This window comes from Natator depressus, chromosome 13 (genome assembly GCF_965152275.1).
Source record: "Natator depressus isolate rNatDep1 chromosome 13, rNatDep2.hap1, whole genome shotgun sequence".
Lineage (NCBI taxonomy): Eukaryota > Metazoa > Chordata > Testudines > Cheloniidae > Natator > Natator depressus.
The window spans coordinates 27,941,537-28,229,894 of NC_134246.1; the positions used below are offsets into that span (position 1 = coordinate 27,941,537).

The window sequence follows — 288,358 nt, forward strand, 5'->3', positions numbered from 1 at the left end:
ATGAGGTTATTGGAACATCTTTGTACTATTTGGAGAATAGTAATAACTATACACAGCATTTTATATGGTCAAAGCACCTTTGACCTAATACTGATTTATTAATTCCTGTCTGGTGGTAGTGGCAGAGGAGGATAGGTAATACAGGATTTTTGTTAGAGCTGATTGGAAAATTTGAGTTAATGTTTACCTGGAAATTGTTTTTAAAAAATAAAAATTTCCCATGCTGTGTTTTGTTTTGTCAACAGAAAAGCCCTAAACTGAACACATCGGGGTTCAAAAACAGATTTCAGTAAAAAAAAATTGTTTCTGCTAAAAGAAAAAATTGGCTCCTTTGTTTGTCATTTCCGGTTTTTGTTTGTGAAGTTGGAAATGTTTGACTATAATGAACATTTTCCATGTGGATGTTTGATTGGGTTGAAAAGGCATTTTTCTTTGGACAAAATGTGCCAGACAAAAAACGTCGATCGCTCTATGGATGCCATGTTCGGAATGTTTTGGTCCTTGTGGCTAAAGCTCTGTGTGTTTGGGGTGACTGGCGCTGAGGGAATGGCCTCAGGGTAACTCAATGGTGCTGGTTAACAAGCCCCCTGTTTTCTGTTGCTCTGTTTGTTAGGACCCGAGCCCAGAGCTGAGAGCCGCCCAGGCTGGAACTCTCCTTGAGGGCTGGAAGGCTAGCCTGTGCCCTGTGCCAATGGTTAATAGTCACCAGAAAAGCCACTCTCATCTGTCATGGAACAAAGAACTTTATTACAATGAGAGAAATGGCATTATCCCTAAAGCTGCTCTATTTCACTGCAGAGCCTTCTCCAGCCTAGCCTCGCATCTCCAAATTTAAAGAAACAGTGCAAGTACCCTCCCAGCAGCAGACAGCCGAATACGGAAGGATCTGTGATACATTGTCCTCTAGGCAGCAGCTGTAGTAAATGCCTTATACCTGTGCCACTGGGATGTGAGCGGTCTTGCTGTCAGTCTGTTGCTTGACAGCAGCGATGCCTTGGGCAAGCTGAGGGCCAGTGGTATGACATCTGCAATTTATAACCTGTCCTTAGGGAATATCCTTGTGAAGTCATGTTCGGAAATGCAAGGCCTGATCTAAATCAGTCCCAACGGCATAGGGAGGGTGGCTCTGGTGAGCCCTGTGCGTGGGTTTGGGGGGCTGTGGCCGTTCAGGCAAACCCCCGCCATCCCATTTTTGCATTAAGAAATATGGTCACCCTCGCCAGAGAGCACTGCACCTTCTTGAGACAAAACCCTGTCCTGCATCTCCCCCTGGGGCCAGGCGGCTCCTCCACCAGCCCCAGGGCAGGATGGAGGAGGGTTGTTGCTGCCAGGTAGCGCTGGTGACCGTGGTGTAGAGCTGTGCAAACAACAGATTTTTCAGTTAACTGGCAATTCTAAAAAACTGAAAAAAATCTTAGGGGTCAAATCTTGAGGGTTTCATTTCGATCTTGACCTTTTTTTAAACACTTTTGATTTTCAAAATAAAACTAACCGAATTTTTTGAACGAAAAGTCGTTTTGAGCCCAATGAGTCAAAACATTTGTTGTTGTTGTTTTTTAAAAAAAGCCAAAATGAAACATTTCTATTTGTTTTTTGGACCGAAACAATTCGGTGAAACTGACACTAATTTTCAAAATGTTTTGGTGTTGCCAAATCTGCATTTTTCCCCTCCAAAAAAGTTTTGAATGATTTTTTTCCCCCAGCTCTATATTAGTTGGGCTAAGAGGAAACCTGAACAGCAAATGGGCAAGAAATACAAGCAAAGGAGGTGTTGTGTAAGTGCATCAGGAGCAGAAGGGATGGGAGACTGACTGCAGTGCATAAACCTCTGCAAGGCAAAAGGGGCAGGTGAGGGGGAAAAGGAGACTGCAATGAAACTGAATGAGTCCTGGACCCATGGAATGGTCCATTCGCACAAGGCTTCTCCTGCAAGCAGCTAACCACAGTGCCACATCCCAGGGACTCTGAGGAGCAAACCACCTCTCCCTCCATTTGCTCTTGCAGTCTCTACTCATCTCAGTTGAATTCATCTCTTACTCTCTTCATAACATGGGACTTTTTTTAACTCAACTGTGGGCTCTTAGTCCAAACACGCAAATGTCTTTGAATCTGCCCTCTCCATGGGATGATGGCAAAATATCTGCCCCAGGGTTCCATTTACAGGAACATGAAGTGTTTCAAAAAAAGATAATGATATTATAATACAGTGTGTAAATTAGCCTGTAGAACTCAGTGCTGCATATTAGGGTATTACTGAGTACAGTTTTAAAAGAGGCTTAAGCTCTTATGAAGAAGAAATTCCTATGAACAGTGAGTGACATTAGTTAGGATAAAATACATGAAACTTTCACTCTTCATACTACTTATAGGGCATCAGGTGATCATCTGGTGCAGCAGCAATGAAGGTGGCTTCAGATTCCCTCCCAAACATCCAGAAATGGCCACTATTGGAGACATGACACTGGATTAAATTGGTCATTGGCCTGTTTCATGGCCTGCTCCCAATGGCCCAACTCTCTCCAGTTCAGGTCAGTTGGAAGCACTCCCTTTGATAACAATCTGTTTTATGTTGCTGAGTGGTCCTGACCTGAGAATTTGGTCAGTTACACCTAGCCAAGGACATAAAAGAGAATAAGAAGAGGTTCTATAAATACATTAGGAGCAACAGAAAGACAAAGGACAGGAGAGCTAATAACAGATGACATCAAGAAGGGTGAGCTTTATAATTCCTATTTTGCTACAGTCTTCACTAAAAAGGTAAATTGTGATCAGATGCTTAACACAATATTAACCACAAGGGGGAAGGAACACAAGCCAGAATTGCGAAAGAACAGATTAAAGAATATTTATATAAATTAGGTGTATTCAAATCAACAGGACCTGTTGAAACTCACTCTAGGGTACTTAAGGAACCAGCTGAAGCAATTGGCAATTATTGTTGAGAACTCCTGGTGGTTGGGTGAGGTCCTAGAGGACTGAAAAAGGACTGGATTGTACCTATCTCTAAAAAAGGGAACAAAGAGGATCTGAGGAATTATCAACTGATCAGTCAGCCTAACTTCGATACCTGGAAAGATACCAGAACAAATGATTAAACAATTAATTTGTAAGCACTTAGCGGATAAAAGGGGTATGAGGAATAGCCAACATGGATTTGTGAAGAACAAATCACAGGAAACCAATCTAATTTCTTTCTTTTTTTGACAAGGTTACTGGCCCTAGTGCATAGGGGGAAGCTGTAGACATGATCTATCTTGACTTCCAGTAAGGCTTTTAACAGTTGCACATGACAGACTCAAGTAAACTAGAGAAATATGGTCTAGATCAGTGATTCTCAACCAGGGGTCCGTGGCCCCCTGGGGATCCACAACCCTTTCAGGGGATCCACGGGGCACTGGAGCTGAAGTCTGATGCCCCAACGCCACCCTCAGGGCTAAAACTGGGAGCCACGGGGCTGAAGCCCCCAGCCCTGGTGCTGCCATGGGGCTGAAGCTGGGAGTTGCGAGGCTGCAACCCTGAGTCCCGGTTCCGCCTCTGTGGGTCTGAAGCACTGAGCACCAGGCTGAAGCCCCAAGCCTCGGTGCTGCCACGGGGCTGAAGCCAGGAGCTGAGGACTGAAGCCCCGAGCACTGGTGCTGCGGAGGGGCTGAAGCCGGAAGTCTGCCATTTCCCACTTCATCCCTGGAAGGTGGGGCTCAGACTTCTGGGTCAGCCCCTGGGGTGGGGATCACCAAACCTGTAGGTCAGCCTCAACACCTTCTGGCCCAGCTCTGGCTCTGCGCAAGAGACTTTGCATGTGAGGACTCGTTTCTTGATTTCTGTCCTCGGCCCAGTAAATCTGACACCAGCCTTGCAGGTTACCTAGCTCTGTTTACTGGGTGTAAAGGAGCTATTTCAACAGGAGCAGGACAAGTTACACAGCACAGGGGGGAAATTTTTTAAGCATAAACAATAAATATCAGATATGGATACATTTTTAATGTGACCATCAGCTTTAAAACAACAAACCCACTGAGCGATGATACTGAACTTCCTTCAACAGGTTCAACCACCGTAAGGGCTGAAGAACACTGAAGAGGTGATGTGAGTAAGAACCATAAAGCTGTTATTTGAAGGGTTCATGTTTGGTTATTCTACCTGGAAACAGTCAGAGCACACTCTGGCTGTTTTGTAGAGGCAATGCACACATTGCTTCTATCCAAGGACAAGGACTAGATATGAACCGTGAAAAGTTGATTATGAGACGGTGACCGTGGGAAGCTTTCTTCGCCTGGGCTCAAGGCCTGAGAACCAGGATTGTAGTAGATAAAAGGTATTAATCAACGTCATGCATTCCTTTGTTGTATCCTTTTGCAGTAGCAGTATGTAATGCATAGGGAGGAGAAATATAATAAAAGGAGAAGGTTGAAAGCTGGGGGGGCAACAGCCCATTTCAGCTGACCAGCCTGCTTGCTTGGATAAAGCTGTGTTCTGTCTCATCATTGAACCGCCACAACTGGCGCCCAAATGTGGGGCCCTCAGCACTCGCCTCGCCCGGCAAGGGTTTCAGACGCATCACTCATCCGCCTCGCGGATCCCAGTGAGTAATTTTCGTTGTGGTAAGTATGGGAAGCTCTCTCTCTGCTTTGCAAGTACAACACCGCAATGAGCTACAGTATTTGCTGCGTAAGGCTCAGCATGACTGCCCTGCTCGAGCACTCACTCTCCTGCTGCAGGAGGTACGTGCCCAGTGCCCGTGGTACCCTGAAGCAGGAACCCTTAAGCTAGCGGACTGGGAGCGATTGGGCCAGACATTGCACGAAGAGCCTCGGGCACCCGTGCAGGCTTTACATGCCTGGCACCTCTGTCGCGACGCGATACAGCGTGTCACCTCGGACAGACCCTCTCACGCGAGGCTGGTAATTTTGCCACGCCCGTCGGCTCCTGCAGCTCTCCCCCCTCCTACCGATGCAACACAGTGTGTCGCCTCGGAAAGACCCTCTCCCGCGCCAACAGAGGGGCTGCTGATTTCGCCACCCCCCTCTGCTCCTGCAGTTATCCCTCTCCCTGCTTTGCCCCCAGTGCCTTTATTACCACCGCCTCCCTTGCCTTCCCCACCGGAGCCGGTGGGTGATTGCCCTCCGCCCGTGGGGCCCCATGCTCCGGGGCCTCCCGGGGAGTCGTCTGCATCTGCTCAGAGGCTTTCGCTGGTGCAGCAAATGGTTCACGCAGCAAAGACTCGCTCAGATCTTACAGCAGAGGAGCTGGCTGAGCTGGTCTCGGTTTGTCCGGTGACCTGGCAGAATGATGACCAGGGTCACCCGGTTGGAACCTGGGTCAGTTTGCCTTATTCGGTGATTAGAGAGGTAAAGAAAGCTATTCGCGAGTTCGGCCTGACTAGCACCTTTGTGCGTGGTCTCATTGAAGGGCTAGGTACTGGATACTCCCTGATCCCTGAGGATTGGAAGGCACTGTTGCGCATGATGCTGATGCCCAGTCAGTATGTTGTTTGGGTTAGTGAGTATCGGCAGATGGCGGAACGCCAGGCCCAGCTTCTTAGAGAGCAAGGTGTCATTTTTGACCATTTGGCAGGGGAGGGACAGTTTGCTACTGTTGAGATGCAGTCTCAACTCCCTCAGGCCCTCTTCCCCATTATTTCCACCTGTGCCCAGCATGCTTTCCTGAAGGTCCCAGATTCAGGCAAGCCTACTAAAAGCTTTGTCAGTATCCGTCAGGGTGCATCAGAGTCCTTTCTGGATTTTACCAACAGATTGCAGGAGGCTATCCTCCGACAGGTGGATAACCCTGAGGCAGCTCAGGAAATCCTGTTAAAACTGGCGGTTGAAAATGCAAATGAGGATTGCCGCCGTGCTCTCCAGACGGCGCAAGCCTCTGGCATTTTAGAGCTCTCAGACATGCTACGGGCGTGCCAGAACATCAGCACACAAGCCCATAAAGCTGGAGTTCTGGCTGCCGCCCTGAGAAAAACCGGGAAGGAGGGGAAGCGTTGTTACCGCTGTGGTAAGGAGGGTCACTTTCAGCGGGAGTGCCGCTCATCAAAGGCACCCGCCCGACCCTCAAAGAAGTGCCCCAAGTGTCAGAAGGGCTATCACTGGGCTAATCAGTGTCGTAGCGGGTCGGGAAACTGCGCGACGGGTCCCCCCCGAACCCAGGGCCAAAAGGGGGTGTTTCCCACTCAGACAACCGTTCCTCTGCCTTAAAATCCATAGACTCTATGAGGGCGGCGACTGCTGGAAGTGCAGGGCTTGATTTGATCATGCAGGAGGACACTGATTTTCGGCTGCCAGGGGAAGTCTGCGCCATACCTACCCAGGTGACGGGACCTCTCCCTGCCGGCTTTGTGGGTCTCATTCTCCCTCGCTCACATGCTGGGAAACAGGGCTTTTTTGTCATCCCCGGGGTCATTGATGCTGATTACACCGGCATTATTAAGGTTCAGGTGTGGACTCATCTCCCACAGTCGCTCCCACGTGGACGGTCAATTGCACAATTGATTTTAGTCCCCTATCAGGTGCCAGCCGCAGAGGATCGAACCCGGGGCAGAGGCGGCTTTGGATCAACGCTGTCTCACTCGCTGTCTCACAGCACGTCCTCTCCACTTGGTGCTCTAACAATGTCAGTCCGCCCCTCAAAACCTCAGTTAACACTTCTCTTAAATGATGTTCCTTTTGCAGGGCTGGTGGACACTGGAGCTGACGTTACGGTGATTCGTGATCCGGAGTGGCCGGTTAGTTGGCCTACGGTTCCTTCTAAAGAGTTGTGGGGGATCGGGGGTAGTAAACCCGGGCGACAGAGTTTGTCTTGGGTCACAGTCTCTAAACCGGGAGGCCGTACCCTTGCTACTATTCGCCCTTTTGCGCTCCCTGTCCACCTCAATATTTGGGGCCGTGATTTACTTACAAAGCTGGACACCACCCTCGATATTAATATCTGATGGCCCAAACCCCTCCCTCACCCACATTGCCCTCCGCATTACCCTTGGTATGGCAATCCTTAGAGCCCGTACCGTATGGATTGACCAGTGGCCCCTCCCTCTAGAAAAGCTGAAAGCGCTTCATTCGCTTGTGCAGCAGCATTTGCAAGCACAGCGCTTGGAGAGCTCTACTAGTCCCTGGAACACCCCGGTGTTCGTTATTAAGAAAAAATCTGGTGCGTGGCGGCTGTTACATGATTTAAGGGAAATAAATAAACGCATCCAACCTATGGGCCCCTTGCAGTTTGGCTTACCAAATCCAAATTTAATTCCTCAAACCGATCAGCTCTGTGTGTTAGATTTAAAAGATTGTTTTTTCACCATCCCCCTTTGCCCACAAGATCGCGAAAAATTCGCGTTTACGGTGCCACAATATAATAATCAACAACCCTCTCAAAGATATCAGTGGAAGGTCTTGCCCCAGGGAATGCAAAATAGTCCAACCTTGTGTCAGCTCTTTGTGGATCGGGCCCTCGCCCCTTTTCGTGCCCGGTACCCTGTGCTAAAGGTCTACCATTATATGGATGACATTTTGCTTAGTGGTCCCCAGGTCACGGAACAACAGATTGAATCTTTGTCTCAGATTCTCGGCCAAAATGGCCTGTTAGTGGCACCAGAAAAAATCCAACGCTCTTATCCCTACCACTACCTCGGATATAAGGTTTTACAAACCTATGCTGCTCCGGTTCGTCCGGCATTAATTCTACCTCAACCCCTAACCCTTGTTAAATTACAACAGATTTTGGGTCATTTAAATTGGATTCGGCCCTATTTTCGTCTCCCCACCTCAATGCTGCAGCCGTTGTTCGAGCTCCTACGTGGAGCCCGGGCACCGGGTGCAGTTATTGCCATCACTGAAGAGCACATTGCCTGCATTCGACAGATTAATGCAGCGTTGAGTCAGCAGTTTGTGGACAGACTCCCTGAGGTCCGTCCCCTACGGTTGGTTCTTCTTGCCACCCCTCATACGCCCACTGCGGCTCTGTTTGTACCCCGTACGGATACAGCCGTCTCTATCATAGAGTGGCTGTACCTCTCCTCCACTCCTCCTCGGAATATTTATCCATATTTAGATGCCCTGTCCGATCTTGTTCATAAAGCCCGCCACCGTGCAGTGCAACTCACTGGCACTCATTTAGTTACTATTGTGCTCCCCTTGTCCCGTAGTGAATTTGATTCCTTGTGCCATACCTCTTTGGCCTGGCAGGTTGCTCTTTGTGATTATGTGGGCGAGATTTCTTATAATCCCCCAAAAGATCCTCGGTTGGTAATTACCCAAAAGGTGCCTCTAGTTGTTCATCGTCTTAGCCGCTCTCAACCCATTGTTTCTGCTGTCACTCTTTTTACTGATGGCTCTCCACATCGAGGTGTAGTCACCTATCAATCAGGTGACCCCCCTCGTTGGCATTCTCGTTTTACACTGCCTCAGCGTTCCGCGCAGCGTTCAGAACTGGCTGCTGTTATTTTGGCCTTTCAACTTTTTGCTGATTGTCCCTTTAATTTAATTGTTGACACCCATTATGTTTATCAAGTCATTGATCATTTACCCCTTGCCCTCATTACCCCCCAGGTTGATGCGGACCTCCTTCGCCTGTTTTTGTCTTTACAGTATCTCCTCACCACTCATAATTTCCCTTATTTTGTTGCTCATATTCGCAGTCATACCCCTCTGCCTGGGCCACTCACTGAGGGCAATGCGCGCGTCGATCGCGCGTTACGTGGTCAGGTAAATTCCCTTTTTTCTGATCCCATTGAAAGCCATGCCTTTTTTCATCAGTCTGCCTCTGTTTTGGCCCGGCAGTTTCACATTCCTGCTGATCATGCACGTTCCATTGTTCGTTCCTGCCCCCACTGTGCCGCTGCTGCTCCTACTTTTTCTTATGCCGTTAACCCCAGAGGTACCGCAGCGAATCAGCTATGGCAAATGGATGTCACTCATGTGCCACAATTCCGCCCCTATTCCTTTTTACATGTTTCTGTTGATACTTATTCGGGGTTTCTGTGGGCAACCCCACAGCATGGGGAAGCCACTGCCAAAGTTATTCACCATTTGCTAGCCTGTTTTTCTGTTATGGGTCGCCCAAGCCAGATTAAAATGGATAATGCCCCAGCCTACTGCTCCACAGCCCTCTCCACTTTTTGTGCCCGATGGGATGTCCATCTTAAACACGGGATCCCTTATAATTCCACGGGCCAAGCCATTGTTGAATGTGCCAATCGCACGCTCAAAACCTTGCTTGATAAACAATTAAAACAAGGGGAGCTGCGTCTCCGAACCTTAGGAGACATTCAACAACAAATGCATATTCTTTTGTTTACTTTAAATAATTTAACGCTGAACGCAGATCAGCAGACCCCCCGCGGATCGCCATTTTCACAAATCTGAGGTACTGGAAAGACCGCGTGTCTTTTACTGTCAGCTGCCTGATCCGCAGTGGCTGGGCCCAGTCCCTCTAATCACTTGGGGTCGGGGATATGCTGCTGTGTCTCTCCCTGCAGGACCGTTGTGGGTTCCAGCCCGGTGTGTGCGACCGGCACTGAAACAGCATGGCATGGCACCAGGGCTGTCGAACCCCATACCAGAGTTTCAGCTGACCTTGGAGGAGACCGCGGCGCCTCCCGGATTGACAACGGCGGGACGGAAACGGAGGAGGCATAGCGTCCCAAGCTGGCCCGTGACATGGGGAGCAGTAAAAGCATTGATTGCCGCGGCTCAACGAAGACTGGCAGCAGATCAACAGCCAGAGACTCCTGAGACTTTGTTTGTGGCGATTCTCGCCCAAATCACTGCTAATTCTGTGATGATTGTATGCCTTTTGTGCCTGCTATTTCCTGTAGGGGTTGGCTCGGGAGCGCTTCCCCTGTTACGAGCCCAAATGACATATAACATATGGGAAAGTTTGGCTTCAATAGCAAATGTTACCCACTTTTGTTTATCTGATTCTGTAGCAGCCGGAGATTTGTTAGGTACATGCCTTATTCCAGTATGTCATCACCCTGAGGAGATAGGGAATAAGACGATGCTCGCTGCTTATGCGAATCTCTCTTCCCAGTACTCTGACATGGCTAATTGGGGCCCGGCCAACTATACTCTGCCTCACACGGCTACATCTCTCCACACACCGTACCCGGCCGGGGCCAACAATGTCACCTGTGCGCGTGTGGTTAACTGCACTAGTACAAAGGTGCCCTTGGGCTGTCGGCAAATTCCTCAACCCCTCTTAAATTGTTCCCACGCTGTGAATGTTTCATACAATTATGGCCATATCATCCTACCATCAGGGTGGTTTTTTACCTGCGGCTCACGCACCTTTAGTTATATTCCTGCAAATTTGAGTGATGGCACCCTTTGCTGTCTTAGTAGAATGACGCTTATATTGCCTTTTGCCAGCCAAAGGCACAGTAAAAGAAGTGTACCCCTTTCAGATAATTGTGTTGCAGATGTTGAGCTTTTTAGTCGCGCTGACTATACTGCTTTAGCGGCCTCCATTGTTGGGGTCCCCGCGCTTGCCACTTATACAGCCAGAACCTTAAATACCCTGGCGTGCTTTGCAGCAAAGGCAATTAACACAACATCCCAGGCAATTGCCCTACTTAACACAGAGCAACATGAATTAAGGGATGCAATCTTGGATAACAGAGCAGCCATTGATTTTCTGCTCTTAAAACATCACATAGGCTGTTCCACGTTTCGGCATATGTGTTGTTTTAATTTAACTGATAATAGTCGTTCCATAGAAACTAGACTGGCCGAATTGGCCAATCTTACGGCACACATACGTCAAGATCTGGGGTTTGAGGGCTTTTGGAATTGGCTTACAGGTTGGCTGCCATCTCTAGGCTGGCTGCGACAACTTTTTGGTTATGCTGTGTTTGTGATCATTGGGCTTGTTTTTTGCTGCTGCTGTGTACAATGTTTTCCCTCTTTGCTAAGACTTTGTAGAGATTCGCCCTGGCAGGCTCCCCGAGTTATGTCACTGTCTGTCTGGGAATTAAATACCTTGCAAAAGCAAATTGACGGCTATCATGAGATGGCCGGGTATAATTAAACAAAAAATGGGGGGATGAAGGGTTCATGTTTGGTTATTCTACCTGGAAACAGTCAGAGCACACTCTGGCTGTTTTGTAGAGGCAATGCACACATTGCTTCTATCCAAGGACAAGGACTAGATATGAACCGTGAAAAGTTGATTGAGAGACGGTGACCGTGGGAAGCTTTCTTAGCCTGGGCTCAAGGCCTGAGAACCAGGATTGTAGTAGATAAAAGTTGGTATTAATCAACGTCATGCATTCCTTTGTTGTATCCTTTTGCAGTAGCAGTATGTAATGCATAGGGAGGAGAAATATAATAAAAGGAGAAGGTTGAAAGCTGGGGGGGCAACAGCCCATTTCAGCTGACCAGCCTGCTTGCTTGGATAAAGCTGTGTTCTGTCTCATCATTGAACCGCCACAGTTATTAACCTTGCAACATTTAGGAAATACGAAGACAGCTATTTGAATTTTGGTTTTATTTGTTCTGGAAGTGGAGATATACCTCAACCGCAGTGTGTAATTAGTGCTAAAGTACTGTCCAATGAATGTTTGAAACCCTACAATTACAGATTCGTTTAATTACAAAGCACGACATCTATAAGGATAAGCACCAATTTTTTTTCATTTTTTTTCCTTTTTTTTTTTTTTTTTTTTTGAGCGAAAGGCCGAGGAATGGCTTGGTACTAAAGCAGTAATGAAATCCACAACTACTGCAGATAAGAAGCTTTTAAGGTCATCTTATATAGTGGTGCAGAAAATTGCTAAAATAAAAAAATCACATACGACTGCTGAGATTTTGATAATGCCATGTATGATTGAAATAACAAAGGAAGTGTTTGGAGAGGAGAAGGCCAAAGTACTGACAAAAATACCCATGTCAAATGATGGATCATTTCTATGTCAGAAGACATAGTTTCTCAGTGTATTGATCAGCTGTGTGACAATGATTTTGCTATACAGGTAGATGAATCCAGAGACATTTCAAAAATGTCCCATTTATTTGCCTATGTTCGGTACATGTGGAATAAGGAAATAAAGGAAGACTTTTTGTTTTGCAAAGAGCTGAAGAGAACAACAAAGTCAGATGACATTTTCAAGCTGATAGATGATTTTATGACCGGAAAGCATTCTGGTGTTGTGCAAAAAATAAAAGCCTTTGCACCTCACACTATTTTGACACATTGCTTTTTTCACTGAGACGCACTTGCTGCAGAAGATACTGCACCAGGTCTTCGCAGCGGTAATGCTCATTAATTTTATTAAATCCAGAGCAACAAACTCCAGGTGTTTTGCTGTACTTTGTGAGGAGGTGGGTACAGAACATCATTTCTTGCTCATGCATACAGAGGTGAGGTGGCTATTTTGAGGAAGAATGCTTGCCTGTATATTTAATCTCAAGGAAGAGTTATGTACTTTCTTAGTTGATAAGAAAAGCGAACTTGCTGAAGTGCTGAAAGCTGACGTGCAGCTGGCAAAACTGGGTTACCTCACAGACCTATTCAGTGAAATGAATAAGCTGAATAAAAGTTAGGAACACTAATTTTATTGCCCAGCGTGAAAGAATTGAGGCACTCAAAAGAAAACAACTCTGGAAAGTTCGTGTCTGTGGGGGCACTACTGATACGTGTGAGCTCTTACATTCTTTCATTCAGGAATGAAACATGGACTTTGACGTTATTAAACCTCAGCTAGCAGTGCAGCTGCCTGGTCTGCTTAACAAATTTAATGCTTATTTTCCTGAACTCACAACAGAACAAGCTGCTACATGCATGTGCACTACAAACCCCTTGAGTGAGAACATTGAAGCTAAACTTCCATCTAATGTCCCATCAAAACTGTTAGAAGAGCTCATTGACATTTCGTCAGACGGCTCCCTCAGAACCAGGTGCAAAGAAATGCCGCTGGAGACATTTTGGTGTGAGTGTTCCAATGAATACATCACTGCTTCTTCTGCAGCACTGAAAGGTTTGATCCCCTTTGGAGCCACCTACTTATGCGAAACTGGATTTTCAGCCATGCCATCAAGGAAAACAAAGTACCGAACCAGAATGAACATTGACCATGACAGGCGCTTGTGCTTGTCAAAGATACCCCCTCGTCTTGACAGAATTGTTGATCAGCACCAACAGCAAGTTGCACACTAAGTAAATAATAATATTCAGTTTATTTTTGTGCCTATATTATCCCTTTTTAAATATTTTATACATGTGTGTATTTAACTATATAACAATCCATTTAATGCAGTTTTTAATCTACTGGATATGCAGAAAACCAGTTGCTGTGGCACAGGTGGGCCTTGGAGTTTTTATAGCATTTTTGGGAGCGCCTCAGAAAGAAAAAGCTTGAGAACCCCTGGTCTAGAAGAAATTACCCTAATAAGGTGGGTGCAAAACTAGTTGAAAGACCGTACTCAAAGATAGTTATCAATGGTTTGCTGCCACACTCTGGGGATGCATTTAATGGGACCATGGATCCGGTAATATTCAATATTTTCATTAATGGAGGGAAAAGTGTGCTTATGAAATGTGTGAATAACACAGCTGGGAGAAGCAGCAAGAACGTTAGAGGACAGGATTAGAATGAGAGGACAGGAAGGGACAATCAATTGCACACCTACAAAATGGGAAATGGCTGCCTAGGAAGGAGCACTGCGGAAAGGGACCTGGGGGTTTTAGTGGATCACAAGCTAAATGTGAGTCAACAGTTGTAACACTGTTGCAAGAAAAGTGAACATCATTCTGGGATGTATTAGCAGGAGTGTTGTAAGCAAGACATGAATAGTAATTCTTCCGCTCTACTCAGCGCTGATAAGAGCTCAACAGGAGCACTGTGTCCAGTTCTGGGCATCGCATTTCAGGAAAGATGTGGACAAATTGGAGAAAGTCCAGAGAAGAGCAAAAAAATGATGAAAGGTCTAGAAAACGTGACCTATGAGGAAAGATTGAAAAAACTGTGTTTGTTTAGTCTGGAGAGGAGAAGACTGAGGGGGGACATGATAACAGTTTTCAAGTACATAAAAGGTTGTTACAAGGAGGGTGAAAAATTGTTTTAGTTAACCTCTGAAAGTAGGACAAAAAGCAATGGGCTTAAAATTGCAGTAAGGGAGGTTTAGGTTGGAAAAATTAGGAAAAATGTTCTAACTATCAGGGTAGTTAAGCACAGGAACAAATTACCTAGGGAGGTTGTGGAATCTCCGTCGTAGTTTTTTTTATAAACAGGTTAGACAAACTTCTATCAGGAATGGTCTAATTATTATGTAGTCCTGCCTTGAGTGCAGGGGACTGGACTAGATGACATATTGAGATCATTTCTAGTCCTACGCTACTATGATTGTATTAAAGGAAATGTTTTGTTTTGACCCAACTTGAAATTTTTGCGACCTTTTTCGATTAGCTGAAATTTTTTTTTAAATTACTTTTTGGCTGGATCCAAAACTAAAATTTGTCTGATTCTTTTGGCATTGCCAGCACATCAAAAAATCCATTATTCTCCCAGTTCTATTCTGTAAACTAGTTTTTAAGTCTGGCACTGGGCATGCAATTAATATTTTGAACAATACTGTAGCTTTCATGTTTGAAATACCTTACACCAGGGGTAGCCAAATTTACTGACCCTCCAAGCCACATACGACAATCTTCAGAAGTTCGAAAGCTGGGGTGCACCTGCCAGGGCTCAGGACTTCAGCATTGCTTAGAGATCTTTTTCCTAAACACTCCTCAGTGTTTTTGCAAATATAGATAGGTCTCTTTTTTTTAATCCCTTTGTGACAGGTTGGACTCCCCTTCTGGGATGCCACCTGATGTGCTGGGATTTCACTGAGCGTCTCCTGCTCCACCGACCTGGGTTCCAACTCCCTGTTTTGCTGAATTATGCTCTCTGGCCTCTTGACACACACACACACACACACACACACAGACTGAAGTCAGTTCTGTGTTAGAGGACTCTCCCAGCATTCACGAGCACACCCCTTTTGGGAGATAAGCCCAAAATAATACTGTCTTGCACTGTATAGAAAAATCTGCACAGCGCAAGCTCATAAAAAGCCACCCTCTTCCTCAATGTGAAGAGAGATGTGCACAACTTCTTGCCCCCCTCCCAGTTAGAAATTACATAAACTGGGTTTAATAATAAACAAAATAAGTTTATTAACTACAAAAGGTAGATTTTAAGTGGTTAAAGAGATAGCAAACAGAACAAAACAGATTACCTTAGTAAATAAACAAAAGCCGCAAACTGAGTTTAACACACTAGATAGGTAGGATACAAATTAGCAAATTCTCACCCTGAGTGATAAACAGGCTGGCAGATTCTTAAGGCACAAGTTGCCTTGGCTTTCACAGGTTTTCTTACTTTCTTTCTAAAAATCCTTCCAGCCTGGGACCATTACTTCCCACAGTTCAGTCTTTGTTCCTCAGGTGTTTCCAGGTGTGTTGTAGGGAGAGTGAGGCCCCCTCATGTTGTAATTGTCCCTCTTTTATATCTTCCCCTCACTTGCTGGAAAGCTTTTTTGCTGTGACCTGGGTCAAAGAGTTCCCACTGCGGTAAACACTGTGTAGAGCTATCTCTGAGAGGTTTCTGTTGCACACAGTTCCTGGGGTAATCCTTATGCTTGTGTGCATTTCTTCAATAAGCCACTAACATTGTTTGGCCTCATCCAATGTAGCACATTTGAAATACAGAGGCATGGTCAATATTTCCAGCTTCAGATACAAACATGATACATGCATACAAATTGGATAAACACATTCAGTAAATTATAACCTTTCCAATGATAGCTTACAAGACCCATCTTGCATAAAGTACATCTCATTTATGTCATATCCATATCATAAGCATATTTCCATAAAGAATATGGAGTGTAACATCACACCTTCACTCTCCATTTCAGTGAGAATTCTGAGCTAAAAGCTAAAAGACGCTATGAATGGGTAGTCTTTGTTATACACTAAATGAGCCAGAGTCTGGTCCCAGTTTCAATGCTGTAAATCCACAATATCTTCACAGAGGTTACGCCAGTTTTAGACGAGCACATCTGAACTCAGGAGCTGAGCCAGTATATCCACAGTCATCTGAAGAGCTCATGGCAGGTCAGCATTTCTGTATCCTCTGCCTAGACACAGGCAGTGCTGTCTGTGTAAACTTTAGCATTTTTATCTGCTGGGATAGGCATAAATATTTCACATTTTGAAAATAAATGTATCTTTAAAAAATAAGTAAAGGAGGTGAAGTGCAGCATCATTTATTCATGGAAATGTCTGTAAGTGGGTGTATCATTTATTCATGTACGCTTCTGTCCTTGTCCCTTTCTCTGGATCTGGAGTGGAGAGAATGCCTGTTCTCTGGTTATAATGCAGCAGTGATAGTTGGCTGTTCTGATACAGATGTACTGAGCACTATTCATATCCCATCAGTCTGCTCCCCTACCTGGTAAGGGCGCTAAGTGTGAGTGAGAATGATCAGTGGTGTTGGTGAGACAAGGTGGGGGAGGTAATATCTTTTATTGGACCAACTTCTGTTGGTGAGCGGTCTTGACCTGAGCGTTTGGTGAGTAGTCTCTTGGGGCACGTGGTAAGGAACTTTAAGTTAGGCTCTAGTAAACGTTTTATCTTTATATTTCTTGTAACCATTTTTAACTTTTATGCCTCATTACTTGCACTCACTTAAAATCTCTCTTTGCAGTTCATAAACTTGTTTTACTGTTTTTTCTAATCCAGTGTGTTTAAGAAATAAGCGGGCATATTATTCCCTTAAAGGAAAATGGACTTAATATGTACAAATGTACTGTCCTGGAGAGAACTTAATGCATGAATGGAAGATGCTCAGTTACTATGGGCAGATAAGAACCTGAATAGAATAGAATACATGCTGGTAAAGCAAATAAACTGGTCAAAGTGAGTTGGTATCTAAAGGTCCACGGAGAAGAGTAATCAGCCTAACTAGTCAGTTGGCTTGGGACTCAGTCACTGAGTTTCTGGGTCTTCTTCACAGCACTGCAGATGTTTCACTTCAGACAATGTGTCTGAGGGACAAACACTCTTGCAAAGAGGATCGCATGCTGTGGGTTTGCTGTGGCATTGCATACACACTTTGTGTGTTCAGGTGGGAGGTGGTCTTCTTAATTTCACTGGGATTTTCCAGAAAGAAAAAGGTTTTTTGTTTGTTTGCTTTTTTAGGGTGAGTGGGTTTGTGGCAAATCACGGCAGCCCTATAATATGGTCATGTACATGGCTGTTCAAAGACTCCAGGGTACAAGAGCAGGGGGTCCAGGCAAGCAGCCCCTCCCTCAGCACGGCTCTCTATCTGAGCACAGGCTGACTGCTGCAATGCAATGTGTGGAAAGGGCTGCTGCTCTCTGGTTAGCTGCTGGCACACAGGTGGCCATCGCCTGAGACCTAATGGTATGTAGCTGTTTTCCAGGAGCTGTCCTGATCGTTGCTGTTTGGGCAAAGTGGGGCCTTGAACCTGCCTGTAGCTCCTGATTGCTTAATCCTCAGGAGACTTTTGTTTCCGTCAGCTGTGCAGCATGTCGCTGAACTCCTGGAATTGTCTTCGTAGGGTGTGAATCCCTGTTTCGTTTGCGGTAAACACTCCCCCATCACAGGTTAGGATTATTCTCAAAACCTCACTCAGAGCTGGTCCTGCTTCCCAGCTCTTCAGTCTGCCAGGTGCTGCCTGGCAACAGCAGTGTCCAGGGCTGCATGCTGCATCCATCAGTACATGATGGGTTAAATCTGCCCTGGGTTCCATTAAGCCAAGGCTGATAGTGGGGCAAAGTCCTTCAAGATGTAAGCTTCAGCAGGGCAAGGCACTAGCAACCCCTATGGTACTGGGGTGCCTGGGAGTGACCAGCCCAGCTCCTGAACTTGTGCTGCTCATGGGGCAAGGGTTGTGAATGGCCAGAAAGCCCAGGTGATGTGCTGATTCAGCATCTGCTGGCAGAGCTGCTATAGAGTGCACCCGGCTCCTGTTTGCAGCTCCCCCTCCCCACTGGAATCCCCGCCACATTTTCAGAGAGGTCTCAACCCACGCTTCAATCTTGGCAGCGGCATGTTTGCAGGAGCAGGCAATTGGGATCAACCAGCTGTGATCCCACACGATAGAGTTTACAGGGACCCACATGATGACGTTTCCTGCCAATGGCTCCAGTCCTGCAACTGAGGCAGGTGGCTAGAGCTGTGCAAAGTTGCACTGAAGTCAATAGGATTCTGGGTGAGTACCTGGTACAGCCACCTGCCTGTGCCCTCGCAGTTGCAGGACTGGAACCTATGTCTGTAATCCAACACGTGCGTCCACAAATGAGTAAGGGCCCCAAATTGCAGAGGTTGTTGTTGAAAATGCATCCCTTAGGGTATTAATTTATAGTTCTCAAAATCTATATATGCACATGAAAATGGCCATACTGGGTCAGCCCAATGGTCCATCTAGCCCAGTATCTTGTCTTCTGACAGTGGCTGATGCCAGGTGCTTCAGAGAGAATGACCAAAACAGGGCAATTATTGAGTAATCCATCCCCTGTCATCCAATCCCAGCATCCGGCAGTCAGAGGCTTAGGGACACCCAGAGCATAATGTGTCCTTGACCATCTTGGCTATTCTCTATGGACCTATCTAATTCTTTTTTCAGTCCAGTTATAGTCTTGGCCTTCACAACATCCCCTGGCAAGGAGTTCCACAGGTTGACTATGCGTTGGACATGCAATGAAGGGGCTAAATCCAATGAAACTCTGAAAATGCACTGGAGTTCAAGGGACAATGCTCCTTCCATCTGAGGCTACTCCCTCTTATAACAACACTCAGATCCACAGGTAGAAGGTCCTAGAAATGAACAGTAGAGAATGCCATGAGCCAGGGAAGTATGGTCCCCATTTTTACAGCTGGGGAAGCAGAGGTACAAGGAGTTCAAGTCAGACAGTGAGTCAGTGACAGAGCCAGCAACGGAGCCCAGATCACCTGGTCTTACCTGCTAGCCAAATTTTCCCTGTTTCCTCAGCTTGTGCCCAGCTCCCAGGCTTTTGCTGTAAACAAACAGCACTTTTGGAGAGCTGCTACAGATGGTGACTGCTCCGGAGTTCATGCTCTGCATCAAAGTTTCATTAATCAAAGCTTGTTTCTTACTCATTTGAAAGAATAATAAAAAAGCAGCCCCCCCAAACCCCTTTCTCTTGGAAATTCCAGCACAAAACCCACTTAGAAAGGCCTGAATACCCTGCTGTGAGGTCCCTGCTCCAGCTCCCTTCGCTCCCTCGATTCCCAGAGGCTAGGGGGTCTGGTTGCTTATTCAGAAAGATCAAGTTTTTCTTACCACATTTACCATTCTCTCTTCATTGCACACTCTAGCCCATAGATTGTTTTCAGTGCTCTCAGCTGGGTCATGTGGCTGTTTTGCTACTTAAAAAGCCTGGCTTCAGGAAGGCCCCAGCTCTGCTGGTTTCCTAGTTGCTCTCAGCTGTGTATATTTTTAGCCCTGGAGGTGAGGCCAGGGACAAGGACCCCTTTTGTGACAGAGCACTCTCACTCTCCATTCAGCTGTGGAGGGGTGGTGGGGACAGCATGTGGGTTGCGTTGGAAGTGAGGTTATGCTCCCAGCTGGCCACATCAATGGGTCTGCAAGAGACCCATGGCAGGTGGCGCTCAGGTAATCAAACCCCTCCTTTCAGCTGATTAAACTTCAAAACAGCCAAATAAAAATTAGACCCAAGAAAATTTACCTAAGAGCACAGCGCAGGTGGGTGGAGAGGAAGTTCTGGTCCAGTGGCTTAGGTGCTAGGTGGGAGGCTTAGAAGACTTGAATTTTGTTCCCTCTACCAAAGACTTCTCATATGACCAGGGCCAAATCACTTAATCTCGCTGTGCCTTGGTTCCCTATCTGTCCCTGCTAACAAGCATGGGATCTGTGTGCAGGTGGCCACCAGTTCACTACATATGCACAACCTCTGCCTTGTATGTGCTCCTAGAAGAATGTACATGCCTGTCAGGCTCCCTGAATTTCTAATGAGGGAATCCTATATCGCTACAGCCTGTCTGTGTCCCCATCTCCTGTAGTGACCTGCTGGCCTCCTGCAGGGCTGGCTGGTTATTCCAGAGTCTGCACCCAGACTAACGGGCCAGCTTCCATGGAGCTACACGGACTCATGTGGGCCTGAGCTTGCCCTATTGACACAGATGGAGCAACGGCACGCTGGAGCTGCGTGATCCATGCAGCATGTTAATGATGTTGAGTGCTCGCTGCACATCACTGAGAAACTTGTAGCCGACTGTGAGTCATTGCCAGGCAATCCAGAGATGTCCCTCTGAACAGCCACTGATGGCCTGGGGGACAGTGGGAGTTTCTAGGAACAAACCTTGTCATGCTGAATTAGCACAGTGAGAGTATGCTAGCTGATAGTCCAGCAAATGGCCTGGCAATGAAGGCTGTGATCAGCCACCTGGAGGGAATACTTCCCAGCGAAGTGACGAACTCGTACCTGGCACCCAGCACAAGTGTGCAGAAGTTTGGTGTGTATGGCAGGGTGGGGGGACTAGGGGGAACCACACACAATGGGGCATCAAACACAATGGCTCAAGCCCTGGCTTCTCCCAGGCAAATGGATCAGCGGGAAAACCTGTCAGCATCACTTAAAGCATCTTGCTGATGTCTGCAGCAGCTGGTCTGGATCCACCCATTCCAGGGTTTTTAAACTGCATAGCAACGCCCTTACTAGTGGGAAGTTCTCTCCAGCTCAGCGACTGATGGAGCAGGAAGTTAAATCCGCAAGGGCCAGATACCGAATCCGATGGTCCCGCGAGTGAATAAGAGGGAGATGCACAGGGAGAGGCTCCCTAAGCTCCGTGAGACACAAGGATGCTCCCGAGGGATGCTGGAGCTCCCCCTGCACTGAGATCAGGGCACGTGGGGATGGAGTGCAGCTCTGCAGTGGCAGAGGGGAGTTGGCACCACAAATCACCAGCCATCCTAGATGCAGCGTCTGGTCCAGTGGAGGCGGAGAATGGTGATGACCCCAGTTCTCTCCTGGGGACACCCAATGCCCCACATGTGAGGATGTGGTGCGGTGGGGAACACAGTGACGCCCCTTTGGGGTGAAGCGGTGTCTTTCACTCACAGACGCACACAAGGGCTGTATATAGTTTCAGGATGGAGCCTGTGACCCCAGACAGCATGCAGACAGTCCGTGGGAGCTGTGTGCAGCCCCAGTCTCTACTCCTGGAGAGGAGCGTGATGACGAGGCTGGCTCCTCTTTACCACCTGCTAGAAGTAGCAACAGCAAGAGCAGGGGCCAGGTATTCTCTATCTTCTCATGCCCAGCATGGTGCTGACATCTCCTCCTCTGTCCCTGCAGATGAGGAGTGGCAGGGGGAATAATGGCTCCAGGCTGGGCACAGTAATTCTTGGTGTAACGTGTTAAAATCCATTGGCGAAGGCTGGAATTAGCTCCTGGCTCCGGCAGGAGGAAGGGTGCTGTATGCACATGAGTGCCTATCACACACTGGGCTATTAGGCTCCAGTTGGCATTTATGAGGCCACTGAAGGAATGCCCTGGCCAGACCTCCTGCGCAGTGCTGAGCAGTATATTCGGGCGGACAGAGTGCGAGCTGATCTCGCTCTAGTCTAAACTCATCTTGATTTTTTCCACAGCCCTAATGCAGGGCTGGTTGCCCCCTGAGATCCTTTGAGACAGGAAATGCGAATCAGTTATCAGCCACAATGTTGTCATGCCTATGGGATCGGTCTGCAGCTGGATGATAGCTGGGTACCCAAACTCAGGCCCAAGGGATGCAAATTCCTAAGCTGCAGTCAACACCAATGATCTCACTGCAGTCACCAAAATACCTTATAATCAGTGGGGGCTGGAAATATCTGAAAGCGGATAGGCAAATCGCACCCAGGGAGGTGCTTGCAGAGTTGGTTTACAGCCGCAGGCTTGGTCGGAACTGTATTAATTCACAGTGGTTCTTTGAAATGGGAACTTTTCTGGCTGCTGCCAGAGCCAAAGCTTTCAATAAACACAACTGAAAAGAAAATAAATAAATTTTAAGTCTCTAGCGCTTATGGTTACAAAAATAATCTTGAAAATTCAAAGTGAGTATAAACTGATACAGTGATATCTGCCTGAGTCTGCAGACAGTCTGAAACTCCACTTCCCGCCATCCTGTGAGTGCACGGTCGGGCCCGCCCTACAATCACTGGGCGGCAGGAAGTGGAGCAACCCGGCCCCAATCCGATCCGCTGGTTTGTGCTGGGGGGCGGTTCCCCCCCCTGCCCTCCAAGCCTGCTCCTGCCCCCCACAGGCCTTGGGTGCAGTCCCCCACCCCCCGCGGGGGGACTGCATAGGGCACCACAATGTCTAGGGACGGCCATGATGTTACCCATTGCTTCTGGGATCAGTGGGAAGGGAAAGGTGCTTGTTTGCATGTGTCTAATCAGGCATAAGCTCCCTCCTTAGCAAGGGCTGCTCAGACTCCACGCCCTTTAGCTCTGCCCTTTGGTCTAGGGCTGGGCATGCAGTGGGCCAGATTCCTTTGAAAGGAGTGTGAGGCGGATGAAAGGAGGCAGGATCCAGCCAGTCGTTGGCTCTGTTGGGGTAACATGAGCACAGGCCGAAGAAACAAACCCAAGAGCCCTGACAGGTTCCTTGGGCACCAAGTGAGACCTCAGCCTGATCTGGCTGGCAGTCCCTCAGCAGGCACATGCAGCCCTCAGCCAGCACGTTGGATGCAAACATGAGACCACGCACTCGGGAGTCTAGCTTTGGGCGTGTCACATCTCTGGAGTGAAGGTGGCAATGGCAGAGCCTTTGTTGTCACCATCGTTATATTTCCTATCCGCGGTTGCACCGCAGCCCCAATCATTATTCCATGGACTGAACTAAACAGCGATGGCATGAGAGAGGCTCTGCGAACGAATGGAGACTTCAGCCTCGTCCGCTTGGCTAGGCTCCAGCTGTCTCCCCAAGAGAAGAATCTACTCAGGAGAATCAGGGGTGGTTGTGTTGTATCTCTACTGGGGTCCATGTAGCTACACCAGGGATGCATCTGGCTTAGGGTGTATTGTGCCTTTAAAACAAGAAGGCGATGGGGATGGGGAATTCCCCTCTGATCCCAGTGCATGCTGGGAAAAGTGTCATGGGGAGGCAAGATTCCTCTGTTCCCAGGCAGTAGATCTTGAGAGAAGGAGGTGGAAGGAACTGGAAGTCTAGGAGGCTGCGGCACAAGACGGGTATGGAATGGACCATGCTGGAGCTTTCCCCGCATTGCTCGGTGGCCTGGGGAGACCTTCCTAATGGTAAAAGTGGAACAGCTGTTGTGAATCCAGCAAACCCCAACACCGGGATGAGGAACATATTCAAGGTGGGCGTTGTTCCCTGCACATGAACATATTGAAATAGCAACATGCGCCCCCACCTAGGAGCAAGAATGGGAGAGAAACAGCAAGCCAGGCAGTACTCGGGGTCAGAGGTTGGGAAGTCCATCCCGTAAACTCAGAGAGTGCATAAAAGTGGAGAGCCAAAGAGGGAGGAATCAGGTCGTGCTGGAGCCAAAGTAATTGTAGGTCAAGATATTTGCTCTCCCAAGAGCTGGTTTCAGTCCTCATGCCTCTCCAATGAACATCACCTTCTGTTACAGCTGCACCTCAGGCCACCCCTGGCAAAGTTAAGTAGCTGCGTGGATTGACTCTGGCCATTCTTTCTCTGCTGTGCAGCTGCTTTCTGCTCCTTTCAGCTTAAAGCATTGGTTTTGTTATGACAACAGCAGCAGCAGCCAAAACTCAGCCAGCCATGATTACATTTCCCTCCAGGAGCAATCATGCAGGTATGTCGCTGCCAATCTTCCTGATTAAAACCTTGACATTTCAGTTCAACACGCTCCTTGCTCACAGAGTAATGCGCCAGGAGAGCAGCTCTTTGCTCACTCTCTAATGGAATTGTGTACTATACGTAAGCTGGAGACACCACACAGATAAAAAGTTGTGTGAAAATCCAGATGGGGCCTGTCAAGGTTCCTTCCCCACTCTGAACTCTAGGGTACAGATGTGGGGACCTGCATGAAAGACCCCCTAAGCTTATTCGTACCAGCTTAGGTTAAAAACTTCCCCACGGTACAAACTTTGCCTTGTCCTTGAACAGTATGCTGCCACCACCAAGCGTTTTAAACAAAGAACAGGGAAAGAGACCACTTGGAGACGGCTTGATAATAATTCTCACCAATTGGTACAGGTGAACACAGACCCAAACCCTTGGATGTTAAGAACAATGAAAAATCAATCAGGTTCTTAAAAGAAGAATTTTAATTAAAGCAAAGGTAAAAGAATCACCTCTGTAAAATCAGGATGGTAAATACCTTACAGGGTAATCAGATTCAAAACATAGAGACAGGTTTCAGAGTAACAGCCGTGTTAGTCTGTATTCGCAAAAAGAAAAGGAGTACTTGTGGCACCTTAGAGACTAACCAATTTATTTGAGCATGAGCTTTCGTGAGCTACAGCATCCGATGAAGTGAGCTGTAGCTCACGAAAGCTCATGCTCAAATAAATTGGTTAGTCTCTAAGGTGCCACAAGTACTCCTTTTCTTTTTGCGAAAACATAGAGAATCCCTCTAGGCAAAACCTTAAGTTACAAAAAGTCACAAAAACAGGAATACACATTCCCTCCAGCACAGCTTATTTTACAAGCTATTAAACGAAAGAAAATCTCACGCATTTTCTAGCTAGATTACTTACTAACTTTACAGGAGTTGTAAGGCTTGCGTTCCTGATCTGTTCCCGGCAAAATCATCGCACAGACAGCCCAAACCCTTTGTTCCCCCCCCCTCCAGATTTGAAAGAATCTTGTCCCCTCATTGGCCATTTTGGGTCAGGTGCCAGCAGGGTTACCTTAGCTTCTTAACCCTTTACAGGTGAAAGGATTTTGCCTCTGGCCAGGAGGGATTTTATAGCACTGTATACAGAAAGGTGGTTACCCTTCCCTTTATATTTATGACAGGGCCGGTGTGGATTATATAAATCTTTGCTGGTCTAATTTGGGGCATGTAACAACAAAGGTGGGGTGGCTTAGGCTAGTATTAGCTTAGACATACTTGGTCATAAACCATTGTCTAGTTTCAATGGCTTTGTACTTGAATTAAACTCTTGGGGCCGATTAAGTCCTTCCAGTGGGTTTTTACCTCTCCAGCCAAACAAGTGAAAGCATGCTTGATAATAAAGCATGCAAATCCACTGGTGAGCCTGCCCATTAGCAATACAAGGAGCTCTGAGACAGAGCCTTGAATTCCTGTCTGCACTCAGGGTATGTCTACACGGCACTTCAAGGTGAGATTGTAGCATGGGTAGATGCACCCGGGCTAGCATTACTAAATATAACAGTGTAGACGCAGCAGCATGGGCTTCAGCATGGGCTAGCAACACATGTGTATAGTCAGGGGCCTGGTGTGCGTGTACAACCCATGCTGAAGCCTGTGCCGTCACAGCTACACCGTTTCTTTCAGTAATGCTAGGGCAGGTAAAGCCAGCATGGGTGTGTTCACCTGAGCTGCACTAACACCTTGAATTGCAGTGTAGACATACCCTTGGAGATCAAACTATTGCTAACCGTGGGTTTTAGCCATGGGTTCTTCTGAATTAGTACTGAAAATGGCATATGTGCTAGCTGGGAGAATGTGTGCACTGTTTGCTTAAATCTATAGCAGGAAACTAGGCGGGTAGAGGAGAGCTGGAGTTTCTAGGCAGAAACTCTGCAGTGATGGGGGGAGAGACAGAACCACCTTAGGGATGGCACGGCAGACTGCTTGCTTTACTCTCATGAGGTTTCTTGTTCATTTAGAAGGCAGTGGCGCTCTGATTCATGGGCATTGTTCTATGGCACTACACAACTGCAAACACAAGCCAAAGCTGAGGACCCAGGGCTGGATCTTGGTTCCCTTTCTGGTCCCTGACTCTGTCTAGGCTCCTGAAAGCTGCTAAGAGAATAATGCAACCCAAGATGCCATATTAGTTCTGAGCTGTAGTGGAACCCCCACATCGGTCACTAGAGTAAACTCAGCTCAGCTGTGTCTGGGTTCACAGACAAGAACAAAGCTGCTGTAGAGATAAATTTCCAGCCATACTTGACCATAGCACCTCCTAACCCACTCCATTTCCTGGCCTCTGGTGCAGGGGGTGTGGCCACGGCGTCCTTTAGCCATCAATCAACAGCTATGACCTCCTGGTCTCCTACATAGCTGATGTTATTTACAGCAGCCCTGAGGTGGCTCTGATTTATGGAGTGGACCAGCCTGGCAGACAAATAGGGTGGCTTACAGGTACATTTGCATTCCCACTCCTGAAATGTGACAAGCCCAGCTTGACTGTAGCTCAGGACCTGGGCGAGTGTAAATAAGACTAGCACCTGACATGCTAGTTAAAATAAAATCCCAAAGGCTCTCAATCTTCATGCATAAACTGACCATCATCCAGGGTCAGGAAGGAATCTCCCTCCATATTACAGTACAGAATTGTGTACAACAGACCAAGTTCACTGTGGACTGAATTCTGAGCTCATTTACACACTATGCGACCACACAGAATTTGATTATGTCGCAACTGGGAGGAGGCAGCAGGAAGACAGTCTGTGTGCACATGGCTTGACCATTATCTGGAAATAGCTCTCTTCAGAAGGAGCTGGTTTTATTTTTGAGCCATGGAGTCCTCTCAGGTTATTATCCAGCATGCAGTACAGAAAACAAAGGATGGTGATTCCAGAGGAAGGAACTCAGCATTGGTATTAAGGGGCTTGTGTGAAAAACATTTGCTCTCCCAGCACGAGAGGGATCCCACTCAGGACTGCCTGTTGGGCAAAGCAGTTGTCTGTCCTCCAGGCCAATGCAAAGAGAGACCGGGGGAAGCTGACAGATTAGGGGAGAGTTCTGCGTTATGCTTTTCCTTACCATTTCACCCAGTGTCCCAGAGCATTGAGTTCTGGTTTGTTTGAAACAGGCTGTCTTGTCTCACTGCAGACGTTCACTCCGAAGAGGGGAAGTCTCCAGCAGGGGCCCAAGCTGGTAGGGACCTGCTGAAGGAGCCCCAGTGAGAAGCAGAGGCACTGAAGCCAGTGGAGTTGTGGGGCTCCCCCTTGAGCACAGGGCAGACACGGGGCGTATTGCTGAGAAGGGCACAGTCCCAGACAGACAGCTTAGCACACGCTGCGCCATTGTGATGTGGAGATAAAGCCTGAAGGGATGAAATGAACAAGCTGTGATTCCAGGGTGAGGAGCCCCATTCCCTGGGAAGATATTGGAATTCAGAACCTGGAACAATGGGGCCAACCTGCCTCTGGCCTTTAGGTGATGCATCAAGATGACTGTTCAATAGTAACAACAATAATGTCAGATTGAGCCCCCCAGGGACCGGGGCCAGCTGGAGCAGGGAGTGGGGCTTGGACTGTGATTGTGAGGTCAGTGGACATGCAGCGGTCCCATTGGTCAGCTGTTCAGAGCAGTGGGCTGATCAATGGGGTGTCACCATGCTGATGCTCTCATCTCTCCATGGTTCTGTTGGGACCAATCCCTGCCCCTCGGGCTCAGCGTTTCAGGCTGCCCCAAGGAGAGGCTCAGACAGCAAGGACACAGAAACAGCGGCGGGGAATGGGGACCCTGGGCAAAGCACAGCCCTCCCACTGGCAAGTGCAGGCAGAGTCTCTGGACCAGACTGATAAGGAGGTATGGAGGTGACTGTCCATTCTGCGGCTCTCCTAGGTTCACTCCCTGTGTGGGGGTGTTATTGGAGATGGGGCTGAGGTGCAGAATTCAGATCTGTGTTGAGATTTCTCACACCCCAAAGGGACGGGATGGGGTTTGGCTCTCGGGTTTTGGTTCAGCTATTTGTAGAGAGAGAAAAAGAGAGAGCTAAACCTAGACATGTTGATGAAGAAAAGCCCCAGGGGTAGAGGGGAGCTTGTTCCACTCACCCTCCCATTCAGAAGCCATTTTTCCCTTTTCAGTACCTCAGGTGTCTCAGCCCAAACTTTTCCTGTGAAGAATAATAAGATGATCCAGTGGGGAGTTCCTCAATCCACCCCATGACTTTGGCAAACTTCCAGTTGTGGAAAGAGAAGACACAGAGTGGAAATGGAAAGACATGGCCTGAATCCAGATCAAGTTTGTTGGACTGATGAACTCAACCTTTTGGCTTGAGGAGAGAGTTCAGCAGAAGTGCAGGAGTGTCCCTGGGCAGGAGCAGTCCTAACAGGGTGTGCAGGTGGGCATGGCAGCTCTGGGATAGCCCACTGGGGATGTCACCACCTGGCCATTGCTGTCTCTCCAGTGATGAAGGGGAGACCTAGTCAATGCCTGGAGGAGCTGGACACTCTTGTTATAATTGTGTATTTTGTTTCCACAGATGGAACAGTGCCCCAGCATCCTTAGTCCATGCAGACAGAGAGTGGGAGAAGAAAGAGAGAGAGGTTGGAGCCCATCAGCCAAGCCCAACAGAGCCCCAGTGAACAGTGTAGTGAGCGTGTTTTTTTCTTACACAATGTGGATTCGCTCCAATGGGATTTTCCTGCACATGTCTTTTGCCTTATTCACTCTGAGCTGTTTGGGGTGGGGTCGTTTTGGAGTTGTGTTGTGTCAGCGCACAGCACATTCACAGCACTAACCCCATGTCTGACACTAACCCCATCCCTGACCTGCACCCTGATTTAGTGTCATACAGACCACAAACCATTCCCTTCCACTTGCCACGTTCCCTCCCTTCTAGGCCACAGAGAGAACAGGAAGCTGTGTTTTCCCTTCAACATACTCATCACACTTGCAGCTCTGCATTAAAACAAAGACTATAATCAATCTCATGCTTCAAGGCTTCCACCAGTCACCTGCAGGGGTCAGGAAGGAAGTTTTTGCTTCCTGATGCATAGTTGGCCAGCTGTATTATGTTTTTTTCCCCCACCTTTCTCTGAAGTAGGGGTGGGCAATAATTTTTGCAGAGGGTACACTCCTTTAATTTTGGTAAGTTGTCATGTGCCTCATATTTCTACTATATTAATGGAGGGGGTGCGGGAGGGAGTTTGGATGCAGGAGGGAGCTCCGGGCTGGTGCAGAGTGTTGGGGTTCAGGAGAGGGTGAGGAGTGTGGGCTCTCAGAGGGAGTTTGGTGCAGGAGGTGTCTCTGGACTGGGGCAGGGGATTGGGGTGCGGGAGGAGGTGTGAGGTACAGGCTGTGGCTGGAAGGCGCTTACCACAGGCGGCTCCCGGCCAGCAGCGCAGCAGGGCTCAGGCAGGCTGCCTGCATGCCATGGCCCCACCCTGCTCCCGGAAGCGGCTGGCAGCCTGCTGCTGCTGGCATGTTCCTGCGCGCCCCTTCGGGGCAGGGGGACAGCAGGTCTCCATGTGCTGCCTACGCCCACAAGCACTGCCCCCATTGGCCGGTTTCCGGCCAATGGGAGCTGTGACGAAGGTGCTGGGGGTGGGGGCAGTGCGCGGAGCCACCTCCCTCTCGCCCTTTCCCCCGCCAGGGCTACGCAGAGACATGCCAGGAGCGACTGGGGCTATGGCAGGCAGGCAGCCTGCCTGAGCTCCCCGCTGCACCGCGGGACTTTTAGGAGCCCGGAGATCATGAGGGGGCAGCCAAAGAACCTGGCAGGCCAGACAGGAATGTTAGATGGGCCGGATCAGGCCCACTGGCCGTATTTTGCCCACCCCTGCTCTGAAGCATCAGGCATTGGCCACAGCTGAAGGCAGGACACTGTAGAAGATGACCCAAAGCTCTGAGGTGGTACAGTGAATCCTCTCTTCCCAGATGCTTAGCTGATGAGTCTTGCTCACATATTCAGGGCCAAACTGATCACCAGATTTGGGGTTGGAAAGGAATTTCCCTCCAGGTCAGATTGGCAGAGATCTTGGATTTTTTCTCCTTCCTCTGCATCATGGAGCAGGGATCACCATTCTGGACCATCTGTAGATCCCATCTAATCAGCTGCCTGTCAGTGCAGGGGTCACAGGCACTGCTGGCACCACTGTCTCTCCTGTTCTCTGCCTGCCGCACACGACAGCTTATCTCCTGAGGTCTGAAACGTGGACAAGATATTTGGCTGTGGTTTGGTCAGATAAAATCTGAGGTATCTTTTGTCTTTAGTTATTTGTAACCAGGGCACGGGGAGGGAGAGTGACCCAGTGAGTCAGTGACAGAGTTGGGCATACAGCGGAGGAGCCCTGACTCTGAGAGGCCCCAGACCTTAGGTTTAGAGCATTGTCACCAGCAGGTGCCAGTCTTTGGGATCAAGAGAGGAAAAGGCCCGTGGTGCTGGGAGCAGGCGAGAAAGAGCAGGAGGAGTCAGTGCTGTTCCAGCAGCAGAGAGAGGAGGGGGAGTGAGAGCAGCACCTTGAAAAAGAATGGGCACAAAACTCAAAGGGGGAATTCATGAGGGGGCGATCACAGCTGCAATCCTGCTGTGAAATGGCCCCCTTGGTACCCTGAGGAGGGAGGGACAGGCACTGGTTACTGGAAATTTGGGCAACTCTGGGTATGTTACCAGTGGGGGAGGAAACATTGGCCCTTCCTCCTGGCTAGCAACCCTCAGCGGGGAGCACTGGAGGCCTGAGCGAGGGGTCAGGGGCAAAGTTTCTACACCGGTTACAGAAGGGCTGTTACAAAGGTACTGAACATCCACTGAGGCCCATGGCAGATGTGGGTCGGGGCCAGGGATAGGAGGTCTGAGCTAGGGGTGCAGACACGACTATCGGAGACTCAGTTTTAGAGCAGCAGAGTCATGGCCTCCTCCACAAGCAAAATGGAGGCCCAGGATCTCTCCTGAAGAAGGGGCCAGTCCCAGAAAGATTGCAACAAGGCAGGGTGGGATGCAGGGGGACCCGACAGCTGCCCAACCACCCTGCTACAGCTGTATTCTTTCTCGGTTTCCTGCCCTGGCCAACTAACTCTTTCATTTTTTGATCCCTAGTGGTACAGCATGACCAGGAGAGACATGCATCGGATTATCCCGCTGCTCCCTGGCTAGAGCATTGCCTTGAGAGGTGGAAGATCCCTCTTCAAATCCTTTCTCACCCTCAGGCTATGGGGGAATAGAGCCTGGGTCTCCCACATCCCCAGTAAGTGTGCTGTCCACTGGGACCTGCCTGCAACTGCTGCTATTTTGTGTGGAGTGAGGCAGGTGCCAAACTCATTGTCCCAACAAGTGACAGGTACCTGAGCTGCCTGCCTCTGGGGGGCTCCTGGCTGTGGATCACTAGCAGAGATCAGCCCCTCCCTGCAGCCCTGACTTAGGTGCCAAGCTCCAAGAGAGGAGCAGGATTTACGACTCACCCCGGCATTGGCATCTCCCGTTTGCTAGTTGAGGTGGCCCCCTGGCTTTCATGGGTGGCATTCTAAGGCGCCGCTCCACATTCATTGTATAGGGAGCCGTGGTGCCTAACTCAGGCTCTGTGGCTCCCAGTGATGTTCCTGTGATTTTCTAGGGGCCTGAAATGTCGGTGTTGCCATGCTCAGCATCGCAATGCCTGAGTGCCTTGTAGATCCAGGTCTCAGATACTATAGTGACGAGTGCCATAGAAAAGTCCACGCGGAAATTAATAACTCTGTCCTCAGAGCAGGGTTTGAACAGTGTGTGCAGTAAATAAGGCCTCGGGTTACACACTGAACAATGAAGATAGAACAGAATAGTGAGTAGCGGCTCATTCAGGGAACACTTTTCACCCCATGGACTGAGTGTGGAAGAATATAATCTGGGACCATGTAACTAAAGACTGGCTTCTCATGTATACACACACACACAAGGGGACTTACTTAAGGTGGCACACGAAAATCTTAATTCTGGAATTTCCTACCTTTGTGTACTTGACTTTGCAACCTTAATAACGTTCTTTTAAAGTAGTTACTTTTGGGGGGTGTGTAATAATTTACACAAGCTAGGTGGAGACTTGTGGGGCTCTGCTCTGTGAGGGGGAGGAGAAGCAGGAATGATGGGGCAAAGTTAAGACTGGGTGGGGATGTCCAGGTTTCCTGAGGGTTTGCACTAACTGTTAATTTTCCCATTGGCCAATTGTTTGGCATTTTAACACCGCTCTTTGGAACGCGTTGGTTTATTTGCACCTCACATTTCTCTCAAACTTGGTTGTCTTTGTGAGCTCTACTTAGAGGCTTGGTTTTGCTGCGGAAGGGGGGGCTGGTGCAGGGGGCTCTCTGGCTGCAGGTTAGGCTGCCCTTGGGAGCCCTCGCGCTGGGCAGGCTTTTTCCTATGTTTCGTGAAGGATTCTTGGAAACAAGTCCAAGCGGTTATTTAGTGCAACACGCAAAGCTGCCAAATCCATGCCCCTTTAGCAAAACGGCCTGGTGCCCACGTCTTAGGAGGAACTTAGGATCATTCCAGCAAAGGGGCCAAAGGAGAGATGGCAGGTCCCAGGCGCAGAAGCTATAGGAGTTGGTTGCATTTGGCCTTAGACGTTTCAGGCCTTTAATACAAGATTTGGGGTCCTGCTGCACGGCCCCCCTCGCCCCCGCTGCGCCGCTCTTGCCCAGCTGCTTGTGCTGCCCTGGTGCCGGTGTTCAGCGTGCAAACGGCTTCTCTGCTCGACCGCAGGGCGGGGGTCCAGGCCTCGCCGGGCCAGCTTGCCGCCCTGTCCCTGGTTTCCTGTCCCCGCACCCCCGGGCGCGGCGTTCAGTGCCCGGGCTAAGGCAGTGACTAGCCGGGGCCTGCTCCGGGGCTAGCCCCTCTGAGGCTGGGGCCATCCCCGCGGCACTCCGGGGAAGGGCGGGCTCCCCAGCGAAGGCAGCGGTTCCGCGGGGGGGCCTGGCAGCAGCCCGCGGCCGGGGGCTCCCGGCGAGCGGCGCGCCGCGGAGCCGCTGGCTGGCGTGACCCGATCCCCGCTCGCGGCCAATCAGGCGGGCGTGGAGGCGGGCGGGGAAAGTTGCCCGCTGCAGGCTGGCAGCGGCCGGAGCATCTGGGAGCGCCAGGGACTTGCTGAGCCCCAGCCCCAGCGCAGCAGCCCCGGGGCCGGCCGCCGGAGACTCCCGCCGAAGGCGCCGTCGCAGGCTCCAGCCCTCGCTGGACCGGCCGGGGGCGATGCTGGCCTGCGCGGAGATGCTGACAATGTGCCGGCTGTCTGCCGAGCCCACCCCCGGCGCCGGGCGGCCCCCGCAGCCCCGCGGCCAGGGGCTCTCCCTCTTCCTCGATGTAAGTCGGCGCGGGGCGCGTCGCCCCTGTGCGCGGAGCGGGGCGAGCGGGCGAGCAGCCTCACGGTCCCGCCCCGCGGCTCCCAGGTCCGGGGGGCTCAAGCCCAGGCGAGCCGCAGCCGGGAGCCGGCGGCCGGCTGCGTGCACTGGGCTGGGCTGGGAGCTGGCTGGGTCCCACAGGGCAGGTGGAATGCCCCGCAATGGGGACTTCTGAGCGGGGCTGCCCCCGGGCAGGACCCTGCGGGGGAAGATGCTGGTTTAGTTGCTGTGACCCGTGTGTGTGTGTGTGTGTGTGTGTGTGTGTGTCTGCCCGCACACCCCCACCATGATGCGCACCGTCAACGACCTGTGACCAAGGGGCACCTGCAAAATCTGCCTTCAGGGGCACAAGCAGGCAGTGATGTGGGCAGAACAGGTGTGTGAGTACAAAGGACAGAGAACTGTGTCTTTGCATCCCCACGTTTTGCGTCCATGAGCTAGGTGCCCGGGGTTGAAAATTTGTCCATAATGTGCAGTGCCATCGTTTGGACTGGGAAAGAATGGGGAAGTCCTTGCTTTCTCCTACGGAACAATGAGCAGTTCCTAGCATTGTTCCCTAACAATACACACGCCTATTTCATCCCCCAACTTTGCAAAATGCTACTAACTCCTCCATTTGAGGGCAAGCTTTGGGGGGGGGGGTGTTGTTTTTCTTCATTGTCATGCAAGTAGAATAGTACGTGTTTCTTTTTCAATCGGTAGCCTGGGAGGAGGGAAGCAGATTTCGGTTTTTTGGGCTGGTCAATTTTCATGACCAGTTTGGAAGCTTGAGCCCCAAACTGAATTGTGTAATGCAACTAAACCTACAGCTGCTCCGGCGGTAAAAGTCACCAGAGCGTGGTTTAAAATCTCAGCCGGGAAATCTATGTTAACAAAGGTTTATTGTAGCTGGCAGTTACACACTTAGTGTGGGTGATGAAGGGTTTTCGAGTCCAGCTCCAAAGAGGACTGCCAGCTGGGAAACATTTGAAAGTGTCTTTGCTTTTAACGTGCTGTGTTTATTGCAGAGATGTGGGTATTGTCTGATCACTGTGTGCCCTGCCTCTCCCTCAGAAACTAAGAGTTAAAAGCAGCTTTGAAGTAATGATCTGACTTAAGGCTTCCAGGCAGCCCTCCGATGCTAGGAGCTGGCTAAGAGCAGCTGTTTGGGCTTCCTGCAGCTGTACCTGCAGTGGAGAGCTTTCTGTTGATATCTTTCATCTTGACATTCAAAGCAAACAGCCCATTGTGCGTGATGCTCTGCTCCCCTGAGTGTACCGGAGAGACATTCACGGAAACCCCTGTGGCTAATGGTACAAAAGTGAATTGTATGAAATGTTTATGAAGCCAGATGCTGGAGCGCTCTGGCTCCTTGTGAGAGGTCTCCATACCTTCACACCCAGGCTTTGCCAGTTCAGCCTCTACTGCTCACAAGAGCGAAAGCCTTTAGGAACAAACAGCCAATTGGCTATTGTTTCTTTTGGCTCATGGATCTTAGTCCTCAGTCCTTTCTCTTGAATTGTGTATGCTGTGGAACTGCTTCCTACTTAGACAGTAGCTCGGAGCTGTGGAAACCACTGCCCAAGGCATTGTCTCCTCCAGAGGGTCTGACGGGTACCCCCAGAGTCAAATGTGCCCAGCTGACTCTTAGAAATGTGGCCTCCTGCGGCCCTCTGCCTGTGGCTACACGGTCACCCGCTGGGCTTCGTGCAACTGAGTCACCAACAAGAGACATCGATCTGGAAGATGTAACTGAAGTACCAGCCCCAGTTATGGGTTTGGATTGATTTTTTCATTTTCAGACAAGCAGCATTTCAGCTCCCGGCTCTTTGCCTGGCTGTCAAAGTGCTGGTCCCTCCTGTTTCAGGCAGAGGCCACCTCTCTCCTCCTCCCCTTTCCGAGCAAGTGAGGTGCCCTTCTTCAGACTGAAATCAAGCTGGTGGTGGGGTGGCCCAGTAGCTAGGGGGAGGGTTTAATGCTGACAGATGGAAATGAAATCGAAGCTTTGGCCCTTCCCTGAGGCAATTTATAGCCAAGGTAACCACCAGGGACAGAGTCCAACAGGAGGAGCATGACTTGCAGGTCTTTGGAGCACTGCTGGGGCTGGAGCACAGTTAATCAGCATGGCTCAGCCAGAACCAGTGACGTCTGACCAAATAAACTGTTCCTGTTTGCACCAGTAAATAAATCTGCAGGATTTTGGTTTGAAAACTCTAAACGGAGGATAGACAGGGCTGAGGAGGTGTTATTACACTGGGAGCAGTGTCAGTATGTCTGTTGTGACAGGAGCAGCTAAGTTTCTGGCTAAGAGTAGAGTAGACATTTGGGCTGGGATTTGCAATGGACCCTAAGAGAGTTGGGTGCCCAAATCCCAGGTCAGCTGAGTGCCCGATTCCCAAGGCTTCTTTGCAAATTCCAGTCTTTGCAGTTGATTTGCAATGTTAGGTGTTTGCAGCTGCGCACATATATTTGCAGGTGTCTAACTTCCTGTGTCAGGTGACACATGTGGGAGGTTGGTGCTCAGGTACCCTTGAGATGGGCACAGTGTACAAGCCTGTATAGAATCACATGAGTTACCATATGTAAATACCTGCATGTAACTGTCTGTGCTGAACTTTGAAAATCTGGCCCTATTTCAGAGAGAAATAAAGTGGCAGAGAGCAGTAGACAGCAGTCCTGCCAGTCCCAAGTATTTAAAAATAATCATGAGTCAGACCTCCAAATATCATATATAAATAATGATAATAAATTTTGGGTCATTTTTAGTTTGTATTCTGGTTTCAGATCCTTTAGGGATCATGTTTTCAAGCTTTTCTCTGCAACCATGTGAGCAAGAAACTCACTTTAAAAAGAGCTGAGATTCTCATGTAGTCACATGACTCCAGAAGCTGGGGCTTTAAGGAAAGCACCAAATAGTGTGAGACTCATGATAAAATTGTGAGAATTGTCAAGTGTAACTGTTTAAAAGTGACACCCACTAGTGCTTGTCTAATCTAGATGCTAAAATATTGGCATGCTGTCTGTTTTATCCGCTGGAATTACACCCCCTATTCTAAACATGTCATGAACCAGTTGAAATCAATCCTATTTGCTCAGGTATGGGTGTCTGACAGACACGTCAAAGACCAGGTGTGGCCCAGCGACTTATACCATCCATGGCTCTCTTTAATATAGAAGTCCTCTTATGGACGTGGCAGATCCCAGCATGCAGTGCTCAGTCTTGATCTCAGTAGCAAGGGTGCTCGTCTCGAGGTGGAGCATTGCATGTTGGGAAGAGTAGTCTCCGAGGGAAGTAATTTAGGTGTGCCTCTGAGACTGAAGTCTGGGTACCCTTTTGCTAGGCCAAGAGCATCTGGGCAGCTTTTAGGGTGAAATCCGCAGTTCCTGTGCAAAGCACAAGTCAACTTGGGTTGCATGGGGGATGTCATCCCTCCACCCACAGGCAGGGTGCCGGATGTGGATTTAAACCCCATTGGGGGTTTGTGGCCAGTGGGTCTGTGGAGGTGGCAGCTCCACTCTCTCTGTGCCCTTCTCCTTTGGTTCCTGTCCCCCCAGCCCCCAGCTCCTGGGAGAAGAACTCCCACAGAACTCCCCATCCTTGCATGGCTGCTCTGCTTCCTGGGCTGCGCTGCCGAATGTGATCATTTCACACCATTTGGCTCGTCAGGAGTCAGAGGGGCCGGGAGCAGCAACTGCTGCCCAGCAACAGGGTGCCGAGGGAGAGGCCCAGCCTGAGCACGCCTAGCTGCTCATCTCAAAGCCATCGTCACTGCAGGTTGACTTTGAATGGCAGCTTGCTGTGCCAACCATCAGCTTCGGTGGGGCTATTTGTGTAGTGAGTGGCTATGCACCCTGAGTAAGGGTGGTGGAGTCGGGCCCTAGAGAGATATGAGATTGGGATGGGAAAATCAGGGCCGAGGCTGCACAGCTGGTAAGTGGCCCCTGACTTTACAGCTGTGAGAGCCTGCGTTTGCAGTTTCTGTCCTGGGGACAGTCACAGGGAGGGGCGAGGGGAATGTCTGAGGCATAACTCAGGACCATCCCAAGGCAGTGGTATGTTTGCAGAAGGAAGCCCTAGGAGTTCCCTTCCTCTCTGCTCACTGCTCCCCAGCAGTAAGCACTCAATAGCTGCCCACCTGGGAGTGTATTTTTCACTTCTTCATCCATTTTGCTGTGGTTTGCATTAGCACTTGCTAAATATTGGCCAGGTTGTGCCTGTGCAGGTGATGGCTTCCCCCTTGTTTCTCCCAGGCCAGGGGCTGGCCGCAATTGCAGCCCTTGCACTCCCCTAAATACAGGACTGCAAAGTGTTAACTACACCAGAAAGGATAGGCAGAAGGAGGGGGTCATGGCTGTCCCCTCCCCCATTGCAGTGACTTGGAGAGGAAGGAGGTTCCAGTGCTTAGGGCTCTAGCCAAGACCAAGGTTCAATTCCCAGCTCTGCCACAGACTGCCTCTGTGACCTTGAGTAAATCACTTAGTCTCTGTGCCTCAGTTTCCCCTCCATATAATAGGGATAATAGCTCTGCCTTACCTCACGGGGTGTTGTGAGGATAGATCTATTGGGGACCGTGAGGCACTCAGCTACTCCAGTAATGGGGCTTTACCTAGATAGAGTGCACAGAGCGTCCTCTTAAGGAGCAGGAGCTGCACTCCCGCAGCACAGGTGATCCAAGCACCAGTCACCTTGCTTTGCAGCTTTCAACCCTCTCTGTGCCTTCCCCTTCACCTCATCTCTAAAGCAGCTGAGAGATGGGTGGGTCACCCCTGGACTCCTGTACTTTCCTTCCCTGCATGGGCATCAGGGCAGACCACTGTCCTGTATGTTTGTTTCAGAACAACCTGTGTGTTCCAGAGAAGGCTGGCGTGATTAGAATCAGAGCGAGAGATCTCAGCCAGTGCTGGGGCAGTAGCTTGGCCCATTGCTTTCCAACTCATTCTGCACCTCGCGTACGTCCCTGCCCTATCCGACATCCGGAGTTCTTGCAGTGCGGCATTTGTAGCTGAGCTTCCCATAAGGGAAGATTGTATGGAAACCTGAGGCACTTAACTTAAGCTGGAGCCACATCTCTGACCTGGCTCTGGCTGGAGGAGCTTCCCAAGGAATAAAGGGGGAACTGGACTGAGGGAAGTGATAATGTGCCAAGGAACTTCTTGTCTCTAAATCCAGCTCCTATTCAACTGGGGCAAGCATAGTAACTCGCTTTTCATGCCTCCTTAAGAGCTTAGGTGCCATGAATGTGCAAGACAGTCCAGTTCTCAGCAGACTTGGGCATTGAAACAGCAAAGATGCCCAAACTGATGCTAATTGGCAGTTTCATTGGGGAAGCTAAGGATGCATTGTGCAAAAGAAAGACCTCTCTGCCCCTAGCCCTTTCAGCTCACGGTTGAGGGGTGTGAGGCCTGTGGACCTATTCTGTCATTGGAGGATTTCAGTCCGTAGGACTGTCGAGCCTGCGTCAATGACTGCACGAAATGTTCAGCTGGATGGAGCAGGTAGAGCCCCACTTGAAAAGAAGGGTCTGGCTGGTGAATGCTGCATGCCAGTAGAAATCCTCTGGGCAGCTGCTTTATTACCAAACCAGTTCATCAGAGCACCATTAACACAATTAACACCCGAGGCACGAATCTTGTTACCACCAATCCTAGAAGCATCCAATGGCTGCCCTTGTTCTCATATCTTCCCTTGGACCTTCTGTTTGGTTTCTCTGCTCATAGGTTAGTCCCAGAGTCAGGTGGGAGGATTTTAACACTTCCACTTTCAGCACTGAGTAACTGGACAGCTTCCAAACAGCTTCGCTGAGCTTGGCTGTGAGCAACAGCCTGCTTCCTTCCATGTCTCCTCCAGTGCCAGCCTCACAGATCAATACATGTCTGCATCTGGAATGATAAGCAAGAGTGTGTTACACATGAGAGGTATGTGTTAATACACTGCTAGTCTAGAGCCACCTCTCACCGTGCGTCTCCAACACTTTACAAACATCAGTTAAGTGAGCATCACGACCTACCCCGGGGTAGATTGAGACACACGACGGTGCTGGGTTGCTAAGTGTAACTGTAATTATCCCTGTTTTACAGATGGGGAAAGCAATGCACAGGGATTTTAAGGGGTGTGTTATAAAGGGTCTCTGCTTGTTTGTTCCCACATGTCCGCATGCAAGCAGATGCGTGCTTTAAAAATTCTAACCTGCGTGCACATGCTTTCAGTTGGCTGACCCCTGTAGTGCAGATCCACACACCTGTGCCCTCAGAGGTCTTAGACTAGTGACTGGCAATGCCCACAGGAGGTGTCTGCACCTGCCAGGTGTGGCTGCATGCACGTGCATGTGGAGAATGGCCTTTGAACATGAATCCTTGCCCAAGGACACCCTGATTTAGCCCAGGACAGCCAGGAGTCATTAGCTGTCCCTGGAGTTGGACCCAGAAATCGTAGTCTCCTTCTCTCTGTGTTACAACCCCCACCACTCCAGCTGGTGCTAATTAACACCCTCTTTGCATGCAGTCTCAACAGAGGCGCCAAGGACTGAATGGGTCCATAGAGAAGGAACTGTCCTATCAGCCATAGATTAGTTCCTCCAGGTCAGGACTGAGGCCCACGGAAAGGCAGCCTGTGGAAACCTGATCCACTGTGGACTCTACCAGGTTTAAACAGAGGCCATTAGTCTCTAAGGCTTCCCAGCACCTTTGAAATCAATACAGTTCTCACACACACACACACAAAATGAGGAGTCTGCCTCCCACTCACTTGCTCTTAGCCACTGGACATATCGGTCTCCGAGATTACAGAAGATTGAAAATAAAGAGCCCCCCTTTATTACCTCTGGGACTGAAAGGGCATCACCCTCCATCCGTCCTTGAAGTGACACCCTGAGCTCCATCCTGCGTGGGTGAAAATTCTTGTCGTTTCCCTGGGGCAGGCGCATTGAGGCCTGGAGGGCAGGCTTAGCTCAGGTGCCGCTGAAGATAGATACACCTGGTGTTCCTTCCTGTAGGCCGTGCTGGGGAAGGATGGAGGTGGAGGTCAGAGAAAGCAGAGAGGATTTCGGAAAGGCAGGTGACAGAAGGCTCCGGCTGCTTCGGCCTGCCTGGAGCCTTGGCCAGGTCTGTGTTCATGGCTCTAGCACAGTGGGGCCCTGCGAGGAACTGTTTGCCACTTCAGCAAGCGACTGGCAGCCTGCAGTGTATCTGGCAGGCTCCTTTGCTGTGAGCCTGATGGTGCCCGTTAGAGAAGTGAGACCCCAGGGCAGAGGGGTGGGCAGACGAGGGGGGGCAGACAGTGGATGGAGGGACGGGGGATGTAGAGTCTGCTGAAGCATCAGAGGCCTGAAAGCCACACCAGGATATTGGATTCCTTAGACACAGAGAGAGAGAGAGAGCACAGGGCTTGTGCAGCGCGCTAGGCCGGCTCCTCTGTGCTTTCCCCTGTAAAGGTACTAGAGGGCAAGGGTGAGAGGAGAAAGGAGCTAGGAGAAGAGAGAGCAGACTTGAAAAGAGGGGTCAAAAACAGGGAGTGGAAGAGGAAGGAAGGCAGGGGAGAGAGAGAGGATTTAGAGATGAGACACCCCCTACCGCACCAGTCGTTATCCATCAGCTGAGACATGCAGGCCGCCCAAAGCACCGAAGTAGCCTTCCCCGCTGGCGTTCATCCATTGAATGGCCTTGGCAGACGTGCAGAACGCTAGGCACCAGAGCCTCCTGACAGCCACCCACTGCCCGCTGGCTCCCCCTACCCCCTGCTGTCTCCCCCCCATTCCCCGCTGGTTCATCCTACCCCCGCTGTCTCCTCCCCATCCCCCATTGGCTCACCCTACCCCCTGCTGTCTCCCCCCATCCCCAGCTGGCTCACCCTACCCCCTGCTATCTCCCCCCATCCCCCGCTGGCTCACCCACCTCCTCTGGCTCACCCCTTGACAGCTCACCCCACTGCACCCAGCTTAGATTCTTAGTGACATAAATAACAAGGGTCAGATTGGCTGCTCTGCAGGCTGTGTGCTCCCGGGTCCAGAGGCCTGGCATGGCCAGGAGGAAGCAGTCATCCTGGGAGAGCTTCCAGCAGTGCAGAGGGTCAGACTGACAGCAGGATATATCCAGCCAACTCAGTAACAGCCAGAACTCATAGTTAGTGCGACCCCACTGCTGTTCTTTAATAGCACATTCCGGGGGTGCCCAGAGGTCCCACTGGGGAGCGGGGTGTCCTCCCGCCAGGCAGCTGAACAGACGTGTAGGTAGCTATAGCTTCTGCCCTGAGGGGCTTGCAGTGTAAGAAATCCTCTCCCGTTTGCTTGGTTTATTCCGGTCAGAAAGCCGCCTGGAGGAAGCTGCTTGATGCCATAGGCGTCTCCGGGAGTGACATGAATCCAGGCGTCCCTGTTTGCTCCCTCCCCTGCCCCCTGCACCTAACTGAAGGGATTTTAAAAATGAGCCGGTTACGGCCAACACAAAAGGCAACGACAAACCGTCCATGAGCTCAGCTGAGGACATGCTGGCTCGGAGCTGGCAGCGCGGTGGCTTCACGCCCCCAGGAAGCCCAGGTCATCCGTGCATCCAGCCGGGAGTTTAAAGGCCAGCAATTCTGGGATGGGCGTGGGAGAAGAAAGCAGGCCACTCTTGGCCCCGGAGAGGATGCCAGCTGCGTGCTGGTAGGGGGAGCTGGCAGTAGGTGGTGCTGTGCAATAGCAAGGGAGGCTGGAGAAGGTGCAGGGCTGCCAAGGGACAGGGAAATAAAGAGGGAGTTTACTGTCTAAATTGGATCTAAATATCCATGTTTGTGGGTGGGTTGTTGGAGCTCGTTCCAGTGCGGCATGCTGAGCTCGAGGTGAGGAATGCATGCCAATAGGCAGCAGGCCCGTTTAACCTGACCCTGGCAGGCCTCTCTCTGGGCTGCTAAGGCTGATGTACTCTGGGGTCCTGCGCCAGCCCGTAACCCAGAGGCATTGTGCAGGCAGAGTGCACCCACGGCAGAAAGGCTGGAGTCATTTTCGAGTCTGCGTGGCTAGGTTTCCATTCTGTCCCCTGGCCCCAGCAGTGTGTCTCACATAAATACGTCCTCACAGCCCCCTCCTAAGGGCCGGATTCTGGCCCGTACCCTGGGAAGGGTGGATGAGGGGCTGTGCAGCGGCCGGAGCCCTCCAGAGGATCTAACTGAGCCAGCCAAGCAAGCCCCCTGCCACCATTGCAGAGAGGTTCCTCCTCCAGACCAGCCTCTGCCCTCTGGTGCAGAGAGAGGCAGAGGCAAGTCCTTTATCCTAGCCTCACCGTGCCCCCTTTAGGATAGGATAGGAGCCCTCTGCAGATAGGAGCGTGATTCCCAGCATGGGTAGATGGCATGTAGCCAGGAGGTCCAGGCGGGCTTGTACGCAGGCAGCTACCCCCAGCTACACCACTACTTTTAGCGCACCAGCTCGAGCAGAGCTGGCCCGTGTCTACCTGAGCTGGGAACCATGCTCCCAGGTGCAGCACAGACATACCCTTAGACAGCTCTAGGATGACTAGGCAGGAGCAGGGACTGCTCTCCCCAGTGGGACTGGCCACACCCTACACTGGGGATTGAGGGAAGGGAAGTTCCTTGCATCCTATCAGATGTCACTTGGAATGGTCTCATTGTACCCAGGAACATCTAATCCTCTTCTGAACCCTGCTGAGCTGCCCCAGTGCAAGCAGTCCAGGCTGGGCACTCCCCTCATGGGCTGGCTGGAAACCAAGATTTCCAGTTCATGGAACAGTGTGAGGACTCAGAATGTTTTTATTCCACATCAGGATGAAACCGAGACCTTGTGACATTTTTTGCAAACAGAGAGCCCCTCACTGTAGAGTAGCCAGTAGCTCAGTGATTAGGGTACCCAGCTGGGCTGTGGGAGACTCAGGATCAAGTCCCTGTTCTGTCTGATTCAGGCACCTAAATATCTTTGAGGATCTGGACCCAGGAGGCCTGCAGACTATCCCACGCACCACCCATCACTTGGGAGGCAGCTGATCAGTCACAGGTGGTGTCGAGCCCACCGCCCTTAAAGAGCCATCCCACCCTGTGACACTGACCTGGATAGACATGGCTTTCACAGATCCCTGAGGTTTCCAAGACACTCAACAACCTTTACAAACCATGGGCTAGGTTTTCACAAGACCCCTGACCAGACTTGCAGGAGCTCTGCACTCAGAGTTGGAGCCAGATTTCCAAAGGAGTTCAGCCCACCACTGCTCCGCTTTTTGGAAAATCAGGGCACTAATTTGGGATCATCTGTGGGAGCTGAGCTCTTCTGTACAGGGAGGATCCCCGGCCCAGATGTGCGGCTGCACATGGTTGGCGGCTCTTTGTCAATAGCCTGAGATCTCACATGCCGCAGGGGAGCAGAGCAGTGCAGGAACGAGCCATGTTTACAGAATCACTGTTCTTGATCATCGCTGCACCCTGAGGTCAGTCTTCAGACAGTCCTGGGATTCCCTTTGTAGTTCAGAGAAATCCAAGTCTTCTCAGGAAAGAGGTGAAAGGTGGCACTGTGCTGGAGGCTCGGCTTTTGCTAATAGCCTCCGAAAGACAGAAGAAAGCCTTTCTCTCACAGCCATAGCTTTGAAGTGTTTGGCATGTTTATGCTGAGACAGCAGAACCTTCCAGCTGGTGTGGTGGCAGAGACGCCCCACTCAAATCGTGCACAGCAATAGCAGATGGGATGTCCATACAGGACGGCTAGGGAGGTTTTTTTCTAATCTTTTCCCTGTTCCTCCTTTTCTGTAATTTTCCCAGATGACCTTTCCCTCAGCATGTTCTGCCCGTTTATCAACAGGGAGATTCATTAAGGCAGCAGCCTGTTTTCCTCACTGCTTTTGAATTCTGGTTTCTTGAATGCCCAGTGTTCTGCACAATGGGTGGGATTTTCCACAGGTACTTAGTAGCCCCTAGAAGTGACTTTTCTAAGGCACTTTGGAAGATTGCACCCAACATAAAGATCGTGTCCTAGCCTCATGTGAATCCTTGCCAGAAGTTTTACACCTATGAACTCCCCATAGGGGGAGGGGAGAGGATCTGTGTGCTCGCAACTCTGTTCTCTCCTTTTCTTCAAGTTTGGGGAGTTGGGAACTTCTCTTCCCCCCGCCCCTCCACCCAAGTATGGACAGCACCGAAGCCTATGACGTACAGCGAGGTTTCAAGGATCATTGTATTTATTTTTGGAAAGCACTTTCTGATCTTTGGATAAAGGAACTGATTGAGTTTGAAGTACAGTGTTTTTATTACAGTATATTTCCACTTCTGAACATCTCCAGTGCCTGGGAGACTTTTCTGCACTCCAGCGCTTCAGCACGAGGACTCCGTGTGAAATCTCACCCCATTGTGACTGCCAGCCCTGGGATCTGAGAATCCAGCCAAGTTCATGCATTGTTGTTAATGATAATGGTTCTGCATTCAGCACAATTCTGCTGAAAATGTGAGAGCGCGAATAGAATCCAGCTCGCTGTCCCAGGGCAGGAAGGAAACAGATGGCACTAAAAACCTCCTTTCCTCCCTAATTCATCAGGTCACTTGACTCTGAGTGCACATGGGGAGCAGTTCACTTGAGCAAGATGGTGCCAGTTTAGTCACTTTCCTGACCCTTCAGAGAAAATCACTGTAGTGCCTGTCTGGTGCTCTCCCAGGCCTACTTTACAACCAGAAGACAAACTAATGAGCCCAGGCCCCATGGGGTAGGTAGATCTGTGCTCCTCAGCCACTGTACCAAAGTTATGCCAAGGCTGCTGCTTTCCTTGAAATCCTTTCCTTGTTCTCTCCCTGCCCCTCTGTTCATTGTCTATCGGATCTAAACCTGGATTGTTAAGGCTGGCTTATCTTCCACCCACTCCGCCAGAATCGGCCCTGACCTCTCTGTTGTTATGATTAAGTCAGAGATTTTCCTTTCTGTGCTTCTCAGTCTCACTCTCTGGCTCTTTGTCAGACTCTGGGATGTTGCCTTGCAGAAATGTGGGTTCCTCTTTTCATTCCCTGGAGGGATCACGTCTGAGAGTCCAGGAGCTGAGGATGTTATCTCGCCCTGTGGCGGCGGAGGAGCTCCCAAGGCACTGAATCAATTCATAGGGAGCTTAACAAAGAAATGGCTGTTGCTTCAGCACTTGCTCACTCCCCTTCAGCATCTTTAGTCTATTCAATTGACAGCTTCTCAACGCAGGGACCGGGGCTGTGGCTGGCGGTGAAAAGTACCAGATAGCGGCTCTGGAGAGAGACTCGGCATTACCTGCTTTGAGGGAAGGCAACAGCAAAAGCATCTAAGGGAGACTATCTCTCAAAATACATGGTCCTATTACAGGATGATGGGCCCCTTTAAGAGGGGGCAGGGGTCCAGTGCACCTGTGACTGATCACCTGCTGCCCACTTAGGCTTAAGGGAAAGCACCTGGGCCGTACAAAGAGGGAAGGAAGAAGAGCAAGCTGGGGCTCTCCCCCAAATGAATAGGGGTCACGTTGTGGATGATTGTGTGCTGTGGGTTAAACACAGGAGAATTAAAGTGCCTGGGGAGAGAATCAATGAAGCACACAGGGAGGTCTCAGAATGGAGAGCTGCTTTGGGGATTGTAATTTTCAATCACGGGTAGGCGGGGCAAACCCCAGCACACGGATCCCAGCTGCAGGGGACTGGATGAGTTCTGGCTCCCTGTCATGGCCTCGGGGAGCTCTCACTCCCCGCTGTGGGCCCAGGGCCATGGTCGGGGCACAGAGCTTCTCCAGTCTTAGGGCCGCAGGGGCGGGGGAGAGAAAGGAGCAAACGGGTTGTGGGGGCTACAGTGGGGGAGGGGGCGCAATGGGGCGGACCGTGGATGGAACAAGCGGGGCCACGGGGGAATGGGAAGAATGGGGTGGGGTTGTGGGTGGGGCCACAGGCAGAAGGGGCAGAACGGGGGCAGAACTGCAGGTGGAAAGAGTTGGGAGGGGGTCCCCACTTGCTCTGGCCCAGGGCCTCATGAACCCTTAATCTGCCTCTGGCTGGGACATAACAGACTGATGATGGGAAACACTGATCCAGAGCCACTATGGTGAGCCATTGGGTTTGTACAGCCATGCGATAGCTCAGGGTGTTGGGGCTCTAGTCCTGCTCTTCCCCTGACGCGCTGTGTGACCTTTGACATGTCACATGACCTCTTATCCCCATTCTACAGTCGGGCAAACAGCAGCCCAGTAGTGCTTCCCACCGTGTTGTGTGTCATATGTGACATTACTCAGAGTCCAGGAGCTGAGGTCATTACCAGCCCTGCAAACGAAGTGCAGCTCCCATAGCACCAGGTCTTTCACTCGGTCTCAGCTAGGGCCCACTCCTGCAAGTCTTACTCAGGTGAGCCTCTCTCACTCATACATGAAGTGAGGGCACCACCTTGCTTGAGGAAAGGCAGCAGGATTAGGCCCCTACTGGTGAAAAAGGCTGAGTATTCAAACCAAACAATTATTTTTAAAGGGGAAAAATATACCAGCTTCAGGAATTTAATTTAAACAAGTAACTTCCTTTAACAACCCGGTCCCGCCCACAGCACTTAAAATAGAACCTTACAAAATGGAAAAAACCCACTTGCTAACTGCCTAGCCAGGGGCTAATTTGGGCTGCGTGTAGAGGATTGCGATTGCCATTCTCTAGGCCATTTGAAGACATCAAGACAGCACTAATTAGGGTTCCTATTATTAGTGTGCTTTGTTCTCAAGGAATCTAGCTGCGATAGGATGGCAGGTTATCATTTCACCTGTCGGATTTCATCCCTGCAGTGGCTCACAGCAAGGAAAGCCTCATGCTTCACATGGAGGGCTGGGTTTGTTTCTCACACCCAGCCTGCACTCTAACAGAATTATCAGCTGTCAGACAGGTAGCGAGGAGAGACAGCATTTGATTGTTTTTATTGACCAATACATGGGTTGAATGCCTACCAAGCACAGGCCCCATGTAACATCCCGAGAGGCCTCGGGATCGCTGTCTCCGGAGGTTCTTAAGCTGTTGCTTGATTTTTCTTTTTGGGAAGTGGTAAAGAAGGGGAAACAGGCAAAAGAGGTTCGACCGCCTGTTGTTGTATCATCCCCCAGGTTAGCACCGATGGATGCATTTAAAGGGAGGGGCTGTATTCGCAGCTGGTGTAGATTGGCATTGCTCCATTGACTTTAATGGAGCTGTGCCATTTTATACCCGTGGAGTATATGGAGATTGGAAATAGGCACTTGCCTCTGAGCTCTGAATCCTGCTCAGGGCTCTCTAGGGACTCAGTTACTCACAGATTAGCCCTAAACTCATAGATGGTTTCTGGCGTGATGTGAATTCAAAATCTGCTGTACAAAGCAGGAGACCTTGTAGCTCCACCAAAGGCAAACTCCTCACTTCCTCCCCTAACTCCTGGCAGCTGTTCTGAGCAGGACAGGATCATTGTAAATACAACAGCAAGACTATGGGAGAGCCTCCCTGCTTCCAAAGTGACTTTCACCCCAATGCTCAGGGTCTGCACAACGGACATGCATCACTTAGATCGCATTTCAAGGCTTCCTAGGCACAGGAGGCACTGGGGTGAGTTCCAGGGGCCGTGGTGGTGGTGATGGGAAACTGGTCTGGTTAGTGGCTGAAAGGTGAAAGAGAACTGATACATATACATGTAATAAAATAGGTGCTGAGAACAGGTTAATAAAAGAGATGGGCCTGAACCAGACAGATCAAGTCTTGCGGTGCTTGGATCCCTGGGGGAGGTTTGACTCGTTGTAGAGTGATGGATCAGTTAGAGCATTTGGATCTGGACTTGACCTTCCCCTAAGTTCAGGTGCAGTTATCTGTCTGGGGACTCTTGTATCTCCCGCGCCACAGGGTCCGAGCGCCCCACAAACATGAATGAGTTTATCATCATGGCACCCCTGTGATAGGGAAGTACATCCTTGCTTTACAGAATGGGGAAACTGAGGCGCAGAGCGATTAAGTGACGAGCCCAAGAACACAGAGAGGGTCAGTAGCACAGCCAGGAATTGAACTAAGTTGTAGGCTGGTATCCTAACCACAAGACCAGCCTTCCCGCTTAGAGCTTGTTAGGGCTCAGATCTAGCTCTAGTTAATAAGACTTTGTACATACAGCTCTTGTACACTGGGAGTGTCTCCAGGCACCCTGCAAACCTCACTGTAGCACCCTGGGAGGTGCTGTACATAGGGTTTACCAGTTGTGCTTGACAGACACAGAAACGGAACCACAGAAAGATGAGGTGACTTGGTCCGGATCTCACAGTGAGTCAGTTGCAGAGCCCAGGAGTCCTAGCACCCAGTCCTCTCATGTAACCAGTAGGCCCCATTCCCCTTCTGGAGGACAAATCAAACGACCTGGAGAAAGGTTTCAATTTTCTATAGCTATTCTGCATCACCTTACAGGATTGAGGAGAGACATCTACCCCTGCTCTGGAATTCTACGGGGTGGTTAATAGAGACCCATGGAGAGGATTTCATTCTCTACTGAGTTCTGTAGGGTTTTAGGGCCATTGCACAGGCTTCTAGAGAAATGTCTATAGAAAGGCTTCTCTATTTGATGCCTGTTCCATTCTAAGGCTTTTTTCCCATGAGGATCCTTCTCATATCAAAGGGCTATAGACACAGAACAGTCTGCAGTGTGATCAGGATGCATCTCTGCGAGCCCTGGCTCTTTGCACACAGTCAGGCTCCTAGCCTAGTCTCACTCCCTGAAGGGATGCAAACCAGAAGAGAAGGCAGTTGCCAAGCCAATGTCTGTTTAATAAGAGGGCAGCAGGCTGTGAATACAAAGGACAAAGAGCAACTGGTACGGTGATGCCAGCAGTTTGTTAGGTGATGCCACCAGACTGGGTACAGTTGTCTTGGCAGTTACTCAGGTGCACCCATGGGAAAGAGGTGGAGGAGGGAGTTCAGCATTAAAAAAAGATCAGCAAGACAGAAATGAGAGGGGGAAAAACCAGCTGATGTGGGGCAGATGCTGCCAGGTTCTCATGGCAGGAAGGGCCTTTCCCAGGTAATGATAGCCAGAAGCTGTCCTGTGGCAGTGCTGGCCCGCACTTGCTGAGCAGCATCACGAGCACTGGGCCAATCACTGATTTTTTTGGGATTGGCGGCAGTTTTGTAAAAACCAAATTCGGTTTGGGGCGAATCCAGTTCTGAAATTTGTTTTGCATGTTCCGTGAATTGAAAGAATCCATTGCGGGTCCGTGCCAGAGCAGGGGTTTGAGCCGGGGTTTCCCACCCCCCAGGAAAGCAACCTGTGCCCAGAGCTCACGGGTTAACTCCCCTGTGAGGTGTGCACTGGACAACAGGTGAGGTAAACCACTGGGCCACCGCAAAGGGAGAGCTGAGCGCTTCCCTGGGGGGCGTGGAGGGCTCCCCTGGAGTCTTGTGGGAGCTCTCCCTGTAGGGGGTGGAGAGCAGTGGGGGGAGACAAGGGGCAGGTGGGGGAACAGGGCTTTTAAAGAGCCACTTTGTTCCCCTTCGTGCGGAGGAAGAGGGTTGAGGAGAGCACAAGCTGGAGGTGGTGTGGGAGAGGCAGTGGACGGGTGTAAAGCTGGATCCGGTACTGATGGTGGTTAAAGCAGTCTGAATGCCTGGCCCAGGGGTGCATCCCCACTGGGACCTGGAGGGAACAAGCAGAACGATCCCTTGGCCCACAGCAGACAAGCCTCCCTCACAGCTTCTTCCACATGATGCTGGGATTTCAGGGGCGGTCTAGGAGAGGATGGGATTTGGGGTGGGGTAGGCAGGGAGCATGCGGAGCAGCCTGGATTGCAGGATGCACTCTGGGGGAGGCCAGGATTTGAGGGCTGGGTGGGGAGCTCTGCGAGAGGCTGGGAATATGGGGGGCTGGGTGGGGAGCTCTGGGAGAGGCTGGGAATGTGGGGGGCTGGATGGGGAGCTTTGGAAGAGGCTGTCAATGTGGGGGGCTGCGTGGGGAGCTCAGGGAGAGGATGAGAATCTGGGGGGCTGGGAGAGGAGCTCAGGAAGAGCCTGGGAATGTGGGGGGCTGGGCAGGGAGCTCAGGGAGACGCTGGGGATGTTTGGGGCTGGGTGGGGAGCTCAGGGAGAAGGTGGGAATGGGAGGAGGCTGTGAGTGCAGGAGGGTTAAATGGGGCATGGTCCACGTGCTACTGTCCCCCTGCACAGGAGTAAATTTCCCCGTTCTGCTCAGTGCTGTACCAGCAGTGGCAAACCGCTGGCATCTCAACCAAGAAGGGGCGTGAGTGAGGAGCTAATGCTCAGAGAGATGCCTGGTAATGCTCGTTGATTAGCACAAATGGGTTAGGATAGCTGACGTGGGAAGGCACAGAGCCTTGCTCCTGAAATGCATGTGTAATTAAACGTACGTGTGTGTGTGTGTGTGTGTGTGTGTGTGTAATAACTCCATGTGCTGAGCTCAGCAGAATGGAAGCTGCAAATGCAAGATACAGCAGTGGCTGGGTGCAGACCGCTCCCACTCTGCGGCTTTGGTATCCAGGGGAGAGTTTGCTTTGACTCCAGAGAACAGGCTTCTGTTGTGTCCTTTGTGACTGCCATAAATAAAGCCCAAACATTTACTCAGGGAGGGAAATGGGTTGTGGGCCACAAGTCCCCGCACCCCTCTTTAATCGCTGCATGTGGACAGGATCCACAGTGGCCAATGTTCAACCCCCCGGCTATGCACCTCAGAGCGGCTGAGGCCAAACCGAGAGCTCCCCAGAGCTGATGGATCAGAGGTGTTAGCCCGAAAAGAGGAGACGCTTTGAAAAGATCAAACGTGGCTGTGAAGTTTGTTAGCTGCATTTGTGCCGTTCTCGTGGTCCCCCTTCAATCCATGACTCCCAGCATTAAAAACCTCCCTTTTATTGACTCTCACGCAGCTCAGCTTCAGTTACGCAGGTCGTGCAGGGAAAGTCTCCTGTAGTTCTGGCTTTCCTAGCACACAGGAATGAGCACAGTGAACTCCGGGAGATGTGCCAAAGCTTTTTGCTCATTCCTTAATCACAGACATCGGCATGGCTGCAAAATAGCTCTGAGCTGGGGGATGGCGAGGAAAGGGCCGAGAGCAGCAGATTTAGCCATTGCTCGACCAGCTGGTCTGAATTTCTGACCTCAGCGACCCCCCCCCCCCCCGCGATGAGAATGTCCTGCATGCTGCCCCCAGACTCTCACATCCTCTAGATCCTGGGTCCTCCGGGGTAGGAACTGACTTAGTCCTCTGGGTGTGCAGCACCCAGCACAATGGGGCCCTGATCCCACCTGGGTATTTTGGGCTCTATCACAAGGTACATATTGACTATTACTAATAAATAATAATTGGAAGATTCGTTAAAACAGTACTATTCTTAATGCGCAGAATAGTAGCACTTGCCTTCAGTCGATCTCAAAGTGCTCTGCAAAGGAGCGTAATGCCATCATTGCCATTTTATAGATTGGGAAACTGAGGCATTACAAAGGGATGTGATTTGCTCAAGGTGACCCAGCAGCAGAGCTAGGAGGAGAACCCAGCTATCCTGAGTGCAAGGCTGGTGCTCTAGCCACTAGACAACATTGCTTCCAGGTAATTCAACTCTCCCCAGCCTGTACAGTGACAGAGGCTGTACCTCATCTGCCCTCACTGCAGAGGGCACTGCAGAACACAACCAACAGCAGGTGCATCCCCACTGGCCCAGAGACCTGGAGGGAACAAGCGGAACGATCCCTCGGCCCACAGCAGATGAGCTGGAAGCCAGTGCAGACTCTGGAGGCGACACTTTAGTATGCCTGGCTCCATCACATACAGCCGAGTGCTTGTGTCTGCGGCTGGAGACGAACTGGAAGGTTTGGGGGGCTGTACAAGCCGGCACTGCGGAAGTTCAGAGGGTTTTTCTGTTGTATTTGGTCTTAAATGAAACTCGTTTTCAGGCTGATGCTGATCAGTTTGTAGCTTTCGGTTTGGTTTGGAGCGAGAGCTCACTTCACCTGCCCAGTGCATCTGATTTAAAATAGGAATGAATTGTTACTCACAGTTCTATCGTCCATATCAAAGGCTCTCCCGGGAACCTGATTGGGATTGCTTTGCCACTCACTGCATTGCAGCTCCCCTGGGCTGGAGTGTGGTAAATGTTTTACATCAAAAAGCAACATAGCCGAGCAGGCTAAGCTTGGAAGGCAAGAAGAATATTGTGTCCAAGTCAAATGACAGAGGGAGTTTAACACAGGCAGACTGTGATTACCTACACTGGACCGTGCCTGGGACACGGCAGCCGACACCCCACTTCTGTGACAAGAGCCACCACGCTGCATTACCAACACAAGTTTCGAGTGGCCATTCTGTGCCATCGGCATGACGGGACCTCCTGCAGCACAGCACCCTTAGGCCCTCTCCTGAGGCGTAGATGTGGGACTAACTCGGGGAAAGGGGCCCCCTGCAGAGTCACTGCAGCACGTAGGCGTGCCTCCACCCCCCAATCCAGGCACCTACGCTGCCCAGCTGGGGTGCCTGCGGAACAAGGTGGGAGGGTGTTGGTGCTCAACCGGCTGGTTCTGCCCATGCTCCGGCACTGGCTCAACACCTTGAGCCCAGCCCCGGGGATCCTGGCCTGGCTTCAGAGGTTAGCTCTGGAGTTCTTTGGGCCAGGACTGCACTGGGTCTCTGCAGGGGTTTCGAGTCTTCCTGTGGAGGAGCGGGGACAGGGCCTGCTCAGCCTTTGCAGCCAGGTCCATGTCTTCCGTCTCCAGGCCCTGCAGAGACCCCTTTATTTTGCAGGTAGTCCGGCATGGAGCATGTTGGCATACGCCTTCCTCTTCCGCCTCCGAGGGCTCCGATATGATGAGCAGCTCTTTTTTCTTCATCCGGGGGGTCTTCTGTGAGACCTCTCTGAGCTGCTGGTCTTCTACCAGGACCTCCTCTGGACCTGGAAGCTGGTCTCGGCGACAAGGTCCATGATGGCTGCTGAGGGGGCAGATCTCCTTGCAGAGCCCCTGCTACACAATCCCCAGCTCGGTGTGCAGGTGACAGAGTCCCCCTCAGTGTGCCGGAGGGTGGTCCTGGCAGGAACCACCCGAATTGGAGACCTTCTGGACTACGATTTGGGGGACTGGGTGGATCCCCTGGTGCTCTGTAAGTGCACGGGGCTCGCCACCCCTCATACTCCCTGGCACCTACTCCAGGAGGTGAGGGCAGCCTTACTGCCCACCTCTTGGGCCTCCCTTGAGTGGGTCCTGCAGGAGGGTGCTCCCTGCCCACCCCGGCCCTCCAGACCTTGTTATAGGCCCCTTGCCACGAGCCCCCTGATTCCCCTTGCATTACTTGCACGCAGTCATGCAGCCGGCTCGTTTCTGAATCGCGCCTGGGGAACAGATGTACACCTTTGTGCACCACACGTTCCATTTCCTCACTCTTGTATCTGGCCAGGACACCAAGTGGTGGGACCTTCTACCACCTGTGGAGGGTGAGGAACCCCGGTGGGCCAGTCTGTATTCCACCCTGGTCCCATGGCCCACCGGGGATATCAGCTGGCTGCTCCTTCATGAAGCCGTGAGCACGGGCGTGTATCTGGCACGGTTCACCCCCCTCCCTGACACACGCCCCTTCTGTGGCGTCAGGGAGACCCTTCTCCTCAGGTTCTGGTTGCAGTTTTCCCCGCAGCTCCTGATCTATGCTTACTCCATCTGTGGCCCCACTCGTCATCCTCCTCCTGGTGCTGGCCAAGGTGGCCGTCTATAAAACCAGGAGAAGGATGCTGGACAGGGAGGTGTTCTGTGACTGTGGGACTATTTCCATTCCTCCCTTGGTTCACGTATCCGCGCAGAGTTCCTCTGGGCCGCGTCCACTCATAGGTGCTGAAACTAGGGGTGCTGGGGGTGCTGCAGCACCTCCTGGCTTGAAGTGGTTTCCATCATATCCAGGGTTTACACTTTGATTCAATGGCTCTCAGAACCCCCACTGTACACATTGTTCCAGCGCCCCTGCGTTTGCTGGCTCCCTAGACACCTTTGAGGAGCAGTGGGCACTGCAGACTCTGCTCAGTATCCCCCTCAGGATCCCTGATTTTGAACCTGTAACCGTCACTCCTGTCCCTGGTTTATCATTTGTTGTCCCCCAGATTCATTTGAGTTCTTGGCTCAGTAGCTCCTCCCCTTATGCTGAGGGAGGGGCCTTCACCCTGGGAACTCAATAGGTGCAGAACAAGGTGGTGCCTTCTTTGCTCACCCGAATGTGCACCCAGTCCTGCAAGCCATCTGTGCCCAGAGCTCCCATAAACATCAGTGCGAGTTCCATGCCCAGGGACACATGGGACTGGCCCTTGCATTTGCATGTTGCCTTTGTGATTCTATTGTCCCTGAGACCATGAATGCAAAATCAGAAAAGATCAACATGCAAGAAAGCAAAGTGGAGAGAGCCCCTCCATCCCCCACCTGGGTGGGGCTTTGCTCTAAAATCCAGAGAAATCCCCAGTGGAGGAAAATGCAGGTTTCCTTATTGAGTGGTAGGCTGGAAAGCTCCAAAGTGCATCAGCCAGTCCTAATGGGCTCTGAGAGAGCACAGAGCAGAACAGCCTGGCCTGACTCAAAGCCTGTATCCCCCAGGTACCTATTACCTAACACTGGCAGGATCTGGGCTAGTTTATATCCCTGAGGCAGCACAAGATGGGGAGGAGAGGTGTGTGTTCTGCTGCAGACTGCATCCTTCTGCTGAGGCTCTGCACACTCACTAAGGGGGAAGCATGATGAGGAGTGGGTAAAAGCCAGGGCTTTGGGAGTGTGACCAGCATAATAAAATCCCTCTCCCCGGCCACAGGACAAAGGGCTTCTTAGGGGAGAAGCTGCAGAGGTTCCTACAGGACGTTAGTATAGAGGGCAGGAATGCATACGGAAGCAGGAAACTCACAGTAACCCAGTGCTTGCCCCAAAAGAAGGGGAATGTAGAGAAGTGAAAAAAACATTTCAAAGGGCTAAATTCTGCATCCAGGGGAGCTCTTCACCCATTTATGCCAGCAAAGAATTTGGCTTGTGACGTCTAAATGTTCTGTCTGGTACGTGAGTTACCGCCACAAAATCTGGGTGTTCAGATGCAGAGGGCCTAGTTCATGCACGGATGCAAACAACAGAGATAATGATGGGTATGAAAGGGACCAGCACACTTCCTACTCATAACTGGCCTCTAGTTCCCAGGTTCATTCCTAGAGACCTTTTAGAACATAGGGACAATACTTGCTGGCCTCCAATCTTCTGATACAGTACCTGGTTTTAACAAGAAGTCGGGTAGACCAATAATAGACATCGGAAAAGCAAATTGTAACAAACTCTACAGAAGATTCAAGAAAGAGGCTGAGATGGTTTGGACACATGTCAGGAATGGACCATCTGGGGCAATACATGCCAGAGTGCAAGGAACTAGAAACAGAGGAAAACCGAGGATGTGTTGGATAGACCTGGTGAAGAATGACATGGAACCAAAAGGTTTAAACAAGAATGAAACTCTGAAGCTGGTACAAGATAGAAAGTGGTGGAAAGATTTCATTTGGCCCAGTCATTGCTGTTGAGCTGATGGATGGGAATCAAAGAGATGAAAGAGAAAAAAACCCATAATGCCACTATATAAATCCAGGCTCCGGCCACACCTTGAATGCTGCGTGCAGTTCTGATCACCCCATCTTAAAAAGATATATTAGAATTGGAAAAGGTCCAGGTAAGGGCAACAAAAATGACTAAGGATATGGAACAGCTTTTGTATGAAGAGAGATTAAAAAGACGGGGACTTTTCAGCTTGGAAAAGAGACGATTAATGGGGGATACGACAGAGGTCTATAAAATCATGAATTGTATGGAGAACGTGAATAACAAAGTGTGTTTTACCTCTTCCCGTAACACAAGAACCAAGGGTCACCCAATGAAATTAATAAGCAGCAGGCTTAAGACAAACAGAAGGAAGTACTACTTCACCCAACACACAGTTAACCTGTGGAACTCTTTGCCAGGGGATGCATAGGTGCCAACTTCTCCTGGCGCTGGTGGGTGCTCGCCCCCCCCCGGCCCTGCCCCCACTCCACCCCTGCCCTGCCGCCATTGGAACCCCTTCCCCAAAGTCCCGCCCCCTCCCTGCCCCATTGGACTCCTTCCCCAAATCCCCGCCCCAGCCCTGCCTCTTCCCTGCCTCCTCCCCTGAGTGCGCCGCGTTCCCGCTCCTCCCACCTCCCTCCCACAGCTTGTTACACTGTGAAACAGCTGTTTTGCGGTGGCAAGCACTGGGAGGAGACGGAGGTGGAGGTGAGCTGAGCTGAGGCGGTGGGGCGGGGCCGGGAGCTTGGCTGCTGGTGGGTGCAGAGCACCCACCAATTTTTCCCTGTGGGTGCTCCAGCACCGGAGCACCCACAGAGTCGGTGCCTATGAGGGGATGTTGTGAAAGCCTAAACTAAAATGGGGTTAAAAAAAAATGAGATAAGTTCATGGAGGACAGTTCCTTCAATGGCTATTAGCCGAGATGGTCAGGGACACAACCCCATGCATGTCCCTAGCCTCTGATTGCCAGAAGCAGGGAATGGATGATGGGATGGATCACTCAATGATTGCCTGATCTGTTCATTCCCTCTGAAGCACCTAGAATCATAGAATAATAGAGTTAGAAGGGACTTCAAGGGTCCTCTACTCCAACCCCCTGCCAAGATGCATCTAAACCATCCAAGACAGATGGCTATCCAGCCACGAAGCAGTGCCACGAAGCAGTGCATGAACTGGCATTGGCCACCATCAGAAGACAGGATACTGGGGTAGATGAACCATTGTTCTGACCCATTATGGCTGTTTTGATGTTCTTAAAGAAAATCTAAGGGAAAAAGGAGTTCAGGAGAGCTGGCAGTTTCTCAAAGGGACAATAGTAGGTGCAATAGTAAACCATCCCAGTGTGAAGGAAAGGTAGGAAGAATAGTAAGAGGCCACTGTGGCTGCATCAGGAGCCTAACAATCAAAAATGAAATCCTACAGGCAGTAGAAACATAGACAAATTGCTAAAGATGAGTACAAAAGGAATAGCACCAGTAGGGACTGTAATGATCTAGGGACTAGACCCCCCCATCTGCAAAGTCTGGCTCGCTGATGTTCCGACAGTGCTACCAGGAAGCCATGGAGCTGTCCGACTAAGGAGCAGTGTGGATAGTAGCTGATGAGGAAGTACGGCCCAAGAGACTCGGAGTGACAGTGCCCTGTGGCCCTCTGATTGGCCAAGGGCCCTATTTAATCCCAGGGGTTGGCCCAGGAAGATGGCTGTGCATCTTTGGCCCGCTGCAATGCCAGACTTTGTTTGGTGTCCTGATCTCTGGACTGTGACTCTGACTTTTGCCTCCAGATTCCAGCCTGGTACTACCTCTGGACTCTGACCCTGGCCTGACTCTGACCCTGGTTCTTGTGATTCCTCCAACTCCTGCTTGATGACTACCATCCCTGGTGGGAAGACCTCAGTCTAGCTTTGACTGCTAGGCCAGACTGCCCATGCCCTGGTCCCTTACAGGGACAAAATGAGAAAGGCAAAGGCACAAAATGAGTTATACCTAATAAGGGACATAAAAAGCAATGAGAAGAGGTTCTATACAGGCCCACCACCAGGGGGAAAAAGGGGCAATTGCCCAGTGGCCTGGGCGATTTTAAAGGACTAGAAACACAGAACTGCAGGGCTGACAGGGATCAATTGTTCTCTGTGTACACTGACAGTAGGACAAGAAGTAATGGGCTTAATCTGCAGCAAGGGAGAATTAGGTTAGATAATAGGAAGAACTTTCTAACTAGAAGGATAGTTAAGGCTGCCTAGGGAGGTTTTAAGAACAGGTTGGACAATCACCTGTCAGGGGAGCTCTGAGTTTATTTGGTCCTGCCTCAGCGCCGGGGGCTGGACTAGACGACCTCCCGAGGTCCCTGTCCGCCCTGCCATTCTGTGTTTCTACATTTTTATTAGCAGCTCAGCTGCTTATTCTTGTGTACTGTCTGAGCTCATGGATGATACTATCCATTCCTGGGGATATGCTGCTCTTCAGTGTATCAGTTCCTTTCAGCACCACCTCCTCTGTCTCTACCAACTACCAGAAACAAGTAGGTCTGGGGTAGGAATACTCCCAACGTCCTGGGTGGGAAAAAGCAAGGCAAAGAAATCATTTATCTACTCTGAAGCAACCTTATTTGCTTCTTTCACCTTATGTTGGCCCAGCTGAACCCCTGATTCTTTCACAGACCTCCTGTTTCTGAGGTACTTGATGGGTCTCTTGCTATTTGTTTTTATATCAGAGGGTGAGATTTGCAAAAGCACCTTAGTGACTAGAAGCAGGAGACCTTCTAATTTTCAACGTGATTTGTGCAGTGAAATCGCTTGGGTGCTTTTGAAAACTTATTTCAACTTCCCTCTTCGCATGGTTCCTGCTTTCCCTTTGACTTTGCACCTACCATTGTTCCGTATTATTATTGTCTCTACAATGAGATTCGGGCTTCTCACTGTGCGTCGCTCCGAAGACTGGAATGTCGGAGTCAGCATGAAGTGGTGGTAGCAATTGCCAGCATGGCTGAGAGCTCTTTTCGGTCCGAGTATCACCGGGTTCCCCCATCCCTGGGTTTCGTGGCCTGCTACTGTCCAATTTTAAGTTCTCAGCCATTTTGACTTTACACATTATACCCCTGCAACATCAGGGCATGTGTCTCTGCCACGCCAAGAGTCCTAGACCATGATGGTATCAGAGGTATGGCCATCACCGCTCTTACACCACAGCTTCACTGGTTGTCTGAGAGACTGCACAGATGGGCGAGCTGCCACAGTTCCTCAAAACCACCCACACAACAACACAACCAGCACACAATACCACAAACACATCGTCCCTCATGTCACACACCCCTGATTTGCACCTGCACAAATCAGCACGAATCTCATAGCACAACACAAGACTGTGCACAAATCAACACAATTCTCCCAGCACAACACACACAGTTGAGGGCACACACCCCCAACTCACACTTACCATAAAGCCACGAGAGTCCCCAGTCCATCGCTAGTTATTTGGACTGTGGTAGCACCTCGCAGGCCCAGCCTCGACCAGGACCCCATTGTGTTAGGTCTGTGCACACACTGAATAAAAAGATGTTCCCTGCCACAAGGAACTTCCAGTCTAGTTTATGCTTCTTTCTACTGGCTGCACTGAAGCTGGATTTCCATTTTCAGACTGATCGCTGTTCGGTTTCACCAGTTAACCACACTGTTTTTATACCTTGCCTCCCTGCTCTCTGTTTTGCTTGAGAGTATTTTGTGAGGCTTCAGTAACCTCCAGGACAAATCTACAGATTTTAGTCTCCCCACCTTTGACTTTCAGTTGTCTTTGACTAGCTCCAGACTAGCAGCCCCCTTGTAATGGGGTTCCATCAGATGAGGAGGGCAGTGCTAGGAAACACCCAGGGATTGTGCTGCAGGAAGTGGTGGTGGGGATGATTAATTAGATCGCACGTGGTAAACGATTCCCCCCGTGGCTGGTATTGCCCAACTGAGGGAGCTATGTGGGCTTTACATCTTCCTCTGGAGCACTGATGGACACAGAGTAGTGGATTCGATAGACCATTGGTCTGCCTTGGTACGGCCCAAGGTGGGATAGCTGACAGAATGGGTCCTTGGTCTGGTCTGGTGTGGCTCAAGGTAGGCTAGCTGATGGAATGAGTCATTGATCTGTTGTGTATGTCCCAAGGTGGGCTAGCCAACGGAATGGGTTTTTGGTCTGCTCTGGTATGGCCCAACGTGGGATAGCCAACGGAATGGGTTCTTGGTCTGCTCTGGTGTAGCCCAAGGCTGGCCAGCAGGTAGAATGGGCCATTGATCTGTTGTGTATAGCCCACAATGGGCTAGCTGACAGAATGGGCCATTGATCTGTTGTGTATGGCCCAAGGTGGGCTATCACATGGAATGGATCATAGGTCTGTTCCGTTTGAGCAGGACTTCTAACACTATTCTGTTACCGAGGCGCACAGCCTGTGAAGTGACTGCCTCTCAATGTAAGGTTATTTCCCTTTTTTACGTTTTCATTATAATGTGACTAAAAGTCACACAAGCTTTGATCAGATATAACCTCCCGAACACAATACAGCTCTGGGCCCTCACAGCCCGGCACATTATAACACTGCTGCAGCATCTTTGGCGTGACTTACAAATGAACAGGATACTCCTCAATTCATCTGAAGTCAGCCAAGCGTGTACTGATTGCCAACCAATACCAGAGGAATGAAGCGGGGAGGGAGATCCCCTTAACAGTAGCTCAGCTCATCTGCTTTTGAGGTGTGTGGGTGGCAGGTCAAAGCAAGTGATAATTTCTTCTCCACCTCCTGCCTAGTATTATCCATTTTCTTTCATCAGCCTCCAAAGAAATCAGTACAAATTGTATCAGATGTGAAACAAAGGAACAGATTACCCCATTATCCAGAATTATTTTAGCCAGAAAACTGACTTTCTGTAGCCAGCTCCTTCATCATACCCAGGATGACTCTTACGTGCATGTTGTAGTGGGCACAGAATCAGCTACTGCTCTGCCCGCACCAGAGGGGGAGGAGTTTTGCTGCTGGACGGGCTGCTGGTAAGGAAGATCATCTAGGGAAGGGAAGTCCCATTTCCTTAGTGCTGTTACTCAGGGATTTTTCTGATGGGTGAAATGCGGGAGGTGCTGCAGTAAGTGCTTAATGCTGTTGTCTTTTTAAGGAAGTGTGGCCTGGTGGAGAGTGCACTGGACCAGAATGGGCCTCAATAGACCTGGGTTCTATTCCTGGCTCCACCGCTGGCTGAATTACCATGGATGAATCACTGCTCTGTGCCTCAGTTTCCCCCTCTGTAAAATGGGCACAATGATACTGACTTCCTCTGTAAAACATTTTCAGATCAACTGGGGGGAAAACCCTCTATACGAGCTAGGTGTCATGGTAATTATTTTGTTTAAAGGAGCTGAAACATTGAAGACTTTAAGTAACAACCATGGTCACATGCTTGTTGCAGGTTGCAGGCCACATGCTGCAATCTGGTCCTTTCTAGTCTGGATCCCTCCATGCTCGCTTCTCTAAAGCAAGCAGAGGAACAAAAAAATGCTCTGTGCACATGCTGGAGTTTGCTAAATCATAGACAGGCATCCTCAGGGCTCTGTAGATTGGAGGAGAGAAACAGCTTGAATAGTTTGCAAAGGAAAATCTCCTCTGAGCAAACCCATCCCACAGTGGTAATTAACACTGCAAGGATGTGTCTACACAGCAGCAGGGAAGCTGCTTCCCCATGTGGGCAGGCAGACACATGCTAGCCCTGCTCCAGCTGGTGTTCTAAAAATAGCAGTGTGGCTGCAGTGGCATGGGCTGTGGCTTGAGCTAGCCACCACAATCCTGGCCAGCCCCCGGCACATACTCAGGTGGCTAGCCTGAGCCACAGCCCTTGCCACTGCTGTGTAGCCGTACCCCTAGTAATTTGGGTAGATTAGCACCTCATTAGGGGTCTGCAAATTGAGTGTCCTGATTTGCTCTGCAGCAGGGATTGGTGCTTTTCTGTCTCACTCAGGAATGAAAAGACGATGCCCTCTATCCCCAATGTTGTTACAACACGTTCTATGTTTTTCTTTTCAGGTTTTTCGACGAGCCGACAAGAACGGTGAGTACTCAGGACACGGTATCCTATTCTTGTTCCCAAGCTGCCTGTAGGAAAGTAGATTTAGTTCTTTCCCTATGGAGGTGTCTGCCAATAAAGTGACAAAGAAAAGAAAAACAGCTCACCGGCTGTGAGGAAAAGAGCTCTGAACCTTCTCATCCTCCTTCCCCTGCTGCCTCTGGGAAAGCCTTTAGGGAGATAAAGAAATGGAGCACAAGAATTGCCCGTCCAGATTAGACCAGTGGCCCACCTGCTCCGTAGATGTCTTTGACAGCTGCCCATGCAATAGCCCCTCCTCCTGGACAACAGAATAACTTGCTCCTAGGGGAAGTTTCTTCCTAGCCCTCTTATCCGTGGTTGGTTTGTGCCCCAGCTGTATGAGGGTCTCTGTCTGACTGCCTTTTGTGTGGGTAGCGATGTATTTATAGAACTTCTCCAGAATAACACAGGGCAACCGCAATTTACTAATTGTGTGAACCCAGCAAATAATCAACTGCCACCAAAAACAGCTTCCCTTCTGCAGATTTAAAATGAAATAAGGTGCTCTTGGGCTGAGAAACAAACCGAGCAGAAGTCGTATGGTTCTGTCTATAATGCCCTTCATATTCCAGGTGCACACGGAATGTGATCACATTTTCAGGGCACCCTGGCTCTCCTGATGTTTTGTAATTCAGGCCCTTCTAATCGCACACAGAACTTTGTGCAATCTCTCATTAAAACTGTCCCAGCTCGTGAGCCCTGTACTATACCTAGAGCCCTAGGCATCTGGGTTTGTTGCAACAGAGGAATAGGAGAGATGGCTAACCCCTGTCTGTAACCTGACAATCAGTGCTAACCCGTCTGCAGCACCCGGACCTGTGCTGTTTCCATTATCCATGCTGACCTCGATTCCAGGCCAGGCCTTTGCTCTTTCCCTGTAACCTGACGTTCATTTGATGATGCTGTTTCTGGTTTCATTTGAATTTGGCTGTTGTTGCATCCTCCCTGGCCCACGCTGAAAGCAAAGCAAGAACAGACCCCCAGGTAGCCCAGAGCTGGTGTCTGGCCTCCAATTGGCCAGGGCTAGAAAATGCAATCAGAGCACACTTTAACACATGCACATTATGGGCCTCATCCTCAGCTCACTTGTGCCAGATCTAGTTCCTCCCTACACCCGCCAGCACCTGTAAGACTGACGGCAGACAACAGGGGAGAAAGAAGAGTTCTGCATCCAGCAGTGCATTGACTTCGGCTGTTACGGGACTTCAGTGGGACTGGGTCCACCGTATGACTCAGCTGCTCCAGGATCAGAGGGGTGGCCGTGTTAGTCTGGATCTGTGAAAGCGGCAAAGAGTCCTGGGGCACCTTATAGACTAACAGACGTACTGGAGCATAAGCTTTCGTGGGTGAATACCCACTTCTTCAGATGCAAGAAGTGGGTATTCACCCACGAAAGCTTATGCTCCAGTACATCTGTTAGTCTATAAGGTGCCACAGGACTCTTTGCCCCTGGAAGAACTCATACATTCAGACCACAGCCACACAGCTACCTGGTTAGACTTTTGGACCAACAGGTCCCTTTCCAGTGAAGTCCTTGTCAGTCCCACAGGGCCCAGGGTTGAGAGCTGTGCCCATCCCTCGTTTTCCCTAGTTCTAGACCCTGCAGTAAATGTGCCTGACAGAAAGAAATTGGCCTTGAAATATTGTGCTAGACCCATGGATGAAAACACAGTTTGAGAGGAGTAATCCACTCTTCTAGCAAGCCCTCCTGTACTGGCTAATAGTCATTGAGTTTAAGGCCAGAAGGGACCACTAGACCATCCAGTCTGACCTCCTGTATATCATGGATCACCAACAGTACGCAGCACCTACGCACTAAACCCAACAACCAAAATGAGACCAAAGTAAATGATACCCACAGGAGACTGGACTGTTCTGTGCCCCACGCAGAGAACAGGAGGGTCGGAGGTGCCCCAGTGCCCGTGGCAGGGAAACGATTAAGTGAGATCTACCCAGACAATCCTGGCAAGTGACCTGCTGCAGGGAAGGTGACTCCTCCCCCCCTCAGATCATTGCCCATCTGCCCTGGGGGAAAATAGAACATGACAAGCCACATAGCCCAATGTGTTTACTGTTCTGCCAGCTCTGCAATGCAGAAGATGTGCCCCAGAGCCAGAGAGCAGCAAGCAGCCATTCAGCAAGGAGAACCCACTGTGACTGGTTCCTCCCGGGGCACCACCTGGAACTGGGGTACCATGGAGCCCTCTGACCCACCAGCCTGGGCTCCCTTTCACACTTTGCTGCTGTGACAATTTGCAGACACGCTCCCGGTCTTATACTTCCACCAGCATTCACACAGGCAGGGACACACCCAACTGCAGTTAAATGCAGGCTCTCTGACCAGCCACTGCGTGTGAACCAAAAATAAAGAGGCTACAGCCAAAATAAACCCCAGTTTTCCAGCCTAGGACTCCAGAGTGGTACCATCCTGCCTTGGGCCAAGTCCCAAACAGTATGAATTTATTATGCAGTTCGCGTCCCCCGCAATGTGGAGAGGAATATGCAACAGCCTCTCTGAGCTAAGATTCCCACACGCTTCACTCCAAACTCACTGGTTTAGATTAAAACATAAAATAAATTTATTAACTGTAAAAGATAGATTTTTAAATGGTTATAAGTGATAGCAAACAGATCAAAGCAAATTATCTAGCAAATAAACAAAAACACACAGCTTAATATGCTAGATACATTGGATATGAATAGCAGATTCTCACCCTAACGGATGGTACAGGCAGACTTGTAGATTCTTAAAGCACAAGCTGCATTAGCTTTACAGCTTGGGTTTTTCAGGTCTTCATAGACAGGCTAGAAATCCCTTTAGCCTGGGTCCAGCACTTCCCCCAGTTCAGTTTTTTTTCCCTCAGGTGTTTCTAGGAGTCTTCTTGTGTGGGGAGTGAAGAACAGCAGATGATGTCACTCCCTGCCTAAAAAAGCTTTAGCATACGGTGGGAACACTTTGTTTCAAAACTTGGTTCCCAGACTGGTTTGTGGAAAAATACTGACATCCCAAGATGGAATTCTGAATCATGTGGCCTGGTCACATGTCCTTGTAGAGTCATAGCAGCTATTACTTACTGGCTGTCTGGAGAGTTCACAGGAAGGCTCACCACATGGGAGATGAGCTTCTGCTAAGGCCTATTGTTTTCCCTAATGGCTCATTGCCCTGAATAGGCCCTTTCCAACCATCTATCTCGACTGAAAGCATCTTGTCTAGTGGGCGTTACCCAGGTGTAACTACATTTGAAGTACAGATACATAGTCAGTATTTATAACCTCAGATACAAAAATTATACATGCGTACAAATAGGATAATCATATTTAGCAAATCATAACTTTTCCAGTGACACCTCACATGACTTATCTTGTACAAAATGCATCATAATTATGTCATAATTAGATATTATAATAATATTACTATGACAAATATGGGGTGCAGCATGACACCCACTCCACCCCCAACAGCTGGAAGCCACTGGCTATGCCAGCTGGACTCTGATGGGAATATGTCTGTGTTTAAGAGATGAACCATGTAGTGTCCAGGGTCCTCCCGGGAATCACTCTGCCGAGTGGCCCTGACAAGGCAGGAAAAGGAGAGCTTGCCTTACAAATGCATTACAAATGTTTTGTAGCAACAGCAGCCAAAGCGGTCAGAGCCACATTCAAAGGAGCACTGTGGGCTCCGATCCCCTGCACCCACAACTCGATTCCTGGCTGTTTCCTTTCTCTGATCACTTGCCAAGCAGCATCTGATTGCTGCGTTTGCTGGCATAGAAGGGGGAGAACCGTATTTTACTCTTTTCCACTGTTATCCAGCAAGGCAGAGGATAACAGTCACTTGTGTGCCTGATGCGTCCCATGTCACTTTTTGCAAGAGTTGGGCGTTAGCCCTGGCATCCTTCTTAAACGCCAGTTTGGATAATAATATGCTGGCTCCCTCAAGATGTGACCACTTGTAGGTAGAGCAGGGGTCTGGGGATCAGGACACCCTGGGTTCTGTTCCTGGCACTTCCACTGACTCATGGTAACTTCCATATCTCTATTTCTTCATCTGAATTGCCACTCGCTTACACCAGCGTTACACAGGTATAACCCCGCTGGCTGCTTTGGCACTGAGGTATGAGTGAGAGGGGAATCAAGGCATAGAATTCAGAGGCCAAAGGCCTGATAACTCCTCCCAGTTTCTCTTTCATAGCTGGGTTATTCCCTTTGGTTTGGTTAGCCCCAGATTTCAGCTGTGGCAAGTGATTTGGGGAATCTCAGTTCTTAGGAACCCACTGTGAGACAACGGATATGCTGAGCCCTTGTCCTCTGAAAAGCAGGCCCCTTTAAGGCACCTTGCATTGGACTGCTAAAGACAGACATGCGTAATCACCAGGCCCTTTTGAAAATCTTCACTAGTTTGCTGTCAGGCTTAGTTTGAAATGCCCCCAGTGATGGGGCTTCAGCAGCTTCCTTTGGGAGACTGTCAGTGGCCCAGCAGATCTCAGTGTCAGCGATTTGATCCTTAGATTTTCCTTTCTTAAAATGGGGTTATAATACTGAACTGCAGGCATTTTGTGAGGCTTAATTAATGTGTGCTTGCAGTGTGCTTTGAGGGCCTCGCCTGGAACACGCTATAGAAGGACTAAGTGTTGTTGTTATTATTATTTATTTTATTATTTATTATTAGAGCTGTGCAAAGAACAGAAGTTCTGCTTGGTGAAGGATTCGGAGATTGCAAAATCTGACTTCATTCTGAATTGGAGAGAGAACTGGGGGCTGAATACTTTGGTCTCATTTGGGTTGGGGGGTTTAGTGTATGGTGATAACTGAACATTTTGAAACACTCCGAAGGAAAAGTTCCCCCCACACACACAATTTTTGTTTCAGTTCACTTCAGAAGTTTTATTGTGACACAATTCAACTTTAAAAATGTGTTTGTATTATAACGTAAACAAACGGGAAACGAAAAGTTCTTTCAAAATGCAAAATTGAAATGTTTCCTTCCCCAAATGTCGCTGCGATGTTTTGACAGTGTCGGGGCTCTTTTTCCTTGCTTCTCTTCCAAAACAAAATACTGGGGAAATCGACTTGATTTCATCAAGTATTTGTTTTGACAGCGCTGTGTCTTTTGATGGAATGTGGTTCCACTGAAATGTCTATGACCATACAGAACACTCCCAGTCAGCCCACGCTTCTTGTATAGACTTTACATGGCTGGATTCACTTCTCTTTGCAGCTGTATAATTCTTCCTCTCCTTTTATTTACACGCAGATGATGGCAAGCTGTCATTTGAAGAGTTTAAGAACTATTTTGCGGATGGGATTTTAAGCTCAGAGGAGCTGTGGGATCTGTTCAGTGGAATTGACAGGCATCATTCAGAGTAAGTACTATACTGTCCTAGTACAAGGACGTGAAGCAGGATTTAAAACTCCATTGTCTGTGAATAGGGTGACATTTGGAGATTGGTGCAAATAAACCTCTGCAATAAATATTAGGCATGAGATAAATCCACATCTTGGAATTGTCAGATATTAATATTCATTGAATACCAGATATGAATGTGGCTGCAGAGTCAGACATTTGGGGACAATCACTGTTAGATTTATGTGAATTCATTCCAAGCAACATTCATTTAAAAATCATGCTACAGCGGTTTGCAGTTTAAAAATCTGTTTCAGAAATACGCACCACTGTAAAACCACGTTAGAGCCGAGATAGAAACATGCAGTGAGATCAAAACAATGACAATTCTGTGGCGTGAGTGACACATGGGACCTCAATTCTCATTTACACGAAGGTTGCTTTACCCCACCCTGTCAGCATAAAGGGGCCTTCAGATGGGACTTAGAGTGACTGAGAATTGAGGCTACTTTCGATGAAAATAGTGAGCCGAATTCTGATTTCTATAGGCTGGAAATATCCTAGAGGAACAGTAGAGTTACTCCAGAATTCCACTGTTACGGAGATCAAAGCCTGCCCTAGTGTATTGTTCTATACAACGTACAGCCAGATGGCATGGAAATGTTGTATTTAATATTTGAACCAGAGTGAGGGCAAATTTCATTTTTTAAAATGATGGAGGCCAATTTTATCTCTGGCATATATCCATTTAATGAATGGAGTTGCACCAGGGAGGAATTTGGCCCTAGGTTTTCTACACCATCTGGGAGCAGATGGACTCTCTGATCTGAGTAGATCCTTAGCACGAGCAAGCAGAGTCTCAGACTGCTGGGCAGAGAGACCAGAAAATCTGTCATCTCTTTCCAACGCTTTCAAAGTCGTGGTATCTCAATAGCTCACAAACATTAATTACTTTCCCCCGCCCTATTGAGTTAACGCAGTTTTCCCTGCAGTAAGACAGGGAACTGAGGCACAGAAAGATGAAGGCCAGATCCTCAAAGGTATGTAGGCACCTAACTCCAAGTCTGTTGCAAAGCCAGGAACTAAACCTACGTCTCTTTTGCCTTAACCGCATTATAGACTCTAAGGTCAGAAAGGGACCATGCTGATCATCTAGTCTGACCTCCTGCACAACGCAGGCCACAGAACCTCACTCTCCCAGTTCTGTAATAGACCCCTAACCTCTGGCTGAGTTACTGAAGTCCTCAAACCATGGTCTAAAGATTTCAAGTTACTGAGAATCTACTGTTTACACTAGTTTAAACCTGCAACTGATTGTGCCCCGGGCTGCAGAGGAAGACAACCTACCCCTCCACCTCTACCCCCTGGGTTATAGTAGTAGCAAGATCAGGGCACCTGCTGTCTTTCCATTTCCACCATTCTGCAGGGTCTTCAGCATATGGACTACAGGGTTTAGCATGAGCGGTGACAGCTGTCACACCATGTTTGTGTTACCAGGGATTAGAGTCTGTTCAAATCTTCGCCTAGCAGCTACACGGACTTGTGAGCTCCAAGGGGGAGTCTGTTGTCAGGAGCCTGATTGCTGATTCTCTGCTCTGTCATCTCCAGCAGACTTTTCTCCCCTTAGCCAGGTTTCAGGTGGAAACGACAGCTTTTGCATTAGACCAGTTTGTCTTGGAGGTGAGACTGTGAACCTTAAAGTGAGCAACCAGCATGCAAGCTGCATCCTTGCTCAGATGCAACATGGCTGAACCACTCAGGCAGGATGACTTGTGAAATGGTTCCTGTTCTGGTGCGGATGCTTGGACCTGGAACGTGTTGAACAGTCAGAGCTCAGAGAGTAGAAATAACTACAGAGATCGAAATGAGGTCTGAGCTTATCTGGCAGGTTAGCACCCTGTGGGGCTCTGGCATTTGAATCAGTCTCTCTGACACTCCCCAGGTGTGGAATCAGCAAGTTGTCAGTGAGATCTTCAGGTGAAAGGATGGATCCCACTTATTTACCGACGTCTACCAAAGCAAACAGTAAGGGGGGTTCCACCTGCTTATGCCATCTTACACAATTGATAGGCTGCAAAGACAGTGCCCTCAGCATGCTGTGCAGCTTGCAGTCTGATTGGGTGCTGTTTGACACCCACTTAGCACAGGTGTGAGGTGCTGCAGAGCCAGACTAGTGGATGAAGAGCGTTTAAAATGGCTGACCATAATGAAGTTTGCCACGGGAGTTTAAATGAACACTGATTTTATTGGTAAGGAATAAAAGATCAGAAGAAGAATATCTTTCTATGTTCGTTATATGCCCCCCGCCCCCAGCCACAGTAGCTGAGCACCTCACATCTCTAATGTTGTCCTCACACCCCCCGGTGAGGCCGTGCGTGGCTGTTATCTCCTTGGTGCAGATGGAGAACTCAAGTGCAGAGAGACTGACTGATGTGCCCAACGTCACACGGGAAGCCTATGGCAGAGCAGAGCGTCAGCCTGTTAGTGATTATCTTCTACATGGAGGATGGGTGAGGTCCCAGAGGCCTGGAGAAGGGCAAACATAGGACCTGTCTTTCAAACGGGGAAGAAAGAGGAATTATAGACCAGTCAGCCTAACTTTGATGCCTGGAAAGATACTGGAACAAATAATTAAACAATCAGTTTGTAGGCACCTAAAGGATAATTGGGTTATGAGGAATAGCCAGCATGGATTTGTCAAGGACAAATCATGCCAACCCAACCCAATTAACTTCTTTGACAGGGCTACTGGCCTAGTGGATGGGGGGAGGCAGTTGACATGATATACAGTAAAAGCTTTATCTGGCATGTTGGGGGAATGGGGGGTGGCGGTAAATCAAAAATTCCGGTTAACTAAGAGGGAGGGAGATTGGGTGGGGGGCCCCTCAGGGCTGGGGGTTGGGGCACAGGAGGGGGTGCGGGGCACAGACTCTGGGAGGGAGTTTGGGTGCGGGAGGGGGCTCGGGGCAGGGGGTTGGGGCATGGGAGGAGTTTTGAGGGGGGCGGATCTGGGTGGCGCTCACTTCGGGCGGATCCCCAGAAGCGGCGACATGTCCTTGCTACTTCTAGGCAGAGGTGCAGCCAGGTAGCTCTGCGCACTGCCTCCGCCCGCAGGCAGTTCCTGGCCAATGGGAGCTGCAGAGCTAGTGCTCACGGCAGAGTGGGGTGGGGTGGGGTGGGGTGCGGCAGCGACGAGCCCCCATGGTCATTCCACCATCTAGGAGCAGCAGGGACATGCTGTCGCTTCTGGGGAGCCATGCAGAGTAGATAGGGAGCCTGCCGGCCCCACAGCAACCAGACCTTACTGAATATCAGAAATGCCGGTTTATAGAGCTTTCTGGTTGGTAAAGTGCTGGATAACACAGCTTTTACTGTATCTTGATTTTAGTAAAGCTTTTGACACAGTCCCATGTGACATTCTCATAAGCAAACTAGGAACATGTGGGCTACATGAAATTACTGTTAGATGGGTGCATAATTGGTTGAAAAACCATGCTCAGAGTAGTTATGAATGGTTTGCTGTCAAACTGGGAGAGTGTATGTAGTGGGGTCCTGCTAGGGTCTGTCTTGGGTCCCGTACTATTTAATATTTTCATTAATGATTTGGATAATGGAGTGAAAAATATGAAAGATGGAAGGGGTAGCAAGAATTTTGGAAGACAGGATTAGAATTCAAAACAAGCTTGACAAATTGGAGAATTGGTCTGAAATCAAGAAAATGAAATTCACTAAAGAGAAACGCAAAGCATTGCACTTAGAAAGGAAAAATCACAGCCACAGAGAGTGGAATAACTAGCTAGGAATGGCAGTACAGCTGAAAAGGATCTGGGAGCTATAGTGGATCACAAATTGAGTATAAGTCAACAATGTGATTCAGCTGCAAAAAAGGCTAATATCATTCTGAGGTGTATTAACAGGAGTGTTGTATGTAAGACACAGGGGGCAATTGTCCTGTTCTCCTTGGCACTGTTGAGAACTTTGCTGGAGTACTGCATCCAATAATGGGTGCCACAGTTTAGGAAAGAGATGGACAAACTGCAGAGAGTGCAAAGGAGAGCAACAAAAATGATAAAAGATTTAGAAAACCTGACCGATGAGGAAAGGTTAAGAAAACAGCATTTTTAGTCCTGAGAAAAGACTGCTGAGGAGGGATCTGATAACAGTCTTCAAATATGTTAAGGGCTGTTATAAAGAGGACAGTGATCAATTGTTCACTAGGTCCACTGGGGCTCAATCTGCAGCAAAGGAGAATATAGTGTGACATTTCAGTGCACAATCCAGACCAGCAGGGGGCTGTATCACCCCTGCCCTGCAACCTTGGGTGCCTCACAATGCCTTGCTGTAGTAGCTTCCATCTGGGCCACTCACAAACAGCATGCAGGTCACACCCTGTGTTTAACTGCAGCCTGCCAGTTACACCTTGGCTCTCACCAGCCTGGCTTATACTGCAGGGTGACCCCAACACATCCCCAGCCCAGATCTTCCCCCAGACAAGTATGTCCTGCACTGCCCAGCCCTCTCCTGGACAATACAAATATATTAAATCTATTATTCCTTTAAGGGACTAACATGTCATCTTATTATCTTAAATAGTTACCCAGACACTTCAATTTAAACACACTCCCCAACCCTATACACTGCGGTGTTCTGTGCCCGCACCACACTGGCACCACACCTTGGGCCATCAGAAAGCTGTGGACTTGTGCTCTGTGACCTGGGCATGGTCTGTGTATGGGGGGCTGGTGCTAAACCATCCTGATGGTCTACTGAAGTGATGCATGATGTGGGGGCCTCCGGACATGTTTCACTGTACATGTTTTATATATGTGCCCCCTTCTGCTCTGCCTCGATGGGGAAGGTGAGGGCACTTGGCAGTGGGGCTGGTGGCAGGGGAAGGTGTGTCTGGGGGGAAAGGGAAAGCAGGAGTGCTTGGTGTGGCAGGGAGCAGCAGGGGATGCAGCAGCCGCTGCTTGGAAGGCAATAGAGATACAAGGAGAGAGTGGCTAGACTGAGAGGATTTGGGGAAAGTGAGTGAGAGAGGAGCAGGGGAGGGTGGAGAGTGAGGGGGTAGGAAAATCCTTGTTGTAATAAAGAAGTATAGTTAAGTGGAGTGAGAAGTGACTATGGGCACGTCTACACTGCAGCTGAACACGTGCAGTTGGCCCACGTCCGCTGACTCGGTTTGCAGGGCTCAGGCTAAGGGGCTGTTCAATTGCAGTGTAGATGTCCAGGTTCAGGCTGGAGCCGGGGCTCTGGGGTCCCATGAGGGGGAGGAACTTCTTCATGGTGATGAGTAGCTTAGAGACAGGCCCATCCCCAGGGATAAGAGTAGTTCAATCAGCATGCAGTCACGCTCCTGAGATGGCCTCTTCTGATGCAGGTTTCTGGGCTGTTGTACACGTGCCTTTTAGGGTCTGGCACCAGCTCATTTCACAGTGGGCACAGAACAATCGTCAGATGGCAACAACTTTCACTCACTGCTCCTGGGCTGGATTTGGACTGGCGACCTGACGATGGAATAGTCTGTGTCCTTTACTGATCTCAGATTGGCACTGGAGGTCCAGCATGGGGCAGGATAGTGTGCTGCGGCATCTAGGATCAATTCTGGGCAACCTCTGGTCCCGCTGGAGAGATGGTCACTTTGTACCAATAATTTATCCATGTAAAATGCTCAGGGGGACTTTCAAGTAGGTGGGCTGTTCATAAACAGGTGGAGCGGGGCGGTCCCGAACAGAAGTTTCACTATGTGGTTACATTAATTTTTACCAGACAAGCAAAATTCTCTTGAACAGGTACCGGCTAAGGCATAAAACCCCCTCGCCTGCTTTTCAGCGAGCGAAAATAGTGAAAAAATTAAAGATATTTTACTCCCCTACCAAAGCAATTTACTGACCCCAGGCTGTGCAAGATTTTATGAGGCTGAATTATTTATCAGTTCACAAAAATATCCTGCTGACATCCTGTCGAGCTTTGGGCAGGGTTGGTTCTGGTGTTCGCCAAACAGATTAGACTTTCCCTTGACTCGGCACTTGTGGTGACTCTAGGTCAACTGGTTTTTCAGGGGGTGCTGTAACTTGCCCTGGGATGTGCATGTGTTTCTTAAAAGCCTGATCCCGCTACCACAGAAGTGCTGACTAGCCGTTTGGTGGAGCCATCTCCCTGCTGGTGCTGCTGCTATTCTGAGCACCCTGCTGGAATGTGCACATGTGCTTATGAACTATGGCCTGGCGGGAGAAACGCATTGTCTGTGCAACTTGTGCAGTACGGTCCTCTTGCTGCTGCTACTTTGGAGCCCTTTACTGGATGGGGTATGGCTCTACAGTCCACGGCAGTGACTCTTAACCTTTCCAGACCACTGTACCCCCTTCTGGACTCTGATTTGTCTTGCGTACCCCCAAGTTTCACCTCACTTAGAAACGACTTGCTTACAAAATCAGACCTAAAAATACAAAAGTGTCCCAGCGCACTGTTACTGAAAAAATGGCTGACTTTCTCATTTTTACCATATAACTATAAAATAAATCAGTTGGAATATATAAATATTGTACTTACATTTCAGTGTACAGTATATCGAGCAGTATAAACAAATCATTGTATGAAATTTTGGTTTGTACCGACTTGGCTAGTGCTTTTAATGTAGCCTATTGTAAAACTAGGCAAATATCTAGATGAGTTGATGTACCCCCGGAAGACCTCTGTGTACTCGCAGCAGTACGTGTATCCCTGGTTGAGAACCACTCGTCCAGTGCACCTGCGTGTATCTAGAAGTGGTGTTCCGTGAGCTGTGAATTGCACTTAGAATTGGGATGAAGATCTGTTTATTTTACTCTGATTTTATTATTTTCTCATGTTTCTGGGTGAGCAGCGTTCTCACTCCCAAGTGCTCTCACTCCACTGCTCAGCATAAACTACTCCAGACCTGGAAAGAAATATGGGCTTTGATTATTTGAAATGGAAGACTAAACTGCAATGGGAAAGCCTCAGAAAATGGAAAGTGAGAGAGGCCGGGGGAGTAATGTGGGAAAGAGAAGTTGGAGTGAAAGTGACATGCTATGAATCAAGGGGGATGAGAATGAGGAGGGAGCGACTCACTAATTTCAGAGGGAGGGGTGAGGTATGAAGCACATTCATCCCCATGAATCACTAACAGGGCCATTGAGCATTTGAAAAATCTTTGAAGAAGCACAAGGACATGGGAGAGTTTTGTTAAACTGTAATGTATTTGTGTATCTGCTTGATGCCGAGGGGGCAGGGTTCCTGCCACTGGCTTAACAAGCCATTGCCTTGGGAGATGGAGTACAGAGACAAACACATGCTGGAGGTGTCACATGCTGGCTTGCTGGCTTCTGAGGCTTGCCAAATGGAATAAAAGCCTTCCAGGGAAAAGGAGGTAGAGGGATTGTACCTGTGCAAGGAAGTGTATCCCACTGAGTGGACTGAGAGCAGGCAGACAGCTGATTTCCCAGGAAAAGCCAGAGGACGTGATTGCCCTTGAATAGCTTTTCCAAGAATGACTGTGAGACAAGAAGCCTGTTTCTTTGAAGACAGCTATTCTGAACTGAAACTCACAAGACTGGTCAGTCATATTACTTAGGAAGAAGCAGGGCTGGTCAGATAGGGTGCGACACCCTGGTGCACAGGCCATAGATGCACCTGGGTACGACTGTGTGCCCAGGACTCTCTCTCACCCTTTTCATTCACAGGGCACGTGCAGAGGTTAAATGAATTCCAGAGAACATCCTCTGCTGATTTGACTTCCAAAGCATCACATGCCCAGCCGCACTCCCTCTCTCTAATCAGCACTGCATGGGAAATAGCCAGCAGGAGTGGGGAGCGACTGGATTATTTGCATTCAGTGAGACAGCTCAACCATGGGAAACATTTTCACTGGCACCAATCACTCCTTCTGCTTCCCTTTTGACTTCCCATTGCCTAAAGCAGGCCAGGTCTCTCCAGCAGTCGGCTCAGATCCACAGCAGGCTGATGGGATATGCTGTGATGGGGATACCCCCTGAGTTCCCACCAAGGGCACGCTCCTAAGACCCATCACCTGCACTCCAGGTGGTGAGAATGGCTCATAGGTCGCTTCAGGTTCTGCCCAAAACTCTAATCAATTCATGTTTGCAAAGCATGTTTTGCTCCTCAGACGGCAGGTGATGATGTGAGTTCTGATTTTAATAAGCATGCACCTTGGGAATGCATTTTCACCTGCAAAGCAGTCAGAGCAGAATGAGGAGACACTTCTAATGATCTGTGGCAGACTGTCTTTCCAAAGTGTGATCATATCTAGGTTATTGCTGCCCTGCACTCTTCTCAGCTCCTGCTCTTACACATGGAGAGGATGTGGATATTACACCATCTCATTAGCCAAGGGAATGGTATAAATAAGATGGGGCCAAATGCTGGGCAATGATGCAAAGCCTGAGTCAAAGGACTTTGATCTGCATGAAAATGTCTTTCCCCACCCTCCGTCTGTGCTCGGAGACTCACTTTTTACATTGCTGCCCGGTTGGGGCCAGCTTTGATTTGCCTGAATTTGAACCCACTTGGACATTTTGGTTTTGTAAGTTTGACTTGATCAGCACTGGGTTCCCACCCCACTGGGAAAGACTGTGCAGAAAGGGAGCAGAGAGAAAATACCTAACGAAGCAACCAGATGGGAACTGGGGCAGAGAGACAGGGGAGCGTGAAAACAAATCCAGAGAGACTGGGAGACAAAGAAGCAGCGAGGGGCACAGAGACTATTCAAATGAAAAGAAGAAATGCAGTTGATATGGTGTGTATAGGATCATGCTTGTGCTGGCTGAGTTTCTATCATATAGGGCCTGATCCCAAACTCCTTGAAAGCTGTGGGGATGTCTCCAGTGACCTCACTGGGCTTTTTTGGATCAGGCTTGGAGAAACAGGCTGACCTACAGGAAGAAAAAAAATGTTGATTTGTAAACAGACTCATCCTTTTGGGTGGAACTGCAGGCCAAAGTCTAACCCTATCACACTGGGGCAGCACAGCAGGGTTTCATATGTGTTACAGGCACTCTGACACTCTGGTGATGGGCACTGGCAGAGACCCAGAGGTGAGGATAGAAGTTGGCCCTATGAGTCTAAATTAGAGGGGGGGAAGATTAAGAGCAGATGAGATGAACATCTGTAAGGGATGGTCAAGGTTTACTTGCTCCTGCTTCAGTGCAACGGGCAGGGCTTGATGACCTCTCAAGGTCTCTTTCAGCCCATTTCTATGATTCCTCAAATAAAACTAGTTCATGAACCTAAAAACTGGATCAAAAGTTTTCCCAAATCACAAACTTCCCAAGTGTGGACTTCACATCTGTCCGTAATTGAAGCCATTTGGGTCTTTAATCCACTTGGCCTCACTATCAATAGTGTTCCACTTTAAGTCCAGCATAAGCAGGTTCAGCTATAAATGTTTTTCAGTCTTCCTTTATATCATGTCACTTGTCAGCACAATGGTTCGGGAGGCCTCCAATCCCAGAAGCCCTCACGTCACTCCAGAATGGAAAGTGTCACTAGTATGTGGCAGTGGGAATAGGAAGACAGCTTCTCCTCCCTCTGGCTTTGCTCCAACGCATGCAGGTTACATTTTCATTGGCAGCTTGATTTCAAGGAGAGATGATGATGGAGATTTTCATACACAACACAAAAATTGGCTGGGTAATGGAATGATCCCTGCACATCTTCTGCCATACACACCTGTCTCACTGCCAGATCTCTTCTACTCCCTTAGGTAACAGGACTGACATCTGGGAAGATGAATATTTTAGATTCCTCATCCATTTTTTTGCTCTTCTTCTGTGCCGCTCCCATTGTACTCTCTCTCCCCTTTGTCTTTCTCTCCCTCCTTTGTAACTGGTGCTCCTGGTGATGAGAGCAACATAAGAATTTAGCTAGCTAGAGTAGAAAGATTAGATCTGAAGGAATAAAACTCATAGCATGTTCCAACTTGTCTTTTTCTGGAGACTTCACTCTGGCTCTGATAAATAGAGAGCAGGTTGGAAAATCAAAATATTTCCTGTGGGAAATTTCAAATGAAAAATCTTTCAAGTTTTTTGGTTGGAAAATTTCTGTTTTCCCATGAGGCCTTTCAAATGAATTCAAAATGAAAATGTTTAATTTTCACTAAAAATGTTTTTTAATAGAACTGAAGCAAAATATCATTTTAAGCTGAAACTGAATGAAAATTTGTTTCAAATCAATGTTTACTTAAAATATCATTTTGTTTAGGTTTGTTTAAACCAAAAACTCAAAATGACATTTTAAATTGAAACGAAATGGGGAAAAAGAATTGTTTCATTTCAAAATGTTGATTCCAGACAAAAATTTGTATTTGGAAATTTCCTGCAGGAAAATCATATATATTTTTTGGTCAGAATGGACATTTTCTCACTAAAAAAAGAGATTTGATTTCAGGAAAAGTCTGTGTTTTGGTGGGGAAACTTTCCACAGGAAAGTTCTGACTAGATCTATTGAAAAAGTTTCTCAGTTAAGCTGACATGCCCAGCCTCGAAGGGATGATGTAGTCCTGATTTTCACTGAGTTCACCCACAGCTGCTTACAGAACAATGCAAGTCTCCAGAATTCATTTAGGGCAGCACAAGATCAGAACATGGTGCTCTGGAGGGATGGCTTTGTGGGTACGTCTACACTGCAGCACTGAGTCTCAGAGCCTGGGTCAACTGGCTCGGGCTCATGGGGCTAGAAATTTGCAGTGTAGACATTGGGGCTCAGGCTGGAGCTCAGGCTCTGACTCCCTCCCCGCTCATGGGGTTTCAGAGCCTGGGTTTGAGCTCAAACATCTATGCTGCAGTTTTTAGCCTCCCAGCCTGAGCCCTATGAGCCCGAGTCAGAAACCCTGGGCCAGCTGCGGTCGTGCCATGGATCTTTCATTGCAGTGTAGATGTACATTCGTCTCCACCCTGTGGTGACACTGCATTAAACACCTGTCAGGGATGGGCTAGGTAGACTTTATCCTGCCTTAGCGCAGGGGGCTGGATTAGAAGACCCCTCGAGGGCCCTTCCAGACTGACATTTATTTGATTCTATCCATACATGATAGTTGCACAATTTCAGGTCACCAGGCAGCAGTGTGACCTCGTGCTTTGAAGATGCAGGTGGGACAGGGGCTGAAGACAGCTGGTGGCTGCATTCTCAGCAGACAGCAGGGCTCCATGTGGGCTGGAGACCAGGACTTTTCCATATTGTTCCATTAAAGGTATTGGCTCCCAAGCCCACCTTCCCAGCTGGCTCCTTGGTGAAATTCAGGCAACTCTCAGTAGCCACCAAGCTCTTTGTGATCAGCTAATTAAATAGGGGCGGGGTCATGTGAATAAGGGGGAAGGTACTAAAGGACGAATCCTCCTGACTTTTACCAAGTGCTTGATAAAACTCTACTAAGCATGCAGTGGGGCACCGTCCTGCATGGGCCCTCGGGGGTAGGTGGGAGGCTGGTTGATCTAACAGGCTGGGTGATCTGTGGAACTGAGCTTCTGGATCCTTGGAGGTTTTCCCACGCCGGCTGTTAATGCTCCAGAGATTTCTCCACAGCCTCAGTGTGTTTTGAATGAGATTATGGGTTTAGCTTCCTGGCATTCATTTTGCCAACCCCTTTGGACAGGACGTTGGTACATTGCCTTGTTATTATTAGTTTGGTATGAGTAATGCTATCCATCCAGGCTGGTTCAATAAAGGCCACATATCTTTCTGGACTGGGCCAGGCAGGGATTTTTTAAAAATTAAGGTGCATCAAATTCTCCCTTCTGCAAGAGATAGCTGGCAGGTTACTGTGACAGGACAGAAGTCGAATGTACACTGCCAAGAGGTGGCTTTTTTTTCATCTTGTGAGACAGAAAATATTGAGGGAGATTAGGGAGGAGAGACTGGGACTTCTGGAGGAAACCTGGCTCTTGCACCTTTTGGAGAAATGAGGTCAGAAATCAGCTTGAGTTCCTGGTTATACAGAGAGAGAAAATATAGGACATTTTATCTCTCTCTCTTACACTCACAACTCTAGAAAGCAGTGAAGTCCTAGAAGATTTTTCATAAGAGATTATGGGTCTCTAATCTCAGGCAAAGGTCTCCAACTTTAAAGTTTGATGCAATTATGAAAAACTTCCCATCCGCTTTGCTGTGGCTGATTGACATTTTCTTGCCCTGGATAATTTCCAGGTGTTTTCTGACAAAATCCCAATGGTGTGATAATGACAGCTCTGGGATAATTAGGGTTTATTAGTCATTCATGAATAGTCAAAGTACAGCCCTGTAGAAGTGTGGAGACACTTGCTAAAGAGCCCTAGGTAAGGCCCCTAGATGTGGGGCATGGATCTGTTTTCTGAGTCAGGCAAGGGGATGGGAGTGAAAGAGGAGAATTCCGAAGCCCAAGGTCTAGGTTGTCAATATCCCAGGTGGTCTTCTGGAAGAACAATGAACATGGACGGGGTTCTGTGGTTAGGACATGTGCTGTAGGCAAAGAAAGCTGTGTTTGCAGCACCCTTTTGAAAGCTCCAACATTGAACATATGATGCCTTTAAATTATTGCCTTCTGATTTGTGCTGCAAAAGTATTTTCCAAGTACCATGTAGAATCATAGTAATGTATGTCTGGAAGGGACCCCAGGAGGTCATCTAGTCCAGCCCCTCACACTGAGGCAGGACGAAGTAAATCTAGACCATCGTGCTGACAGGTGTTTGTCCAACCTGCTCTCAAAAACCTCCAATGATAGGGATATCACAGCCTCTCTTGGTAACCTATTCCAGAGCTTAGCTCCCCTTGAAAGTTTTTCCTAATATCTAACCTCAATCTCCCTTGCTTCAGATTAATCCCATTGCTTCTTATCCTACCTTGTGTGGACATGGAGAACAATTGATCGTCATCCCCTTTCTAACAACTTTTTACATATTATCAGATCCCTCTCCCTCAGCCTTCTCTTCTCAGGAACTTGTCACAATACAATCCATCCCACTTGCTGAGATGTTTTTAATTCATTCCATACAATCTATAACCCTGCCATTCTAACCCTCCCTGGAACCCGGCTTTTGTGATTATATTGGAATGGTGCTGCTCCCGAGCCAGAGAGCACAGATTAACTAAGCCTATTTACACAGCAGAAGTGGCAACACTGAAAAGGCAGGTACGTGCACAAGGAACTTTGGCTTGTGGTCCCTAAGGAAGAGGGACAGGCATGGAAATCCAGGAATGCCAGATAGAAGGAGCACACTGGAATGGAAATACGCTTTCCATTTTGAAATTCTCAAAAGTGATGAGCCGTGATTTAGCAGCATGACTCTTCTCCGGGTTTGGCTAAGTGTTAAATTATTCAGTGTTTCAATTATTAATTAATGTTTGTTAAGTATTTGGAAGATGCCAGCATTATTAATAATCCTGGGCCTCTGCTGAGAAGCCAGAAAGGGGGGCTAATAAATATCAGTGCTGACCAGTGGCATTGGAGCAATTTTTGTAGTGGGGGTGCTGAGCGCCCTTGAACACAACTGTAAACCCTGTGTATGATGGAAACCACTTCAAGCAGCACCCCAAGCACCCCTAGTTCCAGCACCTGTGGTGGTGACAGTGGCTGTTTGTGATGGGAACTCCCGTCCACTAGACACTGGACTCAAACCCACCAGTTCATTTCATGGGCATCCTTAAACAGCATTAGATGGCAGCGACCTTTTCTTTGTAGGAGAAGTTGCAGGACTAAAACCATTCAATGTGGTAAATCCTTGACCAGGCTTTGATTTAGGAAGGAACAATCAATTGCACAAATACAAAATGGGAACTGACGGCCTAGGAAGGAGCACTGCACAAAGTGATCTGGGGGTTATAGTGGATCACAAGCTAAATATGAATCAACAGTGTAATACCTTTGCAAAAAAACCCAAACATCATTCTGGGATGTATTAGCTGGTGTGTTTATAAGCAGGATATGAGAAGTAAGTCTTCTACTTTACTCAGCACTGATAAGGCCACAACTGGAGCACGGCATCCAATTCTGGGCACCACGCCTCGGGAAGGTTGTGGACAAACTGGAGACAGTCCAGAGGAGAGCAACAAAAATGATTAAAGTTCTAGAAAATGTGATCTCTGAGGAAAAAGTGAAAAAACTGGGGTTGTTTAGTCGAGAGAAGAGAAATCTGAGGAGGGACATGATAACCTTCTTCAAGTACGTAAAAGGTTGTCATAAAGAGGAGGGTGATACATTTTTCTCTTTATCCATTAAGGAGAAGACAAGAAATAATGGGCTTAAATTGCAGCAAAGAAGATTTAGGTTAGACAGTAGGAAACACTTCCTAACTGTAATGGTAATTAAACACTGGAACAAATATCCTAGGGAGGTTGTGGAATCTCTGGTATTGGAAGTTTTTAAGAACAGGTTAGACAAACACCTGTCAGCGATGGTCTATATAATACTTAGTCCTGCCTCAGTACAGGGGACTGAACTAGATGACCTATCGAGGCCGTTCCAGTCCTACATTTCTATGATTTGCCTTTATTTTTTGTCCTGACCTGTCTCGGGTGGCTTCTTACAAATAGGCTGTCTGGGAAGGGCAGCTACTGCTCACCACACAGTGGCCCAGAACAGGCTGGTTTGGAGAGAGCCCTGGGGGCAAGCCAAGCAAGGGGCCGTTGGATCTGTGCTTGTGCTTGGAACTCTCTCCCCAGGGAGTGAGAGGGCTGGGCCTGCCTGTGGGTTGGGGGGTTGTGAATTCAGACATCCCAACCCCCACTTAGCTCCCTGCACAAAGGTCTGTTTGCAGGGAGAGGTGAATTTCACCCAGCGAGTGTAAGGATCCCTAGTAGGCCTGGTGCGGAACTCCACCATGGACCATTGTGTGTAGGACAATACTGATTCACCAGCTCTGACAGGCAGGGGGACAAGAGAGGGGGAGTCATGCCCCAGAATAGCCCAGTGTCTGATGCACTCCACTGGGTTGTGGCAGACTCAGGATCATATCCCTGCTCTGGAGCAGTGACTTGAACCAGGCTCTCCCACACAGTGCGTATCCTAACCACTGGGCTGTGGAGTCCATCTCTTAATTGTTTATCCCAAGTGGAACAGCTCCAGCAGCAGAGCTGGTGGTCAGGGCACTCACCTGGGATGTGGGGACCAAGGCTCAGGTCCCTGCTCCAAATCAGGCAAGGTGGGGACTTCAGTGTTGGTATCACACATGCCAGGTGAGTGCCCTGGCCACTGGGCTATTGGTGCTCCCTGGTTTTTCACGAGAAATTTGGAAAGGTCTCAGTTTTGTTTGCAGCATAGTTGCAGCCATGTTAGTCCCAGGATATTAGAGAGTCAAGTTGGGTGAGGTAATATCTTTTATTGGGCTAGCTCCTGTTGGTGACAGAGACAAGCTTTTGAGCTTACACAGAGGTCTTCTTCAGGTCTGGGACACTACATGACACCCCAACATCATCAATTAATCAAAACTACCCCTAACCAGAGCTGAATTATCTGTACTCTCCAAGGGACTGAATTTCTGCCCCACCACAAGTCCTGATACCATGCTAATGTGCGGGGGACTAGAAGAATTTGTTTGCTGACTCTGCCCCAAAGAATTATTTCACAACAAAGTCAACCCCACCCACAGCTAGCACATCCCCACCAACAGTCATAAAAAAATCATCTGACTGGACACCCCGCAGCAGACAAAACCACACAATTCACCGTTACAGTGGTTGCTTCAGAAAAAAAATTAGAGTGAAATCCTTAACAAACATCACCTCCACCACAATCTCCCCACCGTTGAGAGGACAGCCATACAGCCCCTGAAATCCAACCACCAGACAGTGATCAAACCAGCAGACAAAGGGGGTGCCATCGCAGTCCTCAGCCAGGATGGCTAAATTAATGGGGCCAACCAACAACTCTCTGATACTACCTAATATAAAAAACTCAAAGAAGACCCAACACCACAATTCACCCAGGAATTTAAGGATCTCATCAAATCCTTCCCCAGAAAACTTCAAGAGAAACTCTATAACCTTCTCCCCCCACGAATCCACACCAGGGACCTTGTACATGCTTCCCAGATACACAAACAAGGGAACCCAGGCAGACCCATCATATCTGGCCCTGGCACTCTTACTGAAGGAATATTGGGACTCATAGAAACCATACTCAAACCACTCACCACACAAAGAGCCAGCTTCCTCCAGGACACAACCAGCGTCCTCCAGAAACTCTGCAACATTAACAACCTGCCTCAGAACACCATCCTTGCCACCATGGATGTCACCTCCCTGTACACCACCATCTATCCCAATGACGGCATCGCTATCTGCCTCAAATATCTACAAGACAATGGATAACACTCAGATATTCATCCCAAATGCATTACCGAACTCGCCCATTTTATCCTCACCCATAACTATTTTATATTCGTAGAATTAGAAGAGATCGCAAGGGTCATCTAGTCTAACCCCCTGCCAAGATGCAGGATTTGTTGTGTCTAAACCGTCCAAGACAGATGCTCTCCAGACTCCTTTTGAGAGCCTGCAGTGAAGGCGCTTCCACAACCTCCCTAGGCTGAAAAAGAGGCTAATGCTCCAGGTGAGACTTGAACTCACAACCCCAGCATCACTCCACACCATACTGCTTTATAAGTACTGTGCACTAACCAGTTGTGCTACTGGAGCATCTAGGTTAGTTTAACCTTGGGAACAGCCATGGGTTCTAGGCTGGCTCCCCACTACGCCAAACGGTTCATGGGCCACCTTGAGGAAGAATTTATTGCAAAACCAATGACATATCTTGATGATATTTTCATAGTCTAAACTCCCTCATGGATTTCCACCACAACTTCAATCACCACCCATCACACTCTTGCTAGAACTCTCCCACACCAGCATCAACTTCCTGGACACCACAATGAGCTTCAACAGTGGAACCCTACAGACAACTATAAACCCACAGATCACCATATTAACCTTCACAGATCCAGTTACTACCCCAAACACACCAAAAAATCTGTTATCTATAGCCAGACACTCAGATACCACAGAATATGCTCTGAGGAGAAAGTTTGGGATATATACCTTAATATATTTCCTTAAAACTGCTTTCACCAAACAAGGACATTCCACCAGAAAAGTAGATTTCATCATGGAATGGGCCACCCAAATAGCCTGAGAGAACCTGCTTCAATATGGAAAAAAAAACCTCTGATGGCATAACCCTTCTTGTCACCTAGCACCCCACACTGAAACCCATGTGGAGTATCACTAAACAATTACAACCCATACTCGATGGGGACCACATCTTGAAATAAATCTTTCCTGTACCCCATCTTCTGGCCTTCAAACAACCCCCAGACTGGACAAGCTCATCATCAGAAGCAAGCTCCTCGTAGACCAGGATACACCAACAAAAAGTGGCACCAGATCCTGCCATAACAACAGATGCAAAACATTTAGACATATCTGCTATGATGATCAATACCCACCCAGAACCACCGCCCATGAGGATTCTGATTGGGGTCAATGACCAGCTCCATTGATGGGCCTAACTATACTATTTAAGCCAGAAGGAGGCTCAGAAAGTTGTCTTAGCAAGCTGAGAGACTTCCTGACTGGATGCTGCACTGGACCCGACTTTTGCTTGATCCTTGGCCCCTGATTCTAGCTCTGACTCCCAGCTTAGTTCCTGATTGTGACTCTGACTTCTGGCTTGGACTCTGGCTCTGACCACTAGGCATGGCCATCCCTGTTCTGACCACTAGGTCAGACTGCCCACATCCTAGTCCTGACAGTATGCCCTGTGCACACTGCAGACTCCTGTGATTGGACACCTATTGCATGGTGGTGCCATGCACTATTCTAACTTTTCCCTCTTGAAGTGGTTGTATTTCAATGATGAGTGAAATTATTGAAAGACAGACTGGTAGATCACAATCATAGATACAGAGATAAACGCAAAAATATTATGTTTAAAGAAGATTACTAAGGTTGCAAAGACAAGCACTCAAAACTTAGCAAATGCCAGACTTCAGGCTGCCTGTGCAATCTTAGATCGGTCCCCTGTGTGTGTGCATTAATGATACAGCCTTCAATGACATGGCCACGTGCTCTTTTCCCCACAGGACCCCTGCATCATTCAGTGCACAGAACGGACAGCGTTCACCGAATGAGCCGCTGCCCAGGATTTTGTTTCTTCATTGTTCAATGTGTGGCCTCGTCCATTATTTCCTGCATACCGTGCGAACCTTGCTCTGAGGACAGAAGTATTAATTTCCTCAGGGGCTTTTCTGTGGTGCTCATCATGACCGTATCGGAGAGTTTCACAAACACGAATACATTTATTTTCACGCCACCCCTGTGAGGTGCGGGGATGGTCTCCCCATTTTACAGGTGGGGATTTGAGGCACAGCGATGAAGGTCAAAAATGTTCACTAATGCTGGGTTCCTGTTTTGGTGTGGGTAGGATCTGGTTTTTCAGAGTCCTTAGCATTATAGAGCATGTCATCCATTCAAAGCGCAGCTCCCGTTGGCGTCCGCTGCAGCTGTAAGTGCTCAGGACTTCTGCCAATCAGACCGCAGGGACTCAAGTTCAGCACCCAGAGAACGAGGAAAACACAGTTAGTGACTGGGTTTAAGTGGTATGAATAGCACCGCACAGGAACTCGGTGGCAGAGGCAGGGATAGAATCTAGTTCTCCAGGGCAGCATTCATCTGCTTTGACCACGAGACCTTCCTTTCTCTTCCTGTCATCCCCTGCCTCATGCACGTACAGATCGTCTAACTTCTGTAACAAATGAGGCAGGGATGTTACAGACAACAGCTTTCTTTACTACACAACCCTGATTCACTGAGTGAGGCAGGGGTCCAGTGGAAAAAATATTATGTGACCATGTGATTGAAGACTGTATCATAGTGCATGTGCACAATGGGGCTCGATTAATGTTGCAAAGGAAACCTTAATTCTGGCATTTCCTACCTTTTGAGTGCTTGGGTTTGCAACCTTGACAATGTTCTTTTAACATAGCGTTTTGGGTGTAATTTCCTAAGTTTTTAAAAAAGCAAACTCCCCAAGCCCAGAAATTCCCTCATATAGCATTACATTGAATCCCACATGGGTCATTAGCCAGGTTGGAACCTTCTGACCACCGCACAGACCTGCCAGTTGAGCTAATGGAGTAACCGATAGCAGAAGTAGGTTGTCATCCTGTGTGTGGGCCAGCTCAGGGGGCATGTGAGACGCACTTAGCCAGTGGGTTTCACAGATATTAGCGGACAGCCAAGGAATGGTGAGACTCGGGAATCGGGTGTTCCATTCCAGGCTCTGGAGGGGAGTGTGCTGTAATGCGCACAGTCTCTTCTACTCATGCCCACCAAGCGTGACCCCATCTACCCTGTCCCCTGCAGCCTGTCCCAGTCCTGTCTCTTCCCCACCCCTGGCTCTTTGTCTCACTCCCATTCTCCTCACCTACCTAGTCCCAGTCTCCACAACTTCAGTCTTCTCATCCCAGTCTCCTTGCCCAGCCATTCCCAGTTCCCCTCACCAAACCTCCAGCTCCTTGTGCTCAACCTCCTTGCTCAGTGAATCCCAGTTCCCCCTGTCCTGGATCCTCATCTGATCTGTCTCTCTCCCCCATCCCAGCCTCCATCCCCCCCACCCTCATACCCATACCCAGTGGCTCCCAGCCCTAATCTGCCTCCCAGTCTCCTTATCCAACCTCAGTATCCATCCCCCTCACCTGGCTTCTTGCTGCCGTGTCCTTGCTCAGCCTGTTCCAGTTCTCAGTCTACACCCCAGCTCCCCATCAGATCTTTCTCCAGTCCCAAGCAGCCCCTAGTTTCTCACTGGTTCTCAGTCTCCCCCTACCTACTGGCTCCTGGTCTCGACGTTTCATTCCCCAGCTCCCACTCCCAGTCTCCCTGCCCAGGCAGTTCCTGTCTCTCCCAATTCCTAATCTCAATGTTCCTCTCCCCTGTCAATCTTCACTAACAGTTTCCACCTCGTCCCACTGGCTCCATGTCACAGTATGCTCCCTCCCCCAACAAATCCAGCATCTGTCCCCTCTGCATCTAAATCAGGTGGCTTCCTCCCCCATAGAGCCTGGACCTCTCAGTGTGTCTCATTGAGGGCACAGGCGAGACAGGCTTCCTGCTCTGAGCCTGGGCCTGGACCCAGCATGGCCCACCGGATCCTAGAACTGTAGTTGCAGGGAAAGTCCTATTCAGCTTGCCCAATATGGGGATTTAGCTGCTAAAAGCAATGAAATCTCTAGGCATGTGTGAACTGCAATTTTTTTAAGGCATATACTTTGGTCATATTTGGGAATTTTTACGGACAGGGATGGCAAAAGAAATATCTCTCATACAAAGGCCATGCCCCTGTCAAATTTCAAGTCCCTGCTCCAAAGCATGGGGGCATTACATCTCCTCAAAGAAAATGTCACCAGAACTTTTTAACATGTGCAAAACAACGTATTGTTTCCCCTTTTGACTGGAGTTGTTAACCAAAATTCAGGTTCTTGCAGGTTGTTTCCATTCAGAGGAGAAATTTATGGAATCAAGTGTTTCTTTGTGTTTAATTACAAAGAATGTACATAATGTCCTATTTCCCTGAACACAGTGGGAATCAAACAGCAGGAGACAGTTTCTTTACTCACAGTTCCAAGCCTCTCTCCAGCCAGCACTCTGCCCAAAAGATTTCTTTCTTAGCTTTTCCTCAGGGTCATGCTACAAGTCTGTCTTTGATTGTCCTCATCTTTTTTCTACCTTCTCTGTATCTTTCTGTAGTGTTTCTATACCCAGCCCCTGCATTTGCATTCAGACTCCAGGGAAAACCTCCTCAGATTGCATGATTCAGCTCCTACTCCAGCCTTGCATGTGGCCTGTATTTTGGAAATAGATGCTGCTGTTTCAGCCATTTATTCCATAAAGGCGCTCAATTGCTTTTTATATTTGCCTTTAATGAAGGGCAACCGTTACATCCATTAGCTTCAACAAGGCTTCGCCCAACCCCCAGCATAGCTGTGTTTTTCCCTAGCCTTGTTCTCAGAAACAGCTGAATCATTTTAGCTGAAATTTCCCAACATAGTTCAGCCCAAATGGTTAAAATTTGGCAAAATTACATGCAGCTGAAAACTGGGCCTTATAATGGGTAGTGTTGGGCAATCTTAATAACAAGTGGTGCTACCAGCCCTGTGTATAATAGTTTGCAAAGTACTTTGGGATCCTTTGGAAAACGTCCTCTACCACGAGATGAAGAAAGTAAAGTGTTATTGTTCTATTTATTTAGCCTCACAACAGTAGCTGCTAAAAGCAATCTGATGGCAATATTACCGCCTGACTGGCTCTCTCTTTAAACAAACCACGTAAGTCAGCAATCAGCAGAGGAATTCTGACATGAAATTAATTCTCAGAAAATATAACCAACCAGTCTGTGTTTGTCTCATTATTTCCACTAATCTAATTTTTTTAATGGAGCATTTCACTCAGCTTTGCATTTCCATTGGTTTGGTCTGGAGAGGCCTCTTAGCATAAATTTACTCTAGATTCAAAATAGGACAAAGAAGACACTCATTTATGGACAGGAGAGAAAGGAGGTGCCTTTCTTTCCCTGCAACTCAGACACAGACACACACGCATGTGCCAACACACGGGTGCACAGTACCACTTTAGAACCTTTCCCACAGCTTCTAGATCCTCTCTACAGTTGTCTCTCACAAACTATGGGGTCTGCCCTCCCAGCCCCGCAGTGGTCTGGACAGTGCCTGGCTGGGGACAGAAGCTCTTGCCTTAGTTTTATTTATTGGCAATATTGAAAATAAGAAAATATCAGTGGTTGCCTTGGATTCCCTGCAACATTCCGCTATTCCAGCTCCAACTACTGACTCTTTTATGCATGCAGGACGGAGCAGGATTTTCCTCTGCAGTGACTCCTCCCTGTATCACTGGCACTGAGGGTAGGCAGTGGGTTGACTGTCACCTCTCTGCTCTCAATGCTTCCCTGCTAGCGCCCCGCCAGCATGGATCCTCTGCGGAGGACAGAGGAGAGGAGAGGCGAGGAGAGGAGAGGAAGAGATGGGAGGGAGGAGGCATTATCTGCCTGGGAGATGAAGGGGCCAGAATGGGGGGACCCAGGCTGGCCGTGAGCTCCTGTCTCCCCATGGGCAAAGAGTTAAATAGCGGTAAGATTTTGTTATAAATGCTGTGTGTACCTCCGTGCGCTGCATGGTGTCACCCTGCCTGCTGCACAGGGTGAAATCGAAGGGGGTGATAATTGGGACACCAGCAGGGAATGGCAAAGAGAAGATGCATGCCAAGGGCTCTTGGGGAAACAGTGGGGAAGCTGTTAATTGGGGAATACCTCCTGCCTGTCTCCAGCTAGGCTAGCGAAGTATATTCCTCCCAGGCTGAACACAGGGTGAAAGAGGATACTAAAACCTGAGAGACGCTATCCTCGGCAGGAAGGGGCCAGGAGGGGCCAGCAGCGCTGCTGGAGGTGAGGCTCGGACCGGCTCTGTGTACACTACACGCTGGGGTGTGATTCAAGCAGGTTTGTACTCAGCACAGCTCAGCCCTGTAACCTCTGCCTCTTCGGTGTGGTGTGCTGTCCCCCTCTAGTGGCAGCTAGGCCACCTAAAGCGTGATGAGCCTGTTACAGCCCTGGCTAAGCGAGATGTGTCTTTTAGCTCATGCAGTAGAGGCTCATGCATTAAGCTCCAGAGGTCCCAGGTTTGATTCGGGCTGCCGACTAGAGTCTGTCAGCGTAACTACTAGTAAGAGAGCTAGTACGTGAGTGGGGGAATCACTCCCCTAGCGTGTGGTGTCGATGTCGCCAGAGAGGCACGGAGCATGTCCTGCAGCAGTGCAGGCTGCGTCTCACATCCCAGAGATGGGGGTAACTGGGCTGAATGGAACTTAAAGGCTTGCAAGGAAAGATTGTGGGTTGGGAAAGGGGAAATAGGTGTACAGACCTTTACTGGGTAGGGGGATAGACTGGATGACCCTTTTAACCCTATGATATCCTTTGCTGTGAGTGCCACGTACCAGGGGGTGAACAAATCCCACTCTGTTTTGCAGAAGCTGTACTGGAGTCACTTTAGTTAGCTCGCTGGTCACAGGTCCCTGGATGAAATGGACGTACAGGCGCCAAACCCGAGTGGGCCTGTCATGTTCACATGGCTGGGAAGCGGGGGCTGCAGCCCAGCAATCCAGTCCCGGAGTGATTGGATCATAGTTTTCCACCCCGAGAGAGGTGCAGGAACCGGGCATGTGACCCGAGGTGTGCACTTGAGAGGGACTAGAAGGAGTCAAAAGCACAGCTCACCCTGCACCCATGACACTCCCCCATTCTGTCCCCCCATCCTGCAGCTCTGTTCCAATACGGGGACCACAGGTCACGCTCAAGTTTCCGTGCAGGTCTGTGTTTCCACACCTGGATAAGCCGCATGCCCAGAAACCAGCCTCTCCCTTGGTGACTCCCTGTGTCAGGGTTCAGGTTCTCATCCATGTATCTACTGCAGTAGCCTGGTTTTCCACTAGTGGCTAGTCAAGATGAATGTTGCCTCCAGCATGCAGGAAGGGGTCTGAGCTCATTTGCTGGTGGCTCTGGAAGGACACTTTTGAATGTGATCTTGCTTTAAAAATAAATTCTCAGCAGTACTTTGCTCTTATTGGTGAGCCCGTGACTCCCCATTGCCGTGGGAGAGGTTAGAACCTGGCCCTTTGAACCCACCACCTCCTGGTTACCATTCGAAATTTCATCCTGAGAACCAGAACGATTGGCTTGCACAGAAAACCAGGACAAAGTTAACACACTGCAACCTGATCCATGGCTCCTGAGCTCCTGCTGCTGCCTTGGAGGTAGCTGGGAGCAGCAGGGGTCGAACCACTCTCAGAATCAGGCCCCTGCTGAACCCTTGTATAACTCATCTATTTTTTAAATAGAGCTTTTAAAAACATGCTGATGAACAGCATGTGAACTAGAGAGTTCATTAGGGCCTCGCGTCCGCAGCTCTCAGTTGGCCCTTTGCAGCAGCTGTTTCTCTTGAGACCTGACCCATCCTCTAACCAGAGTTTGTTTTTCTGTTTCTTGCAGCAACTTAGAGACAGAGAAGTTGTGTGGTAAGTAGGGCTGCCAGCTCGGTACTTCTAAATGAATTAGTCCGGGAAGATTGTTTCAGAATTGCCCAGGTTTCTTGCTTTGCAGGATCACTGGCAGAGACAGGACACTGGGCTAGATGGACCTCGGGTCTGAGCCAATCTGGTCGTTCCTGTTTGTGCATCTCATCCAGTTGTGACAGGATGATGTTGCAGGAACTCTGCAAGTTGGCAAGCATGGGGTTTGCCCCTGGGTGGGACATTTTGATCCCTGGGAAGGAAAGGGCGTTTTGCTCTATTCCTTGGGTATCAATCTGGAGTCATTGCGCTGATTTCAATGCGATTAACATGAGTTAGCAGACAGCAGATTTGATCTTGTTTCATTATGTCTGGCACTGCAAATGCCTGTTGTGTAGAAAATGATCCCCAGCTGCCATTCCAGGTGAGGGCACAGGACAAAATAACATCCTGGCAGCAGGTTTCCTAGGAAATAGCAGGATGGAGACAGGCCTTGACGGAATTGCTTTGAAATCTAACCTTGATCGTCTGTCCCACTCCAGATTATTTCTCGGAACACCTGGGAGAATACAGACATGTGCTTTCTGCTCTGGAAGCCCTGAACACTGCTGTCCTAGCTGCCATGGACAAAACCAAACTGGTAAGGATGGGGCCTTACAAAATCCGGGACCCACAGTGTGGGGAGGAGAGAACACTTTGCCGCAGTGAAACCTGGGTCTTTGTAATGAGTGCTTTTGTGCCCTCAGATCCTTGCTGGGAATGTCAGCCCTCGCATGAGTGTGTTAATGATAATGTAATTAACCGGCTAGTGTGTATGTGCACCACTGCCCGCTAGTGGATGGAACTGAAACTCTTCAGCTGTATGTCATAGGCCCTATACTGCTAGTAGCCCATGCGGATTCTAACTGAGCCCGAGAGGCAGGAGCTGTGTGTTTGGAGCAGAGAGCTCCGAGTTCTGTCCCTGCTGTCCCCGTGGAATTCTGAGAGGTGGTGGGGTGAGTACAACACAGGAACAAGCAGGAAGTCGGAGGAGGCTGCAGCCTCGTCACAATGTGAAAAACAGGCTGTTGCTGAGCTGAACTGACTGTAGCGCACGGGCTGGATGGATGCAGCAAAACCTGTGGGCAGCATGGTCCCCTGGTAAGAAAAAACAGCGGCTTGTAAAAGTCACAGCAACGTGCCCTGGTACCTGCATGGGTCTGCAAAGCACAGAGGTGCCGGGGAGTAGACAGGGCTGGCCCTTGCATGCGTTTAGCTAATGGAGTCTCTGGCTTGTGGGTGCTGAGGAGACTTGTTTGGATTTTTATTCTTGAGTGTTCCTGCAGCAGGTGGCCTCAGTTGTCTGTGTGTGTGTCCGTGCAGACTCGTGTATCTTTTGCGCTGGTAAGTGTCCCTTTTTATGAAACCAGGGCATGTATGTGCCTGCTAGTGAGCACACACTAGACACTAAGCATTTCCAGCCCACTGCATCTCCTAAGAGGAGCTGTGCCTTCCCACTAACTAGCCTTGGGGTGGCCCAGGACAATGGGCAGTAATTCTTGAGCTAGGTTTGTACCCTTCCTGCAGGTATCTATGTGGGAGGGCAGAAGCTCACTGTCCAACATTAGCCACAAGAGACAGGACAGAAACTAAAAATAATCCAGCAAGCTGATCTGGTACTGACCCTAGTTAGGACTCCAACCTTTCCCTCTAGCCCAGCTCTGCCCCTCAGTACATGACAAGGAATCATCCCTTCACTGCCTTTCTTGATCCCGTTATATGTTCACATGCTTTCCTTGTTACTGTTTTCCCTCCATGCTCAGTGCCAATAGCCTGCCGAGCCCCACCGCGTTCCCTGGCTCTTTCAGGACAGTTACCATCACAAGTGCTCTTTGTTTGAGTTTCCTCTGGCAAAGCAGCTCCTTGCTAGTCATTACGAGGCAGAATAGTCTCCATGTCTGTAGCTTGCAGTGGCCTGAGTTGCGCTCGCTAGCTATCTAGATGGCTGTGTGTATTGCCTGGCTCTCCGGCTGGTGGGATATCACTGTGGAGTGATGGAATCCTGTAGATTCCCTAAGCATTGCAGCCAAAATACAACCCCCATATTCAACCAATGTGAGTAATAACCTCATGGTGCTGCTGCTCTGCTGTCACCCCAGTAGGAACAAGGCTGGCTTGACAGAGAGGGAATTGCACCATATGCATGCCTGCGGCTGTCTCACTGCTTGTGGAAAGGATACGTCTAGTCAAGGTATTATCATAGGGAGAGCTGGAGGAATACTACCCAGGAATGGTCACAGGTATTTGTTCCAGTTTTAAAATTAATATGCTTCGTCCGAGTGCATGATCCTTATATGTTCGCTTTCTACAGAGAGACCGGGGCTGATTGTTAAAGGATTTAAGTGCCTACAGATGCCTAATGGAGCATAGGTGCTTTGAAGAATCTCACTCAGTGCCTTTCTGCATCTTTAGGCACCAAAATATCTTTAACAGGCTTCCCTAAGCAGCCAGTTTGCTGGCAGGAACGTTTAGAGAAGCAAGGAATTTTGAGTGAATAGTAGGAAAAAATGCAGAAAGAATTTCAAAGTTGTAAACATAAATCTCCACACTTGAAATCTGACTCTGAGAGTTACCTTGTTCACTTGGGGTAGGGACAACACCATGTGACCTGAGGTCTGAGTCCATTCAAAACTAACCAACACAGCTTGAGTATTGAATATCGAATGGAATGAGGGGCAGATCCAACCCTGATTCCCAGAAAGTATCCAGAGATAGTGACTCTGCTTTGAGAAAATAACAAACTGCTAAGGACAATCCACAAACAGAAGAAGAGGCTAAATTCATTGGATGAATTCCTGGCTACGAGTCACTTGCTTTAGTCCAGTTGCATGTGCTTCCCCTCTTGCTCTATCTTATAAGCTTCCTTTGCATGGTTGGAAGGCAAATCTGTGACTCCTAAGTAGGAGGCCAGGCCCTGCCTGCTTGTGTGTTGTATGGCAGAGTGTCTGCAGCAGAGAGCATTCCATGCTAAATACAGCGGTGAGAAAGCCTCTGTGACTAATGGATGGGAACACTCCCTGGGAATCAGCGGCCCCGTTTTGTATCTTAAGTGTGTAAATTGGCTTGAGTCTGTGCTCAGGGGCTTATTCCATTCACAGCTGCAGGGTGAGATGGAATTCCCAGGGGTCTTTCTTTCCATTTCACATGAAGCGGTTCAGATTCAGCATGCAGCAGATTAATGCATGTGTGTGTGTGTGAGAGAGAGAGAGAGGCAGAGGGGAGAAGTGTGTAAGTGAGTGAGAGATGGAGAAGATGTACATGTGTGTTTCCAAGTCGTTATGCTTCATATAAGGTTTCTTCCATTGCACAAAAGTGTAGGAGCTAGGGGAGCAGGGCCACTGGCCAGCTCCGCCAGCCAAGGAGGGTTGGTGTTGCCAGTGTTTGTCCCCCTCAAAAATCGGGCTCCAGGGACATTGAGTTTAATGCCCAAAATGGAGTCATCCAGATTTAGGGCACATTTTGGAAAATCAGGCCTTAAGCAACTTGCCCACTATCACACACTGACAATGCCAGGAACAGAACCCAGGAGTCCTGGCTCCCAGTCGTATGCTTTAACCACCAGACAACTCTCCCTGCCGTTAAGCAAATGGTTAACTTTAAAGTGATTGCTCAGAAATAAAACTATTCAAGGCAGCACACGGCATAGCTGCACAGAATTCCAGACCTCAGCTCCATCTGCCATCCATTGCTCCCTTCAATATCCTTATTAAAAAGGAAGCAAGAGGCAGAAATATGCAAATCCCTGCATTCATAGAAGCCCTGCATACAGGATACGGCTGCGCACGAAAAGATTCTGACACCTGCTACCCACTCACTGGCATAAACAAGGCAATCGGAATCAGAAGAACATGCGAACAGCGGGCAATTACACCGTGGGGCTGTCACCGCAGCCATTTGCTTCAGCTCTAGGGGGAGAGAGAATCATTCACAATAGGTGTCAGTCAGACAGTCCTGAGTTTGTTTCCGTTGGGGTGGAAGGGAGGATGGCTCAATGGGTAGCACCACACGCTCCCCTTCTGCACTAGCCGGGACAGAGAGACAAGGCAAGTCATGGAAAAGGAGAAGAGGCTGATGAAAGTGAAGGAGGAGGACTGAGACCCACTTGTTCCTGTTGCCCTCCTATGGTGAAAAAGTACTACACCATAAAGGGACCGGGCACATTCCTTCCTGCTCCCAGCAGGCGATCAGCTTGTGCCATGAGGACACGGGGTCCTTGTAATTTTTATCCTTGGTGCTGTGACTGCAGACCCATCAATTATAGGTGGCACATGATGCAGCAATGCCTAGAGTAAATGATGCCTAATGCTTCCCATGATAAAACCCCCTTTTCAGTTGCCTATAACTTGGCCAGACTTTAACCATTCAAACTACATTTTCCGTGTTGGGTGTCTGCCTCAGGCTGAATTCTTTTGGAAAGTTTCAGCAAAAATGGTTGGGCAGATCCCAAGAACAAGTTCTGGGGGAAATGAATTAGTTGTTTATCAGGTAAATAGGAAAATAGGGTTCCAATTCCCATAAGTCTCTGGTTATTTAGGTCTCCCACACAGTAAATAAAATTGGCATATTTCAGATGTCACCATCACCTCCAGTCAATATCCGCATTAAAAAGGCAGCAAAAGGCAGAAATATGTCCCATCCTATATGGGTGGGGTTTTTTCCAGGCTAGATTCTGTTCTCAGCATGGTCTGTGCGTAAAGGTTTATTAGATACAGGTACAGGGCAAGATGAAAGTATCTCCAGGCGGTGTTTTTTGTAATGAGTTAATCCTTTGAGTATTCAAGTGTTTCTACAAAGGACAGTGTAATTACCGCCTGCTTCCCAGTGTGGCCCCCACATGATCTATTCATTCATTTAACAGTCACTGGTTTAATTATGCAAAAAGAACAGGAGGACTTGTGGCACCTTAGAGACTAGCCCATTTATTTGAGCATAAGCTTTCGTGAGCTACAGCTCACTTCATTGGATGCATTCCGTGGAAAAGGGTTTAATTATGATAAAGCTCACGGGGATGTTAAAGATGGCTGTATGGGCCTGGTCAGCAGGCACCTTGAGCCACTCGTTTTCTTAAATGGACTTGTTACTTTTCTTTATCGCCTCTTATTCAGCTCTTTCGGTGCTTGAGCAAATTCTCTCCCAGCGCTCTATGCAATCCACTGACATTTCTGTGGATAACAGAAGCAAGAAGGCCAGGCTGAAATGCTAAATGGAAATGTAATGCAGTTCCAAGATCAATGCTAGACGTACAGTATGAGACAATGTTGGAGAGGTTTTTTTCCCCCTAGGGAGTTGGATCAGGGAGTAGCTCAGAGCTAACTCCTGCTTGTTTTACTCATGGTAATTGTCACATTGACTTGAATGGGGCTATATATGTGAGTAAGGAGGGTCAGGTTAGGGTTTACTATCCATAGCAAAAGTAGACAGCAGGGGATGAAGTCTGGTTTCTTATTAATGTGATGTGCCCATAGGCTAAGCCATTAGAATAAATTAGTCAACACATAAATAACCAGCTCTAAAAACATCAGGGATTTTCAAAAGCAGGTAGGTGACTCAGGAGCCTAAGTACCAGTGATTTTCAGTGAGACTTAGGCTCCTAAGTCACTTAGACACTTTTGAAAATTTTCCCTGTTGCCTCTTTCCCGCCTGTGTCTTAATCACATTCCCTCTTCACTCAGGCTGGCATTATCCAAGGGGTCCAGCTCCCATGGAAAGTAATTGGGATTATTACTTATCACAGAGCGCTGGCCAAAGTCCATCAGATTTAAGGCCCCAGAATTGTTTCCATCCAAACCTCCTGTTTTCACTCATCCATAACTTTCGAATTTTTCGATTTCTGGGCTGAAGTTTTCCAGACTTGGTCTCTGTCCCAAGGGAATTTTGGGGGATGCTGGTGGAAGTTAAGCAAAAACAGCCCAAATGTCTTGGAATTAGAGGATAAAGAAGAAAATAGTTTTCATGATATTAAAAAAATGTGTGTTCATCCAGCCCCCCCCCTTTTTTTTGAACAGCCCTAAAGTCAAAATGGCTGGGGATTTTAAGTTCCAATTTGGCAGGGATATAGCCATCCTGCAGGAGCAGTGCAAGGCTTTGTTCTGGAGGGAATTGGGGTTGATTTGCTAGTTACCTGTGATTGAAAATCACCATACAGGGTATGGGCAGTAGATTTCTTTGCTAAGCAATTTAGTGGCAGACCTAAAGAAGGCTGCATTACACTTGTGTGCAGAGCTAACTTATCTGAGCAATACACAGCTTAGTCTCCTGAAGGGCCACTTTCTAACTATTTCAGAGAAACAGAAGTTCTCTTCCTGTTCCCACATTCCCCACCATGATGCTCTTCGCCTACAGGAAGGTGCTTGGAGCCAATAAATGCAAAATTCTCTCCTCCTGTCTTCCAGTGACTTTTATAATTCCTTGCACTATGGGGGGAGTCCTCCTCTCTGGCCCCTGTCCCGGAGCAGCCTGCTGCCTGCACCCCAAACTCATCCCCAGCCCTGCCCCACCCCAGAGCCCACACCCCCAGTCAGAGCTTTCACCCCCCACCGCACCCTCAACCATCTGCCCAAGCCCTGAGCCTCTCCAACACCACAAACCCCTCATCTCCAGCCCCAGCAGAGCCCTCATCCCCCTGCACTCCAACCCTCTGCCCCAGCCCTGAGCCTCTCTAACCCCCCAAGCCCCTCCCAGTCCCAGACAGAGCCCTCACCCCCCACACTCCTACTCTCACCCTGAGTCCCTCCCACACCCAAACCCCTCATTCCCAGCACCAGACAGAGCCCTCACCCCCTACAATCCTACTCTTGTCCTGAGCCCCTCCAATACTCCAAACCCCTCATCTGCAGCCTCACCTCACAGCCCTCACCCCATAGCCCTGCACCCCCTCCCATCCCCAAACTCCCTCCCAGAACCTGCACCCCCTCCCTCCGCACCCCTTCCCACCCCCAAACTCCCTCCCAGAGCCTGCACCCTGCACCCCGATCCCCTGCCCCAGCCTAAGGCCTGCACCCCAGACCTCCTCCCCCACCCAAACTCCCTCCCAGAGCCTTGGGCAGGTGGGGGGTGGAGTTTGGGTGGGGATGGGTTCTGGGCACCACCAAAATTTCTACAAACCTGCCACCCCTGCTAGGGCCCAGGCTGGAGTTCCATTGGCAGGGCAGGCTGGACCTCCCTTTGCCTCCAGGATGGTGGGGGACACTGACTCTCAGAACCTGGAGGTAAAAGAAGGCTGGAAAATGTAGTTCCCCATAGCAGCCATGACAAGGGACAAGCATGGTGGGAAAGAAAAGGACTGTGTAAAAAGCCCCTGGGGATAAAGATGCTGGTCCTCTTTGTAAAGTGTTTTGAGACCGCCAGATTAAAACCTAGACATCTTTTGTTTTATTTACTGCTTTATGTTTCCCTGTTTTCAAATAATTTATGAACACCTTTCCAGGGCCAGATCTAGAAGGAATCAGGCTGGGCCTCTGGGACTCTCCAGAGTTCTGGGCACACACATTCTCTGTTTTTTGGTTGATTCTTGCAATTGTTTCTTTGTACAAATTTTGAAGCTGCTGCCTCTGCCAAGTGTCTGTGACACTGCAGAGACTGGTTGAGTGTTCTGGACAAACCAGGATGAAGCCCAAAGCAGGGGCCATTTTCAGTTTTGTTTACAAATCCCAGAGATTTGTCTTTACTTTTTGTCCTGATCCATCTCAGGGTGGCCTCTGGCAGAGAGCCTGTCTGGCAAGGGTCAGCTTGGCAGCGACTGCACACCACGCATTGGCTCAGAGCAGGCTGGTTTGGAGAGAGCCCCGGGGGTAGGTCAAGTAAGGGGCCATCAGATCTGTACTTCTGCTGGGAACCCCCAGCACCTCCAGGGCATGAGAGGGCTGGGTCTGCCTGCAGGTTGGGGAGGGGGGGTTGTGAATTCAGACACCCCAACTCTCACTTAACTCCCTGCACAAAGGTCTGTTGGCAGGGAGAGGTGAATTTCACCCAGAGAGCGTAGGGCTCCCTAGTAGGCTTGGTGGGGAACTCCACCATGGACCATTGTGTGTAGGACAATGCTGATTCACCAGCTCTGACAGGCAGGGGGACAAGAGAGGGGGAGCCATGCCCCAGAATAGCCCAGTGGCTGATGCATTCCACTGGGTTGTGGCAGACTCAGGATCATATCCCTGCTCTGGAGCAGTGACTTGAACCAGGCTCTCCCACACAGTGCGTGTCCTAACCACTGGGCTGTGGAGTCCATCCCTTAATTATTTATCCCAAGTGGAACAGCTCCAGCAGCAGAGCTGGTGGTCAGGGCACTCACCTGGGATGTGGGGACCAAGGCTCAGGTCCCTGCTCCAAATCAGGCAAGGTGGGGACTTAAATCTCAGACTCGCACATGCCAGATGAGTGCCCTGGCCACTGAGCTACTGGCTGCTCTGGGATGGGCACTCCCTGGTTTTTCCTGAGAAATCTGGAAGGTCTCAGTTTTGTTCTGCATTGGAATAGAAACAAATGTTGAAACTTTGACATTTCCCCCAAAATATAAATCTTGTTTTCTGGCCCCCCTCCTGTCTACCTGCCATGGCAATGCAGAACTGGCGATCAGACCTGTTCACCAGCTGAAAAGCAGGCTAAGAAAGTGAAGTCTTATTATCTAGAGCCTCTGGACTGGGACTCTGGAAAGCTCAGCTATTCCTCCTCCTGCCACTGGCTTTCTGGACAAGTCCCTTTGTGCCTCTGTGCCTCAGTTTCCCCATTTGTAAACTGGGGCTAAAGATGCTGGTCCTCTTCGTAAAGTGCTGTGAGACCACCAGATTAAAACCTAGACATCTTTTGTTTTATTTACTGCTTTCCATTGCCCTGTTTTCAAATAATTTATGAACACCTGTTTCTCCTATGCTTGCTTGTAGCGAATCACTGTAGCGGATGAATAATGGGCCCCTTGGAAAGGCTACATTGGAAGCCAACAAATTTGCATTCTGTACCTTTCCTCCTCAGCGGATCCTAGGGAGGGTCCATGGGTAATTAGTTCCAGACGGCTTTTTCAGTAAACAGAAGAGAGCGTCTGAGTTTGTGCAAATCACGCAAATACAAAAGAATGATGTTGGCAGTGATTTCAGTGCCCAAAGCTTTAGCTAGAGAGAATGAGACTGTGCACAGCTGGAGTCTATTCAGGAATCCCCAGCCCACATTCAGGTCCCCCCCCAAAACCAACGCCCTGATCCCTTTGTAATAGTCTCTTTATTTGGATTTCCTTACAGCTGGGGCAAAAGGAGATTGAAACAGCAGGGGGAGCTCTCGCCACACCAGCCAAGGAGGAGAGGTGGGGGAGTTGGTGGGGAACACTGCGTAGCTATGGTTTCCTCAGAGGATGGAAAGCTGTTCCCTCCCACTTGCTGCCATTCCCCCCCCCCCCCCCGGGCTCATAAAACCATGCCAGAGACCTTGGGGGTTGGATTCATTTGACTGGGCTGTGGACATCCCGATGGCTCAGGTGGCGCATGCAACCTCAGCCTCCATGTAGAGCAACCCCTTTGCATGAGGATAAGTGGTTTGTATCTGTCACTGTGCTGTCTTGCTCTTGGTTTAGCCACCCTGGGTTGAGACACTCTGCCTGATGCTCAGCTGCCTGGTGGCTGGGTGTGTACCTGGGTGTGCAGTTGCGAATCCCTGACCCGGTACTCCAAATAACACCTCACATGCTGGGGGAGCTCAGTCTGAACTGGACTCCAGCCTTTCTGCTTCTGGCCCACCTCCAGCCACGTGGGAAGTTCCTGGCTAGCCCACACTGAGCTCCTGTTACCACCTGAACGGCGTTGTGGTGAGCTGACCTACAGCGGAGACCTGTCCAGGCAGCCAAGGCCGGGGCCCGTTTAGTTGCTTCTCTAGAAGGTGCTTATTCATGGCCTGGCAGGTAAATGAGGAGGTTCGTTTAAAACACAGAAGAAAGTACACCTGCAATAACGTTGCCTCTGCCAAGTGGCTGAGGTGAGAAGCTATATTAACAGCTGCTGTCCCCTCCCTCTCAGGCTGGAGAGGAGAGCGGGCTCTGGCTGACACTTCTGCACATTTGAAGCCATGGGGACACTGGCTCAATTAATGGCTGTGTCCTCTGGGGTTTTTGTCTCCTGACAGAAACGTTTCCCTCTCCATGTAATCCAGGTTACTCAGCGGATTTGGGCGAGCGTTCCCAATGACGCAGTTAAATCATAAACCCCTCTTCTCTTCCGTGAGACACTGTGTTCAAGCTTTGCAACAGGAGTTGCATCTGCTATCTACTCTAGAAATGAATGTTACTGATTATTGCCGCAGAGCTAGGCTTTGTGACAGTCGTATGGCACCCAAAAGTAGGGGATCTTCCTGTCATAAGAGTAATTCAGTGGTATGGGGTTCTCAGCTGGATGACGCTCATGACAGAGGAGCAGCCAGGCCAAATTGGTGTGGGCGGCGTTGCAGCCCCATGCGTGAGTGCTGTTGTATCCTGGCGCTATTGTAAGGTGGGGGCTGGGTCTTGAAGCAAAGATGCTAAGGTGGGGCATGTCGAGCTTTTCAGAATCCACCCTTGTAATAGTACAATTAGCTGCATGTTAGTTAATAATCCCGACTTCTTCTACAGCATTTCTCATCGGTAGATCTCATAGCACTTCGCAGGCTGTCATGTATTTATCCCCACAACACCCCTGTGGGTGCACCTGCACTGCCTCTGGGAGTGAGCCTCCCAGCCCGGGTACACAAGGCACGTTACAAACGGCTGTATAGACGTGGCTTGGGCTCTTGAGCCTGAGGGAGATGCCTGAGAGCCTGAGCTCCAGCGACTACACAGCTCTCTTTAGCAGGCTAGGATGAGCCCCACCTACACAAGTCTGTGGACCCAGGCTGGGAGCCTCACTCCCAGGTGCGGTGTAGACATTCCCACAGGGCCAGGGCAGTGCTGTTAATTCCATTGTGCCTCAGTTCCCCTTCTGTACAGCGAGACTGAGTGTCTTGCTCAAGGTCAGACAGGAAATCTGTGGCAAAGCAGGAAATTGAATCTGGGTCTTCTCAGTTCTAAGCTGACACCCTAACAACTGGGCCCTCCTTCCTCTCCAAAGCTCTTGGGAACAATCAGAGGAGCTAAGCTCAGGACCCCAGTTAGGGGGGCACAGCTGGCTTTATGCCATCCTTGCCATCCCCCAGTCCTAGGGGACGTTGGAGGCCATTTCAGCCCCCAGTACAAGTGAGAGCCACCTTGGGGCTCAAGGTGCTCTAAAATGGTGGGTGAGCCTTGTGCTGTTCACCCTGTATATGGCATTTCACTAAGAGTTTATCTGGCCAAAGATCCCTTCCTTTTCACCTCAGCAAGTAATGGCAGGCACTTCCAGGGAGCACTGGTAACTACAGGGGCTCAGGAAGGCCATCTGTTCATTCCCAGTGAGGAGCAGCTGAAGCAACGGCAGGGAACAAGGTAATCATCCCTAAACCTCCCTGCTGTGAGGTAACCGCAGCTTCTCATCTGCCAGAGCAGAGGAGGGGATGGAAGAGCCAGACCCTTTGGAAAGAAGAATTGTATGCCAGCTGGAAGGTGGCTGTTAGCCCAGTGGAATCCAGATATAGCAAAATGAAACATCATTGATTTTGCAACCTTTATTCACATTGTGGACATTCACTCATTTTAATTTGGGGAATCTGAGGTACAGGAAAGGGGCAGTAACTTGCCCAAGGTCTTGCAACAAGTCAGTGGCAGGGCTGAGGTTAGAACTCTATCCATTGGTCCGCACTGCCTCCTAGTCCTGGCTCCTGGACTCGAGAGACCATTGGTCTGTTGCGACATTCCTGCACAGGCTTGTCTGACATGTGAACTGTTCACAAACATGTGAATGTGTACAAAAGCCTAGGTGTGGGTTCTCCCAAATCTACGGCCCCAATGAGCAGGACTGAACAAGCCCTCAGGCATTAGGCTTGAGTGAGCCTGGATCCTCATTATATACAACACTCGCCCCCTTCCTCCTGCACAGACTCTTGGAAATGCCAGCATTGACAGGGTTAAATTCAAGTTCTTTCTTTCAGGGCTTACAAAATTATGGAGCCCTCAACTTCTCCATGGGTCAGAGTGAGATACAATAGGAATGGGATACATTCAACCTTGACAATATTGTGGGAATCTGTTTTAGGGACACGCACTCTGGAGAGCAAATTCACAACACCCAGCAAGGAGAAAAGTCTGATAGGCTTCTGATATTTTTGGTGATTCATTTCTCCTCCCGTTTGAGTGACCCAGAGTTCACACCGAGCGGGGAGCCTGCGATTTGAGGGGGTTAGCCATTTCGTGATGTTCCTCTCCCTTCCATGTTCTGGTTGAGCAGTGTTTGAACATTGCAGATCTTCTGGCTGTAATTTGATTTGAGCCTGGAAAGTCTGAATGGCCTGGAAATTAGAAGCGACTCAGAAAGGAGCTCAGTGACTCACTGCAGCTAGGATACTAGGGAAAAGGCGAAAGTTGTTGAGTTCACTTATGTTCCTCTCTCTCGTACGCGTGCACTCCAGCTGCCCATGGGACGAGGTCTTCTTCTCCCTGTCCAATGCTACCACAGCAATAGTATATGGACTCAGGTCTGTTACCCTTACTCCGCTTGAGTAGCACTTAGGCTATATCTATGGAGGGCTGGTCTACGCTACAGATGTAGGTCAGCTGAGCTACATTGCTCAGGACTGTGAAAAATTTCACGCTCTGTGCCATGTAATTAAACCGACCCAGACCTAAGCCCTGGGATAGACACCACTAAGTCGACAGAAGAATTCTTCCGTTGATCTAGCTCCCTCCTTTCGTGGAGGTTGATTACCCACAGAGAGGAGAGAACTCCTCCCCCCACTGCTGTACGTGTCTACACTGAAGCACTACAGCATAGATCGGACCCTTTGTTTTCAGGTTTTGTTATTTAATTTTTCCTGAGAATTTTTCGGTGTTTATTACCAGAACAACAAAAACAGATGAAAATCAGGGCAAAAAACTATTAATAATTTTTCTGGGTAAATACCGGGGTTTATTTTGGTGGACGGAAGGATAGTGGGGAAAAGTATTCAGTAGATTAATGCTTTGAGTTCCGTTCATCAGTATGGTTTGCTGCAGAAGTAAAACAGAACTCAAAACACAATGCTGCTTCTGAGTTTAAGAGAACAATATATCTCTAATCTCCAAATAAAATTTTTCATTTGAATAAACAGTTTAGTGTTGTAAACTTAGAACTATTAGCCTATAAATATTTACATTTAATAATTGGGCTACACTATTTGCGGCTCATACACTCAACTTCATCCTTTTTTCCTGTTTTTGTTGTTTTAAAACTTTCGAATACTTCCTTGTGCTCTGAAATGGATCTGATACAGATCTTTGTTTTCTTTCCATTTTAGTATGTCAGATCTTTAACCCGTTATCTGCTAACCACTTGAAATGTGTATGTGGTGGGAGTGAGATGCGCCTGCACTTCAGAGCTTGCGTGTGTGCCTGTTAGTTTATTGTGTGTATCTTCTAGACTAATACATAGCCTTACTTCACCAGGGAGCTTTGCATATACACACAGATTAATGTATTATCATAATAGATATAGATTATGCAAAATATTGTATTTTCCTAATAAAACAAGTTATTTTTTATATTTTTGAATTAGGGCTGTCGATTAATTGCAGTTAACTCAAGCAATTAACGCAAAAAATTTAATTGTGATTAATGGCACTGTTAAGGAACAGAATACCAATTGTAATATATTAAATATTTTTGGATGTTTTTCTACATTTTCAAATATATTGATTTCAATTACAACACAAAATATAAAGTGTACACTACTCTCTTTATATTATTATTTTTTATTGTAAATATTTGCACTGTAAAAAATGATAAATAAAATAAATAGTATTTTTCAATTCACCTCAGACAAGTACTGTAGTGCAATCTCTTTATCATGAAAGTGCAACTTACAAATATAGTTTTTTTTTGTTACATAACTTCACTCAAAAACAAAACAATGTAAAACTTTAGAGCCTACAAGTCCACTAAGTCCTACTTCTTGTTCAGCCAGTCACTAAGACAAACAAGTTTGATTACATTTACGGAGATAATGCTGCCTGCTTCTTATTTACAATGTTACCAGAAAGTGAGAACAGATGTTCACATGGCACTTTTGCCGGCATTGCAAGGTATTTACATGCCAGATATGCTAAACATTCATATGCTCCTTCGTGCTTTGGTCGCTGTTCCAGAGGACATGCTTCCATGCTGATGATGCTCATTAAAAAAAAATGTTTTTTAAATTTGTGACTGAACTCCTTGGGGGAAAATTGTATGTCTCCTGCTCTGTTTTACCCGCATTCTGCCATATATTTCATGTTATAGCCGTTTCAGATGATGACCCAGCACATGTTGTTCGTTTTAAGAACACTTTCACAGCAGATTTGACAAAACGCAAAGACGGTACCAATGTGAGATTTCTAAAGATAGATACAGCACTTGACCCAGGGCTTAAGAATCTGAAGTGCCTTCCAAAATCTGAGAGGGATGAGGTGTGGAGAATGCTTTCAGAAGTCTTAAAAGGGCAACACTCCAATGCAGAAACTACAGAACCCGAACCACCAAAAAAGAAAATCAACCTTCTGCTAGTGGCATCTGACTCAGATGAAGAAAATCAACATGCATCATTCTGCACTGCTTTGGATCATTATCCAGCAGAACCCATCATCAGCATGGACGCATGTCCTCTGGAATGGTGGCTGAAGCACAAAGGGACATATGAATCTTTAGCGCATCTGGCATGTAAATATCTTGCAACGCCGACTACTACAGTGCCATGCGAATACCTGTTGTCACTTTCAGGTGGCATTGTAAACAAGAAGCAGGCAGCATTATCTCCTGCAAATGTAAACAAACTTGTTTGTCTGAGTGATTGGCTGAACAAGAAATAGGACTGACTGGACTTGTACATTCTAAAGTTTTACATTGTTTTATTTTTTAATGCAGTTATTTTTTGTACATACTGCAATTCTACATTTGTAAGTTCAACTTCCATGAGAAAGAGATTGCACTACAGTACTTGTACTAGGTGAATTGAAAAATACTATTTCTTTTTTCACAGTGCAAATATTTGTGATAAAAAATAATTATAAAGTGAGCGCTGTACACTTTGTATTCTGTGTTGTAATTGAAATCAATATATTTGAAAATGTACTTAACATCCAAAAATATTTAAATAAATGGGATTGTTATTGTTTAACAGCGCAATTAATCGCAAAATTAATCACAATTAATTTTTTTAATCGCTTGACAGCCCTAATTTGAATGATACTAAAGTAGGATGAAAATCAGATAAAAATGAATAATACTTTTTTAAAACCCAGGACTTTGTTGGTAAAAATCAGTTTAAACTGAAAGCGAAGGGGCTTAAGCATACATAACATAAGGAAGACCATGGGCTCCGTGTACACCCAGTGCACACTGACAGAAGGAGCTTTTTGGAGGGTGTAGGAACACCAGCTCCCGGAAAGACATTGTCTATGCTGACAGAAGCACTGCTCCGTCAACACAGCTGTGTCTACACTGCGGGGTTTGTCGGCATAGCTGTGTCTGTTGGGGTGTGGTTTATACACACCCGTGTCCAATGTTGCTATGCTGGTGTACGTTTTAAGTGTAGTCCTAGCCTGTCATAAGCAGCCCCATCAAAGTAAGTGCTTCCCAATATGAGTGTTACGGAACTGGCCTTGCAGCTGATAGAGGTTGTGTGGGACAGTCTGCTGGGATACAAAACTGCTACCTGGAGTGTGGAGACTGAGGGGAGACCACTTCCTGCATCCGGGGATTGGTGAAGAGGTGAAGGGGGTGATGGGGAATGGGCAGAGGAATCATCGAGGCAACAAAGGAAATGGAGGAGCTGTGGGGAGAGGGGTGAACCACGAAGGGAGGAGAAGGACAACAAATGGGGCCAGTGAGAGAGTAACCCTATGGGGAGGGATTCAAAGGTTAATGAAAGAATTACACTGATGATGGTGCAGAGACCCCTGTCAAGGAGCAGGCTGGCGAAGGCAGCCATGGGGGAGAATCGTTCAGCTCCTCTAAAGGGATATTGTAGAAAAAGGATTGCACAGATAAATAACTTGGTCTGAAGAAAACCTTCAATGCATTGTGAAAATGTTATTTGAACTGCTCCCTGAAACCGCAGCTCTGTCTGCTCTTCTTGGCATCACAGTGAGGAGCAGAGAGGTGACTGGCCTGATCGTGTTCAGGTGTGTGCCAGCCCAGAATATTGATTTACAGGAGATCAGATGCAGAACGTGGCTAATCACACATGCAAATACTTCTGATTAGCCACAGGAGGATGCCCTTACTTGAATTGCTTGTGGAATTGCAGTCATTTTGCATGCAAATTAGGCACACAACTGGGTCTGTGTTTTTTGTGTATAAAACTGCATCCCTAAATTGTTTCAAAATCAGGCCCGCAATGTGTGGTTTGGAGTTTAAGACCTTCTGCAGAGTGCTGGGAGATGGTGGTCTCGGGATAATGGGGTCAACAGGCAATATTCTAGCCCAGATAATCATGTCCAGGGACAGTGGGAACACCCCTACAAACCCGTCTTCGCACACACAAACAGGCATTTAGTGTTACATAACTTTGACAAGCCATCGCATATCTGTTTACTCATTCACTGTGTTCCATTGCAAATGTTTGGAGGCGTGGGAAGGGGCATGAGAAGTGTGTGACACCATTTGAAATATTGCTCTTCTGATCTTGGCCCGTGTTTTGCCTCCCGGATCATATTACTGTTCATGAAAGAATTGCAAAGGGAAAGACTGCTCGGTATTATCTGAGTTTATTGTGTAGACAGCAATAGAATGCTTGGGCACTGGACATCTCTTCCACAGAAAGAGAGTCAATTCTACCTCCTAGGAGTAAGTCAGTAAATAATAGATTCTGTTTTAGCCACAGTCAGTCATTTGAAATGCTCATTTTCCTTCCTCCTGAGCCCCATCAGTGGTGACAACGCTTCTACAGTGGACTGTAGCCAGAGAGCTCCTCACCAAGGAGCAGGGAGTGCAGCCTGTACCAGAAAGGGACCCCCTCCATTAGGGGGTCCAGGCAACACCCCTCATCCAGTTCAAAAATCATGACCACCAGAAGCAAGACTGAGCCCATGGTCTTCCTTATGTTGTGACGCCTCTGCTTCGCCTTCTCCTTGTCTCCTTTCCTTTCACTCCAGAGGGCTGGTGCTTGTGGCAAGCCTGGATTGTCTGCCACCCGAGGATTTCCCATCCCTGGTGTATGGCCGTCACTGGGGGGGGTGGCACAGTCCAGTGGGGGATGGGAGGTGGTTGTTTGAGCTGGGATGCACAGAGCGGGTCTGGAAAGTAACAAATTTTCCCATTACTTCTCCCTTACTGGTGTGAGGGCTAAGCAGGTGAATAGCCAGGGTCAGTGTATCCCTCAGAGGCCAAGGGAAAGCCCCCGAGGACCTTAGTACATAAATCCAAATGTTGCGTTCTGTTTTCCCCTGCTGTGGCAGCAGAGTATGTAGTGCAGGGGTGGGCAAACTTTTTGGCCCAAGGGCCACATGGGGGTTGCAAAACTGTATGGAGGGCCTGGTAGGGAAGGCTGTGTCTCCCCAAACAGCCTGGCCCCCTCCCCCTATCCGCCCCTCCCACTTCCCGCCCCCTGACTGCCTCCCTCAGAACCCCCAACCCATCCAACCCCCCCCCGCTCCTTGTCGCCTGACCGCCCCCTCCCAAGACCCCCCCAACCCTAAACGCCCCTCCCAGGACCCCAACCCCTCGGTCCCCTGACTGCCCCGACCCCTATCCACACCTCTACCCCCTGACAGGCCCCCCGGGACTCCCACGCCTATCCAACCGCTCCCTGTCCCCTGACCCCCCCCCACGAACCTCCACCCCATCCAACTGCCCCCTGACTGCCCCCCAGGACTCCCTGCCCCTTATCCAACCCCCCCCCCCCCCACTGGCCCAGCCCCCTTACCATGCCGCTTAGAGCAGCATGTGTGGCAGCCGCACTGCCTGGCCAGAGCCAGCCCTGCCACCGCGCTGCCCTGCAGGAGTGCGCAGCCCCGCCGCCCAGAGCACTGCCATGGCGTGGCTGTGGGGGAGGGGGGACAGCAGGGGCGGGGCTGGGGGCGAGCCTCCCCGGCCAGGAGCTCAGGCGCCGGGCAGGATGGTCCCGCGGGCCAGGCGTGGCCCACGGGCCGTAGTTTGCCCACCTCTGATGTAGTGTATGCATGTTGTGTTTGCAGGGTATGAGTTGTGTCTGTGGTAAGTGACTGTTATGTGTGTTTTCCTCTCTTCCTTTTTGTGTTTGGTTAGCCCACTGATCCCTCTTGCTAATGGTTGTAAGCTCCTTGGCACAGGGACTTGTCTGGTTTTTTATCCCTAAAGCACCTTGCAAACTGGCAAATGATGAAACGTAATAACAGTGAATAACCTAATGATGACACCCCAGTAACTTGGGTATGTCCTCAGTGGATACTTACAAATTTCTTCTTCTAAAACAGTGTTTGAATCACACTGCCTCCTTCTCCAGATCTTTCCTCCTACCCTTGCGTTGGCATTCTGATTGTCTTTCTCGAGATATAATTTCTCATGCTGGGGCTTCCTCACGGTAACAGCCACTCTTCCTTGGGAGGGAGGTCAGGGTAATTCTGCTGCCTCCCACCTCTTGGGAGATATGCCTCTGACTAATAGGCCAGTTGTAAAAGCCACCAAACTGCTATTGTGAGGTCATCAAGATGTAGTTTTGCAGTGAGTAATCAGTGACTTCAAGACTTGCCCCTGAGTGTGACTCTGAGACTTGGTCCCTGGATATGAAGAGCTGAAGTGGCCTTAAAGTCTGTAGAGGGGATACTTGTACTGGGAATAAATTTCATTCTGCAGATTCGAATTAAGTTTGAGGCCATCCCTAAACCACTTCTGAGATACACAACCCCATTGCACTGTCCCCGCAGCAAGAAGTATCAGCAAAGAAAACTCTGCTTGTGGATTCAGTGATAATATTCCCCTTTCTCAGAGTATTGCTAGGCAGCAGCCTCTCTAGAGCTAAAGTGGCAAACTGAGGGGCAGCCAAGAATGCTGGCATAACTCCATTAACTTCAGAGGAGCAATGCTTGCAGAGAACTGGGTCTTGAGTTTCCAGAATTAGGCCAATTATGCACCAAGTCCCTAAAATCCAAGACCAAAACTTTCCCAAGCCTCAAAACTGACAGGTTGGGTCTGGGTCCAAGGTAGAATTTTTCTGCTTGATTTGAAGTGAAATGTACAAGGAGTTCCTGAGTTATGGCGTCCTAAAAATAGCAGTATTCAGAATGGAAAAGGTCTCTTAATTTTTGTCACTTTATAGCAAAATGAGAGAGAAAGAGAGAGAGAGAAACTTAGCTAACTAGCCTCCCTGAGCTGAGATCCGATGTCCACCACCATAGTTTATCTGATTTAATGTCAAAACCAGAATTATTAACTTTGTATTAGGAATCTTGCTAATGCAACATGGGGAAAGAATGCTTTCTATATATGCTATCATCTGCACCACTACTCTCCTCCCAACCCTGCTCCATGTGGCTCTCCTGAGTCCTGCTGGAGAAGGTCCAGTCGACAAATGGGGTGTTTCTCTTCCTGACATTCATATGAACAGCTCGATTGGGGATTCCTTCTACAATCTGCAGGATAAAGATCCTTTCTAGTGAAATTCAGGGACTTTAAAAAAAAATAAGGAAATTCTCCAACAAAACTTTAAGGTGAAGTTAAAGTTGCAGCAACACATCAGTGTTGGGTGCTTTGTATCCCTGCAAGGCACAGTCTCAGAGCCTTAGTGTTGTCTATACACAAACTGGAACCAAAATAATTAAATCAGTTTTCATTCATGCCAGCGTCAGTTATTTTGGTGTAAGCCTATACGTGGCGACGCGTGTTTCAGATTAAGAGTGGCCACACACAGACTTCCATTGAAACACTCATAGGTGTGAATTAAAAGCAGTTTAATTACTTTGGTTCCAGTTTGTGTGTAGATAGCCCCAGAAATAGAAACTCAGGAAATCCAGGAGTAAGGTGGTATTTCTCAAACAATGCACTCATATGCACTCAGATCATGACAACCTTACCTCTGCCCCTGGAGAGACGACAGGAAACTGGGATGCCAGATGCATTGCTTTCTTTGTTACAGAGACCTTTGCATTCCTGCCTTGGCTTTAATTGTATAGGCAGAATTATACCATTTTGGGCAGACAGATAGCCAGAACAGTGGTTATTTATTAGAAACTAATTGAACTTCTTGTGCACATATGCTGCCCCGCACTCCTGGTACTCGCCCTTTCTCATCCACATATGCCGGAAGGACTTAAGCGAGGCTGCCATGGAGCCTCCAGCCCAGACTGCCATACTCCTCTTTGGGGCAGCCAGAATTTTAATCTGGTAGCCTTTGCCATATAATAAGGCATCCAGCTCTGAGCACATCCTCTCAGGGAAACCAGGAAACATTGATGAGCCCCCTGATAACACAGTGTTACCGATAATGTCCCCCTTGCACTCGTCCGGCACCTTCTGGAGGCTTTGGAAAGCTAAAAGGTGAATGCCTGGAGAATTTTGGTCTAGCAGTTTTGGCTGGAAGAGTGGCTCTGGGCAGCAGAACCGCTCCTTATCCAGAGTTATCCAGTGCCCATCAGGGGTCTTAAAACACACTGGGAACTGGTGAGCTTTGTCTTGGAGGTCTCCTTCATAGTCCATGGACACGTAGCAGCACTGCTTCTTCAGCTGGGTCACCGTCGTCTTCTGCAAGGCATATAGCAGCTGTGGGTCATTGGAGCTCTTCAGCAGCAGGGTATGCATGTGCTTGGAAAGGAAAAACCCAGCCACGTCCAGGCGATACGTGGCTTCCCTCCAGATCTGCCCAGCGCAGATGGAAGTGACATGGGACACCCCAGCCCCAGCCTCCACAGCCAGGCCAGTGACCCTGCCACAGGAGCAGAGGGAGAGGAGGCCTGTGTTAGCCACGTGCAAGGCTGGAACAGCGAAGGCCTCAAAGAACACCTCGGCCACCTTCTCCCGATTGGTTGTGGGGCAGGAGGGAGAGTCGGTCATGAGCAGCGGGCGCTCCTCAGGGGACAGTCTCAGCCCGCAGAAGAAAAGGTGGCTCCACAGATTTTCCATGGCTTCCCAGTCAGTGATGATGCCATGCCTGAGCGGGTGGGTTTTGGATGCCCTGGCACCCCCTGTCCCACAGCCAGCAGCAGTGAGATGGCATGGGATTTCCCGCATCACAGCTGGGCAGGTGGGAGGCATGGACGTGGTCTTCAGCACAGACTTTGGCTTGTCCTCTCCGGCAAAGCCGGCTCGAGTGAAGCAACTACCATTGTCGATGACAACCGCAACCTTTCCCATAGCGTTATCTGCACCACCAAACTGTCTGAGCTTTATCCACCTCTGACGTCAGGATGGGGAAGACGCACAGTCAGGGATTAGAGGGAAGAAGGGAATTGGAAAGCTTGCCTCATCCTGCAACAGAGCAAACGGATGATCTATAATGCAGTGTCTAGTCACATTACCAGTTAAATACAAACCCATTGTGAATGCGGGATTACAGCTGAGAAACGCAATGATCAAGAGTCAGGACATGCCCACAAGCCGGGGGTTCCTCAGCAGCAGTGACTTGGATGTGCCGTGAAGTTGCCCCCTTCTGGAGTTGGTCTGGTTGGACACTTTTGGCCATCTCATCATGCCTTGTCACGTAAACACAATCATGCTGGTACGTCTGCTCAGCAACTCGTTGCATTGAAACAGGCTCCCGTCACAACAGGACAGTGCTCCAAGAGCCCAAAGGAATGATCCGGAAGAATGGCAATCCAGACTGCTGCTTTGGTGCTCCTAGGCTGAGATTTTTCAAAACTGCCTAGGGGATTTGGATGCCCTACCACATTAACTTTAAATCTTGACTCTAGTGCACTATCTACGGCATGGGCCTGGTTTTCCTACCCCAGACAGGTTGTAGGGCATTTCTGTCTTAGCAGGGCCGCATGTACGTGGCAGCTCCCAGTGTGTGTGTCAATGTGGCTTGATAACCATCTTGCCTTGTGCGGGTACCAAGCAGAATGTGCACCATGCGTGTAGCCATGAGTACGCAGAGCGAGCACGAGGCCAGAGATGCACTGATGCTTGCCCAGGGCTAGATAATCAGGTGCTACAGCCCTCTGAAAGTTATGCCAATGTATTTGCCTAAGAATACATCACAACTCAGAGGTTCTGTGCTATGAACAGAGGGTCTGAGCGATGCTATGTATCACTTCACCCTAAAGACTTAAACAGTGCTTAGACCTTGTGCTGATTCTCCCTGAAACCTGCATTTCCCCCCTCATCAACTGATACCTGCATGCATATTGGTAAGGGCGATCTTTAATAGGTGCTAAAAATGACATCCCGTGTGTGCTCAGTGTGGCATTTTCAACTGTTCTTTCCAAATCAAAACTGTGCAAACCTGGCAAACTCACACGTTCCTCAGTGGAGGCTGTGGATCCGTTAGAGGAAGCAGTGTTCAGGCCTTTATCACTTGTCTTAGCCTATCAAATGGTCACAAAGCCTTCCCACCCCTTACCCCCTTACACGTACCTCAGAAAGGAATGAATGGATTTTATTCAAATTAAAAAACAAAGCCCCCAGTTTTGGGCTATGGTGTGAAATTTCGCTCCCAAAGGAAATGTCTAATGAAAATTGTGAGCAGCTGAAAATTGGGGTTTGGAGTGGAATGATGTTCTCCACCTTATGGTGCAACCCTCTGAGAAATGAAAGTATAACACCCTCCCTGTCCTAGGGCTGTCCATGGCACACACTGAGCTGAGGTCACTTGCTGTTGTTGGGCAACTCTCCTAAAAATGTCTGTCCCCCCACATTGGGCCACGTTAAATAGTGCAGGACTACCCAGGATATGGGCACAGCAAAGGCCATTCTGGCGATGAAGGGAGTAGAGCTGGTTGGAAAAATTGCAACAACATGTTTTTTGTCAGATTTTGCAGATTGGTAAGATCAAAGCATTTTGAGGAAACCGTTCGATTTTGATGAAATTCCTCTGGAAACCTGGCAGGATCCATCAGAAACTTGCCTACTGTCCTGTCAGCTCACCCGCCCAGCTTCTCAGCAGCCCACCAGGCAGGTGGCAGGGGTCCAAAGCCTGGAAGCCATAGGCTCCCAGGGTCCATGGCTCTGGGACAGCCATGCAGACAGACTACCTTGGTGTCAGGGATCCAGGGTCCTGGGCAGCACCAGGTGCACCGTTTGGGGTTACCTTATCTAACACGATCATATAGTTAAACCCAATGTTCTTCAGTCTCCTCCATGCCGTCCCCTTCTCACTTGTTTCTCCTGTTCTCTTTCCCCACCCTTCACTGCCCCCAGCTGAATGGGTTGATAGCAGCAGTGGCCTCAACGTGGCATTGCGGAGCGCTCCCCTGGGCAGCTTGACACTTGGCAAAGAAATGTTCATGAGTTGTTAAATTCCAACCCAAATGTGCTCAGCCATGTTGACTGGCCCTAGGATCTTCCTGGAGTTCAGATTCCCCAGCTATAAAACCCTGCAGCTCAATTTTGTCACAGGGCGAGGGTGGCCATTGGGTGTGTTCTAGGGCTCTGAATGGGCCTTTATGTTGCATTTAGGGCCCCCGTCCCTAAAAGAGCATCATTTCTCTGGGGGAGATGTGTTGGAAGTGCTCCCTGATTGCAGCCCCACACAAACCCAGATTCTGATACCCTCCCTGCTGGGATGGAGTCATGTATGGTATGACACCCTCACCTGATGATGTCCATCTCCCCTCCCCTCTGACCGCTGGATCCTCTTGGAGCTGGCCTAGGACAGACATTAGGGCTCCCGGGTGCGGCCTGGAACTGCTGGTGAGGAAGGAAGGGTTCCAGTGGGGGGACGCTGTCCTGGGAGTTCTGGAATCTTCCCCTACCCCATGTAGCTTCTGTTCCTAGAAAGGGATTGTTAGCTCCCATGACCTCATAGACCTGTGTGTGCACGTGTGTGTATGTGTGTGTGCTGGAACTGCCGATGCCAGGAGAATGCATTGTAATACCAAAGCCCTGGGCATCAGACCCGTGCCACACTTTCCACAGGTAGGGATGACACGGCTGAGACCCTGGCAAGGTCCCAGCCCACTGTCTTAATTCTGTCATGTTGGTATGTGCTGCTAAACAGCCGTTGTGTTCCATCCAAAGGAAGGGGTGAAGTGATTCCTACACTGACAGCTTGTAAGACTCTGTAAGATCCTTCGGGATTTACATTATTTATTGACAGGAAGCATTTCATGCGCACACACTGAAATGCAGCCACCTCTGAAGTGGAATGTAGGAGCTGTTTAACAATGTATAGCAACTACACAACAGTTGAGGACGGACATGAAACTACAAGGGGAATTGGAGGGAAGCAAGATTTGCCCAACAAACTGTTTCACACCCCTACTCTTGCCTCCCTGGCTTGTTTCTATTTTGCTATGTTCTAGGTTTCTTGCTAAGGACCACCCGCAGCTCATTCCCAGTAGGATAAAGCCATGGGCTGAACGGTATTGATGGTATCCATTTAGAATACTATTCAGAGTCTATCACCTAGAGTTGGGGAAATGGAGAGGGCAGATGGGGCCAAATCTGGTGCTCTTTTCTCTGTCTTCATCTGAGCTTTGTCTGCACATTAATTTGGAGACAAATCCTGCAAAGTGCTGCACACCCTCAGCTCCCGTTGACGTCAGTAGGAGTTGGTGCTTAGCACCACTGCAGCAGAGCACAGTAGCTGGCAGAGTCATGCCCCGAGTAAAGCGTGCAGGACTCAGCCCATGGAGAGTTATCTGCACAGAGCAAACACTTCTGGAGGAACAAAACAGAAGCCAAAATAGGGAACGACCAGGTTAAAGAATATTTAGATGCTAGATGTATTCAAATTCAAATTTGGTGCTTAAGATGAAATAATCTCAGAATAGTGAATAATTATCTTTGAGAACTCCTGGAGGAAGGCTGAGGTCTCAGAAGACTGAAGAGGAGCAAACACAGTACATATCTTTAAAAAGGGAACAAGGAGGACCTTAGGGAATTATAGGCCAGTCAGACTAATTTTGATACCTGGGAAAAATTGGAACAAATTATTAAACAATCCGTTTGTAAGCATTTGAGGATAATAAGGTTATAAGGAATAGCCAACATGGATTTGTCAAGAACAAATCATGCCAAGAAACCTAATTTCATTCTTTGGCAGGGTTACTGACCTAGTGGATGGATAGAGGAAAAGCAGTAGATGTGATATATCTTGATTTTAGTCAGGCTTTTGACACGGTCCCACATGACACTCTCATAAGCAAACTAGGGAAATGTGGTGTAGATGAAATTACTATGAGGAGTTGAATGATTGCACTCAAAGAGTAGGTTTCAGAGTAGCAGCCGTGTTAGTCTGTATTCGCAAAAAGAAAAGGAGGACTTGTGGCACCTTAGAGACTAACAAATTTATTTGAGCATAAGCTTTCGTGAGCTACAGCTCACTTCGTCGGCTGCAAGAGTAGTTATCAATGGTTTGCTGTCAAACTGGGCGGGTGTATCTAGTGGGGTTCCACATGGGTCAGTCTGGAGTCCGATACTAGTCAATATTTTCAGTGTTAATTACTTGGATAATGGAGTGGAGAGTGTGCTTATAAAGTTTGTGGAGGACACCAAGCTAGAAGGGCTTGCAAGCACTTGGAGGACAGAATTAGAATTCATGAGGAGCCAAAAAAATTAGAGAATTGATCTGAATTCAATAGGATGAAATTCACTAAAGAGAAGTGCAAAGTACTACACTTAGGAATAAAATAATCAAGGGCACAACTACAAAATGGGGAATAACTGGCTAGGTGGTAGTACTGGTGACAAGGATCTGGGGCCTGCGCCTCTCACCCTGGTGGAGTACCGGAGTCGACGGGAGAGCACTCAGCAGTCAATTTATCACATCTAGACTAGATAAATCGACCGCCGCTGGATTGATCGCTGCCCGTCGATCCAGCGGGTAATGTAGACAAGCCGCTAGTCACATATAATTGCCCTGCTCTGCTTGGCACTGATGAGGCCTTACTGCAGTTCTGTGTCCAATTCTGACCACCTCACTTTTGGAAAGATGTGGCCAAATTGGAGAGAGTCCAGAGGAGAGCAACAAAAATGATCAAAGGTTTAGAAAACCTGACCTAGGAGGAAAGTTTAAAAAACCTGGGTATGTTTAGTCTTGAGAAAAGAAGACTGAGGGGGGACTTGATAACAATCTTCAAATATGTGAAGGGCTGTTATAAAGAGGACTGTGATCAATTGTTCTCCATGTTCACACAAGGTAGGACAAGAAGTGATGGGCTTAATCTGCAGCAATGGAGATTTAGGTGAGATATTAGGGAAAACTTTCTAACTTTAAGGGCAGTTAAGCTCTGGAACAGGCTTCCAAGGGAGGTTGTGGAATCCCCATCACTGGAGGTTTTGAAGAGCAGGTTGGACAAACACCTGACAGAGATATTCTAGATTTACTTGGTCCTGCCTCAGCGCAGGGGGCTGAACTTGATGACTTCTTTAGGCCCCTTCCAGCCCTATGTTTCTATTATTCTGTGATTCTACCAGCTTCTGGGATGTGGCTTTCTTATTCACCAAAAACCTGCTTTGTGGGTCTCTTCTTCCTGAAGTTAAAGATCTTTGATCCAGAGCCTGGGGAGAAAGAGGATGGAAACATCCAAATTTCTTTTACTCTCTGCAAAAAGCTCTTTTTTCTGCTGGGGCTGGCTCCTGGTTCACGCAGTGTGACTACACAGTTATATAACTCCACTCCAGAGCGTGACTAGCAGCACAGATTGACAAGGAGAGAGAGCACAGGGTAGTTGGTTAGCAGACAGGAAAGCACTTTCTAGCCTGAGTTTCTATAAAAGCCAATGTTAAATGGTTCAGCGATGCTTTTGTTGCTTTCTGTGAGTCACAACAGAGGGACGTTAGAGGAACACTAAGCCTCCCGTCTTGCTATATACACGACTGTAACTCCTGATCGCTGGCTGATTTCCAGTCCGCTGTGTTGATCAGGTGCCAGCATTTTCTTAGCCACAGTTTCTCTGGTTAACAATGCTCCATGGCATCTTTCGATGCAGAATGGACATCCCTGTATGTCAGTATGCCAGAGGTTTGCTCATGGAAACAGTTGGCCCTGCACTTCCCACTCCACCAGGAAAGCCAGGAACCCCCCACACCTTCTTAGTTCTCAGCTGATAGAGTGGAGGCTCCTGCCCCCTCTTTATACAATAGGAATTTCTTCCCAGGCAATTTGCCTTTTCACCCGCCATCCTTCTCATTGGTCGATTCACCTCTCGGGAACCCCTGAAAGGCTGTGAAAGGAGCTCTGTCTCCAGGGCTAGCTTGGAAGCACTCACTTTGCAAAGCCAATTTCTTTCTCACCTCCCACCCCATCCCCCACCTCCTGCTCTGTCTCCTGGAGGCCCTCTCTCCAGCCAAGGACTGCAGCGTGGGGTCGTTGGTGCCAGACCCTTAGTGTAAGGCTCTAATATTTCTTGTCTTCCTGTCTTCCTCCCGTGCCCCTGAACACATACTAAACACAGCCAGTCATCTGAGATGCTCGGGTTGGTTTATTTTCCCCCTTCCATGGGTTCCTTGGTTCCAGCACGCGCTGTAGTGTTGCTGGAGACAGTGACGCTCCTTGGGCTGCTCACAGCCTGGGCCATCCACTCCCAGCGCCTGGGTGTATGGTGTACCAGAACCTCACCTGGTTCTTGGAGCCCAGGGAATCCCCTCCCTCAGCCTTGTCAGACTCCACCAAAAAGAACAGGGTCAGGATCCTCCTCATCTTCTGGATGTCCCCATCTCCGGCTCCCAGCCGTGCTGATGAGGGGAACGGCTGTGGTGGCCGGGGAACCTCTCCCCTCCTGCTGCCCAGCTCCGATCTGCCAAAGATGTTAACTGTGCTACCAGGAGGGAGGGTGATCAGAGAGAGGGTCTTTGGGCAGTGGGACAGCTTCCCAAGAGGAGGGAGCAGCACTGCTTTGATCTGTAGAATAAATGAAACAAACAAAGCTTTCGGTCCCATTGGCCTGGGCTGCTCCCCTGCCGCTCAGGACCTCCCCTTTCAGCTCTCCAGCCTCAGCCAGGCGCTCCTGGAGAGCAGACGTGGCCAGTGACACAGCTGACGGTGCCACAGAGTGAAGCTATGCTGGAGCTACTTCCAGGAAAGTGCCTTCCCGGCGCCACCGGTCTCTTCCCAGTCACCCCAGGGGCAGGGTGTTTGCCAGTTGGCTGACGGGAAATTCCATGGCTTCTTATTAGGCGAAGTGGGTATTGGTCTTTGGGAACTTTCCCTGGGTTATTGATGTGTTTTAGGGGACCGTTCCCCAGTCCCCCTGCCCAGGATTTTGCTTTCCTATTTCCCCAAGAGCGAGAGACAATGGCTGGCCTAGGGGCTCGAATTCCAATTACTCAAGAAGGATTAAGACAAATACATTGTCAATTAGGAACTCATGATGGTTCTTGTCACCAGCATTCCTTCGCACTGTATAATGCAAACAGTATCAAAATGTACACACCTCTACTCGACCCACCAGCGTAATGTACTCCCATCCTGGGCCAGCAAAAACCTAAGGCTAGAGAAGGGCCTTAGCCCAGGGCCGGTTATTCTAGTTTTGAAACCTAGTTCCGAGACAAGTCCACACGGCAGTGGCTGGTCCATGTCGCACAGACCTCAGCCTCTTTCTGGTCGCTCTACAGGAGAGATGGAACGCGGGGATAGTGTTAGGGGGGTGGAGCCTGGCATGTGTCTGTCTGTGGCAGTTGTGTAGGGAGCCATGTGTGGAGAGCGACTGTGCATGTTGTGTGGGATGAGGGGCGTGGCCAGGTGGGGTGTGAAGCTGTTGGAGAGCATGAGTGTGGATGCCCCTGTAGCTGGAGCGAGTCACCAGCTGGCACTTACAGTGGACTTGTTCTTTTTCAGATAGATAACCAGTCGCCCTTTCTCCTTTTCCTTCTCCAGATCTGGGCACTTCTCCTTCTTCTCTTGCTTTGCTTTTTTCACCTTCTTTCTGGAGTTGTAATTACCCATCTTGTGATTCCTTCCGAGCCAGCTGGTACTGCCCCTACTGAGCCAGTTGTGTCAGAAGTCAAGGAGCTTCTGTGATGTCAACCGTAGGCATAGATGTGACTTTACAATGGATGAGGTGTCTCTGAGGCTGCCTGGCCCATTGGGTCCCATTGTCCTGCTGCCTATCCCCGGATACCCTTCCCTGGCAGTGAGAGAAAGAGGCCAGGCTCTGTGTATGTCTTTGTGTGAACTCCTCAAGGCGTGGAGCGCGGGGAGCAGATTACACTGGGTGGATCTGAATGATGCTAAGAAGACCCTCAAATCAGTTTGGGCCACATGCAGCTCGTTCCTTCCCTCATCCCTGCCTGATAATGAGCTGACCCAGTACTAGTCACTCATATTGTGTAATTTTGCTGAGTGGTCCCATTAAAGACAGTTCAGACAGCAGACTAAAGTATTGGTTAGTGGGCATAAGTGAAGTGGATCTGGCCTTTCATTTTAGAGGTGGGTCAGATACCCAGGGATCACCTATGTGTAATGCCGCCACCACCTCTGGTTGTAACACAGCAAAACACAAAGTGCCACACTGCCCAGCACTTTGGGATAGAAAGTAGAGACAAGTCCCAGATCCAGTGAAGCACATGGATGAATTTTAGGACGACAAAGTGACCAAGATGCTGGTTTAACATCCCTGCTCTTGCAAAAATTGACATGGGATCTTTAGTAACCACCAGTGATTGGGAAACCTTTTGCATCCCTAGGAGCCCCCTGCTGCCACTCTCATAATGGACTGAGAAGGCAGAGCACTCCTAGTGAGCTACCAGCATCACTTCTTGCAGTACCCAATGTCCCTTGCAGGTCTCCTGTCCAAGTATAGGCCATGTCCAAATGCTACTTAGTTGTTAGGATCACAGCACCAGCTGCTCTGGCTGCAGGCAAAAGGTAACCTGTCACTTCCTACTTGAGCCCTGATCTTTGGTTTTGATCTCTCAGCTGGGAAAACAATGTGATGGTGCAAAAAGGCTTATAGCTTCAGGTGGGAAATGCTGCGTTCATGCCAAAGCCCCACCAACCTGATGTTATGTAGCTGTCTACCTGAGTTGTGGCCACGTGCCAGGTAGTTAGTTAGACCCCTGCATGACAGCAGCCCAATCCACACATCTTGAGGATGCAAAACTGCCCCTGGGTCACCGGATACTCCCAAATGGTGGATGCAGAAGGGCAGGCCAGCCTTTAAACTTCTATTTCCGAATAACATTTTCTGCGGCATTCCCAGAGTCATCATCTGCTTTTTAAGGGAAACAATGGTGGCTAAAAAACCCGAGAAGGAAAAAGTACCTGAAAAGGAGAGAGACGTCTAGACACTGTTCTTTTAAATGGATCTAAGGATGAAAAAGAAACTTGGAGTAACCTGGACCAGTTTTAGCCATGCAACCAGAAGACAGAGAAGACTTGCTATGACACACCTAATTCATCTGCTTGGCTGACTCAGGATTGTCGCCTCCAGTATATTTAATAGCACATAGTCCAGTCTAGTTGCAAATGTCACTGATATTTAGCCTAAATGTTCTTTGGCTTAAATGCTTCCCTTTACTTCTAGTTCTGTCCCCTTGCACCACCTCCAGAAATTCTCTTGCCTCCTCAGGAAGGCAGTACCAGTTCTTCCCCTTTGTACTGCCACGTGATTTTCCTGAGGGAGCATTTTCTAAATTCGACTGGTTATCTCCATTTTTCTCAGTGCTCCAGTCATATTCCCCTTCACTGCACCCAGTTCTCTGGGTTCTTTAATGGGAAAGTTTTATGTTTATTTCACCTTTCTGTGGTGATGTAAGCTTATCCCAGTCATATCAGTGTCCTGCTGGAGGTGGTGGCCTTAGCTCAGTGTCTATCGGAGAAATGGTGTCTAGCAGCTAGAGTTGGTGATTGGGCATCAGGATCCCTGGGATTTCTCCCCAGCCTTGCCACTGATTTGCTGTATGACCTTCAGCAAGTCACTTTCTGTATCTCAGATCCTCCATCTGCTTATAATGGTATGTTTATCTGCAGCATATAGTTCAGCTGCTGGATGTCTCTGTGTGCTGTACAGTATTCCAGACAGGATGTGGTCTGTGGTAAACGAGAGAAAGAAAGCTGGAACTCAAGCTGGGTGAAAGCCTATTGGTCTGTGACTGTAGTTGTAGAAGTTTTGGTTAATAATTGTCTCTTGTTTAAGATAGACTATGACACTGTTAAGTGGGCATAGTAAATATTTGCCCTTGAGACGGGCTGTTGTGAGGTGTAATACTTTGAGATTCCTGGGAAACGTGCTAGAAAAGCATGTAATATTGTTAAAATGCCCATGACTTTCCAGTCAGCTTTATTCTCCACAGCAAGGAGTGTTAGCTGCATGCCCCGTATACTTTGTGGCTCACCTCTGCTTATAATCTGCAAAACAACAGGCTAGCAAAGGAATATGATCCCTCCTGCTCTGCAATGCTCGGTCTTTGGCCACAGTTCAGCAAAGCACTTAAGAATATGAGCAACTTCCATTGGACTTGACAGGATTTAAGCAAATGCCTAAAGTTAAGCGTATGCCAGGGTGTTCTGCTGAATAGGGCTGGACCACTGAATGAGGGCACTGATCAGGAGAATTTCTGTTGTGTTATAGTTATTGGATATTTATCAGTTTCTGATTTTCACTGTTAACATTGGACACATTTTGTTTCCAGCTTCAGGAGTAAAAATGATTTTATCTGTGTTTAAAAAATATCCCTTGAATTCTCTCCTACATTGACCATCAGGATGCCCAGGCTTCTGGATATTGGAGATCTCTCACCTCCTTCCACAGACAGTATCCATCACTGATAACATGATAATGGTGGGGTATTTTTATGTGGATTTTGTAGAAAAAGCCTATTCTCAAACTTATGCTTGTGTCACTTTGAACTGCAACTGGAAACTTTAGCTCTGATGAGGCAAGCCTTGTCCTGGGTCAGAGATCTCTCACCAAGTCACCAACGGGGCTGATGAATGTCTGAATTTGGTTCACAGAGAGTCCAGCCTGGGTTAGTTCAAGCCAGAAGTGCTATGTGTCTTTGAAGGCAGAGAGACATCCGGGCTCCCAGCTGCTGGCTGAGCTCAATGGTTCTCATATTGTGAGTGGTCCAGCACACAGAGGGCCATATTCTTTCCTGCTGCCTCTCCTTGGAAGTCAGTGGAGTTAAACCAAGGATAAATTTGACCTACTTGTTAGTTGCATTTGTGTACTGAGTTTAACCTGAGAGGAAAGAAGCTGCTGGTCCAGTCCCTGCCTATGCAATGACAATTTCAAATGATTCTCTTTGGGGACAGTGGGTGTGCATTCGGCGATGGGGAGAGGCACTGGATGGGCTGCCCTGGGGACTCTAGTCCAGTGGTTCTCAACCTTTCCAGACTTCTGTACCCCTTTCAAGAGTCTGAATTGTCTTGTGTACCCCTAAGTTTCACCTCACTTAGAACCTTACAAAGTCAGACATAAAAATACAAAAGTGTCACAGCACACTAGTACTGAAACATGGCAGACTTTCTCATTTTTACCATATAATTATAAAATCAATCAATTGGAATACAAATATTGTACTTACATTTCAGTGTACAGCGTACAGAGCAGTTAAAACAAATCATTGTCTGTGAATTTTCGTTTGTACTGACTTTGCTAGTGCTTTTTATGTAGGCGAATATCTAGATGAGCTGATGTACCCTCTGGAAGAGCTCTGAGTACCCCTGGTTGAGAACTGTCTTTTTGTTGGTCACAAAACAAGCACACCAGGATAGCAACGGGGCACGTTCTGCTGTGCTGCCCCACCTGCCTCTGGGCTAGAGGGGCGTGTTTGGTCTGTCTGGCCCATTCAGTCCAACTCCTTGGCCTCTGTGAAGCTGCCAATGGGGAGGCCCATTGATGCTCACTGTGCTGTGCTTTTCGTCCCAGGGATACCTTCTGCAGCTAGTGACTGAGTTTTGCATTGCACTAGAGAACTACCGATTGTTGCCGAATGATTCTCTTTTCCAAAACAGTGCATTCAATATCCAGCACTTCTGAGAGCCTGGAAATGAGAACTCCTGAAGAGGTTTGACCTGTGAAAATGCCATTAGCTTCCTTGCAGTTTGGAGCTGACTGTGCCTGACAAGTGGAGGCCAGCTGTGGTTTCCCTTTAATCTGATTTCTGTTTTAAATTGCCCACTCCCACCACACATCCCGCGATCATTTCTAGCATTTAATACGCTATGGCTCAATAGGGAGCTGAAGAGCTACCAACTGTCTTGCCTATATCCAGCTCTGCTGGGCACAAGAAGCTGTACAAGCGAGTGGTTAGGGCAGAGGATCGGAAGCTGAGATTCCTAAATTCTTGTCCCAGGCTCTGCCACTGACTTTCTCAGTGTCCTTGGACAAGGCATTTATTGATGTTCCCAGCACTTATCTCAAGGCTCTAAGGTCTTTACAGAAATGCAAAGCCAACCCAGTATTAAAGTCTGCAACATTTCTATATATTTATTCACCTGCTCCAAGCATGAACACGCTCCGCTTGTGCCTCAGTTTCCCCACCTGATAAGTGGGAGTGCATTAGCCTCCCTGCCTGGGGGCTTGGGAGGGGCTCTGAATGCTTGTCCAGTGCCTGGAGCTCTTTGGAGGGAAGGTGCCACAGCGGCAGCTCCGTTATTGTGTAGAACGAACTGATCTCCCCGTATGGCTCTGGGTTGCTTATAAAATCTGGGACGGGCTCTTCAGCAGCTGCATCTGCCAAGGCCCAGTGAGGTGCTGGGTGGGAGCGAGATGGGCCTGGGACATTACAGGAGAAGAGGCTGCAGCCCAGGCAAGAGGTCTCCTGGAGTACCTGATCCGGCATCAGGTGCGACGTTCCCTCTCTCTCCTTCCCCACAGGAGTACGAGAGTTCCTCCAAGATGGAGCAGTTTGTGACCCGCTTCCTGCTGCGGGAGACCAGGACCCAGCTGCAGACCCTGCAGGCCTCGCTGGAGTGCGCCTCGGACACGATCGAAGAGCAGGCCGGCTGGGAGAGGTAATGCCGGGGCAGCTGGCGTGGGGCAGCCGGTATCGGCCCAGATGGGAGGCAGGGAGCGTGGCCCATGGTGAGCTGTGCATTTGGGACCTACCCGTTTGTGCTTGGTTCCCAAAGTGGCTTTGGCTAATGGCCTCCCAAGAGAGCCCACATTGCAGCAGGGTGTTAATGCTACGAAACACCCCCCCCCCCCAGCGACTGCATATTAACGCAGCTGACCCGCCCTCCGAGCTCTTGGTGCTGGCAAAGTTAGGGGAACTCTCGTTGCCACATGATGCTCCTCTTCGGCTTTGTTCCTGAGGCCCACCGCTCGCTTTGCCCCCTTAGTTACCAGCAAACAGGCCCATTGCTAGAGAGCTGAGGAAACACCGCTCCAGCGAGGGCCAGAGGCTGGAGGCACTCCCGGACACGCTGTTACTGCGCTCTCTGGATTGGATCCCTGTTCTTCTGACACGCTCCTTTGTGTCTTACTCTGAGGCTATGTCTACACTGCACGTCGCTGATGGTGGCGTGTAGTGTATGTGTAGCTACACACTGCAGTGAAGGGCAGGCTGAGTCCACACTGCGCTGCGCAGCTGCACGTGGCCGGGTGGCCGGGCAAGGCTCTGGCCGGGGGAGGCAGTGGGGAAAAGCTTCCAGCAGCAGGCAGCTGCTTTCCCCATTGCCTTCTCCCTGCTGCCGGAGCCTTTCCCCACCCCAGGGAGCTGCCAGAGCCTTTCCCCACTGCCGGAGCCTTTGCCCAGCACAGGGAGCTGCCAGAGCCTTTCCCCACTGCCTCCTGCCCTCTTCCAGAGCCTTTCCCCACTGCAGGAGCTTCTCCCTGCTGCTGGAGCCTTTCACTGTGTCTGGGAAGGGCTCTGGCGAGGCGAGGCAGCAGGATGTTGCGTTGCTAAAATACCAGTGTAGACGGGAGAGGCACTGCTTGGGCATGCAGAGAGCCATGTAAAGTACATAGGCAAAGGTTCTGGCATGTCTGTGCTCTGCTCACCTAAGCAGTGTCTCACCAGCTACACTGCTATTTATACCTGGATCAAGGGGGCGGGCAGTGTCTGCCCTCTCCAGGCCGCTGTAAGGAGCGTGCAGTGTAGCTGTACCCTGAGAGTTGTGCAGACCACTGAAAAAAAACCCAGGCACTGCCTGCCCCAACTGCTTCAGCTCAACTGGTCCCCAGCACAGGCTCTGCCCAGCCCGCCCGCTCTGGGCCAGCCAGTCCCTGCTAGGGGTACTGCTCATTCTGCCTGCTCCAGTCCAGCCACTGGCTGACTTGAATGGGAGTTTGTTTGAAGAAGCACCTAGTAAGATGAGAGTGGGGCTTGAGTGCGCAGTCAGCACTGCTCCGGATCAAGTCTGAGATGCTCCTGGGTGACTGAGCTGGACAACAGTAGCTGGTTTTCTGTTGTCGTTTGAGCATTCGTGTGCAGGCCCAGGAGTGGGTGTGACTGTGCCGGTCGGCCATGTCTGAGAGTTTGGGCAGCACACGTGCCAATGGGCAGAACCTGAGCTCTTTCTGCTCGGCCACAAGGTCTTGGTTTCTTCCTTCTGGTGTCATCTAACATTCAGGATCAGGCCTCCAATAGATCTCAATTAGTGAAAACATGATTGTCTCTCTGGTTTCCCCACCTGTGTGCGGTGCCTGCACAACCCACTCCCACGGGGAAGCCGGGGATGGCAGACACAGGGGAGGGTGTAGCCGGCGGGCTGCGCTGAGTACCTCCGTTTTTGTTTTTAGGAAAGACTTGAAGAAATCTGAAGTCTTCATTGGCCTGAGATCTGGCAGGAGATGTGGGCGCAGAGCTCAGAAGACCGTCTGCTTGTCTCCAACGGATCCCTATTCCGGGATGCTTACTACAGGTATTGGCAGGGCCAGGTGGATGAGGGAGAAGCCATTACCATTGTGCCACCTGTCTCTTGGCACCTTGCTGCCTTTGGAGGGTGGCGGTGTGGGTTACAATGAGACGTGGCAGGGTGTGAACACCAGCTCTGAGTCCGCTTTCCCTCACGGATGTGATTTATAATGCCCGAGTTCAAGGGAGCCTCGTGTGTCTTTCTGTGATTTGGCCTAGCTTGGTGGATGGGGAAATATCTGAACCAACGTTCTGCAGGAAGTCAGATCAGGTTATTGTTCTTACGCAGTCCCACTGCCAGGAAGGACACCAGTGCTGATGTTCCGGGGACCATCCTATCTGTACTTAGTTGGAGCGTCTCAGTCTCCTTTGGAGTAAGGATCAGAGATTGGGTCCGGTTTAGATCCAAATGTTCAGGAGTTTATCCATGTGATTTTAAGCCCTGCCCGCCCCCCGCAATCCAGACCACCCCACAGCCTCCCTGCTCCCCTCCCGTCCCCATCGATCCAGTAGTCCCTGGCGATAGTTCAGATCGGCACCTGCACCTCTGAATGCCTAGCTGAATCCCAGCTGGTACTTTGGCATTAACATCAGTGGGACCAGGATCGGCTCATCCTAGTCGCATAAATCACAAGAAATCCAGAGGGCTTCCATCCCGCTAGCAGTGAAATTCAGACATTGCTGACATTGCCTGCAGTCTCAAGGAAGGGTGTATTATTTAGGCAGAAAGAGAGTAAAATATCATCTGCCTTCCAGAGCCAATCAATGCCAAATAAATCTGTCCCGTAAATGCTAAAAGGCAGCAATAAAGATTCACCACTTTCTTCATCTGTTGTGCCTACTGCCAGAGGACCTAGTCTGTATAAAGAGCTGGGGCAGACAGCCAGGGTGTGGGTGAACTGAGCCATCCCTGTGTGAACCTGGCTAACAGTGGCATCTCCCTGTCCATTTTCCATCTAGGGGTTTGTGTCGAAGCTGACAGCCAGTGGGCAGCTCAGATTAACAGGCTACAGCAGCTCATTGACAAACTGGAATGCAAGGTGCGTGGGTAGAGGGGAGACTTGTTTCGCGTATGGTAATACAGCTCAACCCCACCCCGCAGCCCCCCTGCAAGTGTGGGCATGGACCTCTGCATCTCAGCCAGTGCAGCATCACCTCTGACTCGCCTCAGTCCTGACCTGCAGCACTCCCTGCTGTTCTGGTTCTGGGCCCCCTCTCAGCTCTGCTAATGGGCCCACTCCTGACCTGAGCACCCCTTGTTCTTTCAGGTCTGGGATAGCTCAGTCCTGACCCACCAGTCCCCCTCCTACTCCCCGCTGGACCTTCCCTGCAGAGCTCTGCTGAGGTGCCACCACCCTTGGTCTTCAAGTCCCCAGCCTCTCCGGAGCAGATCGCTGCTCTGTCAAGTCCCAAGTTGGTTTGGCCAGTGGGTTAATGTCTAGTGGGGACTCTCTTGAAGCCCCCATGGAGGGGCACCCCTGCTCCGGAGGAGTCACCTGGCTGGTTGTCCAACTGCCCCGCTGCAGCGTGGATCCCTCCACCCTCTCCAGAAGCTGCTGCTCGCCTGCCTGCCTGCCTGCCTCCTCCGTCAGCCCAGCCGGCTCTCGGCAGGTCAGGTGAGACTCAGGCAAACCCTGCTCATGGCGCCCTCTTTGGCCTGCTGCCCTGGGCCGCCCACCCAGAACCAAGGCCGGCCCTGGCCCCACCCTTGTTTTCCCCTGTAATCAGATTCTCATATTAGTTATGATTTTGCTTTTCTACAAATGCAGAGCCCAAGGCTGGAGCCTCTAAAAGAAGAAGTTGCTTGCAAAGGGAGAAATGCTGTAAGTTCTAGGCCTGCTGCTTTCCATTGATTGCTAGCACCGAGACACAAAGAGATTCTTTCTCTCTGTCTCACACACACATCCACTCACATGCAGGTGCAGACGGGTACAGGCCTCCCATCCCTGCATTGACGCACGGATGTGCACACCTGCCTGAGCGCAGACAGACGCACACATTCCCGGTTGAACTCACCAGAGAGAGTCCCCGGCTTCGCTCTGAAGCTGGAGTCATTGTTCCATGGTCTCACACCCCAGATCGATAGGGAACCAGAACGGTGGGCAGACTAGGGCATAAGTTCCATGCGCTAAATGGTTCCTCTGAGGAGAGCGTGTTTCAATCCATGGGGCTGCATGTGAAGAAAGGGCCATACCTGAATGAGTCCAAAGGAAGCCCGTGGGCTCAAAGGGAATGTTCTGCATGTGAGTCCCATGAGACACTGGGCCAAATCCATGCAGGAGCAAGCCAGTTTAAACCCGGATGGAAGGGACCCTGTGGTGGAAAGTCCCTATGACCCCCCAGGTATAGCAGCTATGTCCTCCCTTGCCCCAGGGAGAGGGCACAGGGGGCCAGTGGAGCTGACTGGAGGGGATGTGACCAGGTGGCTGCAGCGTGCACTAATTCACCACGCCCCTAGCCTTGCGGAGACCGGGAGAGGCAGTAGTCGCCCCGCTCCCTGCGGATCAGGCAGGGTATGCGTTACAGCTCCTCGCTCCCAGGGTGGCCTGTTGCAGTTCTGCACTTGCAACCTTGGCAGCAGTTCATCACTGCTCAGTTAGCAGAGGAGACGGCGCCTCTCGGACACGCTCAGCACCCGCCACGTGTTCATTACACGACTCGAGAGGCCCTGGCCTAATGAGCCACCATGCAATGTGATGGGCAGGGGAAAGCAGAGGGGACAGCGAGTCTGTAGTACAAAGGGCAACCCCAGCGAGCTCCTGGAGCAAGAGTACTGACCCTCCCAATGTGTCGGCACCTTTGCCTCTAGCAAGGCCCTGCAGGTCTGGCCTGGAGTCCTAACTGTGCCCTCTCTCCCTGCAGCACATCCTGGTGGCTCAGAGACAGCTGTCGGTGACAGAGAGCGGCTTAGAGGGATTCCACCAGGCACTCCAATCCTACACAGAGCTCACAGCCGGACAGAGCCGCTGCTTACAGTAAGTCTCCTGAGCAGCTGAGGAGTCAGACATTTGGCTGGAGGAAATATGGGTGTCGGTAATGTCGCTGATCACAGTGCTTCACACCTTACATCCGCACTGTACAAGCATTCAGGAATCCCACAACACATGAAGGAAGTGCTCTAAATAATGACGGTTAGCACCTGTACAGCACTGCAGAGACACCAGGCAGACGTTAACTCATCCATCCTTGCAACACAGCTGAGCAGTAGGGAAATGCTACAACACTAGATCCCTATGTCATATAGGGAAGTATTGCTGTGAATTATTATTATTCCTCTTACAGACTGGAAACAGAGAAGCTAAATAACTTGACCAAAATCTTACCCCACAAGTCAGTGGCAGAGCTGAAAAAGACCCAGGAGTCTTGATACCCAGTCCCCTCCTCCCAATATTGTAATTCTCTTTTTCCCTTGAAAGAAGAAATTGGGTAAATTCTTCCCTTTTGCCAAGCAACAAAGGAGGTGCCCCCCCCAGCTGCTCCCATTCGGGAATTGGGGCCAGATTTTCAAAGGGGTTTAGGTACCTAAAGATGCTAATCAGCACTGGTGGGATTAACAAAACATCTAAGGAAGGGAGGCATTGCATTCCCATTCAAGTCAATGGAAGTTAGGCACCTAAATACCTTTGCAGACCTGGGCCTAGGCATCGAAACTGCTTAAGCACCTTTGAAAATCCCATTTAAGCACCTCAATAACTTTGAAAATCTGGCCCTTAGTGCTAGAGCTGAAAGAAGTGTCTTTTATGGAGCGTGGTATATGGGTGATGAATTCATTGACCAGACCGCAGAGGTATGAATGGGGAGCTATGGGCATGATGGGTAGCGTGGCCTGGTGGTCACAGCAGGGAGCTGAGAATCGGGAGACCTGGATCTGATTCTTCGCTGTCACTGGCTTGCTGCATAGGCAAGTTAGTTAACCTGGTTGCCTCTCAGTGTCCTTTTCTGTAAAATAGTCACAATAATCACTCGAGAGCCTCAGCTGGCAGGAGCTGTGGAAGGATGGAGTGCTGTTACACTGGCATAACATTTTGGCCGAGGGTTTGTCTACACAGCAGTCAGAGCGGGGGCTCCGTAACGGGGGGCCAGGGAGCCATGGCCCTCCCACTTTAAAAGTGGGGGCAGAGAGGAGTGGATGGGGGGTGGGGCCTCGGGGGAAGAGATGGCATGGGGGCGGGGCGTCAGTTCAGGCGCCCGTGCCCCCCCCTCCACCCGCACTTTCAGGGTGCTTCCGCCGCTCCTGAGTCAGAGGTGTGACTGCCGCTCGGGTACGCCTACCGGTGCTAGCTTTAATCTACCTCACGTGACTCAGAACAAGTGGCAGCCAGATCCTAGCGTGGGCTAGCAATATGAGTGCGTCCCCCGGGCTCTGTGCACGCTCGTGCAGCCTGTGCCGGGGTCCACGTCACTGTCTTCACTGCTATTTTTAGCTGTGCTGGCTAGATTAAAGCTGGCACAGGAATGCCCACGCAAAGTGCAGCCACACCTCCGATTGCATTGTGTCACCCCGTCTCCCTCTAGCGGGTGCTCCCAGCACCTATAACAGCCTGCTACTATCTCCTCGCTAAGGACGCCTGTGGCTTTGGTGCTGAAAGTCCTGGCTTGGATCGTGGCTGCGGGGTGTGCTGTAAGTGACCGTGGCATGTTACAATGGCATAGCATGAGATGAGAGATAAAGGGAGGAAGGGTCAGGTGGGGTACATCAATCACATTTCAGTACTGTGTCCACCATTCCCCTTTGGTTTTAAAGGGTCAGTAGTGCCGGTGAAACGTGTCTGGCTGAGAGCCCCTGAGGCTGAAGGCCTCTGTCTAAGCCAAAGGCACATCCCTCACCCCAGCAGTCCAAAAGAGCTGAATTCAAAAAAACAAGGCAGCAATGACCAGAGCTGGGGGTGCTGTCTGATTCTGCCCCAGGCTCCCTGGGCTGTCTGTGGCAAGTCTCCAAATGCGGTTTAGCTGAAAGATGTCAGTTTTCCTGCAGGAAGTGTCGAACAGGTTGGGAATAGAAAATTCTCATTTTGTGTCCATTTAAAATGTCACTTCGGATTTTCTATTTAAATAAAACATATGGGATTTGCTGTGGAGGAACGTTGTAATTTCTCCTCAGAATTGTCATTTCTACATGAAAAAGATTGGTTTCAATGAAACTGTGTTTTTCTGCAGGAAGGCTGGCCGCATGAAAAATGGTGAGCCGCTCTAGTTAGATTAGCCTAGAAGGAAAGTTTCTCTGATGCCTTTCACAAAGTGCCTTCCGAGGGCCCAGTGAGTCAGTAACTCTGCGAACACAACAGCTGTGATGCGCTCCAGCACAGCTCGGAGTTAATTGCATTGTCTTGGATTCTGCTGTTTGGTTTGTTCTTTTGATTGCAGTAATTGTTACCTTTGCTCCGCAGGGTGTGCGTTAGGGCAATTGGGTCTATGTTCCTTTCCTGGTCAAAAGAATTACATTAGAGTTGACTGGGAAATTCTCCTTCAGGCATTTCACAATCTGTATGTGCTCTCTCTCTTCCCCCCTCCCCCCATGGTGTGAAAATCTCAGGCACTTACCACTCTGGAATCTGGTGTAGGTTAGAGGTATGAGTGTGGGGTGGGCAAACAGTAGGGCCTGGGGTCTCATCTTGGCTCTGCTACTCTCTTATGGTGTGACCTTGAACACCTCCCTCCAGCTTTCTGCCTCACTTTCTTCCTCTGTAAAATGGGACCAATCACTGTGAGCATGAATGAGTTAATGTGTCCATACAGTGCTTTGACCATGTAAAGACCTATATATATGCTAAGTGTTGCTAACCCTTCCGTTCCAGTTCCCTGCACCAATGTGTTCAGCTCTTGACTGAAAGCATTTTTGAAAAAAAAGTTTGTAAAGAATTGAAACGGCCCTTTTTGACATTTTCCAAACGAAAAACTCCCGGTTTCCCGTTCCAAACAACTTTTTCTTTCAAATTTTAAGCTAATTACAGTAAAATAAACATTTTTAAAACAAAAAGGTCAAAAGTGAAACAAAACATTTTGAAACCGTTGGAACATTTGCGTGAACCCAAACTGGCTTCCCCCCCCCCCCCCCCGCCCCGGTTTTCAAGAAGCTGACGTACTGAGAGCATTCCTTATTGCCCCTGCAGCGTTTCTTCCCGCAAGCTGACGAGCGAGGCCTGCTTCATTCTCTATGAGTTCTGGCAGGACGTGACTTCATGGAGAAGGTTTGAGGATAATTGCAATTCATTGTTGAAGGTGTCCAGACTGAGGAAGGCTGCATCCAAGTGCAATTCTTGTGAAAGAAACAAGATGGGATTTCTATTCAGGATGCTCACCCTTTTCCACTTCTTCCTGCACCTACCGGTGGTTACCGCCTCCCTGATTTGACCTGTCTAGTTATTTACACCTATCTGCACAGGGCAGCAGGATCAAATGACCACAAGGGGGCATTGACATTTTGAATGATGTGCTAACCACTATCATGTGTGGATGGGTGTGTTATCAGCACATTTGAGACAGAAGGTGTTCTGCTCTGGGGAGTGCAAGGACTGCCCCCTGCCCCGGTCCTCTTGTGGGTGCACACAAGGGTGGCAAGTGTCTGCGCACACTCTTCCTCTCTTGCACACCCACACAAAAGCTCTGCCCCACCCCTGTATAGCAATGTGCAGGCTGGCTCTGACACAATCATACTGGCTTTGACATTGTCCTAACTCTCCGTATTTCTTTGCAGTCACTTGCAGTCCAGCTATAGCAAGACGTTCCAGTGGGCCATCATTGACGTGCTGAAGTCTCCAGAGCTTGTGACCACCATGCTCTTCCCAGGTGGGGTACTCTTCTGCCCAAACATATTGAGATGAGCTGCTAACGGGAATTGCAAACTATGGATTCCATCCTGCCACCTTTACTCAGGAATAACGCCCAGTGACGTCATTATATACTGCATACACCCATATAGTACTGTAGGAATCCATTCACCCACCACTGCAATGCAGCCAGCTCTGCGGCGGAACACGGTAGCTGTTTAACAGCACAGAGCAACACTATCCAACAGTTAAGAACAGGAAGTGAGGATGTAAACTTAGCTGCAGAAGGAATTTAGGGAGACAGAATGTAGCTGTTCAAATATTAATTTGCCCAGAATATTGAGGCTAACACCCCAGCTCTTGCAAAATTTATTCTGTAAACAGTTAGGAAGCAGGCAAGAGAGAGAGAGAAAGACAAGCAGGATTAATGAATTAGTTAAGGCTTGTAAAGAGCTATGAATGTATAAAGAGCTACCACAGTGATGCAAATGATTTATTAATAGCTGTTACTATTACAAGAGGCGATAAGCATGCTACACGCTGTGATGCTGTTTGCCTTCATCTCTGGTGTATTTTTGGTCAGCTTTCTGATGCCCCTATCAGCCTTTCCTGGGTCACAAATCTCTACTCAGGTGCGAGACCCTTCTGCCAGCAACCTGGCTCTTGTCTTAAATTGCTGCATTGAACTCCCAGCCCTGCCCCTGCCCTATATTCCAAGATGTGGCCCAAATGGGTAGCTCAGGCCTCATTCCCATTTGTGGATAGAAATTGTGGTCCCATTTTCCTGCCCCAGTTCTGTGTGAGGAGCACAAGGCAGGTCGGCAGAGGGGCAAGTGCTCAGATTGTGCCTAAATTTCATTGTAAGGCACCTTAATGCAGATTTAGCAGGGAGCCCAGGCCTCAGGCCTTCTGGAAATATGGTCTTCCTGATTGCAAGGGCACTGAGGGAGAACCTCAGACCAGGGTCGGGTTTACCATTAAACACAGGGTGTCCTGGCATGGAGCCCTCCAACAACAGGGGGCCCCAGGGCCGGACACTTGGGCAGCTCAGCACTGACGCGCCCCCCGCGGGGGTGCTGCTCCATGGGGCCAGACTGGAGGGGGCAGGGGAGCAGGTGGGAGGTGTGGGTGGCGGGAGCACTGCGAGCTCAGGCCAGAGAACTCAGGAGGAGCACAGGGCGGCCGCGTAGCCAGCCAGAGAGAAGCGGCGCTTTGAAGGGGAAACCGCTGCTTCTCTCTGGCTGCCAGCTGCGCGGCTGCCCCTGCTCCTCCTGAGTCCTCCAGCCTGTGCTCACAGAGCTGGAGTCAGAAAGGGGGTGGACTTTAGGGGTTGCAGCCCAGGGCCCCCTTAGCCCGGGGCCCTGGGCTGCAGCCCCTAAAGCCCCTGCATTCCAGCCCTGCCTGGTGGGGGGGCAGTGGCTCCAAGAATCGCGGCCAGTGGGAGCTGCAGGGGGCACACGGAGCCACCTGCACTGCTTGCACCAAACCAGAGCTGTGCCAGGTAAGCACTTCTCACCCCAATCCCCTGCCTGCCCCAGCCCTGAGCCCCTCTTGCACCCTAACTCCCACCCAGACCCCTCACCCCCAGCCCTGAACCCCCTCCCACACCCTCTCACCTAGACCCCACCCCCAGCTTGCTTCTGCACCCTTACTCTCACCCCTGCACCCCAACCCCCAGCCTGCTTCCACACTGTAGCTCCCTCCCAGACTCTGCACCCCAACCCTGAGCCCCCTCCTGCACCCTAACTCCCACCCAGACCCCACACCCCAACTCTGAGTCCCAAGAGGAGAATAGAGAAAAAAAGAATGAAAAAGGGTGGGGGGGGGTAAAAGAGAATGCTCCCCCTGGAGGGGGGCGGGCAAAGGGGGGCAAAAATGAAGCTGAGCACAGTGCCCCACTAAGTCTAAATCTGCCACTGCCTCAGCCAGCCTTAAGCAGGGGTAGGTAAAACAAAAACCAGCCCAGGTCCACCATCGCCCCAGAGCCCCACCGGGATCTGAGCTCAGCGTGTGGCTAATCTGGATTATATTCTCTACCCCATTGTCATGTTCCTCCTCCTAGCTCCAGTCCTGCTGATGCAGCCCCTGTCTCCCAGCTGTGTCCCTTGCGACTGCATTGCACAGTGCGTCCTGCTGACCTATGGGGAAGGCACAGCTGAGCGGTGATTAGGAGCTGTCCTAGCAAGAGTCAGCAGCAAAACAGGAAGCTAATGTCCAGCGGGGCCATCGCCAGAACTGACCTGGGGGAGAGGAGGGCTGCAGGTGCCCTCTGCCTGGCTCTGCTGGGGGCACCCAGCGCAACTTTGGAGGGAGAGGTTGCCTTTTGCACATCTCCTGTTCTTGGCAGGGAGGGGCTGTCGCTGAGCTAAAAGGGGCCCTGCCTGTGTATCGAGCTGACACAGCCAGGCAAAATGAACTGAAGAGCCCCCTGTGCTGGGCAGGGCTCAGAGCTGGGGCTGGACTCCGGCTCAAGGTGTTAAGTACATTTAGTCCCAGTATTTCTGCCTTGTTTAGTGGGGCGGGGGAACAACCCAGGGGGTTGGAAATGCTGCTAGGCTTGATGCTCACATCCTTGCACAGGCAAAACTCGCCGTGACTTCTGTGCCGTTTAGCCAGTGTGAAACCTCAGGGCGGACTGTGGCCTTGGTGCTGTGCCAGGGTAGGGAGGGGTATGAGGATCCCATGGCTGCGAGCCTGGGGGCAGTTCGTCCTGGGGTGAGTGAGCAGAGGGGCTCCCACCTGCCCCACAGCCGACTTACCCCGCACTGAGCGCTTGAGGCTCTCAAAGCACTTAGTGAATCAATCCCTGCAACCCCTGGATAGTAGACCCATTCTCTAGAAGGGGGACTGAGGCCCAGACAGAGTCAGCCACCTGCCCAGGGCCATGGGGAAGTCTCTGGGGTAGAACCCAGCTCTCCCTGTCTTTTCCCTGTGCACTCAACAATATAGATGAGGGCCCCCTTTAGCTCTTCGTGGCTCACGCTTTTTCCCCGTTTGCTTTCCCAGCCTCCTGGTGGATTGTGAACAATAACTGATCCTCTGCTGCCCGCTCCGAACAGCAGCCGGCGCGCGGACGGACGAGGAATCCTCACTCCCACACCCCTGCCTCTCCCTCCCCAGTGCGTCTGCAGCCTCCCCTCTCGCGTGGCTTGTCCAGTGCGGTCTTCTCCCTCCTCCTGCAGGCATTTCCCAGCTGCACCAGGCTGTCCTTCCTGGGAGTAGTTTATCCCTCTCCCCGCACAGTGTGACTTTCCACAATGATGTCAAATCGCTGCCAGCCAATCAGCCTTTCCAGCTGTGACGCTCCGCCCCTTCGAAGAATGATGGGGAGGGGAGCAGACCCGTGCCCGCGCCAGCGGATAAAGAAGTGGCTACCAAGATACTTGATGTCGGGCTGGCCTGAAGTCCAGTGTCGTGTGATGACCTGCAGGGGGCAGAACTCACCTTGGCCTGGCCCGGGGGGCTGGGAGCGCTGCAGAGACGGCAGTGCTGAGCCTGATCCGGACTGGGGGGAACAGGGAATGGAGGACAAGGGACATTTACTGTTCTCTGGCACTCACCTGGTGTTGAATTCATGGCAAGGCACTGAGGGACTCTGGATTGAGCTGTGTCCAGCCACTGCACTGCGGGCCCTTTGGGGGATGGCAGTGTGGGGAAATGGGGGGATCTTCTGTGCTCTGAGAGGGGTCAGTGGAGCCAGGCCATCCACAGGTCCCCTGGGGATCAGTGCGGGACGGCTGGATCCAAATCTCTGCCAAGGTCCCACAACACCTCTAGACAAGCCGTGTGCTCCACTCTCCCTGCCTAGGCACAGCAATACAGTAGTCAGGGAGAGCAGAGGGCGGGCAGAGTGTGCACCCATGCCTGCCAGCCACACCCATGAGCTCTAATTTCAGCCCTCCTGGCCCCAGCCGGGCCTCTTTAAGGCTGTGGTTGGTGGTGGACTCATCTTAGTCTTAGAGCAGTTGCACTAACCGGCGGCACTGGTCTAATTCTGTCGCGTGGAGTTGGATGGTCTCGCTGCAGTTCCTATCAAGACACCTGTCTATGTCCCCAAAACAACCCCTGTGTGTAGGTACCCCCACAGCATAATGGGCACTGGTCAGCCTCCCCATTGGCTGTCCCCGCAGAGCAGCCAACAACCGAATGGCCCTTGGCGCCTGAGCTCCCCCTCACTTCTAGCAGGGATGCCACTGGGTTGAAATCCAAGCCCATGGGCAAGGTGATGTGTTTGGCAGCTTGCACTGCCCCAGCCACATTATAACTACACATGGGGCTGGGTGGAGGATGTCAGCCTCCCAGGCTGGCAATTTGTCTCTTATCACCACTGCTAGCTAGGAAATATTTTCGTGCACGTCCAATCTCATGGTCCTTTAAACGTTTGAAGATGAAACCTAGACACCTACGCTCACTCCACTGTGTGATGTCAGGTCAGAGCGATTTAAATAGCCATTACCATGGTGAGAAGCCTACCAGCAGCAGAGTTATTTGCTTAATCTTCTGGCAGATCACGTGGTGTGAATGGGAAATCTCCCTAGGTGCCAGCTCAGAACACTCTGCTCCCAGGAGGTAGAGGCATTTCACACCTCAGTGCAGTCATCCACATGTGCTGACCGTGGGTGCCAAATGCTACCAACCCAGCAGTCTCCTCTCACACCCACCAGAGGTGGCATTCTACGCCCACAGTGCACAGGTGCACGTGAGAGCACAAAGAGCATACGTAGCCCACAGGTGAGTGTGGGTTCCAGATTCCCCTTGGTGGGTTCCAGGTTCCTCCCCAGTCATAGAGTTTAAGGCCAGAAGGGGTCCCCAAGTCATCTAGTCTGCCTGCCTGTATACCACAGGCCAGCAACACTCTATGAATTGTTTCAGAGTGGTAGCCATGTTAATTGTGAATTGTGGCAGCCTCCAATTACAGAGACTTGGCTTTAAGCTCCAGCTCCTGCAGGTCCGTGGTTCAGATTCTCAGCTGGTGGCCATCACACAAAGCAGTGGGGACTCCAGCCCTAGGTGTGGCATGTCCAGCTGGTGATACACTTCACAGGCGGGAGGCCCGGCTGTAAGAATAGCCCCAGCCTGGTGTTTCTGATTTATCCTGGAAGTTCTAGTACAACCAAAAGAACAGCTGCTGTTGGGAGAAAGAAAAATGCCTGGTGTATCTAACCTACCAGGGCCACTTCTTCTGCTGTCAGCGTGTGAGTGACCCAGCCTTTAACAAAGCACTCACGACCCTGGGCAGGTGTGAACAGAAGGTCAGCTGCTATTCCAGTCAGGGCTGGCTCTAGGATTTTTGCCGCTCCAAGCAAAAAAAATTTTGGCCTCCCCCGCTTTTTTTTGTGCCCCCTCCGCCCCCGGCTCTGCCCCAACTCCGCCTCTTCCCCAAATCCCCGGCCCCGCCTCCTCCCCCGGGTGTACCGCATTCCCTCCCCCATTGCTTCCTGCAGCTCCCCCCCCACAACCCCCCACCCTAGCTCACCTCTGCTCCGCCTGCTCCCCTGAACACGTCGCCACTCTGCTTCTCCCCCCTCCCTCTCAGGCGAGGGAGAGGCAGCGCGTTCAGGGGAGCAGGCGGAGCGGAGGTGAGCGAGGGTGGGGAGGGGAGCGCAGGAAGTAACGGGTGGGGGGGTAGAGGAACCGCTCCCCACCCCAGCTCGCCTCTGCTCCACCGACGCCGCCTCCCCCGAACACGCCGCTGCTCGGCTTCTCCTCCCTCCCTCCTAGGCTTGCCGCGCCAAACAGCTGTGATGCAAACAGCTGTTTGGCGAGGCAAGCCTGGGAGGGAGGGGGGAGAAGCCGAGCGGCGGCGCGCTCAGGGGAGCAGGCGGAGGTGGAGCGGGGGCGAGCGGGGGCAGCCGGGGCCACGTTTCTAGGGGCGGCATGGCCGGCGCCGGAATGCCGCCCCTAGAAATGTGCCGCCCCAAGCACCTGCTTGTTTTGCTGGTGCCTAGAGCCGGCCCTGATTCCAACGCAGCATTAATTCCCTCTTGCAGCCCATGCAGACACCCCTGGGAGGGGGTTGCATAATACCCTATCAGGCCTGAGCCTGGCAGCCCTCTAGTGTTTTCACTGGGAGTTCTGCCTTGTTCTCATAAGGCCCAATCCAGCTCCCATTTCATTCAATGGTAAAACTATTCCTATGAAGGATGCAGGAGAAGTCCCTTTGTTTCTTTCATAAAGCACATGGCACAGGTGGCATTGGGTCATCGCCCCTATTTGTTGCTTTAATCATCTTAGCAATCTACCAGCAAAAGGTAAGACCCTCCAGATCTGAGGTACATGACCAGCTTGTGGTTACAATTGCATTTGTTGTGTCTGTATCATGGAGCTGTGCCAGCCACTCTTGCACCTCCCAGCCAGCAGCATACACCCTCTGGGCAACAGTCCTACAAGTGACTTGGGGTAAGACTTAAACCAGGAGCCTTGTGGCCTGGCACTGCTGAGTCCCTCCATCTCGCTGGGCTAACAGGAGCTATCTGGTCACAGATAGAATTTCCTCATTCCCTATTTTATAGCAAGTGCCCCATAAAATACTCTGTTCTATCCCAGAAGAAGCAGAGCACAGAAAGTCTGCTCCCTTTCTGAACAATGGAATTTCCTGGGGTAAAATCCCAGTGATCCACGTCACAGGCTGGAATTCTGCGTGATGCGAACAGCCATTCTCCCCTCGCTCTCAATACATGTTTAAATTTTGTGTCCATTTCAAAGGGTCAACTTCTGCACCGAACCAAGGAATCCAACCTGGGGCAGCTTAATGGAATGGTGGGGGGGTCCAGGTTGAGTTTACATCCTGGTGTTTTTGGGACGCTGGCTAAGCATCAAAATGTAGGGTCTGCCAGAAACAGAAAGAATCTAATGCTAATAAAATGATAATATCCACAGTATGTCATCAAAGAGTCCAATGCAAATGATCCTAGGTTCAGGTTTAAAAGGGCCCCAGCAGTGCTGGCAGCCCAGGGGTCCCGCAATGTGCTCGTGCATCATGAGATTAGAGAAACAAACGCCGTTGGCGAGTGTCAACTCACTGGGAAAAGCAGGGAATAAAGATCCCAAAGGCATTGCCACAGAGACAGGAACTGTGCAGAAGTGTGAACTACCTGGGGTGGTGTTATAAACGGGGGGCAGGACAGTCTTTGTGGGGTTGTGCCATGCAGAGCCCCGTTCTTAGTTCATATAATGCCACTGCCACCAGAGGGGCCGGCTTGCAGGGAGCGTCGCCCCCAGAGAATCTGGCTCGTGAGGTTTAGCCTGGTAGCATCCAGAGGCTGTTTGTACCCGTGGGGCCCTGGGAGTGTTACCCAGGGTTTTGCTGAACCCAAAGCTCTTGGTAACGTTACTTCCTGTAAGGGGGTGGCAGGAAATAAATCAATGGAGACACGGCCAACTGGCTGATTGAGAGTTGATGCAAGCAGGCAAACAAAAATGCTTTCACTCAGAGCTTCTACTTTATTTCATCTCCAGCACTTCCACATGCCTGCAACAGGTTAGCAGAGCACCCCAAATTACCCCCAGATTCATATTTACCCAGGGTCTTGAGGAGGTCTTGCGTGGATTAGTCAGCCAGTGATCAGCCTTCTGTCTGCAGGGGAAATTCGAGAGGTGGTTCAAGTGTCCACCGAGCCCAGATTTCTTCCTCTTTTTATACCCAAATTGTTAGTATGAAACAGCCCATTCACCAAAACCTGCTCAGCAGATGCTAAGTGTGGCGTTTTCCTGCCTTGCTTGCCCATCAGTTAACTGGCTGCATTTCACAGCGCAAAAGTTAACTATCCCCAGACTTTCCATCTTGCAAACCACATGCTTTGGCAAAAAGCTCAGGTCAGGAGGGCACAGGGTCACGTTTACTCCTCATGGTCACTCCCTTTCCCCTCCCCTCCTGGTTCGTTAGCTGCAATAAGGCTGCTACAAAGGCCTTACGGCTGCTTCCAGGTGTAAGCATAACAATTTGGATTCCAGCTGTGGGCAGTGGTTCAGGCATGTTACTGGGTTAACAAAGTTTCCTCCGTACAGGAAGAAACGCTCCCCCACTGCAGCGATCCTGCCACCCTCCCTGCTCTTCCCCACCCCCTCTTGCATGTCTCCCTCCTCCCAAAGTGGGTACAGAGAAGCCTGCTGGCTGGTTCAGCACTGAGATTCACACCCCTTCTGTCCTGCCCTGGCTCCTGCAGCCTTAGCATGGCCTGTTCCCAGCCAGCAGCCAGGGGAGGCCAGGCCAGGCTCCCAGGTGGGCTGAGAACAGAGGAACTCCCAGCTGTAGGTAGACCTGACACAGCAGGACTGGCTTTGGCCAGTAGTCCTGCGCTCTGCACAAACCGTCCCTTGTCTCTGCCACAGCATTCCCTAACGCCGTAAGCAAATCCTGGGATCCAGCCACTCCTGAGCAGCTCAGGGCAGGCCAGTGGCCTAAGGTGTCACTTAGGTGAGGTTCCTTGCAAAGCAAATCCAGCTGTCCTGCAGCAGCCTCCTGTAAACCGGATGGGTGTGAACAATAGCCCCGAGTGTATGTCATGACAGCATGAGCACGTCTCATTCCCTTGCACTCGTTCCCTTGCATTAAGACTGAATCTGACCTGCATGACCCCACTAGCCCTAGGCTGCAGATCCAGCTTGGCCTTTGCTCATTGAGTTTGGCAAACTCCAAGTGGCAAACTCCAAACTCCTTGGCGCGACAGCTCCCTAAGCACCATTGTAAGTGCTGTTATTTCTACACCTGCCCTCTGCTTAGCTACCAGCCCTAATCGTTCCAGACGGCGTGGGCGTGGGAAAGCTAGAGTAGCCCTGGGAAGCATGAATGAGGGGCAAATGAGTAACACACATCAGCTCCCATATTATTAAATATGGCAGAGGGGTACTAGGGCTGTTGGCAGGATTTTTGTGTCTGGCTAGTCCCCGGTCCAGCCAAAGTCCCAGGTTGTTAGCATAGTCCTCCGCCAACTGGAGCAGTTCTGAGCTAAATGCTGCCGGAGTCTCTTCCTCTCTCCAGGTTCTGCTTGTACGGATCCTGTGACCTCCTGAGCATGCTCGGTTCTCTGGGACGTCAAGGGGACCTGAGGGAGTGCAGCACAAGCAGGATTGAGTCTGAAAGGCAAAATTCTGCTCTCGGCTCCACAAGGCAGATCTTGGTTCTCATCCTCTGCCCTCTGGCTAGGCTTGGAGTTTGGTGCCTGTAAGGGAAGCAGAATAGCAGCTAGTCCTGGGGGAGCCAAGCCGACTATCAGAGTGGAGTTTCTAGGAGATCTGTTTCTGAAGGGTAGGCAAACAATCAGAGCCGAGGGGCATGGGCCCCTCTGGGGAGCTGAGAGGACACGAGGCCCCCTGTGGCATGCCCCCATCAGAATGATCCTGCCCTGAGTCTGCCAGCAGACTGGTGAGGATACAACTCAACAGCATGTAAAATGTAAACCCCCATGCACATCCAGCACCTTCCACTGCGTATGAAAGCACTGCAGCCCCCCAGATGCCACCGGTGGGGCCCCCCCCCCAACTGACTGAAATGGGGTGATTCCCAACTTACGCTTTGAACTAAATTGTATCATTTCTTTCAGGGGTGGTTTTTGGCCTTCCAAATTCCTTGCATTCTAAAATCAAAATGAAATGTCCTCCCAGGGACCTGCATGGCGTCTCTGAGCTAGGAGGTGGTGTCCGTGTCTTTGCTATGCTACATTGTGAATCTGGGGTTTTAAAACATTAAAGCAAAAAGGAAGAGCATAGTTAGAAAAAGATAAACAAAAGTCACCTGAGCCAGAAAAACAGCCGTATCAATTATTACACAGGGCTGCTTAGTTAATTACAATTCTCTTTCTGTATATACAAGATTATAACTGTATTAAATATTCAGACTTGCACTGTAGCTGTGTATGCCAAGTCTCTTGTCTGTGAATAAACAGTTCCACGCTGCCACCTGGTGCTGGTGCATTTACTGGGCGTGGGTCGATTTTTGGCTGCCTCTTATGACTCATTTTTATAAGTACCTTGTTAGAATAACAGCCGCAGAAGGAATGTGTTTTACCAAATGGAACCTTTTCAATGTACTCCGAAGTCCTGCTCATTGTTCCAGTATCTTTGCCAAAGGAATGTGTTCTTACTGAGCATAAATTTGAAGCTTTCTATTGTCTTTTTAGCCAAGGATTTGGCGTGTGTGTATAGGACATTGTGTGGGTAATGAACACAGAAGTCTGGGGCAGGACATTGTTAGGGAACTGACTGATTATAGCGTTGGGCATTGGGAATAGGAGTTGGCATGCTCTAGGGGTATTAGGTACAGTGGAGATGGCGTTGGCTAGGAGACACACCTCCCTCCTTCCCCTCCGCCCCCCAAAAAAACCATGAACAGAGCAGTAAAAGGTTGCTGGATTCTGCTTTCCGGCCAGCACTGCTTTCCAGTCCCTTCTCCCAACTTTACAACACTAATGTCTCAAAGAACTAGTTCCTGGGGAGTCACGGTGCTGGGTGTACTGCTCTCCGGAGCGAGCGAGTTGACTTCGCTGACCCAGGCAGAGCAATGAATCCTTAGCTGGAGACAAGCCTGACGCCAAGAACGCCTTCCACCGGGACAGGGAAATGCACCATCTGCTGTGACGTGACAGAAAAGGGGACGATGGCGCAGCCCTTGATGTCTGTAGCTGCTGCCAGCACTCGGAGTGTTAAACACCAAGTGCTGACGTACTGTCTAGAGGGCACGGGTGCTTTAGGGCAGGCTGGTTGTTGCAGTGCTGGTTCCAGGTGTCCTGGCTCCAGGCATCCTGGCTCCCGCTGCAAAGGGCTGACTGCCACACTGGCCACCCAGTGCCGCTGGAGGCAAACCCAGCCATGCTGAGCCAGGCTGCTGGGGTTAGGCCTCCCTCCTTTACAGAAGGGCACTTGGGAACTGGAGGGGCCGTGGTTTAAAAGCGCCTCTCTAAGCTGGCACCCCCTAAGGTGCAGGGCCCTCCTTCCCACTGAGCTGTGCTCCGAGCAGGGATTGAGCCCTGCAGGATTGCCTACCTCAAATGTTCAAAAATCATGAGTCAGGGGCACCAAAACTCATGAGATTGGCTTTCAAATCATGAGATCCTGTAAACTGAATACGTACTTTCTATTTGCCTTCTGCTTTGGGAGCCTTTAGGGTCATATTTGAAAGTTTTCTCCACAGCCACAAGGGCTAGAAACTTACTTTTTCTTTAAGAATGAAGGCTGAAATCATCACATTTCCACTTGACTCCAGGACCTGGGGCTTTAAGGAAAACAATAATTATCACAAGACTCACGAGCGTTGGCAACACTGGCCCAGCAGCAGCCCCTAAGCCCTCAGCCTCCTGGCCCAAAGGCAAACTAAGAAGGCAAATCATCAAACAAGGCTCTCTTTCCCTAGGGATGTGGGTTTAAATCCCATTGGCCTTAGGAATGGCCCTATGTGACGCATTAGCTCCTCCCAGGGAACAGCCTGTGGGACCAGTATCCAATATTTCAGCCGTGTCCTACATCTAGTTCTCCAAGAGCTGCTCTAACTAGGCCAGTGTCTTCTAGCACTCCCCTGCTGCTACCCATTCACATAGCCGTTCTGCAGCCAGGCTTGATAACACAAAGCAGGGCAGTCGAATGAAGAGCTCTTGAAAAATCCCCACTTGCAGCAAACAGTGGATCAGTGGCATTGAATTCTCCTGGGTTGCCTCAGTGGCACAAAGCCCAAGGTCGATGCTGAAATCCAGGCCACGATTCTGAGAACATCCTCAGAACTTAGGGTGACCATATGTCCCATTTTGGCCCGGACAATCGCTTTTTGAAAGCCTGTCCCGGCCATCCCGGCTTTTTTGGCAAATTGGGCATTTGTCCCGTTTGCTCTCGCCAACTAGATCAGCGCCGGCAGTTCTGATTCTAGCTTTGGGGGTGTTCAGCATTCCAGACAAACCCGCCGATAGACTGTAACCCTTGGCAGGGACAGACATCCAGTTGCTCAAGAGAATTATTCTCCCACTGACTCACAAGCAATCTCTTTTCCTGATGTCTTCAGCTACCGTTTATTGATTGTTTTACAGCTTGTTACTCCTTTGTTTACAATGAATCCAGTTCCCAATTAGTTCTCGGAAGACAATAATGGCTATTTAATCACAGTTATCTGGCAGACAGAAAAATCAATGGCTCTGTTAAACCAGTTGCCTGCCTTGTTTGATCATACTGTTAGAACCCTCTAGCATCCGCAAATCATAGCGTTTTGGTATAGAAGCTGTGCAAATCCTACAGCTTATTACTACCAAGCCAAGGCAACATTGTGGACCTGGTGGGCAGGAGGATGTGTCTTTCCAGAGGGCCAGAACCTGACTGCTTGTGATAACTAAAGCTCGGATGGCACTTTGCATGAGACCTGCGATCTCAGCCTCGCAGTGCTGGTCACGAGTTAAATTTGGATAATTATATTCTGCTTCCTTAAAATCGCCGTATGGTTTCAAATAGACACTGTGGCCTTGTCTAATCGTACTGTGTGCCGCTGCGTTCCACCCAGAGATAGCTGCAGGAGAAGACAGCATGTGTTTCTTTTTGCAGAGCGATTCAAAAGCCACGTTTCCACGTGTGAAATCTCCGCAGTAAACCCGTCTTGCTTTACAAAGTGCCGGTGACCTGAAGGCAGGGAGCAGCTGTAATTTCTGAATTTGCAACATTTCTGCTAATGGGAAAATCCGAGCGCTCCACTTTCAGCGTGTTCCTTCAAACCCTACCGCCAGGAGTCGGCCGGGCACAGGGCCTGAGTCGCCGGTGCCTTATTGAAGAACCATGCCTTGTTCTCATTTGCACTATGGTCCCTCTACACGGCTCTCGGTGCCGAGCTCTCCCAATTTAAGCCCAGTGCCTGAGCTGTGTAGGTGAGAGTCAGGCCTGAGTGACACCACTGAAGGGAATGGGCCCGATCTGCAGCTGGGGTAAGTTGAGGCTGCTCCAGTTGACGCCGATGGTGCTACAGCATGGGCCTTGCCTAGCTAAGCTCCTTAGAACGTCCCACTCTTGCTGCCGCTGCTGTGGCCATGTCAGTGACAGCCAAAATGGAAGTGGCTAGTGGAAACAGGCCACTTCTGGCCGCGCTGTGTTGTCTAGGCCTGAGCAGGGTTAGCTGACGCAGCGGTTCCAAAGCCAGCCGCTGATCTACACCAGTGCTCCTGCCAGGGTCAGCTGCAGGGGTGGGAAATGTTCCCCGCAGTGTGTGGCGCAGACTGAGCCCTGCGGAATGAAATCCTGCCCCGCTGAGATCCGTGGCACAGCTCCCGTTGGCACAACTTCCCTCTCGGCCAGCAGCGCTCAGTCCCCTTAGAACGGGGCTGGAAGGAGGCTCTCGGAGCGCACGGAGGGTGCGCTGGCTGGCTGGGTCTGTGTGTGACTCCCAGCTGCTGGCAGCGGGGCTGTCCTCTGGGTTTCCGAACCCCTGACACATTCTAATGACATGCCCTGAGTTTGGGCCCGATCCTGAGACGTGCTGAGCTTCTGTCGACTTCAGTGGGAGAGCCTGCTGCCGCTGACGCCAACGGCCCCCTGATTTCAGTGGGAGCAGGCTCCTGCCAGAACACTGACGGCAGCGCAATTCCCCATTGCTGGTAGTGGCGTGTGTGTATCAGGATGGAGAAATCACTTACATACCTCCCAGCCTGTGGTGTGGCCACCCCCGCAGCCAGCCATGGCAGGGCCTCCCCGCTCTCTGGCCCATCCTTGCCCCACACAAGGGTGCCCGTGAGCTCAGCCAGGGGTCTATCAATAGCATGTCCTTGTGACTGACCGCACAGCTACTCCTGGCCCCAGCGAGCGGAGAGGGCACAGCAAGGGAACACAGTCCTGCCGAGCACCTGTCCCTGCTCCGGGCATGTCACAGCTTGCAGCCAGGGTGTCGGAGTCAGGGAAGTCACACGAGCCAGGGCTGCAGGGCATCTTTGGCACGAGCGGGTGCTGCCGCGCTGTCAGACTCCTGCTGCTGTGCCCCCCGAACAACGGAGGAAGATCCGGGAGTGACAGCCAGCCTGAGGGCAATGTGCCAGCACAGAAGCTGTGTGCAAGGCACTTGGCATGTGTAATCAGGGAGGAAATTCCCTGGGGCTGGCGGGCTCTGGGGACTCGCAGTGGGATAGTCGGTGCTACACATCTGAGCTGGGCTGGTGGGAGCCGATTGCTGCTCGGGGGCCTCTGTGAATGGAGGCCGGGGTTCAGCTGCTAGTGAACTGGTGTGTGCATCCAAACCCGGCTTCAGCATGGCACCCTTGGTGACTATCTCAGCAGAGGGCAAGGACTGATGAGCAGAGGAGCAGGCCTTTGCCTCGGTGATGTGGAGCTGCAGATCACACTAGCTCCTCCTGAGCTTAAGCAGGCTCCAGCCGTGACCATGTATGAACGCAGGTGGGCTTGGACCCAAGCCACAGCCTAGCACCCCCAAACTGAAGGGCTGGTCTGTCCTGAGCTGGGTCTGGATCTGGACCCTATCTCTGGGCTAGCTCAAACCCCCTGATCCAGACCCCCCTGAACACAGCAAGTTTGCAATCCCCACCTGTTTTCTGCCTTGAACCCACCTCTGTCTGGGAACAGGGGCTGCGACCCTGTCTCAGGATAGTGCAACACACTGCTCTCAGGAGCGGATTTCACATGCGTCTGGATCTTTGCCCTGATGGGGCCAGTGGGCTGGAGGGAAGGGACCTATGGTGGGGAGGCTCTTCACAAATAAGGTGGCATCCCTCTGAGGCAACTGGAGGGCCTTCTCCCCTTTCGAGGTGCTCCTCACCCATCCTGTGATCTCACCACTGACAGTGCACGCAAGGGCAATTTATGAAAGGAAGTACCAAGAAAGGCAGTACCCAGAATGCAGTGCTCTGAAGGCCAGCCTCTTCTGAGGGTGAAAAGATGCACCAGTGGATTGATGGCTTGGCCCAGTCTGTCAGGAGATGCAGTCTGATGGCTCAGAGTTTACCTGCCTTGGAGCTCATCCTCTCTGTGGGGCCGGTGGATGGGGCATGACTGCAGGCTTTGTCAGTCACATGGAAATCACCAAGCCACCCTAGTGAAAAGCACAACAGATCACACCTGGGCGGGTTCATCACCCCCGTGACCCAGTGGGGCCCCGAAATGGAGGCAGCCATATTCAGAGATTGCTCTGGAGAATGGTGACACAGGAGTGGAGCTGGGCTCTTGTACGGCGGCCCCAAGGTGGTGCCATGTATGGGATGCTGGGCATGAGGCACGCCAAGGTCAGCAACAGCAGGAGCAGGCAGAGCTCAGAGCTTGGCTTGTGAAGGTGCGCTGCAGCCACCAGCCCTCAGCCCTCCAATGGCAGCAGGGCTCTTTGGCGGACACAGGGCCATCTACTCACCAGGTCCCCCCTGCCTCCCCCAGCTGTCTCAGGGAAGGGCAAGGGGTGCCCCTAGTTTTGCCCGGCTGCTGCACAGGTAGGGAGCAGGCCGGCCGGCACGCCAGGGCCAAAGGCTGTACCTGGCGAAGGGCAGTGCTGACTTTGATCCACAGATGGCAGCACTGAGCAGCCCTAGACCAGACAGACACAATCAGCATCCTGCAGCCCTCACTCCCAGGAGTGACCCTCAGTTGCTCGGGGGTGTCACAGGCCCGGTATCCGTCCCCGTAACAAGGGGGCTGGGAGAGAGAGAGCTGGCCCCAGACCAGTCCCCTCGGTCCAACATCCCCGTGCTTTGGAGTAGCCAAACGCCTGGACTCAGCTGCCTACATTAGCCCTGGCGCAGTGCCTTGCTGAGTTCATTTGCTTCAAGAGTAGATCGCTCCCACAGGTGCTGGAACTAGGGGTGCAGGGGGTGGTGCCGCATCCCCTGGCTTGAAGTGCTTTCCATCATATCCTCGGTTTACAGTTTGGTTCAAAGGCTCTCAGCACCCCCTCTGTACAAATTGTTCCAGCCCCCCTGACTGGCACTAGCTGCCCCCTCTTGTTGGCAGCCTCAGCAGAGCACAGGCCGTGGAGTGACCCCTCCCAGGGAAGGATAAGGCACACCAGCGGGGCAGTGTGAGGGACGCTGGCATGGCCACTGCCCATGCTGGGGACAGAGATTAGCCCAGGCAGACGGGATAGTTTTGTGGTTAAGGCTGGGGCTTCTAGAGTGCCAGCTTCAAGCCCTGCTTTGCCACAGCCACGCTCCATAGACAAACCATTTAATCCACCTTGTGCCTTAGCTGTGAAATGGGGACAGCACTTCCCGACCTCCATGAGGCACTGTGAGGAGACATATCTCAGAGCTGTGGCAATGAGCTAGCCAAGAACCCGACGCAGAAGGAGGGGGGTCTTCAGGCCCCAGGCCTCTCAGCACTTTATAAACCATTAACTTTGGTTTTCTCTGCTCCTGAAACCTTAGACCCTGCTCCCCGCTCAGCTGGTGTCGCTGGGTTCATGCTGGACTCCCCACTTCCACCTACCACAGCCTCCAGTCCTGCCACAATACCATGCGTTCCCCCTGCATCCATCTGCTCTTACCATTCCTGGCCGGCAGGAGTCTAGTTAGGAGAATATCCTGGACCCAGCTGCTGAGGGACTGGGCCTAGACCAGAGGGGGGTGTAATTCAGTGAGTGTCCCCATCACCAGAAAGAAGCCAGGGCCAAAGCCCCAGGATCCAAACATCCCTGGCCTTTGTGAAATTCAGATCCACAGGTCACGGTGGCTCAGCCCCTGTCTCTGGAAACAAGTTACAGATCCGGTGCATTGAACATAGCTGGGATTTCAGCGCCTCCTGGTGGGTCACAGCTGAGTGGGTTTAATGCCAGTGTGGTCAATAGAGATCAAAAGCTCTGCTCTTTAGAGGAGGTGCCGAGGTCGGGTGGCTTGGGTATTAGCACAGGACTCCTGGGTTCTAAACCCCTTTGTGCCACTGATGTGTTCTGCCGCCTTGGCTGAGTCACTCCACTGCTCTGCGCCAGTTTCTTTCCCCATGCTTTGTGTGTCCCCGTGGCGCTTCTGCGCTCTCTGGGGCACAGGCTGTCTCGCCCTCTGTGTTTGTGCAGCACCCAGCATGAGGGAGGCCTGATCTCAGATAGGAGGCGCTAGCCCCTACTCAATACAGCTAACGAATCGCAATGCTTCCTCTGCGGAGTGATGCGACTCAGAGCGAAGAGGAATTTCAGAATGACAATGCACTTCGGGAGAGAAGTGCCCAGGAACTGCATCCCCACTCGGAAAGCCAGGGCTCAGGTCTCGTGCCAAGAACCACGGGCTGGAGGAGTTCCCCCCAGTGCAGCACAGCCAGTGTGGATTCTGGCACGTACATCGATGGAGCCAGTAGGGGATGAAGCCTGGACTATATCGCATCTGCAGAAAAAGAACCCAGCCACATCAGATAAACAGGTGTACGCTGCCAGTGCCCCCGTGGCTGCCAGCCCAGAGATAGCTGCCGAGGGGAACAGCTCCTTCCCCTGGCCTCTCACCTTCCCCTCGCTCTATGGTAGACTTCATGCCCATATGTTTCCTTCTCTCAGGATCAGGGCATCAGCATCCTTAGAACTTGAAAACAACCAAGTCCTCAAAGTACGCTGTTAAAACTGTCTGTCTCCAGTGTGGACTGGATCTTGTGACAGGGAGGGGCGAATAAAGGCACATTCTAGCATTAGCCCTCACGGCATCTGCATGGTCACACAAGAAACACAACAGAGATGTCATGACAGGTTCTGAGGCACCGGGTGAGTTTGGGACGCTGTGTGTGCTTGTGGAGAGGGATGTGTGTCGAAGGTACAAGCATGTGCTATGGCAGTGGGTTTTCAGGGTGTGTGTGGGAAGGTTTGGGGGGGGGTGTGCATGCATGTTGGGTATATTTGTGTCCAGGTATGTGTGTGGCGTGTGTTTCAGGGGCGGAGCTCTCTCCCCCTCCCCTCATGTACAGGCATACGGGTTGCATTTGTGTCTCAGACACATGTGCGCGTGTTCATGGGGGCACTGGAATTGGGTGGCTATGTGCAGGTATCCAAGGACAGGGGGAGTGAGGAAGGATCATCTGCATGAAAGGGATTATTGGGAGGTTTATGGGCTGTACCTCTACGTCAGGGCTGGGATTGGGTGAGAAATGCATTTGTCTGTCTTTGGCACTGTCACTGGGTTCAGGTTCTGCTCTCCCTTCGACCCCCAGTTCAGCTAGGCATTTACCTGGGCTTCTTGTCATCAGTGCATGGTGCTGCTGCATTTGTGTAAGCCCTGGGCTGGGGTTCTCTGCTTCAAAGGGGGCAGAATTAGGCCAGCACTGAAAGCTTCTGAAAATCTCTCCCAGCTACCCTGCCAATGACATTGTCACATGGCTCAGCAGTGCTGGTGTCTCCAGGCCACAGCTGATTTGAATCCTGGCTCTCATTCCACATTTCTTCTGGTGTTTCTGACGGGATCCATTTGGAGGCCGTTATTGTTTTTACTTTATATTTATGATATTCCTCAGAATATTACTAGCCAGATTAGGCTGTTTGTGGGGAGCTGTGCACTTTACAGAGTGCTGCGTTCAGAGCAGGTACATTAAAATTGGATTAAAAGATTTGTCAGTGATGTCTGGACAGTAAGGAGAAGAAACAGAATTATATGTCAGTTCTGACTTTCAAATCAATCATGGAGGTTCAGCCTGAGCAGAAATTCCTGGGCGGGGGTTTGATTTACAGGGGCATAACCCCCCTCGGTTATGTATCAGAAGGGCCACTAAGAAGATTTGTTAAAATCAAGTGTCCAGACTGACCACTCGGAAGCTTGAGGCAGCATGGCTATAGCTCCCTTGGGAGCTCCTGTAACTCAGTGCTGACCACTGTGCCGGGAGCTGCGCAGGGGACAGCTGCTAGATCTGGCTCCAGCAGAGAGTCCAGTGTTAGAATGGGCAGCTCACGGCAAGTCTGCCCTATGCAAGGCGAGGAGCCTGGAGGCTATGCTGCATTTCCCCAGGTGTTGCCATGCCTGCCTCCCTGTGCCACCTTGGGCTCTCAGCCAGTCAGTGCCCTGCCCTCCGGTACCACAGCGGGGCTGGAACAATTTGTACAGTGGGGGGGGGGGAGGGGCTGAGGGCCATTAAACCAAACTGTAAACCCTGGATAGGATGGAAACCATTTCAAGCCAGGGGGTGAGGCAGCAGCAGCCCCAGCACCCCTAGTTCTAGCACCTCTGAGGTACAGAATGTGTTGCAGGGCTGCAGTACTGGCTGGCCTGAGTAGGGATATCTTGGCCTATGGCTCTTATTTCTCCTGCGGCAGGCTCCAGAGGAAGCCATTCCTTCCGCTCTAGGTCTGCTGCTGCTGTCACGGGGTGGGACAAATGGGAAGGGTAAAGTCACTGGACGCATGTCGAAGATTTGGGCCTTGCTTGAACCTGACACTCGCCATCTGGAGGCAGCAGTTCAGTGATTTGGGATTGACACTCCTGGGGCTCTAGGGGGAACCGCTTAAGGGTCCCAAGGCTGCTGAACCAGGTGGATGTGCCCTGGGACACATTTAGCTGATGACAGCGCAACCCCCAGAAAAGTAGAGAGAGAGACGGTGACAACCCCTGGCAGGGAAATCACTGAGTATTTAGATTCAGGCAGCAAATAGTTTGGGCTGGGAAAGAATTCCCCAACTTCCCTCCTAAAAAGCACCCGGAGAGCACTCCAGCACACCCCCCTCGCACACACGGCACCAAGCGGGAATCTCGACGCTGCACGTCAGCACGTACCACCTCTACGTGCGGGACAGGTGGGCTCTGCGCTAAGGCCTCAACGGAGCGAGTTTGCTGCACTTTAGGTTTCCACAGAAACCAGTGGGGAGTTCATACCTCTTATCCATCCCACCAGTGGCTGTGGAGTGTGGACCAGCTCAGAAAGCTGCGAGGAGAGGCACCAGCGGGCTAGGGATTTGTTACCATGGATTTCATACTGCAGCAACTGAGACTGGCAGGGCTGCTGTCCATCCTAGGTACCCCGTTGAGAGGGCGGAGGCAGGGCCTTCTCTTCCTACAGCTCTGGAAGGCCCTCCCCCTTAAGGCCAGATAGCCAGGAGCGCTCAGCGTGCTAGGAGCTGAGCTCTTCTGAAAATCGGGCCCCGATCATGGGTGCCGACCCCCATATTAGCCAGGCCATGGCAGTAGCATCACAGTGCTGGGATGGTTCTTGGGTGCTCAGGGTCGGGTGCGGGAGGGTGGGGTGCCCAAGAGGTGGTGCTTGTGTGCATCTTGTCTCAGCTCCCCCTGCGTATTCTGTACTCCCCTTATGATAAACTGTCTCCTAAACTAACCTTTGTTAAGGCGTCCTACAAACTCAGATGTTTCAGAGCAGTTATTGCTGAGCGGCAAAGGCGTTAGCAATTTGAGTCTCATCTTTCAAAAAATATTCCTCACAATTGTAGGTGCTGCAGATATTTGTACCTGGCCTGACCTCTTCTGAAGGCCTGTCCTTTTGACTTAGCTGCAATACAGGCTGAATCCCTGGTTTCAGTGAGGTTAGGCAGGTGTGAATACGTGAGGATCTAAAGTTGGTTTGGGAGCAAGTCCCCTGTGATCTAGGGCAGGCTGATCAGTGCGCAGTACTCAGAACCTGTTTTTTCCTAAGGTTCTGAGCGTGGCAGGTAGCTTATTTTTGCCCTTTGCTTCTTCCAGTCAGTCAAAAAGATAGAAAATATTTTGCAAATTGTTTTGCAAAAAATGTGTTCCTTTCATTTGTTAAAATGTTGAATTTAGACATTTTCAGACCAGCTGTATAGCTGCTTGAAAAATTATTTATATTTTGCATGCACCAAAAAAAGCGAAAAATTTATCCTGTTTTTTATATCCAAAAAAAACTAAATTCAGAAAATTCTGACCCCCTCAACCGCTTTTCAATCCATACCCCTCTGTGCTCAGGGGCTCCAGCTGGGAGAAGAGCTGGGCTTTGTTAAATACTGTCTGAAAGGCTGTTCCCAGGAGACTGTGAGCTCAGTTTTGCAGACTCAAGAAAGTGCTGAAGAATATTTAGACTTTAGGATGCTTATCCCAGCAGAACCTGAACGGTTAGGGCCAGACTTTCAGATGTGCACAGATGTACATACAAAAATCCCAATTAATTTCTGCACCTTGTTTGCATGTGCAACTAGTGTGACTGTGAGTGCAGTCCCAGTAACGGGGCCTGAGCATCAGGCATGCATGCTAGACTGAACCAGATGCTAAGTGACTTAGCATGGTCCCGTCACAGAGAGACACAAACAGTTCAAAATGTAAATGTTCCCAAAGTGAAAATGGAAAAATAAAATTCACTCACTTCAGGGACCAGCCCTGCCAAATTCATTGTCGTTGGCTGGTTCTGCTGCCACAGGAAAGACAGGGTCAGCCTGCTGGAAACATCCACCTTTCCCTTGTAGTCTGGAGGCCCAAATGGAAAACCTGCATGAATCTGAAATTTGTAGCATCCCACCCTCATGGAAAAGGTTTAACACATTTTTATGAAGGGATTAACCCCCTGGAGTGATTTTCAGGGGGACGTGGCATTGTGCAGTGGGAACTTTGAGAACTGTGGATGCTTTCGTAAATCATGTCAAATGGCCGTCACAAATGTCTTGAAAAAGTCACAGTAATGACTCTTCTTTAACGTGTGTACAATTATTCATTGATTTCATAATGGCATATTTACTTTATATGTTCTCTGCTTGTTGCTTTGTCTATATGTGCAATTTATGATCCACTCACACAATGTAATTCCTACAAAAAATAGCTTATTTCAACATCATCTTTTCCAGGTCTGAAACATGGGCAAACATGTTTTACATTTCATTTTAGCTAGACATAATTTTACAAGATGAATAATGTACTAATGAAAACCTATTGAAGAAGGCAGTCGTTTCGTACTAGCCAGTAACAAGCCCCTCTACAGACAGATATTATTAACTGATCAGGATTTCATTCATATAGTATCCAGAGGTGCAAAGAGTACACTTAAACACTGTGCTTGCAATGTCTGTATGCCACATGACAGGCTCTACACAGGTAGCAGCAATGCTGCATATGCTAGCACACTGTGTCAGGTATGAAGCCCTGGAGAGAATGGACACAGGTATTATACTGGCTCTGCATTAAAAAGCTGCTAGAGACAATATCAGACAATAATGATACAAATGAGGAAGCGTTAGATGGAAAGCACACAACCCGTACCACGACAACAGTGGTCTATCGATGCAAGGCTCCCTCAATTCCGGAAGGCAGCTTTTGCACAGTGGCAGCTCAGACTCCAACAAAGAAAACAGCACTGCAAAGACAATCACTTGAAACTCCTGCAATGTGCCAAGACATGCTGGAGTAACATCCTCGTGGTAGACTCCCTGCACCCAATCCTGCTGTGGAAAAAGTAAAACGCAACTGGTATCTGATGTTAAGGGTGGCCAACAAGCCACCAACCTGGATCTGCAATGGATAATTCTAAGCTGCTGCCCAACCACGCTATTGAGGTTGAGTTTAGAAAGGCGAATGTTCAGCATGTACCAGGAGGGATGGTTTTTAATGTGATGATTTCATCTGCCATACCAACAGTAACACCTATTGGTTACTGTCCAGTGCTGCCTGCATCACTGACTGAACGGAGTGCAGTTTTCACTAGATGTCTAAGACACTTGACCAAGGTTACAGCGTCTGGACATTTGATGGGGCTGTATATTGCAAGGCTAATGAGATTCAGTAGAGAGGCCCAGAGGAATTTCTGAAAACTGTCTTGAGAATGGACGGTGTCCACATAGCAGAGACATTTCTGTCTGAAAGTGGAAAGAAGTATGAATAGAGTGGTCTGAAAGAGAGCCTCATGGAACCTCAGCTAAATGGTAACAACACAGCAAGCAAGCAACTTAAAGGCAAATCATACAATCATGGAGTGAAGGCCCACAAGCTTGTAACGGAGGCTCTGTCCAAACTGTGGTGGCAGGCATTTTGTAAATGGGTACAAGACAAAGAGATTGACTGTGATGTAGGCCTCACCCAAGGCAAGCTCCAGGAATGTTTAAATTCGGTTAACAAACAATAGTACCACAAGTCTAACCGTAACACTTTCCCAGCTCAGTGATGCCTTCAAGAATGTATAGGATGTCTTGCACCTCCCCTGTCCCGTCCCACAGCAGGGCTTGGGCGTTCTTCCTCTGTCAGCCCCGTTTTGTCACAGTTATTTTAATAAAAGTCAGGGACAGGTCAAGGGCTTCTGTGAATTTTTGTTTATTGCCTGTGACCTGTCCACAACTTTCACTAAAAATAACCTGACAAAATCTTAACCTTACTCATGAGCAGTTTATGCAAGGAAATCATCCTGTGGTTCGGTCTAGAACTATTCAGCCAAGTCTGGACAGATGTGGCACCTGATCAAACAGTGAACGGTCATAGTAAAGGAAAAGGGGGTATAGTGGGTTTCACTTTGAAACCAGGAACCTTGGCTCGATGGTTCTTCACTGCTCAGAAGCACTCAGCTATCACAACTTCCATGAAGGGCGTGTGTGATCTGGTAAACTCACCTGGCAAACACAAGGAGGCTGCACCAGGTCGCATGCAGCATGATGTAGGTGATGTAAGTAAGGTTGCTCTCACTGTCGCTGACTCCTTTGATTTGAATGCTGACTTGGTAGCAGTCAACAGTATTGAACCGGTGTTGTTGCACCCGCAGAGATTGCCACCAAGCCTGTTACTGCAAATGACGCAGGAATCAAAGCAATGAAAGAGTCTGTGAAAGACAGATTAAATTCAAACACCGCTGGATTCTTTGATCCCAAGTGCAACATCAAGACATTTGCATCTCTAAGCAAGATCAAATCAAAAGTTAGTAGTGATAAGACAGTGACTGTCCCTGCAGACAGGGAGTTCTTCAGCCATCTTGCAGTGGCTGCATGAACAAGAGAGATTGATCTGAAGGAAGTTTCCACACATGAGCTTCCCATAGTTCCATACGCTCTAGCATGTTCTGATGGTATCCTGAATAAAACTGCAAAGAGTGAGCTATTGCCTTAATTAAAAAAAGAAACAGAGTCAATGCATCAGCTGCCGGCATCCAACATGCCAACAGCTTGGATCGTGGAATGCATGGCTGTTTTACAAATAGTCGGGCAAGGAGGTGCAACTAGCTTTGCAGAACTTGCTGAACTGGGCTTCAGAATAGTATGCCAGCCTCTACAGAGTTATGAGAGCTGCGGAAGAGTAGATATCTGATCGATATGTCAGAGATGCAATTAAAGCTTTCGAACATGCACAAAGGCAATCCTCACAAAGCAATGAAGTCAAAATCCATGATCCCAAAGCACCTGTCTCAACACAGAGGAGTACGTTCATTGGAAACTCCAAGAAGAAAGCACATCTGGTAACATTTTTTGTCAGATTCATGGTGCAGCATGGCAGATAATTTACTTGGCTTGAATCAGAAACAGATTCAAGGATGGCCTCAGTTGCTCACATGGTCACTTCAGATGGAGTTGTAGATCAAGATCTATTCTCATCACACAAAGAAACAGATACTTGACTTCTACTTCACGTGGCACATGCTTCACAAGAATACCCTCGGTAGCGGTGTGGGCTCTGGACACTCCCGTTGCAGTCCTCTGTGCACACTTTATTCGCAAGTTGGAAACAACTTTGGTTTGAAACTTTGGTTTTCATACTGGTGTGAAAGATAAAGCCAGGTTTACACCAGGCCGCCCCATAGCAGCTGACCTTGGCCAAGAACGATGCGGAATGCTGTCAGCAGCACACACACTGCCTGGGTGTGATTCAGCCAGCAGTCTGGCAAGGGTTGGCAAACTAAAGCTCTGGAAGCTTATCAGGAAGCATCCGAACACATTTAACAGCCTTGCTAATTTTGGCATTATGGTGGATGTGGTGGCTCCTGAACAGCTGAAATCAGTAGAACTTCTGATAACCCTTCTCTATGACCCAACCGCTGACTCAGTGGATGTAAATGGCGCGCGATAGCAGCTTTTCTACCAACAGCCCCGGAGCGAGGCCCTTCCCACCAGCTTATGATAGTCTTCTGCAACATACCAACACATAAATTACTAGCCCCTTACCTGGGACCAGGCCACGGCGACGGAGCCTCACAGCCCTTCGCCATTTGGAAATGGCTGGCGCCACGACAAGGATGGACACAGATCTCCAGCACTAATGACACAGACACCTGCCCCAAAGCACTCCTGGAACCCATTACATGTGGGCGTGCAAAAGCCAAGTGCGAGCGCAGCCGCTGTTGTCCATGACAGAGCATGGCGTGCACACAGACTTGCTCGTGTACTGTGCGTGAGGACTGTTACACTCCTCATACAGTTGCCAGTGTGGATCCAGATGAGTCTGAGACTACAGATGGTTCACTCTTAGACCTGTAGCACACGGCAAATATACTGAAAAAGGCTAGACACATATATACTGTCGTATAGCCCATTGCTGAGAGGATGCATCCGATGAAGTGAGCTGTAGCTCACGAAAGCTCATGCTCAAATAAATTGGTTAGTCTCTAAGGTGCCACAAGTCCTCCTTTTCTTTTTGCGAATACAGACTAACACGGCTGTTACTCTGAAACTTGTTCTTTTAAACTTGTCTTGGCAACTTACGTACATGTTTGTGGTCTTTTCGCTTGCACCAAAGGTTGTTCGGACGTGGGTCCAAGAACCTATCATTGACATACCTTGCTACCACATGACACCACCGCGTGCAGCCTGGATAAGTACCTAAGGGACACGTCTATCACAATAGCATAGCTGTTGTTTCTGTATGGGGGGGGGGTGTTACATCACCAAACACTTCCATCCGGGGCCCCCAGACCATTCATTTTTGGAATGTTTACAAGAACTTTGCCCCTGCAGGTAATATTCCCTCCTGCACCCTGCCGTCTAACTGTCATAGGTGGTTCCTGATTGACAGGGACATGCTGGATCAGCTATGCTACCCATCCACAGCAAGGAGGAAATAGCTGTACCCTACACAGGCCCTCGGCTCATCAACCCTCCCCGCGCGTAACTCTGAAGGGTTTGCAGCCTCTCTTCCTCGAGCAGGCTGGCCTCTGCTCTAGCCTTCCTTCTCCCCAGCAGGCTTTCCTTAGTGGCCACATTAAACCATGGCCTTACAGCTGGCTAGTAGCTCAGCTAGGCGGGCTCAGATTATAGCCAGGCAAAAAAGCTCTCACCCAAGTCACGTGTCAGTCCAGGGAACCCAAACGACGGCCTTGGAATAGCCGTGCAGCTGGGCTCTGCGGGGGGAACCGAGTCCATAGTCAGCCCCGCCCTCTGACAGTACAGCCACAGGCAACGGCAACTCACAGTCCAGTCCCAGCTCTCTGGGAGCAGGACGGGATGGCAAGACAACTCCCTGCTCCCTCTGCTAACGCTTGGGGCCCAGGGCCCTGCAATACACGATAGTAACTCGTTCTCGGGCAGGTCATCGCAGGTGTATCACGTGCACACAGAGGTGCCTGCGTCTGCCACGCGCTGTGCGGTATGGCAGACCAGTGCCACATGGGGCATTGCAGCCACCTGACCCCTCCTTGATCTGGGACACTGAGGCTGAGCCCACCAGCCAGGGCCGCTGTCCCATTGCCAATGAAGACCTTGCTCAGGGCCCACTGGAAGCCGGCACTGGGCTGTGGGTGATGCTGATGGGCACAGAGCTGGTAGGAGCTCCAGGCAGGGGTGCGTTGAATGCAGCCTGTTGGGGAGGTGAGGCTAAAGGAAGGAAATGCCGTGAAGCCTGGGGAGAAGTGAGTTAACCTGGAGGTTCATTTGTCTGAACATTGTCAATGCAGGAGCACTGCCCCTTCTCATGGCCCAGGCTCACCCCCCTGGAGTGCTGCCCCCTGCCCAAGTACCATCCCCGTCCTCAGTGCACAGCACCCACCCATGGAGCACTGTCCCCTTGGCCCCACTCCACCCCAGAGTGCTGCCCCCTTTCCCATGCATAGCCCCTCCCTAATGTGTGGCTTCTCTCTCCCCCTTTCCTGACACATGGCTTCGCCTCCAATTGCCATCCTCTTGCCCCAGGCATGGCGCTCTCCTCCCCCTGGAACCCTGCTCTTCCCCCCCACCACATGGCATTCCCCCCACCCCACAGAACATCTGTCCTCCCTGCCACGTGCAGTTCCCACCCCACCCCTTCCTGGGCATGGTGTTCGCCCCTCCGCCCCTGGCACTGCCCAGGGTCCAAAGGCTGCTTGTGAGATCTCACAGGAGTACAAATCTCTGGGTCAAAAAAGCCCCCGTTCCCTCGGAGGCCAGTGGAGAAAGTAGCACAAGGCACATGTTCCCTGGAGGTCTGCTGCTGCTGGACTGTGAGAGACACTGTAGACAGGTGGACTAGCCAAAGCATATTGACTGAGCTTTGAGAGAGTTATCAAACCGTGGGCTAGGGATTGTGTTCTGGAGGGGAAACAGGGTTCCCTGCAGGTGGTGAAATCACTCGCGGGGTGAGAGGGTAATTGATGCAAATCCATGGGCAGGACAAGTCTGGAGAAGTCTGGCCCCCAGGGGAAATCTCACAGACTGGTTTGACCTGGTGACAGAGGCTTGGCAAACAAAGATGTGAAAACAGTATAATGCAGTGATGGGTAACCTGTGGCCCACACCGCTTCCCGCAGCTCCCATTGGCCGGGAATAGCAAACCGCGGCCACTGGGAGCTGCGGGCGGCCGTGCAAATGTAAACAAACTGTCTGGCAACCCGCCTGCAGATTACCATGATGGGCAGCATGTGGCCCATGGGCCACAGGTTGCCCACCACTGGTATAAAGTGACCAGCCTGGCGGGGAAGGGAGGAGGTCATGCCCACAAAAACTGACTGACATGTGACTGTGACCTGAGGAACAGGCCCTGAAGTGCTTGGAAACCTACCAGGCTCTCAAGGTGGAGGATGGGTGACGATGGGGAAGCTGGGCATGCATATGAACTGTGCAGTGTTTTCAGGATCTGTTGTCTCTGTAGTGCCTTTGTTCTGAGTAACCAATGCTCAGCTGTCTGAAGGCGGCTGGCCCCTGGTGAACCCTGTCACTGCCCTGAGAGACCAGGATGGCAGGTGCCAAACAAAAGTCAGACCTGCAGAGAGAATCAGAGTGAACTGCAGCCTAAATCCCCAGTCTAAAGCACGAGTCATGAGACCCCACGCCAAGGAAGGTGACAGCCAGAGGCCTGAGACCCAAGGGGGTGCCCTCGAGGAGGCCAAGAGGTCAGAGGTGCAGTAACCTCGGGAGCTGACGGGCGTGTCACCCTCACTACAGCCCTTCGTTCGTCTGGGAACACTCGGCAAAATGAGCTGCTGTAGTTGCATTTCGAACCCGCCAGGGTGAATTCGCAAAGGAGAGAATATGCTCCCGTCCCCTCCACACAGACTCAGCTCTGCGTGGCGACACAGGACGGCCCGAGGCGCCGTTGGCAGAGGTGGCTGAGCAGTAAAAGATTCTTGATTTGCAAGCTAAGGGGCTGATTCAAATACAGCACGTTTTTGCTTGCATCTCAAAATGGACACTTAGCCTCAGCCTCCCCAGCTGGGACCACAGAACAGAAACATTCCTTGTCTTCATGTCCTCGCTAACCTATCAGTTCTGACCCTGCATTCAGTGTCATGGTATCTGAGCACTCGGTTGGGGTGGGTGGGTTCTTACCGGCCCAAGGAGTTTTATAATGACACAATGTAAGTCATTTGTGACATCACAGTGTAAGAGAACCCAGTGAGCTGGTTTTTACATCAGTAGCCTCTTCCCTGGGGGTTTATTTATGCAGATGTATTTTAAATGCTCCTGTTCATAGCTGTGTAATTAGTCCACTTAGGCACTGGGCAATCACCGCATACATAACACAAACCTGATACGAACAGAGTCATTGGTTCAGAGGGACTTAGCACACACTGCAGCGAGCTCCCTTTGGCTAGCACTCAGACCCCCCTGCTGGAAAAACCCTGGCCCTATTGTTGGAGCTAAACGGGGGCCCCCAAGCACACTAGCTGCCCTAGAGCCGTGGTTCTCAACCAGGGGGACATGTACCCCTGGGGATATGCAGAGGTGTTCCAGGGGGTACATCAACTCATCTACATATTTGCCTAGTTTAACAGGCTACATAAAAAGCACTAGTGAAATCAGTACTAACTAAAATTCATACAATGACTTGTTTATACTGTTCTATGATCTATACACTGAAATGTAAGTACAGTACAATATTTATATTCCAATTGATTTATTCTATAATTACACGGTAAAAATGAAAAAGTAAGCAATTTTTCAGTAACAATGTGCTGGGACATTTCTATATTTTTATGTCTGATTTTGTAAGCAAGTCGTTTTTACGTGAGGAGAAACTTGCGGGTACGCAAGACAAATCAGACTCCTGAAAGGAGTACAATAGTCTGGAAAGGTTGAGAACCACTGTCAGCCGGAGCTTGCAGATCTGGACAGGTCTGAATCTGTCCACTAGAGGGCAGAGCAGTGCTTTTTATACACAATGTACACACACATGCACCTCTACCTATCACCGCTCTACCTCTAAGTTCCTTCCCAAGTCTCAACACACACACACATCTCCAGCCTGGCCACAAGGCCCTATGGGAACAGGTCCATTGGGTGACCTGCTCACAGGTATCATTTAAGGGCATAACTTAAGCCCCCACTGTTTGAAAATCAAGTAGCAGAGGGGTAGCTGTGTTAGTCTGTATCCACAAAAACGAGGAGTCCGGTGGCACCTTAAAGATTAACAGATTTATTTGGGCATAAGCTTTCGTGGGTAAAAAACCCACTTCTTCAGATTCATTGTTTGAAAATGTTGTCCCTGAGAGCCAGGTTTCCCAGAGAACTCGGAACCAGATTTCCAAGTGATCAACACTAAACCAGGGTGGACAAACTTTGACAGACCCACATTCATCTGAAAGCTTCTTGAATTTGCGTTGATTTTTCTGGAATTTCAACTAGGACATTTTCTTAAAAGTTCTGACAACATCAAAATGTCCCAGTTTGACATTTTCAGCACAAAATGTTTCCACGTTTTTGTTTTGAAATGACTTCTCATTTTGTCTTGTTAACCATGTTGTTTATATCTAATTATAAATTGTGACATAATGCAACATTTTTTAAAAGACAAAATGACGATGAAACAAAATTTTTAGATTTTGTCAAAATGAAACATTTTAAGTGATCCAAAGCAATTTCCCCTCCCTTTCCCCCTCCCTCTGCTCCCGAATTTCCCTTCACAGAGAATTTCGAAATTTTTGGTTTTCTGATTTGGAACGAAGCCATAGTTCAAAATCTCCAAACCCTTTGTGAAATGGAATCTCCACTGTCCACAATGCCTCTCAGCATTGTCTACTAGAGTCTGATTTTCAAAAGCTCTCAGTATCCAACATGCACCAGATGGCCTGAGGTCTTTTGAAAATTCTGTCTCTAAATGTCCCTTCCCTGGATGCTTTGTGTATAAGAACCGCTGGCCTTCACCTGAAATCACTAGGAACTGGTGTGTTGACACGGAGCTCTGGTTGGGTGAAGGGTTCCCAGCAGAGTCCAGACTCGCCTCCGTCCCGTTTGTAACAGCTGAGAACAGGTAGTCATTGTATACAGAGTGTCCTGTGTATTAATGAGGCGGGGAAGAGTAGGGCTGAGTACAAGGGTAATTGCTTGGTGACAAGCTCATGTTGACACCTTACCCCCCTTCCAATGTAAATACTTATGGAAGAATATGATACTTTGGAGAAATCTGTGAGCAGCAGATGTCCCAGATACATGCAGTGTCCAAGCCAATGCTGTTATCCAAACAGGATCAGCCCTAGGCGTTTTGCTGCCCTGCTCGCCTGCCCTTAGAATCAGCCCTGTACCCAGTTTCCTTGGCACTCAGGTGTGGGGGACCACAAAGGTGAGAGACTCACCAAGATGCAAGACTGCCAAGATGCAAGATTGCTTGGGCAAAGCAGCTGCCACCTGACAGGAAAATGGGCCTGGAGAAACAGGGATTGATCCTCAGCTTGTATGTAAGAGCTATGCAGGATCTGATGGCGGGGCAAAGGTGACTCTAGGCTCTCCTTGATGGTGGTGCTGGCCACGTGCCAGGGTAGCCGTGGTGCAAATCACAGCAGCCCCCATGACAACAATCCCACGAGCTACTCTGCCCACCAGGAATCTCCAGAGCACAGCAGCACGGCAGCCATGCCCTGCCCCTTGGCCACGCCCAGACCAAAGTGATAGAAGAAAACCTGCTGATTTCTCCTCGTGTTCGTAGATTTGTATCAGATTAAGCCACAGACCCTCCAGTGTATTTAGGCTCCTAACTTCCATTGATTTCAATAGGAGTTAGGAATATAAATGCATTGGAGGATCTGGGCCTAAAAGCTTTCCTACAACTTACTGGCATCAGCACCCATGTGCGCAGGCAAGAGTCAAAACCACCCGGGGTGGAACGCTGGGCACCTCCAGCTGGAAGCACAACGAGATTGCTGGAACGGACTTCCAGACTGCAAAGGAGAGAGTCAAGACACGACATGGATGGAAGGTTTCCAAGACAGAGCACACGAGGGTCTGATCCAATTCCCATTAACGTCCACACAATGACTCCCACAGACTCCAGTAGAACTGGACCGGACTCCAAGGGCATCTAGAAGATGGCGGGAAGGAGCCAGAGCAGAGCGAGCAGTTAAGGGTCAGGGAAGCAGAGATGGGAATCAAAGCAGGGATGAGGAAGTGCAAAGGGATTGCCGAAGTTTACTGGCTGCCTCTATCCCACCAGCCTGTCCAAGGGAAACCACAGAGTCAGCCAATGAGAGGAGGCTGGAGGGAGAAGAGACAGAGTGGAAGGAGAGGGCTGGCTGGCTGGTGTCTGTGCTAGAGGCCACGCACAGAAGAAGACAGGGCTGCCACAAGGACACACCAGGAATTTGAAGGGAGGGAGGAGTTGGTGTAGGGAGAATTGTGCTTCAAGTGCTGTCCCATCAACCCATCACCCCCATGGAAAGGAGCACCCAGCATTTGAGGGGCAAAGCAGTAGATGCTTAGAGACGCTCGACACATTTCAACAGCACCACTTTTCCCTCTGAAAAATGGAATTTCAACAAGAAATTGTTGTGGGAAAATGTCATTTGGGGGTAGTTTTTTGATGGGATAGCTCAAAAGGTGATGAGAGAAAAATATGCAGTTTAGTTGCAGTTGTTGAAAATGGAAAAAAAATGAAATTGGGGGATTTTTGTCTCCCCCCCCCTTTTTTCCCCTTTTGGCTACTGAGTGCAACAAAATGAATGATGTCATTCCTTCGGTCGGTGGCATTCATTTGCAAAAGAGGAAAAAAGGGGGAGAAAGGAAAAAATATCACAAGTTTTGAAATAAAAAACCGTTGTTTTTTGAAAAGTGGTTCACAGTGAAAATTCTGAATTGAATCAACATGAAAATTTCATTTGGAAAAATTTTCCCATGAAAGAGCGACAGATTTCACCTGGATATTTTTAGTATGAAAATGTTCATGGGGAAAAGCCAGGGGCTTCACAGACGAGCTGGTCATTATTTCCTTTGGAAGTGTGGAGGAAATGAGTGTGAGGATCTGTGCTTGTTTTAGCCAGACTGGAGTGGGAGGTGGGGAGGATGCCAGGCAGAAATGGCCCCTGGGAGGGTGCTTCACTCACCATTTTCTGTCCGGTTTTGTGCTTGAAAACTGCACTAGGCATAAAGTTCCCTGAAACCAAAACCAAGTTTGGGAAACAAGACATCTTGGTTCCTTGCTCCAGCATCCCAAGGACACTGCTGCCCTTGGCATCCGATCACCGTCGCACACTAAACATTTTGTTTTCTCCTTTCCGCCATGAGCCTAAGTAGCTGGTATACGGGCAGTTTTGCTAAGCGCCAAGTCCAGTACATTACAGCCCTTTCATACACAAGGGGCTGTTGGTTTGTAATCCCAAGCTCTGGAGGCCTTACAGACTGGGTTTGTTAGACTTCATCCCGACGTAGGGAGGTGTCGCAACGCAGCACACTCAGGAGAGACATCTTGGAAATAAGGCATACATTTTAACGGTGAGAATAATTAAGCACTAGAACAAGGATTGTGGTGGATTTCCTGCACTGGCAATTATTAAATCAAGACTGGATGTTTTTCTAAAAGCTCTGCTCTCAGAATTATCGTGGGGCTGTTCTCTAGCCTGTGTTATGCAGGAGGTCGGACTTGATGGTCACAACGGTCCCTTCTGGCTTTGGGATCTAGGAATGGGCAGAGCCGACTGTGGATACATTTCAGGGTCTGCCACACAAATACACCAATTGTCTCAAAAACTCATTGCAGCCCAGTGACTCAGACTCGGGACTGGATTTTGCTCTCCCCATTCCATTCACAGCACTTGACCCAAAGGTGTGCTAATTATGGACAGCACTGCTGCTCCGCGGGAAGGAAGCATGGAGGGAATACAAGTTAGTCTGAGACAGCTGCTCCAGTGCCCTAAAATGCAACTGAAACAAAATGACAAGGATTGACACCCCTTCTGCACAGATGTTAAGTGTCTCCACAAGGTGTGAGGCAAAGAAGAATCTGGCCCAGTGACTCCCAAGGAATCATCACACTGGCCCAGTCTTACCAAGGAATAATCACACTGACACTTTGCTTTGAGAGGTGCTCAAAGGAAGCATCTCTCTCATGACAGGTTTGGAGCTCTTTTCCTTCTGCATTGCCTTTCGTTTCTAATCTGCATTGGGCCGAGTCCCTGGGCTTTCCCAGGAGGAGAACTCATCTGCTTGACTGATTTTCATTTCATGGATCCCGAACAAACCACTTCTGACCCAGCCTGGGGCGTGTGCTGAGAGGGCACATTCACACTATGGGAAAACCTCCAGACGGAAAAGTCTGAGCAGGGCTGGCTGAGTGGACTGCTCGTTTTTGGAGGCAGAAGAACGCCGAGTGGGGTAAAGCGTTAATAGTATTACTTATCTGAGTTACAGAAGCATCTAGGGCAGTGGTTCTCAACCTATTTACCACTGTGGGCCACATATGCAGCTCTCTGGGTGTTATGTGGGACGCATCCACACAATATATATACCACCAGTATGGCCCTGAGGATGTCACATGAGCCGCAGCTGTGTGCTGATTGGGCCGCAAGCAGCCCATGGGCTGAGAACCACAGACCTAGAGCCGCCAGTGAGGTCAGGGCCCCATAATGTGAAACAGACCCTGCCCCAAAGATCTTATGGTCTCTGTAGACAAAGACTAGGCACAAGGAAGCTTTATTCTCCCCACAATGCAGCAAGGCCAGTGACTTGCCCACGGTCACACAGGATGTTTTGATTAGAACTGGGACTTGAATGAAGCTCTCCCGATTCCTAGCCGAGAGCCTGAATGACAAAACTATGTTTCCTCCCTCTTCAGTCCTTCCTTCGAGGCTATGGATTCCCGAGCTATAGCAGTGGTGGCCAAGCACGGCTTTCTGCGTGTGTCTCGCAGCTGGGCTTGCCTTCATTATGCCCAGGCGTGTATAGATCGCAGGGCCCAGCCTGACCTGACGGGAGTGGCTGAGCAGGAGCATTGCAGGCTGGAATCTGCCCTTTCCGCAGTGCACACCTCGGTGCCGAAGACCAGTGAAGTTACAATCTGCTCCATGTAATGCAAACAAGCAAGCTGCAGCCCTCAGGTTCTGGGCAAGGAGCCAGTGCAGCCCTCAATAAAGCATACTTGCCCCTGACCTATCTGCATTTTACAAAGGAAGGCCTTGACTACACACCAGAGTGATGCGTGTCTCGTTATACAGGTCCAGCACCACCAGTGAGTTGCAGGATAAGTCTACAAAAAGAAAAGGAGTACTTGTGGCACCTTAGAGATAAGTCTACATTGCAAAACACACCCCACAGCAGTGAGTCTCAGAGCCAGGGTCCACTGACTCAGGCTCACGCTACGGGGCTAAAAATAGCTGTGTAGACCCTCCCGCTCGGGCTGGAGCCCAGGCTCTGAGACCTGGCAAGGGTGGGTAAGGGATGGAAATGAGGGAAAACCAAATGAAAAATAAGGGACGACACTTAGCTTTAAGGGAAACGCTTCCCTGTGCATAGCATGTATTTTTCTCTTAAGTGCACATTTCTACTCCCCTCAAGTGTACAGCGCAATTATCATCAGCTTCAATGTAATGTTTCAAAGGGCCAAGGGACGTCCCTTGAAATAAGGGACAGGTGGCCATCCTAGGGCCTCAGAGCCAGCACGCCAGGCCGAGCAGGAATATCTACACTGCTATTTTAGTGTGAGCCCCACGAGTAGGGTTGCCAACTTTCTAATCACACAAAACGGAACACCCTTGCCCTGCCCCTGTCCCAAGGCCTGCCCTTGCCCCACCCCTTCTCTGGCTGGGGGTGCGGGCTCCGGGTTGGGGCCAGAAATGAGGAGTTCAGGGTGCAGGAGAGGGGCTCTGGGCTAGGGCAGGAGGTTGGGGTGCAGGCTCTGGGGTAGGGCCAGGGATGAGGGGTTTGGGGTGTAGGAGGGGGGTCCTGGCAGGGGCTGAGGGGTTCAGAGTGTGGGAGGGGGCTCCAAGCTGAGGCAGGGGGTTGGGGTTGTGGAGGTGTGCAGGGTGCAGGCTCCAGGAGGGAGTTTGGGTACAGGAGGGGGCTCAGGCCTGGGGCAGGGGATTGCGGTGTGGGAGGAGTTGTGGGGAGCGGGATCCGGGTGGCGCTTACCTCGGTGGGCTCTGGAAGCCGTGACATGTCCCTCAACTCCTATGTATAGGGAAAGCCAGGCACCGTCCCTGAAGCTCCCATTGGCCAATGGGAGCTGTGGAGTCAACGCTTGGGATGGGGGCAGCGCAGGGAGGTAGGGTAGGAAGCCTGCCAGCCCTGCTGAGGGCAGCCAACCATACTTTTAACGGCCCAGTCAGCAGGGCTGACCGGAGCCGCCAGGGTCCTTTTTCGACCGGGCTTTCTGGTCAAAAACTGGACACCTAGCAACCCTACCCACGAGCCTGAGTCAGCTGACCCAGGCTCTGAGATGTGCTGCGGTGGATTTTATTTGCAAAGTAGACGTACCCTCAGTTCTCCTAGGTACATCCCGAATGGGATGGGGAATTGCTAAGGCGGCCACTTGTCTGGTTTTATACCGGACGTTCCCCTTTTTGGCTGGTTTGTTCCCAGACCAGTAATGGCACAAAATCAGCGGTGGTTTTGTCCGGTATCCGACAGGGGGCGCCCTTTGGAAGAGTGCACCGCTCCGCCCCTACCAGCATGACCTCACACTGCATGCGTGTGAGATCATGCTGTCGGGGGCTGAGTCACGCGGGCGGAGGCAGGCCCACGCTGTTCCCAGAAGTGCTGGAATGTCTGAGATTCCAGGAACTCATGACTGGCCACCTTAGGAATAACTATACCAGCGTAAGGCACCTTCGTACCAGTATCACCACATCCCCACTGGGGGCTGTACTGGTATAATTGCTTTGGTAAAAAATAAATAAACAAACAAATAAAACATGCCTCTAACCTACATGGTTATACCAGGACAACAACTGCTTAGACCAGGTCTCACCCTTTGCCCCATGGCATCCGCACACATTCCCCGGCAGTGAGTCACTGAGGAATGGTTTCAGAGTAACAGCCGTGTTAGTCTGTATTCGTAAAAAGAAAAAAGAAAAGGAGTACTTGTGGCACCTTAGAGACTAACCAGTTTATTTGAGCATGAGCTTTCGTGAGCTACAGCTCACTTCATCGGATGCATAGCATATCGTGGAAACTGCAGAAGACATTATATACACACAGAGACCATGAAACAAAACTTCCTCCCACCCCACTGTCCTGCTGCTAACAGCTTATCTAAAGTGATCATCAAGGAAGGCCATTTCCAGCACAAATCCAGGTTTTCTCACCCTTCCCCCCCCGCCCCCACAGACACACGTCTGTGGGGGCGGGGGGGGAAGGGTGAGAAAACCTGGATTTGTGCTGGAAATGGCCTTCCTTGATGATCACTTTAGATAAGCTGTTAGCAGCAGGACAGTGGGGTGGGAGGAAGTTTTGTTTCATGGTCTCTGTGTGTATATAATGTCTTCTGCAGTTTCCACGATATGCTATGCATCCGATGAAGTGAGCTGTAGCTCACGAAAGCTCATGCTCAAATAAACTGGTTAGTCTCTAAGGTGCCACAAGTACTCCTTTTCTTTTTTCTTTTTACTGAGGAATGGCTGGTTCCAGGTTGCAGTGCCACGTACCTGGGAAGAGGGAGGCGTGTCTGATGCTTCCCTGTGCAGTGAGAACCTGTTTGAGGGCAGGGTTCCTGAGGGGAAGGACGCAGAGAGATTTTCTTACCAGCCTCCTCGCCTTCTGAACCTCCCATTCCAGGCCGGCCCGGCGGCGTCACCTTCAAACAGGCCTGGTGCTCCTGGTCTATTGTTTACCAGCCTCTTTTCTCTCAGAGGGACAGAAGAAACCTTCCCCACTCCTGTGTGAAATCGACTAAGGTGGAAACAACCATGCATCTAAAGGTGAGTAGCTTCAGAGATCTTTGCAAATTATACTGCCATTCCCACGCCCCCTAAAATTCAGCTCCAAAGGGGATGGGGTAAGTGTTTATGAATAAGAGTGTCTCCCCTTCCCACATTTCCACCTTTTCTCCCTCCCCTCTGCTGAGGCTGTGTGTGGTCCCCTTCCCCCAGTCCAGAATCCCCTGTTCCTCCCCTCCCCGCAATATCGGGGCTCTGTCTTTGCCCCCATTCCCCCCTTTCCTCCCATCCCCTCCTTTCCTCTTCCACCCATTCCAGGGTCCCCAGTTCTCTCCCCTATGGCAGGGGCTCTGTGTGTGTCCCCCTATCTCTCATATTCTCCTCCGCTCAGTCCTGGGCCCTCCATTCTCTCCCCCATGCCAGAGGCTCTATTAATCATCCAGCCTTAAAAGTGTGCACTGGAGAGTGAAGCTGCCCCAAGGGAAGATCGGAAAGAGGGAAACTCCCTTGACTTTGCAGGTCAGAGCTTTCTCTTTGGGGAATCACTATCGGCAGAGGTCAGGGCCCATGGAGTGAGCATCTGTGTCAGGTAGCAGGTGTAAGCAGGGGAAGGCCCATCAGGCAGTTACTAAAAGCCAGGGTCTGACCCCCTCAGTTAAGAGGAGCAGCACTTAGCCCCGGAGCGGCCCACTGACTGTCCTGAGATAGGGTGCTACTCAGTGTACGGGAGGGGATCAGAGGCTGGCACTAGGTGGAGACTTATGCCTCTTTATGGTGTTTAGTGCCAACTGTCCCTGCAAAGGGGATAGTTACGTTCTGACCTAAGACAGCCTTGGCCTTTCCCCTGGGATTTTTCATTCTTCTGCACTTTCTTTCCTCAACTATGGTATCATTTGGCCATTGCTGTAGTGCCCTGATCCACCCGCCCAAGAAATGAATGGCAACGAGCGATTCTGCTGCATTTCACCCCAAAGGTGAGGCGGCAAAGGGAGCCCTGTACAGATTTGTGATGCCTTTTGTGATCTGTCAGCATGGAAGATCTCACATTCATTCCGGATATTATCTTTGTGTGCTGAACATCTGTCATGTGTCAATTTCATCCCAGTTCTGTGACCAGTCCCTGTCCCCCTGGGCTAAGGGAGAGCAGGTTGCTGGGTTCCCAGGGGTGGCTGGGTTGCGAACTATTGCTCTGTTAATTCTAATGCTAGCAGAGCTCAGACACGACAGGAATGAGAAGTGGAAATGTGTGGTTTTGTTTGCAGCTTTTACACCAGCACACACCACTCTCTGTTGCTCACCTGCCTACCTCTGAGTGCGAAGAGACAGTTCACAGGATCAGTATGTATGTGAAAGAGCGCACAGGGTGTGAAACAGAGCACAGAGTAAATGGTGTGGGTGTGAATTAGCACACTGGGTGAAATGTGTGGAGGCGAGTGTACATAGAACAACACAGCAAATGCAAACAATCATTCTTTAAAGTTGGGGTTTTCAGAGGGGCCGTATGGGACTCGGTCACCCAACTCCCACTGACGTTCAACAGGATTTGGGTGCCTGACTCCCTTAGGCTGCTTTGAAACTTCAGCCTAAACCGTTGGCTCCTAGGAACTATGTCTCCAGAGGGATCCCCTTGCACACAGCTGCTGGATCCTGGCTGCCTCAGCTGGAAAATAAGATCATTAGCGATCAGCTGGTGAAACAATGCAGCCTAGTGACTTAGGAAGTCTCCCCCCCGCAAAGCAGCAATCACTGCATGGAGCTGGGGCAGCACTACCTTGCTGGTTGCTTGTGTAGTTATGGATGGGGGCTTATGAAAAAACAGTTAAAGTAGCTACCAACCACCAGGGCTGTCTCTCTGGGTCGATGGAGCTGTGCCCTGGTGGCAGCTTTGTTTCCTGTGTCCTGTAGTTCGAAATGAGTAGAATAAGCTAACTGCTCTGCTGGAGCCAGCTGCCCTTTGCGGGGAGTCTTCCGTGTGCTGTGCTCTGATCTGAAAGGCGGAACTGCTAGCAGTGCATCCCTTCCCCCAGCGTGGCCCAGGGCTTGGTGCAGGCGTGGTGATGGTTACAAGCCAAAATCCTGGCCTGAGCTGTGAGCCCACCACTCCCTAGGCCCCAGAGTGAGGCAGCCAGGTATAGTAATGCCCAACGCTTCGCCGATCAGACAGATGACTCAGCAAATGCTGCACAAACCTGATTCATAAATGAAGCGGGTGATCCAGCCCATTACGCAGCCTTCTTGAGCAATGAAATGAGGCCCGAGTGGGCAAAGCCCAGGGGAATTCACCAGCAGGCGTGTGCAGCCCAGCTGATGAAGTGTTCAAGATCAGAACTCAAGCAGCTCAGTGAATTCAGCCAATGTGACCCTCTGGGCTCAGGGAGTGGGGTGGGAAACCTCCCCTGCTAACGGATGCAGACTGCACAGGGCTGGGCTGCTGCCCAGTTGGCTAAGCAGGCAGGCAGATCCAAGGAAGACCTAGCGCGCTTCTTTCTCAGTGAAGTGGGCACAGAAAGCACTGACGGGCCCAGCTCAGCTCTGCAGCCATGGATCTCACTGCAAAGGCCAGCTGAGAAAACAGCCACGTCTTTCTGCGGCAGGGACACGTGCCAGCTTCAGCATCTGATGACTTGCCCTCAAGTACCAGCTCAGCCAGAGAAGGCTGGGAATTACCGACAGGGCTCTTGTCCTCTCCACAAGCATGTGACTCCTGCTAGTGTCAATGGGCAGCTTGTCCAGAAGAGAACAGAGCCCTGTGGAAATCCTGCACCGAGAGGAAGGAAGATGGCACTCACTCCTCCCACAGCTTCCTGAGCAGTGCAGGGACTGCGGCTAATACCCTCTTCATAATACCTTGCTCTGCAGAGCCCTGGCACCCGGAGCTCTCAAAGGAGGGCAGGATCAACAGCCCCCGGAGACACGTGGCATGGAAGGGACTTGCCCAAGGTTCCCCAGCAGGCCACCGGCAAAGCCAGGACTAGAACCCACATCTCCTGAGACCTAGTCCCCTCACTACTGGACCACACGGCTTCTTATTGGAGGGGCAACTTGCAACTAGCCCAGGTATGGGAGGATGCACGGACCCTCCCTCCCTTTCATCCCCCTGCTGCAGCCCTTGAACCACTACAAGCTACATTCTCAATATCCCTTGGGCACTAGCCAAACCGAGCGTTCATTTGCCTCCTACTCCCCCCCCCCCCCCCCCAGCCTGTAAAACCTGAAGTGCCCAATCCTGCTCCAATAGACGTCAATGCAAAACTCACATTGGCTTAAACAGAGGGCAGGACTGGACCCAGAGGGCAGGGTTAGAGAAATTGATGCAACTGCCCAGCCAGCTGCAACCTGTTCCCGCTCCAGGAAATACACTTTGGACATGCAAATTCCATTCAGAGCCAGAGCAGCCCACTGCACTGCAATAAGGAAATGCCCTGCAGCAACTCCCCCCTGAGTGCTATCTGATCTGCTCTCTAGGCCTGTATTAAAGGAGGAAACCCCTTTCTGTGCTCAGGCAAAGAGGCCTCTCTGGAGACTCAGCACATCCCCCACCCCGCCTTAAAGATTCACTGCAGCTACTCTGAAACAAAAGGCTGAGACACTCGTATTTAGCTAAGGAAAATCCCGCTCCCGAGCACAGCTCATCTGCCCCCCTTTATTGCTACTTGTGACATTCGCACTGGAAAGGGTGCATTGATCCACGTGGTGGTGTCGCACAAGCTCTTGTACGGCTGATAGTCACCACACACAGTGCCTGGCCCACATGGGGATCTTTGCCTAACCGCTCCCCTGACACTTGTTTAAGGTTTAAGTAAAACGGGTTCATCCCCCCTCCCCCCGGCTCCCCCAATTACGTTTTATTTTGGTCAGCACCTTGACGTGGTCAGGTCCCTGGGGGACCAGAAGCACCCGCCCCCCTTCCCGTGAGGGTTCTCTCCCAGCCGACACTGCCTGGGCCTGTAACTTGCCAAGTCGGGTCAGATCGGCCAGAGCCGTGCAGAGCTTCGGGAGAGAAACCTACCACCAGGCGAAACCTGCCTGGTTTCATTAGGCAAATGAAATGCCATGAGGCCCATTGGAAAGGTCAGGGAAACTGAAAAAAATCATGGCAGCCAGCCAGCCACCACGAGTTAGCTACCGTGTGTAAAGCCACCCCCACGTCTGCAATGGGGACTGAGCCCAGAGCAGGAGTACCTGGCCAGCTGTCAGCGTGGCCCAAGGTTGGGAGCGGGCGCCTCTAGGTTCTGCATGGGGCCCGGGCTATTAAATGTGTTTAACAATGATCTGAGGAGGACTACAGGCCACATTTGCAGATGGCAGCGTGGGGGCAAAGAACACCCACTTCTCTCTCTGCCCGGTCAGAACAGCGTGCCTCATCTTAGCAGAGACCTGGCCAAGGCAACCCACTCCTTCCTGCCCCTCCAGGCCTCTTCACTGCAGCTCAGTAGGGGTAACATTTTCAAAAGTGCCTAAGTGGCTTAGGAGCAATAGCCCCCATTACTTAGGTACTGAACTCACTCAGCACTATGGCCGAGCTCCTCCAAGGCTCCTAAACAGCGAGGAATGGAAAGCTCCTTCAGGTGGTACAATAGACCCCTCCTATCTGCTCAGCCCCCCAGATCCCTGGGAGCTTCTCCAAGCGAAGTCACTTTCCCCATGTTTGTTCCACAGGTGGAAGTGGCTGCCCAAATTCTGCTGGGCTTTGCCTTTTGTCAGACGTTCGGTGCCCACATTCCCTGCCGGGAGCCCTCCGATGCAGAGCTGGAATCCATGCTCAGCCGCCTTTTTGCTCCTGGAGTTAGCTTATTGGCTCAAAGGGAGGATGTTTTACCTGACCAGGACCTAAAGTCCTGCCCTGTGAATGTCAGCCAGACCTTGTCCCGCCTCCAGGACAGGAGCGCCTCCCCGTGGTCATACAGGTAAGCCGCAGACAGAGGAGTGAAGGGCATCTCAGCAAAGGTCACCTCTGGGTTCAGGCACTGTCACTGGGATCCAGAGCTTGAAACCCCTCCCCCTCTACCCCCCCCATCTCTCTCAGATGTGGAGCTGCATTTCCTGAGTCAAACTACAACCTCCTCATCCCCTGGAGATAGCGGATGGCTGGTTCTGCAGGGTTAATTATTATTCTCCTGGGCACTTCTAGAACGTGTCCCTCTTTTGACACATGCCAGGGGCACTCTCCACTCCAGTCAGCCACCCCGCAGAGAAGGAAACAAACCAACACCTCTGAGCCCCGCCAGCAGCCACGTCCCCCTCGCTGGAGGCTCCACCCAGCAGCAGCTGGCTCAGGCTCACAGGGGCATTTTCTTATCTCAGGTAGTTTTGAAAATGGCAGCGGGGATAGAACTGCCGTGCACCGCAGGCACTAAGCTAGTTATGGCTGGTTAGTGACTCTGTGGCATTTTGCCCCACTCTGTGCCTCAGTTTCCCTCCTGTGAGCTCCATGTAACACTGCCCAGCCGCCACCAATCAGCTCCTGAATGTTGGTGCAGCACCTCACACGGCAGGTGTGGGAGGAGTAGCGTTATTAACCCTTTCCGAACAGCTCAGCGAACCCCTAGCTGGAGTGCATTGGCCAGCGCACAATTTTATTAGGTGACCTCATTAATCCGCTTTCTTCCAACAGGGTCAACGAAGACCCCCGCCGGTACCCCCGGAGGGTGCTGGAAGCCTACTGCCTGTGTGAGGGCTGCCTGGTAGACAGGCAGGAGGACAGGTCTGTGCAGAGTGAGCCCTTTTACCAGGAGGTGCCCGTTCTGCAGAAATCCGGCCAGTGTGAGGCAGGCCAGTACGTTTACCAGCCCAGCCGCCTGCAGGTCGCTCAGTTTTGCATTTGCACATTCCCTTGAGACAGGCAAAATGCTTTCACCTGTGGCCACCACCCTGCAGCCTGCGTCAGTGCCCCTGCCAACACAACACTGCCACGGTCATTCGGCGGGGGAGCGGAATGAATGCTGGAGCCTCGTGAACCAGTGCTGGCTAGGGTACTGTCCCTGGAGAAAGACAACAGCGATCTCAGGGAGACCCACGTAACGGCCAGCACACTCACCATGCCCTCTGCTACTGTCATTCACCAGTGGCACACTCTACAGAGGACTTTCCAATGGCCAGTCCCATTGCTAACCTGGTTTCCTCCTTGGGGGGATCTAGGCCACAGCCAGGTGGGACTGGCTGTTTTTCAGCTTTGCCGAGTGCTGCTAAGGCAGAGGGGACCTGCAGCCCATGGAGTTCCCCAGGGCAGCTTGCAGCTAACCCCATTTATAATACAGGCTGAGAGAGGTCCAGCCCACAAGGTGACAGGTCCACGTCAGGATGCTCCATCTTGATCCAGGGAGCGGATTCTCGCTCAAGAAGGGGCTTCACGTGCTGTGACCTGACGTCTCTGTGAGCTGCACCTCCACGTTAAACAGAAGAGAACTGCAGTCTGCTTTCCTGGAAGGGCACAGCCCTGAGCTCTGGGCAGGCTGCCCATGTGGTCCTTGGCCAGACAACGGTTGAGTGCCCCGTTCATGGTCACACACAGCTTCAGAGAACACAAAGAGCAACCTGCCCCTCATTCGCTTCTCCAGGGTCCTGCAGAGAGGGGAGCTGCTTTGCTGGGATGGACACGACCAGCGGATTCCACTCAGGATGATCCTATGGGAAGTGCTTGGTCTGCAGCGCTGCTGTAGCCAGAAATGTCTTTGCAGCCTGAGGAGCCAGAGCAGAAGTGGAGCCAGTGGGCTGAGGCGCATTAGAAGGTTAGCGACTGCCCAGGCCTTGGGAATGCTCAATTCCTAGTCAGGTGCAATCAGACTATGCAGTCCTGCTGCTCTGTCTGTGGAGGCCTCCAGAAGGCAGGAGGGGGAGGCGGCTTCCTCCCACAGCAGGGGTCCACTGCACTGGGCTGCGAGGCAACATTGCACAGGGAGACCGTATGGCTAATCCTCTCCACTAATAAATGTTACTCACCTTGCCACGGTGCCTAGCTGTTGGTGGACACAACAGCTTCCGACTGAGTTTGTACCAGGCTGGCTGTAGCTATGCTGTGTGTCTGCACCCACCTGCTCAGTGTTTAGCTAATGCTTCCGCAGCTCACCCTTGCCCAAGGCTGAGGCTGGCAGCGGGTTGGAGTCTGGGTACAGGCTACACCACTCTTCCTTTGCCGTGTGCCCAGGGCCTGGCATGACTAGTGCCACTCACTCCCCGCTTCCTGTCCTGCCGGACATCCCAGAATGCACTGCCCCGCATGCTGCCGGCACCGCTCTCGGTGCGTGTCTCCTGCTGCGGCACTCTGGGGTAGCTGCCCAGACTCTTCCCACAATGCCCTGGGGCAAACGGATTCTGGCATCGGGCTGGGTGGGAACTCAGAAAAACAGCTTGAGACTGAAGTGGCTGCGTGTGCACAACTCAGCCATGCTTGTTGTCCCCAAGGCGGACGAGAACTGGTTAAAAACCCTGGTATTTGTGGGGTGGACGGGGCCTTAACTGCTGGTAACAGGCAGGTTGTCCCAGCAGAGACTCAGTTGGTAATGTGTTGGGAGAGGGGAGCCATTTAGGAGCAGTGTGGAGCCCTTCCTGGTTCCCCAGCCAAGCCCTCGTGGAGGTTCACAAACCACCTGGCCAAAGTTTCCTCATTTTTCATGTTCCCAGTGCCCCGGCACTTCCAGGCTCCCGCCCGGGCAGCAGCAGCAGAAGAGGGGAATTACCAGGAGAATCCCAGCCTGGTTTTCAGGCTTGGGAGGGGGTTAGACCATCATCCAGGTGCATATCCATCTGGTGTGTATCCAGTGATGCGGGGTCCAACCATCACTAAGAACAGGCCGTATCCTATTGCAGACCCAAGAAAATGTGTGGGCTCTAATTGCACAGCAATTAGACAAAGCTCGAGACACTGAATCCCCCAGTACGAAGCCTGACCTGCTTTTCATGAGCTCGCTTTCAACTAATCAGTCCTTAGTGCCTCACCTCAGATACAATTTAGTGCCATTATCCTTTTCACCGGGAGGCTGTGGATGGGGATAACCTGGAGATGGGAGACTCTCCATCACCGGAATGTGATTCCTCTAGGTTTGGATGGAAAGAGCCATTCGCGGGAGGTAGTGGTATTTTACCAAACTACTGCAGCGCTTTCATGTGCCATGGGAAGGCATTTTGTGCATGCTGTTAAAGGCTGATCAGCGCTGTTGGGGGAGCTCACAGGCCCCTTAAGGCTGCCCTCTACAGAGAGAAGGCTGCTGTCATGCAATACACTCACTGCCTCTTCCTGGTTGCTCCAGGGATTAGCACTTTCCAGGTCCGATGCCCCCTTCTGCCACTGGTTGCATTCCCTGCTGCCTCCCTCTCACTCTCTGAGACTCCGGGTGCTCTCCCTTCGTGGCTTGGCCCTCCAGCCAAGTCACTAGGTGTTTTCCCCCTTCCAGGGTACCGGTCTTTCCGTACAAACTGTCTTCAGCAATCTTCCCATTTACTGCCCAGATGGTGCCACGTCCCCAGTGACGAATAGGGGAATCCAGGCCCTCCCTCTACTCCAGGTTCCAGTTCTGGGACCCTCTACTCTGCAGCCAAGGTCTGCACCATCTTCCTGAGCCTTTTCCTACACCCTCTGCCCTAGGATTCCTTCCTTCCCTCTCTGATATCCAGAGAGCAGCAACAGGTGCCTCACTGCAGCCCCCTTCTGCTACCAGCTTCCTGGCTTTATCCTGCCCCACCTGTTCTTTCTCAGCGGGGCACTCTCATCATTCAGGGGATTAAGTGGGCCACCCAATTCCCCTCAGCTGGGGCCTTGCTGGTGAATTGGCTCCTTCTCAGCTTCATTAACCCCTTCCAGGCTGGTGTGGGGTACACACCCCAGCGGAGTAGCACACTCGCTTCCCCAGGGATGATAAAGCGGCAGGCAGCCGGCATGGTAGCAGAGCAGTCCCTTGACAAATGCACGGCTTGGTTCACAGACACGGCCACCTCTTTGTACCAAGAGCTTCATCTCCAAATTGAAAAGACAGTGAGATTTCCCCGCCCGTTATAACATGAAGTATGCTGTGACAGGTCTGTGCAGAGTGAGGACCCCAGAAGCCCTTTCCTAAGGGGGCGTGCACATTGGTTCAATCCCCGCAGAGCATTCTGCTTTCTGTCCTGTGTAGCTTGGATGAGGGGAACCAGCTTGGCAGCTTCCGCACACCTTCCTTCCACCCGTTTCACTGCTGCTCCTCACACCCTGCTGCGGTGCCAGCAGCTACGTAGCCATCGGTTAGTGGGAGACTCCCACCTCGGCTCCATTTTGTTGTGCCAGCCGGCCAACCATGGGGTTTGAATTATGAGCCCCTAAGCTTCAGGGTGTTTTGTGCTGATGCCCAGAAGAAACCCTTCCACCAGCTTCACCAGGGTGAGACTCACAGGCTGTGGTGCTGACCCCGCCCTAGGTGCAGCCCAGTTCCCTCTGGCAGCGCGAGTTCCCTGTGCCCGCTAAGTACTGGGGCACACAAGTGAGGGAAGTGCAAATGCACAGGGCTAACATTGAAGAATCCAGCCCCAAGTGCCTTTCCCCAGGCCAGAGCCAGCATTAGAACCCAGAACTTCCTGCGGGCTTGTCCCAGGGCACTAGGCCACATCTCCCTCCGAGGGGTGACCTCTCCCTGTGTTATACGACACAACGCAGGATTGCAAAGGCATGCTGGGCCGTGACTCACTGGGGTTCTGTTGTGAGTCAACGCAGCTGAGAGGCCAGCGTCCCGAGTTACTGCACATCACAAAGGAGCAGGTGTGTGGGTGAGTGAATCCAGACAATTCAGCTCACTCCACGGGTGCTGTTAGGTCACAGTCATTCCTCCCCTTGGGGCCAGGTGCAGGCCAGTTCCCTATGGATATTCTCCAGTGCTTTCTCCCTTTGGAGAGCATTCCACAGCCTGACGGATCTCACCACAGCTATTAAAGCCATTCAGCCCTAATTGTTGTTTCCCTTTATGGCGAATGATCATTTTCCACAGGTAAAAATCTTCTCTTCTGTTCCCTGAGCCAATCCCCAGGGGAGAGCGGAGAGCAGCTCCGGGCCCTGGCCTAAATAAACACTATTAACCATCTCACACGGATCCAGTTACCAGCAGGAAGCCCAGGAGCAGAGGAGAGTTTCCTGCTGCCCAGGTCGCCCCATGTGGCAGGACGTATTTGATAAAGAGTCACATTATCACCTGTCAGGGTGGTTTGTTCTAGGGCAGCAGGAGGCAGTTCCAAAGGGATCCCCTCATCCCTGTAGCTTGCAGTCCCATCCAGGCCAGCCACCTTCTGGGTAAGTCCCCCATCGCCCCAGCTCCAAGACTGGCCAGTGGGTTGCAGTGGTGGCACTGGTTTATGGGTCTATTGATCTGGGAAGCCCGGTCTCCAGGCCACATTTACCACCCTCCTGAAATAGAACGGCATCTGACTGGACTCGGCTCCGGGAGCGCTCCAGGGGCCACTCGCACAGCCTGCTCAGAGAGCTCCCCGCTAGCCAGGCAGAATCTGCAAGCAGCAGCCACAAACTGGGGCCAGGGAGCAGAGCGGAGAGGCCCCCAGTGAGCACCCCCTGCCCACAACTCTCCAGGGTGCAAACGTGGGGGCTGGTAGCGAAAGCTTCCTGGCTGCTCCCAGCTCTCAGTATATGGATGGGAACCCAGGCAGGGCTCTAGAAAACCAAGAAAAACACCTTGCATTGCTCACAGGAGCACATGGGAAGCCAGGCTCCAGAGCACAGGTGCCAGAACCCACCTAAGCAAAGGAGCAGCTGTATTGTGGCCTGGCTGGAGTTCCCAGGTGGGAGCTGTTAGGGCTACCCTATCTCTTGCAGGCTCAAGGGGTGACAGACCTGCCCCAGGGCCCTGGTCTGCTCTGATCACAAGGCCCCCAGGGGGCAGCCATCGCCCTCCATGGATTGAGGTATTTGTATTCATTCCCATCACACACCCGCCTCCTGCCCTGTGAAGGACTCAGAGAGGCAGTCAATTAGCCCTGCTCCCAGCTGCGGTGGTGTCAGAGATCATTAACTGAGGTCAGGCCCCGGCATGACAGGGCCAGGCTCAGATGGAATCACTGTATAAATTACAATATTTAGCAGCCAATGGTGTGACGCTCCCTGGGTGGCTGCTGGGCAGGGTCGGCTTTGAAGGCTGAGCTGGGGAGCTGGCAAACCCTGAAAGCCAAGCCCCAGCTGTCTCAGCAGCTGGGAGCTCCTTCTCTGGTGGACTCAGCGCTGGTGAAAGATGTGATTGATCCACAGAGCAGGTAGCTATGGCAGGGGCAGGGGCAGGTGGGCTCACACACCTCACCCTCAGTCCAGCCTGGAAAAGACCAGCTCCTGCTAGCTTAGGCCTACTTGACAGGTGCCTTAGTGAGCCCTTGGTCAGTGAGACAGGCAGGTACCAGGGGTACTGAAAGAAGTGGGATGCTCTTGGTCAGACCCCGCTGGAGCCTCCAAGAGCAGGCAGGGCTCCCAGGTCACCCCCTGACGTGCAAGCCTCTTGGATCCAGGACTAGCAGCAGGAGGCACCCTGCCATACCCTCCAGCTCTTTCCCCCAGAGTCGCACCTACCTTGCTCATCTACAATCCCAGGCTCAGCCAGGCTGGGAGACGGCAGACACCACCCTGTTCTCATCAGGGGGAAGTCTGCGCGGTCCTGCCTGAAGAGCCAAACTACTGCCCAGCACCCCAGAAATGGCAGGACAGGGCACCTCTCACTGCTGGCGTTTATCAGGGTTCATACCAGGCAGCTCAGAGAGGGGCAGTGCCAGCCTCTGGAGAGGCTGGTACATCAGGTGCCAGTCTCAGTGAGCCACAGCTGGCCTGCCAGTCGCTGCTGTGAGTGCAGAGGCAGCATGGGAAGCGGTGCAGGCTGGGTGTGCCCTGAGTGATTCCCTAGAGCTGGTTGCATCACCCGTACAGCCGCCTTCCTAGCACCCCTCCCATCCCACCAGGGCTGCAGCACGGGGCAGAAGAAATGGCAATGAACGGCTGGGCCGGGAAAGGAATTCATTAGCACAAAGCCAGGTGGCTGCAGCCCTGCCATACAGGCTTCCCAAGGGGCGGGAGGCTTGTTACAAGCCCAGGCATTTCCGTGGCTCCAGCTGACCTTGAGATAAACCCACAGGAATCCGTGTGGGAGGCAGCGGAGCAGGAAGAAGGTTGCAAAAGGCTCCCAGAACATGCTGGCAAGTGAATGGTGCAATGTCTGAGGTCAGAGCGGCCCTGCTGACCCTATGGCCTTCAGCAACGTACAGTGCCGGAGTGGGGCTGCATTCTCCTAGTTCAGCGGTTCACAAACTGGGGGTCAAGACTACAAAGTGGGTCATGACCCTATTTTAATGGGGTCACCAGGGCTGGCGTTAGACTTGCTGGGGTCCGGGGCTGCAGCAGAAGTCTGAGCCCCACCGCCCAGGGCTGAAGCTGCAGCCCGAGTGTTGTCAGAAGGGGGTCACAGTGCAATAAAGTTTGAGAAGCCCTGACCTAGTAATGGACCCTGCGGCAGAGCCTGGCTGCCTGTCACGTAGGCAGGGGCCATAAACCTGGCCATCTGATACCAGAGTCTGGAAACCTCCAGACTCGCCCCCTGGAGACACAATGAACAAAGGAGTCCCTCGGTGCAACATGCCTAGAGCCTGGTATTAACTGTCAGGCTCTGCCCTCTCGAGAGCAAATTCCGCCCCCGGGAGTCTGTGAGCGTCTGGCCATTCCCAGTGGAGCTGGGCCAGGGCCGGTCTCCATAGATCATTAAGCTTCATTTCCAGTCTGGTCTGCAGGCTTGTGTTATTCCTGGGCCTGTGCCAGAGGCTCTGGGCCTGGCGAGGGCAGGTGCCTGAGGGGGTGGTGCTGGTGAAGCACTAGGGGGCGCTGTCTTGCGCAGAGAGAACAGTGGCCTTTTCAGTGCAGGGGCCAAACTGAAAAATTCCTTGTAGTTCAAATCAAAACAGATTTGTTTTGGTTCGCTTAGAAATGAAATGCAGATTTTGGTGGTTGTTTTTCCGTTCAGTTTTGATTAATTTTCTATGTGTTTTTCGCCCTTTTTGTTTTTAAAAATTAGCCTCATTTCTAACCAGAAACAAAGAGTCCAAATGTTTCCTTTTGAAATATTTCCGAATTGTTTTTTTCAGGTTTTTTAAGCCGAAGCCACTTGCTGAATCCGATCCGAGCCGGTGACTAGCGTTGCCACCTCCAAAATGCATTTTCCAGCAACGTTATTATATGCTGAAGAGATTGCCCCCACCTGTCTGTCATCCCTTTGAGTCAGTAATAAACCAGGACTCCAGCACTGTGTTACTGGAGGGCCTCTTGCTCAGCTGAGCCCTAACACTGAGGCCCTGATCCACTAATAGTTATCAGTGAGATCAGGGTACTTTAAGAAAGAATATATGAGTTAACCCCGCGTTCTAGCCAGGTTCCTGTGGGGATAATTGCACACCACCATCCTAAAGTGCCCTTGTGTTTTTCATTGCATACACTATTCTTCTTTTCCTGTCCTAAGCCATTGTTGCTGTGACACTGCGTTTCACACAAGAGGCGACTGCATTACAACAAGGGATGATGTGGAAGCTCATTTATACTTTGCAAAGCATCCTTTCGGTTGAGTGCGCCATGGAAATGGAAAACATTACTTCTATGGTTGTCAGAGATAAGAAAGGGAACAGGCAGACTCGCTAGAGCCATGGCATATGGACAAACAAGGGAAGGAGCTCCGTTCTTCTATTTAACCAAGTGAAATGTCAGCAGCTTTCGAGAACTCTCTGCTTAGACAATGTTGGTAAAAGTGCCATCCCTCTGCAGGAAATGAGGCAAATGGAAATGCAAAACCCCTGTAGGAAAACTCACAAGCTCAGTCTGATCCCTTTGTGCACTGGGGGACCAATCTTCCAGCAGCTGATTCAAGATTATTTACCTAATTATGTTGCTATTAAGTGATTGTCACTTCAGAGGCTGTAATTTGCTGCATGGGAGTTAGAGAAGCTGATGCTTTATACAGATCCAATCCAAATCTGGCCGGTTGGGAGAACAGGAGACAGCAGGCTCCTGATCCTGGGATTTGCAGTGATTGGGGAGTGCATGCTGCTAGATGGAGGAAAGAAGGAGACACAATTGCTGTCAGGATTGCCCCACGGGCCTGTCACCTCAGCACTGTTGGGCAATAATGCAAACGGGGAAACCCGGGTGCATTTTATGAGCCGTGTTCTGAGCCCAGCTGGGAGAGGAGGACAGCTTCCAGTGTCAGAGTTATGCATTAAACATTAACTCCATCCCTGCTGAAGTACTGTGAGAACAGACAAGGGTGAACTGTGAACATTGCCCTGCCTGGGTAAGAATTGCTCACGCCCTAGTTTATTGCCCCATGAGCCCTGCTGTGTTCCCTTGTCTGTCTCATCCAGCTCTTAGGTCTTGTCCTCTACACTGTAAGCTCCTTGGGAAAGGGACTGTCCTCTTCTATGTTTATGCAGTGCCTGGGGCAGCGGGGGCCAGCCTGGCTGATCTCTAGTCACACGTATACGATAAACATTCATTAGAAACAACAAAACCCTGATGATGTGAGACAGCAGCTCCATTGAGGGTTAAAGTTTTACCCCAATTCTACCATCTATCTAATCTAGATTGATATTTGTTAGAGTTCAAGAAGCAATACACAACTAATCATTTGTCCCAGGAACTTCCCCTACTTTGCTGTTGGACAATTGCTCATAAACAAATTGCCAAAGTCCTAGAAATAGCCATTACCCAAAACTATCTGCACATTTCTTCAGCCAGCGATTCTTCCTCTGCAGGCCATCTGTGAACAGTTCCATGTGGACATCCAGAATTCCTGTCACGTGGCACTGGTTCTGTTCCCTGAGTGGCTAACATATGTAACAAACCCATATTGTGCCCACTGAAAATTTTACAACCCGATCTACAGCACAGTTTGGAGTTGGTTTGGGTGGATTCTCAAGCAGTGGCACTTTAAGGGGGCGAGTTTGAGCTGGCAAAGCGAAATTCATACTGTATTCAAACACTTCTCCACAGCTAATGTCCCCCATGGTCTCCTGACAGCACCCGGTGACGCTGGTGTGCAGCCAGTAAAAAGCTCACACTGACATTAGTCTGACTCCGTGAGGAAGTGACAGACTCACACACCTCTCCAATCATCTCTCCTTCACTGCTTCAGCAACCCAGGCACCATTGTCACGATTTGTCTAGCAGCCGGTCTCCCCGAGGGGCAGGTCACTGGAAGGGCCAAAGGACAAACCGTATACAACCAACAGACAGCGGAGCCTTCCGGGTTTGGCTGAACGAGCCCCGAGGAACAATTGGGCACGAGCGGCTTTCTGAGCGGAGAAGAGGGAAGGAAAGGGCTGAAAATTCGAGGCAGTCGCTGTTGATCTTGTTGTCTGCAATCACCTGCAGAAGTGCCGTAGCAAATGGAAGGAGCACAATTAGAAGGGTGCTCCAGGAGGCCGGAGCAGTGACTTGGCTGCGTTGATTACGGGTACTTTCCAAAATTAAAACTTTCCCTCTGCATAAGCTGCTGTATTCGAGAACTTCAACTCTGCAGGCTTTTACTCTGGAAAGCAGGCAGCCTCATTAAAGCAGAGAGCAGAACGGCTGCTTTGACGAATGATGTACACAACATATACCATTAACAAAGGTCTGGGATTACTCAAGGACTTGGTAATGAACATGCAGAACTTGTTTGAACCAACTGCCACCCTGGCTCTCTCAACACGTATTACACACAGTATTTCTAATGACATATTTGCCTCAGAAACAGCTGGTGGGGCCGTCGCTGAGCCATAGTCCTAACTGCTTATTGTGAATTATTTGTATTTTCTATCTAAGGTGCTGACACAGTGCACCTCGGACATGAGTTATCTCAGGGACGGTCTCCGGCCTGTGTTATACAGGAGGTCAGGCTAGGGGCCACAGTGGATGTTTCTGTCCTCGTAATCTATGAATCTTTAATGGTTTTATCCCCACAACACCCTCTTGAGGTAGGGAAGTGCAATGACCCCCATTGTACAGATGGAGAACTGAGGCCCAGAAGTCATACACAAAGTCTGTGACAGACCTGAACTCAGGTCTCCCACGTCCACTGCCACCCTAACCGCTGGACGTCCTTACTGTACTGCCTTGATGCCCTGAGTGATGCTGTACACACACACACACACACACACACAATCAAAGCCAGTTTCTGCCCCAGAGAGCTTACAATCTAAATAGGCAAGACAGACCAAAGAAGCAATATTCTTCCCATTCTGTCTATGAGAAAACTGAGGCACAGAGCCGTTAAGTGACTTGCCCTAGGTCACCAGGAAGTTGGCACCTGGGTCAGGAACAGAACCCAGAACTCCTGTACCCCAATCCAGTGCCCAAACCACATGTCCACCCTTTCCCTGCTGGTGGGGCTAAGGCCAACAACAACCTGCAATGGGATTTCTATGGGCCCAGTTAAAAGGAGGTAGGATACAAGCAAGATGAAAGGCAGTCACAGTCTGAGTACAACTGCTGCTAGGAAATCTTTACAATAATGGCTAGATCCAGGGATTAAGAAGGGGAGATGGGTGCTGGTCCAATCAGGCCCAGCTCAGGAGCAATTTAGGGCCATATATTCAGAGCTGTGCACAATTGCAGGGCTAGCTAACATGCTTATGCTAATTAGGGACACAAGGTGGGCGAGGCGATGTCTTTTATTGGACCAATCCCTGATGGTGAAAGAGACCAGCTTTCAAGCCACACAAAGCTCTTCTGCAGGTCTGGGTAAGCGAGTGCGCACTTCTGGTCCCGAACGACGTCACACTGGTGGCAGTCTGTGACCTGAACCCAATACCTAGCAGGCACCACACCAAACCATCACAGCACCTGTCATCTTTGGGGTGTGTCTGGAGAGGCCAAGGACCAAACCTGCAAAGGAGACTGAACTGGTGTTTAAGCCCTAGAGGTGGCAGGACTTAGGTATGTTAGGTGAAATAGAGGAAGCCTGTAGGCAGATGAGAATTAAGGTAGGATCCCATGCGAGAACTGGCCAGGTTTGCACCTCTGTAGCTTGAAATCTGACAGGCAGGAGGCCAGTGTAACTTTCACACTTGTAAGTGGGAGGGCGGGCAAATGGAGGACTGAATTATATTTGCAGTGGGTCAAGAAGTTCCCTGTGGAAATGGATCCAACTCAACTTTTTATTATGTGTTATTCTGCACTGGAGTCTCCAAAGATGTGGATGCTCAGATAGAAGCAGCTGCTGCCGTGTTTCCAGTCCTTCAGCGGCCTCTGTGAAGACGCTGTGACGTCAGGCTTGCTACGAAGTTGCACATCTACGGAACCACAGTTATGCCAACTCTCTTTATTGCATGGCAATGAAACATGGGCACTGAGAAAGGCTGAAGAGTGGCTGATTGACATTTTCGATTCTCAGTGTCTTTGTCAGCTGCTCCGTATGAAGTGGAAGGACACACTCGGCACTCAGGATATTTGTAGCAGAATCCCGTAACTACCTCCGTCAGCACTGGTTTGATTTTGGCAGTTTTCTTGGTATGGACATATTAGGATGGAAGACCAACAAATTACAAGGGTGTTTACCAAGGAATGCTGCTACATGGCCAGTGATCATGTGGTTGCCAAAAGCTTTGGTGTCGTAATAAGTTTGCCAGCAATGAACAAACGGAATATCCAGCCAGACCACTTTCAGGACGTAACTAGGGATCATTCCGGGAGGCAGCATCGGCCAGTGACCTGCTGGCCAGGAGCCTGCCAGAGGTCCAGCACTGACGCTTAGTGGAACATAAGCTGGGTACTGATGGTGGGCTTTTGGCAGCACATAAGATTCCCCTTTGGATGCCAAAGACTATTCTCTCAGCAACCATGGTGGAGCGGTACCTGCTTCCACCTCCACATGGTGCCGGGGTTCCGGGAACCAGTGGTGTGCCAGAGATCAAGATGCTGGGATCAGGTGGGGCTTGACCCTAGATGGTGCCAGGCGCCCAACGTACCCTGTTCCCTCCTGCTTCCGGAGCTCGTAGATGCCCCATTGGGGTTGGCGGGACCAGGAGAGAAGGTCCCTAGCTACCTGAAAAGCCTCTGGGGTCGATGGTACCATGTCTGCTGGCACCGCAGTGCAGGTTTCCTGGTGTTGGCAGAGGATCTCTCACTGGGCTCAATGCCCTTCTGTAGAGTCGATGTTGCTGACGCAGGTCTGGGGGTAGAAGAGCGGCCCAGCATGGGTCTCACTAAACTGCCTTCTCCCTGCTTGTCTCTCTTCCACACTGGTGAGCGTTCTCTCTCCGTGGGCTGCTTCTAATGCTTCTTCCTCGGAGAGGGAGAACGGTGCCAGGGAAACGCTTTGCACTAATGCTCAAGTACTCGGCGCCGAATCACAGCGGTTTGGCTCTGAGACACGTCCGAGCGGCTTGCATGAGGATAGCTGTCAGTCTGACATTTGGTGCACGGTCTGAAGTCCAGACAGATCTGGCACTTGTTCTTCATGTGAGTTTCGCCCAGGCACTTTAAGCAGCCCGAGTGCGGGTCATTCACCAGCACAGGCTTGCCACAGGAGGCACAAGGCTTGAAGCCCAGAGCATGCCCGGCCCCTGGGGCAAAGTCCCTCTATGATAGGAACTATTTACACTAACTGCAAATGTAGAAAAAGTCCAAAAACCACTAGGAAGAAGCCCTGCCAAAGCAAGAAGGGGTGTTCCAGCAACCCTCATAGGCAGTAAGAAGTAATTGAGATGGTGTGGGGCCAGCAGTGCACCTTATACCAATGCACAAGCGCATGGCTAGAGGGTGCTAGAGCCTGCCCAGTGTATACTACTAAGGGAAAAATCTCCGGCAACGGTGCATATGGTGCACACACATGCCTAGCATGGAATGGACATGAGCAAGACTCGCCGAAGAACCATTCACAGCAGTAGCCAGTGCCTTTCTGCTGAATGAATAGAAGAAATGTGGATCACAGACCACATGCCATGGTGAGAGAAGGTAGAGCAGGCTGGCCAGAGGTTTCTTGTTGGAGAGCAGGCTTATTTGCTTTTTGGAAATTTGGGTTGCCTCACAATTAAAGAGCTAGCAAGCGAGCGAGCCTACAGCAGGAACAAGCACTGCACTCATTCTAGAGAACGCAACAGCTTAACATTCAGACTTAATCCAAGAATAGATGCAAATTCACACTGAGAATCTGTGTTTAGAGCAAATTATGGTCTAAGCTTTTACCGTTGTGAATAATGCATTAAAATGCATTCCGCCCAGCAGGGTAAAACACTGGCTGCCAAATACAAATGCATGTTTTTCTCCACGTTTAGAATTTAATTTAAACAAAATTAATTAATTGTTTGTAAAAATTGCCCGACAGAGCCCTGGAGGCTGAAATCCTGGGATTATGCAGCATGTAAGAATAGCAGAGACAGCTATCCAAATCTCCAGACCGAACCTCAGCCATGGCTGGAATATGTGCCAAGACGGAGAGCATGCAAAGGTGATGATTGTGGCCTCCCAAATCCTCTCCTGTAGTATCAGATAGAGAATTTATCATTCACTTCCTATCCTAAACAGCAGCACACCATCATTAGGTGCGCACTGTCAGATGTGTTCCACCCCAGAGACAATCACATTTCAGGAGCGATGTACTCCTTATGCAATACAGTCCATGGGGACCAGGTCTTCTGACTGCAAAAGACTGTAAGTAAGGAATTATTTACCTGAAATATCCCATCACCTTGCAACCACATCCCATTCTGGAATGCAGGTACTTATTGTAATTATTTACAGTAGCTTCTAGACATCCCAACCAACATAAGTGCTCCAGCATGAAAAGCACTGTACGTACACAGGAAGAGATGTTCCTTGCCCTCAAGAGTTTATATTCTAAATAGACAAGGCAGTCAAACCATGGGAGAAAAGAAGATCTACATAAAAGCAAAAAAGAGAGTCACAGATTCCAAGGCCAGAAGGGACCATTGTGATCATCTACTGACCTCCTGTATAGCATAGGCCAGAGAACTTCCCCCAAATAATTCCTAGAGCAGATCTTTTAGAAAAACATCCAATCTTGATTTAAAAAGTGATGGAGAATCCACCACACACCGTGGTAAATTGGTCCAATGGTTAACTGGGCTCATCTGGGATTTGAACCCAGGATCCCTTGTACTCAAAGCAAGAATCGTATCAACAAAGCATCTCTTTGCAAAGCTCTCTGCAGCATCTCACTGCAGTCAAAGGTGAGGAACGGAAGATCAGCAAGATGAAGTGACTTGCCAGTCCCTTCTTTTGGGTAACAATGGACCTCCATCCCAGCAGGAATCTGGCATCCTCGCTTTCTGCTAATTACTTACAAGAGAAATGTCAGACTGTGAAACTAAAGTGACTGAAAATGTCAGAGAAACCAATTTGTGCCAAGCTTTAAGCAGCAATTTTTGTTTCTAAATGTTAGTTGCTCCTCCTCAAACACTGAGACTTCAGCAGGTTGAATATGACAGTAAATCTGGGGAGACAGCAGGGAGGGAATTTCATATTAGATCACTGGAATTTTGGGGCTAGAGAATATCCTTTGCAATAAACATCTTGGGCTGAGTACCAAAATTAAACCACTTAAAAAAACCCCTCTGTGCATGACTCAGGTTGGAATTCTGCATTTGTATTTGACTTTGGGGATTCATTTTGGGCTCCATGCATGTGCCAGAAGATTGGCATGGCTGCCTGGTTTCTCAGCTTTGAAGTGGACATATTGCTTTCATTTCCCACAACCCTTATTAGCCATGACTTTTATCATGACTGTGAGGCACTGTTCCTACAGAAACCTCAAGGAATCTAAGCCTGTTACATGTATCATGATAAAATTCTATTCCCTTTGAGAGATGAAGGAGGAGTGGTAAGATGAATATAGTCTTTTTATTGACTACTTTGAGTAGAACAAACTAAATACATCTGTAACAGTTTGGGTTCCTTTATACAGTACATTAAATAAGTTATGCACGGGAATTAAGTAACAAATTCCTATTACAGAATTAAATGACAAAAAATATAGAAAACTCAATCCAACAAGTCTTCCCATACCAGAATTTCACATTTATCATTCCATGTTTAAAAAAATCATTCTAATCATGACTGTTAGTATTTCATTTATTTACATTGGGGTTAATTTTATTTTAATACATAGAGAGCCATTGAAGTTGAATGAAAACTATGGAAGACTGTTTATTTACAAATAATTCCTCAGAGCACTGTATTGCTCTCATCCTTTTTGGGGTCTGATCTTAGTGATTGCCCTTAGGCAACTAACTAGTACCACTTCAGTATTTGTAGCTAAATACAGAGGATACTACAAACATTGAGGCAATGGTATTTAGTTAGCGGAGGCAACCGAAAAGGTTTTCAGGGTTACCACTATACCAAGAGGGTCCTTAATCAAACCTCCCATTGGGTGCATTGACTGAGTAAGAACTGCAGAATCCAGTCCTCTGTTATGAAGGATATTTTCATGAAAACCACATACTCTGTGGCTTCTCTCTGTTCCTTATCAACTCAGTACAACGCTGATGGGTAATGGATCATCACTGGAAAGGTCTGATAGTTTAAGAGAAGAACAGGACTTTGGAGGGATTTCACCCCTGAGATGCTGTTTCTGCAGAAATATCCTGATAGCAGTAGCGAATGAAGGGAACAGAGATGAGAACCTTACACAGAATAGGAATTGCTTGCAAATAGGTTTCCATTATCCAGGAGGCATCAGCTGTTCTCTGAGGTTAGTACAGATGGTTATGGAACAGCCTCAACCCCAGAGATGGCCCCAGCTCTTGTACTTGAGGCAGGCATACACAGCCATGGAGAAGGACTTCAGACAAGTAAGGAATACTGCCAACAATTATCTCTGCACCCTGCAATCCTGATCTGTTCTTCCTTTAAGAAGCAGAAGAGTCTGTACCAGAGAAGCAGCTCTTTCATCTACCTGCAATCTGTATCTACAGGCCATGACTGAGTCCGGGCTCCGAACTGTGGTAGTAACCATCTCTCACAGGGCAAAAACTAGAGATTCTTAATATGGAATTTTGGCAATGAGAAGATTTTTGCCTGTGAGCTAAAACTTAAGACATGTGAGTTAACCACTTCATTACTGGAGACTGCAGTTTCCAAATTACGCTCCCTAAGGACCACAGCCAGATCAATGAGCTAACCTGCTCTTGTTACCGTGGCATATCAACAACATCCAGTTGACAGCAAGCCTGTTCCCATCGCTAGCCCAAGGAATAGTAAATTACATCTTCATTATCAGCTGCCATTTTAAAAAGTGACCAAATATAATTTAGGAATTATTTGCCTTGTTTGGCTCTAATCCAAAGATCACAGAAGAACAGTCTCTCAAAAACAAAACCTCAGTAAAGGGCCAATACTCTAGCCCTTATTCATGAGCAGCATGAGAAGCCAGTGGGACTCCCAAAGCGAGCATGCTCCGATTCCTGTTGCATTAGCTGCACGTATAACAAGCTCTTAAGGGACTCATAAAATAAATTCTTCTAGGCAAACTGCGTTTCTCTGCATGCACCAAACCAATCCTCCCCTCTGGACCAGATTAGAACATTGCCTTCAGGCCCAACCAGCCTACTAATAGCCAGTTCAGCATGCCATAACCCAACTAGATTGCATCCTTCTGAGCAGTTATCTCTAGACCGGCTTTAATTGATATACATTGCTTTATAAATGCACTGCTAGTGAATTCTGTCATCTAGAGCAGTGCAACCAGGTGCTTTGGTGGGGTTGCCCTTCTCTGCATGGAATATAGGTCTGGAACCAAGAGTTCAGCACACAACAGAGCTTTGGTAATCCCATTTAGGCTTGGATGTTTAAAAAATTGACATTAGTTGCAAAATTCTGAAACTTTTTTTAAAATCGTTGCGCCAACATGCTTGGAAAGAACAGGCTGTAAATGATCCATTGCAATCGTGTGGAGGAGATTCACAGGGTGAAAACAAAAGTCAACAAATCTAAAACTCAGAGTTTCCATGCAGTGGAAAAATCTTTCCTGCACAGTGAAGTAACCCAACCCAGCCTGTGGGGCAACAGGCCACAATGACAGGTCGAGATTTGGTCTGAAATATTCAGCACACAAGGAGAGTGAAGGCTCCTAACCCAGCTGATTGATAAACAATGGACTGTCCAGTTAGAGAACAGGGTTTAAAATGGGCCATATAAAAAAGATCAACTGTTCCCGCTCAGCACAGAGATTTGTTTAGCTTCCCACCTCAACAGAACACAATTCTCCTCTCCTCCAGGGAATGCCCAACCCCTGCAATCCCAGTGAGTCACTTTGCAGCTCAGACGTGGGGAAAAGCAGACATCTGTAACCAAGAAACTGCTTATTTCTCATTATGCTGGAGAATGAGAAGTTCTCCCGAGGAAAATCAGTTTGGGTGGACAGTTCATTGCAGAGAGTTAGGAAGTACAGAGCCAACTGGGAAGAAGAAAAATATGTATCTGATGAAAGAGGAGGAGCAGCGAGTTGTATGGGGAGGCTTCTCAGGCAGCCTGGCCATCCAGCAGAAAGAACACCACACTTCATCCTTGGATACTGCGTGCTGCTCTCCTGGAGTCTCCTGCATGTCAGGGCAGGACATGGGAGCTCCTTCCCAAAGAAGTTCAATTAAAACAAAGAGGAAGAGGCCATAGTCCTGAAGGTCCAAGTGACGTGCTCTCTGGCGCCAAGACTTCAAAGCGAGCAGTGTTGAGGTCCCATTGGCAAGGCTGGCATGTGGTTCTTAACAACTGCTGATGGATTATAATGAAACGGAAAAAACCTCACGAAGATTAGCTGGAGCATCAGGGCTCTAGAGTAGCTGGTGGACTTTTTACAGCCTTCTGTGGAGCGCAAGTGTATTTTAGGTTTAAAAACAGGAAAATGTATAAAACCTACTGAACTGAATGGAAAGATTTAGAGTCCATTAGTGTCTATTGTTGTCACGGAAGCTGGGGTAGAGGATCGGGAGGTCGTTGCAGAGGTCTTCTCTAGGGCAGGACTTGGAACCCCATCAGCTGGTTTGGCGGCGGCGGCTGCTGCCAATCGCCCTGCTGGCAGGGAAAGCGGCTTGGCCTGGCTGTGTAACCCTTGTCCGCAGATCCGATGATGTCTCTCCCAGTCTTTGTGCTGGCAGAAAGAGCCACAGTACCGGGCAATGTTGCATCCGCTGCACGTCTCACTGGCTTTGCGACCGCAGTTCCAACAGCTCTGCAAGGCAGAAAACACTTGACTTTAAAACATATTTCCCGAGGACGTTAATATAGTTTGGAGGGCAGCAAGACAGGGCTTACTAGGCATTTGCAGGATTTGCAGGCACTGCTTTGTCCCAGAAGAAATAAATGTAAAAAAATCCACCACTTCTAGCCCTTTCACACACACTCTAGCCAGGGAACAGATCACGCCAACAGACAACAACCTGCCAGACTGTATCCAACTGGCATCCCACCCCAAGTGCAGGCAACATCACCCAAGGAAATCAGAGCACAATGCTGCTACACATTTTTTTCACTTCCTGTTTTAAGCAGCTTTCTTTTACTATCCAAGGGCTCTTCACAGAGATTACAACAACACTCCCATAGAGTCAACATTTGCCTACGATCCTGCTTATCCACACAAGAGGTTTCAATGGGCTAATGTGGAAAAGAAAAAGCTAATTTAAAAGCTTATCCACCAGGTGAAACTGTTCCCAGGGGGTGAGATTCAGTCGGGAAGCTGAGCAAAGCCTCTCTGGACTCTGGAAGATATGTCAGCTGGCGGGTTTACAATCTGTGACTGGTTTGTAAGGAGCACAAGGGCAAAAGGCCAAAACTGGGAGCTGTGACTGCAGTTGGTCACAGAAACGGAACGGGAGGATTAGCTTTCTGCAGCTGGACTTGTGCATTAGCAAAACCATGCTGGGAGAGCAACGTCTGCTGTGAAAAACCAGCTTTGCCCAGATTCCACGTGTGCCCCCTTACTCCCACCCCGCAAGATGTATTTCACGAACCACCGCGCTTCTGCAATGCTCACAAAAAGCTGCTAAGAGAGCAGGAAAGGGAAGTAGCCTTGAGAGTTTCTCTGGTGGCATGTCGCACGTGAAGCTCGGAAAGATGCATGTTAGCAGCTCTCACAGCTCAGCAGTTCTGCACCAAAAACCATTTGCTCCTGGCAATAATTTGCTGGCTTGTAGCAAAAAGCCTAACTCAGTTGATTGGTAGCGGAACTGCTCTAGAGTCAACACACACAGGAGAGAGACTCGATCTTCCAGAAGAAGAATGTGGAAAAATACTCCACTGACATGTGAAGCCTGAGAAATTGAGTCACAGCTTGAAAGCCACTGACACTCCTGCCTAAAATAGTTTGCTTCCGACCATATTTGATGGATTACAGGATATGCTGGAATAATGACACAGCTTTTTAATGTGGTGGCTGAAGAATAATGCACTCCACAGAAGAATCACAGAGGTTAGTGACAAAAAGATCTGCTAGCTGGACAGTCCAGGGTTTTCCTGCGGCTCTATGCTCTAATGCGGTTTCAAGAATCTAGTTTTAACTGTATCACATGGTGGTGCTTCCGCCACTTCCCTTGGGCATCACTCAAACAGATCTCACTAGCAAAAAGTCTGCCTTGCTATTTAGCCTAAAAATCATTCCTTTACTTAATTTTATCTCATAACTTCTGTATCATGTTAACCAATTCCTCCCGCTCCTTGATACCTGCATCCTTCAATGCTTAGTGACTGCTACACCCTGCCCTTATATATTTCTTGGCTAAACATCTATCTATATTAAATTTTTTTGTCTTCTTGCATAATAATATGTAATAAATATATAGCTCTTTTCATCCTGAAGCATGCCTGTGAACTGGGTGGAGCCAGCTGTGTCAGAACCAGGCATGCAATACTATCCAATCATGGCTCAGCGATTGGTAGAACTGTGTGACCCTCCATGAAGTAGTGATGGCTTTATTCACTGCAGATTGGACATTACCAAGACATTCCTGGAGGAGGAATCTGAACTACCTTGTCCAGTTTGGGCTACATCAATATTTTTCAGTGGGACCATGAGGGTTTTCTGCACGATCCTAGAATGAGGTTACTGGTGCCATCAGTGCGGCTTGCCTCCTTATGGAGAGTTGCCCAAACAGGCCTCTTGCAGGCTGCTAACTCAGTATCCTCACAAACCACATAACCACACCATATTCCATCTACATCAATGAAAGACACCATAATCACAAGAGAGACCAGTATTTCTATGCTTTGGAATGGGAACTCTTGTTTCTTGATGCCCGAGACCTGAACAAGCAGATGGGGAGGGCACTGCTATTTTCTCCCAGAATTTGATCCAATAAAAGCTATTCATAGAATATCAGGGTTGGAAGGGACCTCAGGAGGTCATCTAGTCCAACCCCCTGGTCAATTCCCAATTTTTGCCCCAGATCCCTAAATGGCCCCCTCAAGGATTGAACTCAAAACCCTGGGTTTAGCAGGCCAATGCTCAAACCACTGAGCTATCCCTCCCCCCCGCATCTTGTCTCTCTCATTCCCTCCCAGACTCAGACAGTCATGGTACCACACAAACCCCTGAAATAATGAGAGCAAGGGGGCTATTGCTGGTCTCCACAATTCACAGCAAAACAAACTCCATGTGCTCACCATACCCTGCCCCAGAAACTACAGAGCCAAAACAAACCAGAAACACCAACACAGCGATGCTCCAGAAATGCAACTGTTGTTGGGCAAACAAGGATAGGAAAAAAACAAAGACAGATCAGTGGACACACATGTTCATTCCAGAGTTTGCAAAGTGCTTTGGGATCCTTTGGAATAACAAGAGCTATAGGAACCTTACTTTTATTCATTTGAGCAGTAATATTTCATAACCTTAACGAGTGAACAAGACAGGAGCACAGCTCCTTTCCTTCTTACTTTCCCAGTGCAATGAAGCAATTTATATTTGCCACTAGTCTTTCTGACATGACTTTGCAAATGACTGTGTATTCATTAAAAAAACAACCACCACCCCTCTTCATATCACAAACCCACTTCAGTTCTTAAGATGTACAGTTAAGTGCTGGCTTCTAAATTAGCTGTTGCCACTCAAGAAAGATCTAGGAGTCATTGTGGAATAGTTCTCTGAACACTTCAGCTCAAAGAGCAGCAGCAGCCAAAACGGCTTAACAAAAGGTTAGGAACTATTAGTAAAGAGATGGAAAATAAGACAGAAAATATAATGCCACTATATAAAATCCATGGTGCGCTCACACCTTGAATAGTGTGTCTAGTTTCAGTCACCCCATCTCAGAAAGGACATAGGGGAACTGGAAAAGGTTCAGAGAAAGGGAACAAAGATGATGAAGGGTACGGAACAGCTTTGACACAAGGAGACAAAAAGATTATAGCTGTTCAGTTTAGAGTTAGGAAAGTGACAAGGAGGAGATGACAGAGGTCTATAAAATCACAAATGGTGTGGAAAAAGTGAATAGAGAAGTATTATTTACCCTTTCACACAATACAAAAACCAGGAGTCACCTGATGAAATTAATAGCAAATTTAATACTAACAAGAGGAGGGACTTTTTCACACAACACAACACAATTAATCTGTGGAACTCATTGCCAGGGGATGTTGTGAAGACCAAAAATATAACTGGGTCCAAACAAGAACTAGATAAGCTCATGGAAGATAGGTATATCAACACCTATTAGCCAAGATGGTCAGAGATGCAACCCCATGCTCAAGGTGACCCTAAACCTCTACCAGAACCCAGGAGGGGAAAACAGGAGTGGATCTCTCTAAAATTGCCACATTCTGTACACTCCCACAGGAGACTGGGCTACATGGACCATTGGTCTGACCCAATATGGTCATTCTGATATTCTTAGGTTAGTGCTGAGAATCTTAAGAGTCCTCTTTAAAAAAAAAAAAAAAAAGAGAGAGAGAGAGAGAGAGTATCTTTGGGATTTCCCCTTTCCAGTCTTTTTTCCTCCATGCCTCACGTGCATCTCCTGTTGTTTTCAGTGTTAAACTAGTTTCCCTGCTCCATTAGCTCCATACAGATGCATACAGAACCCCATGACCTTACTCACCATGCACAACACACTTCAAGGGGCCCACTAAGGAGGGGAAGGACAGGGTTAAGTAAATCAGCATCAGGAGGAAAATGGTGGAATGTCATTTGGCAAGAGCCTGGATGAGACAAGGACAGAAAGAGAGAGGAGTCCAAGATAACCCCAAAGCTGAGCCACTGAATGATGGGGAGGACAGCAGAGTTGTTGCCAGTGATGGACAGAGATCAGGGAAAACAGTGTTAGCACTATAGTTAAATATTCCCCTACAATAGATCCAATCTTAATAGTGAAGCATTGTGAGAAAAAGAATGGACCAAGCTATTTTCTTTACTTAAGATGAGGGGAACTGAAAAGGCAAATAAACTACATCTCCTCTGTAATAACGTAAAGCTTTATTAATGAGGAAGGTGATAATTCATTTTCATAAAGTCTATCCTTACCAGTCAGTGCCCACTAGCTCTGAAGGAATCAAACGTCATTGTCTAGAAAACATGAAAGTACCCTCTTGGGTATATTTTGTGGGTTTTTTGAGTCCTGGAAGGATCAAATTAAAATTTTGCACTGACCTGCTCAAGATTGCTCATGCTCCACTCGGCTTTACGAGTTTTCACGAATGAGAAAAATACTGGGGCTATACGTGGAGCGCAGTTCAGTGTTTATCTCAGACGGAATCTGTTATGCAGCATGTGTTTTGTAAGACAACACAAACCCCAATATCCAAGAGGATATTCACCACGCTGGTCTGCACAGACAGATGGACGCATGGACACACACTTACAGACTGCTATATAAAGAGCCATGTAAGTCTCTGAATGCCCATCTGGAATTAAGTGAGGCATCAAGCTAGGATGTTGCCTGTCTTTTGGGCAGCAGTGTGGCCTAGTGGATAGGGTACTTGGGCTGGGATTCAGGAGATATGGGTTCTATTCCTGGCTCTGCCACTAGTCTGCTGAGTGACAATGGACAAGTCACTTCCCCTCTCAGTGCCTTCATTTCCCCATCTGTAAAATGGGGGTAATGATTAGGGTGACCAGATAGTATGAAAAATCAGGGACACTTTCTTTCTTTCTCCCCCTTTTTTTTTTTGGGGGGGGGGGGGGCGGGGAATAGTTGCCTGTGTAAGACAAAGCCCCTAGTATCAGGGCAGTCCCGATAATATTGGAGCATCTGGTCACCCTAGTAACGATCCTGATCTCCTTCTTTAAAGTGCTTTGAGAACTACAGATGAAAAGCACTAAATAAGAGCTAGGTATTTATTATTATTTTAAAGTCATTAAGAAAAACAAAAGCAACTTTTAAAAAAAATCTCTCCAGGGACTGAAACAAAGCCAGTTGCGAAAGAGTGGCTGTACTCAGAGGAACGTGGAACAGAACTGTATTCAACAGCTCTGATTTTCCTCTTGTATTGGGATAAATCTGGTGTAGCTACTCTGGCGCTGCTCCGACTCAGGATCCCCATACACACTGGCCCTTCAACACTATTTTCACATACACGAGGTAGCCTCTTACACAGGTTTCACAGCATGCCCAATGGAATCATTTCTAAATTGATCCCACTGTCAAAGAAACAAAACGGGAGTTCAGAGCCCAACGCCCACTGCGAACTGGGCACTATATCTCACCCTAGAACACTGCCCATTCGTTCTCCCAACCCAGACTGCAGGGATACGGCCATGGGTTCTTACCTCTGTAGATTCTTCCTGCTCATTAATCACTAGGAAGGCATCCTCTGTAGCTTGACGCTTTGCATCCGCAATGGTTTGTTCCATGCGGGCCCTCTCGGATGCAATCATTTCAAATGCCTTCTGCTCTGCCTCAGCCACAGCTTTCTGCACCTCAGACATGGCCTGGCGCTTCACCTCATTCACGGCTTCTTCTGGAAGAAAACAACAGTCTCACTGGCAAAACAAGCCTCGGACAAAGATAACTGAGTGAGACTGGGAAGAAAAATCCCCCCGGGCAGCACCATTCAATGTTAGGGTGGATATACTAAAGAGACAATAAGCAGATAAGTGCCAATGAACCTCACCCTTGAGCTGAAGAGACAACCTCTAGGGAGAGAGGGGAGTTCAGTCACCACGGGCAAGTCAATCTATGGCTGCTCTGCTGAGGCCAACAACAAGGGTGCCTAGTTACTGCCAACTGTTAGGATGCTTACTAGGATAAGCCTACCTACTGGGAACCAGTCTAAATCCACCATCTGGTTCTACACAGCCTTCTGACCAGCCCTGATGCCAACTACTTCTGGTCATTAGCCTATCAGCTCATAGCCACTGAAAACCAAGAGTATTGGAAATCCAGACAGGAGTAGGTCAAGAGAGGCAAAAAAGGGCTAAAAACACCCCGCAGATTGAAGGCCCAAGAAATGGAGGGACCCAGATTAGTTTAGATGAAATGGTGCTGCGTTACATTGCAATGGGATTTGTTTCCCCAATGTATTACTCCAAACCTCCACACTCAGCTGTTGGCGCATCAAGTCCACACCTACGTTTTCCCAAGTGCGTCTCCAACAGCTTCCCAAGCTTGTCTCCCCAGGTATTTATACTTCTGGGTCCGGGCATGCATTCAGTGTGGCACGCAAACTCCCAAACTGCACACACACAGCAAGTGTGTGCTCAGCTCAGGTGCATGCCTCTTTGCAAATCTAGGTCAGCATATAACCAGCCAGCCAGGAAAGGAACCACACATTCAAGATGCTTTTCTACAAAGCATGACTTTGCATCTGGCCCTGTGTCCCATCTGCATTTATCCCTTAAGCTTGTGGTAACTCTATCAAGTGACCATCTACAAATACTTACCAGCTTTTTTCCATATCTCTTCAGTAACATAGCCTGTCCCGGACCGGCTGCTGAATTCCCGCTGGGAATCTGTGGAAACAAGGAATGCATTGACGGATCAGCAGTGCCTCCTCTCCTTGAATTATTTTGCTTAAACAGCCATTCCAAACCCTGCAGGAAAGCTATGAGAACCTGCAGACAGTGTCTATAAACCTAGCTAGAGCACCAAGGGACCACGATAGGCTTAATAGCTAAAACCCAAGCAAGTGATTTCTGCAGCTCAGACCATTCATCAAATGGCAAGATGATAAATGAACTTTTAATTAGCGTCCTGCATGATTTATTGCACAGTGTAATCCACTTCCATCTTCCGATACTTTATAATCACAGGCTATATTTATAAATATACCTCATCAAACATCTGCTGTGTGCAATGATTGTGAAGATCAATCTATACTAACAATGTATTACATTAAATACAGCACTTTTCATTTTCAAAGATCCCAAAGGCAACTCCCAGACTAAAACTGAAATACAAACTATGCATCTCTTAAAGCTATAGGTGTACAAACACACCCGATACTACACTCAGTGAGATATAATGTGACAGATGCTGGTAAACGGTATCTTTATTTGGTATCACGTGATCTCAGCAATTTAAAATATATTTCCACTGGAAAAGTTTTAGAAATCTAGTAGTATGGCTTTTTACACACAATCTTTTCTGGTCTGTTTTTTAAAAATATGTTTTTCTAAAGGTTCACATGACTTCAGAAAAATTAAACTAAACTAAGTCAAACGGTAATGGAAAAGGCAGAAATATCAGAGTTTGTTGTTCCATAGGTTCTTACAAAACTCTGCAATGTATACACCAGCTATTTCACTGACATGGAGGTTTTTGATCTAACTGCACCCTCTAGCTCAAACACACCGGTATTACAGTCCCTGATATTACAGCCTGTTAAGGGAGAATTCAACAAGATTCCTGCTCTTTTAAGTCATTTTTAACACCTTGGTGCTGTAGCTACCTTTGTCCTGAGCAGCTTTAAAAGGCTGTTATACTCTGAGAAGCAATGACGTTCAGTGGTATTCCCTGTACTTAACCGATCTGCTCCCTCTGTGTATTCATTACCATCTGCTGACTCCAGTGACTTTTTACCACTTTGCTGCTCCAGTTAGAATCAACATCGATAAGAAAGAGGGAACTGGGTTCTGCCTCTTTTGTGCTGTCAACAGAATTATTTGCTAAGCTCTGGTCGGTTCAACCTGTAAAAACTCAACTGAAGGCAACAGGGCTCCACAGGTGTCCTTGAGGGAACATTTGTCCTGCAGAATCTTTATTACGTATGGCAAAGAAATGAATGGATGAGTCCAGCTTGACTCTCAGAGCCCCAGGTAAGTTTGTAGGGCAGGCAGGTAGAGAAAACAAAAAGCAACCCACTTTTTTTACTTGTAATTTAAGCACCCGTGATCTGGAATTTGGTTGACAAACACAGAAGCCCACAATGCTATTTCTAAGGATAGAGTAGAGCAGAGCAGAATAATAATTCCTGGCATGCCATTAAAGACTGTACTTCCAATATATTAAGAGTGGCCATTCATAGGGTATACCTTCTTCATGGCTTTAAACAGATTGAATGAAAAGGATTTCTTCCTAATGAAAACCTGCTTCTACAACAAAGCCCTACAGTTCCTTGGCACTTTCCGAGATATCAGGGTGCCAATTAGTACTTGTTTCATAATTATGGCTGCAACCATTCTGCACTCTATTCTCAGTCCTCTTCCTCCCAAAATGTTTCTAAAGAGAAATTTCAATAGAGAAATTTTAATTTTTGCAAAGTTTGGGGGAAGCTGCTCAAGTCATTTCAGAATTACAGGCAGCTAAAAGTTCACCATGCTTCCAATAAAATTTTTTTTAAAAAAGCACTCTCTATTTTTGGGGTGCACCTGAAACTCAACATCAACTTGGTTTTCAAATCTATAGGATACTCTCAAAGTAGGGCAAAGGCTAGTCTGGAGAAACCCTTTCAGTCTCAGAGCATACGAACAATGTATTCTTCCTCCAGTCACTCACTGACACATGTAAGTTTCAGAGCACTTGATCCAACCGGATGTTGCCATGCAATATTTCACGTTCTGCTGCTTTTAGATCTGACACATCCGATGAACCAAAGAGAACTTTTTTTAGTCTCTAGGTTTAAGTCTCCCCCAAATCTGGAGGACACTGCTGTGGAACCACAGCCTCAAGTGACCAGTAAGCCGCCCTGTAACTATGTGGCAGCAGTTGGCTCCCTCTCTTACCACTGTTGATGGAGTCAGAACTCCCGGGACTGTGCTGCCTCGAGATGAATTCACTCCCTCCCTTCCTTGTCTCTGTGCTCTCGCTGCACCGCCTCTTCCAGTAGTTGAGCTCCTCCCGGTCAGCCTCCTGACAGCGCCGCAGAACAGCCATGGAGCGCCTAGTCTTCTCCACCATTTCCATGATGCAATTCAAAGCCTGTTGGGGAGAGAAAGGTGAATTTTCAGAACTGGTTACCGATGCCTGTTTCTTTGACGTTCTCTATAGCAGAGAATGGTTTCTTAGTGGAAAACGTCAAATTGAAAGCGTACTTCCCAACAACAGGCCAAGCCTGCTTATGTAGACCAAAGAACGCAGAATCATTTGAATGCAATGGGAAAATCAGAGACATTCAAAGTCCCGGTGAAATAAAGCAGAACATTCTCTCAACAGCTGAGATTTCTCTTGTTAAAGTATTATTCAAATGAGTTCTGCTTTAGCATTATCAGATCCATGACAGCAGGTTCCTATTTGACTCCTTATTCTTTTCTATAAATCTACAGACAAGACTAGGGATCTGTCCCTGTTTGGACCAATTATTGGCATAGGTTCAATCACTGGAAGGTCCTTGATATGCTCAGACAGCCAGAAAGAAAGCAATAATATCAGCTACACTCACACAATTATTGTTCAAAAACAGCGTTTATTCATTCCCCTGGCATTTGGTGGAAAACCCCATTTTGAAACAGCGTGGGACAGAATTAGTGAGAAATTTCTTTTTATTGGTCTGCAGCTCTAATCAAGTTACAGATTTACAGAAGTGAAATTTCTTATTGCAACACAATTTTTGGCTATTTCACATCAGCCATGTGAAAGAGGGCTGAAATCTGACACTCTTAAAATTTCTAAAACTCTTCCTGAAAAGAGAGCATACTGTGTTAAAATTTCTATCCAACTCCCATCATCTGGAGCTGCACAGAAAACAGAGGGGAATGCAGTGTGTACCCAGGGATTCTCCATCAGCCAGTTAGATTGACCTTGTCTTAGGGAACAGATAGTTGTCAGCAGGGATCCTAGTTTTCCATTATAAAACCCCCCAAAGTTCTCCGATAAAAAAAACCCATAAAAATCCATGTTTTTCTGTGATTAAAATGAAACACTGAACTTTAGTCTCCCTAACCCCATACATAAGTTATCAGTTGAACACAATGTTTTATTGATATATTTACAATTTTTAAGCAAGTTCAAAACCTACTAGAGCCATCAATCATTATAATAAAATAAATTAATAGAATTGCTCTCCGGCTTCCCAGCTCTGAAGGCAGTGCCACAGACAGCAGCTTCTCACACCATCCCAGAATGCATTCCAGACTCTCCACCCCCCCTTCCCCCCAAGTGGGCGTACCCCCAGTTTGAGAACTTCTGGAATAAGTGTCACTGGTACTTTCAGTAAAATTTAGTGAATAAGTAATATGTTTTTATTTTTTCACAAAATGTAAAAACTAAAGATTCTCTGTAAAAATGCAAATTATGCATTTTTCTGCAGCAAACAGATTTCTACAATCCCTGTTGTCAGTAACTAGCCATATCCCAGCTGTGCAGAATTTGGAAGTGCTTTGATACCATCTCCCCTCTCACAACACAATTTTATCACAATTATGTTTTATGCAGGGATCAATTTAATAGTTTTCGTTGCCTTCACAGAGTCCCAGAATCCAGGATTAGTATCAGAAGAATGAACAGTATTTTGGGGTAAATTTCCAGCCAGGTCTCTGTCCAGCTTCCACTTGTGCACATGCAAAATTACCCCACAATTTGCTCAGCAGTTTGCAGATGGAAACACCTGTTAAAATGCTAATATTTGTATGTACCCTTGAAATAGTCTTGTACCTGTACGTGCATGCAAGTGGTAGCATTGGGTCCAATTGGTTTTGCAGGTGCCATGGTTACTAATTGAGGTCATAAACAAATGTAAGGCCTCACAGGCATTTGTGCCTGCAAAGTGCAGGTGTAACCCACATGTGGGTGTATGTTACAGATTCTCCTGTGCCTGCCCCACAGAGGGTATGAGTCTGTTACAGACTCAGCTACCGAACTTTTGCTCAAGCTGCAGTAGCTCTGGAGGTCCCATGTTCAGTCCCCACAGTGCCAACCAAGATGACAGCTGTCACAAAGATACACGTTTGTGCCACTTGTCCTTGTCACAATCAGCCCTTCATTTCCAAACAGACCCAAGAAGATAGCTGTGCCCCAGCTTCATTTAACATTGCATTATCAACAGCAGCAAAAAAAGTATTCGTTCTTCTTTAACTAGCAATAGGAATTACAATGTCTTTACATTACACTGCAGTTTCCATGAAAATATATTGCCTCCTGCTGTTTCCTTATCCGTAGGATGCGCCGTTTTAGCCAAAACCCAGATTATCACAGGATATCAGAGACTTGTTAGGGAAAAATCGGCAGCAGTTTTAAAACATTTTTAGTGTGCACTAAAATAGGCCACTCAGAAAATGCTGATTTGACACCACCTATGACACAGTCACGTAAAATGAAGCAGCTGGTGGTTTGGTTGCTGGAAAAGGATTTTATTTTTTTTTAGGTTCCTTACGTGATCGAGATGCTTCCACTCATCAGCCCACTCTCTCTCCGTTAAGCGATGGTCCACGAGCTCATCCTGATAGCCGCCATTTAAACCTGTTATAAATTACACCCAAAATTAGGACCAGAGAGCATGATTTCTTCCATTAGACTTTACTCCACTTTCAAATCGTGGTCTGGTAGCTCCAGCCAGCGGATAACAAATAAGGCTCGTTAAAGTGAAAAAATGTATGTTTCAATAGTGAAGAGCAGTGGCGTGGAAAAGAGAAAAATCTTGATTTGAACAAGTATTTTTTCCCTTTAATCCCAAATGCACGTACTTCCTATGAAACTGGTCTCTGGGAACATGGCTACACTGCAGCTAGTCACCTGAGTCCAAGCCCACCACACCTTTTGGGGGTAAGCTTTGGAGGCTAGCCCAAGCTACAGTGTAAACACTGCTACTTCAGTGTGCTAGCTTGCGCAGAGCTAAGACAAGTCTGTCTACGCGTGCTGGGAGGCACACTCCCCAACGCAATGCAGGACATATCCTGTACTGTCTACAGCAAGAGGGACCTCTCAGATGACAGCAGATAGCTCCACTTATACTGTATTCTAAAGAGCTCCTGCAACTGGTTGTTTAGATACAGCTGCCCTGCCCCCCCCCCCCCCCCCGGGTCATCTGCCTACAGAAAGCGATTTCCGGCAATGTGCATTTTATTGGCGGATCTCCTCAGTATGCTGCCCAGCTGTGTACTGGACCATTCCATAGGAGCCCTAGTATGACAGATCAGGCAAGATCACATATGGGACAGAGAAGGGGCCAGGGCTTTCTTACCGAGATTGCTATGTCTGTCGCGCATATCCCTCTGTTCCAAGAGCTTGTTGGGGTCTCTGTACAGGTGGGAAGTTGCGATGTCTTCCAAGGTGTAGTGCTGGAGTGGAGGTGGGGTTGGATGGAACTGCCCAGCAGGATTCATGAGGGGTAGAGCCAGGGCAGGGCTGTGTCGCGGAGCTGGACTAATGGTGCACACTCTCTTGGCAGGTGGCTCCGATGGGAGCGGGTCTCTCTCAAAACTATTTTCTTCTCTTCTGCAAACAAGCCAAAAGAGGTGGATTTCTGTCAGCACCAAGAACGTATTCAGAAAGGAAAAGAGATGAACCCAGCTGTCCAGAGAGAGAAACAGATTTCAAACCAGGACTCTGAGCAGCAAAACTTAGCAGGAACAAGCTGGGAAGCCAAAACAAATGTATTACACTTGAAAAAACCCAAAACACAACTACAGGACACACTGCCACGTGGGGGTGGGGGAGGAGGAGAGGGAAGAGAAAAGAAGCTGTTAATGTAGATTATTTCCAGTTGCTCTTCTCTAAACTCCAGGCACATTCTATGTAATTATACACAAAACTGTATCCAAAATACAATTAGCAAAGCTTAAAATAGACTTCTGAAACACACCCCTCCCTGACCCCCAGTATCTCCTCCAGAACAGCCTCCCATTCCCTACGCACTCCACTCCTCCAGGGAAAGCCTCAGGGAACAGCCACCTCTTGCATTTTAGGCCAGACTGAAGACGTCATGCTAGCTTCTAGCCAGCGAAGCACTCTCAGGCAGACTCTGCTTGACAGCGTATCAGTGCCTGAAGAAAACCCTGTGAAGCCCGGTGCAGTGTCCTCACAAGCACACCAGTCTCTTGGAGCATTTTTATGGAGCCACGTTGGACGCAGCACTGAGAGCGAATCAGAGAGGTCATTAACTGTGAGTGAGAGTTTGAACAGGCCACTTGGCTTAACACAAGGCAAGAACAACATCTTACAGCAGTATTAGGTTTCACTTTGACTTCACTGCTCCAGGAACAGGGCCACTACTTAAAAACTGAATTGAACATGCAGTTCCCTTTACCTGTCTGGACTATGTCTCTTCCCATTTCCATTCACCTCCATCAGCAGCTCAGAGGAGTCGGCCGGGGATGTGGTGTTTGTGTTCAGCAGGATGTGCTCATGCTGGGCCAGGTACTGGGAAGGAGTTTGCTTGGCAGCCCGGGCACAGTGCAGCAGCTCCCTCTGCAGCAAGGGAAGGTTGGCCTGGAAAACAGGTTGCACTGCATTGCAGTTTTGGTTTGTAAAGTCTGACAGCAGTGTTGATTCCGTCTGTCTACTTGACTCCAATTATCTGTCAAAATGGCATGACTAGCGTCCACAGTTTAAAATTAACGGGGCCTGTGCTATAGCCTTGCTGTGCACTAAAAAGGCACTTTATGATGTTTGTATAGGTGACACGTGCTTATGTGAAAAAAACTGTTCTCTTGAGAACTAGAGAGGGCCTGAAACCAGTTGTGTTAGGAAACAAAATGTTACCCAATAACCTTCCTTGTGATTCCAGCATCTTGTCTATTTCAGGGCCTTGAAAATCTGAAAGCAAGACCTGATTGGATCACTGCTGAATTTTGTTCTGTTTTATTTTTCTGACACACAAATAGACATGATAGGCCATTATAGACCTTAATACGCTGTTAGGGCTATCCCAGATTGCTGTATAAACAAACATTTAGAACATATGCTTTACGCTTTTAGTGCATCTCTAATGAAAAGATGACAGCATTCAACATTACATATCAATTACTTATTTGTTTTGGTGGAGTGCATAATTTCTCTGAAACCTCAGAAACTCCCTTCCCTAAGTACTTGTATTTCCTCTGTTCAATACATGCCCAGCTGGTCCGCTGAAATTAGTTATGGAGTAAACAAGAAATAAATTATGATACTTGGAGTTAAAGAGAACGTGTGGAAAAATGAGATTATGCTAAGAAATGTGTCGGGAAGTTCAGTCATCACCTTCAGATGCAATCAGCCCAGAGGAAATGGACAATACAGGATCTTTAATGATGTCCATGACAAAGTCACACTTTCCCTCTGAGCTGGTCATATTAGGTCAACATGACTGTATATTCTGGACCGTCTTCCTGCGACGTTAAGTGTAATTGCTCTGATGAGCTTCCGGTTTACTGGTTCCCAGCAATTGCAGTGCTGCCAAACAACACAGGCTGCTGGGTTCAACATGTGAAACATTAGCGAGACCCTGCAGTTTCACCATCACCTTCAGAAATGGAATCACAAAGGGACGAAGAGGGAAGTTGGTGGCCTCTTGGAGCTTGCAGTGAAATTCCTCAATTGTCACTGTAGAGTTCTGTAAAAAGAAACAAAATGAAACTCCATCTTCTGCACAGTTTAGTCCTTAAAATAAATTCTGTGTGAAGAAGGAAACCAATGAAACTTGAAGTTAGCCTTTTTATTTGCCATGTGAGATCAATAACGTTTGCACCAGCTTTTAGTCAGCAGCACCTTATCCCCTAACTGGCCTACCAGTCCACTGCCACAGAGGATGACTGAAAGACTTTCCAAATCCATAAAACATACTCCACAACCTAAAATACAATAGAAAGTGCTTGAGTTCCATGGAAGCACCATAGTGATTTCGAACATGGCTTTTAAAAATTGGTAAGAAACACTAATTGGGGACCATCACTTCTACTCTGCAGGTAAAAATGCCTGTGTCAAGGTTCCTTTCCCACTCTGAACTGTAGGGTACAGATGTGGGGACCTGCATGAAAATCCCCCTAAGCTTATTTTTACCAGCTTAGGTTAAAACTTCCCCAAGGTTCAAACTATTTTACCTTTTGCCCTTGGACATTATTGCTGCCACCACCAAGTGTCTAATAAATATATAACAGGGAAAGAGCCCGCTTGGAAACGTCTTTCCCCCCCCAAAATCCTCCCAAACCCTACACCCTCTTTCCTGGGGAAGGCTTGATAAAAATCCTCACCAATTTGCATAGGTGAACACAGACCCAAACCCTTGGATCTTAAGAACAATGAAAAAGCAATAAGGCTCTTAAAAGAAGAATTTTAATTGAAGAAAAAGGAAAAGAATCACCTCTGTAAAATCAGGATGGTAAATACCTTACAGGGTAATCAGATTGAAAAACATAGAGAATCCCTCTAGGCAAAACCTTAAGTTACAAAAAGACACAAAAACAGGAATATCCATTCCATTCAGCACAGCTTATTTTATCAGCCATTTAAACAAAACAGAATCTAACGCATCTCTAGCTAGATTGCTTATTAGCCCTTTACAGGAGTTCTAACCTGCATTCCTGCTCTGGTCCGGGCAAAAACAAAAAACAGACAGAGAGAACCCTTTCCCCCCCCCAGATTTGAAAGTATCTTGTCTCCTCATTGGTCATTTTGGTCAGGTGCCAGCGAGGTTATCTTTAGCTTCTTAACCCTTTACAGGTGAAAGGGTTTTTTCCTCTGGCCAGGAGGGATTTAAAGGTGGTTAGCCTTCCCTTTATATTTATGACAGCCTGCATGCACTATAACCATTTCTAACACTTGCACAAATACAAATCCTAATGCACACACAGGTGTGTATCGACCAAGCTATGGGTTTTGCACCAGCACTGTATTCGAATACTTACCCAGGTGTTAAGACCATTGAAAGAGTCTGCACAGGTGTTGACAAATTTGTATAGTGCATGCAAGTACGTGCACACATGTGAACAAGAAGGACACTGAAAGTTCAGTCTTCATTTGCTAAGGCTAATTTTCAACACTTACGAGAGTTTAGCACTATTTTCGTTTGCTCTCCTAGTGTATCTGGATTAAATTATGCGGGGCAGCCCAAACCTGGCATTAAGAGTAAACAGCCATTAATACACATCATGTGTTCTGCTACGTATCCCATCAAAAGCATTTTGCATGACATGAGTCTCTCCGCTCACTGGAGGCTTAGAATTTACCTTTTTCTAAAATAGTGACTGAATCAGTGAATTTACAGCAGCTATCCCTGTACAGTGGTAGCCAGAGGACCCCAAGATTTGCCAGAGATCTCTCTCCATATCTTTAGGAGCTTATGCATTCAACCAGTCAGCCACATACTGAACAGTTACAGAAAATATCATGGTGGCCTGTATAGATCAGACCTAGCACTTACATCACCACTTTTTCAGAGCACCGCACCAAACATCAATCCACTCTCACCACAGCCCCGCGAAGCAGGGAAACATTATTGGTTTTCCCCAAGGCCATACAACAAGTCAGTGGCAGAGCCTGAACTTGTGAGTTCCTGACTCTCTCTCCCCTCTGCACATTCCTTTAGACCACACTGCCTCATGCAGCAAGGAAATATTAAGTTTGACCACACTGAAGCCATGACAGTATTTAACAAATGGTGTGTCAAACTGGCATTTCCTTCGTTTGGAAGCAGATTAGAGCAAAATCCATCAGCAGCCAGAGTCAGGAAAATTAGGAATTCTTCATGTTCCAGAGGGTTACAACAAGACATGAGCAAGAGATGGTTTATCTAGCAAAAAAATAATATGCACTTCTCAGTTGCAAGGAAGCTCTATCTGCAAGAGAAGGCTGAGGAGAGCATGTTCAGGACCCTTTAGCAGAAGATTTATATCATAGGAAATTACTGTTTTGAAAAAAATCAGACCTGCTACTCTCCTTTCAGTCAGGAAGAAAAACAGAACAGGCCTGTGATTTGTAAGGTAGGATTTTTAGCCCAAGCCCCTCTGGATTTCATGGAGCTTAGTGGCATCCAGCTAGTAGCTGAAGATAAATACAGATGAGAATCCAACAGCTTATTGAAGCCAAATGAAGATGATGAAAAACAGAAAAGTTATGAGACAGGGTAAACATTATACAAAGTTTAGACTTGCTTGGTAAATAGCTTTCCCATAAGCCACAAATGCATAGTATTGTGCAATATATACACATGTTGGCTGCCAGGTTCCCATCATTAGCAGAGCTCTCGCCCACCAGAAAAGCCCCAACGGCCATTTGAGAGGCTTTAGTCTTGAGCGGCTTCCAGGACTCCATTTGTTAGTGCTTACCACTAGTGCTAGGACGAGGGTCCGGACCTTCTCCCCGATCTCTGGTGAAATGTCATTGCCAAACTGCTGAAGGGTGGTAAGGAAGCGCTTGAGTTTGCTGAGCTGCCGGGCCCCACAGGTTGCTGGGAGTTGCTGATTGGTCAGTGAGGACGAAGATGACGAGGCAGGACCATTGCTGAATCTCTGGGGTGGAGAGGGTGCCCCATTCAGCGTCGGGGGAGAATGGTTAATCCCATTGGGCACTGAAATGCAGAACCAAACCAAAACGTAAGCATAAGTGACCACTGCTGTAACAGACTGTAGAAATACCCAAAAGGGGAATACAACAATTCCATGCTGGTTCAAGAGACTCAGAAAAGAAAACTGACTAGAAATAGAGCAGAGCACCCCAGAATTGTGGGTTAAAGCAAAAATACCATGTTAAAATGGCCACACTGGGTCTATTTCCTCAACCCCTGTACCTGTTTCTCTAAGTGCTCATGAAAACACAGGACATTTCCTGCTGATGTACTCAAACACAAGGATGCAGGCACAGCTTTGTTGAATGGCATTTATACCCATTACTTTTCAGCACTCTAACCTTTCCATTTCTGGCTCTGTTCCGATACGGAAGTTTAACTATTCAGCCACTTGTAGACCAGCTGTAAAAGTTTGCAGGCCAGATCAGCTGTCCATAGTTTCTTTTTTAAACCTACCTGTCAGCTGTTTTTTAAAATGTTTTTCTCATCTGAATCCTATTGAAATTTAGAGCATGGACTTTAATAGACTCCAAAGACCTATCTTAACTTCCAAAGACATGAAATCATTACTAACAATTAGGGTTAAAAACAAATGCTTTCTCAATAAATACCTATGGTTGTGATAGCTCTCGGGGAGCTGAGCTTCATAAAGTTTAACAGCGTAAGGTAGAATAGTGTCTCACATATAGATCAAGGGCTTAGATATGCTTTAACTCACCCAGAAATTATGGACTGCATGCCAGAATTTCTGGGTGACATTCTCTGGCCTGCATTAAATGATTGCAATGGTCCTTTCTGGCCTTAAAAATTGACAAATTCAAGGTAAATCAATTTTGTTCACTTAGTCCTGAGTCCTGCCAAGCATCTGACAGCACAGATGTTTGCACCCACATGCAGTACTGCGGACATCAAGAGGCCTTTGCTGAGGTGTAAAGGTCCATCCAGGCGGATCCCGCTGCAGGATCAGGGCCATGCCTCTCCCCAGGAAATTTACATCGGCCTCAGTTTTGCAAGTGTCTGGTGTTTTTGATCTGATCATGTTGGTGAGCTTGTTAGTCTATTTCAACATGCTTTCTGACTAAATTAGACTAAGCTGCTGATGTTTAGGGGCTTCAGGAGGGATTTGAAAAATTGTTCAGATCCCGATACAGCTCTTGTGCAATCTGAGGTCCTGTCTGGGAAACGTTTAAAGCAGGCATATGATTCAGGCCCTAATGCGATCCAAACCATGAACCGCAGAGTGGAAAAGTACATCATATTCAAAATATATTTTAAGTCAATCCACTGTTTCAAAATTATAGCCCCAGTTCTGGACTCCTTGTACCCCAACACCCACTATAATCACTGGGAGTTTCGGCTGAGGAAGTAATACAGGATCAGGCCCCAAAGAGTATAAAAATATTACAAGTCCTCCTTTAAGGGGCACTGTTTGGAGCAGCACTGCAGAAAGAATGCCCAGGACTATGCTGTCTTTCTGGGATGCTGATGCATGCACATGTACACATGCATGCAGAGAGAGAAACAGAGAGTTGACATGGCTGTTCAAGAAAAACAGATATGACCACTTCATCTTCATTTAAAAAACAGGGAAATCCAGCAATATTTACCAAATTGGACCATGAGAAACAGCATGGAAAAATTATTTATAAACTTAGTATTGTGAAAACTATGGTAGTTTAATAAGAATTATTTAAAATTATTGTGTTCTCTTAAAATGAGAGCCTTTCAACTTCAAAAGACTACCCTAGTGAGACCTTTTCAAATGATGGGAAGGGAAGGATTAGGGCAGTTAAACCGCTCAAGGGCTGCTCAGAGATCTGAGGTTATAAAAGCTCCACACACCTGTCGTGGCAGTGGAGAAGCGGGGAGACAACCGAAGAAGAATAACCAGAGTCAGTTACAGATTCACAGGAAAGATAAGGGCAGAAAAAAAAAATATCAAAGCTTGCTCATGTTAATGAAAGGGGCGAAAGGGCTGCTACAGAGGGAAAGTACTGCTAGATGGAAGGTAGGTCCATTAATAAAGGAAGAAGGAATGAAATTAATGACAACATGCTGAGCTCTTGTTTTAAAGGTGACCTGCAAAGAAAAATAAAGATGAGCTTTTGAGTTGTGTGTGTCATTATTACGGGTAAGGAAGATCTGACTGTTTTTAAAAAAATGTATTTTTCTATTTAAAAAATAAAAAGTAAAGGAATCTATGGAACATTTAAACACTTTCAAAGAAGCCAAACTAGATGACAGGCATTACATGATATTAGCATGCATGATGAATCCAAGAGAAGTATTTGGGACAGTACTAGAAGACTGGATAAAAGCAAATGTCTTAATGAATTTCAAGGAGGAGGATCCTGGCAATTATTTCCCCATAATTAACATCTATTCGTAGTAAAAAAAAAAAAAAAAAAATGCAATAACTAGCCATTAAAAAAAAACAACCATAAGTAAGAAGCAAGGGACGTAGCATGGCCTACTGGCTAGGACACTCGAATGGGAGATCCATGTTCTATTCCTAGCCTTGTTATTGACCTGCTGGGTGAAGTCAGACAAGTCTTTCCCGCAAGATCTTTTGTCTGCCTGTTCGGTTTAGATGATCAGTTCTTTGGGGGCAGATTATTATAGCGTATGTACAGAGCCAAGCACAAAGAGGCCTTGACATTGGCTGGGGCCTTTAAGCACTACTGGAATATAAATAATGAGACTAATCCTCACCAGACTTACTTCATTGCAATTACAGTAAAAGCTAAGTTAGCGAATGACCAGACCCCAGTAGGATTTTAGTAAAACATCTGAGACTGTGTGATTCATAACCTTACTTGAAAAATTAATTCAAAATGGTTTAGATAAGACTGAATAACCATAAACTAGGATGCCATAAAAAAAACAATGTATCAAAGATGAGGGCAAGGGAAAGTCTGATGTGGTAGCCCAGTGAGAAGTATTCTGGAATATCTAATTAAGCATTCTGGCAGAGAGGTTAAGCGGTAAGTGAAATTCATAGATGACACTAAATTGTGCGGGGTTGGAAACATCAGTGAGGGGAGTAAAATAATACACAGGTAGCTAGAGAGATGAGCAGTGTGGGCAGAAAACAGTGAGGAGAATCAACCTTCTAAAAAAAAAAATGCACCTCGTGCATCTGGGGAAAGATAACCCTTACCTCAGCTGTTACATGGAAGGAAGAAAAGTGGAAAGCTGTAACACTGAGAAAGACTTTGGGAAGATAGCGACTGGTAAATTGGATACAAGTTTGCAATGTCATAATGGGAGCAAAGAAGTCCAAGTTCCTTTGGACTGCATAAGTGAGGCATGAGGGAGCAGAGAGGGAAATACCCCTCTGTACTGTACTGGTGCTACTGCAGGTAGAAGAGTGTTATTTCTAGGCATCACACTACCAGAAAGAAAAACTAGAGGGAGTAGCTGGAACAGCAACCAAGCAGAGCAGGGGTATGGAGGACTGAATTATGTCGAGGAGGGGCAATGAAAGTCAACCCTTATTGGAAGGGTATAAATAATTGAAATGGAGAGAGATGATTTGGGGTGAATAAGGAGAAGCTATGAGACCTTCCTGGCAGTGAGATACATCAACCCGTGGACTAATCTCCCAAGGGAAGCAGTGCGAGCGCCAGCACTGGTCTTCTTTAAAACTAATCTGGAAAAAGCACTTCTGTATTTGAGTCAGTGTACCATAGTGAACAATTCTGCAGCAGTAGGGAGAGGCACTGGATAAACTACCTGGTAGGAGAGCTTCAATCCCCCCTCCCAGTTCTTCGCTACCTCTACGATGCACAACTCACTCTCTAGTCCGGGTATCAGCACACAAAAACAGCTGCAATATCGGCAGCAATTTTTAAAAACTGAATGTTTCCCCCACGTCGAGATTAAGAGTCTTGTTGAAAATTCAAGGGGAAAAGCAGTTTCCTAACATCAGATCAGACCCAGGTACAGACAAGCCTTACATGCTGTAGGAGTGAACGACACTGGCCGGGGTCCGCCTGGGTTCACAGGTGGCAGTGGTGGCATGCTTGGAGGAGAAGATCTTGACTGTATCTTCACTTCCACGGGCGATCCAGGCATCACTGGCACCCTCTTCTCACTAGCAACTGGTAAGAGAAGAAAAAAAGAGAGTTTAAAGCTCACTGAAGGTCAAAACCACACACACCCCAGCCCCACACCAAATCATTCCTCTGAACTCACAACGCTGTGGGGCAGAAGGAGAGAAAGCAAGGTGCTCATATACTGCAGTGATGAGGGCGGTGTGAGAACCTGAATAGAACAGGTTAAAACCTCTGCAGGCAGGATACTGATATGGCGCACACTACAGTCTGGACTGATCACGCGCGCACACATTCACACACACTGTTCGAACGTTTTTTGTTTGGTTGTTTGCTAAATCTTTCCAAAAGTAACCAGCCTGCCTGGCAACGCCGGCCTACTCCTGCCAGCACACTGTAGATACATGGGTGGGATTTTGAGAAGTGACTCACGAGCACAAGTCCCATTGAAAGTCTGTACGATTTATGCTGCTATGTCCCTTAGACACTTTTGAAAATCACACCCATAGAATACAAGAGCCCAATGAGTTTGAAAGAAGGCAGGTGAAAATGAAAGACTTTCACATCTCCACCCCTCATTAAAACCTGAGGTCAGGCACATAGCTCTGGGGAACCACCATCGCACAACGCAAGGCAGAGTTACATTCTTTACAAGGCGCCTGTGATGCCAACAGGTGGCTGGTGGAAAAACCAAACTCTGGCTTTGACAGGTAAGTAAAGGAGACATTTGTCAAGCTCTTTTGTTTCAGGGTTTGATATTCAGTGCCCCAGCAGGTGTGGGTTTGCAGGTGTCAAATGAACACCTCCCTTCTGTGAACAGCACGGGCTGTGCACCCTTGTAGAAATACAGGGCTACCCGAGCACACAGAAAAGGAAGGATGTGTGAACATTCAGATAAGTACATCTGAATAGATGAGTACTTATGTGGGCACTGAAAATCAAGACTATAAAATGTACGGATGCACATACAGTACAGTATTTTCCTAAGGATTTGGGTTCTTAAAACTATTAGTTTTTATAAATCATCATCCCACTTCACCTTTAAGGCCATGTCTTCATTGCAAAAAAGGTGGGACAGTTAACTCTTTGTTAAATCCTAGTGGAGACATGACACCATAGTTTTTAATCTTGATATAGCTAGTCGAGATCAACCCCAGGTGGAGGGCTCTAGGGTTGAGCTCAACTAGTTACATCAATAAAAACTCTGTTTCTTGTTTCCACTAGGATTTGATATTGAGATAGCTCTCCACTTTCCTGCAGAAAAAGACAAAGCCCAAGTGTCTCCAAAGCACGACTGCTTTACTAAGAGCCGATAAACCCGCCAGCATATTATTCAGAGACCATGGATGCTTATTGTTGCTGCTCTGATGACACTGGCATGCAGCTCATCCATAAGCGTGTGACCCAAAAGGAGTAATGTGAGACAATGTGATCCAGATCATCCCCCTCAACAATGTGCTGACCACTTTCTGCTCCTGAAACTGATGCCTGTCTCATCTGATTAGTTCCTGAACATGTTGTGACGATGTGGTAGCATGCCCTTCCTAAAATCGTTGAAAGATTTCCAGCACATCCATCTGGGCTCTGGTACTTTTTTTTTTTTGGCCAGGGACGGGGAGGGGAGGGAGCAAGGGAAGGAAGGAACTGACAGTTGTCTTTCACTTCTGGGTGTTGTGTGCAGTGTGTGAGAACCCAAAGGGAACCATCGTTGCAGACCACCTGCTTTTTCAGCAAGGCTGCCAAAGGCCTGGAGGAGAGCGTAGCAGTTAGACATGTTTCAACCTTCACCACTTGGCATAAGCTGGAATTCAACACAGCCCACAAGCAATGCACTGAAATGCCTCCAGAAGCGTTGACTGAAAAGTTTGGATTCTTTCTAGTGTAAGACAAAAAAACTTCAGCTGCTTGGATACCTTTATAACAGCTGAAACTAATTGCCTTCAATGCTGATGGGCTATGGGCAAAGGAAAAAGCATTCTGGAACTTTGAAAGGTGAGACGGCACATAGGGCATTTCCCTTGTCATGAAGGAGGGCTGGGCAGCTTTTTGTTTATATATAATGAAGCATTTTCCTGTCTAACAAGCCCACCAAAGAGTTCAGAGCATGTTTATGTTAGGAAGGCACGACAGAAAAACAGCAAATTGCTACTCACAGCTCCTTCACTGCCAAAAAACAAATCTAACTTCTATCAGCACGGCAGAGCAGGCTGGAATCCATTCCGCCATGTGCAGCAACAAGAGAATGATCCGTGAGCTTCTGATAGCATAATCTGTATTACTAGCGAGGACTTAAAAGGCAGAAAGGACCCACGTAGACCTCTGGGGCTGATTAGAAACATCAAATAATACTTAGCACTAGAACAGCCTTCTCATCTTCAAAGCATTAACCATCAGTAGAGGTAAGCAGCACACACATTTTTACAACTGGAAAAAACTAACAGAGGTGAAATGACTTTTCTAAAGCCCTGGAAGGAATCAGTTTCCAATTCTGAATTAGAACTCAGAAATTCTTGGCTCCCAGACCTGTGTCCAACTACACCTTTCTAGACTGGAGACAGAAGCTATTGAGAGAGACTTAATAAGGAACTGCCCACTGAGAGCTGTGCTTAACTCACTTTAGGTGCTGTATAAATACATAAATACTACATAGTGATGTCATTTTTGCATGTTATCAATCAGCACTAAAGAACACAGTTCTACCAGGGCTTAAACTCTGAGTGGAACAATCCTATTTTTAAAAAAAGGAAACTGATTGAACTGAGAAGTTTTTCACTGAATTATAATCACAAAACCTGCTGCTTTGCAGTTTATGGCAACAATCTGTTCTCCTCAGCAAAGGTGCTGGTTTGTGAAAGCATAGAAGGAACAACCTGGTGCCAGAGCCCTTCTGCACCAAGCACTTGGCACTATCGCCGATGGCCTGAAATCCCCTAGGCAAGTCATAAGCACCTGTTTTTCCTGCATACACCAGACCACAGGTTTCTCCTTTATTCTCCTTGTGGAAAATTATCCTTAAGGTGAGCAAGGTAACAAATGGATCCTGCACTCCAACAATCTCCCTCTCTGTGAGATTAGAGAGGTGACATTGGCAGCGTGAGCAGAGATGACTATACAGTAAAACCCCCATACTCAAGCAATTAAGAAACTCTCCATTTCAATGGATTTGGGATCGCTCACAATTAAAAATCAAATCAAATCAAATCTGCAGTTCTAAGTATTATATAGCAGCAGGTGTGTCTTTTAGTTTATATAAACCCTGTTTCACATCAGTAATTTTTTGTTCAAATCTCAGCTTCCCATCCGCCAAGAAGGCGACCAGAGAGATTATTCAAGACACTGGCCATATACTGTACACTTCTGTATGCAAGTGTTCGTTCACACTTTTACATTAATTCATACTGAATGTGTCCACCTTTCCTGTGTGTTCACTTCCTGCAAATACTCTAGCAAATAAGTTTACTGACAGAAAATTTGGGGGGGGGGGGGGTAAGAGAACCAACAGCGAATCAGACAAGCATTCCAGAATATTCACAGAGAACAAATTTTGAATTTGCAATCCAAAAGTATTCACACCAGAAGCGTCATGCTAAGAGTTGCACTCATCTGTTCAGGGAACAGAAACACACCATGGGATCTACAGCGTTCAGTCAAAACAGTTCTAACTGTAAACATCCAATACTTTTACTCCATAGTTTGTGAGCTACCCAGCAACTGAAATATGTTTGCACAAATCATTTGAATAAATGCAAACAGTGAGCTAACTCATGGAAATTATAATTGACTGGCAGGATAATTCACAAACAGAAAAGAAGCTACATTTGATAAATGTCATTCACTGTAAATTGTTCTTCCTGTTCTAGCTTTACAAAATTCAATATTCTCTCCTGCCTTTATCTCCAACAAGACGGCTCACATGCAAACATATGCACAGTACCCCTTTCATACTCTGTTTTCTTCACCCCCTTCCTGTGAAACCTGTTCCCACAACTGCATATGGGGAACATAACACGAGACATACGATCTCACTAGAGCATGGAATGGAACCTGGACTTCGATGATCTCTCTTTCCAAACCATTTGCAGGACATATTAAACATACTGTCAAAACACTACCAAGGGCACATTTTTAAAAATAAAGTCTTGTTTGGTTGGTTTTTTTAAACAAAGCCCAAGCAGAAATATTGCCACTGTCAGTTATAATAAAAGTTCAATGGAATTCCCACCCCCTCAACCTCCAATAAACAATCCCATGCACTTGTAATAACTTGCGAAACACTGCATTGCTCTGTGGCAGTGCATAAGAACCTGAAAGCCAAAACTCACAAGAAATCAAGTGGCTTGTTTTCATGGCTCACCATGAGAGAAATACAAAAAACAAGCATCGCTGTTAGATTTCACAAGCTTTCTATTACTGGATTGTGGTGGTTGTAACCCAGATAAGGACATATCTGTCTTCTAAACATTTTGATTTTGCATATCCCTTTAATGGGAATAATATGGGTTTTTACTCAACTTCACACAGAGAAAAATGAGCTAAAATGGGGCAGTGCAGACACTGATGAGGAGGTCAGCTCTCCCATCAAGGGCTGAAGGAACATTGCTTTCTTCTCACACTGAACTGTTTAGGAAGGTTTGATGGTTCATCAACGACAGGATTTTAATTCAGTCTCCAGCTGCTGATCTCCAGTTGTGGTTACGGAGAAGGGACACCCAGTGGCTGTTCAAACTGAGTGCAAGTCATAGAATTTGCCAGTTATCTGAAATCATGTTGAATAGAATCAAGTGCATGTTTGGAGGCAGGAAATGGGACATGCGCTCAGTCCAAATGCACATCCAAGTTAGGATGCTTTTCAGCTCCCTGACGTACAAAGCTCATAAGAAGCACCAAACAAGACAACACTGGCAAACTGAAGTTCTTCTTCCAAACCGGCCTTTGTTCTTGCAGCCCCCCTTTAAGAAAAGCAGTTGCATTTGATAGCTTGACTACTCAGAACGTCCATTTAGCATCACTTCCTAAATTGGACATCTTAATCTGTTATACTTCAAACAGGTTTCCTTCCAAAATTCCAGACAAACTTCAGTGCTAACTCCTGCTCCTTTACAAAGCTATCAAACTCGCTGTTCCTTGTCTCATGTGGGAATGTTAGCTGACATGGTTTGGTCTGAAGGTGCTGATTGGATCTATTTTAGAAACATGTATGAATTCTGTGTCGCTATTTTCCAAACACTGCCTGCAGGACACAGATTGAACATGTTTTTAGCACACAGCTTTTGCCATCAAGCTGCCAAACATCACAATTTTTTGACGACTTGTGTTGACTTCACATCCAGAGATAGCAAATGTTGACTGGTTAACGAAGATGCGCTGAATGAACAAGAGAATATTCCTGCCAGTGTCAAGATGAGAGGAAAACTATACTGAACTGACCGGAAACAATCTGGAGTGTTACCAGGGAATAAGATTCATTTTGTTTAAAAGAATCCTGGCCATTGACATTCTGTTTTATTCTTTACTTGACAACCATTAGGGTCTCCATCCTCTCAAATGTGATGGAGAAAAGCAACAGGGACATAGGGAGTTTGAAAACCAGATTTTACAATGATTAATCAATACAGATTTCAGCTGATTTCCACGTTATTCAGCTGTAATAGCAAAGCTTGTGATTTTGTATATTGGATGGCCTGGAGGTAGGAAGCCATTTAGTTTGGGGGGTGCCACTAAGGAAGTCCTTGTGGCGAAAATCAATTTCAGTGCATTGTTCTTCTTAGCGTATGCGCAAAGTGCCTCAGGTGACACGTGACCAGGATTCATCACGGAATTTGGTCCACTGGTTGGATCATTAGCTTCCCCGGCTTGGGCCGGGCACTGACTGGGAGTGTGATATGAATGCTGATTCATGCATTCAAGAGCTTGGATTGATTTTGTGCCCACTCAAGGAACTGCTGACCACAAAGCTGTACTGTATCCTGCTGTGATGGGGTATACTCACTGGCCCTGAGAGGGTAAATCAGGCCCAATTAACTGTCCAGGCTGCACCTGGAGGAGGAGCCAGGGAGCAGAAATTAATTAGACACAAGGCTCAACTGGGCAGGGACAGGCAGGGCCTATATAAACCAGGAAGCTGGCAACAGAAAGGAGCTGCAGGAAGGCAGGCTGCAGTCACTCTCTGGGAAGAGGGAGGTGTGTTGGGACTGTAGAGGGTAGTTAACAGTTACTCCCTGGCGAACCCAAAGAAGGGGAAAGCCAGGAAGGTAGGAGAAGTAGCAAGGGACAGCAGTGCAGGCCTTGGCTAATTGGAGGGTCCCTGAACGGGAACCTGGAGTAGAGGGTGGGCCCCGGTTCCCCTACCAGCCACTAGAGACATGGCAAATACGAGGCAGAGAAGAGTGGACTGTTTGGGACGATTTGGTCTGGGAAAGACTGTTACACACACCCGTCCCTGCCCCCCGGAAGGGGGAACAATGTTGTGACTTGGCCAGAAGGCTGAGTCACGAAAAGGAGGCCGCAGTTCCTGGAGCAAGTGGGCCTCAGAATGAGAAGACAGTGGGAGAGACACCGCTGGAGGAGGACACAGTACCTTGCAGAACTAATCCCCTGGATGGCTAACAGAAGGTGCCACCAGCGGTGAGTATGCCCCGTGACACCCCCCACCCCCACCCACGGCCAACCGCAACATATACTACATGGCACTCCAGTAATTGGTTTGACTAGATTTTCTAGGCTAGTTGCATTGTATTTTATTTTGCTCCCTAACTGTTGTCTTAATGTAGCAGACAAAGAAGAACAACAGTTAAGAGTAGCACTACTGATCAGCTTCTCATTTAACAAGCACAGGCTAAGTTCTAGTTGAGGATCAAGTCCCAGAATGAACAATACGCTAGAACAGGTTCTGGAGGAAGCTGCCAGACCACCTTTGCCTTCACTCACAAATCAGAGAAGTTCTTCCCCTCAGCTGTTGCTGGAGAGCTGAGCATTAAACATGCCCTATTGTGTCCACAATATACACAATTTTTCAACTCAACAGTTTAAACACCAGCCAAGACAGGTTTTCAAGACATTTACTTTCTTTAAGTAAACCTTCCTGCTATTGCACTTAATAAAAGGAGAGTGTTGCTATGATGGGTGACCTCAGAAGAATAGCCAAATTCCACTTACACTGTAAACTATAAAAAGAAAAGTCTGTTTTAATAATCCTTTGCATTCATACGGTTTTGAAAAAGATAAAAAACACAATCAAAATAGCTGGGTTGCTAGGGTGTGTCTAAACGACTCTAAACATTTAATTTCTATCTTAAAGTCTTTGGAAATGAAGAAAGAAACTGAGAACCACAAGAAATAAAGGACTGCAGGACAAAAGCTAGATAAGCAGCTACCATGAGAATTCAAGGTGAGGATAAGAAAAAGTATAGTATGAAATAACCATGGCCAGTGCAGGGACTGGATGACTCCTAAAGGCTGATAGGATAATATCAGGATGTGCGATTTACATGTGTTAATAAAAAGTGTTTGTGAACCTGTTAAATAATAACATTAAGCTCCAGTATAAAAAAGTTGGCATCCTGGCATATTTGAGGACTGCACAGTCCTGGAGTGGGACAGAAGAAACCTAAACACATCCCAATAGACGGAGGTAGTGTTGCTGGGAGAAATGGGAAGTCATCTAGCGAAGAGAAGGTTCAACTAGAAGCGAAGTGGAACCGATGGTGGGAGGATGCTGTGCCACGGACCTCACAATGGTAAGCAATGCTGTTTGGGGGTAGCTGGAGAGAGAGGCTGGATTGCTATGAAAGGAATCAGAATGTTGGGATAGGCGCATCCATCGCCTGGTCAATACACAATGTGGAATAATCTAGTTTTTAAAAGGTGAGCACAAGCAGTTTCCCAGTGAAAAAACTGGCTACTAGCATTAAGCTAGTAATGGTGGAAGTGGAAGAGTAACTGTTGATCCTGGTACAAAAGCCAGAGCAGTGAGCTTTCAGGCAACTATACAGTGCTGGGAAGAATGGAACAAAGGCTAATATGGTACGTAGACAATGTAATTGTCTTTTATATATTAATAAGCTCAAGATTATAAGGCTATTCCGGTTTGTACATGTATTTAATTGATTCAGTGCTGGAAAAGTTAATTCAATTAAGGAAGTACATGCCTCAATCTGAATTTAGACCTGGTCTACATTGAAAGGGTCGGCTGACCCAGCTACGTCACTCAGAAGTGGAAAATCCACACCCTGGAGCAACATAGTTAAGCCGACCTAACCCCTGGTACAGACAGCACTAGGTCGACGGAAGAATTCTTATCACCTCTCTGGGAGATGAGTTACCTACCGCAATGGGAGAACCCCTCTCATCCACGTTGGTAGTTTCTACTCTGAAGCACTATAGCAGCGCAGCTGCAATTGAGAGTCTATAGTATTTCAAGTGTAGACAAGCCCTTAGTTTGTAGATCCTAACTACAAACCAGCACAGCGTCTGTCCTGCAACACACAAACCTGTTTGCTGGGTTCAACCAACTTTGCTATTAAACTGATTTCTGTATTTTGTATTAAAAACAAAACATTTTAGAAGCAGCAAGGCAGGAGAACATCTCCACGCAAAGTAAATGAATGCTCACAGGTTTGTTTATAGTAAGACCGACCATATATCCAAAGAGTCCCTCTTCCCTCTCCACCCACTGTTCATCACAGTTGGAGTGATCAGAGTCAGCCAGGCACTTGCCACCAGATGATTGGATCCTAAAGTCTGTAACATAGCCATATTTTGTTTTTACATGATGCCTTCTGGAGTGAAGGATTCTGTATACATTCACTCAAGAAGCTGCATTTCAGTGGGTAAGGGTGGGAGAAGCACATAACATAGAAGTAGGGAAAGGGGACATTTTAGCTGAGACAGCAGGGCAAAATGCTACTTATACAGTAAGTGCCCAGGGATCATTGATCCCTGCAGAGCAGACAGGACTGTTTTTCATCCTAAAGAGCCACTTTCCCGAAAAAAAGCCAAATGCATGGAACTCATTTATCTGCCGTGTAAGTAAAAAAGATCGAGATGATCCTGCAGGGTCATGAACCTGAAGTTACAATGCATCCAATGAAGTGAGCTGTAGCTCACGAAAGCTTATGCTCAAATAAATTTGTTAGTCTCTAAGGTGCCACAAGTACTCCTTTTCTTTTTGCAAATACTTCAAAGTGGAGACTCAGACCACTTAAGACATCCCTTCAGGCTGCTTTGTGGACTCTCATAGTTGAACAGGACAGAACAAGAGGTTTAAGATAAAGCCAAGTTATGTATTTTAGAACTTTTAGCATGCCGTAGAACTGTCCAGACAGGATGTTACTGTGCAGCAAGCTAGCCTGCTGCAGATTCACCCGCTGGCTTGCCGTGCCCCACATCCCAGCTAGACAAGCCCTCAGTTTGAAAACTAGGAGAAACATGGTTCAGAAAAGGAACAAGAGGGCAAGGGAGGGGATGGAGTTAATATCTCTGGGGGCTATTCGGTTGTTAACTAGATCCTGCTGACAATCTACTAGGGATGGTTTAGGATAATTAAATCAATACTGCCCTGAAGCCGAGGGGCTTATTAGATGTCCATTCCAGCTCAAATGAGTCCATGATTAAAAGGACACGTTGCAATTTCCTTGCTTTCCAGGAGATCCTGTTAATTTTAATGCAGCCTAAAAGCCGCATCACTGTAACTTGACCTGATAATGTAAATAGGATGGAGTGAAATATAGCTGGTCACCTTCCCAGCTTCAGCGAATGTTTATTTTGAATAACGTGCTTATCTGCTCCAAACTGCTCACCATCTGTTTTCAATCTCCACCAAGCTAATAATTTTCACATTAGGAACTGAGAAATGGGAAGAATTACATTTAAATTTTATTTTTAACATCTTTGCTTTGCTCTTTGAGGTTGTCTTGTCTCCTCCCCTTGACAGCTTCAAGCCATTTATAAAGACCTTTCCACCTTTGCACAGTGCTTTGAGATACTCAGATGAGAGGAGCTATATGAATGCAAAGCATTTGTGTTATTAGTCAGACTACCACCCTGTTCGAATAGCTCAGCAATATATCAGCCTACAGTCCGATACCTGGTAGCATCTCCCACGCTCAAATGAAAATCAGTTTGCCTAGAAAAGAGCAAATCTTTTATCATTTGGCAATATAATTACATAAAAAGGTGGGGAAAAGAGGAAAGGATTAGATATACAAAGCATTAATGAGAGCAGCATAAAGACAATGAATAAAAGCAGCCTTAAGGGGAGGGAAAGGTGAATTGTATTTTGTTAAAAAAAACCTAACTGGAGCAGGGAAGAGGAAAAACGTCGTAAAATGTACAGGGTAAAAATTTTAGGTTTCCAGTGGCCTCAAAGTGCTTTCATATATTCTATGGCCAGAAGGAACCATTGTGATCACCTAGGCTGAGCTCCTGTATAAAACACAGGCCAGAGAATTTCCCCACAATAATTCCTAGCCAGATCTTTCAGAAAAACATCCAATCTTGATTGAACAATAGTCAGTGATGGAGAATCCACCACAACCCTTGTTCCAATGGTTAATTACTCTCACCATCAAAACTTTGCCTTACTTCCAGTCCGAATTTGTCTAGCTTCTTTGCAAAGATGGCAAATGTTGCTACAGTACTCCATTTTACAGTTAAAGAAACTGAGGCATATAGAGGTTGAGTAACATGCCCAAGGTCACACAATAAGTCAGTGGTCAATCTGGGTGAGCCCAGATCTACTGACACCCAATGCATCCTCCTTTATACATAGACAGTTTTATAAGGAGCTACTATGGATCCTATTGTGATGGGTGGGTATAAGGTTCCTGCCTGGGTACTTCACTGAATACGATCAATCCATTTTTGTATTGTATATTTCAGTTTACAAAGCACCAGAGGCTTTGAGCCTGCAAGATGCTGTGGGAGTGGAGGGGACTCAGCACCTCACAGCAGTGCTTAGCACCTTGCAGGACTAAGCCCCTAGAGTTTGGGATAGACATTTCACAAATCAAAAATAAATGCATGCATCTCCATCTCCCACACACAGCTGTTTCACTTTCAAGCTCAATTATGTGGAACTCAGCTATAAGAAATTGAAATAGCAGAATATGTTATCATTTGCAACCAGTCAAGAAAGCAGTTAATAAGGAAAATAAGATTAATAATTTCTTTTCTTTAAGGCTGATTGCTATCCTTCTCGGTCTTATCCTTCAATGATTTTATGAAAACCTATTAATGTGTTTGGCAGTATAAAGTTGTCTGCATTTGCTCAGTTTTATAGCGATTCTTCCTATTTTGTTGTCACATATTTAATTTCAGCATTATCATTTCAGCTAGATCTTGCTTTCCTCCTGCATAAACAGTGCAGTACCAACCATGACATGCAACTGGCTCAAGAACACATTGAGAGTCTATGGCTCAGTTCTGGTCTCCAGACCCACAGCAAATTTAGTGCTTAGGAGATAAAACTGCCACAAAAATATGGTCCACAATCTAATGACACATGTAGCTTGGATCAGCTAATTGAGAATCTCTAAATACATAGCCAGGGTATGCAAGAAATCACTTCTCTAATTTCACATGCACAAATGAATCTCTGCCAACAGAGGTTTGCTGATGACTTGACTAGCATCATAGAGGACTGATTCTCTAAAAGGGTCTAAGGAGCATTGCTTAATATACAGTTTCTTTCTGCTCATTCAACAGACTTATTAGGAGCTCGATGGCAAAACAGTTAACGGCTTTGACTTTCACCTGGAGCCCAACTGAAATACATTTAGCAGCCTCAGCCTAGTCCCTAATAGACATGAGGGGTCATGGCTGGACACATTGACAGAAGCTGGTTGGGTTTTTGATCATTCTACAGCTATGTACCAGTTTTCAATGGGACATGGCTGGGATGGAATCACTGCAGAACGAAACCCGCATCATCATCCATTATATTAAATGGAGGGGTATGCGGTGTGGGGAAGATATTAGCAGCGTGGCCTGGGGGAGGGGGTGGAAGAATTGAAGGGAAGCAGCTGAAGGGAGGGGAAGCAGGTCACATTTTAAACTTTCCTGCTCTCTAACTGCCAAGCTGCCCTGGCAACAGCAGTTCATGGTTCCGGAGCCCTTATACTCACTTTGTATTGGAAACGCCAAATGAAGAACTCTTCAGTAGTCACCATTTAGATTTTATAATTAAAAGGGCAAGGGCTGCTGCGTCATAAATGGCTGCTGGACCCAGGGGAAGGGAGAAGGGCTCCAGAACAGCCAGAGACCATTTGTAAAATAAAGGTTAGAAAAAATAATTTCCTCTTGTTCTTCTGCTATGCAGTATTTTCCACAGCAGGACACCTTGCATGAGGCTCCACAAGTGTTTTGGAGAAAAATTAGGGCTAGTGAGCCATACTGCCTGCTATGTCAAAGGGTGCATTAGACAGCTACTGGGTCCCTTCTCCCTCAGTTGTAGGCATGTGGCTTTTGGCCTTCCGTCACACAATGCAATTGAAGTGGGAATCGAGAGGAACCTAATGCACACCCTGATAAACGTTTCTGTTATAAAAATATGCCCTGTAGGGACAACTTACACTGAGAAGTGCAAGAATAAAGTTAGTGCAGTTCTTCCCTCAGGAGTCCATCTTTCTCCTTTCTGAACTGTTGAAAGTAGCCAATAAACCTGTCTAGACTTTGTGCCTGGCGTTCTGCAGTGACAGAATGATGAAATACCTCTGAACCCCTTCTGCAGAGGAATTTGCTTCCTTCCACAAAAAGCAAAACCCCATTCACCATCACGATCTAGCTGTCCAATACTGTAACCAGAAATATAATACCCAGACCTTGGATGGCCAACCATGGTCAAGGGAAGCAAAAGATCCTCGCTAATTAGCTGAATTAGTTATAAACATTTTGGTAACATTTTGTTTGTTTACTACTGCATATAGGGGTACAAAAGTTGAAAATCCATTTCTAATGTAACACAGATATTTAATCCTCTGCAATATTTATTCACTAGGTTAACAGCATTTCGAATGAAAAATTACAGCTGCTAAACATTTTTAATGGATACCAAAATAACATATTCAGAGTTCTTAAAAATTTCCTCTTGCTTTATTGCTCTCCAAATAGTCTTACTGTAATTTAAACTATTTGAGTGCAATAATGATGGCTGGAACTAACCTTCCAGATGTGGACATCTGTCTTGTATTTGCCTTACTGGCGAAAACATGAGGAAGATTAATGACTTTAAGTCCAACGGAGATCAGACATAACAAGTAAAGCTGGGAAACAACCTAAGAACACTAAGAACAGCAGTTTCTATCGTTGAGCCATCACCCAACACTGAATCAAAGATGATTTCAGGGTAATTTCCCTGCATGTATGTGTGAAGTGTATGCACATAAAAACGGTACATGGAAAACAGAATACAGTGGTAACATTTACACGAAATATTGTGTACAGTAGAAGCAAAAAAACTTAAGATGAATGTTAAAATTATGATAATCACCCTACTTATGGTCTATACACACCTTCGCTGTATGTGCTAATTTGAGACATGTGTAGAGGAAGCCCGATTATCCCACTTTAAAAAAAAAAATTGATGTTAAGCTTCCAAATGTTCTGAAATTATTCGCTGCATAATCCAGCAAATGTGCTTCTACTACGTTACAAACATAGAAACTCTCCCTTGAGATCCTTGGCGTGATAAATATGGAGACGGTGCACAGGCGATGCCATTCAGACACACTTTGGGAAAAGAATTCCTTTGAAATATTACCATCCAAGTCTCTGCTGCACCTACTGTTACATTCCTTAAATCTCTGCCAAGACCTTTTTAAAGAGTATGGGCCAGATTTACGACGGTATTTGCAACATATTTAGGCACCTTAAATACCTATGTAAATCCAGTCCTACTCTAAATACTATGTAATGTGGACAAAATCTGTTCATTTAGGCCCCATTTCAGCAAGGTACTTAAGCACATGAGTAGTCCCCTTGACTTCAATGGGAAACCTGCTGGCTCTGCGTGGTCCTGAGTAAGTCACAACCGTTCTGGCTCCTAGTACCCTGGAGTTCCTCAATGTTATTCTCTGGTTTTGGAGGTACTAATTTAAAAAAGGACAGTTACGTTTTCCGTAACTGGTGTTCTTCGAGATGTGTTGCTCATGTCTATTCCACAATAGGTGTGTGTGCTCGCCATGTGCACCGGCACCGGAAGTTTTTCCCCTAGTAGTACCCGTGAGGGGTGGGGGGGGTCCCCCGCGACCTCTGGAGCGGCGCCTGCCTGGCGCAGTATAAGGGGAGCTGCGCGCTTCCCCCACCCTCAGTTCCTTCTTGCCAGACAACTCCGACAGAGGGGAAGGAGAGTGGGATGTGGAATAGACATGAGCAACACATCTCAAAGAACACTAGTTATGGAAAAGGTAAAGGTCTTTTCTTCTTCGAGTGATTGCTCATGTGTATTCCACAGTAGGTGATTCCAAGCTATATCTGTTGGAGGTGGGTAGGAGTTCACAAGTTCCCAGGACGGAGGACAGCCCTGCTGAACCCGGCGTCATCCCTGGTTTGGGAGACGATCACATAGTGCGAGGTGAACGTGTGAACTGAAGAACACGTGGCGGCCCTACAGATGTCCTGAATGGGGACATGGGCCACAAAGGCAGCCGATGAGGCCTGCGCCCGAGTCGAGTGTGCCCTCACAATGGGCAGCGGGGGGAACACCTGCCAGCTCATAACAGGTACGGATGCACGAAGTGATCCGACCGGAAAGCCACTGAGTGGAAATCGGCTGGCCCCTCATGCACTTGGCTGAGGCGACAAACAGTTGCGAGGACTTTCTGAACGGCTTGGTCCGCTCAAGGTAGAAAGCCAGAGCCCGTCGCACATCGAGCATGTAGAGACGGCGCTCCTCACTGGACGCCCAGGGCTTGGGGCAGAGGACCGGTAGAAAAATGTCCTGACCCATGTGGTAAGCGGAGACCACCTTCGGGAGGAATGCGGGGTGTGGGAGGAGCTGCACCTTATCTTTATGAAAAACTGTGTACGGCGGCTCAGAGGTCAGGGCCCTGAGCTCCAAGACTTGCCTGGCCGACGTGATTGCAACCAGGAAGACCACCTTCCACGAGAGGTAAGACCAGGAGCATGTGGCCAGTGGTTCAAAAGAGGACCCCGTGAGACAAGCCAACACCAGGTTCAAGTCCCACTGCAGGACCGGGGGGTTTAGAATATGGGAAAAGATGGTCCAACCCCTTGAGGAACTGGCCAGTCATAGCATGGGAAAATATAGTGTGCCCCTGCACTGGCAGATGAAAGGCCGATATGCCTGCCAGGTGCACCCTGACTGACGAAGACGCCTAGCCCTGGGCTCTCAGGTGGAGGAGGTAGTCAAAAATAAGCTGGATTGGGGCGGTCACGGGAGAGACACCGTGGTCCACTACCAATCTAGAAAAATGGGACCACTTCGCCAAATAAGTACGGCGAGTGGAGGGCCACCTACTTTCAAGGAGGATGCCCTGAACATGTTCTGAGCATGTCCTCTGCTCTCCACTTAACCACTGAGCAGCCACGTCGTGAGGTTAAGAGCCGCTAGGTTGGGATGGAGGAGGCGGCCCTGGTCCTGAGAGAGCAGGTCCGGGTGGAGCGGCAACAGCCACAGCAGAGCTACCACCAGGCCCGTGAGGGTCCCGTACCAATCTTGCCTGGGCCATGCCGGGACAATCAGGATGACCCAGGCCCTGTCCATCTTTATCTTCTCCAGGACCCTGCTGATTAGAGGGAACGGGGGAAAGGCGTAAAGAAGCCGGCCTGATCAGGACAGGATAAAGGCATCGGAGATAGCGCCCCTCTTTAGGCCCCCCCAGAGCAGAACCGGGGACATCGCCAGCTCTGCCGAGTCGTGAATAGGTCCACCTGGGGAGTTCCCCACCTTCAGAAGAGCTGGTGGGCCACTTCCAGGTGGAGGGACCACTTGTGTTGCGAGGAAAAGTCCCTGCTCAAGCCATCTGCTCTCTCGTTCCGGGCACTCGGTAGGGAGAAGGCCTTCAGGTGGATGTCGTGGGCTATACAGAAGTCCCACAGCCCGAGGGCCTTGCAGCAGAGGATCAGGCCCCACCTTGCCTGTTGATATAGAACATCGAGGTCATGTTGTCCGTGAGGACCCTGACTACCCTGCCCTCCAGGTGCGAGTGGAAGGCCATACACGCCAGCCGCATCGCCCTGAGTTCCTTGATGTTTATACGTAGGGTCAGGTCTTGGGCCGACCACAGGCCTTGGGTCTGAAAGCTCCCCACATGGGCTCCCCAACCCAGGTCCGACACCAACTCCAACAACGGGGCCCTGTCCCTGAACTGGACCCCTTGGAGCATGTTGTCTGGGGTGGACCACCACTGTAGGGAGGTGATCACAGAGTCCGGCACGGTGAGGACCTTGTCCATCCTGTCCGTGGCCTGGGAGAACTTCAAGGGCAACCAGAGTTGGAGGGGCCACATCGTGACTCTGGTGTGACGGACCACTTACGTGCATGCTGACACATGACCCAAGAGCTGCAGGCAAACCCTGGCTGTTGTCACCGGGAACTCTGAAATCGAGTCAATGAGACCTTTCAGGGTCTCGAATCTGTCTGGCGGGAGAGAGGCTGTGGCTGACGCTGCGTCCAGGAGCATCCCGATAAACTCTATGCGTTGGACCGGGACTAACGTGGATTTGGTGCTGTTTACAAACAGGCCCAAGGCGGTGCACATGGACAGTAGGAGCGCCACGTGATCCCTCACCTGTGACCAGGAGGTGCCCTTGACCAGCCAATTGTCCAGATAGGGAAAAATCTGGACCCCCCCCACGGCTGTCTGAGGTAGGCCGCTACCACCGTCATGCATTTCGTAAACACCCTGGGGAAAGTGGACAGACCAAATGGGAGGATCATGAATTGGTAGTGATTCTGTCCCACCACGAAATGGAGAAAGTGCATGTACCCCTCGAATATGTGGATGTGGAAGTACGTGACTTGCAGATTGAGGGCAGCATACCAGTCCCCGGCATCCAGGGAGGGGACGATGGAGGCCAGGGAAACCATGCGGAACTTGAGTTTCACCAAGTACTGGTTCAGACCTCACAGGTCCAGGATGGGTCTGAGCCCCCCTTTGGCCTTCGGGATAAGGAAGTATCGGGAGTAATACCCCTTGCCCATGAACTCCTAAGGCACCGCCTCTACCGCTCCTAGTCCTAGCAGCTGCCCCACCTCCTGCTCGAGCAGAGCCTCGTGCGAGGGGTCCCCCAGTAGGGATGGGGGCAGGGAGTGGTTGGGCTGGGGAGGAAGTAAACTGGAGGGTGTAACCCTGGGAGATGGTGTTGAGGACCCATTGGTCCAAGGTTAGCGGCGACCATTCCAGGAGGAAAGCACACAACCGGTTGGAGAAGAGGAGCTTTATTGAGGGTGGATCCCTGATGAGGACTGGCGGCGTGCCCCGAGCGGCCCGTCAAAAGCGCCTTTTCCCTGCCTGCTTGTCCTTAGAGGAACCAGGCTGGGGGGCCAGCCAAGACTGCCTCTGAGGGCGTCTCTTATAGTCCCGCTGTTTCTTGTGGGCAGCTTCATACTTCGGGAGGGCGGCCTGGGTGGCAGTCTGCTGCAGCTTGAATTTAGGTCTTGCCAGAGCCGGTACATATAGGCCCTGAGTCTGGAGGGTCGTGCAGGAGTCTTTCATGCCGTGCAGCCTTGTATCTGTCTCCTCCACAAACAGAACTTTCCCGTCAAACGGGAGATCCTGCATGGAGGACTGTGCCTCACTGGAAAGCCCAGAGAGCAGGAGCCATGATGCCCATCTCATGGACACCGCGGAAGCCATGGATCATGCGGCCGTATCCACAGCATCCGATGCTACCTGCAGGGATGCCCTAGCAGCCGCTGCCCTCTCCTCCACTAGCACCTTGAACTCCTTTCTATCGCGCTCCTGGAGGGAGTCCTCAAACTTGGGCAGGGAGCCCCACAGATTGAATTCATACCGGCCCAGGAGAGCCTGATGATTTGCCACTCGCAACTGGAAACTCGAAGACTAATACATTTTCCTTCCGAAAGAGTCCAGTCTCCGAAAGTCTTTATTCTTTGGGGTCGGGGCTGGTTGACCCTGCTGTTCCCTGTGGTTGACCGACTCAACCACCAGAGAGTTGGGCACCGGGTGGGTATACAAGTACTCATGCCCCTTGGTGGGTACAAAGTACTTGTTTTCCGCCTTCTTAGAGATAGGGGCCAACGAGGCTGGTGTCTGCCAAAGGGCATTTGAAATTTTAGCCACCCCTTCATGGAGAGGCAAGACCACCCTATCCGGTGCCGACGAGGAAAGCATGTTAAACAGGGAGTCTGAGGGCTCCTCCATCTCCTCTGCCTGGAGGTGAAGGCTTGCTGCCACCCTCTTTAAGAGTTCTTAATGGGCCCTGAAGTCCTCCTGCAGGGCGGAGGGTGGCGGGGCTGCATTCGCCTCCTCCGGGCGGGTCGAGGAGGCCGGTGCTGTGCTCTGGGTATCAGCCGGCACCAGAGGGTCCACCACCTGGTCGGATTCCAGGAACGGTGCCAAGGATGCACATCCCACTGACTCCTTCCTTGGGGGTCTGGAGAGGGAGGCCGATGGTGCTTCTGAAGCTCCAGCCACCAAGCGAGCCCCGACCAGGGGCTGCGCCAGAGGCCACAGTGCCCACTGGTACCATTGGGCCAGCCACGACGCTCGGTGCCACTGCACTTGCTGTGCCACCAGCGGGGCCAGCTGTTTGGCTTGGCTGGGCTGGCCTGGCCCACCAAAGGACGGCTACGAACAGAGGCCGGGCTGGCGTACGATCTGCTGCTGCCTCTGGATGGGGAGGAGCGGCGGTGCCGGGATTGACGTCGGCCACGGGACCACGATCTCGACGTGGAGGACCAGTACCGACGGTAGCACTACTTCGCGAATGACCTCAACGGGCAAACACACGACGGCAAGATGCCGGCGATTGACGCCCAGGGCTGCAATGTGTTGGCAGAGACTTGGAGAGGGAGTCTGAGCGGGGAATGGCGTCGACGACCATGCCGTGATCGGCTGCGGTACCCCCTCCGAGATGTAGGACCGTTGGCAGAGCCTGCCGCGATCCTGTCGATAATCGCTCCTTGAGGATGAGCAGTGCCGAGAGTCCCAGCCGGATGGAACCCAGCCAGACAGTCTGGTCGGCGTCGAGGGCGATCCACCTGGACTCTGTCCCGAGTGGTCGCTGAGAGATGAATGGTGTCAGGAACGTTCCCAAGACCAAGCCGGAGGCGACTGCACAAATCCCAGCGGCGGATTGCCTCTGGAGCGTGGGGCCAACATCGGTGGCACTCCTGGCACCGGCATGGACATAACGTCATGGGCTGCCTGGAAGGCTTCAGGCTTGGAAGGCATCCGGACATCCGTAGAGGCCTGCTCCAAAGGGGCCGAGCTACTCTGCTCAACGTGAGTTGGAGGCCTGGAGCCCGGTGGGGAGCGAGGACTGCCCAACATGGGTCTAGCCTCTGTCCCAGATTTCCCTCGGTGCTGCTGCGAAGAGGGAATCTTCCTGGTCCTCTTCGTGTGCCCCGTGAACGGGGAGCGGTGCCAACCGGTTGATGGCATCAAAGGGTTGTCACGTACCGACGCCGCGGTGCTGGGTACCGGTTCGGAGTGGCGTGCCGGAGTCGGGGTCAGCGCCTAATGTCCCTTTCTCTTTTGGTCCAAGGCTTAAACGACTTGCAAATCTTGCACCTTTCACTGATATGGGTTTCTCCTGAACAGCGCAAACAGTCTGCGTGCGGGTCACTTCTTGGCATAGAATGCCTACAGGAGCCGCAAGACTTAAACTCTGGGGCATGGGGCATGCCCCGGCCTGGGCTCGCTGACTAACTGAACAGCTAACTAACTACAGGTACTAACACTGAACGAACTAAGAGGACTGGGGATCGAGCTACAGCAAAGCTGGAGCAGAGTAGTTCCGATGCACCTTCACTGGCGGCAAAAAGGAACTGAGGGTGGGGGGAACGCGCAGTTCCCCTTATACCACGCCAGGCAGGCACCACTCCAAGAGTCGTGGGGGGTGCTCCCCCCCTCCGGTACTGCTAGGGGAAAAACTTCTGGCACCGGTGCACGTGGCGAGCACGCACACCTATTGTGGAATACACATGAGCAATCCCTTGAAGAAGAACTTGTTTTCTATTTAGTAACTGAGTTTCTGAAACCAAAAAAAAAAAAAAGGTAAGTCGCTCACTCGCTTTAACCAGCTTTTATCCTGAGTGCCTTTTCCAGAGAACATCACCTGTTAAACTGCATACTATTATCCTGCTTGTTTGTTTCTAAGACTAATGAGGGAAGAGCTCAGGAGCATGACAAATCGCTTTGAAAAATGACAGATTCAGAAGCCATGTCTGACTTTTTTTCAAATTTCCAGTCATCGCAACTTCATAAGAGCTGAATTTAAACAAAATCAATGTAAGGATTTGCTGAGGTGCCTGTCAGGACATTTCATTTGTCGTATCAAAAAGCCAAAGGTTAGGTGGAAGGACATGCAGCTGTTTACTGCTTCCCTAAGAGTGATGATTTCTGTGGGAGATTTTTTTGCCCTGCTTGCAGTTAAAGCAGCGTATAAAGCAATAACGTTAGTTTCTGTAAAGGTAGTTTTCTGTAGTAGGTCATGGCTTTGGTGCAGATATATGTGCAAGTGCATTGGTGAAACAAACTCTAGTTTTTTCGCAGCGTTTTCTACCTTTGCAATGGTTTTTGGGGAGAGCATCTGGTGTTTATTTTTATTTAGCATTCTTTCGTTCCTGTTAAAAGCTTGACATCTTGAAGTCTGATCTTTTCCCTTTTAATAAACATCCTCACCTCTCTCCCGCTTCCGTGATGAAGGGCAAGCGCCATTCTGTTAACTTCTTTTTTGCTGTAGCAACAACAGTAAAGTTGCCAGCGCAGTGTTGGGAACAGCATTTCATCCTGCAGGTCTAGTCCCAATTAGCTCTGAAGCAGCCGCGAACATGTGGTGTTCTTAAAAGTCAGGAAAAGGGCCTGATCCAAAGCACAGTGCAGTTGGGAGTTTTTCCATTGACTTCAGTGGGCTTTGGATCAGGCTCATAGTAAAGATCAAAACAAAGATCGCAAAGGAGGATCAGGGCCTGCTGGTGCAGACCTGTGTGTCTATGGGGAGTCCACTAAAGTCAGTGGGACTCTGGGCAGTTGCAGAGGCTCCTGCTAGTGAATCATGTTGCAGGACTGGGGCCATGGTAATGATGTTTCCTTTTAGTTTCTTAATCACACTAGTACGTTTGCAATAAAACAATATTTAGAAGCTAGTGGGCATGCCTGGTGAGGCTACATGCTTAAAGTAGGTCAGATTTCAAGTCTAAACTGCTAAAATATGTTTAATGGGGAATATTCCTGGAGGACACTGCCTTTTGCACTGCTCTTCTGCAGTGTTTACCATGCAAGAGACTTAAGCTGTGGAGCTATTTTTAAAAGATAACAAACCAAAGTCTAACAAGTGGCGCAATTAAAAACAAACAAAACCCCTTAAAAATCCCAAATGAGCACCAAATTGGGCTCCATTTAACGCAGTCTGAAACACTTTCTCTTCCCAGTCTCATCCACCTTTCGGATTTTTTTTGTCATTCTTTATCTCACTAGTTCAGTGATGGGAGGCTTTGAAAAGCATTTCTGTGGCACCGGGAATAGTGACCTTGTGGTGCATTCATTATGTTTATAATCGACTGAGCTGAAGAGAATTCACCACTGCACAATGCGATCACTGCTACAACGCTGCATCAATACTTACCAAAGACGCACCCACCCTCCTCCGTGCAGAGCTGCAGCTAAAAGCAAGGATGAACGAACATCTGCAGGTCAACCTCTTCCTCGATTTTTCCATGGAAGCAAAATGTCTTTTACAAATACCCAGCTAAACCCAGCCCTAACTGGCTCTGCAGAGAGTATAAAACAACTCACACATTTGTCAAACCAATTTCCACCTGGCACTGTGGACTTCTTCCTGTGGTGCTTGACTCGAAGCCTGCTCCCCTGGGGGCTGCAGAACTTTATGATGGGATGTTCTTAGCTATCAGACTACTGAGTTGCTCACCCTTCATGCTCGCCAGCCATTGTTTTATTCCCTAGTTCTTGAATTTGACAGGAAAAAAAGTTGTGAGGAATGGAGGGAATTTTTCCAGCCACAGTGTCCTTTCTCAACTCTAGTTTTATAAGAGCTGATATAGACTATAGAGACAAAGCCCCACGTCAGCAGATGCTGCTCCAGTTCAGAACAGAGAACATTAGCTCTTTGCTCCAGGGCCACTGTGGTTTATTTAACAGCACAAATAGTTATGCAGCCTGGGTTTCCCGCTGATTGTTGCCTCATCCCAACCTCTGGATGGTATCTGAACACATCAGGGAGCAGAAGTATCTAGGGAGCTTCCCTCATGTAATCTGCCTGTCTGCACCAGAGGGCCCCAGGCAGGGATGGAGTAAGGTCAAGGAGGGGAAAGGATGTCTCTCCATGGCATCCTTAGGGGAACCCGGAGAGAGAGAAGCTGCACAAGCCAGCTTCAGCAGAACCAGGCTTTGCTCAACCCTGTAGCACTGGAAGGATGATCCAGCCTGGACTGCAGACAACCCCGCAAAGAAACTTGAGCACCAGACGGCCTGTGAACCTGAGGGATGTGGCCCCATGAGAGGAACCGATTTCTAAATTGAAGGAGGAAGGCCATTCTAGACCCACTGTTCCCCATAATGCATGTGTGGTGCAGCTAGTGACCCAGGGGCTTGTGCATGTGCCTCAGAATGCATTGCAAATTTTCCTTTCAAGAACTTTTACTGTTCTCAGAAATTAAGTTTAAAATGAAGCCAGTGACAGCGGAAGATATGGCTGGAAGTCAGAACATCTGGCTCCTACGCCTGGCCCCAACATTGCCTTGCAGACCTGCTGTGTGACTTTGGGCAAGTCACCACACCTGTTTCCTCATCTGTGAAACGGAGTTAATAAAGTATCTAGCTCATGTATGTGCATGAAAGAGGCCCAATTCTTTAATGTTTATAAAGCATTTTAAGGTATTCAGATGATTTGCCAGATCATCGGGGGCTCTCCCCTAAGAATGCCCTGCACTTCTAGACCACTCAACTCTACACACCCTTACCTTAAAAGCCCCATCTGATCTCAGCTGTGTTCATGTCACATAGAGATGATTCTTGGGCAGCCAGTACCCATGCACGGCTTTATATATAACTCTGAATTTCACTCAGCAGGCACAGGAGCTGGCACAGCCATGAGATACTCCCAGCTGCTGATACAGTGAGGCATGGTTCTGCACAAGCTGCGCCTTCCAGGTGGCCCCAAGCAAAGCATTTTGCAATAACAGTCTGGAGGTCACCAAGGTGTGGATAATTGTGGTAAGGTCCACATCTGAGAGAAACTCTCATACCAGATACAAAGAGACTTTTTTGGCCCCGATGCCCCCAAGAGAATCCAGGAGTAGCTGAAGAGTTCAAAAGCAAATCCAAACCACAAGCTTCCTTCACAAAAAGTGGATAAAAACCCCATTAGTAATGAAACCAGGCACTCTTGACCCCATATCATAGCCTTGAGGTGATTCTTCCTAACCTGCCAGCAGCACATCCATTTTGCCATAGCTAGATTTTTCCATCTCCCAGCTGTGACCAAATACTTAGTCCTTGAACCATCCATGTTGGACGAAAGACAAATCAGAGCTGCACGTATGGTTTTACATACTGCAGAGTGTTATTGTCTGACCTCAGCAATAGACACAATCATCCTTGGAGACCAAAGAAGGTAAAAAATATAAGACAAGAGGAAAACAACCTGAGAATTATTAGAAAAGAAAATATTCCCTCTTTAAGAACAGATGCAGCAAATTCATCATACAAGCCCTCTAGCAAACCACCGAAAGGCTTGAAAGAAGAAACTTTAACCTCAGCAGAAAACATGGAAAGGATATTAGAAATCAGAGTATTCAAACAAAATTTTAAAATCCCTGCTGCTTGGTAGATCCCAAGCAGTCATTATCAACTAAGCTGAAAACATTGCTGAAAAGCAGCCAGACCTCAGGCAAGTCTGGATTATCTCCAACAAGGGAGATGTCTGAGTGCACAGATCCCCGAGGACAAACAAGGTTATGAGGGATGGGTCCTAACAGATCTGGTGACAAAAGACAAGTGTATCCAATAAGTGTCAATCACCAAAACAGGTAACCCAGGAACAAGGAGCAAACAGACTGCAGATAAAATAGTGTCAAATGTATGGCTGGAAAATGTCCCCATCAACAGCCCAAGTGTCATGAATAATTACTAAACAGCATGGTGAATAACACGGTCTTAATCATTAATAATTAAATAAAAAGAGGAGCAGGGAGCATTGAAAAGAAAAATCAGTTAGTTACCTGAACAAAGAAGATGAATAACTATAGGACCATCTAGAGGATGCCTACTAGTAAGGTGGAACCCCAGAAGTACCCCGTGTCTGTTCAGCCCATGCATGCGCCATTGATATCCTCATGCCCCATGCTGCCACTATATCAGGCTGTACTGGTGCACTGCCATCAGGTCCTTCTCCACTGCTGAGTCTCAGAAGGAAACTCCAAAGCAGAGGGGAAGGAGGGCGGGTAATGGAGGACCCATAGTGACACACCTCTCGAAGAACTAGCTACTGCTCAGAGTGAGTAACCTCTCTTTCTTCTTCGAGTAGCATCCTATTGGGGCTCCACGTCACGTGACTCCCGAGCACTGTCCCCATCAGGAGGGGGGGAGCTTCAGAGTTGAGTCCATTACAGAGGAAAGAACTGCATTGCCAACTGCCGCATCCGATCTGGAGGCATCGTCATCTGAAGGTTAGTGTCTGGAGAAGGCACGTACCGAAGGCCATGTAGCAGCTCTGCAAATCTCAGCAACAGGGGCATTTTGTAAGTAGAGCCACAGGTGTACACTGTGACCTCACAGAGCAAGCTGACACGCCAGCAGCAGGGGATGTTGACTGCACTGTAACAAGCTATAATAGATCCAGAAATCCATTTTGATCACCTCTGGGTAGAAATAGCAGAGCCTTCTGATCTGTCTGCGGATGGAACAAACCGTGTAGGGGATTTATTAAATGATTTAATCCTACATAGACAGAAAGATAACACCCTTCTGACATCTAGAGTATGGAGTGCAGTCTGCACGCTGGACTTGGTGGTTTCTGAAAGAAAACTACCAGGTAAATGATCCGATTCAGATGAAACTTAGAAGACACTTTACAAAGGAACCAGGGATGCAGATAAAGGGAAACCTTATCCTTGTAAACAATTGAAACAAGTGTCCACCATTAAAGCGCCAATCTCTCTGACTCTGCAGGCTGAGCTAATAGCCACTAGGAAGGCTGTTGTTCACAGATAAATTCGATAAAGAGCAGGTCACTATCAGTTCAAAGGGAGTTTTCATGAGACTTTTAAGAACCAGATTAAGGTCCCAAACAGGGGTAGGGACTTGCACTGGTGGAAAGAAATTTCCCAGGCCTTTCACGAACCTAGCAGTTACGGCAAACAGGGAGAACCCCTCAACATGAGTGGTATGAAATGCTGTTACGGCTGCCAGAGGAACCTTGAGAGAATTAAGTGACAGCCATATTTTCTTTAGCTGCAACGGATATTCCAGAATGAGCTGAAGTGGGGCAGCCTATGGGACAGTGTCTTGGAGTTCACACCAGTGACTAAATCTTCTCCACTTCTAAAAGTAAGTATTTCTAGTAGAAACTTTCCTACTATTTAAGAATAAGTGCCATATGTCTATAGAACAGGAAGACAGTAATCCTGCGAACCATCGAGGGGCCATACCTTGAGGCAAAGAACACTTAAATTGGGACGTACCAATTGACCGGCATCCTGAGAGAGGATTTGAAAAGTGAGTGGAAGTTTTATTGGTGGACAAAGAGCTAGGTGCAACAGATAAGGAAACCACGCTTGCCTCGACCACACTGGGGTTATTAGAATGATTCTGCTCCTGGCTGATTTTGTTCAACACTCTGAGGATCAAAGGCTTTGGGGGAAAAAGCATAAAACAGCTTCCCTGTCCAAGGGAGTAAGAAGGTGAACTGGGACCTAAACCGCCCCTTGAACGAAACTGTTGGCCTTTTAGTTTGTAGCTGTTGCAAAGAGGTCCACTTCTGGAAATCCCCAAATCTGAAAAATGCTGACCAGGACATGGGGGTTCAGTTCCCATATGTAGTCATGGGGAAAATACCTGCTGAGAGCATTGGCCGTAAAACAGTTTGTCTCCCTGGAAGATACATTGCTCCTATGCAATGTTTTATGCACCAGTTCCATAACCTTATCACTTCAACGCAGAGAGAAAGGAGGGTGTCAGGCTTTCCTGCCAATTGATATAGAACACGCAAGCCACACTGTCAGTCATGACCCTGATGGATCTAGTTCTAGTGATGGGGTAGTAGGTCTTTCCTATCTTTAATATCCACAATTTCCTATAAGGTCAAGGCATCAGAATCCAGCACCATCTAAGTGCATATTAGTGTCCCTCACATCATAACCAATTGTGGCTTTGCTGTTGTAACATTAATCACATTCCATTTGTGCTACTTTTCTTAGCCCCACATTTGCTACCCTGTCAATTTACCCATGTATCCAAGGCAGACTAATCTAGTCATAATTCATGTTAGTTCTCTTTGGAGAGAGTGCCTTGTACATTCTGGGCCTCATAATTGCTGCCTGCCTAATATTCCTAGATGGGAGGGAATTATCCAGGGGCAGCCACTGGATGCTTTAAGTTCATTTAGTGCTGTGTAAGTGATGCAAAGTGAACTTGGCAGCCCAGAGAATCTGGTTTAGTGTATCTTAACACATGTTAAGCTGCTATGGTAGCTTCATGAATATAGTTTGCTAACACAATGAATAGCATTGGTCACTGCATTTGTTTTTAAAAACTGGAAGAGCCTTGTCTACAATGTAGCATAATTAACAGATGCCATTCCATCTCACAAGTCACTGAAATGGTGTGATGCACTTAAATACACCAGCCCTGACCAGCTCCCAAGGTCCAGCAAAGGAAGGTTCCAGCTTTAGCATTATAGAAATCGGAATCAGAAAGTGTGTTTTCAAAAAAGTAAAAGCCAAGTGAGTTTCAAATGACATTTCCGTCTCCAGCCACAGACCAGCAGTGCCTATAGATTTCCTCTCAGCAGAGGCAGAGTCCTATCTGTGTGTGATCTGAGTGAGACTTTCCACAATCAAGTAAGTGTAGAGTGCCTTTCAATTACATTCACCAGGCCATTAGGCAAATTAGATTTGCACATGAGATAGTAACTAAAAGGACAAGAAAGAGACCCTAAAGAAAAACAGATTAATAAGCTCATGAATTATGCTGACTGCTGGTACTTTGGATAGAGATGGAGAGTCCTCTTGATATTCACAGTGGGGCTACATTTGAGGGTAACATTCTTTACAGTTTGCTTTTCGTGTAGTATGTGTATTTTAAAAGACTTGAGTCTAAGTGTGGTACAGAATTACAAGCCATGCAAACAGGCATTACTTCACTCGATCCATCTCCACTAAAACACAGCCACCTCTGTGGGGGGCACCCCTTCCAGATTAGTTTCTTTCTTGCAACACACTTGACATTGGCTTACAGTATTACTTTTCAAAAGGAACTTGAACGGATTCTAACTACTTGATTTTACTCCTTTTACCCAAAGACCCATCCCAGCTCAGACTGAACAAGCCACAGATTCTGTTCCTTCTTGTGTCTATCAACAAAATTATTTATTATATTCCAATGAGTTACATCTGTGCAAACTTACTGAAGGGACTGCACAAGTGCCATTGAGGGCATAAATTAGAAGACAATGGGCTTGCTTGGGTGTCACTGAAGAGATCATTTAACCCGCAGCTTTATTACTGGTGATTGTGTACAAAGTGGAGATAACCCAGCTCAACTCTCAAAACTTAGGCCTTGTTTACTATACAGTGCTGAAACCTTCTCGCTCAAGGGTGTGAAAAAACACACCCCGAGTGATGCAAGTTTCAGCGCTATAAAGTAGCAGGGTAGACAACGCACCAGCGCTGGTAGCTGGGCTCCCAGTATTAGTAGCTACTCCCTTCGTGGGGGGTGGGTTTTCTACAGCGCTGGGAGAGCTCTCTCCCAGCACTGGTGCCATGACTACATGGCGGCGCTTTAACGTTGGTAGTGAAGACATACCCCCAGACTACATTTGCGAATCTTGCCAACTGAGAACACTTTCTCTAGAAACCACTGAGGTAACACAGTGCCCTCCTGATGCTATTTTCAGCAACACTCTTCAGAGAGGAACCACATTTCAAGCATACTACACATTAAGTATTACGCACATCGATGTGGCACCTTTTTGGCAACTACACATGGATTTTGATTCTAGAAGCTTTGATGCTGGAGCACAAACGGTGGGAGTGGGAGGGGGTCAGAGGGGAGGAGGAAAGAATCATATTAGCTCAATCTCTGATAACTATGCCATGTGCAGTGATTTTACACCAGACAGACTCGAGTAAGGTGTCACAGTATTATTAATTTATATACTGGCAAGACAAGTGAGAACTCATTACAAGCTACATTCAAGCCCAACAAGTAAATTAAAGGGACTAGAAGTTAATTTTCTAGGCCAGGGGCCAACTTATAAATGGACACCAAGGCCACTGCCCCAATTCTGGACACTTTCAGTCCTTTGTGCCTCGTGCTGATTTAGGGATTACTTTGCCACTTTTCCATTCCCATAAATGCAAAGTTCACGTAGCAAAACAGTTGCCGGATTGCCTTCCTCCTTCCCCTACATTACTAATTAATCTCTCTTCAGAAGTCATGTGAAAATTCTTTCCATGTGCAGTCTTTGATAACAGCTTTTTACAATACATTTTAAAAAAAAAGTCAGGGAGTTACTATTTCCTGATCCGCACACTTCCCCCTGAAGAGGTGATCTATTTTATTAATGACAGGAATTAGTAATTTTTAGAAAACAGAGATGCTGCTCCAACCTTCTCATCCCAAGGACCTTAAACCAGTTATTTTTTATAGGGGAGTGAAAGACAATGACCTGGGTAGGGTCCCTGTGAGGAAAAAAAAAAAAAGACACCTTAGTTATATTGGTGAAAGACAGGGGAGATTGCTAAATGCACATAAGATTAAGCAGCATCACAGCAGCAGAATCAGAAGGTTATACCAACAGCAGGGAGAAGGTCACTGGAATAATCCCCAGCTCATCTGCTGCTGAGAAGAACCTGCGGGTTTCAGGACAGTGACATTAGGTAAAGCAGCTTCTTTTGAAAGAGAGTGATATAGTAGGTAGGCTCCTTCCATATTACAGGCACTTTCAGTAAACACCATATGGTCTGATCATTTAATTGGGGAGAAGAAACCCCTTAAATTTGGGATTTGACTTTGTAGGTTTAATGCAAGTCTGAAGAAAGCCGCTGGGGATATTCCGAAAGGCCATTTTACTAGCCTCACATGTTTCTGACACGTTTTCTCATCTCCAATTTATCTACACAGATCTGATCTTCCCTTGCAGAGCATCTACTACTGTCAAACTCCAAAGAAGCTGCCCTATCGTAAATGCAAAACCAATTGTGTACAGCATTGAAATACTCGGACTGCATTCCCACCTTGCAGAGACAGAGACATCTTCATTGTACAATTTTTGAGGCCATGGATTAGACAGCAAATCTCAAATGAATCCAAGGAAGAATCTGCAACAAACAAAGCTGTCAGAGATGTCTTCTGGAGGATTATGGTCCATTTCCTATCCTTTTAAGGAACTGTACTTCTCAGCTCATCTGCCGATGCTAGAATGGCCCTCGAGAAGCCGGTACGAGTGACAAATGCCTTAAAGACTGACTCTGAGGCCTCAATTTCATCAGATGATTCTATTCTCTTAGCTGTTGGTTCCTTGGTCAGAAATCACCCCTTCCATAGGGATCACTGTAGCATTGATCACAGATAGAATTCTGAAGGCAGATGCTGCAGTAGTAACAAATTCTCTCATTTTTTTTAATAAAAAAGAACGGTCTATCTAGCCCCTTTACCTTACCTGGGCATTATCCTACTGCTTTGATAAGATCATCCAGCAAGTGATGGAGGAAAATGTAAATCTCCTTGGATTTGGAAAGAAAGCACTTCTGGTGACTTGGCCAGCCCTACCACTCTGTTCTGGATCCTCTGCCCATGGAGGCTGGATCCCAAGCATAGGCAGGAACTTGTTGAACCTCGCCGCAAACAAATGGGGGTGAGGGGAATAGTCTATTCAGAGCTCCCTCCTCCTGATCAGATCTGGACAGCTTTCCTATTTCTTGAGAGGAGAATATGGAAGGTTATGAAGCTCTATGACCTTTCTCAGAACAATGTTTGTATTTTTTGACTTGTGTTAATGGGAGTCCTCCTTGACTTCCAGTTTCTCTTTACCAATGAGTGCGTCATTGATTCAAAGAGAGGAGTTTCACTTTAGACAAGCATTTTAGGGGCTCTAAGGCAATCAGTTCAGTCTTTGGAGGCCATTTGCTCCTAGTGGAAACCAGAGAAGGCTGGCTGGTTTCCTCTCACATGTGAATATTTAAGTGCTCTGACAGAGACCCCCAGGTATCCACTGTAGGGGAAGGCTGAGGAGTGATAGCAAGTTGCAATAGCTGAAAATAAGGGCATGTGGGGTAGGATGTCACACACATTGCTTCAGGGGTGCTGGAACAATTTGTATAGTGGGGATGCTAAGAGCCATTGAACCAAATTGTAAACTTTGTACATAATGGAAACCACTTCAAGCCGGGGGGGCTGCAGCACCCCCAGCACCCATGCATTGCTGCCACCCGAGAGAGAGCGAGAGAGAGAGAGCTTCTTCATTACCTCCTGGGGAATGTGTAGCTGCCTTAAACTAAGGTGGAAGGGCTGGAGCAGCCCACTTGCCCCTGGCAGGAGACTTGAAACCCTAAAGGGGGAGTTGATGCCACGAGGCTGTCCCTCTGCAAAGCCCACTAGAGAGAGCTGAGGCCCTAGTAGGGAACTGCTTTGCAACCTCCCCCACCGCAGCTGCTGCTGGGAACTGAGGTGTTGGCTGCATGGACTCCTGAACTGGCAAAGGCACCACTGCTGCCTGCTGTTATACTGCTAAATCTCTTGAGAAGAGCTGGGGAGCAGAAAAGTGTCTGAGCTGGATGGCTGCTCCTACAGCTAGAAACTTGTCTGGCCTGAACACCAACTGTGGGGTTGGACCTGTTCCTCATAAAGCATCACAGAGAGAACTACCTGCCGCAGCCCCTGCATGCCAGAGCTGTTCCATCTCAACCCTGCCCAGCCCTCTTCCCTTGCTTCACCATTTTGCCCATTCTGACAGGGAGGCAGGGGAGGGAAACAACAGCCACAGTGCCCCAGAAAGCTCAGCTCCCACTGAATTTGGTTCCACTGTCAGAATTTGGTAGGGGGCCAAGCTGAGGATAAAGTTAATTTATCTTAAAAAAATAAAAGAAAAGAAAACTGGTTGAAAGACTTGAATCTGCTGCTTGGGCTTCTTTGGAAGCAGAGAATGCTGGGTAATTCTCCAGAGGGGCAATCTCTAGCCCTTGCACCACAAAGATCTGACCTCCATCCAGTTGTTTAGGCTGCTGGACACCAGTGGGGAATAAAACCAGGAATCCCAACACCCTTATGAGGTAGGGAAGTCTTATCAGCATTTTATAGGATAGGTAAATACACCACTTGACAGTTTTCCCAAAGTCATAAGCAAGTGAGTGGCAGAGCCAGGAATAGAACACAGGAGTCCCAGCTCCCAGTCAGCTGTTAACCACTAGCCCACTCTGTTACCTTAATATAGCGGCAGAATACGTGTTCAATACACAAATTGCCCAGTTTTCATAAGTGGTTACCTAAATTGCATAACAAGCATTTAGGTGCACACAGGTAAGTGGCGGCTAAGTGCCACTGTGTGTGTGAAAATGCAGGATTTAGACAAGCTCTTTTGAAAATTGGTCTCATAATATATAATGGCTGGGGTTTACATGAGCCCAATAGGCTTCCTCCTTCAGTCAGCACTGCATGGAAAGTGCGTCTGTGTTTGAGCCATTCAATGACTGGTGTCAATCTTTCCCACAGCAGTCTGCTACCCAAGGTGCAGGGGCGTGTATGTGACCACTCCACCACTCAGTGCTCTGGAGAACAGGGCAACTGAAATTAGCTGGTCACACAAAAGTAACTTCTTCAGAACCCAGTCAATTACAATGCCACAGTTCAAGTGGATTTATTTCCATCTGGAAAACTACTATAAGTACATTGGAAATCTTGCATTATCCTTTCATCCAGTTCTCTATGAAAGTAGTTTCCTAATCCTCGTTCTAAGTATAAAAGTTGCTTTGTCCCACATGGAATTATAGCACTGGCCATGGTTATCTGTACTGACACTGCTCTAGTTTCCTTAATGCCTTTCAAGGTTCAGTTCTACTCTAGAAAGGGACAATGTAAACCAAAAATATTACCCTTTTATTCCATACATCTGCTCCCTCACAGTTTTACTGGCTGACTTTGGTGACAATAAAAGTTTTTGGTTTGATTCCTATTAATTCTGCAAGGTCAACACAGCTACGGGAGGAAAGGTGAGAGAGTTTGATTCTCATCTGGTTCAAGTATCATAATAAATGGGATAGTTGCACAACTGGGCTGTCCAGGTGTAACAAAGAAAGATTTTTTGCGGGTGATGATGAGGCACAAGCCAGAAAGAATGCCCTTTGATTTCAGATCCTAGGCTGAGGTGCAGGGCTGACAGAAATGTGTTTTACCCCTTTATAATCTAAGCACATTTAACCTGGAGTCACAAGGAGAAACTGGGAGCTCCAAAGTGCTATTTTTTACAGTAAAAACACACTTTAAATGGTTTAGATTTAAAACAAAATCAAAACACACCATTCTTGAGATGTGTTATATTAATATTAAAAAACGAGGAGTGCTCTGCTCCTAGCAACTATATCATCCACATTTTTTAAATAAGCGTCTCCGCTGCCCCTCCCTTCGTCTGTCTAAACTTATGAAATTAACAATCAACTTATAGAAATAGCAGCATCTATTCTCTTGTGGTTCACTGAACTGTGATTTGCTCATCTGGTTCATAGGTATGGCACAACAGGATATAAAAGATGATAGCTAAATAGTTTCAATTAAAGATCATCCAAAAAATAGCAGAATTTTCCTGTTAGCAAGACGCCTCATCTCTGGATATTTCAAAGATTTAATTTACTGCCCATCGGCCCTTGGTTATTTCACTTTTACAGGGGAGGAGAGGGAGGAAGGAAGAGAATTGGGGGGGGGGGGGGATAATTAGCTTCACTTGTAAAATGTTAGTAACCATCCTAATACTGACTAGAATGCGGAGCCTATTGGGGGGTCTAATAGATTTCAGGGTATTGTTCTTTGTGAGTAATAAAGTGCAGGGGGTGGGAGGGAGGGAAGGGAAATCAGTAAGTGGATATTACTTCTTACCACAACCCCATATGGAAGTAATCAAGCGCAAGGGTGGCAGCTGGAGCCAATAACAGTCACCTGCAGTTGAGGGACATGGGGGTTTCGGATGGGTTTTTAATGCTAATTTTCTTCAGAAACAATGAGCTAGAAAAAGCAGAGTAACAGACGAGGCTGGATGAATAGAGACCAGCCAGAACAATAGCTGCACCTGGTGTTAAGAGCAAAGGAACAGAGCCGGCACGCGTCAACAGCATAGGGCACATCTGTTACCCTCACAATAACCCCCCCCCCCGCCATCCTCCCTTCCCGCTCCTCCAGCATGGTAAGTAATACGAGGTCTTTAAACATTCACAGCTTGCAGCTCAGCAACAGGTTTGAGTTCTTTCAAAGCAGCAGCATTCTCTGCACACTCCCTTTCCCTCCTCATTTAGATTTAGTTAAATAACAGACAGCTGTCAATACAGGGATGGCTATTTAAGTTCCATAGTCAGACTGGAAGAAAGTCGTCTGATTTGTGGGCCAACTGATGGATTTTTGGCTTTTCGTCATGCAGCTTTCGTGGCACTGAAGAGTAACAGTGGACACTTAAAAGTTCCAGCTGCTAACAATGTTCTTCTATCCGAAAGTCCACCCACCTGATCATGAATTGCAATAGGGACACTGCCACAACTAAGAAAGGAGGAAATGCTGCATCTGAGCAGGGGACTCGGGACAATGAAACTCATTAAGCCTTGTTTTAAAAACTCAGGGTAGGTTTTAAAGTGGCACTGCCCAAAGCTGTTAAGAACAATGTTAATTACTTGGTTTGTAGAGTGCTATAAGAATACAATGAGTTAAGACTCTTATTACCCAGCGGATGATGACAGTTTTACACATGTGGAAATCCAGTTTATGGGGAAAAAAAGTCTACAGCCTGTGTATACGGGTCAGACTAGAAGTTCACAATGCTTCTGTCTGGCCTTAGAGTCTACGCAACTGAGGCACAAAGAAATTACACGCCCCTGGTCATGCAGAAAATCTCTAGCAGATCCAAGAATGGAACCCAAGTCCGACTCCTAGTTCCATACTTTAAGTACAAGACCACCACTTCCCTGTACTTCAAGGCCCCTGCTATCAAATGTAAGCAGAAATATGGGTATTTTCTGATTCACTTCAGGAGCCACTTCCAAATCTTTGTAAAAGTGAAGTAAAAGAACATCTCAGAAGTAAAGTCTAATTAGCCGTTGTGAAGGATACAACATGGCTTTCCCAATGACCACTGTCAAATTTTTCTTAGAACACAATTTTATACCTAATCTCTGAAAAACAATGGAGTATGTAAATATTAGCTAGACATCAAGTTTGGTCAAGGAAGGTTTACCATCTAACTCAGCTCTTCTAGCATGTAAAAAAAGAGTAGGTGACACTAAGTGACTCTCTTTCTCTTCAGTTCAAATTTAAAAACACAATGTTATCTAATGCTGCCCCATAAGTCTTTTAACAAATATCTCCCTCCACACATTTCACAGATGTCCCTTCATATTCTGTTGCATTGTACTCAGCGATCTAGTAATATAATGGGAACTGTGTCTGGGTACCAATCAAATTAGAGATTCTTTCTCCAAATCATAAAAACTATAAATGGGAAAGCGAACAGTCCATTTAGTCCTCCCCATACCAAATCAGGGTTGTAAACCATGGTATTTTCTACTAAGAGTAACTAAACATGGCATTGGGAGTTTCCATGTTTACAATCCCAATTACTCACACAAGACGCTGAATCTGGAACTGCCAGCCTTGCAAACTTAACCTGGAATCCAGAAGTCAGGCACTGTTCTTTCCTTCTTGTGCGTTACCATCATGACTAAAAAGTTCTGCAGGCCAAATTATGCCTTCAATGACATGTGAGCAACGCCTTCGCCTTCAAGTGGGTATGCAAAGGTGTAACCAATCGGGACTTGGTAAACAATTATGTTGATGAAGCCCTAGAAGAAATCAAATCCAGATCTCTCTTAGGGTATGTCTACACTGCAATTAGACACCCGCAGCTGGCCAGTGCCAGATGACTCGGGCTCGTGGGGTTCAAGCTAAGGGGTTATTTAATTGCAGTATAGACAATTGGGCTCAAGTTGCAGCCCGAGTTCTGGGACTCTCCCACCTCACAGGGTCTTAGAGCCTGGGCTCCAGCCTGAGCATCTACGCCACAATTAAACAGCCCCCTCAGCCTGAGCCCTGCAAACCCAAGACAGCTGGCACAGGTTTTTAATTGCAGTGTAGACATAACCTCAGTGATGATGGCGCTGTGGGCCTATGAGAACTGACACTGTAAAATTAGAGCCCCATCTAAAACCCATTGAAATAGATGGGAGTTTTTCACTGACTTCAGTGGGCACTGGATCAGGCCCTCAGCACTATTAGCAGACACAATTCAAATACACCAAGCAGGTATGTGAAGCAAGAAGATAACACTTTTCCATAATCGCTACTCATAGTAAAATTGCACTTGTATTTTGTTTTTTCCAGTTTTAAATGACCCATGTGATGGTGCTTCCATCATTCCTCTAGGAAGACTATTCCAGTCTAGGAATACTCTTCAGATTAAGAATGTATCCCTGTAGTCAATTTAAGATTCTCTGTGCTCTAATTAATCTCTTACGCTTAGCAATACCCCACTGGCCCACTGAGCAATTCCTCTCCCTTTCTGTGGTTACAGCCTTCTAGTACTCGGTTTTGGTTATATTTCCCTTAGTCATCATCCAATCATGCTACACATGTTTAGTTCTCTTAACCTTCTCACTCAAATCAGCCCTTCAAGATCCTTAATTTTGCATCATTTTCTGATTTCAGCTCCAGTTTGCTGATGTCTTTCAGTATAGCGGTGTTCAGAAAAACCAGAGCTACCACTGATTCCAACAGGTCTGTGTGTAAGCTCAAAAGCTTCTCTCTCTCACCAAGAGAAGTTGGTCCACTAAAAGATATTATACCTTACCCACCTTTTCTCTCTAATATCCTGGGACTGACACGGCTACACCACCACTACTTCCAAATTAACTAAATGTGAGTTAGTGTGGCAGAATTAACCAATTTATTTGAGCATAAGCTTTCGTGAGCTACAGCTCACTTCATCGGATGCATACTGTGGCAAATACAGAAGATGTTTGTTTTTATACACACAAATCGTGAAAAAATGGGTGTTTATCACTACAAAAGGTTTTCTCTCCCCCCACCCCACTCTCCTGCTGGTAACAGCTTATGTAAAGTGATCACTCTCCTTACAATGTGTATGATAATCAAGGTGGGCCATTTCCAGCACAAATCCAGGAGAGTGATCACTTTACATAAGCTATTACCAGCAGGAGAGTTGGGTCGGGGGAGAGAAAACCTTTTGTAGTGATAAACACCCATTTTTTCATGATTTGTGTGTATAAAAACAAACATCTTCTGTATTTGCCACAGTATGCATCCGATGAAGTGAGCTGTAGCTCACGAAAGCTTATGCTCAAATAAATTGGTTAGTCTCTAAGGTGCCACAAGTACTCCTTTTCTTTTTGCGAATACAGACTAACACGGCTGTTACTCTGAAATGTGGGAGAATTAGTTCTTAGCAGTTGTGGAAATAGTGAGGCGATGCTTCTTCTTGAGGGTGGCAGAATGCAAGGTCCTAAGTAGACTAATACAAAGTCATGAACTTTCAACTTCTTTTGAACAGCTGAATAGTTTGACCAGATCCTATTTTATCCATGCACTCTCCCATTCCTATATATCTATAATGATTATCCATATAATTCTGGACAACCCGTGGGTGTTAAACAAAAAAAAACATAGCTAGATGTTACCTCTGTTCTAAGCACTTTTTCCCCCAAATGTTCCCTGAACATCCTGCAGTATTGTTCTAATCTCTTCTTCCCTTTCTCAGGACTCAGTCTTCTGAAGAACTCGAACATGAATTTGGCAGGCTAGTTGTTTAAAATAAAGACTAATAGCCCAATTGTGCAGTCCAAACATGGGCAAAACTCCTGATCACTTAACTGGGAGTTTGCTTGCATAGTGACTGCAGGATCAAGTCTTAAATGGAGTAAAGTCATTTCAATGAGTAACAGCATTAACTCTGGCAAATTCTGCAGGTCTTCAATACCATCATAGCTGAAGCTACCCAACTGTACCAGAAATAGCACACACACTGATGCAAATAAAACATAACATGAAACTTCACTGTTAGGAATTTGCACATGCTTGTATGGTTTGTGACATTCTTCCTTCATTCTGGCATGTTCTGGGATGTTAATTTGTACAGCATTGCCCAGTATGCTTTCACAGCTACTTCCTAGGTGTTGGAAATCAAGAGACAAATAGCAAGGTTTAGATGCCCATGTGCAGAGTCACTTTCATCAGCCAAGGTGTTGGCTTGCAAAGCATACGGAAACAGCCTACACCCAGTGAATGTTTGCAAACTCAAGAGAAAGAGAATTATTTAAGATGGTAAGAGCACGTAAGTAAGAATAATGAAATGAGACTAAGAATAGGGACATTTAGGCTGACTAGCGGGATAAACTTGCTGCCAGTGAGCTCTATTGGGCTGTGGAACAATTCTCCCAAGGGAAGCCCTGACACTTGACAGGTTTAAAACTAGCTTGGACAAAGCACTAGTAAGCGTACAATAGGGAATAGTCCTGCACTGGCAGGGAGATGTAGTAGATAACCCAACAAATATTTTCCATCTATGATTCTGTAGCAAGGTTTCCCACCCTCACTTTTAGCCTTCAGAACTTAAGTGTGGATTCTGGTATATTTGGTGCAACTGGGCAGCATTTCATGGATGAGCATAAGGGGAACACAATGGATTATAAATGCAGCAGCTCTGGAGTTTAGTGATGCAAAAAGAGAGCCAATAATTGTTAGTGGAATACACAAACATTCAGCCCCAGTGCCAATAGCTCACCGGGTGTTCAATAGTATAATTTTTACAGTAGTATGCCCTGAGGGATCAGAGGAACCTTTTTAAAACTGCTGAACCTTTGCAAAAAAAAGGAAAACAAAAAGCAGGTTTAAGATGTATATGCAAGATTGGGAATTCCAGTAGAATAAAATGGAATCCAACGTACAGTAGCCTTGCAATATAAATTTTAACAGCAAAGAGAGATGTTACTACATCACAAAACTGAACTGAGATATTTAAATGTTGGTAGCATCAATAGCTGCTTTTGAGAGTATAGAGACAAAAAGGTAGCATTCTCACGCACAATGCAGAGAAAAAATGTGTGTGTGGGGGGGAAGCATTAAAATTAAGAACATTTGGGAGCTGATGGAGGAGACATAACCCTATAAATTTACTCCTATATTATAAATCTCAGTTTATAAAATATTATTTTTCAAAACTGAGAATATAGCTTGCCACAATGAAAAACACATTGCATTAAAAAATCCTCCCACTTTTCCATTTCCCATTAGACAAGGAAATGCTCAATGCTAGCCTTCTACCCAGGAAAACCAAACCCTTCCATCGCAACGTAAAGGACAGAAAGCTCTAACGCAGTTCTCTTTAGAAAAATAGTTTACTATTTTTTTAGCTGCATAATCCACGCACCAAATCAGCTAATCTATTGAAGTTTTTACCAGCAGAACCACTGCAGTCTAAATGAGATGGTTAGAGAGGGGAGGGCGACATTGCAAAGCACTGCATATGTAAGGGTTCACATACACAGATATACACCCTCTCACACAATCTGAGCTCAAGGTTCAACTGATCCACAGAACAGAAAAATGTTTCTACTCTTAAAAATTAGCACACAGCAAAACAGCATAACAAAAAAACAAACAAAAAAACCCCACAGCTAAACCTTTTAAAAAAAATTTTTAAATCAAATTTAAAAATATTGCTTACCCGAAATATCCAGGTTACAACAATCCAGCTGCTGTAGAATTCACCTAATTTCTTCGACATAAATAAAATGCTCCTCTTTTTTTGCTCTTAATCTTCGAGCACAGCCTCAGACCAGCCTTCCTTCTTTCATTAGCTGGACATGTGTCAGCTCTCTCACATCTGCGATTTCTCACTGACTAGAGCCGCCTGTCCGATCCCAGGGAAACACAGATGGATCCCAGATGGGAAGGTCCAGCCAAACAGACCAGCTCTTTACCTCGCCAGAATACCCAGATATAGACACACACCCTCCCTTCTTTCTCTCTCTCTCTCTCTCTGTTACCAGGGCTCCTTGCCAGCTGATGTCACTAAGCACACACCTACCAGTGACTCTCAGCCACTTTGACATTAACTTGTTAAATACCCATAATTTGTTTATGGCTGACAATAACATTGATACTGCGCTACAACAATCCATGCTAGCTCCCCGTGAAGAGGGGCTTCAAAGGAGGAGACTATTGGACGTTCAACTGGACTGACCCTTCCAAAATCCTTTATGCCTTCATGTTTACACAGCTCTTGTTTGTGGAGAATGCCTGTTGTAAATTATTCTCGTAGGCAGCCTGTAGTGCTGAAGAGAGCCTTAATTTTAGCACTCAGTTTTAAAACCTGGATTTGGATAAACTGTTTGGTAAACAAATTAATTTTCTGAAGGTTTCCTAGTACATGTAAATCTTTCGTGTAAACAGCCTTCAAATTTCAGTCCCAGTTTGCAAAATTGCAAAGCTGGCATGTGTTAACAATTAGAAGCAATAAGAAGATACTGTTCTCATGGTGCAAGAATATATAACCAGGGTTGGAAAACTCAGAAGGAGAGTGATTAAATACGTAACATACTAATCACAGAGGAGGTGAACTGTTAAAGAAAAACATGCCTTATTGTTTAGTGCTATGTATAGTGGATTCATGGGATGAATCTTTTTTTTTTTTTAGCAGTCACCAAGGAAGCTCATAGAAGAAAGCCATTGGACACAACCAACTTGGAGTGTTTCCGTAAAGTATTTTGGGCTGGTCTACACTAGAAAAAATAGATTGACCCAGCTACGTCGCTCAGGGATGTGAAAAATCCACACCCCAAACTGACCTAACCCCCCAATGTAGACAGCACTTGTTCAAAGGAAGAATTCTTCTGTTTACCTAGCCATTGCCTCTCAGGGAGTAGATTTACTACAGCGAGAGGGGAACCCCACTCATAACTGCAGTAGGTATCTACACTGAAGCGCTACAGCTGTGCCTATCTACCACTAAGCGTAAGCATAGCCTTAGACATGGTAGCTCTGCAACAGGTAAGCACCTCTGCCAGGATTCTCACTTTGCTGTAGCCACTCACCAACATACACCTTGGACAACAACAGACCTCAGCCGGCAGCAACTACAGTGATCACATTGCACCAGTGCTTCACACATGGAGCCAGATGCTGGGAACTAGGGGTTGCACAGTTCACTTCCACAGCCAGTGCCCCACATACAAGGGCCCCTGCTTGAGTTCCACACTGCTTCAGCTCCTTGAAGGAGGAAAGAGGTGACCGCACCACCACACTGCCTCTGGGGACTTCCTTGAGCTGTGCAGGTTCAAACATGTAACATGGCCCTTTTAAAAATCCTGTGGGCAACACTGAAAGTTTCCCATCTATTTGTCTGAAAGCTAGACAGCTCAACAAAACTCCCAGCACCTAATGACAATGTAAAGCCCAACATTGCCAAGACTACCAAATGCTGACTTAAAAAAGGGGAAATCCTGATTAAGATGTAATTCTCTGAAGATCTTTGGCACAAGTATGGCAGAGGTGGCTGATGATGGATGGTAGATAGTTATTTAGCTTCCCTGAGAATTTTACTGCATGATTCTAGCACAATGATATCTAAGGGCCAATCGTGCAATGGGACTACTCCAAGCAGAGAGTACTATGTATGATAAAAATACTTGCAGGAACAGGCCCCAGGCTACTGGAACTTATACAGAAATTGAATGGCCTCAGACAATTAGAACCCAGGGATGCTGGCCAATTACTGACCCAAAACTGGTAAGGGTGGTTCTCAGTTATTAAATTCCCAGTGCTTTGTTTGGTTACTGGTCCTCAGAAACCCACAGCCCCAGGCTCACAACAGACATGGCCACTTCAGTGTCTCATCTCCCTCTTCGTCCCCAATTTGCCCTGTTTCTCATCATTCCCAAGTCAAGTTAAGAACGCCTCATTTCTCTTGGGAGGGTGGAATAGAAGGGGATAGGGAGGGAGAGGAGGAGCTTTTAAAGTAAAGGTTAAAACAGTGCTCTGTGGGAGTGGGAGCTAGTCCTTCCTAAGCAGCAAGGGTGGGGTTAGAGGTACTGAGGGAAAGAACTCCAGTCACTTGAGCATGCCCCCTACCAACTCAGTAATAACAGCACCCTGGACTCACACATGCTTCTGTCTTCAGCTTTGGAGTTTCAGCCCACAGAGCCACAATCAGGATTTACAGGACCCAACATGTGTGCCATCCTTCCCTTTGGGCAGCACTCTGTCACAGCATGGTAATGGAGTGTCTGCTCACAAAGGAGAATTTCCTCCTAAATAATATGAAGTCATTCAATCACAAGGCTTCACCCCTCTTAAAACTTAGTTGGTGGGGATTGTTTTCTATATTTAACTAAAAAAAAAAAAAAGGTCTATTCAAATATCCCCAAAGCCTCTATTTATTTGTGCTCTACAGTCAGTCAACCAGCCAGCAGAGGGGGCACTAGTTTCAGCCTATTCTCAGATCTCTATGTCCCATGAAGTGACAACCAAGGTGTCAGTGCATCAATAAGAAAGTTAGCTATAACAAAATGTTAAAATTTCAGTTTCCTTGAGAAGAAATGGTTCAAATGGAAATTAATAAACCTAAGTGTCCCTTTACAATAGTTTCCCTTTGCACAAGAGTTCACTTTCAACTATGCTTGTTATTAGTATAGTACATCTGAATGACGTGATTCATTCCAACGGCTAGGGGAGGGTATCACTTGGAGAGCTGACACATTTAGCCTTTCTGCCCCAAAGAAATTGAACCAGAGTTTACATTTGCGATCAGTCCCCTACAGCTATGCAACTGTTCTGTAAAACAGTTTACATCGGGGAGATTAAAGCAGGTGAAGTACTGATCTGTTCACGAGAGGTTTCATTTGAAAAAGTTAGGGTTTTGGGTGTGTTTACCGCCTTTTACAAAGCGCATGCAAAATACTGAGGCTCTCAATATTTCACAAAACAAGAGAGAAAAAAAGTGCATCTTAGTTATGCAGACAAAAACAAGTTTAAAAAAGATAAAAAACCAAAATTTTAAAACTTAAGAACTATTTTCCTCATGTTTTGGCCTGCAGTCCCAAACACCATCAGGGGAAAAGTCAATCTGCAACAGCTGCGGACAGCTAGTTCAGTCCAAGGACTAAACAACACAATTAGGGAAACCGGGAAAATATTAATGCAACAGTTTCACAAAAACTGTTAAATATTGTTTTATTATTGTTGCGGTGCAAATGTATTCCCCCAAATTCAGAGGCCCTGGGGGCATCTCACCATCCTTATACAGTCAGAAGCATGACCGTATAAGAATGGCACCTTACTCAAACAGATGTGCTCTGTGGTTCAGATTCATATCTTTGTTTTGTGACAAAAAAAGCTTTTCCTTTAAGTCCCGGTAGCTAGCCCAGCTCTGAGAGAGAGAACTGAATATTATTTTTATTTTTATTTTATTTTTTTTGCTTTGTCAACTAGGTTCCATCTGCAAAATCCCTTGTTATTGGTTACAGTGCATAAGCCAAAGAACCCATCTCAGTTTCCAGAACTCAAAGTGAGTTTGCAGGATATAGCATTAAAAGAAACAGGCCAGACTATTGTCAGCTACTGCTAAGGAGCACAGATTAAAGGGGGGGGGGGGGCGGGGGAGGCGGAGAATACAAAAAGATGGCATAGAGCTTGCTCTTGATTTCCACCCAATTCTGCTGTACATACAGCTAGTTCCCAAGTATAAATTAGAACAGGCATAGACTGCTTTAACTCTGGCTGCAAACGGCCCCAAGAGGCCAAAACTGCAGTCAGGAACAGACACAGCACAAGAAAGTCCCAGCCACATCATCTTTCCTCTAGTCAACCCCATATGCTGGCAGCAGGGTGAGGGTGTAGCAGAGGAGGCTCTATGACCGTAGAAGTCCCCCATGTGGTGGGATGATCCTCCCAGGGCCAAATATACCAGCTCTACAATCAGATTCCCCACATGTTGCAGTGTAATATGGACACACTGCCCGGATGGATCTGGTCAAACATCTTTTTTCTTGTAACATGAGCAAAGTCGCTCAAGTCATTTGGATACAAATATGAAGCCTCACAGTGCCTTTTTAAGAGAGCCACTTTTCAGAGTATAACCATGGGCGACTAAGATACCCACGCCTTGAGGTGCGTGATTGGGACCACGTCCATACTCTGTGCAAAGAGGCACATTGCAGTATACACAAGTTTTTCAAATCCTTGTTGTACGAGTGGATTTGATGGGATGTGTCGTACCAGTGTTATTAAGATGACAGAAAGCTACTCTGATAGCAAGGCCACTTCACGATACCACCCCGTCAATGGCAGAAAGCTTCTGAGGAGCCATCAGAAGAAAACTACTTTGTCAACAGGCACATGAATTGTTGAGGATTCCCCCCAAACAACTTATTCTTAGGTATTTTTAAAGAAAAAAAAAACAAAACCCCAATGGCCTATAAAATTTTATTTCAAGTCGTTATCTGCAAGAATGCCTTTGAGAGCACTAACTTTTGTTGTAGCAGTCAATTGTCACTCAGCGGCAAAACAAATATTTCCCCTTATTTTCACAACCCTGAAAATAGTTTTTAAGTGGAGAAAAATCAGAGACATCAAGGATGTTAAAAGCAGTTTACAGATATATTAATTCAGCGTTACAGAGCTATTAGGAAAATTTGCCCACCCTTTACCAAATTTAAAGAGAATTTAAAATGTTACTTTACTTGCCTGTGTCAAAACAAGAGAAGAGACATACCCACTTCTCATGAAGGTGAACAGAAATGCACTGCACTGAGTAGCCTCATAGGGTCTGTCTACACAGCAACTAGACACCTGTGGCTGGCCCATGCCAGCTGACTCAGGCTCGTTGGACTCAAGCTGTGGGGCTATTTCATTGCTGTGTAGACCTCCGGGTCTGGGATGGAGCCTGGGCTCTAGGACCCTTTGAGGTGGGAGGGTCCCAGAGCTCAGGCTGCAGCCCAAACCAGGAAGCCAACACTGCAATAAAACAGCCCTTCAGCCCAAGCCCTGGGAACCTAAGTCAGCTGGCACAGGCCAGCCATGGGTTTTTATTTGCAGCATAGATATACCCATTGTGACAGAAAGAAAGACTGTAACAAAGAAAAATATGCACTTATATGGATGTTTTTTAATCTGTAGCTATCAATCACTTTACAAAGGCGAGTGAACCTTGATTAGAGGCCTCATCCAAAGCCTGCTGAAGTCAACAGGAGTCTTTCCATTGACTTCCATGAGCTTTGGATCAAGTCTTACGTGACTTGCCCATGGTCACATAGCCCATCAATGCAACCCATCTCCAAACCCCCTGCTCAGTATTCCATTCACTAGACCAAAAGGGAATGGTTTTGTATCGTTTACTTTTCTTTACAGAGGAAAGTATTTCAAAATAAGTTATCGGTGACTCCTTACTACAAAAGCTCAGGAACTGAGAAACAAAGCAAATCCTTCAACTATGGTGGTATTTCTCTGGAGCAGGTCTCTTGAATCAAATTTTTTGCTAAGCTAACCATCCACTCCCTGCACCTTTGCCAGCAGAAGGAAAAAATGTAAAGACAAGACCTACCAACAAGAAAAAATAAACCATGTAAATTGACAGACATCAAGCAGGATCCCTAGTTAAAACAGGCAACTAGTTAGCTTGCTCTGACAGCAGCCATCGCTAAGGATTCTGCAACCCAGATGTTGATACTGTGCGTGGACACCACCATGGAAAGAACTAATACTGCATGCAGCGGCTAGGAAAATTGCTCTCCCCGTCTCTGTGCATTAATCTGGTTCTACTTTCTTCACATGGGAACGTTCCATGGAAAGAACTATGAAAACAAAGCTTGAACACTGCAGACTATTGATATATGCTGCTAGCTGTGGTTTCTGGGAAAGCAGAGAAATCTGGAGAATTTTTCCAGTTTCCAGTGGAATTTTTATGCCTATCACAGTCCATTTCCCCGGAAAACAGAGAAAATCTGAACGTGCTTTAACTTCTATTAAATTCCTCACATATTTCATGATGCACCGTGGCTTTATTTTTTGCTTTCTGGGCTCCTATCTTGGAAAGACACCTCACATTTATTCATGGCAACCATGGAAAGTATTTACCGTTTTAAGCTCCCCACTTTCCACTGCATAGAAAATAAATCCAAAAGTACCAGGGCAGCCAAAGTCATTTGTCAGGGTAAATGGAAACTGTAAATTCATGCTAAATGGAATGCGATGGAAACCAATTGGAATCCTTCTCCTCTTCTAGTCTCCAAGTTTGGCAGGAAAGTCAAATGTTTGGTTGCCCCTTTTATTCCTTATATGAAAGCCACTAGATCCAGGAAGGGACAGCAGACTTGCATGCTTTTGAAGGTTCAGGGGAAGCTCACTGCCTATCGCTGTCTGGGGGAAACGTGGATAATGCTCATTCAAGTTCGCAAGAGTGCTGCACGGAAGCCATCCTCTCAGGTGCACTGACTGGAGATTAGATCTCTTGGTGTGCAGTAAATTCAGTACACTTAAACATACCTGTTTCAACAAGTTCATTGTTTAAACCGGCACATGGCCGATTCTGTTAGCAGGCTTGTCTACCATAACAGGCTGGCCACCTGTTGGTACCAGTGCAATTAATGTTGATTATTTACATGGACTAAGCAGTCAGGGTTTTACCATTTGGTTTTACTATGTCAGGAGTGACCAAACTTACTGACCCTCTGAGCCACATAAGAATCTTCAGAAGTTCGAGAGACAGGGTTGCACCTGTCGGGGCTTCAGCCCCACTGCTGTGGAAGCCCAAAGCCCCGGCAGGTGTGCCCTGTGAAGCTGAAGCCTTGATACCCCTCTCCCCGCTGGGCAGAAGCCCCTACCCCACCACCCCGCTGCAAGATCCCAAGCTCTCACCACCCCACCCCCCATAGTCTGGTAGGTGGAGAATATACACCAGGTGATGTCAGCTTATTTCAAAGTTTGAACTGGGGATGCAAGGAATTTCATTTAACAGCAAGGTGGGCTAAGAAGTGAGTTGGGAATGAAAGTTCAAGAGCAATGAATTAAGCAGACAGACACTTACTACAATGTGGTCTACTGAATTTGTACAGATAATGTTTTCCACATGAGAAAAATGGAAGGAAAGGTTACCTGTTCATTGTTGCCACTCGACCTCACAAGTGAAGAAAAAAAATACCTGAGAATTTTGTATCCTTTCCAACAAAAGGAACTTTTTCTAAATCTAACACCCTTGTCCTGACCAGAAATCCAAGTCCCTGTAGCCGTCACGGGTATTTAAACCAAACACTGAAATATGGAAAATATGAGTAATCCTATTTGGAAAGAGTAAAACCCAGCCTGCAGAGGATTAAATTTAAACAGTTAGTTCAATAGCTCTGTAACAACAATATTTTCCAAGTGGCAGGATGAAAAGATACAAGATTCTGGATTCGTTCAACTTCAGGTGTTCATTAAAAAGATATATATCCTCATAACTCCCATTTCTGCAACTCTTATCTTTCTTAACTAGTCATCTCAGTCAGGATGATTAGGAATATTTAGCACCTTTGGAATGTAAACTGGTTGAAATCTTTTTCTGGCAAACTCAATCACCACACTCAGTCACTTCAAAAACCCTCCAGCATTACTCTCTTATAAACCACACTGAAAACCTTTGACATTTTGGGCTACGTATTTAAAGGGCTTCAATCTTTTGTGTCCCTTTGTGCCCACAAGTCCTGTCTCACAGGTTGAAATGACTGTGCATTCACATTTAGAGAGTTTTGAAAGCCTGTTTCCATGTTCAGTCACATCACTCTTCTTTTGCACATCCTTGGGATATCCAGGACTTGTTAGAAGCATCCCTCAATTCACTTTGAACCCCGCCCCAAACAATTATTCAAACCTTAGCCCCTGCCCTCCTGCCCTCCGCCCCGCCCCCCCCCCCCCCCCACACACACACACAAGAGAGGAAGATCTAGGAAAACAGTAGCAGAGACTGTTAAAAATCTACTGAAGCAGGAACTTTCAATGCTGTGATCTGCTGAATTCTCTCCTGTTGTAGGAATAACATTCACAATAAAATGAATGTGATGGATCCCAAACACCTCAAGTATGCTGTGAAACATACTGTCCCACAGAGGCAGTTTACTTCCTGGTATTGTACATCCCTCTATCATTACTTTATTCCTTAAAGGCTGATACTTTTCCCAACCCAGCCAATAGCTTGTTTTGTTTCTTTGTCATCACATCTCTATTTTAATAGAGGTTTTTAACCCCTCAACATGGGTTTCTATTTCTTATTCACAAGCATTACACAGAAATAATATTGTTGGTTTTCTTTTGAAATTGCACTAAAAAAACCCAAAATTTTAGTTGAATAATATCTGCTATCAAGTGGCTGCTTCCCCATGTACCTTACTACTTCTGCATGATTATAGTGCCTAAATATGTTATGGTACTGGAGAGGCACAGAAGGAAATCATAGAAATGTAGGGCTGCAAGGGACCTCAGTAGGTCATCTAGTCCAGGTTTGCCTTCATGGCAGACTACAGCAGTCACTAACCCGATAACTTGAGTTTTAAAACCCAAGTTTCTAACCCAAACCACAACCTCTCTTTAAAAGACTATTTTGCAGTGCACCCAGAAGCTATAAAATTGTGACCAACACTGCACTGCAAACCACCAACTAATGGATTTGAAGCAGCACTTTCCAATGAAGTAATATAAATAAGAATGCCAATTGTTGCCAAACTTTTGTTAGTTTTGCAGATGTAATGCTGAATGGAATTCTCTCATGCCCCTCCCTGATCAAAGACAAAAAATACAGGGTGACTTAACTTTCGGTTTTGTTTTTATCTAAATGTGAACTTTTTCCTCCCAAAGGCAATCTTTGGCAGCCTGCTCCTGTTGTCAATTGGGCCTCTGGATCATTAGCCTCATAACAAATGGTGGCAGTTGGAAAAGAGACAGACCTTTTGTGCCTGCAGTGGTATTCCAAGCTCTCAGCTCTTGGCTCCATGAAGTCTGATTTAGCAGCACTGCTGGGAGCTATTAGTTTACGAAAGAACCAGCACGCCCACCCAAGCACAGTAGACTGCAAGGGGCTCCTCTTACACTGATGCCATGTGCCTTTCATTCTGCCTGGAGGAGTTTGAAAGGTTGTGGTTTCACTTAGTACAGGAAGCCAATCAAAAACCAGAATGGCCAGGGGAAAAGAGTGGAGGTCAGACAAAGAATGGTCGGATTTCAGCCATGTTGTGGTGTTGGAACATGCAAAGATATTAGTTGATGCACAACTTATTGGAAGTGTTTGTCCTCCCACCAACTCGTAACTTTTAAGATTGTAAATTCCAGCGTCTCCCTTTCATTTGCTCTTCCCCTCACACTGCCCTTCGCTCCTAATTTTCCTTCCTTCTTGGTGTCTCTCCTGCACATTTTCAGCATCTTTTCGCTTTCCTTCCTTTGCCATCCTGTTTCTCTCCTTTGTGAAGTTCTTCTCTTCCTTCCCGAAGTTCCATCATCCCTGCAAATTCTACCCTCAACTCCCCAGCTATTCCTTAGACGTACAGAACCCCATCAATCACTTGTCCCCAAAATAAACTCATTCTACTCCTTTCATCCCCGATACATTTACGTCAAGTTCAGCTACCTCCCCATACCCTTTATTCCCTGCCTCAAACACTCATTGCATCTCCAAAAGCATACACCTCAATCAATAAACCAAAGGAGAGAGGGAGGGACCCATGAGGCTGTTCCTCTGCAGCCTGCCAGCCCAGCCAGCTGGGATCTTTGTCTGGGGGAGCACGGAGAAAGAGTGGGAGAAGGAAGGAACTGGGGAGAAGTATGGCTGACTGCTTGCTTGTTCAAATATCCCCATTATTGACAGGCAGCGGCAGCCCTCATCATTGCTTCTTCTCGGACAATGTCGGGCTGCGCCATGAAGAGTCAATAGCTTTTGGGCAGCATTGCTTGGGATAGTGATGCAGCAGCAGCCACGGCACTATGGCTCAGAGCAAAAACTGGCGGCTCCCTAAGTACAAACAGCCAATTTTTAAAGGTATTTAGGAACCTAAAGATGCAGATAAGCACTTAGTGGGATCTTCAAGAGCAACTACTTGTATCTTGGCAGTCAGCCCAGGTCCAGTCTGGCTCTCTCACTACCCAGTAGCTTCAGTGTTTGGGTTGCAAACACAGCAAAGAATAGTTTTTCACACAACGCACAGTCAAGCTGTGGAACTCCTTGCCAGAGGATGTTGTGAAGGCCAACACTATAACAGAATTCAAAAAAGAACTAGATAAGTTCATGGAGGATAGGTCCATCAATGGCTATTAGCCAGGATGGGCAGGGATGGTGTCCCTAGCCTCTGTTTGCCAGAAGCTAGGAATGGGCGACAGGGGATGGATCACTTGATGATTACCTGTGCTGTTCATTCCTTCTGGGGCACCTGGCATTGGCCACTGCTGAAAGACAGGATACTGGGCTAGATGGACCTTTGGTCTGACCCAGTATGGCCGTTCTTATGTTCTAAATCCTGCCCAGCAAAGTTATTTTTTCCTGATTCTGCACTGTTTTAAGGAGGCAATGTGGTCTAGTGGAGAGATCACCGGACTGGGATTTGTGAGACCTGGGTTCTCCTCCCAGCTCTGACACTGACCTGCTGGCTGACCTTGAGCAAGTCACTGCGTCACTCTGTGCCTCAGTTTCCCCATCTGTAAAATGGCAATAATGACACTGACTTCCTTTGTCAAGCACTTCGTGATCTGCTAAAGAAAAATGTGATACTATTATTATATCATGGACAAACTTACCTCAGAACAAAATTTATGCCAAGTCTAGGGACCTAAAGTTAGGCTCCAAAATCCATACTAAGGAAACTAAAGAAAAGGTTGCCTCATTTTGCAAACGTGCCCCAAGCAGCAGCAGCAGCAGCCCTTCACCTTGCTCAGTACCCTCTGAAAATTGGGCCACTTAAATCTGTAAACCCCTAAATATGGATTTAGGAGCCCAACTTCCAGGCCAACATGTTTGAAAATCTTTACCTTCACCTTTTGTCACAAATGAGGCTTTCTTCCAGCACCATGAAGTATGTCACGAGGAGGTTCACGATTACAAGTTTCCAGGAACAATGTTAGCATTCCTACAAGTTTGGTGAGAAGTGCTTCTCCTAAGTGAGCTCTTGGATTGCTACGCTGAGCAAAAATAGTCTAAGCTCTTTTAAAATTCACAGACAAAAAATTATGATGGGACTGAGGGTCACCTGAAGAAGAAGAGCAGCTCTGTGTAAGACAGCAAGCTTGTCTCTCACCCCAACAGAATTTGGTCCAATAAAAGATATTACCTCCCCCACCTTTGTCTCTAGAATTTAATAAACAATTCTGTTGAGGATACACAAGAAAGATATCAACTCCAGCTCGTTCCCTTAGGTGTGCTGGCTCAGCAGGGTGAACAGGAGGAAAAAGCAGAAAAAAACTGTTTTAGTCACTAAAGTGAGCAGATATGACTGAATACTCACACAAGGGCAGATCTGCTATGTAGCATGGGGCCATTTTTATACAGACAACTTTTCAGAGTAAAACTGCAACTTAAGTTAACACCGTAAATACAGTAGCACTACTCGCTGTGAATTTATTTCATTGGACAAACAGATTATGCACTGTAATTTCCCTTACATGTTGTGTTATGTCTCAAAAACTAATACTAAGCCAGTGCCACAGGAGAAACATCTGAAATCAAGTGTATGCTGACAGAACACACCAACCCACCTTCCATTACAAACTTAAGAACTACACCAATGCTAACCATCAGTAGCTACCTAGAAAGCATGGGTCCAGTTCAAATAGGGAAGTGCAGTGAGCATCAGCAAAACTCCAAGCCTGGCACTTTTCAGTGTAAATCTGTGTGTTTTGGCTTTGCTTATTCCTGACAGAGGATTAAACTGACCTGTCTATTTTAGGGTTTTATACTGCTGCCCACCACCATGGCAGATGAGCGCCTAGCCACATCAAATAAATAGTGACGTCCCTTGTGGAGTTATCAATAAATACAAAGGAATAAATCATACTCAAAGCTTTCAAAAATTACTTTTCCATCAAAAATACCTCATTAATGGAAAATGCCCCACTGCCATGAATATGTCCATCATAGAAATGCACGTTTTCTAATTAAAAGCATAGGGTTTTATTCTCAACACCACAACGTAGAACTAATTAGTAATGTACCTTATCATCATAATACAGGTGACTAGACTCATCAGCCCCTTTATTTTTTTAAAGAAATCCAAGTGGCCTGCTCCCACCCAGCACTGCTTGACTGAAAGCTTCCTACAGCAGTGTAAATACAGTGCTCAAGAGGGTGTGTTTGACAAATAAGCTAAAAAATAAATAAATCATGAACTATCAGGTAACTTCAAATAAGTGACAACTGTGCTGAATATTTCAAAGACAAAAACCTGCAGTTTTCATATTTTCTATTCAGTTGGATTCCCCTTGGATTAAATTATTGGCTCCTGATCCTGAAAAGATTTATGTACATGCTTAATTTCAACCACTGAGAACAGTCCTTTTGATGTCAAGTGTTTAGACTGTGAACACTTTGAGCCAGGTTTCAGAGTAACAGCCGTGTTAGTCTGTATTCGCAAAAAGAAAAGGAGTACTTGTGGCACCTTAGAGACTAACCAATTTATTTGAGCATAAGCTTTCATGAGCTACAGCTCACTTCATCGGATGCATACTGTGGAAAGTGTAGAAGATCTTATTATATACACACAAAAAGCATGAAAAAATACCTCCTCCCACCCCACTCTCCTGCTGGTAATAGCTTATCTAAAGTGATCACTCTCCTTACAATGTGTATGATAATCAAGTTGGGCCATTTCCAGCACAAATCCAGGTTTTCTCACACACACACCCCCCCACACACACACAAACTCACTCTCCATAGAGCATTCTTACAACTACAATACCCTCCTGCGGAAGTGAAGAAACAGATTGATAGAGCCAGAAGAGTTCCCAGAAGTCACCTACTACAGGACAGGCCTAACAAAGAAAATAACAGAACGCCACTAGCCGTCACCTTCAGCCCCCAACTAAAACCCCTCCAACGCATTATTAAGGATCTACAACCTATCCTGAAGGATGACCCAACACTCTCACAAATCTTGGGAGACAGGCCAGTCCTTGCCTACAGACAGCCCCCCAGCCTGAAGCAAATACTCACCAGCAACCACATACCACACAACAGAACTACTAACCCAGGAATGTTTCCTTGCAACAAAGCCCGTTGCCAACTGTGCCCACATATCTATTCAGGGGACACCATCACAGGGCCTAATAACATCAACCACACTATCAGAGGCTCGTTCACCTGCACATCCACCAATGTGATATATGCCATCATGTGCCAGCAATGCCCCTCTGCCATGTACATTGGTCAAACTGGACAGTCTCTACGTAAAAGAATAAATGGACACAAATCAGATGTCAAGAATTATAACATTCATAAACCAGTCGGAGAACACTTCAATCTCTCTGGTCACGTAATTACAGACATGAAAGTTGCTATATTACAACAAAAAAACTTCAAATCCAGACTCCAGCGAGAAACTGTTGAATTGGAATTCATTTGCAAATTGGATACAATTAACTTAGGCTTGAATAGAGACTGGAAGTGGCTAAGTCATTATGCAAGGTAACGTATTTCCCCTTGTTTTTTCCTCCCCCCCGAGGTTCTTGTTAAGCCCTGGATTTGTGCTGAAAATGGCCCACCTTGATTATCATACACATTGTAAGGAGAGTGGTCACTTTAGATAAGCTATTACCAGCAGAAGAGTGGGGTGGGAGGAGGTATTTTTTCATGCTTTGTGTGTATATAAAAAGATCTTCTACACTTTCCACAGTATGCATCCGATGAAGTGAGCTGTAGCTCACGAAAGCTTATGCTCAAATAAATTGGTTAGTTTCTAAGGTGCCACAAGTCCTCCTTTTCACTTTGAGCCAGGGACTAACTTATAGTTAGCTACCTGTTTGCATAGTGCCTCACCCAATGGGGCTCAGACCATGGCCTGCAGGTACTACTGCAATACCAATAAATAATAAATGTACACGTACAAGCCTTTAAGAGGACCATTCAAAGAGTAGAATTTTCATTTACATTACAAAAACATCTGCTGAATTACAACATCACACCACTGTAGATCAGAGGACTTCTACAGAGGTTTTATGTTTAGTTTAAACAGTTTGTCAAAAGTTTGTGCAGGGATTCAAGTTAATCAGGGTTTGCCTACAATATAGTTCCATGGAAGATTCCAACCGGCCAATTCACACAAAAAACAATTTTAAAAATGCAATCTTTTTCAATTTAATCATTAATTTAAATGAAACAGAATTGACCTCAAGGGAGACAGCAAAAAACGTCAATTCTAAAGTACAATATTCTCAGTAACGTGCAGGGTTTGGCATTAAGAGTCCTGTGAAGCAGGCATAACTGCCCAAAGTTCAGTGACCCACAAACAGTTTTTGAAATGGCTGGTTTGATTTGACAGCTTTGCTGCCCAGAGAGAACAAACACATCTGAAACATACATTATTTTTTGTTCATTTTATTAATCCTGTGTCCAGCCAACACCTATGCTAAGGTAAAGCTGCGTTTAATTGCACGTGATTCCACTTGGGGTCCATTTTACTCATGTAAAATAGCATATTAGATGTCTTCTTAACTTTTATCAGCTGCGTTTTGCTGACTACCCTGAGCATCTCCACCTGTTTGCTCAGATGGTGCAGCTGCAGTTAAAGGCAAACACCTGGCCTTTCACATCCATGCCTTGTGCTTTAAAAGCAGATAAGAGTTACAACAGCTCCCTACAGTACTGATGTCGTTAAGGCCATATCAGCATTTTGACTGTGAATCCTATTTGGTCACTTAAAATGTTGGCCATTTCAAACATCACTGATCTGAAATTTGGCACATAGATTTTTATATTGAACAAGGGTCACTTACATTTGCTTAGCTTTTGATTGACAGTTCAGCAAAAACAATGAAGTCCATGGAGTCTCGTGCTCGGTTTTTTGCCAACCCTAAACCATAATTTTTTTAAAAACGCAAATTTCACACAAATGTAATGTATCAAGATCCATTAATCATCAATAAGAAAATGTTTCTTAATGGCCCACATATTAAGTTTGAAAGTCAGACAGAAAAAATATTCTTGACCTGGACAGCTGTTAAGTGTCAGGCCCACTGTCCCAGGGAGAATGAGCATAGAGGAGAGGAAACAGGTTGAAACTCAGTCCAGATGAGAGTGAGTTGATGCTGAAAGCAACTGGAAGATACAGCAAGCGTATTTTCACTATATTTGATCAAGGGTGAGATGCTATCAATTGTAATGCATGAGTGTAATCTGGGGGTTGGGTTGCTACACAAATGATCATACAGCATTAATGTCCAGGAAGGCATTTTACCACCTGCACCTGGCTAGATAATTGTAAATGCTTCTTTTGGATGTGGATCTGGCCACTGTTATCCTTGGCTTTGTCACCTCAGAATTGCTACCTGGGGTTAACACTTTAAATCAATCCAGAAATTTAAGATAGGCAGGCTGCTGCTTTCTGCACTATTAAGTTATGCTTCCAGGTGACAGTGCATGACACCTGTGCTCCATGATCTGCACTGGCTGCCTGTTGGTTTTTCAGACTTTAGATGAAGTGTTGGTTTTGATCAATAAAGCCCTAAATGGCTCTCTCCTCCAGCTGTACTGATGCACACAATCAGCAGAGGCACACCAGCTGGACCCCAATAACTTAAAAGAGATGGGCCTGGCATTAGAGCATTCTCCAAAGGGGACCTCAGTTCTGGAAAAAGCTCCCCCACATCTAAAATAGCCCAGGACTGCTAGCCTGCAGCGCACATTGCAAGACACATGCTACAAAACAGGGTGGGTGTGCAGAAGGGAGGGGAGTTTTGGTGATGTACATTTTTTTTTTTTTTTGTAATTTATGGCAGAGGCACCTAGAGCCTTACATATGCTCTATTTTATTTGTTTATAAATCTAGAGAAAATGTCAAAGGCATGTCCATTGTAACAAAGGAGTACCTCCATTTTTCACATGTTGGCCAATTACGCCTGTGTACAACTTGGTCCTGCAGCTTGGATAATAAAGTAGTTCAAAAAGGACCTAAAGAGTCCAAATTCTTATTACAACTAAGATACTGTGTAATTAATCTGATTGCCACATGTATTGATACTTCTACCTTCACCACCACTGTGACCACTCCCCGTAAGTTTCCACGGAAGCAAATGAGATGTTCATACTGCGACTGCAGACATGGTGTAGAATGGTGAAAAGACACTGTACTCATATATACAGGGGTGAGTTCTCTCAGCCTGCCCAGCCCAAATATGGAAAAGATGATCTGAAGGGTATTTCCCAAGTGAGATGAACCTTTACTAGAATTTAAGTTTTATGAAACTGGATCAGATGCAATAAACTTACATTAGAAGTTGGATAAAGTTTTGCAGTGGCCAATGCTATGTTTGGGTGTAACAAGGACAACCATGATAATCTGGTTGAGGGCATCATTTCAAAAGAAGCTTGAGGGGTCACCATACAGAAGATCTCTATGCAAATGGAAGCTATTTGCCTGACTGATTTGCTTGGTGTCATGTCTAGAAAAACTCTGAACTCTTTCTCTAAGGTTTAGATTAAAAAAAAAAGTGATTAGTGAAGGCCAGAAGGAATCTCTGAGACAGGACTCTTGAATGTTAAAAATTGCTGAAGATGCCGTTTGCAAAGACAACCCACAAATCTGTCCCATGGGTCCAAAAGTCAAACATAATTGAACTGACACTTATAAAAGCTCCTCTCATCTCAAGTCACATTTCCAAAACTCTGCACTGCTCAGCCTCCTGGATACTAAAAACTCTCCCTTACCTCAGCCGATTTACAATGGCTGTCTGTAGCCTAGAGGATTTTAACATGAAAATGGAAGAGTGCTGCTTGCCCAACCCATGTGGAATGGATAATCTCAAGTAGATAATCCTGTTTTAATGAAGAAACAGCAGAGCATTTCATGAAGTGCAGAGATTTTCATGAAAGACCTGCAAGACCTCTCCTTTATGGACCTTTCTCATTAAGGCTGCAATACAAACCTCCAAAGTGTATTCTTTATAAGACTATTACGAGTTGTGTAATGAAACACAGGGCCACGGGTACATGATTCTCTTCTCTGTACACAAAATATTTTGAAACCTTGAAAACCACAAGCAGTGCAAACTTCCCTTGCGTCCTCCACCACAAAAAACCCCCCACAACACAAGCATACCACTCTTCCATCAATATGCCTCACCTCTTACTTGGAGAGGCTCACTTCTAGGAGCCTGAGAGCCCGGTCTCCATGGTCTATTTAATCCCTGGCATCTCTAGTGAGTCTGCCAAAAAGGGACCAACTGTGATATGGACACCTGTCTGCTAGGAATGGACTGAAACCAACAACTCATTTCACACAGGCCAACAAACAGCTGTCAGATGGTAATAACTTTGCCAATGCCAACCTGGGCTGCAGTCGATCTAGAAATGAATGGCTCCATAAACTGCTAAGCAATCTAGCCTCTGTAAGCTTTAATATCAGTGCAATCTGTTGCATTTAAAAACCGCAGATTTCAAACAAATTTAACATTGTAACCTAGGTATAGATCCCCCGAGCTATATTCAATGCATCTAAATCCTCTATTATATATGTGTATTTAAAAAACCCTTTGTTCTTATAACAAGAACACTAAAGCAGACCACACTGAAGCAACAGTTCACAATGGTTTCAGCACAATCTCTCCTTCCCTCAAATGTAAACACACAACTGGTGAGAATAAACAGTGATTTTCTGGACTGACAGAACTAGCAGTGTTGGGGGGATAATTCCTCTGCTGTACCAGTGACTGGAATTACCAAGGTTTTGCCAGCAGCTTAATGAGATGGAAACTCATGTTCCCAATGCCAGGATGTGTTTGCTGGGGTATAAATTACTTGGATGCCCTGCATATTGTACTGCTGTGTTACAAAACAGGTGCAAAAAGCACTGATGCACCCCCATTTGTGGATGGTGCAGTCATCCTGGTAAATGTAGCCAGTTGGAAAGGAGTTCTGGTCTGCAGATTCAAACCACTGACATGCTAAGCTTATGCAGACAGAAAGGCAGTTCCATATTCTAACCATCCCAGCCACTGTTTACTTCCAACAAAGTTACCCCATGATGGAGGACTGCAGTTATTGATAAGTAGACTACTTCTAAAAAACAAACAAACAGTATATTATATATTCCCCTCCACAGATCCACACTCACCTTCCAGCCATTGCTGCTTTCCTGAGCCACAGTACCCAAACAGGAGGCAGGTGTTTACACTGAGGCACATGACCCCAAGCTAGTTTAACTGCTTTTTAATGGTTCCTGGTCCAAGCATCTCTGAAAGTGAGAATGTAACAGTTTCATGAAGGTGGTGGAGTTTTCAAGCACATTGTGGAATACAAACTAGGCAGTTAACCAGCTTAAAGAGTAAAGGCTGGGCCATTGGTGTCAGAAGGTCAACAGCTCTCCCAGGTAAAGTAATCTGAACTGCAAACACAGCGGGTGGTAGGAGCTCATAAGAATTTCTGGCTAAAATTTGCTACTTTAAATCATTACATTAAGAAGGACTTGATTTAAGTACGATGTTCTTTACAACAAAGAAAAGACAATGGAAAGAAAACTTTCATCCAATTTGGGCTAAGCTGGAATGAAGACAGTTCTGCTATTTGAGGCAAATCCTGATATTAATTCTATTTTGTTCTGCAACTGGATACAGTATTCCTCTTTGCTTCCTGCCTAAACTGTTAGGTACTGTTGTGTGCTATGAAACAATTACTGTAGTTAACCCCAGAGTGGTGGGTGCAGAAGAGTTTCCTGGACAAGATTTTACACTCTTTAGGATCCTTTGGGATGAAAAGATGCTCTATAAAACAATCCTTATTGTTTGCTCCAACACCCACGCAACTCGTCTGTACAAAGCAGTTAATGCTGCCTGAACCTGCCATCATCTCAACACTAAAACTGGCAAACGGAGGGTGGCACATGCTGAATGTGTTAGTCTGTGTGTCAGAATAGCATGTGGCAGCCCCAGGCAGAAGCAGCTTTGGTACAAAGAGGTTCGGCTTGATCTAATATTGTTTGCTGAACTGATGCCTCTGCAACTCCCCCCCCCCCCACATATTGATTAACATTCAGTTGTGACAGTGATCATGTTTCCACTGGAAGTGTTTGATACATACATAAAATACACCTTTACTGACTTTGTACTATCATTAGGTGTCTTCAGAATTATTACAATTATCAGGAGAAAGGTTACATTTACATAAACAAATCAATAGTTGTATTGTATTTGCCTTTGGATCATAAATAGGACTTAATGGATTTTAGCACAGCTAAGGAAGTTGCTTGAGGAGCAGATGGAAGTTACAGAAGGAAAAGTATAGCTGAGAGTGTGCTGCAACCACCTACCAATTTCTCCTAAACACTCAGCACTCTGAAATATCTGAAGGCACAAGAACAAATTCCTTCTCAGGGCTAAGCACCTAAAATCCCCGTCTGAGCTCTTGCCTTTTAGTTAGCATGCATGGAACATTTCACAGCTGCAAATTAAATGGCCAAAATACTGAACCTTAAGATCTCAATTTTGTAATGAAAATGACAATTGACAATAAGGATGCCATTGGGTACCGCAGTAATACCATTGTTTCCTCTTAGCTGGAAGCGGGTCCCTAACACAAAGTTAGTTATTTAACTGTCAGTGATAAATTAAAGATAATTTTTATTACAGCCATGATTTAGTCCCTATCAGCTTCTTCAAACCATATGCCAAGTCCAAAGCCATGCTGAGATACTGCATCTCAGTCCGCAATATCCTGTCCACTACATGCAACTTCCATTTCAAGAACACCAAACAAAGATGATAGTCTAAATAAGAGCGGTTTATAATTAAAGCCAATGTGACAGCCTGAGACTGCTTCCCACACAAGTTCACATGAGTCAAACCTTACTAGATTCACCAGACCCAAGAGAAAAGAGCCAGAGAAAACAAATCTAACATGAAAAATTATCACCAGCAAGAGCGATCTCGATCTCACAGAGTACCGGGATCAAGAACAAAGCAACGTCCTGCAGGGCTACAGAAAGCCAGCCAGATAAAAGTGCATTCCAATTTACCCTTCCTCATAACATACAGGAAAAGAAAACTAACGACCCTGTAGGTCTCCCCACCAGGTTGTGCTAAAGGTGACAGCACTAGGGCTGCTTCTCTTTCCAAAACTTTCTCCTCAGAGCTTCCCCTACCTTCATGAAGACAAACATTTTAGAGACTTAAAATTAATGTCATACTAAAAACCCGTTTAAACTGTTTCGCTCAAGTATTTCCAAAGCTTTTCTAACACACGAAGAGAGGACAAACCCTGCATCCATTGATTCAGCTCATCACAGGGCTCGAAAGACCCAAACCTTCTTTCTTCCCTTCTCCTGCTGTGTTGGAGTCCATGGGCCCTGTTGTGTTCTGATTGTTATGTAAAACAGGCCTGTTTCTCCTGGGGCCTGCTCAGAGCTCACTTGTAAACAGAGCCTGCTGAATGAATAGATGTTCAGTTTACAAAAGATCCCTTGCTTAAAGCAAATTTGCCTCTCAACACATGGCCAAACTCTCACACAATAAATTAACTATTTGGCAGCCGCCAAACCTTTGCTGGAGCCAAACCAATTAGGACTTTAATGTGATCCCAATTTCCTATTTCTGAGACAGGGTGGAACCGGGGAGAGGGAGAGAGGTGTGTGTAAAGTAAATCTCCTCTGAGTTTATAAATCTTTGCCAATCATCCCAGATAAACCTGTCATCCACAGCTCTAAGATCTGCACCACACTAACCTTCTCTAATGGATGGCTATGGGAAATCGCACATGGTATTCAGTGTGTCTGACTTCCAACATGTGTATTTCATACTTTGGCAATTCAATCATTTAAAAAATATTTACTGAGCTTTGTCTTTAATTAGAAAAACATGTCCACAGATAAGACAAGCTTAGCACAAGTTATTGTTTCTGAGCTAGAAATGTCAGACATTGGAGTGATGTCACAAGATAAACCCAGTCACCTGCCTGAGTATGGCCCATCAGGGAGCCAACCACCTTGAACACTTTTTCCCCTCCCTAACAAAAACCCTACAGAGTCCCGAATATCCAACAGTTTCTTGGTCCCCAACAAAGCTATGGATAAGGGGGAGGGAAGACCCTGGCTGCAGACCTGAAAGGCTGCTGGCCGGGTTCCTTGAACAGAGGAGCCAGGACAGTGGTGGAAATCCTGGGAGGCATTGGGCTCCATGGTGTTTTAGCATTCAGCTAAAGCACCCCACACCCTGGCTCTTGGGCTCCTCACACATGTGACTGTGCACACGCATGCACGCACACACACACACACACACACACACCTACTCAGACATCGTTTTATTGAAACTCCCTATATCTGGAGCCACGACTGCTTTAGATAACAAGAAGTTCTAGATAAGCATATCGGAAAATCTAGTTTGCAGCGTAACCACAGAGACTACTGAAGATTTGGTACCAAGAAACAGCCATTGGAGTACATTCTCATTGCCAGGCCCACGTAACCTTCATTAGCTCCAAGGAGGTATGGCCTCAGGGAAAGGAGAGCCCACATGGCTTTTAAGCATCTCTGTCTTTGAACAGCATCTAATCAAGATGCTGATATCTCTGTGGAATTTTGGCAACAAGAGTCAGTGAGCTTGGAGTCCCAAATCTAGGAAATATGTATTGTTTCTTAAGTTATGTCTTAATACTAGATAACATAAGATAAATGGGTCACTGAACATCTTAAGAAATAGGGTAAGGGCAGGCATTGCGCTCACTGCTGTTGGAACAAGTTCTATGGCAAATCCACAGCTTCTCCAAGGTTGCAATGCAGGAATCCAGCATTTTGTACCTGACAGGCCTGCGTACGAGCATGGTGCAGTGGTAGTGCCTGGGCCCAGACCCTGGAAGGTGGGACTGGAGTTCTGCAAGCTCAGTGCGCTAGCCACGCCTCACCCTTAGTCTTGCAGCAGCTCTGCCCCTGAAAATTATACAGCCTGCTTTGAGCTTGGCGAGAGGGGGGCTCAGGGCCCCTTTGGTAACTCCCTAAAGATCTGGCATGGGGAGGAAGGCCAGTTGGCAACGCCCAGAAGATGACCTAAGGAGAGAAAAAGCCACCAGTTGCCTCCCAAGACTCCTGTAAAGTGTCCACCGTTCAGTGAAGTGCTCTATAAATACTTGTCATTACTATCACGATGGAGGGATGCTGTTATAGCAGCAATAGGAATAGCAATAAATGCTTCATGTGGCTCATTACAGGGAACCACATGGTGTGGGGAGCAGAGGCTCTCCCAACAGCACTTTCTTCACAGGACCACTCTCCTTCCCATCACAAGAGTTTCAGAGCCCTGAGATCAGTCTCTTCCCCCACCCCAACAACCAGGAGGCCCCACAGCAGAGATGGCAACAGTTTGGGCAGGGTGGGGGATAGGAGAAGTAGGCTGCTAAAGGTGTCACGTTATGAAGTTGTCCATTGTCCATCTGGGAGCATAGATCATCCCAGCATGTCCTGCTCAGCATCCCAGGCCCTGCAACTGCTGTCCATGGGGGACAGCGGGGTGAGATCCACCTCAAGATCTGCACCTAGACATTACAGTAATGAGTGCATTAGAAATGGCTGGGCAAACACATACAAGAGCTACATTGGCCCCAGGTGATATATTTGGAAGCACTTGCTATTATAACAGAGTCCCCAGATACCAGAAGGAGAAGGGGAGACATTAGAGACAGCAGAACTGGCCCTTTATTGGGGTTTTTTATTGATTTACTTTAACAAAGACTAGCTTAGATGGTCTTTAAAAGCGGCAGCAGTGTTCATCTACAGCACTGTTTTAAATTAATGGAACATCAGGTACATACCTGCTTTAGACAGTTCCTTCTGAGATGATCCACAGAAAAATGGCTAATATCAACATTTTAAATTGCCAGCTAGTTCTGAAACCTGGCACCATCCCAATTAGATGATTTTTTGGGTGGAATGAGATGTTTCAAACAGTGTTACTATGTCACTGTTCAGTTTCAGTCATGCCAGCAGCACACGGTTTAAAGCATCCTTACAACCAGAAGGGTGAGGGCTATTTTTAAATGAAGTCTCAAATTTTCCAGAATTCTGTACATTCAAGGGAAAAGCTAGACTCTGAGCCCTAAAAGGATGCAGGGTTCTCTGCCCACTGATCTCGTGTCTCTGCTTATAACTTAAAGGCTGATTTATAGAACAAAGTTCAGCTGAAGGTTAACTCATTACTTGCAAAAAGAAAAGGAGTACTTGTGGCACCTTAGAGACTAACAAATTTATTTGAGCATAAGCTTTCGTGAGCTACACAAAAGCTTATGCTCAAATAAATTTGTTAGTCTCTAAGGTGCCACAAGTACTCCTTTTCTTTTTGCAGATACAGGCTAACACGGCTGCTACTCTGAAACCTGTCATTACTTGTAGCAGTTCGTGCTTCTCTTTCCAGAAGGATGGGCTTTTTGTTGGGGAGAAGGAAGGGGAATTTTAGCACTAATGAAAGGTGCAGGCATTACAACCCTGGAGACTAAAGTTTATTGAGACAACAGAACAGACATCAGATGGTAATCTTCCCTGTTGAATTAGACAGGCTTCAGGTGTGGGGAAGAGAAGACAGACATAGGGACAATATTCTGCCACAGACTTTCTTTCATTGATACTCTCCACAGGAGGCAAGGAGAAGCCTTGGAAAAATAGTTTCAAACTGCCTGGAAGAGTTTCAGGTGAATCAATTATCTGGGCTGAGGCACTGAATCCATAACTTCCCGTACCAGAGGACTCGTGGTGCCTGATTCCCTTCTCACTTACATCAGTTTTATGCCATGCTAACGCCACAGATGGACTCATTCCTGATTTACACCAATAGAAGTGAAAGCAGAGCAGGCCTTTTTAAAAAAAAAAAAATTTAGAGGCATAGTGTAAAAATTGAGCTAGTTGTGAGACTTGGTTAATTTATGATGAAATTCTTAATAATGGTCTCAAGTTTGGTGACTTTTCATTTCAACATTGCTCTGAAGCAAATCGGTTCATGAGTTCTACCTCACGTAGGTGCTGTTTTCCATCCAGTGCTCGGAAAAGTCGCACACCATACTCAAGAAAATGCTTCTCTTGTTCAGCCAGTTCAAAAGATTCAGGGCCCACTTCTGATCTTACCTACTCTGGTGTAAAGGAAGAGTAACTCTACTAAAGCCATTGAATTTACCCCAGGATAAAAGCAAAGTCAAGTCCCTAAAAGATCAGTTTTAATTTTTGTGCATCAGAGCTGTCCCCATTATCATACCAGAAAGAGATATATGCAAGTGAGGTATGCTAGTATCTATTTTAAAGTAATCTGGAATGTTCCCAATTTCAAACACCCATGGTCACCTGCATTCCCACTTCTACTCTGAGCCATCAGCTTCAGAGAGAACATTTAAGGATTCCTCCACAGCACTTTATCAATGCAGCCAGTAAATTTGTTCATTAATGTAATGAAAACATTAGCCAAATAACCAAGTCAATGTATATATTTGGCATTACTGACATTATATGCCCACTCCTGCTGACTTGCTTCTTCTAAATATCAAAGACAAAATGTAAACATGTCCTCGGACAGACACTACGCTTCACTGTGCAGTAAATGTTGGCCTCAAGCTCCTTAGTGTTCAGCTGCTGCCCATATGGTTAACAATAACTGGCACTCACACCATTTTTTTGCCTGCTTTTTATCTACTTACATGGCCTCCATCATCATAATATCTGAGCACCTCACAAACATTGGTACTTTTATCCTAACAGAACCCCTGAGATGTAGAGGAGCATTCCTCTGCCTATTTTAGGGATGAGGAATCAAGGAACAGAGGCAAAGAGTATGTCCAAACAGCAGTCCAGAGATTTAACTGCAGCTTGCGTAGACATAGCTGAGCTAGGTTTGATCATCTAGAACAGGGGTCGGCAACCTATGGCACGTGTGCCAAAGACAGCATGCAAGCCGATTTTTTAATGGCATGCTGCTGCCTGCCAGGCCGGCAGCAGGCTGAGCGGGGCCAGCGGCCGGGACCCCGGCAGGCAGCAGCGTGCCATTAAAAATCCTGCCCACCCCGGCCCGCTCTTCTCCGCCGCCGCTGCCTCCCCCCCCCCACGGGGGCAGCGTGAAGAAGCTTGGTTCTGCCGGCTGTGCTGCAGGGCACGCAAGTTCCCCCTCCCCCGCCTCTTCCCCTAGAGTGCTGGGGTCCTGCCCCTCCTCCTCTCCCTCCCCCTCGCAAGGGAGGGGGAGAAGCAGAGCCGCAGGGCACTCGCTGCTCCGGGGAGGAGGAGGAGAAGAGGTGGGGACAGGGCCGTGGGGATAGGGGGTGGAATCAGGGCATATCCCATATCCCCTCCAGCCCCCTGCCGTGAGCCGCTCTGGGCAGGGGGCTGGGAGCACCCCCATCACCCTAGCCCACACCCCCAGCCCTCTGCCCTTAACCCTGCACCCCCTCACACAAACCCAGCCTCCTGCCCTGACTCCAGCACCCCCCCGACTCCAGCCCTGACTCCAGCACCCCCCACACATACCCAGCCCCCCCACCCAGACTCTTGCACCCCCCACATTCCCACCCCCACCCTGAGCACCAAACGGGAGCTCCTGCACCACCCCCACCTTAACACCTGCACCCCTCGCACCAAATAGTAGCTGCCCAGGTAAGCACTCCACATCCAAACTCCTGCCCCAACCCTGAGCCCCTTCCCTCATTCTAGCTCCTGGCCAGACCCTACACCCCAACCCCCAGCCTGTTCCTTCACCCCCAGCCCTGTGCTCAGGGCACTCCCACCCTCAGCTCAGTGCAGAGAGAGAGGAAGAGAATAGGCTAGAACCAGGGAGAAGGTAGGTACCCACTCTATGTGGCCAGGGCCGGGATCCCAGACTGGCAGCGGGCTAAGCGGGGCTGGCAGCTGGAACCCCAGACTGGCAGTGGGCTGAACCTCTCAGCCCTCTGCCAGTCTGGGGTCCCGGCGGCAGGCCCCGCTCAGCCTGCTCCCAGTCTGGGGTTCTGGCTGCCTGCCCCTTGCCAGCCGGGGTCCCGGCCGCAGGCCCCGCTCAGCCCGCTGCCAGCCTAGGTGAATGGAACCCCAGGCCGGCAACGGGCTGAGGGGGCCGGCGGCGTAAGATCAGCATTTTAATTTAATTGTAAATGAAGCTTCTTAAACATTTTGAAAACCTTGTTTACTTTACATATGACAATAGTTTAGTTATATAATCTATAGAGTTATAGAGAGAGACCTTCTAAAAAACGTTAAAATGCATGACTGGCACGCGAAACCTTAAATTAAAGTGAATAAATGAAGACTCGGCACACCACTTCTGACAGGTTGCCGACCCCTGTTGTAGAATATCATTGCTAGTTCTAGTAACAACAGCAGTGTAGCAGCGACAGCAGCATGGGCTAACCTCCTGAGTACAACCCTGCCCAGGATACTGGGTACAAACTTGAACGGCTGCTGGCCATGCTACCACTGGTTGTGCTGCTGCAACTTTACTGCTCTTGTTACTAGAACTAGCTTTGATCTCCTGATTGCAGTGTCGCCTAGACTACCCAAAAGGCTCTGATCTAGTCAAGCATTTAAGCATGCACCCATTGACTTCAACATGGCTACTCTCATGCTTGTAGTTACATATATGCTTCAATGCTTTGCTGAATCAAAGCCTGATTTCAATGGGCGTTAGGTGTCTATATACCTTTGAGGATCCAAGTCTAAGTGACTTACCAAGGTCACACAGAAAATTTGTAGCAGAAGCAGGAGTTGAACACGGTCTCCAGAGTCCCACTCTAGTGCATTAACCACAGGACCATCCTTCCTCCCCCCTTGAATGGCTTTTCTGAGCAGGGTATTAAGAGATTGTCTTTTCACCTCGTGCTTGGTCCTGCACCAATATGCATTCTTGTCAATGCCTGCACCACTGATTGCAAAGTCATTCTGCGCCACAAACAGGTCATCATGGGACTTTTTGCAAGTTATTTTTGCAAGACACATCCAAGCTGAAGAACACTCTTTCATAGCCTGTGAATATGAGACATGTAATTACATGATCTAACTCATGTTATTATAACGTGACCGCTCTACTAGAGTTTACTTCTCTCAGCAGCCACCTGGGCAATATGGTGTTTTGAGTGTGCAGGGTTTGACATAAAAATATTTTTAACTGGGTTGACTGCATAATATCCTCACTCCCACCACATCCCAGTACATTTTTCCACCACCCCACAAGGATTTATCCATCATCTGTAGTTTCCTTCATTTGGTAATTTCTTCAGTAACCAGGCATGTTGCTTTTCTGGCTGTTTCTACATTACTGCTGGCATCTGTCTTTAGGCAGATTCCCTTTCAAGCCAGCACATTTCAATTTAAAATGCTCTCTCATTTTCTTTGAGCTTCAGGATGCACTTTCACTGGTTGTCTTGCTTCATTGAATTCAACTTGTCAACACAGACACACTCAGGATACAGTTGAACTGATCTTAGCGAACACCCATCCTATTCCACAGTTACACAAAGGCATCACACTGTGATCTCTCTCTCTTCCTGCATTGTAACGACTCAGCCCACTGTTGCTTGAAATCAATTCTGAACACAAAGGTTTATCCATAAATTAACAAAGTGCTGCACACATAAGAAAAGATGAGAAGAATGAACAGAAGAATATAGCTATTACTGCTATATACACACACTAACCATCTATTCCACTCCCTGGCAGCAGTAATGTACTTCCCTGCAGCCCTGCCAACTTTACAGCTTTCAAAGAAAAGGACTGCAACTCTTCCTAGAAGGAGATCTCCTGTTTCGGTAAAGTTAGTTAAAATGGAGCTCAAGTTAATCACCTTCATATCCCCAATGGAACACTCTGTAGGCTGCTATATAGCAAGACTGGAGTGTTCCACTACACACATACATGCACACAATTCTGCTTCTAGTTCATCTGGCTGTATGTCTGATAGGAAGGACACATGTAAACATGACAGTAGGTTTACTAGGATTTTGCAGTGAAGAACCGTTACTGTCAGAAAGCAAAACAAAGACTCCTACATTCTGACCTTCCAATTTGATCTGCAGTCCAGGTCTATTCTTTCTGTTCAATTCATTTTACACAGATATACGGTTGCTTTACCAGCCCAGAGAGACCTGAAACACATTTGTGCTCTACAACAGAGAATACTTTGTGATGGAGTATTTACAAACTATAGAACAAAACCAAGTTGCTATAGGTCAAAAATGTTGCTTTATGGGGACAATTACCACTTTTCAGTGTAAAATATCATTTAATACAGAGTTAAAGCAAACACCCTGAACAGCTTAAGATCAAGTAGTTTCAGGTTTTAACCTTCCCTCTAAACTCATGCAGTGTAATGAAGATGAGTGGGCTGGTAGAGATAGGTGCAGTCTAGTGATCCCAGTACAGGACACTACTCTGATACTGACTTCCTCTGCAGCCAGGCACTGATGACAACCTTTGCCTCTATTTCCCCATCTGTGAAAAGGAAAGGATTTAATATGGGGATATACCTATCTCATAGAACTGGAAGGGACCTTGAAAGGTCATTGAGTCCAGTCCCCTGCCTTCACAGCAGGACCAAGTACTGCCCCTTATATTTGCCCCAGATGCCTACATGGCCCCCTCAAGGATTGAGCTCACAACCCTGGGTTTAGCAGGCCAATACTCAAACCACTGAGCTATCCCTCCCCGCCCCAAGTAATTCACAAGAGGGTTGTAAAGGATTAGTTAATACTCACTGAGTTTTGAAAAGGGGAAGTACTTCATAAGGGGCTTGCGTACACTAGAAAGTTTTGCCACTTTACCTATACCAGTATAGTTAAAGCAGTACAACAGTACTAGTATGGACAGAGTTATACCAGTGTAAAAGTGTTTATATCAGTATAGCTTATTTTGGTTCAGAAGGGGAATAAGCTACACTAATATATGGCACACCACATGTAGACACTCTTATTCTGGAATAAGAGTGTCCACATGGGGAGTCATTCCAGTAAAGCTATATCAGCTTAACTATACTGGTATAACGGTCAAAAAAATCACCCTCCCAACCAACATAATTATAGTGGTACTTTTCTAGTCTAGAAAGCCCCAAGCATTTGACAGCTTCATTCACACACGGACACTTGTTTAGTCATATTATTTTTTAAATGAAGTTAATATGACATTGTACAATTTCTTGGAGTAACAGATCTACTTGAATTGCAGAAAAACTTACATTTGTTATGAAAACAGTTTCCCAGACAGAAATTGTACAATCCTCAGGTATCCATAAAACATTTCCCTTCAAAAAGAACTGAAAAGGTTTTGCTCAAAATTAAGAACACACTTTTGTAAATTCCAAAGGCAAGTAGGGAGAATCAAGCTTTTTAAGATGACCGAGCCCAATCCTGCACCCAATTCCTTCTGGGTGAACCCACATGTCTACAAAAGAGCCTCACTTAAGTCAATAACTCCACAGGCGTGTAATGGTCTCCTGCACCTGCCCAATAGCTAGACTGAACCCAGAATGATTAGCATGTTATCTTAACAACATTCGAAATAATCATTGTCTCACAAGGGGTAAAATATACTCCAGTGCAAAATGCCAGCACACAGCCTATATAACAATTAAACCCTTGCACTTGCTCCTCGCTGCCCAGAGGTGAATTTTACCCTATGGGCCCAGTCCTGCTCTCACTGAAGTAAACAGAAATCTTGCCATTGACTTCAGTGGGAGCAAGAATTGGCCCCAAAAATCCTGGGATATCTGAGCTGCAGACTTCCTTTCTCCAGGCCAGACTAACCGTCATCGATTGCAACCACCACAACAAAAAGAGGCCCATTCCAAACCCGCACTCGCTCCCTCAGATCTCTCTCAAAAATGCTGCTTTGGAGATGAACATTGCTCATGTTAGTCTGAGCCAAGACGCAATTTCTTTTAAAGTTTCCACAAAGCTGAACACACTATTTGAAGTTTTTGGTGTTGTTTTTTTAAAATACCCTTTGAAGGAAAAAAATTAAGACTTTGGGGCTTTCAAGTTTTCCACAGATTTAATCTGCAATAAGGGCAATAGAATTTGATATTTTTGAAGAGATTTGGTGCACAAATAGAAGTTAGATGAGATCAATGACAGAACAGAAGAACACTGGCCAGGGTGAGGGAGAAAGTAGGTTTGGACATCTGGAGGGTAAGTGGCAGAGATGCTTAGCAAAAGCATTCACAGCTGCCACCACCCAGTTTCCAATACACCTTGATCACACCGAATGCTAAGGTACATTGACTCCGGAGTAACGGTGAGTCCCCCACCCCACATCCACCACATCTTGGGCTGCCCGGCCTGCTCAAGCTTGAGACCAATATCTACTCCCATAACACAATCTCCCAGACCCTGTTGAAGCAGGCAGCCCTGCAGCAAATGCACTTCCTTCCCCATCTCCCTACAAAAATAAACAAACTGTGAATGCAGTCAGGAGTAACATTAATTTACACACTCATTTTCAGCTGCCGTTCCTTCTCGTCAAAGCAAGCACCAGCTACCCAGCCAGTGTGGTTATCAAGGGCAACCCAGGGGGGCTGACACTAAACCAGCCCAAGGGGAGAAAGAATCTAGATCGCCCTTCCCACCATGGAGAACTGTACATTGGAAGCAGCCCTTAAAGCTCTGCACCAACAGCAGCTCATTCCCTAGAAACCCCCGAGGTAGAGAGAGGGCAGGCATTTACTAGATCGTTCTTAAACATCGATTCACTGCTCCAGATCCCAGTGGAAGGGGCAGGGGCAAGAAGTGGGCCCGGGGTAGGCAAGACAGGGGGATGGGGATCAGAAGTGATGAGGGGAGTAGGGGACAGGCAGGAGATGGGAACCCAGAGGGAAGGGGAATGCTGGTGAGGAGCACAAGGAGGGTGGTGGGGATGGAACACGGAATGGGGATGTGGGTGAGGGATCAGGGGAAGGGAGGTGGAGCATGAAAAGAAATAGGTGGGGTGAGGGCACAAGGATCCGGGATAAGGGTTCAGAGAGATCAGGAATGGGGAAATGTTGTGAGGGGCTCGAGACCCTGGGGACAGGACATGGTTAGGGGATGGGTGAGGGGCTCAGAGCAGGATATGGCTAGGGGATGGGTGAGGTGCTCAGGGATCGGGGACATGGGGGCAGGGATCGGGGAACGAGGGGCAGGGCGGGGAATGGGTGAGGGGCTCAGGGATCAGAGCCCTGGGGGCAGGATATGGCATGGGCATGGGTGAGGGGCTCAGGGATCGGGACCCTGGGAGCAGGATATGGCTTGGGGATGGGTGAGGGGGGCTCAGCGATCGGGACCAGGATATGGCGAGGGGATGGGTGAGGGGGGCTCAGGGATCGGGGCCAGGATATGGCGAGGGGATGGGTGAGGGGGGCTCAGCGATCGGGGCCAGGAAATGGCGAGGGGATGGGTGAGGGGCGCAGGGATCGGGGCCCGGGGGCAGGGATAGGAGCGAGGGGGGCAGGGGTGGCAGAGGGGACGGGGTGATGGGGACAGGGCGGCGGGACACGACCGCGAGGCGGGAGAGGGGGCCGGGGCGGCGGGAGCCGGAGGGGGTCGGGGGACGCTGGCAGGGAGGAGGGCGGCCCCGGCCCCCGCCCTGCGCGGGAAGGCGGCTCTTACACTGGAAGGC

General features: G+C 48.2%; 4 protein-coding genes and 1 non-coding gene across 7 annotated transcripts in view; 2 read left to right on the top strand and 3 right to left on the bottom strand.

Annotated features, from left to right (window-relative positions):
- Positions 1-33,001: 33,001 nt before the first annotated feature.
- NECAB3 (N-terminal EF-hand calcium binding protein 3) lies at positions 33,002-139,269 on the top strand. The gene is made up of 13 exons (XM_074969778.1): positions 33,002-33,154; positions 61,703-61,727; positions 67,018-67,126; positions 91,163-91,188; positions 91,725-91,822; positions 125,146-125,282; positions 127,012-127,133; positions 128,087-128,166; positions 128,896-128,949; positions 129,989-130,101; positions 133,237-133,314; positions 133,821-133,912; positions 136,900-139,269. Exons 1-13 carry the CDS (start codon positions 33,044-33,046, stop codon positions 136,926-136,928), a joined length of 1,074 nt encoding a protein of 357 aa, XP_074825879.1. The 5' UTR covers positions 33,002-33,043; the 3' UTR covers positions 136,929-139,269.
- Positions 83,658-83,751, bottom strand: TRNAI-UAU (transfer RNA isoleucine (anticodon UAU)). The gene is made up of 2 exons: positions 83,714-83,751; positions 83,658-83,693 (listed from the first exon to the last, which is right to left on the bottom strand). It is a non-coding gene; the product is annotated as a tRNA-Ile (tRNA).
- ACTL10 (actin like 10) lies at positions 111,458-112,576 on the bottom strand. The gene has a single exon (XM_074970187.1). The coding sequence runs from the start codon at positions 112,574-112,576 to the stop codon at positions 111,458-111,460; it is 1,119 nt and encodes a 372-aa protein (XP_074826288.1).
- A 31,707-nt stretch (positions 139,270-170,976) lies between the features above and the next one.
- On the top strand, positions 170,977-178,044 carry LOC141997415 (interleukin-17D-like). The gene is made up of 3 exons (XM_074969779.1): positions 170,977-171,195; positions 175,813-176,060; positions 176,768-178,044. The coding sequence occupies exons 1-3, from the start codon at positions 171,184-171,186 to the stop codon at positions 176,988-176,990; spliced, it is 483 nt and encodes a 160-aa protein (XP_074825880.1). The 5' UTR covers positions 170,977-171,183; the 3' UTR covers positions 176,991-178,044.
- Positions 178,045-192,032: 13,988 nt separating this feature from the next.
- CBFA2T2 (CBFA2/RUNX1 partner transcriptional co-repressor 2) overlaps positions 192,033-288,358 on the bottom strand; it is a 96,451-nt gene continuing 125 nt past the window's right edge. The window contains exons 1-11 of one of the 3 annotated variants that reach the window (XM_074970327.1): positions 288,349-288,358; positions 216,877-217,020; positions 212,679-212,920; positions 209,879-209,968; positions 208,685-208,866; positions 207,620-207,873; positions 206,813-206,898; positions 204,228-204,423; positions 201,948-202,016; positions 200,835-201,025; positions 192,033-195,308 (exon numbers count right to left, since the gene is read on the bottom strand). The exon at positions 288,349-288,358 is cut by the window's right edge and continues 125 nt beyond it. In XM_074970327.1, coding sequence (XP_074826428.1) covers positions 195,015-195,308; positions 200,835-201,025; positions 201,948-202,016; positions 204,228-204,423; positions 206,813-206,898; positions 207,620-207,873; positions 208,685-208,866; positions 209,879-209,968; positions 212,679-212,920; positions 216,877-217,020; positions 288,349-288,358 — 1,758 coding nt within the window. In that variant the 3' untranslated portion in view covers positions 192,033-195,014. Of the gene's footprint in view, positions 195,309-200,834; positions 201,026-201,947; positions 202,017-204,227; positions 204,424-206,812; positions 206,899-207,619; positions 207,874-208,684; positions 208,867-209,878; positions 209,969-212,678; positions 212,921-216,876; positions 217,021-256,284; positions 256,751-288,348 lie in introns of those variants that run through there. The other 2 variants (XM_074970328.1, XM_074970326.1) reach the window with 2 other exon arrangements.

What these genes read in the sequence shown, in the direction of transcription:
- LOC141997415 (XM_074969779.1), top strand. An exon ending in GCCTCCCCGTGGTCATACAG is followed by an intron (nt 176,061 to 176,767) that starts GTAAGCCGCAGA and finishes TTCTTCCAACAG; the next exon opens with GGTCAACGAAGACCCCCGCC.
- NECAB3 (XM_074969778.1), top strand. Translation starts at nt 33,044, where the DNA reads ATGCTGGCCTGCGCGGAGATGCTGACAATGTGCCGGCTGTCTGCCGAG. An exon ending in TCGACGAGCCGACAAGAACG is followed by an intron (nt 61,728 to 67,017) that starts GTGAGTACTCAG and finishes ATTTACACGCAG; the next exon opens with ATGATGGCAAGCTGTCATTT. An exon ending in GACCACCATGCTCTTCCCAG is followed by an intron (nt 133,913 to 136,899) that starts GTGGGGTACTCT and finishes TTGCTTTCCCAG; the next exon opens with CCTCCTGGTGGATTGTGAAC.
- ACTL10 (XM_074970187.1), bottom strand. Translation starts at nt 112,576, where the DNA reads ATGGGAAAGGTTGCGGTTGTCATCGACAATGGTAGTTGCTTCACTCGA.